Genomic DNA, 288,358 nt, shown 5'->3' with positions numbered 1-288,358 from the left:
TAGTGCAGTACTGAGCTATGTAACTTCTACAGCTGCTGAGTTTCATGTGATATGTTAGCTAAAATCTCAAGTGTGACTGAATTAAATTAGATCCTAGTTTGCTAGCCCATAAACTGTTTCCAATCTCAGTCAGAAGCAGGTATCTAGGGAAGTGTGAAAGAAAATGGATGCATGTAACACTTTGCCCCTTATTCTGCTGCCATCATTGTGTAGCTCTCTGTCATATTGCCTTCAGCCATACCTTTGCTATGCTGGCAAGATCTGATTGAAAAATTCATTCTCTGTGTAGAAGCCATTGTTTATTTCTGATTACTCCTCTTGCCCTTCTTCAGCTCATCTCTAATTGCATTCTATAACTTTTGATATACAAGGAGAAAGACTGCATTAAGCAAACAAGGCATTATATAGGGGCATAATAAAGTTTGGGGTTTTTTTCCTTCTTCCATTCTTTTCCTAATTATTTTGAGTACTGAACTGCTATTTTGGTAGGTACTGAACAAAAGTTTTCATTGAATTGTCTATGATAAAGTCAAGATTTTTCTTCTGTTTTATAACAGACACCCCAGAACCCATCATTTCAAGCACTGAGTTTTGCATCCCTTGAATATAGAATGAAATATACTCAATTTTATCTGACATTCACTTGACTTTACAATGTTCTGCTGGTCTGGATAGCTAGCACATCTCTTTGGAGATGCTGTCCAATCTTTGTAAACTCCAGTTTAGATCCAATGAGTTTTTGTTGTACTGTTCATGTTTACAGGTATCTGGAGTCCTTAATGCTATTTGCTTGTTTCCATGCTGGTAGCTGGGCTCAGGAATGGTGAAAACCCTTTTAGGTGCCCTGAGTGAATGAAAGGACTCTTGGTTTCATACATCTGGGCATCAATAGGCCCTTAACTAATAAAAATTTGTCCTGCAACAGATTTTAATAGCCAATTTCATGTCTATCACAGCCAGATAAGACAGGAACATAACCTTCCAAATGGCAAAGCAAAATGCTCACGTGTTCCAGCCTTAAATATTCATTAATATCTTCCCCTTGTTTCTTTAAAGTTTTGGCATTTACTTAAGTAATTCCTGCCACCACTAAATGGCTGCCCATATTTTGTCCTTCTCCAGAATTATTTATGCCTTTGTTTCATTTTAGCTCTTTGAGTCAGCCTTTATCGTGTCTGCCAGGTGTACTGTGCACACACGTGCTGAATTAATCTCCCTTGTCTGTCAGAGTGTAAGGAAGTTCATTTATTTAAAGGAGAAGGGGGGAGGGAAGGGAACTCAGTCTGAGATACCCTGGTCTTGGTTGTCTTTGTGAGTTACTTACACTGGGCAAAATGCTTTCCCTGTGAATAGTTCCAGTGCAAGCAAAGACAGTGTCAGACATGAGTAGCCTCAAGTCAAGTCCTTTGCCATCAACATGCCTCAAAACAAGCTGATTAATTCTTCAAACTCTTTTATTCCAGGAGCTTTGCTGTGCTGCACCACTTCCATCATGTAAAATCTCATAGCAATGTCCTTTCCCATCATGAGTGAGATGGCAGCCCTGATTCAGCAGCTGGGCACTTTGCTCTGCAACTCATCTCATACGTGCATAAGTAAATGCTTCCTGAGAGTTTAGTGTAGCTTTCCACAGCTGGGAAAGTAGATTTACAGGTACAAAATGACATGAACAGCAGTGCAGTTGCATGATTCTTCTCTGTGGAGGTGGTTGATCTGACCCTGCATTGGAAGGCTGACTGGCAAACTGGGTGAGTTTGGGGTGTCACGTGGTGGTACTTGAACTGGCCCTGGTGGACTGGGAACTCAGCCCTGGTACATTGGTGTTAATCATTCAATATTCACATATAAACAATCAAAAGTGCAGGATAACTTGACAAGGAGCTGACAGAAAACTGGGACATCTTCTCTTTCAAGTCAGACTCATCTGGACTCAGTGTGAATCTTTCTGGGTAATTTGGAAGCACCTTGCTCTTAAAAGAACATCTCTGAGTGACAATTTTCCACTTGGAAATGAGACGCAAAAAGGAATCAAGAGGAAACTAATTATGAGTGTATGCTGAATAAACCAAAGTTGCTATTTAAATTTAAAAAATGTTCAAGAAATATTTGAAGTGAAACTGCTCACACAAATTGGTGAAGACAGTCCAGAGCAGATTTTGGCAATGCACAGTGGGAGCTGTGTAAGAACTCTTAGATCCTCCTGAGAAGGGAGGTCTGTGGGACTGCTTTGAAGGCAGATAATGAATACAGCCAGGAAGAAGCAACTGGGAGATGCTTGGAAAGCCCACTGAGTGATGAGAAGAATCACACTGGATATCCATCATCACAGGCTCTGTCTTTGATATGTGCTTTGGTACAAAGCTTTGGGAGAGAAGAAAATATAACTAAAGAAGAGAATTAAAAAAAAAAAAAGAAATAAAAAGAAGTTTAGGTTAGCCACTAGAAAGTTTATCACTTCTTAACTGATATGACTGCTATGCCAATAGCTGTCCCTAAAGGTGTAGTGATGTGATCCACGATGTCTTTTCTGAGTTTAATTATAGTTTAACTTCAAGCCCAAAGAAAATTTAAACCAGAGAAACAAACAAAAATAGTTTAAATATTTTCTTAAGAAAAGATGATTTTAAAATCAAAAGAATATTGCAATTGCATTAAAAATACAGAAAGAGAAAAAGAGTTTGACTTCTTCTGTGCTACAGTTGGCTGAATGGTGTCTGTGGGTGTATGTCTTATTTGCCTACTGGGTACCTTCAAAAAGCTCTTGGTAACGACTGAAGAAAATATACTTATTACAGTATTTACTGAAAGAAATTTTGGTTCTTAACTTGTAATTTCATAGAAAATCACTCACAATATTTTCTGTTTTGTTTTCCCTTTCTGTAGATATGCTATTAATTTTTTTCTGCCATAAGAATTTAGGGAAAATGAAACTTACTTGCTCAAACATTCACTTAAAGTAAATTTAAGTTTTTTCTCCATAAGCAATTTTCTCATCAGATAGTCATCAGACTTGGCACCTCTCTTCCCTGAAACTTTATGATTTGTTAACTTATAAACTGGTCCCTGTGGCTCAGGCATGCTCTGAGCTCTGGGTTTATTTACCAAACAAAACAAACACAGATTTACTTCCCTGTGTTGTAGAGTTCATATCAGATCCTGTGCAGTAGGCTAACATTTTCTGTGCAAGAGAAAAGACATATTTTGGTTTTTTATTATTTTTCTGATTTTGTTGAGGGATGCAACTCCTGCCATCTTCAAAGGATCAAGACAATTTCTAAGTTAATAGACCAGACATTATTGCACTAAAGCAATTTCAATTTCAGTTTATGGAAGTAAGCTGTAGTGGCAGGTTTATAAACCAAGAGATCATAAGGTTGCAGTGAACTGAGGTTGCAAGTTTGATGTTTCTGTGCTGAGAAAATTGCCCAGATTCCATTGGAACTGACGGATATTAGAGCTGTGACAGCATTTTATAGTGTAGGCCCCAAGTGTCCGGAATTTGTAAACAGAAATGGCTTTACAACTCTGCAGTGTCAGTTTGAGACTGGACCATGATTGAGACCGAAAAAAAATCCTGTACCACTCCCTCTCCTCAATTTTGTATGCAAAATGTAAGAATGAAGAAGCCCTCCTGGAAAGGGCTCAGTGTCCCTGTTGACTCTTACTTTGCTCTGTGTTTAGGGAGATGCCAGAAATTTCCCAGAGCAGCCAGTTACAGCTCAGGGGTTTTGCACACTAACTAAGTGGGCCCCAGCTGGGTCTGTGCAGTTTCTTCATGAAGCTTTTTTTCAACAAAGGTCAAGAAACGTGACTTTTGTAAGCAACCACAAATAAAGGTATTATAACATTTGCTTCACTGGGAGAAAGGGAAATTGCTGTATCTGATTCCCATGGTCGGTTTGTGTCCTCACACCACTCTGGCAACATGAGCTGGCTGGTGACTGCAGCACATTGTAGCCGTGAAAACACTGCAATTTAACAACCCAAACTGACATCCCTAATGGTGTAACACCCATCTGCACTTGTCTATGTTGGGCTATGCATGTTTCTCCTTTTAGTTGATACACATTTTAAGATGTTACCAAAGTAAGTTAAATAAATATGCAATTGAAATGGATTTAAAAGTGCTAGTATTTCTTCAAGCACAAATTTAAATATTTTGCCCACCCTAAAAATCATACCAAGAGCTTCTAGCTTCTCAGCTTGAAAGCAATTCCATGATGTCTCATGGAGGCTGCAGTTTGGTTGCCTTAAATTTCCATTCCTCTCTATATACTAGATATGACTGAAGCAAGAGTCACCCTTCTGGTGAGAGAGGAGCCCTTTTCATCATGAGTGTCAATGACCTGAAAATGAAGTTGGCCGCTGAAAGCAGCCAGTAGGGAAGAACTATTGCAGGACATGACTGAAATATAACTTCTCTGACCTAGGAGGAAGATATTTCCAAGTCATTGCAATAATTTTTTTCATTAAGGAGAAAATATGCATTTTGCCAAAACCCTATTGGGTAACAAAACCACTTTAATCTGAAATTTTCAACCCACACACCTGTGCAGATTGACACACTCATGACCTATTTAAACTCCAGGCTTACAACACAGCTATTAACTCTCTTTTTTGCACCAGTCACTCCATGTTATCACCTTTAAAACGTCTCTCTAGAAAATTATGGAGTTGTATAGAGCCCACATTCACATTATGTAAGATAGAAATTTACACTCAAAGATTTAATTATAGATTCTAGTCTCTTCTCTAAACTTTTTATTTTAACTGATTTATAACTTTCAGCCTGCACAGTGCAAAAATTTCTAACATTAACTGAGTGTAATTAAATGAGTTCTCTGAGTCTTTATAAGATTCTTTTACAGTTGTGTTTTTTGAATAAATAAGAAAAAAGGTTTAAAATAAGCATTTCAGGCCTCATTTTCATAATTATGAGACTCGTAAAACAAGAAAAGTTCAGTGAAAAGTTTTCAGTCTTAAATTTGTGAAACATTTAAAATAAGAGTGCCTACCACAAGCAGATTAGAAATTATCTGCTATTTCCTAATTTTAAACTAAATCTCCCTTCTTCAGTCAGCTGAGTTGTTAACTGTAATGTTGCTGAATCAGATGGCAGCCACTCATGGAAAACTAGGAATCACCTACAGTTTAAACATCATACAGGTGCTCCAAGTCCTGGGCTCAGGCACACCAAGGACAATTCTGCATCTGTAGTTAACACACAAAAAATGTTTTGGCACATAAATGGATGCAACAACAATTCAAGAAATGGTTGGCTATGTTCCAAAATGCCAATCTGAGAAAAGCACACCAAGAGGTGGTTGAGGCAACTGACTAGCTTTTAAGAAAAATCAGAATTAAACTGCTAGCAATGTATTTATGTGTAGTCACCTCTTAGCCCAACTGAGGTATCTTGAGTCTGTGTGTTTGGCTTTTTTGAGTACTTAAGTCAAATGTCTTGGCTTCGACCAGGTTCAAAATTGGTCCTTGAAGCTTCTGGCCTTCCCCATTATATTTTGCTCAATGCTTAAATAACTGTAGGTGTCACAGGATCTTAAGGCTGGAAGAGACCTTCAGGATCATCCAGTACAGCCATCAACCCAGCAGCAACATAATCACCTCTAAATCATATCCCCAGGTGCCACATCCAGATGCTTCTTAAACACTTTCAGGGACAGTGACTCCACCACTTCCCTGGGCAGCCTATTCCAATGCCTACCCACTCTTTTAGTGACACATATTTTTTTATCTCTCATCTGAACTGCCCTTGGCCCAAGTTCAGGCCATTTCTTCTCATCCTTTCACTTGAGACATGGCAGAAGAGACCAACCCCCATCTCACTACACCTCCCTTCAGGTAACTGAGAGCAATGAGGTTCCCCCTGACCCTCCTATTGTCCATACTAAACAACCCAGTTCCTTCAGGGACTGTAACAACTCAGCATTCAAATTTAAGGCATCTACAGCACACACATTTGGTTCCTGAATCTGAGCTGGACTCCAGTCCTGCTGCTTTGAAAGGATGTAAAATTAAAGCCTGCCAACAAATATAAGGTATTAGCATATGCTGCATTTTGTCATAAAACATTAGTGATGTGAGGAATTCAGGGATGAAAAAGAAATGTGTAGATATATCATAGTTACAGTGGAGACAGATCCACTTAGAGTAATGTGATAAACTTTCACAGTTCAGGGCTTAACCAATTCTTTTTGATCACTTCCTGAAAGACAGTACAAGCTGTGGATGCTTAAAATAGCAAGGGACTGGATTCACAGATCAATCCTGGGTTCTGTTGATTAAGACCCAGAGCCTGAAAGATTATTTTCTCCATGAAGAAGTAATTCCCTTAATTGTCCATGACAGGCTGTTTTTGTAACATTGTGTGAAACACATGGCACTTAACTGCTCTTGGAAATAGGGTATTGAACTTGATTAATCACAGCCCTAGGCTTGGCCATTCCTACGCACTGTATCCAATCAGCCACTTTTGTAACATGGAATTTATTGTCCTATAACTTTTAGGTGTCTTAAGCAAGATAAAGCAAACATCTTATTTTTGAAATGCTGACACATAAGGCTGAGTGGTGCTGGGGCCAAGGGACCTTGTTCTCACTCTCATGACCTTTCTCTCTGTGATACTTTAACACAAGCAGATGTCTGCATCACTGGTGAACCATTCTGCCCTTTGAATATTTTTGTTCATCTGCTTTTTCTGCAGATGCTTTTCCCCTTTCTTTTGTGGGACAGTAAAGCATTAATACTTAGTACTGATGCCCAAGAGACATGCTAACAAAGTCCTACTTTACAGGTGAGTTCACTTAGAGTTTACAAAACCTTCAGCTCTAAGCTGTATGCCACAAACTTCATGATATTTGCAAGGACATTTTTAGAGGATCTTCCTATTTCAATTTAAGATCCTTTTCTTCTTGGAGTTGGTAAGTTGCCAGTTGAACTTTTGGTTACTGAAGGTGTGGGCAGATACTGAGTACATTTTAAACTCACTAATAATAGTTTTACTTCTGCACTGTAGACCTTAGCATTTCATGAGACAATTACAGCATCAAAATAAGTCATAGCTGGAGGCACTGACTGACAGTCAGCAGACTCCTCTGATGCTCACAGTAGCTATGGGAAGGTTGCCATTTCAGCTTAGGACAAGGGATTCAATTTCCACTTGCACAAAAGCAGAGCAGAAGGAAAAACAAGCATGAAAATGTAGTTGAGGATAGATCCTAACTCAGGGGTCCAGGCAGGAAAGGCAATACAAAAAAATGACCTTCTTGACATCCCTACATCCTGCCACTGTGTTCTAAGACAAGTGCTGTCAGAGACGTTCCAGGTGGATGAATGGAAAGATGGGCTTTTTATGTGTGCCACATTTACTTTTTTTAATTCTTCTGAAATCATAGTAGTGCTGAGGAGATAATGAAATTTGAATTTCTGCCTAGTATTTCAGCAGAGGAGGATTTAGTTTTTTGATTTTTTACTGTTATTTCTAGTTGTAGAAATCCCAAAATCAGAGTCACAGGGTGGTGGAGATAGGAAGGGACCTCTGGAGGTCACCTGGTGCAACTCCTCTGCTAAGGCAGGAATACCCACAGATGATTGTCCAAGACCATGTTCAGATGACTTCTGAAAATCTTCAAGAACAGAGACTCTCACTTTCCCTCACTCTCACTCACAGTTCCCTCTCTCCTTATTTAGTCCTGACATTCAGAGGGAAATATGTATGCAGTTGTATATGGATGTGTGTGTGTGTGTGTATGTACACCTTTATGCTTCCCCATCCTTTCTTAATACTGTGAGGGGGTCCTTACAAGAGATAAAACTCTGTGTATCCTTTAAGACCCTAGAATTTTTCGTCTTTGGGTAGGACTTGGTTCTATTGGATCTACATTAAAAATCAACAATACTTAATGGTCTAGTACAAATGTGTTTGGTGTCCCCTGAGTACAGTGGCAGATGAATGAAGCTGCAAACTCATTATGATGGTAAGAGCAGCAGACTTGTCAGTGTGTCATTATTAATTGTCTTAATTAGTCATCAGTATAGCATGAAAAGTTTATGAAGTGTTTTACATATAAGGCAGCTTTTTTTTTCCCAGAGCACAACACTCTCAGAGCTACAGCCTGACTTCATAACTGATTTGTAATCCCTCCTCCCTCTGTTTGTTTATGAAAATGTTTTCTTTAGATGTCCCACTTTTTCATAGAAATAAATGTAAAGAAAAAGTTGCCATTTCAGCAAAAGAACAGTTGCAATTTGGACTATAAGTTTTTGATCCATTTACAGGGGAAATCCCGTAGGCTGAACAGCAGGCAATGGTCCCAGTTCTGCAGCAATCTCCTCCTCCTCATTGCTAAACAAAGGCAGGGAGGGAAAACCTGAGCCTCTTGTGTATTACAAATTAGTCACTTGGTTCAGGAGAAATTGAGATTGTGGACACAACATGGAGAAATCTGCCTCAGGTTTTTAACTCCTTTTCCTATTGTCTTGTGCAGAATTGCTTGTATTCAAAAAATACCATACAACAGAGATGAGTGGGGAGAAAGAATGGCTTACAGTGCACTAAGCAGGGCATCAGACTCAGCAGTGCATTGCCCATTCCCACAGCTTCAGCTCTGCCAGTACCCAGACCTGTGCTATCTCCATTAGAAACAGGAAAATCAGCCCAACTTCTCCTCAGTCTGGTGACAGAGCTTCTAAAAGGAATCAAAGACCTTAAAAGTCCCTCCAGGCACATCACTACACTTTTATTTATCTTGACAATATTTAAACTTTTGATTTGTATGGATTTATGATTTCGAAAGATGCCAAAGGGAGTTAATGTCACATTGAAGCAAAATATTAAAACGTACAGCTGCAAGTTTGAGACATAATGCCTTGACTTAGATACAGGTTGCACTTAACAGAACTTCTGAAGACTCTTTAAATGTCATTGTGCTCTATGTGATATCCTTCAGAGCCTGTGACTACCTGCCTTAAAAGATTTTGTTTTATTGTGCTCTGAAGCATGTACTGACAAAAGAGCTTTCAGAATTACCTTTGGCAGTAGCCCGCATGAAAAATTATTGATGCTGTATTTACTGGAAACTTGTATTCTTAATTTGTGTTTGCATTGCTCTTTGGTGAGTTCTAAAAGCAGCTACAGTTGTAGTAACTCTAGTATAGTAACAAAAGGAAAGGACAAAGAGCTAAAGAGAATATTTTCTTATGGGCACTGAAAATTGCAGAGGTACAAGTGAAGAAAATATTTTCTCTTCTGCTACTGCTTATGTTTAAACTTCAGCACTTAACCTTCAGAGCTGTCAATACCATAAGCACCTGACGACCTGTAAGGACTCCTTTCTTCGTTTGAAGGGTATATCTGAAGTACAGAATACAGAGAAATGCAGATTTCTTGAACATTGAATGTTCAAAGATGTCTGGAATGCTTACAAGTAATTCTCTGAGTGTGATATTTTAAAGAACATTTGAAGTACATATTAGAAGTACCTGGTGAAAATAACTTCAGTTATTTGACATAGTCATAGAATATCCTGAGTTGCAGGGGACTCACAAGGGCTATGGAGTCCAAATCTTAGCCCTGCCCAGGACACCTCAAGAATCACACCCTGTTCCTGAGAGCATTGTTCAAGCACTTACTGAACTCTGTCAGGCTTGGTGCAGTGGCCATTTCCCTGGGGAGCCTGTTCCACTCCCCAAACACCCCCTTAATGAAGAACCACCTCTTGATATCCAACCTGAGCCTCCTGTGACTCAGGTTCATGCTGGTCCTGTAGGTCTTGTCACTTGTTGCCAGAGTGGAGATGGGTACCTGCCCCTCCTTTTCCCCTCTGAGGATGTTGAAGAACACAATGGGGTCTCCCTTCAGTCTCCTCCAGCCTGAGCAAACCAAATGATCTCAGCTGCTCCTCACAAAATTGTCTGAGTAAATCCTGGATAAGAATTTTTATCCTTAAAGTGTGACAAAACACATTCAAAAAAAAAACCCCAAATGGTTTCAGCCACTCTACATTTGCTTTGAATTTTTTAGTCACACAAATTCAGTGAAATACAATAAGAGAGACAAACTTATATCCTTTCATATACTCAAGAAAATGTGCACTACATTTAGAAAGAAAATTTGCACTATACTTAGAAAGAAATATTGGGAGGTTGTGTGATTTTTCCAAAATAAGATGAAAGAGTCTAAAAGAAGGCACAAATGAAAACATTCTGAGTAGCAAGCTTGGGACCAGCTGCTTCTTTCAGGTGGCTTCTTGTTTCTGCTATTACTCAGCAGAGCACACTTGATGGTAACATGAAAGAGATGTTTTGCTGTGTGAATTGCAGGTTCATTTTTTATGTTTGTGGCACAGTCTCCTGGGTGAGCAGCCTGTGTGCATCCAGCATGTTGTAGGTGTGTGTGGGGCTGCAGAAGTGTACAGAAAGCTGCTGCTGCTGCTGAGGAGTGTTGGACCTGCCCCCAGATATGCCAAGCAGACTGCTATGTTGCTTTCAGGCACAGGTACTCTCTGTTCACATGTTTATCTTGCAGACCTAAAATGTCTCTTGAAAGAATCTTTGCCTTCCTTATGGCCCCCTTCTTCTCAGGTGCTGCTGGTAGAAAGTGCAGTTCGCTGACCTTCTCTGTCGTTTCATGTGTAGCCAGTAAATTTGGATGGAACCATGATTACCAGACAGGAGAGAGAGTGCTCCAGTCAGGCTTACTGGGAAAATACACAAGCATATTTTTGGTGTTGTCTGTCTCAGGAACTAACAGCAGGGTGAAAGACCAGTTCTCAGGAGCTGAGCTTCTTCCTACAGTGGATATCTGCCTAAACTTCCTCATACTTCAGATTCCATGACCTAGAACATGTCCTATTTAGTTTGGACTTCCATTCTTGTTCTCTAGTTCCAACAACTGTGTGATGGCATACATATGTGTTTTACTTGTATGTGTTTTAGAACACACAGCCTTCTGAGCGTGTTATAAAAAGTGCACAGAAATGACAGGGAAAGGGGGCTTGGTCGGTTTTGGCCAAATAAAATATGTTTGGCTTTAGAAAATATTCTTGGTTTAACTCTAGTCTAATGGCTCTTTCTATAACACTTTTGAGTAATATGTTTTGTTTCCTGTTTTGAAAAAATGTCTGATAAAATGGTATGCATGAAAAGAAAATGCTTGCCTGAGTGTTAAGACCCATTAATTGGGGTTGTGGAGGAATGGCTACATGACAGGGGCCACGATCTGGACCAAGAATCAGGAGGATGCAGCTAATCTGGGTCCCTGCACCTGCAAAACACTGTGTCCTTGAGCATAGCTGTAGTACAATAACAAGTAGTGAGAGAGACATGAGAAAAGAAAGATGTAACCCCTAAGGTGTGAGGAAGAGCTGATATTGCAGTATAGCCAATAGATTGCTTAGCTTGCAGAATATGTATGAGCTTATTACTTGTTGTGCATAAAAGTCTGATGTTCTCTTCAATAAATGAAGCTTGCTAAACACTCATATTGAGCATCCAAGTTTCCCTCACCGCGACATGGGGTGAAATCTGACAGTTTTACTTGAGATACAAAAGCACACATTTCTCTTGACTATACCATGATAAGAAGGATAGAATCAAGTCTGGTCTGAAGAATGCAGACATTCCTCAGCAACATCTGCTTTTTGTCTTCAATGATGCTTGAGCAGCTGACAGTGTGGTAATGACTTCTAAACTGCAATGTCTAATTAGAGTCATGTTTGCAGCAAAATTGCTTCAGGATAATTCAGTAAGAAAATGCTGCTCTTGGAGAACATTATTTCTTCAATCCTTTAAGAAAAACCTAATCTGACTCCAAAATCAGCACATATTTTCCTTCCTGTAGTACACAACATTGTGGATCTAACGGGACATTGGAAAGGCATAAGTAATCCATCTAAAGCTTCCTAGCATGGGAAGTGCTCAATATAGAAGGAAGAAGAGCTCTTTGAAAGCTGAAATATCAATGTACAGCAGCTGGTTTATATCTGTGGGATCTTCATGTTCCTGCAAATAACTGTAAAATCAGGCTTTTTTTTTTTTTTTTTTGCTTTTTAAGTGAGTCTGTATATCTTCTGTGTAGTGACAGAAGGCTGGCTGTCTTTGTGCTCAAGTAGTACATTGTATAACCAGAAAAATAAGTACAGACATTTGTACTGCCACCCTGATGCAGACTGAGGGTCAGACTGCTGCACAAATAACTCTGAAATAGCAGTAAGTCTACTAAAGTTTTGGGCTGCCTGTCTTCAGAGGCAACAAATTAGTCTGACAGGAATGCAGTAAACATTGCAGTGTGTGGACACTTCTTCTGCTACAGATAGAAGAGTGAGAATATAATTGGGAGATCTTTGAGATCCATGGATCTTCAGCTGCACAACTTTGCTACCCTGAAGGAATATACACCAAGTAGCCATCCCCATAGGTGAGGAGATGAGTTATAACTGGCAGAAGCATTGTAATTTAAAGCCTCATCAGCAAATATTTTGGGGAATAAACAAGGACTTATAAAACAGTTGTCTGAAAGCAATGCCTAGCAAACTAGCAGCTCCTATGCTTTCATTTTAAGTGGTTTCTCTCTAACCACTCTTTGTAGTGAATGGGCCTTAAAACTCTTCTTTTGTTTCATCAGTCATTCAGCTGCAAGGTGCTGCAGTAATTAGCAAAATGCAGATAGAAATGTGTGGTGGGATAGAATAAAAGAAAATAGTGCAGAAGGTAGTCTCACACCTGAGGAGTTGCAGCTGTACAAATCACAAAAGATTAGGAACAGCCCTGCCCTTAATAGGCCACAGCTGTGTCCAATAAGAAGAAGAGTGCTACAAAAGAGTGGGTTAGCTGGGTGAGGAGGGAGGAATTTGTTGTCTGTGCTGTGAAGAAGAAGGATTCAGTGCTGTGAGGAGCTGCCTATGAGAAATCACCCAGAAGGTATGGGACTTTTGCAGTAAGATGATGACAGAAATGTAAAACACATTCCACTTTTAGTTTTCTATCAATGGGTTAGTGGATTTTTCCTCTAAAAAACAGAGGGATAAATCATGTCTTCTAGAGCCTTTGGATAGCCAATTCTTGTATGGCCAGTTTGTGTACTGGCAGAAATACAAAATCTAGGATAAAATAATACTGAGTTAAGACAGCTTCAAGAGGAGGCTGTTCCCATGGAGACAAGGTTCTGGAGCAGATGCTCTTCTGGGCAACTGGCAGGGCAGAAGCACTCTGTCATGATCTCATCTCTCTGTGTGGTCTTCTCTGAAGTGACTGTTTTTTCTGTAGAGTGTCATTCTTCATCATGTCTGTAGCTCAGGATCTTGTTGACAAATGTTCATTAAATATTCAGCATTAGCATTTCCCTTGAAACATTTTTTACCACATTCTACCATATCCTAAGGCTGCTAGAAGAATTTAGTAAGCTTTATTTTTAACAGTTCAATGAAGCTGGACCATGCCAAGACAATGTGAAATTGCTTTGGCTCTGAGGGTCTGTGCCCTGGCTTGCAGTAAAGGCATAAATACATCTCACCTTAAAGGGATCTCTGGCACTGCCCATAACAGAAACATGTGTGCAGGTCTGTGGCCTCTGAGCTCTGAATGAACTATAAAGTATATTACAAGCTAAAATCCCTTTCAGGGGTCTGTACAGGGATGTGGGCTGCAGCTAAGTTGGCATATGATAAAATAAAATATTCTGTTTCCAGCATCCACTCGGGAAAAATATCCTCACTCAGACCTTCACAAAATGCCTGAGATAACTTTCTGAAGCATGATGCCAAGAGTGCTCACACAGCAAGTGGGCCTGAAAGCTCAGCCCAAAGCTGGGAGCTGATAATGCAGAACAAGAGAGAGATAGTGACACAGCAAACTGTGGGGAAAATAAAATTAAGAGAGTGCTGTGGGTAAGGTTCAGGGATCTCTGCCTACTTATCAGAGTTATTCTTTCATAGGCTTGATGTTTAAATCTTTATCTCAGGAAACAGCTGATGGCATCCTTAAATTATCTTTGCTTAAATAAAAGGATTGTGTGTCATGCATGAAGTGTTAGGAATTTTTGTGTTTTCTTTTTTCTTTCCCCCCCTCCTTGCAGATAATTTACTCTTTTATCTACATCACAATTAACAATGGTTCCTAGAATGTGCAGTATCAGGGAGCTGTGAGGGTGTATCTAGAAAGCCCACAAAGCCTGGATAATATATTGACCATACTGTAGGTATGGTATATGCTGAAATTGTATTTTTGTCTATTAGTGTATAACATAAGTGTTGAGTATGTTATAGTGCAATGTTAGAATGCTTCAAAACATCCTCTTACTTGCAATATACTGTCTAATGAAATTAAATCTTTTAGAGAATTCTAGATAAAAGTCTGGTTTTAGTGACATGAAAATTGGGGGTTGATACAATACTGATTGTATCTTGTTAAAATTTTAATGTGAAACAGAGAATAGGTGTAGGATATATATATTTCTAAATTCATAGCGAGAAAAAGCTTACAAGTTATGACAGTAGCAGTGCAATGAATCAGTGAATTTCAAAACCATTTTAATTAAAAGTCCTTCCCTTGTTCAAAGCAGCAGCCTTTTTCTTTTTAACACACACACAGAAGCTTGGCTCTTGCATACTTCTTGCATGTGTAGGGTATGTGCCCTCTGGCTTCTGCATGAAACAGAAAACAGACAGATGCATCTTTCTCTTACTAGGACACCAATTTAAAAAAGGAAAGTAGGTGCTGGTAAGAGTGAGAGTAAGTTGCTATTTAGAGGAGGATCATTGCTACACTCAGCTGAGTGTAGTGGGGAAGGTGGACATCTGTTTGGAAACAGAATTTGTAAGAAATGTACACTGATAATAAGCTGATGATTTCTTCTTGCTTATCTTTGCTCTCCATCAGAGCACAGGGGCTTGCACAGTATGTGGTAGTCAGCTGGAAGTGAAGGGTAGGTGCAGGCAAGCACTTCATCAGCTCACCCAGATGGAGCAAGTGTGCATTCTGTAAGTCAGATGGCAATGGTACACTGGCAGCTGTTTACAGGAGAGGTGGGAAACTCCCTCTCACTGGAATGCTCACTTTCCTTGCCACAAACTAAAACCCATGACAGAAATGTATTGCTCCAAGTGTCCTACTGGTCAAGAAGCTGATCAACTCATGGCCATCCTCATCTGGGACATGATCTGAGCAGTGTCTGAAACTGTCACTGAGGAAATTCCCTCCCAAGTACCTAAATATGGTATAGAATGCTAAAGTCTTTGGTCTCTGTGTAAGTTACAGTTGAATGAACAGGGGAATAAATGGGAAACTACTTCTCAAAATTATACATTTTAATAAGTCCCATGTGAATGCATGGCTCCAGGGATGCAGTATTTCTTGAAACAATCTGGGTTTCTAGTTTGAGGAATCAAGCCAGCTTGCTGGATTATTGTGTCAATCCCCAACTATGACAAGGAAGAGGGCATTTAAACAGCAGTGTGGCATGGAACAAAAAATGATACTGAGTACTTTCCTCTCTAGGGTGTGGGATAGTTATTTTTATATATTCTTACTCTTCCATTACACAAATACATGGGAGACTCTCCTCAGAAAACACTGTGAGATAAAAATGCAGACTATATCCCCTGAGTGCTATTCTCAGTATGAGAAGGTGGAAAGTGTGTGGAGTGAATTTCAGGCAGGTAAGCAGCTGTGCTTTCTGTGAGCTCTGAATATCTGACAGCAGGGGTAATCTGACTGGGATGAGCCAAGCTCAGTAAACAATGGGAAAATGAATCACAATTGTGCAAGAAGAATGAATCTCGAAGAGTAAGTAAATTGAAATTGTTAAAGTAATGTCCTGGTTTTAACCAGGATAGGGTTAATATTTTACAACAGCCTTGAATGGGTGGAACCTGGAGCCATGAGAGCATGTCTATCTTGTTATTCTATACCAGCTCTCACCGCTGGGGAGTGGGAATAAGAGATTTTTGCTTCTGGGAAGAAGGGAGTGGCTTTAGGTTGAGAAAAAGTGTGGCAGGAGGGTGAAACCCTTCCACCATTGTTCATTGTGGGGTCCTTAGTGAACATTTTGCATGTAAATCCTTTGTGCAATTTTGTTATTAATTTTGTTGGTGTTGCTGTAAATTGTTCTTAACTCATACCCTCTGTCTCTAGTCTTTCTCACTGAAGGAGGGAGGAAAGCAGCTTAGGGTTTTCTTTTAGGAGGAAATACTAAACTGGGGAATACCATTCCTAAACCACAACAGCCTTCATGTGGCCCTTCTTCCCAGAAGGAAGAGTCCCTTCTTTCTGTCCCTGGCAGCGATGTGAGTGGGGTAGAATAATAACCCTGACATGCCCACATGGCTCCAGGCTCTGCCCCCTCACAGCTACTGTGAAAAATTTAACTCTTGTAATTCTATGTAGTAGAACTAAATACTGCTTTATCCATGAAGACATAATATCTTCATGCTCAACATAGCAAAGTCCAGATGCATCATGAGTATAGAGACTGGTAATGAAGGTGAAAAATGAGGCTGTACATTGTTTCCAAAAAAGCAGATATGTTAATATATTTACTTTTCCTGTATAATAATTTACCTCTTGGAATTTATTCCCTACTTACTGGTATTTAAAGTACTAGTGTTGGAAATAAACTTAACATGCTTGTCTTTAGCACTGTCATATCTAGCTTGATAATAAATGGGAAAGCCAAGGATTAGTGTTAATAACAGTTCAGTTAATTGCAAATAAAGTGTAGCCCATGGTAACTCAAGTGTTCATTACCACATTTTTATTCCAAGAAACCAGTTTTTAATAATGAATGCAAAGTACATGTTACTGTCACAGTTCATTGTTTAATTAGTTTTCTGATCAAACACATTAATGAAGGAAGACCTAATAAATCATGCAAAAGCAGAACGAAGTACTTAGTTAATATGTGTTGCATTGATTAATGGTGATATGAAACCACAGCAATCTTGAAACAGTGGTTATATGTGACCACGCAGAATTACAAGGGCACTTTGAAACATATTAAAAAAAAAGGAAGAAAAGGTATTTTGAAATTCAAGTGAACACTGAATCTCTGTGGGATCAGCACAGGGTGGTGGGAAGGGGATGTAATGGATGCACTTGATGCCTTTATGAAATTAGAGGTGTTTTGGTGCAGGCTCCAAAGGAGGCAAAGGCCTTTGCTGTAGCTGGGCTAAGAGTTCCTCCAGAAAACCCACAAAGGAGCCATGACACACAGAACATACATGCACAGGAGCTTGGAACTCTGATTGTGCATTAATGCATTAATAGCAGGTGGCTTTTTCAAGATTCTGTGAAGAACGATGAAGGTACAGGGACCCTCATGCACACCTTTTCCAATGTATGCAATCCAACCACAAAGAAATCTCTTATCCTGTAACTATGCTAGTTACAGGAGCTGCCTCTGAGCTCTCCCTGCCAGGCACTCTGGCTGAGGGGCAGAGAGACCTTCTACTGAAGACAGATCTTTTGAGTTCCCTCTAAATTTCAAGTGCAAGGCTGCACTCCAGTGACTCTCCCCTGGAGGTGGGATGTCTTTCAAATTTTGATATATCTTACTTGAGAACTGAAAGATTTTCTTTGCCCAAGGTGGAGAGGTGTCTTATTCACAACAGAACATTGGGAAGTGGCTGAGAGCATGCTAAATCAATACCAATGATCACTGCATAGCTAATTCCTTTAGACATAAATCATTGTCCAAGCCTGAGACTAAGATTGGATCTAACTGCACCTATGCTCCATCAGGTGTTTAGGGTGCCCAGTCTGAAGCTCATGACTAAATGGGAGGGTCTTTGGTCTCTGTGTAAATTATTTTATCTCAATTCTAACTGGATTTTTCTTTGTATATTTCGTCTATGTAGTAACAGAGTGAAGTTTGCCATCAAACTTTATCGGGTTGCACTTTTACAAATGCATATTGTAACCACTTTTACTGATGTCTTTGCAACCTGTCCCCTCAGCTGCCACAAAGTCTATGGCAATGGGGCACTTGGCTGAGCAAGCTACCTTTGTGCAGCTCCAATTTGGCCTCTACATCTAAGGAAGGTTTCTAGGACCATCTCTTTCCCACTTAGCCCTGGGCGTTTGTGGGTACATAATGCTCATATGATCAAACATACTTACAGAAAAAGACAGGCATTTCTAGTACGCAGGTATAAAGCACCTGATGCTCCAATGCTTGGGAAAATCCTAGTGGGCCCTGATTGTATCTATTATGTGCTGAAATATTCTGAGAATTCTTGCCCTGCTGAACTTCCTCCAAGTTCCCACTGCTAGTTGTATTACAGCAAGGTTTTCTTCAGCCTACTCTCACCAGCAAGGCAACTGTTTGCCTTGACTTGCCTTTGCAGATGTCCCAAAGGACATGTCTCCTTGTACAGCCCCAGGGGACATCCCCCCACCAACTGCTATGATTAATGCATACACTATCAGCTTCCTCTCTGAAAATTGTTCCTTTTGATTTCCAAACAAACAACAGAAAAAGGATGGAACAAGTTGTTCACCTGCCAGGGGAACAGAGGGAGCTGACCTGGTTTCCCTCAGACACAGCTGTAACCAGGAAGGAGAATACGAGTTTGGTTGGCTGAGCCTTCACAAGCACTCTATTCATGCACTGCAAACTCCACTACCTTCCAGCTAAGAGAATAGCTAGTTTTCTTTCTGCTGAGCACCTTACTACACATCTAAAAGGAACTCCTCTGCAGGTTTTTCTTTTAGGTTGATTTTCCATTGGCTGTTTACAATATTCTTGGACAAGGCAAGAAACACAAATTAGATTTATGATCCTGCTGTTAGAGTATCCTCAAAAGGGGAAGCTCACAGTCATTACCAAATAAAACATAATTTGAGCTGTTTAAAAATATTCATGGATGGATGGTAGAGAAAATTCAGGAAAATGGTAATAGGAAAATATGTATATACACAATATTACACAATTGTGTAATATACACAATCCCCAGCTGGATTGTTTGATATATATTAAAGAGGCAGGAGAAAGGCAGAAGCAGAGATTACCCTTTCTGTTGAGGCTGTCAATCAAATTGCCCTTTGATTGACAACCTTGACAGAATTTTTCCTTTGAAAAGTGAAAATGAATTCATACAACCTGATGTCATTATGAAACCAAGGGCCAAAACCCCAGGGCCTTGCTGGAAAGGAAATGGAAGAAATTCCATAAGCAGACAATTTTTAAGTTTGTCTTATATTAATTGGTAGAATTTCTTGGTTTTTAGTTAAATAGGAATCAGCTTGGAAACCATGGCAGCCTTGTCCTCTGACAGTGGCTTAACCAGCCCTGTGCTGTGTCTTACAGCTACTACACAACTTGCTATTGTATGTGTACTAAGAATGGGGTCCAGAAGTAATTTTCTGGTTTTTGTCATCATTGAAAGTTGTGCTACTACACAGATTTAAAGGAGGTAACATGCAACATCTTCCTCAGAAGCAGAGACATAAGAGCAATAATTATTCTATGAAATAGGATGAGGGAATTTTCACGGTGGGTTGTTGTGGCAGCAACTTTGATTTAAGTGACAAAAATTGAACCCAGTAAGACTAAAGTGTGCAATCTGTAATCTCATACTACCTAGAGCAGAAATAACAAATGTCTGTGTTATGTTCAGACACAGCATTCATCAGGTAGCATCTCTTCCCATCACATTCATTTAAAGAGACTTCAGAGATTCTGTGTCTAAGGGTGTCAGCCTCTGTTCCTGAAGTGGAAGGTTGAAAAGCAGGTTCAGAAGAGGTCTCCCCTGTATCTTTTAAAGGGATAGGGTTCAAACATTCATTGTACACTCCCCCATTTACAACAGCTTTTGCACCCCTGTAGAATTACCACTGACTTTCAGAGAGACAGGATTTCACATCAGGTATTTGAACTCCAAAATATCAGATTTTTTTCCTGTAATGGTGGACTAATTTTAAATGAATTTCTTTTAAATAAGAAGAACAGTAATTGCAACTCAAGAGGAAAGAAATATTCATATTGTTTAAGAATTTTAGAGAGACTCTAATCAGAAGTAAAAAACAGGCTTTTCATAACAGTTAACTGGAACTAAGCAAGTGAGAAAAAAAATATTTTTTTCTTTCTACTGCAAATTGTCTAATGTGAGCAGAAAGCTTTGGAGATCCCCTTTTCCTTCATGAAGACAAAATAAATTTATTGAAATGTTTCATGTGAAGTGGTGCAAAGAGACACTTGTCAATGCAAAAATTTTCTACTGCTTTCATTAGTTTTACTAATTGTTTCCCCAGCCTAATAATCAAAAGGTTGTTTCCTTCTTCTTTTTTTTTTTTTTTTCCTGGTGAAAAGGTGAGTGTTTCAAAGTTCTGTGCCAATCAACAAATCAGGTGCCACTTTGTTCCTTGATCAAACCAGTTCATATATCCTGGGGGGATAAAAATGAAGATAGAACTTCACATCAAACAAACCAAAAGAGTTGGTTCAATGTGAAGTTCTGTGGAACCCTCCAAAATCTCTGGGCTGTGGTAAATAGAAATTATCACATGTGCACAAGGTCTGAACAAAAGACAAATATGGCCAGTGTGATTAAGATACAGGTCACTTTTCTTTCTGTCTACTTGGGCCACACCTGAAGAGGTAAAGGGTCTTTTCTGCTCGTGTACCCCAGGTAAGAGGAGCAGCTTCCTGCTCCTTCATCTTCCACATCTTTTGAGATGAGTTCTGTGAGCAATGAATGAAAGGATGCTACCCAACAAACAAGGGACCCCTACTTTCTTTGCCTAATGAAAGATGACTACACCCTACTTTTCTTGCCACACCATGCAAATGAAAATCCAAAGGATTTTTTGAACAGCGTTTCCAAACATTGGGGAATCACAGAATGGGTGTGTCATACCTGCAGGGGTGTCAGATCACTTAGAAAAATGATATATCATGAGGTTGAGATCTGTCACAGCTTCAGACAGCCAAGTTGTGATTTGAATAATTGTTTTTTACTCTTCACCTATTTTAATAAATGTAGGAGTTAGAGACATCAAAGGCATTTGTGCCCTGTGCCAGTTTGTTATTAGAATATAAATGGTGAGATCTGGTGCACATTGCTTGGGTGAAAGGAGCCCCTGCAAGCTCCAGCTATCTGTTCCTTACTGTCTAATGAGAGCAATAGGGAGCTGATACACCAATGCTCTTGTAACTCTCTGTAATGGTGCAGATTATGCTAGAACATGTGTGTTGCTTTAGGGCACCTCAAGAACAATGGGTAAAGCACCATGGAATTGTAATGAGCTGCAATTGTACAAATTAATTCAATACACTCTAAAGCCAATGCATGTTCTGCCTTGGTGCCCACAGGGTGAGAGAGACTGAAGGGGGTAACACTCCTTTCTTTTCACTGACACCCTCTCCTGTTGCTGCTCAAAGCTTCAAAGGCTCCTGTGTCTAAAGCTTGTTGGAGCCCTTGCTCAGTATCCTGAAAGCTGAGTGATGCTCCAGTGTTTGCAGAAGGGAACAGGCAGGGCAGCACTGTCACTGAGAGCTGGGGGCGGGCCTGGCTGCATGCAGGGCCCCAAGGGCTGAGCTGCCTGCTGAAGCGAGCCAGGAGGGGTGCAGTGACGCTGTTGTGAGTGTCGAATGAACATTCTGAGAAGTGAATGGCCTGGAAGAATTTCACTAGCACTGACTTGAGGGTTTCTTGTTTTGAGACTTTTCCTAGTCTAATGGAATTGTTCTGAGCTCATTGTTGGTGGGAATCTGGCAGTGTCTGTTGCCTGTGCAGCTTTTCAGCTTCACCTTCCCCTGAGTGTTGGAATTGGGATATGAACCCACCCCTCGCGATTCCCAAATCTACTTCTGCGCGGTACTTATATCTGCCCCTTCTCTCTGGGCAACAAAAAAAAACAAAGTTAAGATCACCTGGTGGTAAATTTTAGAATCTCAAATTCAAAATGTTATGAGGATCTCTCTTAGATGAGATTCCTTATTCATTAAATGTAAGTCATCTTGTCCCCAGCTCTGCTGACCTGATCCATTTGAATGACCTCATTTGCCATAGACAGAAATCAATGGTTGTGTCTTTGTAAGGATGTTGTGGTTTTACCTGGATTAAAAATACCGTACACTGGAAATACTGGTTTACCACCTTTTTCCTGAAACAGGACTACACTAGTGAAACTGGGGTTGGACTAGATGATCTCCATGGCTCCCTTGCAACCCCAACTATTCTGCAAAACCAGTATATTGATAGTACAATAGTACAAACAAAGCCCACCCGAACTATACACAGCTAATGGGTTTGAAGTTGTAATGCCACAACATTGATAAATATAAAACCTATAAACATGGCCAGTTAGCAATAAATATTATACAGACACCTTTGATGTATATTTATGGATCTAAGCTTGCTGGCTGCATTTGGCTTTATTGAGAACAACAATAAAAGAACAAACTGACTGAAGAGAGATTTATATATCCTGCAACTGCTACTTGAAAAACCTTGGATGAAAGATTTTCCTGGGCTAACACATGCACCTATACACAAGCTCATAAGACACATGCACACACATAGTGCCATCAAAAGCCATTGAGAAAAATGTTAACATTTACTTCTCTTTTGATAAGGCTGAAATCTTTTTATTTGAAAACATCTGACCAGTCCAGTGTATTTCAACAATTACAGTGGGCAGGTACATATCAGGGGTGTCCATAATTTTACTGTCTGGGGACGCAGGGCTGAGAATACCGGGGGCCTCTCCATTGCTGCTTGACATGAAAGGAGGGCTGCAGCTGCTGGATCATCCTCCACAGCTTCCCCAAGAACCTCCTTATTAGTTCCACATTCAGCATACTGAACACTGTGGACCTTGGTTTATATTCTTATTTGAGGTTAACAGAAAGAATTGCTTCACTCTTGGTAGAAAGCATATGAGAGTAAATATTCTACTGGCTATACCAGCACATCAGGTCTTCCACAAAGATGTACCTTGCAGCTGAAAGGTTTTTGTTGGAGTGGACTTTAATCAGAAGTCAGGCATCCACCAGACAGACATCAACAAATGTGTTTTAAGAGATGCTTCCTGAGCAAAAAGTCTGTTTAACATGAAGTGCTTACATGGATTGTGGCTAAACTTACTGTAGTTACTCTTTTTGAGTACTTATTCTTTTTGAGCCAAATTTTGTCAACTTTGATGTAAAATTCTGAAATTAACAGCAAAATTAACATTCTGGATCTTAAACTATTTTAATGGTTGAAGCCCATCTTGTGCATAGGATAAAGTATATTGTTCAATATTCCATTAATAAAGGTAGGTTTTGTCAAGATTAGAAAGTGTATGCTGGTGCCAGTGGCAGTAAGTTAAAAAGTTACTAGTCACTAATTTTAAAAAGTCTGTGGTTTTATTTCTATTAATGTACATGCAAACACTTCACAGCAAACTGGCATTTTTGATAGGGGCCATTCAGAAGTTTCCTGAATAATGCTTCAAATTATACTGCCGGCAGCAAATTTAATTGTATGCATAGGACTGTCGCAGACATCTTTTTATGAAAATCTTTTCTTTGGGATTTTTTCTCTTGAGAAGCTGAGAGGCCTCAGAGACAAAATGTAAACAATGATTGTCTGCTGCTGTGGAGTGCATCAGGTAGATTTTTGATTGGCCCATCTTGGATGTTTATAATTAATGGCCAATCATGGCAGAGCTGGCTCTCTCTCTGTCTGAGCCATAAACCTTTGTAATTTATTCTTTTCTATTCTTAGCTTAGCCTTCTGATGAGAACTTTTTTTTCTATTCTTTTAGTGTAGTTTTAACATAATATAGATGATAAAATAATAAATCAAGCCTTCTGAAATCTAGAGTCAAATTCTCATCTCTTCCCTCAACCTGAGACCCCTGTGACCACCATCACATAGGACACATTAGCATTTATGTGCACTTTTTTCCATTCTTCAGTTGCACTGAAGATGCAATGGAAAACTGTCACATTGTAGGAATTAAAATAAATGTCATGGGCAAGAAACTTATGCCATGTCATACTAAGATATCTTCAGGGCAATATGCAGTAAAGCTTAAAATTGTTTAAAAGCTCACTCTGAATGCCTTTCAGCATGCATTGGTTTCTGACAGCATGCAGAAGCCTGAAAAAGAGTTTTCCAATGCCATTTTTTCTCCCAGTAGATCACTATAGGCAGATGTTTTTCTTTTTCACACTGAAATTCTTTAATTCATCTCTCCCATCTTTCTCTTCCTTTAGCAGCAAGAGTTTCTGTGTTACCTGGTGAAGAGTCAGTTATCCAGTTAATCTGAAGAGATGGAAAGATGAATCATTTGTTTGGTCACCTGTTCTTGCTTTGGTGTAGGGATGCCAGCTGTTCTGGTCTCTGCAGGAAATGGGCTGGCATTGACATGCACTGCTTGTGTTGCTTGAGAGACAAGTATATAGTTCAGAGAAGAGCAAAGGAGAGCAGTTATCTCTGTGGCATGGAGCCAGTGTTGTTTCATTTGCTGTTAACAAATAAAATGTATAGATAGCTATTTTCTCCTGTGTAATGTAAAAGTAAGATTCCAGATCATTGAAAAAAAGGGATAAAATTGACTTATGCTCCCAATGGTTTATCCTGGGCTTGTGTAATCTTAAAGGCTTTTCTCTGCACAAATACTTTCAGTAGTTTCCTAGCTCCTGTCTCTGCTCAAGTCTGTTGACTGTATTTCAAGCTTGATTATCTCAAGAATTTGCTTTCTACCTGTGAACAGTTTTTCCTGTCCTGAGAATAGAAAAGGAAGTCTACTGTTAAATCATATAGAGAAGGGAAGTTTCCAACAAAAAAAGGAGGAAGAGGAAAGACACTTCTAGAAGTAAATGGGATTTAATCTTATTTCTTTGTAGCAAGATTTATAACATTTCATTGTGCTTTACACAGTAACATAGTGCAGAGTGCATCTGGTTCTCAGTGATGACTGGCTGGTTTTGAGTGGGATTATGTGTGATCTTCTCTTGTCTCTTGGATTTCTGTATAAAAGTACATGTTTTATACTGTGACTGAAAAGCAGCATGGCTTTTCATTCCAGCAGCTGGAAGGAGCTTACAGAATGGTGAGACAGGAGAACATGTCAAATCATCTCCCAAAGGCCCTGCTATGTTCACCAACAAGACCAAGGGAGGTATCACAGGCTGGGGCTTCAGGAGAGTCCATATAGATACCTTGAGGGCTGAACTAGCTGATGGTGAGCAAGAAAATTCTGAAGATGCCATTGGGTGCTATGGAAGTACAACAGAGGCAGAACAATGAACTTCACCATGGTTCAGATTTAGTACATAATGAAAAATAGTAAAATTTTCTGTAAAGATTAATTTTTTCAAGCTAAGTTAATAGCTAAACAGAGAACAACATGAAGAGATAGTATCAAATATGCAAAGGTCAGGGCAGAGTACAGTTTGGGCTAAACTTTGTTCTTCTCACCTACAAATTCTAAATTTGGCCTTCCATGGTGCACTTTGCTGCTGACTGCTGCTCCTTGCACCTGTGGCCATCAAATGCAGTATGACTAACAGGGTGTGTTGAGAGTTGTAAGAGCCCTTTAAAAGTGTTTTTCCAAGTGTCATGGATAACCCCAGTAATCAACTAAGTACCACACAATCTCTCACTCATTTCCCAGCAGGATGGGGGAGAGGAACAGAGAAGTTAGAAACTCATTGTTTGAGATAAAGACAGTTTAATAGGGAAAACCAAAGCTGTGTACACAAGCAAAGCAAAACAAGGAATAGGACAAGAAGACATAGACTTAAGCTGCGCCAGGGGAGGTTTAGGTTGGACTTTAGGAAGAATTTCTTCACAGAAGGAGTGACTGGGCATTGGAATGGGCTGCCCAGGGGAAGGTGGAGTCACCTCTGCCTGAGGGTGTTTGACAAAAGATGGACATGACACTGGCACTCAGTGCCATGGTCTGGTTGACAGGGTGGTGTTGGGTTATAGGTTGGACTTGATGATCTCAAAGGTCTTTTCCAACCTAAAGATTGATTCTATGATTCTTACTTGAGTCACATACAAATCAAAGACCTGTCTGCTCTTGGGTTTTTTTCTTCTTTTTTATTTAATTGCAAAAAAACCTCATCTCTTCAAGGTGGGATCAGCTAACTTAAAAACAAAGTGCCTGGATATGAAGAGACACTGAAAGTTTGCTGCTTTTATTTCAACACTAGAGATCGTTTTCTTTTTTTGTTTATAAATCTCATGAGACATCTAGGTATAGCAAAACAAAAACCTCCTTATTTACTGTTGCAGACAAAAAGAATAACAGAGTTTGTTACAATCCTAAAAAACCCTAAACCATAAAAATGGAGTTTGAAAAATGAAATATCATTAAATGTGCAATTTCATCTGTTTCTCAGTTAGCCAGAGCAAAGGCATAACTGACAAAGAGTTTGCTGCACCATCTGGGTTTTTTATATAAGATCTCAGTACTTGTGATACTTGATTCTTTGATGCGACTGCTGTTTTTCAGTACTCTAAAGAAACGTGCAATCTCTGCTCTTCATTTCAAAAATTGGTCACCCCAGTTCACTTATCAGTAATATGGTAAGACAGAAAATGCTGTATTCCTCACATTTTTATGCCTAAAGTATGGGATAAAAGGCAGCACCTTGAGCATGCTTTGACAGATTGGTGCCACTCCTGCAGTGAGTGCAGCCCTGGGGGGCTGAGCAGAGCTCAGCCTGAGGGGAGCTGGGTGTGCAGGGTGATTGTACCGGGCTACTGGAGCTCTCCTGTGGGGCTCTGCCAGCTGCTGGGCACTGGGAGCTTCAGGGGAAGAGTAGGTGGGGTCTGGAGTTTTACAGGAGTCTGCTACCCCAGCTGGTCTCAGCATGCTCGGTCAGCAGGGATCTGCTCATTGAGCCAATGCCTGTGCTCACCTAAGGACCAAGCTCTGCTAACAATGCTGAGTCCAAAAGTCAAGTCTAAGAGCCAAGTCCAGAAGCAGAGTGGTTTCACAATCCACACAAAAGCCCACAAAAGCTTCCAAAGGAACAGCCTCTGTGAAAGAGAAGGGCATGGAGATGGATAGAAAATGAAGGGTTAATCTTCCCCGTTACATGTGTGCTGCAGTGAAAACAGACGGCAATGCACAAATTTATGAGGATTAAAAAATAGCAATTAATCTTTCTTCAGACATGGATCAATGCCTCCTTCTTTCAGCTCATCACAGGAGGGCAGGGCCTCACTGAGCTCAGTCCCTGTTTACCAGAAGATGGTGCTGGCTGGTCACCCTGCCTTGCTATTAGGTATTGGCAGGATTAAACTCATGTAACTTGACCTGGGATGCAGGAATTCAGCAATGTACTTTTTTTAAAATCAGTGTAGAGCAGTTGCTACACAGAATTACCTGGATAGCATCCTAGTGACTATAGAAGCACTGTGATACTTGAAACTTGGAAATTATATTAAGCAGAATGTCCACCTTTGTATTAAGAGTGAGAAAGAAAACCACAAGTGTTTGCAGGCAATTCTAAATAATTTTAGAGGAAAAGTTGATGGTGTTGGAATTCAGCTATTAGAAATGCAAATGATAGATCCAGCATAAGCTGTGAACTCTCCTGTCTTTGCTATGATGTTAGGGACAAATCATTTCATGCTTCCTTGCCCATGCAAAACATGTGAACAAATTGTTTCTGAAACCCAAGTATTGGACTGGTCATATGAATGCCAGAAGACATTTATTTCTAGTTAATGTATGGCAAAAATTTTCTTTTAATACCTTTAACATTAATCTGGAGATAAGGTTGTGATATTGAAAAGCAGACTTTGTCTTTGGCAGTAGTCATACTGTAAATGGGGTGACTTTTCAAAGCAGAAATCTTAAATTCAGTGCATGTATCTTATGCAGACCATGTTTACACTGAACACCTTTCCCAAAGGAATTAAATAGGTTCTTTCAAGAGTGGTGGAAGGTGGAAGAATTGGGTTCTGGCAGTAAGTGGAGAAAACCCTTGAGAGAACAGAGCACATCATTGGTCAGTAAATGGGATTTAAAAAATTTATTGGGGTAACATATCCCCGTAGAACTGAAAATAGTAGTCTGCAGCTTCAGAATTGAAATTCTACTCATTAATGGCTCAAAATCCATTTTTGTTATTTATTATTTTGTTATTTATTAAAAAAAATCATGATTTGGACAAGCAGTAGATTTTTTATGCAAGAAGACCTTGGTAGAATAAAGAAGAAAATACCTAAAAAACCCAATCTCACTGAAATTCATTATGATGATTTTATTTAATTAATGGAGAAATATGCCATCCATAATCATACCCTTTTGTGCATGTGCATTTCCATAAATTGGAAAACTAAGGAGGTCTGTGGTGTTTATCATATTTTCTAGCTTGCTGTTAAAATTTAATTATTGTGTGTTTAATTTGATAAATTAATGGACTTATAATTACACACTTATTTACAACAAACAAAATCCCTCAGATACCCCAATCATTTTGACTCTACATATTGAAAATACCATTTGAATTTTGGAACCATTTTTCTGTAACTGTTATTTTTCCATTTTTTGATTAATATGATCTTTGACAAACAAGCAAACATCAACTGCTTATGAAAAACACATAAAAAGCTAACAAGATATGAAAAAAAACATAGGTTTTTAAACTCTAAGGGGATCAAGGAAAATCTGTTCTCATAAACATCCCCTGCAAAAAATCGTAAACCATGCAGGTCCTTGCCAGTTCTCAGTGGAATTGAAATTTCCCCTCCATAGAAAGGCAGTTCCTTAAGTTTTATTTTGCCAGCCCATGCATAGCATTGCTGTTGTTATCCAGGCCCAGTGTAACAGTCTGAATGACTTTGGCTGGATTCAGAAATGTGTGGTGTCAGTTTCCAGACAACACACAGAACATCATGGCTCTGTGCATTTCTTTGTGAAACACACCTACAGTTTTTCAGTGAAACATCTCTCCTTGATTCACTTCTTTCAAAGAGCTGAACAAGCCCTGTTTCATCTCTCTGGCTCAGAAGTACTGCACAGGCACAGCATGCAGATATTATCTCAGTCCCATTAAAACTAATTGCAGAGAGTAATGCAGATAATTATTTCTGACTGACTGAGTTGTTGATCTTTTTGGTTCAAGGAAACAATATGAAGATCTTCTGCCCTCTTTCCCTGTCTTGTCCTGTTTAATTGACAGGCCAACATTACAAATTGCAGTCTCCTGTCAGATGACATTCTGAATTTAGGGCACGGGCTTACATTGCTTTGCTGCTAAGGTTAATTAACACTTCTTTTTGCTGATACCAGAAACAGAAATGTGAAGGAAACAAGAAACTGGCATAAATGGAAATCTGCCAATTATACTCTCTGAACTTGACTTTAGATATTGCTTAGTGACAGTAATGAGAAAAACAAATGTTTCATTTCTATTTTGTAGAAAACATTTTTTCCATTATTCAAGTCAGTATGTATTTGTAAAGCGTAAATGCCACCCTTTTTTTGGTTTTTAAATAATTTTTTGGGACAATAGCTTGACTTATCTTCGAATGACTCTTAATTCTTGACTATTTCCTCTTAAATATTTGCCAAAATTGTTCCAGTGCATGCCAGTTTTACTTTTCATTATTCTGCCTTAGTAGAAGTGCTCATTTTCCCTGAATGATTTCTCACCCTTTTAATAAAAATTATTTCTAAGTTACAGTTCCTACAGTTCCAAAAAGTTTCATCTTAGGAAAAAAAAAATTACCCTCAACTAAGTTCTGAAGATCCATGTATTAAGGCCCGTTAAAAAAGCTGGTTCCACTGGAAGTCAACCTCAGCCTCCCAGCAGCAGGAGGATTAGTTCCTTCCAGCAGCTACTTTTTGGAAAAAGAATCAATGCTTTTGAAGCCTTTCCCTGAATCCATCTCACTCGTGGACATAGTGGTGGATTGTAACATAACAGTTATAATAGTTGTAAGAGTGGAAGTCAAGCAGGATGGATTTAAGTTTAACCTTGAATTGAACTGAGGAGGGGAATTCACAGAAAGGACACTAAAGTCACCACTCCTTCTCCCCAGTTCTCTTGTGCCACACTGTATGGATGCTTGTCTGTTGGGATTTCCTCACTGTGAAAGAAGGATATAAATACAGATCCATTTTTCCTGAACATCTGAATTGTTCTGCTTCTCTCAGAGAAGCCCACTGTTTGCCCACTGGAGTAGACCTTCTTCTTCTCTTTACCTAGAGGAACTCTAAGATGGTGTGGGACCAGGTTCCTGAGGGAAAAGCCAAGGTGTTGTTAAGCAAGGGACATGCTCCACAAACTCTCCTTCAGGCATAACCATAAATGAATGTGGGAGCACTGACAAAAGAGCAGCTGTTGTATTGCACTAAATAGTTTATTTAGTAGTTGTTTTGCACTGGGTAATGGGAAGTTTGTACTGAATATAGTATGTCATGTAGATTATTCCCCCTTCCTCATCACATGGTTTCTCCCCATGCACTCCTTTCTACACACCTGGTCTGCCCCATGGATACCCCTCTCCACGCCCCACCCCAATGTTATCCCATTGGCCCAGTCCTCTCTCCCCACCCCCATCCCTGGGGTATAAAACCCACTGCAGGTAAAGGTTCGGCCTCTTTTGCCACCTGGGTGGTCACTGTGGCCAGCAGTGTCCCATCCCAAGCCAATGAACAGGATACTCGTCCCCATGTGGTGGAAGAGCGCTCCTTGTCTTTTATCTTCAGCCCATGCAGGTCCGTGGGAGCTTGGGTTCCAGCCAGCCGGATTGGACCCATACAAAGCCCAGAGAACCATGGATTATTGCAAGCAGCCTCATGGTAGCCCCACATTGAACAATTCACTGTTTCTGGCAGATTGTGGGAACTTGATGGTAGTGTAAGTTCATTTGAAATGCAAGTGCACTTCAGAAATCCCAAAAGGGGAATACATTGTGAGAAAATGGGAAAATACCAAGAAATTGGCCCACAGAAATCAACTTTTAGTAGGAGGAACTGACCCCAAAAATCAATATGTTTATGGTAGGTATAGAAACCCAAGATGTATTTTTCAGTATCACCCTCAGACCTAATAGAGGAAGGCTGCTGGCAAGACCCCAAGACTCCTCTGTTTAATTACTTCATCTTCATCACAGATAGACTTCTTTATTGGTGATATTCCAGAATGCCCCAGGGTATTCTTCTTTGGATGACACAGATTGCAGGAAAAAATATTAATTTTATTTAGGATATAATAATCTCTCTGTCATAGAATAGCTATTATTTAATTCTTAGAGTGAAGGTATTTTTTCTTACCTTTTTTTTTTGTATTTAACTAGACAAATCTACTGCATCAAAATGGGATTTACAGGAGCAGAGTATGATAGGTTAATTGGACCATTATTGTAGGATGGTACAATGCAATTATCACTTCTGATATAATTTGGAAGTGTAGGTTCACAGTATATTACAAACTATTGCAAAATCCCATGACTGGTATGAAATTAACCATGTTCAACATTGTAATTAGGAACAAAAAATCTTAGTAGCAGTAATGTTGGCATACCTCCAGTTTCTTAAAAATACTAAAACTGTTCTTCCTAAATTCAGTGTTCTGCAAATTAAAAGTAAGTGCATTCAAAGTGATCCTGTCTCTTTGGGAGTATATTGTAATTCTGCAAAAGGTACAATATTAATGGTAAAATACTTTGAAGAGCTACCCCAAGAATACACATCAAATTAGAAAGCTGAAAACTCTGTAATAACCTATTTTTTTTCCTATGAGACAAAAGAAGCAAATATCAGATTATGTAAATCTGTCTGTTTTGGGAATATCATCAAAGATTTGAAGGGCAGGAAGTCCAAGTCCTGTCCTAAAGAACAGGGAGAAAGTTTTCACATTTCATCACTCCTAAGTGATTGTTATCTTGTCTATACCCAAATCTAATGATGAAGATTTCAAAGTATTCTGTAACAGTGTTTACCTCCAGATCTTGAGAATGGAGGCTATTGCCTGAATACTGTCTGAGGATAAACATGTTGCAGGACTAACTTGGTTTATGCTGAGTCCCAAAAGTGCTAAGTACCTCAAAATTGCAGGGAAGGCAATGGCGGATGACTTTTGCTTTCATACTGAAAATCAGGTCCCTGTGTTCCTCAAGGTGAGAAGTAAGACAGCAAGTTTCAATTCCTAACCCAGCTAATGTTTAACACAGAAGGCTGTTATCCTACTAGAAACAATTCTCATACATTTCATGCTGTCTGTGAAAATTTGAGCATTCCCATAATTAAATATTCACTTTTTGTGGTGTTCTTAATAATTACAGTACAGAGGTTATTGAAAAGGCAAGGGAAGGCTTTGAGGAAGCCTTTTGGTTGCCGGATGGTAGCTATGCACATCATTGTGCTCTGAAGCTCCAGGCTCCAATTTAACTGACCATTCAGTTTGGTGAAACAATTAGTTACAGATTATGCATTTGTGGAGGAATGTTATGCAGCTAAAATTAAATGTGTTATCACTTATAGCTTTAGAGATATTTAACACTTTGAATAGGGGAAATTATAAGAGGTGCTCTCAGAGTGCTTTCTGTCTGGTGTTTGTAGAACTGAGCAGTGCTTGAAACTCAGCAGAATCTGTCTCTTCTCAGCTATTCCAGTTAATCAAGAAAATGATGTTTCTAGGAAGATATCTCCATTTGGAAAGACAGGAGACTGCTAAGGAAGGCAGGAGCCTCCCCTGAAATGGAGAATGTAAACCCTCCTCACCCCTCTGAATTGCTATAAATTTTAAATTAAGGGGCTCTCAGGCAAAAAAACCCAAACAAACAAAAAAAAAACCAGGAGCAGGAAATGACAGTTCTTTAATAGGGAAGAAAATAAAAGGATAAAATAAACAATGCAGTACACTAGAACAACACTGGCAGAATCAGAACCCAACCTGACACCCTGTTGGTCAGGGTGTTGGTAGCAGTCCAATTGGAATTGTGGCTGCAGTCCTCCTGGAGTGTCAGCTGTGGTTCTGCTGGAGCAGTGGTCCTGTAGAAAGGTGTAGTCTTCCTCCAAAGATCCAGTGGAAGAAGAGGCAGCTGCTGTTCCTCTGGGAAATCCAGTGGAGAAGCCATGCAGTTATTCCAGGATCTCCAGATTATATCCGGGTAGGAATGCTTGGCTCCTCCCTCTGGGTGGAGCATGTCACAGTGTGATGCTGTAGTTCTTATCAGTCATGCAAGGGACATTCAACAGCCTGAGGGAGGAGTGATTGTGATCGCTCAGAGAGAGAGATAAGGCAAACTGCCCACTTGACAAAAAACAACTGCCATACAGATGGTAATAGAATACATCTGGCCTTGCAATCTGGAACATAAGAGCAGTTCACTGATTGCTGGGACGACTCCTTGCAGCTCTGGTCTTCAAACCTGTTTCTTTCAAGATATGAACATTGCAAGAAACATTCAGAAAAATAATTTTCCAGAAGTATGCTGATTTCAAGCACTGCTTCCACACACCATGGGATTCAACCTACCCTCCTGATAGGACTTTGATAAATTTTCTATCTCCATCTGCAATAGTGTCCATTGCTGTTGCTCCAGACTCAGGAATTTAAAGATGTCGTTACTCATGTGTATGGATTATGAAAGACCTTTGCATGGGTATACCAGTACATAAGGACACACAAAGTTTTGAGTTGTTAAGATTACCAGATGAAAGATGGAGGAGATAGAATATTAATTATAGAAAAAACTGTGGAAAACCATGATGGATGCTTTCCTCTCCAAGCAATGAGAAAAAAATAGGACCCAAGGGGCCTGACCAAACAGGGCAGTTGCAATATAAATTGGCATTGTTTGAGCAAGTGAATGGGACCAGATGACCTTCAGAGATCTCTTATAAAGCCAACTACTCTTTGACTCCATAGGTGTATTTTTATAACATAAAAAGCACTGAAAAGTGCTCTGCACAAGAGAGGCCATTCAGGAGGCCATTTAGTCCCTCCTCTCCCAGTTCAATGTCACCTGTTCTCAGTTCTTTTTTCTCAGGACTGAAGTACTGGGAATTTTCTCTGTGCATAGACATTTATTTTCATAGTCTCCCAGAAATCTATTCCAGCATCCAAAAATTCTTACTATTTGGAACTTTTCCTTGACATCAAATCTAAATCTCTCCTGATGTAATTTAAGCTGATTATATTTGCCCTAACCTCAGTGCTGGCAAAGAAGAGTTCATTAATCATTTGTTTTTCAACTACCTTTTCTCCAGCAGAAGCCAGCTGTACATCACCTTGGGGTCATTCTCCCTAGACTAAGCAACCCAGATTCTTTCAGTCTGTAGACATGGGCATGTAGACATCTGAGCATTCTTGTTATTCCCCTTGAACCTTCTCTAATGAGTCCATAGATCTCAGGAAAACAAAGCACCAACCTGGACCTAGCTCTACAGGTGAGATTATTGAGTAGAACTGAGATTACTTGAAATGTTTTAGCAATGAGCCTGCACTTAGTAGATCACCATACAATTTTGCCACTTTAAAATCAGCATAATATCACTGACTCAGCTTCAGCTGTAAGCATTTTAAAACATGATCCTCAGTCTAAGTGTTCTCAAACATTTTTCAACTATCACATTGCTATTATTTTGTCTTTTGATGAGATCCAGCTCTCTACAACAAGCAACGAAAGTTATAGGAGAACACTGGCTGGAATGCTCTGGTAGTCAGAAGGGATGTATTTCACAAGAAAATGTGAATATGGATTCTTCTAAATGCCCCCTTTGCTAGAGAAATATATGACCTCTTCTGAAAGGAAGCAATGAATACTTACAGTCAAGTAACAATTTCTTAGCATGTATTTTCAGTTAATTATTGCAAAAACTTTGTGTTGCTTTGTTATCTGTTCTCAGAAAGAACAGCAGCCTGCATTAAATTTCCTACTCATTGCAAGGGAGTTAAAAAAAATAAAGCAGAGTTCCTGTACTTGTTTGGTTCCTTATTAGCTACAGTCCTTTTTTCATTGTAATTTCAATCCTGTGCTCTGTGCAATGAAACAAAATTGTTAACAGTCGTATTCTCAGGGACATCTAGAAATAATGAGGTAGCTTTGGAATGCTGCCTTCCCTACCAACAAAACACTGTCACTTAAATGAATGCTTCTAGGAATGCCTCAGGAGTACTATGCACAGCATGGATAACTTCTGATTACGTAAAATAATGATGCCTTATGGAAACCTTTTTTAGTTCTTTCTATCTCAAACTACAGTAAAAAACCAGTGAGATATCATCCTTCAAATTCATCAAATTAGTAGTAATTGGATGCTTTCCTGCATGAGGATAACAGAGACCAGGGAGGATTGTGAGGCCAGTCTGTAAAAAGTCTGTGGCAGAATGGGGCACATCCAATGAATCCTGGTCTGAAAGGTGCAGAGCTATTGCTGATTTAAAGAACTGAAGGACAAAATGTGACTGTTAAGCTAAATGGGACATGCCATGCAATATTAGTTTCAGGTACTTACTGTTTTGAAGGTATACAGATGAAAGAAGCTTGTGTTAAGGAGAGCAGGAAAGCCATCAAATGTCAGGAGTGCTGGCTCTCTGCACCTCTGACCAAACTCAAGGCAAAAGCAAAGCTTCCCATTCATCTCATAAGTTGTCATAACAGTGATCCTCAGAGTCCTTTAATAAATTACTGTCAACTTTCATGGCTTTTCATGGACTACTGGGCCTTCTGTATCTCAAACTTTTAACTGAAAACATGTTTCTTGACCATTTCACAGACACCAGTGGACTGTGGACTATAATTGTGGAGTCATTAGAACAAGGAGACATAGATGACAAAGATCTTGCAGTCTCCTGTGGGTATAAAAGGCAAAATTAAATTCAAGTCTGAACAGATGTATCACAATGCTGGCATTTTCACCTACTTATACCAGCAGTATACAAGAAGTTGTACAAGATATATATATACAAGAAGTTGTACAATATACATATACAAGCAGTATATATAGAAGTTATACAAGATAACTTCCAGGGCTTAGTATCAAATAAGAAAATGCTTAGCACTTACAGCTACAGTTCAGTTTGTATTAGGAAGATTTATTTTCTTTGCACACAGAAATAACTTTACAGATAATTTCAAGTTGTTTGATTCAAAATCTGGTGCAGACTACTCTTTTTTCACCTGCTGTTTTTGCCTGTTGATTGATGGCAGTTTCAATTCTTTCATGCAATCAGTTGTATTACTTAGTTTTTCCTGCAATATTAAGAATCCAGTCACTAACCACTACTAAATCCAGATAAAAGGAAGACTATATGATACCTGACCCTGACATATACACAAGGGCAGAGTGCCCCAGTGGTTGTTACTGGGAAAAGAACTGTGAACTGCAACTGGGGAGGCAGGATAGAAAAGACAGGGCCCAGGCAGGTGAAACTTCCACAGACACAAGGAGGACTTTAGAGGGATAATTGACTGGTCTGCAGGCAGGGAATGGTCTGAAACATCTCAGCAAGCCAGTCATTTTCTGCCTTGTGGTTTCACTGCTTGATTCCACTTACTGACCAAGAACAGCATTGGGTGTCAAAGTCAGTGTTTTGAAAAAGAACCTGTGGCAAAGTCATAAACTGAATAAATATGTGCATACATCTTGTAGAGTGCATGGCACAGCAGAAAATAAAAATAAAAACTCAAGATATCTGTTCTTCTAATTTTAAAGAAAGTTCATGATTTGAGAAATTGAAACTTTAATACATGAGTATCATACTACTATTTAAAGTACTGTGCAAATTAAATGGATACATGTTTTTAAGCATTAGAGTAGAAATTCCATTTGTCTGTGGAGTTTCCACTCAATGCTCTATTAACATCTTCCATTAAATATTATCTATAACTATTAATTTATGTGTATCTTGTAACATGGTTATGGTAACTTTTTCTTTATGCATCTGTGTTTCCTACCACATTTTAATGAAAAACAGGTGTAAAGGACATCAGGACATTAACCTCATTGCTCTACAGCTATGATGAGAAGCCAAACAAAAAAATTATTTGATGGATGGTATAAGCCTTGATAAAGTACTATTAGTGATTATAAGACCCTCCCCTATTTCAAAGTACTGCAAATGTCACTGAGAGGTCATACTGGACATGGGAGATTTGGATTTTTCAATATTCCCAGGCAGCTGTCCTGAAACAAGATTTGTGTTGGAAAAGTATTGGACTGATGAACCAGAAACACTGCTCTGCAATCTGAGTGTGTTCATCAGCTTTAGTAATGACAAAATCTGGGTAATACTTACAGATCTTTTCCCAGATCCATACAGGATCCCACACATAAATTATACTGCCTTGTTTATCCATATAGGATTGCACCAGCTTCCTTCTCAGCTATTTATATTGTAGACTAAGTTTAGATTTGTTTCCACAGGGAGCAATCTTATAGCTCTGTACTGGGAAAGGGGGTATTGCTTAATACAGATATTTGTCACCTGTTTAGATCATGAAGTGACACAGCATTTCAGCAATGTCCTAAATTTTGTAATGAAGCAGGAAGCCCTTGATGAAGTTCACAGCTACACAGGAATTAGATGATCTTTCCTGTGAAGATTATTGAGGGAACAGTGCTTTTTGTGGGACTGAAGCAGTGTCTAGCATACGAATAAGTGGGAAGTTACAAATAAATAATGTGGAAGGACTACACTTCTATGTGAATTTGTTGTGAAGGGTCAAGACATCATGAGTAGTGTTTCATCATAAGAAAGGAAATTAAATTAAGAAATACTGCTCTAAAGAAAATATAGAACAAAAAAGTTGATGTTTGCTAAATGGAAAAGACCAGTAGTCTTATTCATAGATATTTCCAAAAATTTGCTTCAAAAGCAATTATACAAAAAATTCCACAAAGACCTCAATTCTCCTTTTCCTTTCTTCACATATTTTTTCAGCTTTTCCTAATGAACATGAGTTCTAATTGAAATCAGAAAAGACACTTGTTTTAATTGTGCTAGGAAGTAACTCATGTCTTCAATATACAAAATTCCTCTTGATACCAATATGAGTTCTGTGTGAAGATGTGTAAAAATCAGTGGTGCAGATCAGGGAAGAGAATTTAGATTAAAAAAATGCAAAACTAAGTGAATATGAAATTTATTCCTATCAGTGGTTCAGGCAAAAAAGAAGGGGAAAAAAAAGGTAACACTGATTCATCAGCTAGATAAGGAATATGTTAGTGAATTTAATTGTGTAAATCTTTCATCATTAATTGGGGTAGTCTCCTTTTCCAGACAAAGTTAGGTAGCAATGTGACAGAAGGATGTGGTCAGAGTATACACCAAATAAATCTTTTCAAGTCTCTGCACTGTTTATTTACAAACAGTGATATCAGTGATACACAATAAGCATTCAAATACTCAAAACAGGTTGAATAAATGTCATCATTAGTACTCTAAAGGAATCAGTTAGGTCCACTCTATAAATTAATCTAAAATTTGAAAAGTCTGCAAGTAACTTACCAGCTTACTAACCACACTTGGCACAGCGTATCACACTTCAGTTTGGCCTGAAGCACATTTTATTATCCTCCTGGGTTAAGCACAAGAGGGAAGATCATTAATTAATAATACACTGATTACCATTTAGCTTAAGTCTGTGGCATGTTCCAGTTACTTTGAGTTATCCCAGGAACTGATACCAGAGGATATGCACAAAATGAGGTTCCAAATAATCATATTGCCAAAAGGAAGACCTCAGCATCCTAGCAAATATTTTTTAGAAGATGAAGGAGTCAAGAGTAAACTGAAACACATGAGCTTTTGGTTAATTTAAAGACACCAATTGTTTCTCAATATACACTGTGAATTTCCAGTTCCACAGCTCTGAAACACGAGGAACATGTGCCTTGGGTTGAGCTTTCTGTATCTTGGAGTGCATGAGGATTCATGAGACACAGCTGAAATTCACTGTTTGCAATAGCTTAGGAAGGACAGCTAAGGCAAACTGATGTTCATTTATCTGAAGGTCTTTTAGAAGTTTGCCTTCAGATGCTCAAAAGTTTCACATGCAAGTGAACAGCAATTCTGACCTTAAATACTGGGGAAATTGAGACATTCATTGTCTTCTGCTCCAAGATCTCTTCTAGGAGATGCCATGGAATAGCTACACATTTGCTGTGATTGTGGCATTTCCCCTGCATTTATAGTATAAATACTCTTTTTCTTGACCCCTCTCCTAAAAAATTTTTGGTTGGCATCCAAGAGGTCAGAGTTAGAAGTGCTGAGGAATTGATGAAATATCAGATCTGGCAGCCAGGCACAAGAGCTGCCTTGGCTTGCACCAGCAGAGAGAGATTAGAGGATGTTAGAGTGTTGCTACTTTTTCGTGGGTGATAACTTTTTGTTTTCTGAGTCTCAGTAAAGCCTCACAGGCTTCAAACCTGTTCTGAATCCTGTTTTTCCAGCTCTAATTTGAAGGACATTCTACACTGTATTGGATCTTTTATTAATATTATGGGGAGGGTTTTCCTTAAAGCAAACAAACAAATAAACAAACATCCAGGCTCAGTAATTTTTTTAATGGTGTTTCCTTCTCAGTGTCATTAACAAAAGCATAATTTGGTTGGTATTATTCTAAAGGTATTTTTCCATGGTTTTAAAGTACTGTGGAGTTCATGTGACTGAGTCACTCAACATTAGACAGAAGATTGTATGTTTTGACTTGGAAGACCTCATATTTAAGAGAAAGGACAAAGATTGAGGGTGCTGGAAGTCCAGGGTCTCTAACTGGATCATGGAAACAGTCTAAGTGTATCACCAAGGCTCTGTAGCTATGCTTTGGGTGATGAATACTCCTGGATCTGTACTTGCTTAAATCAATATGAAGGCTGTCTTTCTGTATTGGTGTCAACCTTTAGCTTGCTAACAGGATTAATTCCACAACAGCATAAATTTAACTGGTAGGTGGTTAATATCTTTCTTTCAAAACAGCTGTGTTGTTCTTGTCTTTTTTTAACATAGAGATCAACAGCTGCAAGATAACTTTAGTATTTTTAGATTATGTTGTTAGGAAGGCTTTGGGTTTGTTATTTTTATTTTCTTTTTGTCTTCTGTTATATAGTAATAATTATTAAAGCAGCAAAACCTGAGCATTCCAATTTTGAAAAATATATATTCCTTTATAAATAGGAGATTCTAAGAACTATTGTTAAGGTACACCATCACCCAGATGATTTTAGAAGCACCAGTCTGTACCTAACTATAACTGTGGAGATGACTGAAACCTTGGCGTAAGCAGCTTTTACTGAAGATTTTATTGCTTTACAAAGCAGGCTTCTTTTTTTTGTTTGTTTGTTTAAGATTGGGGTTTTTGGGGGGTGGGGGAGAGGTTGTTGTTTATAACATCTTTGAAATAAACCTGCTTAACAAGCTGAATTCTTACCATGTCTGAAAGCTCCAATGAAACACCAATTGACTTTAATTTGGCTCATATTTTGGCAGGAAAGGAGAAAAGCCTGGGAGAATGACCTTTACTTATTCCCTAGAGTGTAAACAATTGAGAGATAGATATGAAGAGATCCACATTCTCTGTAGGAGCCTTTCTCTCCTCTCAGTACTGTGTAATGAATCCGTAACTCACACGGGTGTCGATAGTAATTATGTACATGCACTGGGAAGGAATGGAATTTTAAATTGGTAACTCTTCATAAAATCTTATTACAACAGTTCTATAGGCCACTGTTCAATGCAGTGGGTTAATAAGCATTAGTCAAATTCCTGCCAGGGCAGAAATCCAGTAGGATTAATATTGGTAAAATATTTAATAGAAACTTGTTTTTTAATTACTTTCCAAAGAGAAGAGGGTGTAGATAATATATATGTTTTGTAAAAAAAAAATCTTCTTTGTTGTAGCTCTCTGTTACTTCGTACTGGTTTTGTCACTGAATACCACTAGATATGAGAAAATCATTTAAACCATTGCAATAACAAAACTTTCACATAAAAAGCAAGGTGAGAGAATTCAGACCTGCATTGCTAAGCCTTTCAGGAAATGTATGAGCAATCTTCATTTACCCCATAATGAACAATGCATTATGTTATAGCCTTTAACTATATGATTGTATGCCACTTCTTGAATAAAACCATTTTCTTCACCATGTTTTAAATAGTGGTTTATGCAGCTTTTTCTGGTGCTATCTATTATTCAGTATATGCTAGAAAGAATCTAAGTAAGTCTTTCATATAAAATGACATAGCATGCAAATGTTGCTTGATACATTTACAAATAAATCACTCCTTTCTGCAACATTATTCTTCTTTGGACCTCAGACAGCCTTACAGGGGACTGAGACATACCTCAGGAGAATTTTAATTCCTCTAGGTCGCAAGAAGCTGACCCCTCCACAGCATGCCTTATTGGCATAATCAAACACATGTTCTAAAGTTAGGAAACAATCACAGCTCTAATATTGCTAATGACTGAGACGATACCTCGCAGATATCTCTATTCATAGAGAAAACTCACTATGAACATGCATACCAAAAACATGCAGGCTGGGAGGCTGCACTCAATACATTGCTAGGTCTTTTCTCTGCTTTTGAAGTTCAACAGACTCCTGATCACAGGAATACCCAAATTCTGCCAGCTGCCAGGCAGCTGCAGAGCCAGCAGTGAGTCACTGGAATGCAGAACCCGAGGTCCCTCCCTCTCCACGCTGCACCACAGAAGCCAAAGAGATTGTCAGCTGAGGTAGAAATTACACCATCCCTCCTCGTAAGCAGAACCACAGAAAAGATGCAGGCAAAGAATTTATGCACCCACACATTCACACATTTGCTCTTGATACTCCTCTCTAGTAAACACTAGGGAGAAAAATAGAAATCAGACACTTCTGTGGCATGGAAAATCTCAAAATGAAGTTTTCAGAGCACACATCAGTATTTGTTTTGTGATGCTGATACCTTATAGCATACTCCATGCTATAGTAGTTCTTATGCCACAGGTAAGTGTCCCATGTATCACCTGGGATGAAGTACCTTCCCCTTTCTAGTATGTCAGGTTTTTACATGTGTTAACAGTACTGATATGAGTATGTGTCTACATTTTGGGGTTGCTACAGAGTAGCTAATCCTGATGAGGTAGAATCAGCACAAGCAGAACACACATAATTATACAAAACATCTATGTTTTGTGTCATGGTTATTTTCATCATGCTCTTCAGTGGGCATATAAAATATAAAGATCAATTTAAAGTAACTCCTGTAATCCATTTATAAATAAATTAAGCTTTACAGCTTTTCTTCAGTCTGCATGCATGATTATAGCACTCAAGATCATAGCATTCTTATAGCTGCATCAGATACCATATTGTAAAATCTATTTAAAAATGTTATTTTGAGTAAGCTTGATAAGCATTAAATGGGGTAAAAAAATTGTTTTGTTGCAAGCCAGGAAGAATGAATACTTGATTAAATATCAAAGACCAAAATTTACAAAATAGTACCATGAGAACAGAAGGAAATTTAGCTTACAGGCATTAAGGGAAGACATGATTAAACTGATTACTATGCACAGCATTAGTCATTGTTACTATACAATTCTGCTGTCTGCTGAAGTATCTAATCTACAATAGAAGTAAGATATTTTAGCCATCAGGTTAACACATAACAGCTGGCACATAATAATTACTGCAAATGAAATTGAGAAGTGTGATGGAATTTTCATGTATTTATACACATATATAGGAAGGAAGTGTTCACCAGATTAATCATCTCAACACAACAGAGCTCTTTCTTAGTCAACCTATCAGACATACATTAGATAAAACTCTTGTACAGTTTCTTCTTGCTGCTGTTTCTATCAGAACTTAAAAAGCTGAAATACTAAAGATGAATGAATGCTGGTCAGACATTTAATTTCTGCTACTAAATTGTAAGAAATGAATGGCATGCTGATTTTCTGTGAAAATAATGTCTGTCATAGCAGTAGTTTCTTCAGAGAAAGTAAACAAAGGAGGTGGGTAATAGCATATATTTACAATAAAGTTGTTGTATACAGGTTCATATACAGTAAATGTAAACGTAACTTAGTTCAAATCATTGATTTTCCTTTTGAGTGGCCCCACTCAGTGAGCTCAATTTGCATGTGATGTGTTTTGTAGAAATTGTAACTGATGTTTCCATTCAAGTGAGATCAAAACAAAAGTCTTAATCTGTTTTTCTGCAGCAATGATGATCTATGGGTGGTGATCCAAAGCCCAGACTCACTCAGAGGAACAAGAACTTATCTGACAACTCATTTAACTCATATTTTGGGTGTAAGTGTGCAGAAATGCATAAACAGTGCAAACAAAAGGTTATTTGCTGTTTTCCCTGTCCCCTACATGAAGATGGGTAATGGACATTACCTTGTCAATTCATGCCAGCTGCTTTGCCTCCTGGCTATCATGAACTCAAGTATCACTGGGCAGAGAGGGAGAAATGCTCTGCTGGCATGGGTCTGCAATCGCTCTTGCCTCCTGGAATCCCTTCCTCTAAGCCAGCTAGGATTTCCATGTAAGGAGGTTCTGGTCTCACAAGAGAAAATTTAAACAAATAAGACACCAGTTAAATGTTTAAAACAGGTTTTCTCATCATAACTAGATTGCCTTGAGTGAAAGGGTCCTCTTTGGATACTTTCTTGAAATACAATATATGGTACATGTAGTCTTGAGGAATTTAAGTCATAAATGACACAAAGTGCTAGGAATTTTTCAATTCATATCTAAATTGCCAGGATGAAATATGAAAGGGGAAACCAGACAATTTTGTGCTGTTTCTGACTACTGGGTTTTTTTTCCTGTTTGAGTATCTGACAGCTTCTTCCAATATGAATCACATACTGGGGCTGAAGTCAAGGACTGAATGAGTTGCCTCCTCCTATAGTCAGATTGAAACATAAGTAACATTTTATTCATATTTTTCCCTTATTTCCAATGTTATCAATTTCCAAATGCCAGATACTTTTACTTTATTTGTATGAAATGCTCTCCTATTCAGTAATGGCACCATTTGTACCACATGAGGAGTAAAGTGTTACAAATCATGCAAATCAAGAACCTAAAATTCAATAGCTGGATCTACTTGAGCCAGCTGGTGAAATTGATGTAGTTCCCTACATAATTTTACACTGTAAAATTACCAGACCTTTAATGGAGGAAACAAATTTTCAAATGAGATTTAGTTCATTCTTTATTTCTTACATTTGCAGTGTAAAAATTTACACCAGGAATTGATATTATATTACAGAGAAATACATGCATATATTAGAAATGATTATGTAATATATAGTCAAGATTTCAGAAGACAAAATTCAGATAGAGGATGTAAACTCAATAAGAGTAGTATATTTAAAATCCCTAATTCCATGAAAAGTAAATTTGTTATGCTCTCTTTCCAGCTCTTTTTGTTACTATTTAAAAGGAAAAACTGCATAATATAGAACAACAAGGAATTTCTACGTGGGAGGTTTTATTTTAATTTAGAGATACTAAGGATACTAAGGCAAGTAATAAAAAAAAGGGAAGGATGTGGTGAAAATATTTTGCATATATACAAAATTAATGTCAAGTATAAAAATGTTTTAAATAAAACATTTGTTTTCATATTGGACAGCTGAAAATCTAGCTATTGCCTTTTCCTGACAACTAAGGCTATCGCTATCATTCACTGAAAGAGACTTCTTATTAACAGACTTTTCAAAATTAAAAAGAAATAGGATTTAATTACATTGTTTGATCCTTTACACAGCTTGTTATGGTTCATACACAGTTATGTATGGTTCAAAATCCAGGCCAGTTGGTTTCTTACCCTTAGCTCAACATGCAGTCACATTAGATTACCTTCAGGTTTTCGTTTTGGCTTTTTTTGCCTTCACTATAATTGGACATTTTACATAGACTGTACTCTCAATTCATTTATATTTGGCACTATATTGAAATACACTTGTCATTGTTAACCAGCATCCAACAATTATGATAATTTGGCATACCATTTTCAAAGTTATATTGAATTTTCTCTTCTTATAGACACTAATTGCATATTTGAAGTGATGGATCTTGTTCTCTCAGAAGCATGCATCTGGATTCCTTATTTATCAGTACTTGAGAAAGAGGTATGACCTTATTTCTTCCATTTCTTAGGTTTTCGGAAATGCATAAACAGTGCAAACAAACATAAATCATGTTCCATCAACTAACTTATAAAACCATTTGCATGGAAACAGGGTAATTCTGTCCTATTTTCTGCCCAGTAAGTTAGTGCTTAAGAAACTCAGGTGGAATAGAGAAATTGGACTGAATTAGCTCATACTTGAAATAATATGCCATATTTGGCACGATTATTAAGCTTCTGTATATGCCTGGAGAACCACAGGGATGTGTTATTTAGCCTTTTCACCTGAAAACATTTCCATCTTGTCTTTGTGCACATCCCTGTGCCATTTTACAAGCCTCCCCTCCAATCCCAGGTGGGAGTCTTTGACTCCTATTCATTTGCAACACTTGTGCTGTCAGAAATATGTTGTGGGAGATAACAAATGAGTGACATTGAAAAGAATCCCATCTGTGCAATTGGACATACAAAGTTCATCCAGAACCTGCTGCACATCGGTGGCACTACCCCTCACAGCTCTGGCTCTGGCACAGGAGGGGAGCACCACAAAGTGCCATGTAGATGCAGGCAATGAGCTCCCAAATGGTTCCCCTGCTCTGCAGAGCTCTGAATCCTCCCTTGCCATCGGGTGCACATTTAATAAACACATTTTCATTGTGAATGAATGACAGCTCAGAGACTTACAGTACTCAGAACAACTATAAACAACTTTTTCATTTTTATGAGAGGAGGATGAGGAGAAACTGTGTTGCAAGAGTAGCTGAAAGTAAGAAGCTTTTCATACATGTGTTAATTCACAAAAAACGGTGATGGACTGAAATCTGATCCCTGTTACCCCCAGTGTACATGGGAGCTTGACCTGGAACTCTTTGATTAGAGAAAACATTTGCTTTGAACCCCCAGAATTTCAAGCAGAGAACTATTTGAATGACTGTTGCTGTTAGTTAAATAAGCATCAGTAACACACTATTTTCAACCCTTAATAATTAAGTTTTGCTTGGCACTTCCATGCAACCACCATGCTGAGTAATATCTCACTGAAGACCAGACATTTGGAGGTGTAAGGAATGGTAGAGCAGATACGTTAAATTTTCATCATGACATCTCTCACCATGTTTTTAAAAAGCCCACGTCAATTAAGGAAAGTATGCTTTGAAGAACTTCCTGCAATTTTTATTTAGCTTAGAGATATAGTTATTTAGCATTTCAAATAAGCCATGAAGTGCAGAAAATGGCCAGTAGCAGCTAAATCCTGGAAAGCAGAATTTTAAGTAGGTTCTCTACAGTTAGAAAACTTAAGGAAATGTTCAGTTACTTGCAGTTACCAAGAAGGGTAATGAACATTTATAGGTCTTTAAAAGCATGTCATGTCACAGAATCCATATTAACAGACTCATTGGAAAGACATCTGCTGTATTCAGTGACTTCTGCATTGGGAACTCTGCAAGCAGTTCTGAGATTCCCCACACTTTTAAGCAGGTGGCAGTGTAGGTTAAAGAGACATAGATTTTCCTGCAGCTGATAGAAATCATGCTTTCCAATTTTCCCATTTATCGCAACTTAAGGTAAAAATACACAGCACTGTTACTGGGTTCCTATCTAGATGGGAACAGGCATGAACTTTAAAATGCACCTCTTTGTTGACTCAACAGAATTCCATTATTTCCAGATGCAGCTTTGTGAGCTTTATTTCTCAGAACGAGAGCCTGCAGTAAGAGACATAACTTAACCTCTCCTCTTTAATATGACAGTGGAAAGACCTGTCTTTTGAAGGGGTTAGGTGATGTTGCAGCACAGTGATTCAGCATCAGTGCTCAGTGTCTAATGATAAACTTTGATAGTTTTAATAGAAGCAAATACAGTGCCCTTCCTTCTACTGGACCTTTATTTATGTCACTGACACAGACTCAGCAGCTAAGGAAATAAGGAATTTAGTTTACATTGGCAACTTTGGTCAGCCCTTGCAGTTATTTCAATAATTTGTGCATAAAATGTTGCAATATCTAGTGTTTGTGCCTAAGGATCACTAATAAGGTTGATTTTAACATCTTTGACAGCAACATGGAGTGCATCCTCTACAAGCCTAAGGATGACACTCAGCTGGACAGGCTAGAGAGAAGCAATGCCATCCAGAAGGTTCTTGAGAGGCTTGAGAGGTGGGCCACATGAATCTTGTGAAGTCCAACAAGACCAAGAACAAGGTCTTGCACTGGGGCAATCCCAAGCACAAATACTGGCTGAGCAGAGGATGCATTGAGAGCAGCCCCTGGGGAAAGGATTTGGTGGTGTTGGCAGACAGGAAGCTGGACATGAGCTGGCAATGTGTGCTTGCAGCCCAGAAATCCTCACACCTGCTGTACTGCACCAAAAGCAGCGTGACCAGCAGATCGAGGGAGGCGATTCCCCCCCTCTGCTTTGTAAGACCCTCCTGGAGTGCTGTGTCCAGGTTCAGGGGTCATCCTGAACAAGAAGGACACTGACCTGTCGGGGCAAGTCCAGAGGGAGCCATAAAGGTGATCAGAGGGATGGAGCACCTGTCCTTTGAGAGAGTTGGGTTTGTACATCCTGGTGAAGAGAAGGCTCCAGGGAGATCTTACAGCACCTTCCAGTCCCTAAAAGGAGCTTACAAGAGAGCTGTAGAGGGACATTTTACAGGAACATGTAGTGATAGATCTTAAACTGGAAGAGGGCAGTTTAGATTAGATATTAGGAAGAAATTCTTTACTATGAGGGTGGTGAGGTACTGCAAAATGTTGCCCAGAGAGGTTGTGGACACCCCACTCCTGGATGTGTTTGAGGTCAGGCGGGGTGGAGCTTTGAGCAACTTGGTCTAGTGGAAAATGTCCATGCCCATGGCAGAGGGGTTGGAACTAGATGATATCTAAGATCCCTTCCAACCACAACCATTCTATGGTTCTCAATATTTTTAAATTTTTATATTCTATTTAATTTCTTTTTTTTTTCAGATTCATCCTACCCTATTAAACTAAAATAAACAAACAAAATGCAACAGCTGAGTTTCATTTAATGAACAGTATGTGGCTTTGATCTCTTGCTAATGTGTGAACAGAACAATCCTTTTTCAGAAAAATTTTTTTTAGGATGACTAGACACATGGTAACAGTAGTTGTCATGAAGCTGTAGGTTTTTCACTTGGAGATATGAAAAATGTGTGCTTGTGCAAATACTCTTGTGGAAGTGAAGCAGTATTCAGATACATTGGTTCTGTGGCAGGAGAATACAGCTGGACTAAAAAATATAGATTAACCCAATAGTTCCTTTTATTTGGGGAGTGCAGGATGGGTAAAAATCCCAACTTCGTTGCAGGAATTGATTTCCACACTGCTGAAAGTCAAGTTCGTCATGTTCAGGTGGAACTTGTGCATCAGCTTCTGCCCGGCGCCTCTCCTCCTGGCGGTTGGCATCACCGACGAGAACCTGGCCCCTTCCTCTCGACGCCCGCACTGTCGATATTCCCGCAGGGTGCTGAGCCCGGCTCAGCCCCTCTTTGCGGGGTGGGTGCCCGGGCAGGGCGGAGGGCAGGGCGGAGGGCAGGGCGGAGGGCAGGGCGGAGGGCAGGGCGGAGGGCAGGGCGGAGGGCAGGGCGGAGGGCAGGGCGGAGGGCAGGGCCGCAGCTCCGGCAGCTCCGCGGGCAACGGGGGCGGCGGGAGCGCCCTCAGGGCCTGCCCGCGCCGCGACGGCGCCCCCCCGCGGCGGGAGCGCGCACCGCACCGCGCCGCGCCGGCAGCGCCGCTCCGCAGCCCCACGCGTGACGAACGCGCCGCGCTGACACCCCCGCCCCACACACACCCCACACACCGCAGCCCCACGCGTGACGAACGCACCGCGCTGACACCCCCTCCCCACACAGCGCAGACCCACGCGTGACGAACGCACCGCGCTGACTCCCCCGCCCCACACAACGCAGACCCACGCGTGACGAACGCACCGCGCTGACTCCCCCGCCCCACACACAACCCACACAAACCGCAGCCCCGCTGCCACAGGAGCGCCCCGCAGCCCCCACGCCGCTCGCGGCCCGACCCCCGGCCCGCGGGTCCCGCCCGCTCCCGCGGCAGCCCCGGCCCCGCGCACGCCCCGCGCGCCCCCCCGCGCCCCCCGCATGCGCAGCGCGGGCGCGGAGCTGTCCGAGCGCTGAATCCCATTCCAGCACAGCCCGCGGCTCCCGCCCTGCTGCCGCCGTGCCCGCTGCCCCCCTCCCGCACACCCTCCCGCCCTCCCCGGCAACGCCGACGCTTCCCTACCCAAAGAGGGGGAAAGCAGAGCGACCCGGTAGCCCCACCACCGTTCATAAATACTAATTTTCAGCGAAAGGGGAATAAAACATATCGACAACAGAACTGCTCTCAGTGCTGTTCCCTTTTGCCTGATGCTCCTCGCATAGTTGGGTTTTCTCCTCCACTCTTTTCCTTTTTTTCCCCTTTTTTCCCCTTTCTTTCCATTTCTTTTCTTCTTTTTTGCTTGGCTCTTTTTTTCCCCCTCCATCACCAAAAGCAAGTCGGGGGAACGACTGTGTCTGATGCCTTATCTCTTTTGTGCTGACTGCTGGAGATGAGCCTAGGCTTGACCTGACCATGATTCCAAGGACTGGCACTTCTCTTTTACCCCCACTTTGTAGAGATCCAGACCTTCTCTTCCAGATTGTCAAGAAAATTAAATTTTTGCTGAATTTGGAAATCTAGGCAGCAGCAGCTTACTTTTTCCCTGCATCTCTCTGGAATCATTTCTGGGATATTTCCAAATCATCACAGAAAGCAGGAGGAATGAACCGGCAGCTAGTGAAAATTTTGACAACCTTGTTTGCATTTTTCTTAGAGACAAACCACTTCAGGTAGGTGATACCACTCTGTAATAATATTTGTCAAAAGGTCGTGAGAATCATAACTATAAAGATACTACGTCACAATAACCTAGTTTGTTTGCTGTATTTGAGAGTGTTTTGTGTTCATTCTATATAGACTATCCCTTTCACACTCAGAGACTCGTTGCTTGGTAACAAACACAAAAAATAATAATCTCAAGTTTGGGTGATCTATTTTCCATTTTCTGATGCAAAGATGTGGGGTTTTTTTCACTGTATATCAGTACAGCTAAGAACATTTTCTTCGGCTTTTCTTCCTAAATGCATATTCTCTGCTCCTGGCAAAGGTTGTTTGGGAAGTTGCTTTGGTTCCCTCCTCTTCAATCTTTGGAAATGATTGTACTGGTTTTGTCAGGGATGTAGTTATTTGAAATTAGAGAACTAGTCCTCTCTGATTTTGGGAAAACCCTGGATCAGACTAGTATTGTGTTCACTTAAAGTCCCAACGTTTCTGATTTTTTTTAATGTTTCATGAGCTTTTGCTTCAGCTATTGACTTTTTTTGTGGTGCTAAGCAAACAGGTCAGTCTTATTAACCAGAATAGCATTTTAGATGAGATTCATTATTGGAATGTATGCTGCTGTGCATCTGCACGTACAGATGAATCTACACGTAAAAGTGTTGTTCTAAGAGTAACGAGGGATACACATAGAGACAGAGTGAAACTGTTTATATTTGTGAGCCTGGCTTCACAACACCACTCATAACTAGTGGGCTCTGAATGAAAACAGAAGTAATTTGTATATGAATAAGTGTATTGTCTTAATTTTCCAGTTTTTATTTTCTTAACTGAATAATTTCATTAAGTTGGATAGATCATCTGCTGTGTATTAAATATTAAAAATATTTGCAATGGTACCCTGTCATTGACAAAAGCAAAAGGAAGCAACCGCCTCCTATAAATGGAACTGAAAAAAATGTGTGGAATCACACCACAAGAATTTACTATCACCTTGCCTTTTAACAATTCAGGTGAATTGTTTCTCTTTGGTAGCAAGAGAGGATTTGATATTTTCTTCTCCTTTCAGATGATCAGATATATATCTGATATTTTTATACCTGCATGTAGATGCATGAAAATACCCCATGAAACACTCCTGAAACTGAGAGGTTCCCTTTGGGCAAATATTTAAACAGAGAGTGTTTAAGAAGTCAGAGTCAGAATTACTTTTAATTTAGCTCAAAGATAAAGTGGAAACAGACAGAATGAAATTGGTTATTTAAGACTTAAGATAATGTTTTATTATTAAATCTGTGCCTCTACACACCAAATATGACCGTTTTCATTCTAGTTTCTTTTTCCCTGGGGAACAACCGTGGGGAACTCCCAAACTGTCTTTCTCTGCATTGTATTATGTGTTTGCAATATGCAATGTGCTGTGTACACAGCATTTCACACACATGATATCATACCAGAAGTTTTCCCTTAAATCCTTGAAACAGACGTGTTCAATGAACTTGCATATGAGTACCACCTGGTGATACTAAATTTTATTATTCAGTGCTCATGGAGTGGGGGTGAAACCCCCCTAAGATCAGTTGTGCTTGACTCCAGAACCCTTTTTGCCATGCTGGGAAGGAATCTGGACACTCATTAGCATGATTTAAATATTTTTTGGGTATCATCTATAAAAAACAATTAAATTTTTTTTTCCCATCTGTATCTTTCCCAACATTAACAAATACAGTATTTTTTAGTGTTGCTTGTTAAGTGTTGTTGGCTCTTGTTTGGAAGTTTAAGACCACCTTAAACCAGTGTTAACATTTTAACAGCATCCATGCAATTAAAACAATGATATAAAATAGGATATCAAAATCATTCTAAGATGTATCTACACGTTAAGGTGAAGAGTAAATTGAATCTTCCTAAAGTCTTAAAACTGTAATGAATTTTTTTGTAAAGCTAAGGCTTTTTCTGAATGGAAAATTGTGTTCATGCATGATACCTGAAACTTGTCTTTATTTCTACAATAAGGTTTTCAGATGAAAGGTAGAGTATGTTGCTCTGTAAAAACATTAATTTCTACCTTCACTGAGTTGAGACAATTTTATTTAGTTATGTAATTTCTCCATGACTTGAATACAATACAAGCTAAATATTAGCTAATGGTGGCTAATAATTTATTTAGGACGACTTTCTGTAAAGAACATGATTCAAGATCTGGAAAATCCCCCTCACAGACCCTGTCTCCTTCAGATTTTTTGGACAAATTGATGGGAAGGACATCGGGGTATGATGCTAGAATCAGACCAAATTTTAAAGGTAAGTTTTCTAAGACTTCTAATTAATTCATTGATAAAGTTTGGGATAAATTATAGGTTTTGAGGGGGTTTTAACCTCTGGGTTTAGATTATGTTTTCAATAACTTCACTTTTCCAGTGTTATAGTACCATGGAAAACAGCTAATCCATGGAGTGGACTAGGAGACAGAGCAGTGTAGATAATAAAGGTCCAGAGCTTGAAAACTCTCTTTTGACATGACAATAATGTTCAGCTGTCAAAAAATGCATCTGAAGACTTTACTAATTTAACATAGTGAATAGGATTATGGGCTTCAGACTAAAACCAAATGAGATGACTTGTTCCTGAAATTTTTAAGCCACAAAGATAATATCATTAGAACTTTCATGCTGAGATATTGTCTTCCTTATAGCAGTGTCTGAAGAAAAAAATCTATGTTTTCTTTCAGCTTGAAGAAAGTAAAATCTTCTTCCCCAAAGTAGGGGGGACTCAAGGAATATACACAGACGATTTTATCCTGCAAATGCTGAATGAATGATAAAAACCAATGGCTCAGGATCCCTATAAAACATAGAAACTTTATTTTGTTTAGTACTTTTATAACAGTCCCCATTTCTTCCAAAATTTGGGCTGAATTGTGGAACATCACCACCACCATCCAGCACAAAGAAGGCTGTGTACTGGAAGCTTCTTTTGCAAACATTATTCCTCAAAGCAAGTTTTCCTTGCTGTAGTCCTGTAAATCCCTATAGAAAAGAGCACAGAATATCTTGTGGCATTCTATGAGAGGAGTTGAGAGAGAAGTTTTCATTGCCAATATTTAGCATTTTGGAGAGTCCTATAATTCCATCAAAATCATCTCCTCTATGCCAATTTAAAGCTCAGAGTATGGTTTTACTTTGAAAACTAATAGAATGCTTTCTCTCTTAACAAATCTCATGACAATGTATATTTGCAACTCATATCTATTAGCTCTGGCCACTGAAATGCATTTTTTCCTGTATTAAGCCTTTTTAGCAGTACTGTGAAAGTTGATAATGGCTGGAAAAAATAATCATTTCTTAGCCAGTGAATGAACTGTAAGGAGAGAAGAAGCTCACATGTCAATGAGAAAAGTGTTTAATTAAATTTAGATCAAAGATCAGTTTCTTCTCTCTGTTCCACATGTGCAAATTACAAGATTTAGAACAAAGTGCCTTTTTTTGACTGCTTCCTATGCCTGAGCGAGGAGCAAATCAGTATGGATTTCAGATCCAAAGGTTTGAAAGCTGACAAATTAAGAAAACCAAGTCAGTGAAGTCTAAAGTCTTAATTTCGGAGTATTTTTCAAAGTGCTTATTGAGTTCCTGAACTGGTGTCCACATCAGCTCATAGTAAGCAATATTGCATTAGTCTCTCACATTAATTTTGTGTGTTTGCATGAGTATCAGTGAAATCAGAGAATGTAAATGAAGGCAGAAATTGCCTGAATTGAGCACAATATCAATCCTCAAGAACATTTTCCTGCTCTTTAAAGAGGAAAGAGCAGGGGGGCGGGGTGGGGGTGCACTAAAAAATCATCTCTTGTATCTCAGAAAAAATCCAGTAATAGCAACAGTCCCATGTACATACCTGACTTAGAGACAGCTCTCTATTGCTCCCCAGTTTGTGTCTACAACCATTTCAGGACAGCACAGGAGGCAGGTTCATGGCTTTGCTCACCTGGCACTGAAGTGTGTGGAGCAGGTATTGTGTGGTGCACACTGAGCTGTTGGACAGACACTTCTCCCCTCTGAGTCCTGTATTTTGATTGCATTCCCAAGGTGAAGTTGCTGCCTGTTGACACATATGAGACCTTACTGGGAAAGCATCTGCCATATTTTTGTTGTTGGTTTATTTATTAAGTCACACTCCAGAACAGGATGGTACTTTGTGGTAGTTTGAACTGGTAAATAGATCTTCAATTCTTGCTCATAATTTCGTGTCTGTGAGCTCTCCCAGAGCTCTCAGTATTCCGGTGAGGGGCCTGAAAGTTCTCCTTGTTCTTTGCTATGTTCATTTGGATGGTATTTTGGACCTCAGAGTTTAGAACTAGGGAGTTAAGTCATGCAGTTTTGAACTTCATATCACCAGTCAAAACCTTGCCAGCTAATAACCCTGTTTATTAGTCAATATCCATGTTTTCATTGCCCAAGTCTCATCAATGGTTCAAAGAAATGGAAAATACTAATTGTTCTATATTACATACTTCTTCCTTTTAAAGAATAAGGACAGCTGAAAAGGAGTCAAAATAAATTTATTTTGCTTGAAGTTAGTATGATAAAGATTATTTTTTTACTGAGTCTTTACTCTCCATAATAAATTGTTCTGGTTTTTAATATTTATATATATGTTTAAGATAATTTTGGGGGTAAGGCCTATTGCACAATACTGATATTCTAAATCATCTAAATGGAAGAATGTATGAAGTGCTGAACGAGTACCTGATTCATAACATTTTTCATATTTTAAGGAAAGAACTTTTTATCGTAAAAGAGGCTACTAGAGCAATGGTTTAAACTGGGGATCTTCTGTCTGGTTTTGATTTTAGTCCGGGGATAATATTTGTTACTATGTTTCAGAAAAGACATTGTGAATCAAGATGCGCCACATTCAGCCTCTCCTCATAGGGTCTTGAGGGGCAGCTGTTTGAGGAGTGCTGAGGGCACTTGGTCTGTTCAGCCTGCAGAGGAGGAGGCTGAGGGAAACCTCATTGTGGTCTTCAGCATCCTCACAAGGGGAAGGGAGGGGCGGGCATTGGTCTTTTGTCCCTGGTGACCAGTGACAGGACCCAAGGGAACGGCCTGAAGCTGTGTCAGGGGAGGTTTAGGTTGAATATTAGAAAAAGATTTTTCAGCCAAAGGGTGGTTGTGCACTGGAACCAGCTTCCCTGAGAAGTGGTCACAGCACCAAGCCTGAGAGAGTTCAAGAAGCATTTGGACAATGCTCTCAAGCACATGGTGGGATTCTCTTGGCCCCTGTGCAGGGCCAGGAGTTGGGCTTGATGATCCTGATGGTCTCTTCCAACTCAGTTCATTCTGTGATTCTCTGATTCTACTCATGCATTTGTCTAGCTTTTTCTGCTTTAGACCAGTTACACAGCTTTTTCTGAGTCCACTACTGGGATTTTAAAGTGTCAGAAAACTCTGATTTCATGGAAATGCAACTGAGTAGAACACATTTATCTTATGTCACTGATTATACAATAATTAAATATACTTTTATGACTAGTTTGAATTACTGGAAAACAGCAGCTATTAGATTAATTTTTGAAATAAAGGCTGTGCACTCTAAAGAGAGAGGAAAATGCTACTTACTGGAACAAGGTGTTTTATCCAGATAAAGCATTCCTTCATTAGTGACTACTTTTTCCTATCTTGTTCTTGCAAATTAAAAAATTCAGGAAGATAGTGGGAGAGCAACAGGTGAATATATAAACATTTAGACATCAAAACCAGGGGTTCTTTGGTTGTGATTTTTTTTGTGGCTGTTTTTTTTTTTTTGGTTAGTGCTTGTTTTTTTCCCAGCAGTACTGTATAATGAAAGATACTTTCTCTTTTGTATTGTTCTATCTTACATAATTATTCTAACGCAGAAAAACATATTTCTTTTTCTTTTTGATTTCAAGTGGTTGGATACAAAATGTCCAGACACTAAGAGGGGATATCTCCCTGATGAAAAGCCAGAAGGAAGTTCCAGAGTGACAGCTCTCAAAACTGCCCTTCTTTAATCACTCTCTGTCAGATATTTAATGCACATTTTCATCTTCCACTTATCTTTCATTGAATTGGAACAGGCTAATAATTTGTGTAAGGAGACAGAGGGGAATACTTTTAAATGTAAATATGAAGACTGCAATCTAGTACTAACTGAAGTCCCTGAGAGTCCTTCTGTTGACAGCAAATGTATGCTCATGGTCCTGTGAGTTGATTTGCAGTTTCTTCTTCAATTATAGCATCAATTGAGCATGGTTTCTGAAATATAATAAAAGGTGAGGCTTGGACAATGCGTTTTTACTTTATTAATATTAGTCTTCTATTATTTTATAGTAAAACATGAGAGAAGCAATGTCTTTTACTTTCTCCAGTGCTCACTTTGCTTTCAAAGTTAAAAAAAAGGCAGGAAATAGCAGTGTAGAGCACCTCTGTTATGAAACTAGCCAAGAATGTGCTTTCTCATAGCTAGAAACAAGGGATGGTGAAGTGGTATCTTTGCTTAGTGTATATTCAGCCCAGGCTCAAGAGCGCTGCATGTAATGCCAGGATACAAGGGATCAATCTAAAACTGAATTACAACATGAAATGTGGGGCTAATGGAGAGCCAACTTGAATTTAACATTTCCAAGCAGGTGTTGATTTTCAAAGGTTATTAAAGTATTTCAACTTTTTAACACTTTCATCATCTACCACCACTAAAAATCTAAATGCAATCTAGAAATTATCAGATAGAAAAAACTCCATTATATACAGGCACTGCTATGTCTGTTATGCCAAATACTTCAAGTAACAGGCTGGCTGTCATGCCCTGGGTACAGGGCAGGGGAGTTGGTCGCCAAGAACTGCAGATTTGTGTCATCTTCAGGTATAGAAAACATTTACAATTAAGATAATAGTGATTTTCTTTTTATTGAATTTCATTCCATGTTTTAAATTCAGTCTTTCTGATTGAATCGCTATTAACTAAAGATTATTCTGATTTTTATGGAATTACATGAAGGTATGCAGCAGTAACGCCTGTTAATGTTACCCTCATAGCTGCATGGTGCAATACAGTGTGAATTAACTTGCTCAAAAGCTGCTGTTTTGTTAGTGATGCAGTTTGGGGGTGTAGGGCCATAGTTGTAAAAGATTAGTCTGTGATTACAAGCAGTGTAATGCCATTTTCATGCCGAGTCCGTGGGTTTATATCTGAATAATAAACACATGGACTAAGTAATTTACTGACAATTAGCCTGACAACTGTTACAGGAAATGGCTTATGCACTTTAATACTTTAACTCCTTGGCAGCAAGGATCAGGTTTTCCCATATGTTTAAACCCATTGCTTACTTATTTGGCCCCTGAATTGACCAGTAATGAAATGTTTAAAAAACATGAATGGAAAACACTGAATGACATTTAAGGGTGAAATTAGTGGCATCAAGCTTAATATATAAAAGCAGTTTTCATGCACATGATAAGAGGATCTGTCTGAAATATTTGACCCTTATCTAGACATATAAAAGTTGAAAAACATACCAAAGATAAGCTGCGGGACTGTAGCAATTTGTTCTTCAGTGGTTAACAGCCCTCCCACTCCACTTCAGTTGGTAATAATTACTGGCCCTGAAGTCAGAGGTGGTGAATATCCTGTACTGGGCTATTCTTCACAAAGGGCCAAGTTCAAAGGCTCAGAGGGACAATTCCAGTGGAGACTCAAATCTTGTTCAAGCAGAGCAGTGTGTAGTAAGAATGGGCACATTATTGGTGCATTCAAGTTTTAGGGCATGGGATGAGGATTCTTTATAGGAGAAAGGCAACTCATGGGGCACTTTTCAGATCTGGCCAGACCATTGCACTCCCTAAATATAGTTGCTTGAGATGTTCTAGCATATATTATTAGGGAGGTAAGCTTCTGTTTTATTTTCTGTCTTGAAACACATCTGAAACTTTGCAATGTTTTCTGATAAAGCCATGTACTCACACCTCATTGCACAGCAAGATGCTGCACAAGGATACTTACCCACAGGACATGGGGTTTATTTGATTTTGTTTTATTTTTCTTCAACTGCAAAAATGAAGCTAAGGAAATGGTGCTCAGTCTCTGCCCTAGGTATGCACATTTTCAGGCAGAAGGAGCCTTTTAATTGTGTTTCTTTTAAAACTGCTACGGGAAAAAAAAAGGGTTATAGACCTTGCACTTCTTCCTCTCTTACTTTAATTTCAGCTTCTCTGTCAGAACATGAATAGGCTGGATGAGTTGCATGGCTAGTTAGGTTATGTCTAGGCTACTACACAAATGGGGCCAGACAGCAAGCTCAAGGCACCCCTGATTAGCTACACTGCTTGGCTTTCTGCTCATCCCCTGGATCTCTTTCTGAGCTACCCACAGCCAGCTGCTCCCAGGGCAAGGCAGAAAGGTTGTGAACACGCAGCGGGGTAAAGCACAAGCTAACCAATGCTGCCTGGCATCCAAGCTGAGGATCAGTCCTGGTCTTCTTTTATATAGAAATGTTTAGCCACAGTCATCTGTATTGTATTGGTGTGTTGCCTTTATTCAGAACCAATTATTTAATTGAGAGATATCAATAGATTTGGCTCTTGTCATGGAATATTATTCTGCTGCTGCATAAACTGCAAAGGGGATTTCTGAAAAACAAATGTCAAAGCAGAGCCAAAAGACCTTTCATATCAAAGGAGTAGATGCTGTTGTTTTGATCATATTCTAATATAAGTGTAATGTTTTTATCACATCCAGTGTCATATTCATGCTTAAATTTTTTATGCAGATGAAGCCAAGGTTCTTGGGTCACTCATTAAGGATCTTGTGTTTTGGATGTTCCAAAAAGCATGCAGTTTATATTTAGAACATGTAAAAACATGTACATTAAATTTACTATAAGTATATACGTTTATAATCTACAAATCTATTTTACACAGTTACTAGAAAAATTAATTCATAAACCAGAAATATGCAGTTTTATTATTAGACAGATTCAATACTTTATTTTTTTCCTCTGTAGATTTCCAGAGAATCCTAGAACAGTTTGGGTTGGAAGGGACCTTAAAGATCATCTAGTTCCAAGGGACACCTTCCACTAGACAAGATTTTTCAGGTCAACCTGGCCTTGAGAACATCCAGGCATGGGTCTTCCACAACTTCTCTGGGCAAGCTGTTCCAGTGTCTCACCACCCTCACAGAAAAGAGTTTCTTTATAATGTCTGATCTAAATCTACTCTCTTTCAGTTTAAAGACATTATCTTTTGTCCTGTCGCTACATGTCCTTGTAAAATGCCCCTCTCCATCTTTCTTGTAGGCTCACTTTAGGTAGGCTGGAAGGCTGCTGTAAGGTCTCCCCAGAGTCTTGTCTTCTCCAGGATGAACAAACCCAACTCTCTCAGTCTGTTCTCATGGAAGAGGTGTTCCAGCCCTCTTCTCATGTTTGTGGTCCTTCTTTGGACCTGTTCCAACTAATCCATGTCTTTCCTTGCTGAGGGTGCCACAGCTGGATGCAGTATTTCAGATGGGGTCTCATGAGAGCAGAGCAAAAGAGGACAGTCCTCTCCCTCTCCCTCTCCCTCTCCCTCTCCCTCTCCCTGCTGCCCACACTGCTTTTCATGCAGCCCAGGACAGGGTTGACTCTCTTGGCTGTGAGCACACATTGGTCAGGTCCAACTCTTTCTCCTTTCTCCTTCTTCTTTCTCCTTTCTCCTTTCTCCTCAGGGCTGTTTCCCATACCTCTCTGCCCAGCCTGTGCTGGTGTTTGGCATTGCCCAACATACAGGACCTTGCACTTGGCCTCATTGAACTTCATGAGGTTCACCCAGTCCCAACTCTCAAGCCTCTCAAGGACCCTCAGGATAGCATCCCTTCCCCACAGTGTGCTGACCACACCACCCAGCTGGGTGTCACAAGAGCACTTGCTGAGGGTGCACTCAGTCCCACTGTCCATGTTGCTGACAAAGACATTAAGCAGCACCAGTCCCAGTACTGACACGGGCTGTTGGACTTGGACATTGAGCTGTAAATCTAGCAGGATGATGAAAGAGGTTCCTGCTCTCCAGAGTCCCTTATCACCATGCTTGAGGCTCTCTAATCTTTCCTGGTACTCCTCAGATGAAGCAGCAGCAGCAGTGGGCATAGTGGGCTGTACGAGGGTGAGCAGCTCACCTCTCTTGAGAGCACATGGGTCCTCCCTCCAGACCTCATGGAGGAGTCACCCACTGCCCCATTTTTCAGTGCACAGGTTGTTACACAGGGACCAGATGGAGCTGCCTTACTTGGTTCCAGCAGCAATCCTGATCTGACAGGTCTTTCCTCTTCACTCTCCAGAGCAGGGAAGTGGTTCTGTGATAGCACCTCAGCCTTCAGGTGAAGTCTCATCCTCCTGCAGGTCCTTGCCTGTCCAAACTTCCATAGCTTCCATTCTTCTTCATTACTGCTCCCCCCTCTCTCTTTGTTGTGGGGGTGTCCTTGACTGTGGGTACATGTAAATCTCTGATTAAGTCGTCAAAAAATGTATGTATGAAAATTTAGCTTCCAAATAAGCATTTCACAGTCTTTCACAGAAATGTGTGATTTTAAGTCTGCAGAGAAGAGCCCCCCAGATGATGCAGGCAGGGAGGTACAGGGTCTGGCAAAATTCTAAGATGAAGGGTACATCATGTATGGGATAGGGATCTGTCAATGTCATAAACACGAAGCCCATGGGTAAAATTCTAAATTTATAGATATATGAAGGCTCTGATACTGGAAACTGTGCAAGATCTAAGCCATACATACATGAGAGAGAAGTGTAATTCACCAAGCATTCAGTTACTTATGAGAGTTAAATAAGAGCAGCCTAGTGGCTTATTTGAACTGTGCCAGCTACCAGCAATCCTCAAGTATTGCCAGGGAATGAAGACGTTATGATTACCCCTGATGCATCAACTCCATGTTGGCATTTCATGAGTCAATAAAAGATGAAAGCATTTAAAATAGGACTTAGGTGGAATATGAGACCACAAACAAACCCCATGCCCCCTCTCCAGAAATTTCTGATTCACCTGCTTTGTAACTCTTGGCAGTGCATTATTGTTTTACTTAAAGTTTCTCAGATTCTCTCAGTTTTGCTCTCAGGTGTGTACAGAAGTGCCCCAGTCTGCTTCACAGAGCACCCACCTCTCTCCTAATCTAAATTTAGACTCTCTGATGAGGCACTGCTCCACCTCCATCTCCCTATATGGACCAGGCATCTCAGAGCTTGCCTTATATTCCACAGGAAAAAGATTCCTGTCAGTGTGGATCTGTAATCATTTAACATGCCATGCTGCCACCCCCAAACAAATGGTGTCTTCTGGGTGGCCTGCCATCCTCTACAATATATAGAAGAGTTTCTGGCCCAGTCTTCCCTCACCTTAAAGAATTCTCCATCTGACCCAAAGGAGTATAAATGATTCTAAGAGGTCTATTTTGAAGTAAAGAATTCAAACTTGAGTAAGCCAGGAAAAAAATTACAAAGGGAATGTGACTTTTCAACCTTTCAGTGTAACTGCTTGTCTGAGAAAGGAGAGCCTTTACTCTTGACCACTTTGATGAGATTCACAGAAGTGCCTGTTGTAGCCAGTAAACTTTAGGGGCAACTGATGTGACTGTCACAGAAAATGTTGTAAGGACAAGGTTTGAGAAAGAGCACTTCTCTTACATTTCCTGATGATTACCCCAACCATTAAGATAGAAGTATTTTTAGCAGTAACCACAGTTGCACTTTAGGATGAATCCCATCTCCTCTGAATAAAAGACAGTGAGAGATATCCTACCCCATTTTCCTAAAAATCCACAGTGTCATAGTCTAAGCGATGCAAGTCAGCATCCCTTCAATCTGAAACAGGCATAGAAGCTGTTAGAAGGGATCCTTTCAGCATGAAATCTCTCAATGGTTTGTTATTGGCCACAAAACTGATTGTATTTTAGAAGGAAAGACTGAATTTCTTGACTGATTTTTCAGTGTAAGGTTGTATATGCTGATCTGGGGCAGTGGTCAGAGCAGTGGATCCTGAAGGGAGGTACCTCAAGCCCCCTGAGAATCACACACACTCCTGAGTTTCAGGAGTGCACACAAAGAGCCTGTTGCAGATTTCTTGCTCTCTGCAAGTAGAACCCTGCTGTGCTGAAGCATCACATTCTGCCCCATGGACCACCTGGTTCCTCCTCAAAGCCTGGATATTCTGCACCAAAGCAGCAGCCACTGCAACTCCTGCCTGCCGTGGGGCTGAGATTTTTTGGCTGTAATAAACACTGGACTGTCCAGGCAAGCACAGTAGCAGAATGATGCTCTTCTCCCAAAGCTAATAACCTCTACCTGTGTATTTCTGTGTCTCTAAAGCCCAGGGCTGCAGAGAAGACACTGGGCACAGCTGTGACTGGCTGAATTGTGGGCACTCCATTAAGGAATGGTAACCAACACTAAATTGATTCATGCTGTACAAACAAAGTTGTTGCTCCTTCACTCCAGGAACACATCTACGGGTTATCTCCCTTGCTTTTGTTCTTGGGGAAATATATCTGAGAAAAGGCTAAATGCTTTTCTTAAACTGACATAATTAGTCAGGGAAAAGCTAGGATTAAAATTTACCAGATCGATACTCATTGTGTTAGGCGGCCTCTAATGCCTACACTCCCAATGTGTGCTGGTTTATGTCTGTGTCTCAGGCTATGAAACCATGCTATCAGAATTGCTATTTCTTCTTGCACTGTTTACTATGTCTGATGAAGTATTACTCCTAAATAATAAATAAAACAACAGAACAGCTTGCTCAGAAGGCTGCTGTAAACTCTCACACTGCAATTTAAATCACCTGTTGAAGAGATGCAAATTACATGCATGGTGCCAAAGCAGGAGCATATGTAAAAATTCCTTTTTTCTCCAGTTGTGAATTTGCCTGGTACCTGTGCATAAACACATGTGCATGTGTTTATGCACAGGCAACAGGCAAATTCCCCCTCTTGTTGAACTAAAATGGAGGATATATTTACTCCATATAAGTTTCAGACTGCAGCAATTTTCCTTTCCAGTGATATCCCATCAGTTGGAACAGTCTGAGGTGTTAAAGCCTTTTGTCAGTCTGGTTATATGAAACATCCAAAAAAAAGCATTTGGGAGAATTTTTCAACTCTTTGGCTCTGTACCTCTGCAAATAATTTTGCAGTCTTTAGCTTTATACCCCTGAGAGTTTTGGTTTTTGTCACACTTCAGAGGTGTGTTTTGTGTGAGGCAAAACACACACACAGTCTGTTAAAACCAGACTTTAACTCCTTGGTTTTTTAATAAAATATAAATTTGACTTATCAAAGTTAAATATAATTAGGGATAGATTCAATTTAGATGAGTAAGTTCCTCAGTGTGGACACAGTCTCATTTGGATGACTTTGTAGAAGACCTCTGCTCAGCATGACTGTTGGTGGTAGAAGCCAGAAGAAGATCATATGCCCGACCCTGCAATGTGGTTTATGGCAGCAGAGCTCTGAGCCTATGTGAAAGCTGTGTGGTGCTCCTCACAGCAACCCAGTGAACATCCTGCATCAAAGAGCAGATTTGGTATTGATAAAAATGTAAGGCAGTCAGTTTAGGAGATGCTTATTTTTTAGGCTGGCAAACAGTTCTCATTCCCCTCCCATTCTTCCAGTCATTCTTCCAGTCATTTCATATATACAAAGAACAGATGACAGAAAATAATGCTTGTGAAAGACACCCAAGAAGTATTTTAAGGATGTTTTGCAGTAAAATCACAAATTCTTTTTTGTATTTAGAATGTGGGATTCAAGAAAGGATATTCCCCAAAGGAAAGGAGATGTGTGAAGGAGAGGGATAGGAGGCTGAGTTAAACAAGCAACAGATCAGTTGATGGGAACATTGAAGATGAGAGCCAGTATGGAGAAATTAATTTCAAAATAATCTTTTGCACACATTGTGTTAAATGAGTTGAATTGCAAGGAGGTAAAAAATACAAAATACTTAAAAATAAAAGGAAAATTTCATTTTGTTAGTGCAAGATCTGGTGGGTGTTTGCATCAGTGTCTCTGACCTGTTGCTGATTGACATCTATACCAGCTCCTGACCATTTCTGTTGTCATTTATCCCTATCACTGAGCCATCCTATTTTTCTAAATCCCATTGTGATTCACCTGTGTCCCATGTATCATTTGGTGTATAATTCCATATCAGCCATAAATCAATGTCTGCTCTCTAATATTAGTCACCCAAACTGCTTTTATAATTCATGTCCTGCATATGCCTTCAGATAGTAAAACAAGGAAGATTATGGAGAAAAGCTGAGAGAATTGTTAAATAAAATGAATGTCTGAGGCTCAGAGAAACAAGAAAGGAGTTAAAATGGGTTCTGAGTCCTTTCTGTAGCCACAGGGATAGGAATTGTCTAAACCTGTATTTGAGACTATAGCTGTTGACACTTATAGCTGAGCTTCCATTAATTTCTGCAACACAAGATCAGAATCACAGAGAAGGAACAAAGTAAGATATATTTACAGAGAAATGAACAAAGTAACATTTTTAAAAAATAAATATTTTGAAATGTGTGCCAAGAAAGAGTAATCAGTTCATTCTGACTTAAAATAGAAACCTAGGTTAGCAGCAACATTTTAATATTATTATTAATATGTTTCTTTTTTTTCTTTCTTTCATTAAGTAGATCTTCCCTCCAACCTTCTCTTTTCAGTGAACATATCTATATCTTGTGAACATATATCTATCTATCTATCTATCTATCTATCTATCTATCTATCTATCTATCTCTTTTCAGTGAACATATTTATCTCATGGTCTTGAGACCATGCAGTCTCAGATGAGTTGGCTACCCTGGCTTCATAAAACATTATTAATAAGATTACCCAGAAGGAGTTTGCCTGACCCTATGCTGGAGTGCAGATTTCATGATTTCATGACTGTAGATATAATACCATCTTTTATTTAACCACATACAGGAGTGTCCCAGGCCTCTGCACACGTTATGCAGTTCACATGCCAATCAGCAGGGAAGAGCTCTGTTTTTATTAATGCAGAGCAACTGAGCAGTTTCTCAGGACCAGGTGTGAGGAGCATCTCTGCTGACAGCCACTTCAGTGAGCACTGTTTTTTGATAGGAAGAGAAATAGAGATCCAGATCTTTTCATGTCAGAAGAAAAGGAAACAATTCCTTTTGCCCAAATAGTGTCCATTGCTCTATTGCATTGGAAGAAGGAAAACTTTAGAAAGAGATGCCTTGCAAAGAGGTGCTTGTCATGACTTGAAAATCTGAAAGGTTAGTGGAAAGCTCAGACAAAGAAAAATAATTTGATGGACATACGAAAGATTAAGGATTGATTTGAATATTCTCAAAATTGTCATAAATTTGAAATAACTTTGTACTCTAATCTTGTAGTTCCATTGAGAAGTTTCTAGATGTAAGATTTCTGATTCACTGTTTTTTAGACTTATTTCCACAGTTTCATTTGCCCATGGAACATTTTAGCTCCGGGAATGGCTGCGCCCAGTCACAAGTGTTGCTGAGGGTTGTGTAGAAATATCTGAGTGAGCTTTCAAGTGATTTGCTCAGAGATGTGCTGTACAACACTGGGGTGATACAGAGCTCAGCAAGAGCTATAATGTCTGGGGTTAATGGCCTCCAGTGAATTCCAGCCTGCCACGACCACATTGGTACCATGCCTCAAACTCCCTATGTGCAAGCCAGCTCCAGCACCTTTATACAATCCATTGTGACTGCTGGGGCTGTATATTCTCTGTAGACCAGCTCAGGCTAGCTGGGTAAATCAGGAGCATGTCGACTGTTTAACAGGTTTTTCTTTTCTGAACTCCTGGTTTGTGAAGCAAAATGAAACAGCGCCCAAAATTTGTTCTTGTTCAGTGTCTATTAGATAAGCTGTGTGGATATATCCCACTGTAACCCAGAGCTGACAGTAATGTATGTTTCTGTTATCAGCCTCAGCAGAAAGAGTCAGGGAAGAATGAACACATCATATGGACTATCCTGTAATGCCAAATGCAGAGCTGAAGAGGCTTTGTAGAGTAAGACTTGCCTTCCTCTGCCAGAACTGGGTCTGTGGACAAAAGCATTCACTGAATGTGAAGCATGCCAATCCAACAATTTTCCACAAGAGCTTTAATGCACAAAAAAGTGCATCTTAGCAGGGATTCTCCTTCCTTGAAATATTGATAGGATTTTACCAGCATGACTCCAGTTACATTCAGCAGAAGTCCCACAGCTGAAAACTCACATACTACCTCAGGAATTGACTATTCACTGTTTGAGCTCAAGCTGTGTCAATGTATACATAGAGAGAGATGGCTTTAGCAGTACTCACTCCAGAGAATTTTCTTTCTGTGACTCTTCCTGTGATCACCTGTACCTGACAATCACTGGAGTATTTGTCTTGGGAGGCCTCAGTGGTATTTTGCTGAAGAGCTTTCAATTCTGCATTATCACATGCCCTTTTTACATCCAGGTCATCTCATAGGGCCACATTCTTGCTTAGATGCTTTCTCAAGCAAGTGAAGGGAAGCAGCTTAAATCTCGATGTAAGAGTAGAGTTCTCTTTTTGTTTGTTTGTTCATATATATTTGCATGTGCACTTCTGGAAATAATAGGCAGCTGGAACTAGGGAAAAAATGTACTTTGTGCTGTCATGCTTTCCTGCTGATTCAATGCAGCATTGCCTCTATAGCACACCTGCTATGGGTAGGGCATGTGGTGTTTCCCCCAGTCTGAAAGATACCATTTTTATAAATGGTATTACTCACATGTATTTCTCAGACACTTGGTAATTCTTGGACTGAGTGACATCAATGGGAATGAGAGTCCTAAAAGATTTTAGACACCTAAAGGTCTCTCCAGGTTTTTCTCTGATTCTGTAAGTGCTTTTGTGACTCAGCCTCAGTCTGTTGGTCATAAATATATATTGATTACACAAAATACGATTCTGATTCTTGAATGCAGCAGTAAGCACCCAAAATCATTGCCATATTCCTACCAGGACAAATGGCATTCTCAGCAAGCTAAGTTATTATATATGACAGATGAACTTTCAGAGGATGTTGGCTTTAGCTTGATGAAGCAGAACAATAATTTTGTCTTTATTTGACTTTACCAGCAAATTGAATCAGTGCAAAATAGCATACAATTACTGCATTTCTTGAGACCTCTGGCCTTATGGACTTTTGTGTTTGGTTTGACTGGTTACTTTTTTTGTTTGTTGTTGTTGTTGTTTCTGTTTGGGTTTTGTTTGTTTGTTTTTTCTTTGTTTGGGTTTTGGGGTTTTTTGGAGTGGTTTTTTGTTGTTGTTGTTGCTTTTCTGGGCTTTTTATTTAATTTGGGGGGGGTTGTTTGTTTATTTAGTAGGTATTATTATCATTAATTAATAATAAATGTCATAAATTTGATAATCCACATTGGATTGGGTTGAACACTTCTAAGGAAGAAGGAATTCTGTGTTTACTGGGCATGGTTATACTTAGGCAGTCAGGGTGATGAACTTGACAGAAAATCCATAGAAAGACAACCTCATAGAAGAAAGGCATCACTACCCAGCACAAAAATGTCACCTTGATTTGTCAGCCTTAGGGTAACCATGTTGTCCTGGCGCCGTTAATTTTGCCTCCTGTAACTGAGCTGTTAAGACTCTAATGAGAGGATGATATTTAAATAGAGGAAAAGTTTGGTTTTGCCCAAAGGCAAAATGATAGGGAAAGAGAAAATCTTACGTAGGTGCTTGCAAAAAAAGCTACCTGTGGTCTGCCTTCTGATTTCTTACCATAACCCTAAGCAAACTCATTAAATTGTGGGAATTTTCTCATCATGGTTGAGACTACACATTATATGGGCCCTTGGAAACAAGTGTGCAGTTGCACTTTTCCTGGTGTGGCTGCAGTCAGTATCCCTATGTCTCAGAGGAACTATTTCAGTGCATCAAAGCCACCTTTGTCTCCCTGGCCCAACACCCATGGTCACTGGCCAGGGACTGGCTGAGCTGCCTTTGATAACTCTTCTCCAGTCATTCTCCTGTGTGCTACACTCTGAGCAGGGAAGGAGCTAGGATGATGAACAGCTTGTCCCTGTCTAATGACCATAGCCAGCTGAGGTGTCCCAGCAGCAGTTTATCCTTGTCTCACTTGCAGGGATGTGCCTGCAGGGCCATGGAGAGGTGTCTTGGCAACTCTTGAAGTGGTAACTCAGACACCCATAGTACTGCAGCTGCAGAAGCAGAGGCCTCCAGAGGAGTCAGCTCAGTTTCAGGTCTCATGAGGATTCTGATGGATGTTGGAGGCTGTTCATTTTGGTTGGGGATAAATGGTTTCTAAAACCCCAGCTGTCTCCAGAACTTGCATTTAAAAACCATCTCAAACAAGTTCCTCTATCCTTCCCTGCTGTCCTAGGATGTGTGTTACTGGTGCTCAGGTCAGCATGTGGGTCTTTGTCCTGCCATCATCCACATTTTGATCACCTCCCTTGTTTGAGTTCTGCCATGCAATCCCTGTCCTACCGACAATGGGATTCTCTGTCCCTGGTGGGATCACTGCCTCCCCACTTAGCTCCTTGGTTCTGTTCCTGGATTCCTGTTCTACCTTCAAACTCAGGTGGGATTGATTTTAGTCTTTTCAAATAGTCTTGAGTCTGCTCTCCGTGGTAAGGGGAGAAGGGAGGTTTGGCTCAGCTTTCTCCTCTTTATATACAAAATAAATAATTTGAGATAGTGAGAAAAAAACCTCTGCGTTGTCCCAGAGTTGAATTGAGAAGGTAGGCCAGAAAATATTACATATAGAAAAAGATACAAGATCCTTCACAGATCTGTAAATATCTTGCCAATGTTTCCACTGTCATTCCATAAGGTGGTTCTGCCTCGTTATCTTTTATTTTTGCTTCCACATGTTTCTGCTTTGCTCACAGTTCTCTATGTGTACTGTATTTTAGTTTGCCTTACAAAATCCCTTAATAAATACACTTACCAAAGAAAATTGGCAAGTGCACAGGTATCATTTTAAATCTCTTGTGTGATTATAATATTCCCTTCTCACTGAGGACAATTTAGCTATATGGTTAGAATTATTGTGAAGAGAAAAATCTGCCAGGTGTGACCTGAAAACTCTATCCCAAAAAACACAAGAGTTGGGATGAACTTGAGGATGTAGATATGATTAGCTGCAGTTAGGATCATCTCCAGTGAAAGAGTATGAGTAAATCTTAAGAATGTACCAAATGGAGCAAGATTTGTGACTGTAGGCTATCAATACTGAAGAATATTTAGCAGAGGCTGGAGTTAGGAGCTGGATAGGGCTCGAATGTATTCCTCTCAGCACTCATCACTCCATATGGGGATTGTTCCACACATTGGGATGGATTCACCTCCTGTGGCAGCTGATAAGGAAAGGATTCATTCTCTAGCCAGATGGCAATAAGATCACAGACACCTTGGGTGCAGGAGTTTTGAGGCAACATGCCACAGCACATTCAGGGAAATATTCTGTGTTTTCTGGTTTCTTGTGGGTGAGGTGAGAAGATGAGTGCCAGGGACTTTCTGTAAGTGTTAAGTGCCCCAAAGTCACAGGAGGTGTGTGCCACACTCTCATCTCAGGGTTTTTCAAGAAGGCAGTGTATCAGAGAGCCCTGCTGACTGGCAGCAGCAGCAGCAGCAGCCCCAGCCCCTCCGGGGAAGCAGAGGAGAGGGAGCTGCAGGGAACAGAAGCAATATCTGTGCTGTTTATCAGAACACCAGACATGCACCTTCTGGTTTATTTGAGCGTTAGCTGCCTGGTTTGGGCTTGGTTTGGTGTTTTTTTGCCTGAGCCCTTTTGAGAAACATTTTCCTTATGACTCAAACAACATTGGGATTATCTTGAATGTGCCTGAAAGGCACCTGGACTGTTACCTTGTTGCATTGGAAGTGACAAAAGGAAAACTAGGGGGAGAAAAGGATTTAGTTTTAAAGTATATTTTGATTAATTTTTTGTTGGTAATGTCAACTCTTTTTAGATTTTAGGCAGTAAAGTCAAATTAATTATTTCCTTTGCCTTTGAAGATTTTCAGATTGTTTCCTGAAACCTTGGCTATGCATCACGGAAGTTTGCTGCTTTCATTTTAATTGAACTATTAGATTACAAAATTCTTACAGGATGAAGTGTGTTTTAGTTTACCACTACCTCTTGTCCTACCACAGAATGTCCCCACTAAAAAATTTGTTCTCATCTTTCTTACAGGGCTGCTTTAAGTATTGAAAAGTCACAATAGGGTGTCCCTGGGACCTTATTTTCTCCAGGCTGAACAAATTTTACACACCTTTCCAATTACCAGAGCAGGATGTTGTGGGTGACTGTGCCAAAGGCCTCGCAGAAGTCCAGATAAATGACATCAGCAGCCTTCCCTTGACCACTGATGTAGTCACTCTACCATAGAAGGCCACTGGGTTTGTCAGGCAAGACACATCCTTGTTAAATCCCTGCTGGCTGTCCCAAATCACCTCCCAGTCCTCCATGTGTCTTAGCACAGCTTCTAGGAGGATCTGTTCTGTGATCTTCACAAGCACAGAGGTCAGGCTAACAGCTCAGTAGTTCCCAGGGTTCCCTCTTCTCCCATTTTAAAAATGGGTGCAATGCTTCCCTTCTGCCAGTCACCAAGAGCTTCACCTGATTGCCACAGCTTTTCAAATATCATGGAGAGTAATTAAAAAAATTACATCAGTCAATTCCCTCAAGACTGGGATGCACCTAATCAGATCCATAGACATTTATATTCAGGTTCCTCAGGCAAGAAAAAAAACTGATCTCTCTGTTTATCTACTGAGTTTACTGAGTTCTTATAGTTCTTACAGTGTTCCATTTCTACCAGCAGAAGGCAAGTTAAAGACTAAATTATGATTAAGTACAGAAATAGGGGGAGGTATTTGCTTTATTGTAAAATACAGTGCTCTGGCATGTACCTACTCCTGCACATCTGGACTGCAGAGATGTGGACACACAGACATCAGTCTGTGATGTGGCAGCATATTTCCTAACATACATAAGCCATGTTTTCCTAGCACAGTTAAGCATGTGTACTATGTTCTGCTGGCACTCAGGACCTGGAACTGTGATGCTCATGTATGATGGCCATTGCAAGACAACAGCTGTGAGCCTCCTTCTCCAGTTTTACCATCAAGAATGGTCTTTAGGAATCCCATGCCACTGACACCTGTAAAAAAGCCCAAATCAATAAAAACTTAGTGATGAAGAACTAGGCTACAGAGCACTTAGGCAAACTGGACACAGAAAGTCTGTAAGACCACATAGGAAACACCCACAAGTGCCTAGCATAGCTGGGTGGTTGCATTCCTAATTATCTTTAAAAGGTCATGGCAATTGGCGAAGGCTCCTAATCATGTGGGGAAAAAACTATCATTCCTATCTCTAAGAAGGACAGGCAGGAGAATACAGGAGTTACAGGCTGGCCAGCATTACCTCAAAGCCTGGAGCAAATCCTCTTGAAGCCATTTCCAGACATGAAGGACGGGAAGATAACTGGTTGTAGTCAACATGGGTTTCTGAATGGGAAATCATTCCTTGGAATGCTAATAGCCTTCTGTGAGGACTTGAAAGGCTCAATGAATCAGGGCAGAGCAGTGTATACCTCAGTTTTAGCAAGGCTTTTGTTAATGTCTCTCACAACATGGAATGGATTATTGGAACAGACCAGCTAGATGGGCATGGAAAATGGACTGAATTGCAATGCTCAAAGGATTGTGATGAGCAGCACAAAGTCCAGCTGATGGCCAGTCACTACTGTTGTACTACTGGCACAGGTACTGGGTCAGTACTCTTTAACATCTTCACTAATTACCTGGATGATGGGACATGGTGCACCCTCAACTAATTTGCAGGAGAAAGAAGACTGGGAGGAATGGTTGATGCCCCAGAGGATTTCCTGATATTCAGAGAGACAAGGAAAAGCTGCAGAAATGGGCCAACAGGACCTCACTGCGTTCAGGAAAGGGAATGCAGTCCTTCAACCTGGAAGGAACAATATGGGAGATGCCCAGCTGGAATGCAGATTTGCAGAAAAGGCATTGGGGCTCCTGGCGGACACCAAGCTGAACATGAGGCAGCAACGTGCCCCTGCAGCAAAGGCAGCCAATGGACTCTTGGGCTGCATTAGGCAGAGCATGGCCAGCAGGTTGAGGGAAGGGATCCTTTACTCTGCTCAGAACTGGAGAGACACATCTGGAGTGCTGAGCCCAGCTCTGGGCTCCCCAGTATGAGAGAGACATGGAATTATTGCTATGGGTGCAGCAAAATGTTATGAAGGTTGTTAAGAGACTGGAGGATCTGTCATACAAGGAGAGGCTGAGATTGCTGAGGCCACTCAGCCTGGGGAAAAATGGTTCTGGGGAATCTCAACCATGTGCATGAATAACTGATGAGGTGTAAGTAAAGAAAAAGTAGCCAGATTCTTCTCAGTGGTGCCTAGTTACAGGAAGAGAGACAGTGAACTTCCATGAAATTCCACTCCAGACCCATGAAATTCCACTTAAGCATAAGAGAAGCATTTTGCTGTGAGGGTGACTGCACACTGGCATAGGTTGCCTAGAGAATCTGTGAAGTGTCCATCTCTGGGTATATTCAGAGTCTGATGTGGCACTGTCCTTCTCTAGCTGATGATGCTCTGGGGCAAGATGGACTAGAGGGACTGGGTGATCTCCAGAGGTTCCTTCCAGCTTCAGTGATACAGTGACTCCCTATGTCTGGATGTAGAGAAACACGTTGTTCAAGGTGCCTAGCTAGTAGAAATACCACCAATTCAAAGGAGCAAAAATGATAATATGGAGGGAAAATAGCAGACTATTTGGCTTGGTTTTGACTTGGTATTGGAAATGAAAACACATTTGCAAAATAAAAAGAAAGTGTTTTAAAAACAATTCTTGTAAAAAAACTGAGTTGAACAACACACTTCATTGGAATTTAACAGCCTCAAAACATGTTACTGTTGTGGTTTTATTTCCCAAAACCAATATGATTGTTTCCTTTAAGGTGGGTAGTCTAGCACTCAGGAAATTGACAGTGGACTCATTAGTTTATTCCATTTTATGAAAAAGAAAGTAATAATATTTCCATCTTTTGTAAATAAATTTCATTATAAATTGAATTATAAACCAAATGGGGATATTTATATTCTCTGCACTGACAATTTTTCATTTATAAGGAACATGATGTGATTAAAAATAGTAATGGCAAAAGAAAGAAGAAAGTACTTGATACTCAATGCTTATACCAACTTCTGTGTCACTGAAATTCAGGCCTTTGGCATGAATCCTTTTTGATTCTGTTGAGAGCCCCTGTTTATTTTGTCACACCTAAAAAATCGAGAAGGCTAATAGGCAACTAATTAAATATTAAATCTCCATTCATTCTGCCACACGTGAGTGACTGCTGAATAACAGCAAAGGTGGTGGGAGGGAAGAGAATGCAAATAGCTGTTTAATGAAAGCTATCTGTTCGAGCCGGAACAGATATTGCTAAAATATTTAGTTATGGCAAGGCAGACACTTCCAGATCAGGTGCAGGAAGAGCTGTTTGTGGACTGGAGTCAGTGTGAAAATTTCCCTTGCTGGGAATTTCGGTGGCAAATGTTTGCCTGTGGAGTGGAGTAAATGTGAAGAGATAAAATTTTAAGTTCTGGATGAAGGGAGAAGGAAGAGAGGAGTGGTTGCAGTGCTAAAGTATATTCTGCACTGGTACTGTGGGTAAGAAAAAAGCCCTCACACAACTCTTCTGTCAATCTCTAAATGCAAGGATGTAGTTCTATGTGTTTATATAACAACTTCCAATGAAACTAGGTTAAATAAATTAGTGTTGATAATGCTTCTCTTTTGATCAAAATTTACGTGAGCAGTTTGGGAAAACTCACTTTCTGCTTGTTTTCAGCCACATCTGTACCAGATTGTACGGAGGCTGAGGGATCTGTACTTTTGTTTCAATGTGTATTGCAACATTTTTATTGCATTCCACAGGTCCTCCAGTAAACGTTACTTGCAATATTTTTATCAACAGTTTTGGATCAGTCACAGAAACCACAATGGTAAGTGCTATGATGCCATTGGCAAGAGAACAACAATACTTAATATATGTCATGAACAAAACCTGTCAATTTTTCTATTTATTGTTCAACTTGCAGGTCCTCCTGTAAATGTTACCTGCAACATATTTATCAACAGCTTTGGTTCAATAGCAGAAACTACAATGGTGAGTGGGAATGATCATTGAAGCCATCTTGTGAAGAAGTGGGATGTGATGTAGAATAGAGATGCTCAGGACGTGGGGACATTTACTAAGTTATGAAGCTACTAAAAACCTACTAAAAACCTACTAAAAGCCCGAGTAAAAATAACGTTAATAAAATAACATAAAATAAATATAAAATAACTATATATATAAAAAATTAAACTCCCCTATCAAGTCTAAACACACCTACATAGAGACTGCACCACAGTCTGTAGTGCCTGTGATGGCAGCAAACACACAGGTGTGTGCAAAGCTGCTTCCTCAGGTTTCATTAGCTCTGAAGAGGCAGAGGAACGGCTGGAGCTCAGCTGTGGGTTTCCCTGACAAGTGCACCATATTTGATTGTGCCTTACACTGCATGCTGAATCACCTGCTGCTGCAGAAAATGGTCTTGTTTAACTGAGATAGAGCTCTCTGAATTGCAGCCACATCAGCCACAGAAGGAAGTGTAAAACTTGAGTCAAATGACTAGAACATGTGGATATAAGACTTAGGTATTTTGAGGATAAATTAGTATTAGGAAATGATGGGATTCCACCTGAATGAAATTTGTATTTTGACTAAATGCAAAGAACACAGTCAAAAAAAAAAGGGTATACTTTCATTTTAAAAATTGCAAAATATAGAATAAAAAAAATCAAGCTAAGAAAAAATTAAAATTAAAATTTTCATCTAACTTTTTAAAAAAGTCTTTTAGTCTAGAAATCTATCAATCTATTATTTTTTTAAATATTTGCTAAGAAAAAAAAAAGCCAAAACTTTTCTGATTCCATTTAAAAAGATGCTGAGTTTTTAAAATCTTTTTCAAAAGTGAATATAAAAGATTTGGTTTTTATTCAAGCCTACGTGCTCCTGACTACGTGGGTTAATCCACAGAGATATTTTTGACAAATTTATCATAATAATGTCATAAACCCATAATAATTATTAGGTGCTCATATCTATGGTACTTTTGAAGAAATTGCAGTGTAGTTTCACAGCTCTGTTTTCCAGAGATTCCTACACAGCATCCAGGTTTTTCTGGAATTGCTGAAGCCAGAGGCAATAAAGGTGCTTGGCTTCTTGCAGGACTGAGAACTTGGTAATAAATAATGAACTTGCTGCCCACTTGAAGTAAACCAAAAGAGCAGCTTTTTTGTAAGATGGAATAGATACTGCCTTGCAGGCCTTGTATTATGAAGGAGGAGAAGGTCTTTAGTCTGACTTATGTCTTCTGTTTAATATTATTTTAGATTCAATTGTAACTCATGCCATCATTTTAGTAAGTGGTGATTAAAGAATGTGGGAACACAAATCTTCTGCTCCTAAACAATTTTATTTTAAAAAGCCACCCTGTTATTTAATGTTTTCTAGAGATAAAAGGCAAGTTATTGCTAGGCTGGGTTGCTTTCTTTAACAGCGTGGGAAAGACTGCTGTAAATGACAAGCTGTATCATACAGAGCTATAAAACAGATAAGTTAATGCTTTAGACTATGTATCTGTAATATTTTAAAAAACACCTTAAAAGAAAAGTAAAATAAATTTAAAAATGGTAGGGAAATAAACATATCAGCATGTAACATAATAATCAACAGACTTAATTTTCAGTATTTTAGGAAAACATTAATTGTTTTCTTGTGTTTTAAGGATTCTGAGAAGATAGCTGTGAGTGTAGCATTTTTACCCAGTCATGTCTGTTGATCCTAGTGTGTAGAGACATCAGCATAGCATTAAGTAGCAAAAACCCTGCACGCCACTAGCTTTACAAGATGGCATTCAATGAAAATATTTGCACGACCCAATGCTGATTGCATTAATTAGACTCCTTCATTGCTTTGATTAAATCCCCTCATTGCATTTTACCTTCTATCAAATATGTAAATGTGTACCTTTCCAATGTTCATTAACACATTTTGCTGAAAACAGCCAAACATTCAAGTAGATGAAAACAAAGACTATTGGCTTTCTTATTTTGCTTTGTTCATTATATCTGCTGAAAGTGTGGAAAGATTCTCTAAGATGCTGTTCACTTATTTGATATTGATTTTCTTAATGTTGTCACTTCTTTAATGACTATTGTGACTAGTTTTAGGAGTCTGTTCTGAGAGGCAGACATCAATTGCGATTCCAACTACTTTGCCTTTCTGAAACAGATATAATTGTGTGGTAAAATTGTTGGCATCCCTTGTGATAAATAACAAGTTTGTTTGACTCCTAGGAATCATTTTTCCCTATAAAATGCTCTTGATGGTTTTGACATAAAACTAAATGATTCATTTAAAAGCCTGGATTACAAATTCAATAGAGACACTCCTGCCTCAGAGGAGAGGAATGCTTAGTGAAACCATGTGCATACACTGAAGGGACATTATCAGAATATAACTTGGACCACCTACAGCAGTTCTTTGGGAACTTGGAAGATGAAAACTTGCTTAGGGAAGCTTTCAGGAGGAGGAATTAACATGACAAATGGGATTACAGTCCCAGACCTACTAATTTCAGTAACATTACCAGGAGTAGTTTCTGTCCTCTGATTAAGACACACAATACAGGATAAAATTCCTCCCTATGTGAAAGGCCAGCACAGCTCCAATGTCCAGCACACTCTTCTAAAAATGAAAACCTTACATTAAGAAATAAACCTGGGATTTTATGCTGATTCAGATGGATGAATTCCATAGACTCTTCACAAGTTTTATTCCCAAAGATCTAGAGAAACAAAATGCAGATGTGACTGTCTTTCTGCTCTATAATGCACATATGGGACAGTATCCCAATAGATCATTTTTCCTGCAAAAGAAATGTTTTTCTTCCTTATTGAATTATATATATTATACCAAAATGAAAAAGGTAAAAAAAGGCCAGAGTCAAGATGATATAGTTGAAAATTTTCTTTGATTTATCTTTAATTTAAGCCCTAACTTGCAAAGAAAGAGGAAAAGTTTTTTCTGAGTAACTTCACTGAATAAAGCAGTTATGAGAGTAAACTCTGTATCTATTTTTGGAAGTATTTACACATGCAGTATTCAGCAGAAAATTCACTATACAGCATGACTGCAGTTGAGTATTACAGATGAGTAATCTACATCAGCCTGGGCAGCATCCCAAGGAATTCAGATGTTCAGTGTTCCTAATGACCAGGATTTTTTAGCTATCAGCTGTAGGAGAAGTTAAGAGTGGTTTGTACATTGACAAGCTAATTGTTAATTACAGAAATGACTAACTGTGAGGATATTCTTATTGTTGCTATGCCCTATAATCAATGACACTGTGCAGCAGGTTCTCTGTTAGGGTAAATGGTCCAAACTCCAGTTGTGTTTTGAGTACTTATGTCAGCAGAAAAAATTGTCATTTCTTAATTATAAAAAGCTTTGCTGTGGCTGGCTGCATGATACTATCTCCCATTTAGAGGGAAAAAACCCCATAATTACAAATAAGCTTATTAGATCCTGATAAATTCACATGTATACTTTTAACTAAAGAAAAGGCTCCCAGTGAAGCCATTAGGGACACACTGCATGCTTATACCCATGGGTAGCCAAGTGCTTTTCTGTTGCATGGCCTTGGAACAGGTCATCAAACCACTGCTTTTCAATTAGCATTTATCTGTAGGATTTAGAGAGAGATAGAGTAGTCTTTTTGGCAAACCCCTGCTATTCATGGAAGGCCAGCAAGTCTGCTGTTTGTTTCAGACTCCCAACTCAACTGCTGGGCAATTCCTGCTGTTGGAGGGGAAGCTGGGAGGAAAGCTCAGACCTAAGACAAGTGCTGGTTCAGAAAGTAGCACTGAGCAGGGCAGGGGCTCCCCTGCACTCCTCCTGCCACAGCAGCACCTGAGGCCAAAGGGATCCAGGGCTTTGCTCTGTGAATCTGGATTTATGTTTGCTGAAAAATTATATCTATCTATGTTCCTATAAACAGAATAAGTATATCTGTGGATCAAGTCCCTAAATCTTCAGATAGAGCTATTAAATCTAATCAGATTAATATTCTTCCAGTATGTTTGTATTGCTGCCAGCTTATGGCTTGAGAACAGAGGAAAACTGTTTATCTGAGTTGCCTTGAGCTATTGCTGACACTGGTAGTGCATCTGAGATTGAATCTTCAGGTCCACACTCCTTGTTCAGAGTGCTGGTGCTGTCAGAAGGAATCTGCAGAGTAGGTGTACTTGTGGTTGTGTAGGAGTGCTTTACTACAGCACACCCACTTCTACCCTCAGGACCTCACCAAATACACACTGTAGCATGCCTCAACTCCATGTTGTTCTACTATTCTCAAGAGAATTTGCCTTCAAAACATAGTTACAGTGGTAGCTCAGGAAACGTAAATTCAAAATTCTGTACATGATTAGGTCTGACTGTGTAAACACACATCCCTCTCTACTGCTAATACAGCAAGCATAGGAGGAAAAAATAATGCTGTTCTTGTGATGCAGATGTTATATTTACATTTTTTTTCTCATTAAAATATCTACACATATATATGCAAAGCCTATCAGATGTAAGCAAAGGTTTCAGTTCTGTTTTGCTTCTAACAACAAAGCTTGCAGAGGAAAAGCATTTCTAACTGTATTGGTATGATGACTGATAAATTTATGAAGGGATACATTGAAAAATATAGGGTAATCTTATTGTCACTATTTATGATTTTGGTATAATATATATTATCCTATGCAATCTCTTCTATGAATAAAGATTTTCCAGACTGTTTTTTATTATCTAAGTCACCAAGCATTAAAGTTCATCAAAGCAATTTTTTAGATATTTCTATATAATTTACTGATCTAACTTATTTATAATTTCTATGTCATGGGAAAAAAATCCCTGTTTTCCAAAGACTTCATTATATATCATATCACAGTAAAAAATTAAAGCCAGTCTCACAACTAGTTGTAGAAATTTTATTCAATCAGCAGTTGCTCCTGCTTTCTTTTCTGCAGAATTCAAATCAGTGCATTCCTGGATTTATAGCTAAAGCTGTCCCATATGAACTCTGAGACTCATATATACTTAAAGATAAATATAAGCTTAAAGACACATTATAAACATAAGAAACTCTCAGTTTCTAAGACCAAGAAATAAGGGATAGTATAATTATGGATGGTGTATCCTCACAAGATGTGACGACATTTTATAAGCTCAGAACTGCAAGTAGCTATTTGATATTTAAATGTCTGAAACAAGAACATCATAAAAAGTACAATGACTTGTGAAAAACAGATACAGGCTTTTGTAAGTATCTTTAATAAATGCTATTCTTGAGACCTCTCTCAGGTCTGCCTTGCTCTGATTAGTCAACATTCCTGTTTGGAATCACATCTACCCAAGAGCAAAATGAAAAAGAAAAAAAAAAAAAGCTATTCACCTACTAAGATTGTAATGCATCTTTCCATTGGGTTAAAAATCTGCATCAGTTTGGATTTCAGAAATATTCTTTCAGGGCAGCAGCACATCTCACTACCACCCCATGGAGCAAAGGGGGAGAAAACTGAATGGAGGGGCTCGTTCAGAGTCTGCATATTGGGCAAGCTGCTTTCTGCAGCTCTGATCACAGGGAGAATATTTATCTACATTTCCAGGGTGATAACTTCTTTTCTATGCAGTTCAGGTACCTGACTAAAATCCAGCCAGCTCATACATTTTCCAAGTCAAAAGCACAGTGTTGCCATTTTAATGTGCAGCTGAAAATTCCAAATGTTAATGCTTTGTAGTATCAGCAGAATTATTTGATAAAGCATTCCTTCAGATAATATAATCAATACAAATATTATTAAATACTTTTCTTTTAGAGGAAGAGTAAATGGTATTTCTAAGAGAGTGTTCACAAACAAATTAAAAATGATAATTTCAGAGAGATGAAGATCTTATTTGCTGACTTTGGATACCTGGGATTAGGAGAGCAAGCATTTGTTTCTTTCCATTCTCTTCAGAGAGTTTAGAACCTGAAATCTCTTTTTGCACTCCCCTTTAATAACCAGTTCTTGACACAATGTTAATGTTGTTCTAAATGAACCACTGAGTAATTGCTGCCTTTCCCAGTTGAGACTAGCAGACCACTAAGCAGACGAATACAATCAGGCCAATGTTAATGGGATGCAGACAGGGAGGAGTAAATGAAGGAACATACACAGAATCATACAGTAAATAGGAAAAGGAAACTAGTAGTAAATAAGAAGTGGTGATTTAATTTCTTCTATACAATTTTGGCTTCACAGGAATTAAAAACTATTCATGAGTGCATTAGACGTAAATGCCTTACATATTAGGATAAATTTATTTAAATTGGTAATTTTGTAGCCTCTTTGATGACATTGTAGATATTTAACTGCAATACTTTTTGAATTTACAAATATCTCTTAGGTAATCCACAACATTTGAAATAGGGTTACATTTAATTGTGCAGATTGCAGTTAATATTTTTCTCATCACTGAAGGAATTTTGATTTGGAAAATGTCTCAGTTGTGTTTGTTTGGTTCCATGCAGCACTTTGACAACTTTATTTTCAAGTGACAACTCTGAGGTTCAAAGGATAACACAAATGTTCTGTAATGCTGGTGCTGCAGTGTATCTAAGAACATAAAGCAAGCTAAAGTGGGCTTCCAGTTTTGGTGGCTTAGTAACCTGTTTACATGACATTTCTGTAGGACTACAGAGTGAACATTTTTTTGAGGCAGCAGTGGAATGACTCACGTCTGGCATACAGCGAATATCCCGATGATTCCCTGGATTTGGATCCCTCTATGTTGGATTCTATTTGGAAGCCAGATTTATTCTTTGCCAATGAGAAGGGAGCAAATTTCCATGATGTCACAACAGACAACAAGTTGCTGAGGATTTCTAAAACTGGAAAGGTGTTGTACAGCATCAGGTAAACCAGTTAATTTTATTTTTTTTCTCTTCATCCCTTTCTTTCCCTCTCTGGTTTTCTGGATGCAATGTAGATGTTGAATTTTTTGTTGTCCCATGTGTACAACTAAAATGAGATTTACTAATACCAGGGTGGAAGGAAAATTTGCCTACGTTTCTTTGCTAACATTTTACTTTTTGCAAAATAGTCTCTAAGTGGCACAGTGGTACTTCTTGGTCTTGTTGAAAACTTGAGGCTGTCTAGAACTTTAATGGTATGCCTCAGTAATTCCCATTAGCATTAGCTCAAGTCACTCCTCTTGCAAAGAGGAAATCACCTCTTCAGTAGTCTATGGGTTGCAACTTAAAAGTAAAGGGGAGTGTTAATTTAAATGACTGTTCAACACTTTAAGTAAAAACATGCTTGAAATGCAATAAATTTGGCATGCAAGTCACTGGTTAATTGGATGTATCTAGTTATATAAAAAAAAACCCAAACACCTGTAACTATGAAAAGCATTTGTTTTTAGTACTAAGAGCACTGAAGTGTATGTCATGTGACTAGCTTTAGATGAATTAATAAACACTGACAAAATATGATTTGATATGACCTGATGAAAGACGACATAAGCAGAAAAACAAAATTGCATTCCACGGACATAAATAGCTGCAAACAACCTGCAGTATTCATTTGACATTCAGCTTACTGTGAGACATTAATTGCTTAATAGAGGTAGCCAAAGATGCAAAATACTCTATTATTGCTCTTAGGATTGTTTAAAATGAAGCAATTACTGGGGGTTTTTTCTTCCTGTGGATGCTTCTTGATTTTTTCCTTTCTTGCATTATAGAAAGTAAACATGATAGTATTTGTTTAACAGATTGTTTAGTCAATTTGCTCATCTGTAAAGCAGATTAGTTTAGAAGGCAGTTATTTCTATCGTGGTTTTGACTGCGTTTTCATTAAGGAATTACTATTGATCCAGGCTCGGGATAGCTGCGCTCTTTAGGATGTTAAGTAAATAAATATTAGGATGGAACTTCATCCACTTACATAATTCTTGTGGAAATTCCTTGATAACAGCCCAGTAATATTTGGACAGATGAAGCAGAGTTACTGAGCAGGGTTTCAAATTGCTCTGCCTGAAGGGTTTGAGAAAAATAATAGGATACAAGGATGGTACCAGCACTAGCAGAGTGATAAATATGCTGTCACTTACAAATATTTCCTGTTTCACCCTGAGAAGGAAATGAATGCATCTGTTTGTTTGAATGACATCAGACACCATCTTATTGGAGGAAACAGTGCAGTTGGGTGCTGCTCTGCATGCAGATGGATGGTTTTCCTGACATTTGCTCATGCAGCAAAAGTGGTATTTTGAGCTGCCATATCACATTTGTAAAATTCCTACACCTAAATGCAAATTAATTTGAAGCAGAGTAAGCAGAATTCCAAGAGAGCCCTGAGCGAAGCTCATCACTTCTCACTTGTATCACACAACAGTAACAGAGTAACCCAGCACATCCAACGTGGTATAGAATTTTTTAACACTTTCTAGAGTATGCAAACTTGATATCAGGAGCAGTTAGAAATACTTGTCTTTACCCTCTAAATACTGGGCTAGAGACTTCTATTCCATGTCAGCTTCTTGTGGTTGTGCTATGCAGAAACAAACAAGAATATTTTAGTGATTGGTTTCAGTACATTGGGAATGTTCACTACTGCACCAATAGCATTTTGCCTATCATTGTGATATTTAACATTTAGCATTTAGTGTGCTTTGAATGTTTAAAGCACTTCACAAATGCCTCTGGGATGTAGCAGGTAGGCTGTTTTGTCATATTTTCAAATTTAACAAGATAAAGATCAAATTAATCTTGCATAAATACAAACTGTTCTTGCATAAAGTGAGCTTAGAAGTGCTCCTGGTAATTAATGGGCAAGAAGCAAGGTGTGTGTATTATGTGACAGTGATAGCCCTCTTCCCTATGTACTGCACCAAAACCATGAAATGCACCATGCAGGAGGCTGAACTGCCTTGTGCTGTTAAATGCTCTCAGAGGCCAAACCTGCCCTTTCTGAAGAGAACTTGGAAAGTCACCTGAGACAACAGTTCATGGTCCATACCTTACTAAAATGAGACATTTGGTGTAGGATATGGGTGCTCAGAAAAATAATGAAAAGGTGAGTGAGGGTCTGGGCTGTGTATCACCTCCTGTGCAGTGCTTGGCTACAGGAATTGTCTCACCCTGTGGTAAGCATGAGGCTCTTCATCCTCCTCCTGTATACCTGGTCAAAGAAACAAGCATAACATAGCACAAAGAGGCATAATGTAGATTTCCATCAGAGTTTGCCTTATAATAATCATGATGCTCATACTTGCAGCTTCCTACAACTATATTTAATTCCCTGGGAGTTGTTACAGAAAATAAAAAGTTGTTGATGTACCCGCCTCTGAATCGTAACTTTAGGAATCCAACCCCATTTTTATATGTTTGCTGCATGCTCAGATGATTACCTTGATACCTTTTTTGATCTCAGATAGCATGCTGTGTACAGCCTCAGGCTCTACAGCTGGGTAACTGCTCTGCACCTTTGGGTGCTGCAGGGAAAACGAGAGCCTTGGGGAGGGAGCCCAGAACTACTTAATACTGCAAATAGATGCTATTGCCACTGGAGATGTAGCAACAGCTCTCAGAGGCACAAGCATTTTGAGGAGTCTGCAATTACAGCAAAGTTATATTCAGCAAGGAACTTCACTTTAGTCAAGATCAGTCTCAGTTCCATTCATATACAACAATTGAAAAACTTTTAAATAGCTATAACTTTTATTTCAAAGCACTCTGTAGAGAGCAGTCAAAAAGAAATGTTTGTAATAGCAGCGTTGAATAAATTAGTTTGTGTTTATATCGTGTGCTGAAAAAGCAGTAAGAGTTCAAATCATAACCTACACAGTTTCACCCCCTAGATACTTGTGACTCATTGCTTCCAATCCTTGACTGATTTCTGCATGGATTGGATTTTGAAGGGGGTTCTGCCCTTGGAAAGTGTTGTAGCATGGTGTGATGGTACCAAGGGTCCTGTTTCAGGCACTCACATTCTGTGTGACACCTGCATTTTGCATTGCACACCCCACTGCACGGGCTTTATGTTCCAGGGAAAAGGATCATGTCTTCTCTGCTCCCTGAGGATGCCTGGGACATCAGGAAAATGCTAAATAAACTCACAGAAGGCTTTATATTCTCTCTGAGCCACCCATTTGTGCTACCTGATTCCCACAAACTCATTTCAGGCTGCCAGCCAGCTCAGAATATTAGCATCTGCCTAAAAGCTTATTTTAGCAAAATGATAGAAAGTGGTTTTATTTAAGGTTTGTGGGTTTTTTTCTGCATTAATTGCCTCCTTCTCTTTTTAATATTTTCAGTGCATCTCAGCCATATGAGATTGATCCAGAAGGTGATATAATTCAACTATAATATTGATCCACAGCACTGAATCTAGAATATAGTGGTCAGGAAGGTAAAAACATTGTAAATTTATATATATATTTTTTTTTAACTTGCTGCTCCAGGGAACACTCTCAGTTGAGCTTTGCTCTGAATTGTAGTGCCAGTGTATTTAGCCAGAAATAGTCACAAAGCAGATTACTACATATTTTTTAAAAGGAGAAGATTTTAGAATGTGTTGCATGATTTTTTTAACAAGAGAGACACTTGGAATTCTAGGCAGGAGATCTGTGCAAATTCACAAATTAGATTTCTTTCCCTATTTTTGCTATTCCTGTTCAAAGAGCAATTAATTACCTAGGAAGATTTTCCTCAAGTCTTTCAAAATACCTCTTTTTCTGTCTTTCTTCTTCTTCCCAGTGCCAGAACTGTTAGTTATGTAGACCATTAGTTCCTTGTGGTTTCAACTATCGACCTAGTTTTAGTTGCAGATGTTGCTGTGGCTGAGGGCAGAGTGCCTGTTTGGAAGCACTTCTGTGCTGGGGGGCACTGCAAACAGAGAAGGCTCGAGGTGTTGGATTGCTCTGTTTGTGTAGCTGCTCTGGGAATGGTCACCAGCCCTGCACTCCACAACAAGTAGCTGACAGGGTAGTAGGGACATCCCACCAGTGGGAGCTGGTTCCTCCCAAAGCCCTCACCTGCTTATGCAAGCCAAGAGAAGTCTCTGTGAAGCAGTACAGCTATTTGCAACCTGCCTCCCATGCCAGCTGCCTTGCTCAGGAGTTTCCAAAATCAGCTCTCCCTGGTGTGGCCAAGCACTGAGGGACAGAGCACTGAGCCAACTCCCTCCTGCACCCCCACAACCCCACACATCACTAGGTGTTAGATCAGGAGTTATGACTGCCATGTCCATCATGGAAACATCAGAGGTAATCCATGACACTTTTATAACCCAGTTTTTCTGAGAGAAACTTCTGTGTTTTGTAGTCTCCTCTGTAATCATGTTCTTTGCCTTCTGGGAAAGAAAAGCAGGTTAAGGAAATACATAGGTAGCACTGCTGATCCCTCTGCAACAGACTGCTCATGGCAAAAAGTTCACTGCCCTGCTGAAATATATTGCTTTTAAATAAGATGCAGTCTGGGATTTTTTGCATGGCTACTATAGAATATGTTGTCATGTTGCAGTAAAGTCAGGTGTAAGTTTTCTGAAACAATTTTGGGGTACAGACTTTGTCAGCTAAACAATATTGAGGTTCCATTTATACCCATTATGTGTAAATCATCCATGTCCCAGCACAGTCTAGCCTAGCACAGTGGTAGAAAATTTTATGTTCTACAGCCCTGTGTGCATTCTGTGCTTTAATTTGATGACTTCAATTTTATTTTACAATCTAGTGTTGGGATTTAAGAGGATTTGGACTTGACTAGCAGCATTGTCCATGTGACAGATTGGCAGAGGTGGGATCATGGAGACATTTATCATGATTGACATGTCTGTTTGCTTATTAAACTGCCACCTCACACAAACATATCCATTACCTCAGGTCCTATCAGAATAACACTGGCATTGACAAGGTGGTGATTTTCCCTTGGAAGTGAATGTGAATAATCACAGGGACATTTTCACTGAGAATTATTTCATTCTTACACTGGCAAGATGGTACACTGCCCCATTTTAACTTCCCTAACTTTACAAAAGCATAACATTTCTTCATATACATATGTCAAAATAAATTTTCTACATTTAAACCAAATCTGAACACTGAAGAATAGTCAATGGAAATGCTAACTGAAACAGAGAACATCTAAAACATTTTGGTGTTTCACTGCTGATATGTACTGTGGGCTGAGGCCTTATAGAGCTACAATCATTAAACTTTATTATGCTGCACAATTTCCTGGGACACGGACACTTCCCAAATTGTGGCTGTATGCTACATGAATCCAGTGAATTTGACAAATTTGTCTTCCTATAAGCATGACTACAATAATAACAATGGTTTCAGAAGCTAAAAAACTGCAGCCTTTTATGGGACAAGCAGCCATTCTCATTACAGCTGAACCCAATGTCCTTGGATTATCAGTAGCTCTCTGGTTTTCACCCTGCCTTTCTCTTTCCTTTTTGCCCTCACTCCTGCCTCTCCTTCTAGCCTCACTCCAGCCCCTTCCTTTTGGGGCCTTTTAAATAAATGAACTCAGATTCTTCTCATCCTTCAGGGTTGTTTCCAAATACTCTCTTTAATGCATCACCTATTCCCTTCTATCTCATTCCCTCCCAATCTACAAATTCAGTCTAAGGATCTAGTCCCAGGTTTCCAACACCCTTATTTTCTTGTTGTGTCTAAAGTACTTGCTTTGCATAACAAATAATAAAATCTACTAAATAAATAATAAAACCTAATGTGGGTACTTTGTCATGCAACTAACATAGCTATTGTGAAAACCTCGTTGATGATACTGCTTAAGAAAAGAATAATTTACATTTTAATGACAAAAAATTTGTTGCTTTTCACTTCATAAGGCATTTAAAACAAAGTAGGGATATGGGCATTATATCTGAGCATGTACAGCCTCACTTCTTCCTCTAAGGCCAGGCACATGCTCAGATGAGGCAGGAGAGCAGAGGAGGTAAATACAAACACAAGAGGGGAGCTGCTTAGACCAAAGGACAATGCTGCCAGGAGAGCAAATGGCTCTGAACTGGTCATAAGTAAGCTCAGAGAGGAAGTTACAAAGTTTACAGCCGTATACACCTTGAATTCCAGCAACAATATTCCAACAGAAATAGGGACACACAGCGTAGATTCAAATGAACTTTGATCATTTTTGAAAGGGTTGAGGGGATGTGACTCTGGGTGGTAGCAGATGATCAGACTTGATGGCATGAAATGTCACTTCTACAGCCCTGTATTCCCGTGTCTCAATTAAAAGGGAAGACTTTGTTCTGAGTACAAAAGTGAGAAATGCTACTGGAGACCAATTTGTACACGTGAAGTTGTTCTTGGCTGGCAGGATCAAAAATACTGGCAGGTGGCTCCTTCTGGACACCTGTGCCAATGGGATGGTTGCACAGCCAAAGGATGTGTGTGTACCACCCTCCTTATGGCTATTGGCAATGCCTGCCCTCGGCTGCTGGTGATCAATCACTTCATTTAACCAGCTAAAGGTTAGCTGTGAAATGATGCAGGTGAAGGAACCCTTCCTAAAAGGTACAAAGAAGCATGTTTTCCTAGAACATGGTCCCAGGGATAAAGGTCTTTTTGCCAATTGGATTGAAATATATGGCTTAGAACAGAGATGTCATCATGCCAGGAGGAAAGCAACACCATACCAAACACACACTGCAGGAAAACTAAGATAGAAAATGACAGAGAAAAAAAGAAAAGGTGAAATACTGTTTGTCATGTAAAGGAAACAGGTGCTTACAGAATTTACCTGTTACATACAATCACACTTGAATTTAATTTCATAGATTTGTTTGAGCAATAATTGGAAAATCATTTGCTGGCAGCTCATGTGCTGGCATTGTGTAGCTGCAGACAGTGATTGCATTACAATGAGAAGTGGGATGCTTGAAATGAGAACTCCACCACCCTGCTCTGTGCCAGCTCCTGTGTTGTTAAGCAGTACATGAAGCAAGGCAAAGCACTGGAGGGACTGAGGACATGCTCAGAAACAGCAGTACTGAAACTCCAGATTGAAACTCACATTTTGCCATAGCAGAGAGGGTTCCATGTCTCCTCTAAGCTCGACTTCAGCCCATTCCCACCTGGCAGAAATGAAGCTGCAGAACATGACAAATATTAGAGAGGAATTCCAGGACTCCTCAAAAATAAGGGAAAAACCAGTCAGTTTGACTGTTCCATTTAACAGGACAAAGCCTGTAGACTGAAAATTACCAGAATTGGCATTCAAAATGATGAGTCAGGTCCCTAAAAAAATAATGAGATGGACTACAAAATGAAAAGACATTTAAAAGAAGAATGCCACTGGGAAATTTTTTTCTGCCTTCTGATAAGTGATCAGTGTGTGCCCTTCTTTCAGGCACCCAAGAGAGGGGGCTGGGAGGAATATAAAGTGATTTTAGATTCTCCTCCCTGTTTCAGTGTCACTAGCCTGAATGGCATTTGCTCCTGTGTCATGCAATGCTGTCATGGTTGCTGTGCAACTTCATCTCCCCTGCCAGTTTAATAGGGAACTTTATCTGCTTGTGCTTAGGTAATATTTTAATGTTATTTCAGCAGCTAGAAGGATCAGGAGTTTAATCTTTCAAAGAGAAAAAGTACCACTAAAATATCTTTAACTTTATTGTCAGCTCGGAGCTTTAAGAAAAATACCAGAAACCTTGCAATTTACAATAGCATCTTTAGATTTAACAATGCTGGAAAAAAGAAATCCCACTTGTCTCACTAAATCCAGCGCTGAGGGGTTTGCACAGGTATTAGTTTTTTGATAAAAATGGAATGTAGCCAATGCTACCAGTGATCATGCATGTGCTATTTATGTTCTGGTATTTGCAGCATAAAATCCTAGATTGTGAAATCTCTTGTCCCAGCAGCTGAGGTGCAGATGGGCGTAGTGTGAAAGAATGAAGGGATAAGAATAGAAACAAAATGTTATTTTTAACATGATGCCTACTCATGGTGAGGCATTTATTGCTTTTCATGCTAGTGAGGAGATAATCTTGGGGTTTTTTGCAGACAGAAGAGATTTATACCCTTATCTACAGGACTTTTTAAATTTCCAACAGTATTTCTATACATAACAGGGCTGATCCTAGTTATTTATCATTACAAAAACTCTGTGAGGAGGCTGCTGTTCTGTAGCCCACTCACAACCAACCTTTCTTGCAGAATAACTAATGAAAAGAATACTCCTCTGTCATGATACACCACGTATTATGATCCCCAGGGCCCTTCTCTTGTGGAACCAGTGTCCTCCTCTGGGATGAGATGTCACTGAGATCAAGGGAAGTTTTGGGTGTCTTGCAAGACATCAGGCTAAGGAGCGATAGCTGCTTGTAAAGAGGTGGGCTAGAATACAGTTCAGTGGTTGCTGCAGACAAGGCAATACATCAAATCTCAGTTAAAATTATATAGTCTCCTAAATTTATTTAAAAAAAAATTCCTGGATTATGTAATGTGTAAACACAATTCCCTAAGTGTTCAACAAAATACTAGCAGTTCATTACTTCAGATTAGTGTTGCAGACCATTCACAAGCAGCCTGTCTGTAAAGTACTCTGAAGTGTTTTTGTTGCATTGTGAGATTACCAGAGAAGATCTGTGATGGTTGGGAGCCCCAGCATTCAAAACCCTCACCCTCCAGTGAAAGAATGAGATTGGAAATCATCTTGAGAATAATCTATTTACAAACGTTACATTTCCTTTTTTTTTTAATTTTTTTTTTTTTTTTTTAATTCAAGATACTTACCCTCTACTGATGGTGTGGCTTTGGGGGTTAGTTTTCAAAGGCAGACTGGCCTCACAACTCAATACCCTGAAAGCAGGTGGGACTGGCATTTGACAGGAATTGGTAAACAGGACAAGGAGGGGGGAGGGGTGTGAGGATAGACCAGGAGGCAAAGGAAAACGTCTGGGCTCTGTGTCATGTAGGTGTCCCTGAGAGAGATGTAGGGTAGATGGGCAGGCATAGGAGGATATGGGGAAAATGTCTCGGGGCTGGAGAAAGAACAGGATAAAGGCAGGAACAGGATAAAGGCAGGAAACACAGTATCTCAGCCCCAGGACTGAGCCCAGGACTTGGCTGCCCTGCACATAAACACCTCTGAGCCCTTGGCTGCAGGTGTGTCCCCCCTCCAGTGCCTTTCCCTCGGAGGGGTGGTGATGCAGCGGCTGCGTTCGGGCACCAGCGGTGCCTGTGCCGGGTTCTGCTGCTGGCACAGCTGGGGCCATGGCAGCTCACACCAGGGCAAAACACTGACACTGCAAAACATGTTCAGGTGTAAAAGATAACCAGCATGAGGGTTTCTGATTAAGCAGTCAGACTATTTATTTTTTCCCATGAGATGCCTTATTTTGACCTCTGTGACAGCAGCCACAGCCTAGAGGACCTTGCCTTCCTGCCTGCAGAAACTGGGGAATGCAGACCTCTGAGTGATCCTATAAGTGGGTTGCTGGGGTCACCAGAAATTTAAAGATTTTGAGTGGGGCTGGGAAGAGAGGCAGGCCCACAATCCAAGTCTTAGTGATAGTGAAACTAGGAGATGAAAGAGGGGAGTTTGAATGTAATGCTGAGTGAAGAAATCCCAGCAGTGCCTGCTGCACTTTGAAGGCATTTAAGGTGTCAGGAAGAGGGTCCAAAATATAACACAGAGAATGCTGCCCTGGAGTACTTGGATTATAGCCCTGTCTGTGCTACAGTGCTGCTCAGTGACATTATTTATTTATTTATTTATTTGTTATTTTTGTCACAGTGGCAGCTAATTGTTCATTCTTTGTTTTCTGGCTCCGATTCTGTATTTTGTTCTGTTCATATTCTTATTTGCATTATTCCAGGGTTTGATTCTTCCTTGGCTGTGGGTTGAGTGAGGGAGCAGGGAGGGAAAGAAGAGAGCAGCTTTTCCTCTTCTCTGAGGCAGCTTGCTGTCCCTGGCACGTTGCCTGGTGTGCTGAGGCTCTGGAGACGTGACTCCCTCCTGCTCCCTCATGAGTCCTCTCTGCTCAGCTGGAAAATAAAATGTGCTCAGCCCCAGAGCTTTCTGTGAGCCAGCTGTGCCACCCGGGTCTGGCAGCCGTGGGGTGGAGGGTGCTCAGGTAATGGAAGCAAAATCAAGTCCCTGGTCAACTTCTTCTCACTTCAGTTTTACAGATGGTTCATAAAGCACTTCCCATCAGTGTTTTATGGTTCTCCACCACCAATCTGTTGTTTATGCATCTCAAATGCCTTGGTGGCGGGATGCCTGGAAAATAAAATAATTGTTCTGTAGCAGTTTGTTCTGTTTTATTAACGATTAAAGTATTCATCAGTGTAATTCCCCATTAAATTTGCTCTTTGCTCCAAACCTCCAGGGGCCCTTCTTAAATTTGCCAAGTGTGAGACATTAATTTTGCTGAAATATTTTCTGTCAATGACACTGTTATTATCAGCAATGTGGGTAGCTGTAGCTACCTAATACTTTTCATTTATGACCCCATGTCCTTATTAATGTAGATATATATCAAGTAGTGACATGGCACCAGGGTTTGGAAACATTTGCAGGCTCATAGTTTTAATGAAAAGGACTCAACTGGTATAAATTGACCCACCAGCATGGAGTTCAGTGGATCTATTTCAAATTCCAGCTGCTGAACATTTAGTATGTAGTAATCTTGTTGAAAACCAGTGGATCTGTGGATGAGACAAGGCTCTAACCACTTGTTTCAACACTTGCATTACTGCTGCTAAAAGGGACCAGAGGCAAAGATGTTCATTCTGAATAGCTACTGTGCTGAGGTGAACAACAGGTAGAGGTAAAACTCTAACTAACTATAAACATGATGTCTTGAGCTACTCTCATCAACACAGTGAATAGAAATTATTTTTCATTTTTCAGGGTGAGAAGAGAATAATTAAGTCTTTTTGAAAGACAACAATGATTAGGAAGAGAAAGTAGGACATTAGGCTTTGTGTGGACCTACAAAATGAGCCTACATAATTTTCTCATCTCACCTCCAGGAAAAAAAAAAATATATATCTGCCTTATATCAATGGAGATAGATTATTTTTTCCTTGTGAATCTTGAAAGCTGCAACTGGGTCTATTTGCTTTCTCATAAATTTGATATTAAAATAATGAGGGACCTTCCTGACCATATGTAATTAAACCCCCAAATTACTTGAATTTATGGGGAATAGAAAGGGCTGAAGAAGAAAGGAAAGCAAGTCAGTGTGCAGTCCACACCTGACAGTCATTAAAATCCAAGGGGTGAATAGCCCATGCCTACTTCAATGAACGCAAACAAATGACATATTTACAAAGGCTGAATTTGCATAAAGGCATGTTTGAAAAGAGCTTAAAACATCTAAGCCATATTTAGAAGATGACTGAAAATAAGGGAGTTTGACATGGCAGTGTTTCAGGAAAGAGACCGAGGCACTGTTTTGTTAATGCTGGGGATTAGCAACTTAATTAGCTCAATCTTTAATGCAGGAAATTACCTAGTGAAAATGAGACTAGTTAACATTTGCAAGGACTTAAAATATTTAAATCAGGAAAGGACAGATTTTCAATGACACTTACACACCTACTAGATAAACTTTTTTCTCTAGATGAATTTTTTTTTTAAATACTTCTGCTATTTGATCCCAAAGGTCAAATGTGAGCTTATTTCCTATGGAGATGTTGTGACTGGGGACTTTTCTTCATCTCAGTGCCACATAAATGTGATCTCTAATTTCCTGATACTGTCATCTTGTTTGCTGTGTCAAGACTGTGTCAAAATGAAAATAGTGTGACTTTTCCTAGGTAACCCACATGTAGGCAACAGCAGTGATGTTGAATGTGGTTTTAGATCTGGGTGAGAAAATTTTGATTTCAGTTACCTAAATATCATCTTTTTGTCACAGTGATTTTATGGCTAGAAGCCCCAGCCAGGTGGTCTCCAAAGCTTCACATGGTGAAGAAATAAACTTGAAAGACCTTGAATCAGTTGTATGTGGTAAGAACCACAAAATCATCTTTGGAGAGAGAATTTAGTCAAGTATTTCTCTGTAGAGATCACATACGTTTGTGGGACAACATTGTTTCAGGGTTATACTTCTAAACAGGTGACCTGTGGGTTCCCTGCCATAGCTAAAAAGTTATTGTCATTATAATGTGTCAGTTTCAGTGTCCCTTCAAATCAGACTTGTTACTGCCCTTCATAATAAATGGGCACAGAGTGGTTTTTTTTTGGTGTTCTTTGTTTCAGAGTGGGGTTTTTCGTACTGAATGTAATCAGAAATAAAAATGTACTTTAAAAATATCATTTAAAACAAAATCCCAATATTTATACTGTTTATCAAAGGTAGTTGTTTGTAATTAGGCCATCTCAATATCTTTGTTAGCTAAAAATGATTTCTTCTCACAGAAAAAAAAGAAAAAAAAACAATAGAAGAGATGGTCTTGAAATAGATTTCAAATGTTAAAAGGTTAAAGCAACTAAAAAAAAGGAAGAAAAAAGAAAGAAACATTAAAAGTATTCCCATTTAAGTAAAGTTATGCTTTATCTGGAACAACAACAACTGAAAAATTAAAATAGAAATATATTTTGTATGATTATGTTCCTTTAGGCTTACTTTCTTCTATCTGCGCTCCTTTTATGCAATGTGATTTTTTTACTGAATAATGGTTTTTCCTTCTTTTAGTGGCTGAGCAGTAAGAATGAAGGCTTGGAAATGGGACTCATTCCAACAGAACAACAGCAGTCTATCAAAAAACCCCTGTGGTTGTTGTTTCCTCTTTTTTTTTTTTTGCTTTTCCAAGATAAAACCATGTGTCCCATAACCAGGCATTTCAGCTTTTGGATTATTTGGTTCAGTATTGTACACAAAACATTCACTGGTGCTTTAGTGGAGGACATATCTTACTAACCTGGTGTTGTCTTCTCTGCCTCTGCTCTGCTCAGCCAGGGCAGGCTGTGAGTGCCTGCTTTGCTCACACGTTTTGTCTCCACAGCTCAAGGGGGAGATGAGCCCAGCCTTTGAGGTGCTAAGATTTGGTCTTGATCCTTTGAACTCTAAGTATGGGGCTTTAGATGAAATCTGTAAATGTCTAACATCTTTTTTCCTCCTCTAATTTTAGGCTCACTTTAACCTTGTCCTGTCCCATGGACTTGAAGAATTTTCCTATGGATGTACAGACATGTACAATGCAGCTCGAGAGCTGTGAGTGCTCAATTGCCTTATCTGTCAAATAACAAGTGTTTACCCTAACATTCAGTAATTAGATTGTGTTTACATCATCACATTTGTGTTGTGAGACTCAATATTCCTGTTTTGTAAGGGAATTATGTTTATCACCATAATGTGAGGGTTGCCTGTTTCTGTGCTGTTCCTTCTCCCTTATCCTTCTCCCTCCTGGGTCACATCACCTTACCCATCAGAAGTGCATCACTTCCAGGGGTAAATACAGCAATTCTCCCTGTATTCTCCACCCTGTGTGGGAGAAATTACTACACCTCAGAAAAGTGAGAACAATTATTACACAGCCAGGGATTTTTGCTATGTCTGACAGAGTTAGGCTCACTTTTGGGAAATGGAAGTGAAATACCTGAGAAGCAGAGTTCCTATTAGTGATTCCTAAGCTGGTGTGCTACACCCAGGCAAGGCATGGGCTGGGGAACAGCCCACACCCTCCATGCTGTGCCAGCACACACCTCAGCACTGCCTCCACCTGCCCAGGTAACAATCACACAAACCCAGCAGCGGCTCAGGCTCTGGCAGGTCCCAGTGATCGTTCCCAGTATTCAGTGGGTACCAGCCTACCCTGATTTTTTTTTTTTTTTTTTTTTATTTTTTTTTTTTTTATTTAGTGGAGGAAGGATTTAGGTGTATGGCTATGAACTGTGGGCTGCCCTGCCACCTGCCTTTGTGCCCACAGAATCTTAGACTGGTTTGGGCTAGCAAAGTGAGTTTTTGGTGGCAAACCATGGCAGTACTTCAGAATATAACAGTGTTTACTTCTTGCTTTTAATAAAGTAATGGTGTAGTTACAGCAACCGACAACTAAGAGGAATTGTGCTGTTAATTGAACAGTTTGAAAATGTAACTGAGAAAACACATGTTGCAATAAAGGACATGCTTCTAAGACATAACATTTGCTCTTTTCTGGTCAGTTGCCATCTAATAAACTCTGATTCCTTTATTGCAGTTGGCTACACCATGAATGATCTGATATTTGAGTGGTTAAGTGATGGACCTGTGCAAGTTGCAGAGGGTTTAACTTTGCCACAGTTTATTTTAAAAGAAGATAAAGAACTTGGTTATTGCACAAAGCATTACAACACTGGTGAGCATTATTCTATTTTTTTCTATCAGTTGTTCCAATGGCATCTATTGTCAATTTGTAATGGAAAAATATGGGTAAAATGAAAAAAAAATTAAATTAAATTTGGATTCAGTCACACGTTTTTAAATCTGAATAGAAAGAAATTTTCTCTCTGTTATTATTTTGGAAGATTTAATTTCAAAGTTCAATTTAATTTCATTTAAGTATTCTAATGTCCTTAAAATCATTGAAGTATTTAAAATATTAAAAAAACTGATAAAAAAATCTAATTGTTTTGATATTCTTAAAATGAAACATTTAAAAAAACCTTACTCTTTAATCACTTTTAAAGTGCTGATTTTTCTGAACTTGCTTTATTTCTCCAGCACATCATATTTCCAATGAGGAAAAATATTAAATTTTCACCAGCCTTTATGTGTAGTCTATGTAGTCTAATTTATGATATGTAGCATGTGAAAAGACAATATTTTCATTGCTGATCTGAATAGTGTACAGACATGGAATGCTGGGAAATTAGGTGTTTGTTTAATACTCTTAAGTTTTGTACTTTCATTTGTTGTTTAGGAGTCTATAATGTTGTGGTTTTTATCTTTAGTTTTACAGAGAAGAGGAAACTCTGTTAAAATTTTGATTTAGCTGCTTGGAGTTTATTTAATGGGGACAGCATTTATAGAACAGTTTTCTGGGTGCTTTCTGGGATTAAATATAATCCCTCTCATCTAAAATAGCTTTTTCATCATTTCAGCATAAGAGCTGATCTGGTTGCATCAAATGCATTTGTTTTAGTCTATGAAATAATACAATATGAGATGTTCTGCTTCTGCCAAAAATAATATCACATTTATTTCTTATGAAAATTGTTTGGTTTAATTTTTATAAATGCAGCCTCTCATTTTGGAGCCCAAAGTACCAAGGAAGGAGAACTTTTTGATGGGCACCCCCACTACTGTTTTCTCTGTAGTTTGCTCCTTCAGGTTTAGTGTGAAATTAAAATGTGGATAAAACTTATTACTCAACCTTCTCCTAAACTCACTGTCCAGGCTGTGCCACAAAAGTCTGGAGAGCCTGTGACAGGTGGTGCTACTGATGCCATTGCTGCCACAGGTGGCCACCACAGCCCTTCACCCTCCCCAGTCCCCTGGCCAGGAGCAGCCTCTGCCCAGGTGTCAGTGCCTGCCTTTCCAGTCACAGCTCACTCATTACAGAACTTCTGGGCTGTCAGAGGATATTACTCAGCTTCCACTCCTTTCTTTGTCAAACAGCCTCTGCACTCCCCTTTGTGCTGACTCTTGCACCCCCCCATTCAGCATTGTAGACCACCAGAAAAATATAGGGACAGCACAAATAGGAGCAGTCTCATTTCCCCTGAAAGGGGGAATGAGGAAAAAAGCATCTCTGTTCATTTTCCAACCAGCACAAAAGAGTTTGAAACCATTAGCATGACACTTTAGGAATGAGAGGCCTTCCTGCAGTCTGCCTGGAGTGAGTACCTAGCCCAGAGTAATTCTGAGAGCAGCACAGGGTGATTGCATTAGTAGCTGATGAGTTGTTGCAGCTCAGGGCTCTGCATCTCCTGCTGCACTGCTGCTTCTCCTGTCAGGCACCCCAAAACCTCTGTCCCCCAGGGCTGCTGTGCAGCAGCTGTCACTTGTTTGAAGAATCTCTCACCTCCCATGAGAGATGGGGTTAGGCTTCCTGGAGTCAAACTTTTAACAAAATTCAAAGTAGACTTTGCGTTGATTCTGCTGTGAGACATAATTGACAGACAGAGGCAAGTGACATTGGCAGAATGAGGAGTGTGATCTACCCTAGGACTGAGAGTAGTAGTTTACAATTTGTCTGTTCAAACATGATTGCTTAATCTCATGCCTCTAAAAGACCAAAATGCTGTCCCCTTTTAATACTTAGAATTATATTTGACTAAAATAAAAGCTCAATGAATTTTGAGAAAAGAAGCATTGTGTTACATTTTCTGGAGGTGAAACAATTGTGCTAATATTAATTTTCTCAGTTAATATGAAGAATTGGGCACAGTATACTTCAGTACTCCCATGCTTCACCCAAGCTGGTGTGCAACAAGTGGCTGACTAGTGATTGTGTATCAGGATCTCCTTACAGTATTAGGTTAGGAAACAGGCCACACATCTAACTCATGTTCAGCAAACAAGATAACAATGTGCAAAAAGCATTTATGAAAGTAATTTCATGTTCTAGGAAAGTTTACATGCATTGAAGTCAAGTTTCATTTGGAGCGTCAGATGGGATACTATTTAATCCAGATGTACATTCCTAGCCTGCTGATTGTCATTTTATCCTGGGTTTCTTTCTGGATCAACATGGATGCTGCTCCAGCCAGAGTTGCACTGGGCATCACTACAGTTTTGACAATGACCACACAAAGCTCAGGATCAAGAGCTTCCCTCCCAAAAGTAAGGAAATAATTTTGTACCATGAATTTGCTCTTAATAAGAAATGTTTGTGCTACTCTTTTAAATTTCAGGAAGATCTGTGTGAATATACATCTGATAAGGATACATGAGAAAGTGGTAACAGTGTGATGTTAAATTTGCAGTACCCTTCCTTGCATTTGAATTAAGGAATGTTTCTGCTGTTTTGGTGGATGGCTGAATGGTGCAGCAGTATGAATTTTTAATGAGTTTCTACTAGTTTTGACACTTATTTTTGAGTGTTTAGAAACCAGGTTTTCTGAGGTATTTAGATAACTTACTGGATTTCTTTCAGACTGGGGACTTTAAAAACACTGGACTGTTAGACTGTCATATACCTTGATGTTTCTAGATATGGCACTTAGTCCAATGAATATATAAATATATCCCCCAGAAATGTACATATAAAATACATGTTTGTAACATATGTGCAACTAAAAGATTTCTTTGGTGAACCTTTTTAGTATGGAACTGCTGGTGTCTTTGTTTCACAGCAGAATTTGTCCATATTCCACTCATTCAGTGTCAGCTGAAGACCTTCATCCTATCTATGCACAAAAATATCCTCTCATTCAAATTTTGTGGTCTTTTTAATCCTGGACAGATGCTGTAGATGAATTTACAGATTACAGACTGGATTCTCTCTTTAGTCAGGCTGACAGCTCTTTTTAGCATAGGCACAGCCCAAATACTTCTGATAACAGCATTCCCAGCCAAATTTAATGTGCAAGGTTTCATACAATTTTCTGGAAGGGATTTCAGAGGCAGGAAAGTTTGCAATAGTCTAAGGAGTTATGAGATACACTCCCTGAAGAGTCCTTTTCCAGCAGTCCAGCATCAAAGGGACTGAGATCAGAGTATCAATGAAAAGCACAAATTTTGAGTGTTTGTGTAAATCATGATCCATTCCAAGGAAGAAGGCTGTATATTGTGGTGCTTCACCCTCAGTATCACATTTGGTCTCATTCCAAATATGCAAGTGTTCAATTAGAGGAAAACTTCAAAAATATAGGACAACTCCAAAAAGTGCATGGATTGTCTTACTCCTGTTAGTAATGAGAAAATTACTAAATCTGGTGAGTACATATTCACTTGGAGAGATGCATAATTTTCCATGCAAACTGATAGCCTCTCATATATTAACTCAGAATTTCAAATTGAAAATTTATTAAACATTTCTTCAGACAATTCTGTCATATTACCAGTGAAGATTCTGAAAAGAATTTCTGAAAAGACAATCTTGGCAAGAAGCATATAGGCTCTTTAAATAGCAAGTTTGGAGTCACTGAAAACTGTGTCTAGATGACACAACATGAATCCATGTGAAATATTCCAAGTTTCTTATAAATTGCCTGGCTTGAGAAGTATAGATAATAGAATTACCGTAGTGGAGATTCCCACCCACATTTCCTACTTGGCAAACACACCCTGAAAAAAGGCTCTGCAGTGTTGGTGTGCCCCAAATGCTCTAGAAGGTGTTTTCATCATAGGCCTTTGATCCAGCTGAATGTTTTCCATTTTGCATTCTGTTGTGTTTGAGTAGAAAAGTATTGGCTGAGTGGAACAATGGGAAGATGCAAAATATGTTGACCATGATATGTTGATTATTGGAGAGATTCTTCTCTAGACTCAGGATTAAATACATTTATCTCATCAGGTGTCAGAGAATGGTGGTGGTCTGCCCATACTCCATCTTCTCCTATTCTGCTGTGTTCCTTTGCCAGAAAACAGGCACTAAGAAAAGTATCTCACCAGAGAGCCCAGTACAACTCATTTCAGTCAGGCTGTTGCATTTTTTCTGTGTAATTCAGCTGAGCTCTATTTTATAGCTTCGATCTCTATATGTTAGTTAATCCTTGTGGGGGCTTTTGAAGGTGTGTCACTTGACTTAAAAATGCAATTTTAAGTAAATGCCAGCGTTCCAGCCAGCTGACTCCCACCTTGGATGATTCAGGTGCTTGGAGAAACATGGGCACCATTCAGGTCCTGAATCACCACTACCTGATTCCTTAGACACAGAAACAAGATTTTCTTGCTATTGTTGTTCCAGGCATTTAGCTATTTTAAAACCCCATCTGTAACTTGATATCAAAATTGTATTTATTAATAAAATTTGTCCAGCTGAAATGTACTTAAAAATATGAAAATAATTGAATCAAATCACTGTCAGATCTGAAGCCTCAAAATCCCTGTTTGAAAATAATGGTTTTCTAAGCCCTGTCTACATATTGCCAAGACAGAGGAAGTTAGGCTGCCAATGAAACATCCATTTAAAAGTTGTTCCTAGCATGAATGTCTAACAGAATAAGATATTTCAGGAGGGTTATTTTTGCAAGAATACTGAAAAACACAGATGGAACTTTGCTTTGTGAAAGCAGCCTAGTATTGAATACGATATAACTTCCCCATCCTTCTTTGTGTCCTGTTCTTATTAATATAGATTTATGCAATTTAACTTTAATTTACCCAGTTTCATGCCAAGGGTTTCTTTCCATTCTTCTCTATTTTAATAGAGCTTTACAACAGAAAACAACAAAGTATCACAACTTGCCAGCTTTAAAAGCAATAATTTCTTCACCTAAGAAAGACAAAGAAAAATTGTGATAAGATTCCTAGGGTTTTTGTCTGTTTCCAAGTCACTATCTAAATAACTAAAGTGTTACTGTTTAGAAGCAATTACCTATGTATTGTTCTCAACCCTGGTGTAAGATAACACAACAATATTCTGTTTGCTTAAAATTGCTCTTTTCCATATTAATAATTAACATTCATTTCCATACACTGATTTCATAATAGTAGGTCATGGCCACACAGACATTAGGCATTCAGCTGTTGAAAATTAAACATAAGATTGAGATTGCTGAAAAGAAAAGAAAGGAAAATGAAAGGAAATGAAAGAATGAAATTAATTCAATCTGAAGCTTATAATTGCTGCATATAAGAGAATTATCTAGAATGTACTCTTCTAAATGAAATATATTTCTTTGGTAAATTTTGTAGTATTTCTGTGGCATTACTGTATTTGGAGTATTTTGTAATGCTGTCTAAGAATAGGGGGTGAAATTCTGAGAAATATTCACCATGGAGCCAATCTCTTTTAAAGTGATGAAATTATTTTGTGTATGTTACAGAGAACTTGTGAGGTGTCCAGCATCTGTTATTATTATTATTTTTGTTATTATTATGTTACCTGAATTGCCCTGTGTTAGAGGGTGGTAAAGAACTCATCCAGAAAGCAGGGATGGAATTCTCTACTTCCAGTTTGACTAATCCATCACTGGGATGCCCAGGAATGGTGACCCAAAATAGCAGGATTTCTATCATCAGTTCTTCTTCCCACATGTCCATATGTATAAGTATTACCCACATCTCATACTCTTATGCCTGAATTCCCTGGTCACATCCTCCCTTTCCACTTAGGAACTCCATCTGGGTGATGTTTGTGCACCCAGCTGCACCAGTGGCTCATGCCGATCAGCCAGCTGAGCAGAAATCCTGGGTGCCAGCTGGGCAATCACTGTGACCACACAGCCACAGGGAAATCTCCAGCTAACCCTGAGCTCCCTGTGTGAGTCCTGGGCATGAGCCAGGGACATCCCTTGCACCTGGGCTGTGCTGGGCTTTGCCTCTGCAGAGGAGCTCCAGGGTGTGCCAGTTGTGAACCTGATGTGAGCGACTGTACATCCAGGCAGGGCCCAGCACGTGCTTGTCCTCTGGAAGCACCAGTCCCATGGACCCAGAGGGCACCATGTATCCATCAAAATAGGGACTGAGGATTGTCTGGGCACCACAAGGGACCCCAGGACACCTATCTTTACTTACAGTCCCAGATGTGTATAAGCTGGGGGAGTAAAGCGGGGGGGATTCAAGGGCCGGTAGTGCAGAATTGTTAAGAAGTGTTACAAAACAGTTGTTTTCTTCAGAGCTTTGAAGCACCATTTTCTTGCTATTCTTTTTACTTGTAAATGGCTCTCCTGTTGAATCAACAGAATAAAAAGTTTGAAAGGATTTTCAAAAGAGGCATTTGAAAGAATAATGGGTTCTCTGCTGTGCCAGTTGTGTATTTTTCAGACTGCTTTCTTCTTAAAACACTTACATAAACCAAACCTTAGCAACAACAGTCCAAGAAAATGAGTTACTTTTAATGCCATAAAGCAAAACATTTCAGGATATTTTAAGTCAAGTGATGGCAACTGTATTTTACACAGTTGCATAGCATTCATATTGGGTAGCTTTAATGCACAGGGCTTAATTAATGCATTTTCTGTCCCCAGGGAACAATCTGTGCAGAAAAAAAGGCTCATTCAAAGCTCACCAAAACTTCTGGGAGTCCTTTCACTCACTTCATTTTGCTTTAAATCACTCCATATATTACCAAATGCAATAAAAGCATAGGTACAGAGACTTGCAAAACCAAAGCCAAAGCAGTCTATCCCCTTTGGCAGCAAATGACTGTTTTTATGTGTCATCCACTATCCCCCAGATATTTGGAGACTTTTGCAGATTCTTTGACTTCTGGCAGGCCAGTCATCTTTCTTTTTTTGACTGTCAGAAGCTATCAAGTAAAGAAGATACACGAACATGGCACTTTTGATTGTTTGGTTGTCTTTTTTTAATTAAGATTAAAATGATACCATAATAAGAGGGAAAAAAAAAAAAAAAAAAGAGGAGCAATACCAATAAGGACAAAGGAATAGATGCTATTATCAGTGATGATTTTGTTCTGTGTACATTTGCTTTCATAGGAAGTAGGGTACCAAAGGTGATCACTTACTGTTTCATTAGCAAAGCATAGAGATGATACATTCTGGTGCAGCATTATGGTAAAAAAACAACAGTGAAGTAACTTGGAAGGGAAGCAATTTCTTGACAAATTGCTTTTAGTCTAGTCTCCGGATCTGAAGAGGAAATATGGAAGTAATTTGGCAATCATGAGATTTGTTAATTGGCACTTGGATTATGTGGGTGTCTGTGCATTTTACACACTGCTTAAGTGATTAAGACAACCCTACTGTTATAAGCTGTTTACAAATTCCTGCTGGAGACCTAATGGTCCTAAACCTTGGTACTTTAATGTGTCTGATCTACATCACATATTTATGTATCCTGATAGTGTTACTGTAAACAAGCTTCCAGTTTAAAAAAATTTGTTTAGAACCCTTGAGTATTTTATTGGTTGTCAGTTTTCTAAAAGAGTGAAAGAAGGCATCCTGTCCAAACTCTTGGGCAGTCAGGCTAAATTGTCAGGTAGCCATGAGGAGCTACTCTTCAGTCACGTGCCTACATGGAAATGTTTTAAGATGCAGTCATTTTATTAATTTCCAGCATTCTTATATAGCTCTCTTTTCTGTTCACATTGTAGTTTTGGCATACAGCATATATTCCTTTTTTTACTAATATTAAGAGATCTTGAAACCCATTCCAACTCTTTTTTTGGGGAGGAGTGGGGGCTGACAAAGGTAAGTACAACTAATTTTTGTATTGAGACAATATTTCAATATCTGTTGGTGTATTCCACACAGTATTTGAATCTGGATATAGAAATCTGTTCTACTCTGTATGATGAAGGAAGTCATGTTGACTGAACCTAATTTTCAACAAAAAAGTTCTGAAAGTAAGAAAAAGCTTTTAAGTAAGTGGACATTTGTTTCCATACTGTGACTTATTGAAACAATTAAATGGGTACAAACTGATTGGAACTAAATATAGACTTTTGTGTGTAAGTAAAAGTCCTACAAAATGCTAGAAAAAAATTATTCCTTACAAATAGTTTATAAGTACCTAATCATAGCTTATAGTTCAGGAAAGGTGTTTTCTGGTTCTGCTCTACAGATTTTCATGTCATTTCTTTATTCTTACTTCATCTCCCTTTAAGTATGCATTCTCAGTTGTGGTTTTGAAGCAGGATATTAATGTGTGTGTGCTTGAGGGCAGGAGGTTGTTAGAATGGCAGTGGGAGATGTGGTGCATGCATTGGATGATACATGGAGTACCCGGGAGAACTTTCCAGTCTCTTAAAATATTAATAGCACTGTGGCCATGTTAGTGCCAGCTTGAAAATACATCCTTGGCCCCACTTAAAAGAATCTGTGGTGCCCAGAAACTTCTCTGCTACTTCCAGGTACAGCAGCTGGTCTTGTTAAAGACACCTTGTTTTCTTGGAAATTTTGCACCTTTGAGACCTAGGTAGATACTTACAGAGCTAGCCTGTGCAGTTACAACTTCACTGGGAGCAGAAATCTCAATTAAAATTATGTTGGATGATCTTTGCCACAGTTATATATGCTGTGATCATGCATTCATAATAGGAAGAATTCTTTTTCTTCCGTTCCACAACTGTTTCTAGTTCTATAAAACTAAAGTCTTCAGTATTCTGCATAGGTAAGACAAAACCCAGCAGAATCCATGCTACTTGTGAGAAAAGCAGCAGGAAGAATGATATAAAAGTTAAAACACAGTACCTAAATCTGATGCTAGAAATTGTCACATTGTTCTGTTCAGTTTGGCTGCAGGTATGTGGTGCCCTGGACAGTCTTTGGGTCTTACAATGGTTATGTGTGGGTTCTGGAATTTCCCTCTGTCCTTCATTCTGTGCAAAGCTGACTGATGAGATACGACTGCTATGTTGTCTGATTAATACCAATACACTAGGATCTATAGCAGTTTCTACTCTATGGAAGTGAAAAATGAATGAGTAACTCAGTCACCTTTTCCACTGTACTCATCTAAACTTCAAAGTTTACTTTTCTGTATAGTGAAGACGATGGTATTTACTGTACAACAAAAGCAGTAGTTGCTGTCATGTGTGACAGCTAAAAATATGCAATAAGATGTGTCTGAATACCTCTGGGATGTAGTTTGAGTACTCCTGGCACTTCCTCAGCAGGTTTTATAATGCATTCATCTGGGAGGGCTGGCATTCAGCAGAGCCTATTTTGAGCATCAAAGAAGGGTTGAAGTTATTGTGCACACCAGTCTGCTGATTGTTTCATAACCTGGCACGATACTGGAGCCTTCAGCTTCATTGTCACACCCTTCAGGACTTTCTGGTGGCTTTTAGTGTCTCTCTGAGGAGTCCCTTCTGCCTCTCTTTCACAGACATAAGCACTGCAAACCCTCTCTGAAGCAGTGACCTACTCTGTTGTGGCTCATGCATTTCAAGTAATTGCAAGACTTGACTCTATTAGATCATTTAGAACTATTACTTATGAATATATTCTGTTAATATTTCATTTGAAATAATGTTGATGGGACCCCCTGGAGTCTGTGAAAACCATTTTCATTTGTAGTTTACCTCAAGGCTGCTGCCTTCCAGTCTGAATATCAGTGCTCACTGCACATGGCTGCTGAAGCAGCTGGGCCATTGACATCTTACTGCGAAAAGTTGTCTTTGAGTGACAATGGAACCATTTGAATTCTGTTACTTGAATGACAGGTCTGTCTTTTATTTTGGGAAACATTTTCATGGGAAAAAAGAATTGCTTGTTGATATTGATACCTGAAAGTATTAACTCCCTCTTCTCCTCTCCCTCTCTTTCCTGCAAGGAAAACAGAGGGAGACAATTTACTTTTTCATGGATGCATCAGACAAACTTCTACAGGAGCAGGAACTAAATGACTCTGTGTGTCTTGTTTTTACATAAAATATCTGTGTTATGACAAAACTACTACTTTAATTCACCAATAGTGTGGCACAATAGTCTTTGCTGAATTAAGATCAGCTTTGGAAATTAAACAATTCTAAACTTCAGGTATTGCCAAGAAAATGATATCATTTTGGGTTTTAAGGCATGGTCGTGCATTCCAGAATGTGTCATTATTCACAAAGTTTTGTCTTAAAGTTTTAAACCATGATGAAATAGTGACTTTTTCTTCTTCTTTCCTCTTCCTAGAAGCTTGGAGTTAATTGAGATATCTTGTCTCAGAGAGAAGGGAGCATGAGAATAAAAGGCTTTGATCCTCAGTAGCTTCTATCTGGTGTTAGGCTGCCCTGCCCATGAGAAACAGACATGGTGTGCTGTCTTCCCTCATTCTACCAAAGGTTAAGGCTCTGGAGAGCAGAGCCAGAGCTTTCAGTATGTCTAGAGAGGAACATAATGACTAAGTCACAGCAGAAAATGTAAGCTAAGAAAAAGGGAGAACACATAACAATGCTCAGTTCAATGATTCACAGAAAAGATAGTACAATTATATTACAAACAGTTATTGATAATGACACTGATAAGGAGAATATATCAATATTTGTCACTTATTGGAGAAACCCTTTCTGTTATAAGGATGTATACTGAGAAACTAAAAATTGTCTTTAATTACTTAATTGATGTAAATTATTGCATTTTCTGTCTCTTTCCTGCAGAAGGGCATTTTCCTTTGTGTGTGTAATAGCAATTGGAATACTTTATTGATTAATTTGTACTAAAATTTTGTTAACAGTTCTACTGTTTAAATTTATCTGTGGTCATGAGGCATTGATGTCCATCCATTCCTTAAGGGATGATCAGCTTGAAAGCATCACTTAATTTCTGAGGGAACCATGTAGAATGGTGACAGACTGCAATGAGAGTACCACCCTCCTGGACCACACCATTCTATGCTTGAGTGTGCTCTGCTCATAAAAAAATGACTTAAAACCACTTTGATTTTCCATAGAACTGACAAAGAAAATATGAAAAATTAAGAAAGTGAAGGAGCCGAAATGTCAGGATTATATTAAAGCTTTTTTAGAGTAAGACACGCTGTTCTGTTTCTTTTTCTAATTCAAACAATAAAGATACTCACTTGCTTTTTAAAGAAAGCTGTATTTGCCTGACAGGATCTATTTTATGAGTTTGTTGGCTGCATTTTGCTGTCTCCTGAACATTCTGGCACAAACAGAGTCTGCTCAGAATGAAAACAAAATCCTGTCCCTGGGAATGATGTGACTTCAGATGCTCAGGCTTTACTGCTGCCCTTATTTTTGCCAGGGCTCCCCAAAGTCAAGGATGACAGGGTTATGTCAAGAAAATAGCACAGATCAACTAATTTATGCATATATCTATGCCTTGATATAAAAAAAAAAACCCAAACCCAACATTGTTTTTATGTATCTCCGAAATGATAAAATACCACTCTAGGAAGCGATATGGTCTCTTTTTTTTTTGTATCTTTTCTTTATGTACCCCATCTAGTGAGGAGGAAGAAAAACATATAATTATTCTCTTAATTGCCTAATTATTCCCTCTGAAGCTGGTTCATTTCTCATGTTTTAGTAATGGTGTAGTGTTGATTTTAACTGGGTATGCTTGGGGATTTTTGGTAAATGAGAATTTTCTTTCCTAACAATTTTCCAGTGCCCTGTTAGGATCAGGATAAACACTGCATTGCTCATGCTAGAAGTGTTATGTGTCAGCTGCACAGCTGGAACAGTCTGGGACAGCCTTCATTGACTGGAACAGCAGACAGATGTTTCACAAAAATGTGTGTGTACTACACATCCTTCCAGGAAAGACCTGTAGCCTGGCAAATGATGTCAGGGTGAATTGTTCAAAGGTAAAATTCTCTTGGTGAGTGCAGTTATAAGAGTGGATTAGCTTCTTACATTAATGAGGTTTCAGTAAAAGCTTTTCCCAAATTGAAAGACATATCTAATTAAAGGCTGTGCATTGCCTGAATATGGGAACTTCACTTCATGGCAGCTCATCTGCCCAGTTTCATTCATGATTTCTGTGATTAGGCTGACTTCCTCCTGATGTACTTCCCTCTCAGTTAAAGCGAGGTGTTTTCTATATCAGCTGTTGTCCACAGCAGAGTTCAAAATCATCTTACCCAGCTCCTCTGTCTGCCATCTGTGAAAGAGAGTTTTAAAATACATCCTTGGCACTGCTAGCTGCTGTTCTCATTGTGATTTTTTTTTCCTTCAATTTATACTCTTCTGAGATGCTCTTCTAAAGAAAAGGCAAGTGAAAAATCACCCTGAAGAGAGAATGAAAGTGAATTTTCAGATATGCTATCTCCAGCTAAAAACGAATTCTGCAGTTTACAGCTAAAATCAAATAAATAGTTCTTTCTCTTCTTTGTGTAGTACACATTGTATTAGATCTGTGCTCCAGCAGTGACAAACATTTTATGTGGGGTCAGGCATTTTCTCTGAGGAACTGCTTTTTGTAAAACATGTCCCTTTGTTGAAGCTATGAAAAAGATACTTTAGTATAACGTTTTCATTTGTTGGAAAAATTCCCCAAATAATTTCTGTTGACTTCCAGCCACCACTGTCTGATTTCTCCAAAACATCTTTTTTATTATTACTTTTGAAATGCCTCGATACCTGGAAATCAAAATTTAAACCAGTCTAAAAATACCTGAAAGGTTTGACATGAAAATTATAGAAATTATTCAATTGACATTATTTGAAAACCCCAAATTTCTGGTTTGTGAATTTTTTTACATTTTCTTTGAATTCTAATTTAGAATATATTTCTGAAATGTCAAAAATCTTGAGGGAAGGGAAAAGTTGCATACTACTCAGATCTAGCATTTTTGAGGTACTGGTAGGTACTTTTCAAGCATGATTAATGCTAAGGGTTCAGAGAAAAACTGCTCTAATTAAAAACTTAGCACACAAGATCAAGGTCAGGCACACAAACACTGAAAAAGAAGGAATAAAATCAAACTGCTTCACATTGAGCTCCAGCCATGCTCTTTGTAGCCAACATATGAATCTTCAAGTTCCTGGGGCATAGTTTGGCCTGTTTGAATTCTGATGTCTCTTAGTGACTTGGAGAAATAATTTTTCAGCTCCAGAAGGGCCAATGTGACTTTCCAGGATAAAACTATTTTTTTACATCCGATTTCTGCCACAGTTGTGTTTTATAGATATTCTGTATTTGGCTTAAGCTTGTTTTGAAAGTGTGCAGTCTTCTTTTGAAAATAGAGTTTGGAATTTTACTTTGATAACCACCTGGGCACACTCTTAAAGGGAAGTGTTTTTTAAGACAGGATTCTCTGGCTTTGTCCTCCAGCCAGTGGTTCTTAATGTGCAATTCTTGCTTGGTCTCCAAATGCTGTCCAGACCCACTGTCTTCTCATTCAGGAAATCCTATGATGAAACCAAGTGACTTTTGAACATTTTTTGTTGTTTGTAAACTACAAATTGAGCTTCTTTTGTCTCACTCATTCAATGCCTTTTCAGCCTTCAATCTTGTATCTTTCTCACTAATATAATATTTTAAAATATAGTAACCTCAACTACACTACTGTGGAGGCTCTTGATATAGCTTCCTTATTCCTGCTCCTCCTCCTCTGTTGTGTTTATAGTCTCAGTCATATTCATCATTTCCCCACAGCTTTCCAGAGCTGATGTTCCATTGCCAGTCCCTTTCTGTACCTCTTGAAATAAAAATGGAAAAGTTTCATTAAAATGAGTGGTAACTTAGAAGGACTATCAGACAGGGCTGTAAAAATTGGTAGTTTATATTCATTTTAGCCTCTTAAATAGCAGTAGAGTCTTGGGCAGCTGGGAAAAGCGTGATTGCCTGAGAGCCTCCCAGGTTCCAGCCAGACAAACAAGTGATGATTTGGGTGTATGGGGGAGTTGAAGTCAGGATTTTTAAGAAGTCTTTGTATCATCAAATGGGAACAATGTGGATTTGTATGGAACATGTAAATGTATGAGTTTCTTTAATTATAAGACAGAAGAGTTCCAGTGACAGCATTAGTCTGAGAGAGAAAAAGCTCTTCATGAATAAAGTGGATAGGCAATAATTTCTAATACCAATTGAAGTGAATAAGACAATTTTAAAAATAGTAAAAAATTCAAAATGTAGAACTCCTTTTGGGTTAGGGGAACTGTACCGATGTAACAAGTCACTTGTTCATCCATGCAAGATAAAAAAGAAAAAAGAAAAAAACTGTTTAACAGATGGGGCAGGGTGAAGAGTGAAGAAATATATAACAAGACCTTTAGTAGTTTAAAATCAACTAGTGATGTACATCACTGGTGGTGTTGAGGCCACACATCAAATCTTGTGTTCAGTTTTGGGCCCCTTGCTACAAGAAAGACATTGAGGTGCTGCAGCAAGTCTAGAGAAAGAGCTGGGGAAGGGTCTGGAGCTCAGGTCTGATGTGGAGCAGCCAAGGGAGCTGGGGGTGTTTAATCTGAAGAAAAGGAGGCTGAGGTGGAGCCTTATTGCTCTGTACAATATTCTCTTCTGCTGCCTGAAAGGAGGCTGCAGCCAGGTGGGTCAGCCTCTTTTCCCAGGTGACAAGCAAAGGGACGAGAGGAAACGACCACAAGGTGCACCAAGGGAGGTTTAGATTAGATATTAGGAAATATTCTTCTCACAAAAAGGGTTGAAAAGCTGTGGAACAGGAAGGGGTTGAATCACCAACCCTGGAAGTGTTCAAAAAACCTGTGGAGGTGGCACTTGAGAACATGTTTTAATAGTGAATGTGGTGTGGTGCTGCACTGAAAGTTTGACTTGATGATCTTAAAGGTCTTTTGCAGCCTTAACAATTTCATGATTCTAAACATGCACTGAAAACATTAATGTGTAGCTCTATGTAATTATCAATAGAGGGCTATTTTTCAGCTGTGGTTTGTAATAGCAGACTGAAGAAAGAGTAAAATAGCCCATAATGGAAATAAATTGTGTTCTATTTGCATTTGCATTTCTCAAGTTGTTCAGAGAAAGCCAGAGAAATTTTTTCTATTTTTACTAGTGATGGCTATTTTATTATATGCATCTATTTTTTAGCAATAATTTTAAATTAGAAAGCAAACAACTGACTTGTAAACCTGAAGTGAGATTCAGCTGTCAAAACTGAGGTGTCTGAAAGTCATTTTGGACTGTCTCTCTAGCCACCTGAGAGAAGGAGGCACCTCCACTGCCAAATTCTTCTGACACTCACATAGGTATGTGAGGCAGGTTAGGTGACCTCTTGTTTCAGGTGTCAAGCAGCAATGCCAGGCTGACCAGTCTGAAAGTCAGATGTCTGAAGCAGTGGGAGGTGAATCCCATCCCAAACATGCAATATGAAATGTACTAAAAAAGCACATCATAATGCAGAAATATCAGAAACATTCAAAACTTTTTTTTTTCAAACAAGTAGCTATACAAGAATTTTTTTTTACCTACATCTACTGTTTGTGTGTGATTAAGCTCAAACCTGTTGTATTTAGGAAAATAAATTAGTTTTTTCCTTCTCACTCTTATTCACATGCCATGCCAAAAGGGATTAACAGAAATTAATTGTAGATGAAGTGGTATCCAAATTCTTGTTTCATTTCAGCCTGTTACACGTTTGTTAATCTTAAAGACAAATAGGTGAGAGGAGGTGACTGTAAGACCCTGCTCAGAGGAGTGAGGCTGCCCACAGGGCATAATTCTGTCTCCAGTCCCAGTTTTCTAGGCAGGGAGCTGCAACTGCACTATCACAAAGACTCAGTTTGACTCCTGGAGCTGTAAATTAGAAAAGAAAATTGAATACATACAAAGTAAAAATAATTCAAACATGTGACTTCACAGTGGATTAAAAAATCAATTCTCAACATAAACTGGCATTCTAGGAGGAAATCAGAGGCTGATATTAGTGGTTTCTTCAATGCATGCATCTCTGGATAAAAATGATTTAAGCATTTAAAGAAGGGATTGTCATCAACTAAACTTATAAAATCCTCCTGCTTATAAAATGGTGACATTTCATACTGACTGGAGCCAATATTGGTTTTCTTACATCATTTAGAGTTATGTACCAGTGTCATTTTTACAGTTATGCATAGATCTGCCATGCATTGAGCATTTATATGATGTTCTGGGAGAGCTCTGAGTTGCACTTATTCACATGCTGGATGTCACTGTGATTATGCATGTTTGAAGGAGGGAGAGGCAAATGAAAGTCTCTGACTTAGGAGGTGTCTTTCCCTCTGTGATCAATGCTTGTGTCCAATATATCATTTTAGAGCTTCTTGCTCACTGGGGTCATGTTTTATTTGCTATTTTCTGTGTAAATGCATGTAGAGGTCAGTACATGAGCAAGGTTACAAGTGTGTCGCAGAATTTAATATAAAGTATTTAATTGAGTCCTTTGCTCTAGTGTGCCAACAGGCTGCATGGGGAGATTCTACAATCTGTCAGAAAATTAAAAGCTGAGCTTTTCTGGTTAAATTCTGCAGTATTTTGTGTGGATACATGGATTTTTCATATGCATGGAGCAAGCACACACCATAAAACTGAGATCTGCTTTTCAGAGTGAGGCTAAATCTTCAGTTCCTTTAAAATGACACAAAACCTCTGACTAACTTACTAAGTGGAGAACTTACTTAAGTATATTTATTTTTTAGTGGAAGATTTTTTTCTTTAATTAAATCAACATTCTGCAGCCAAGTGTCTTCTTTAAATGCAGAATTTAGGGGCTTACAAGTTATTACCCAGGAGAACAAAGAGCTAAACCACATCACAGAAAACCATGTGGTAGTCCTTCTTTATTGAATGATTTTTGATTTGTTCCAAATTTTAAAGCTGGCACATGTGTATGCTGTTGTGTGTGCTCTTGCTAGTTCCAGTGCTCCATTAGACAGAATCTGTTGTTAATATTTCAACACTGTTGACATAACCATTTTTGTGATTTACATCCCCCTGTGTTGTCTGTTGGTCACTTCTAAATCTAGGATCCCAAAAGAGCAGGAAGTTTTGCTGATTAAGGAAAACAGGTCTGTGAAACCCCAGCTAGTTCCCAATATGCTGCTCTTGTGAAAATGTTTGCTTTTATTTTATTCTACTAGCTAATCTCCAGTGCAAGAGTTTAGCTCTAAAACTAACAGTGGTCACATTACACCTTACTTTTCATGTGCAAATATTTAAATTTTCAGGTGTCATTGTTTATACATGAATTTGGTGATGAAGGCAGAATATTTTGTAATTCAGACTCTCCAAAAATGGATCGAAATGCAAGAATTCTATGAAGAGATGAAACCAGAAGTTAAATTACATTTTATCTAACAAACAAGCACATACTTTTCCAACTGCAGAAAGCATTCCTCTCCTTTGAGAATTTTATCAAGGCTGTTGTGCATGTTCAACAATTCTGCATACTGCTACATCACAAAAAGCCTTTAACTATTTCACCATTGCTACCAATGCCCAGCAATAATAGCAGACAACAGCACTGCAACTGGGACTTCAGTGTTAGAATAGAACTGAAGGAAAGTAATTATCCTGCATCCTTTTTGCTTTTAACTGTCATTTCTGATTCTAGGAACTTGGGTGAAAATCTGCAAATCTCTGGTTTCATAGAAAACCAAAACTGCAATGGGAAAACAAAAAGTACAAAGCAGTCTGTTGTTGTACTGTACATGCCACTTGTAAAAATGAACCTGAAGTGAACATATTTATACAAGTGTTTTCAAACAGCCCCACATCAATCCCCCTCCTATCTCTCTTCCCCTCCACATAAGCACACTCCATCCAGAGCTGCCAGGATGCTGTGAGAAAGGCTGGTTTTGCAGGCTCCCAGTCTGTACCAGTCCCAGGTACAGAGCTGGGACTGCTGTGGAGAGGGCTTCCCTTGCTGGTGTTTCCATGCTGTGTTGGCAGGCTCAGGAGATGTGTGTAGGAAGCTCCTCCACAAGCACTCTCAGGGTGAGGTACACCAGTACAGGAGAGCACTGGAGCACATCCTTCTGGAGACTGGCTCCTTCTGTGTCCTTCATGGAATGTGAAATGTGTCCTTGGCATTTGTCTCAGATGAGCTTCACTGACCTGGAGACTGCCTAGCATCCACAGCTCTTGGAGGAGCCAAAAGAAGGTGATGATATCAACCACTCTTTACCCCCAGCAGAGCACAGAGGTCCAAGTGATGCTGTGGACTCTGTCAGAGAGCCAAGCACCAGGCCTGTCTGGTGGTAAATATGGATTTTGATCTTACTGGTTGCAGGTTTTTTTTCCAGCACAATCTTATTTTTCTTTATTTGAAAAACCTGATTTGTCCAGTTCGAAAAATTTTCCTTGGGACAGGATGCTGTTTTATGATCCAAGAGCAACTAGCAGAATGAAGCAGAAAACCGGGAAATAGAGATCTCTGAATCTGGTTTTCCTCCAAGGACTTCCAAGCTCACACTTCAGGAAATAGGTTCCAGAAATCAGTAAATCCCAGTTTTAGGAACTATAGGTGACAAACAATTACACAAGGACTACAGACAGATGCCATTTAAAAGGGACTGGCTGGATGTCAGTCAGTGGGGCATGAGAAGCTGTACTGTGCATCCCTTTTCTTTCCTGGGTTTTATTCCTCTCTCTCTTCCCCTTGTCCTCCACTGTTACTACTACTGCTACTACTACTACTACTACTATTATTATTATTATTATTATTAATTATAGCAGTAGTAGTGTTATTTTACTTTATTTCCATTATTAAACTGTTCTTATCTCAATTGATGAGTTTTACCTCCTTCTGATTCTCCTCCACACCACAGCAGGGAGTGGGGAGAGAGTGAGCAGCAAGAGTGAGCTGCATGGTATTGTATTTGCTGGGAATGCCCTGAAGAAGGCAGGAATGATGAATCTGACTCCATGTTCTCAGAAGGCTAATTTATTACTTTATAATACTATATTATATCAAAGAATACTATACTATACTAAAGAATACAGAAAGGGTACTTACTAAATGCTAAAAGATAATAATAATGAAAACTCGTGACTCTTTCCAGGGTCTCAACACAGCTTGGCCCTGATTGGCCAAAGAGTCAAAACAACTCACATCAGAATCCAATGAAGCAATCACTTGTGGGTAAACAATCTCCAAACACATTCCACATGTGAGCACAACACAGGAGAAGCAAATGAGATAAGAACTGTTTTCTTTTTCTCTGAGGCTTCTCAGCTTCCCAGGAGAAAAATCCTGGGTGAAGGAATTTTTTCAAAGATTGTGAATGCCACAGCATGGTACTTAGTTACTGCCTAGGTTAACACATCTGTTCTAGGCTCTGCACCACAGGATGTTACTTGTGAGCTCCAGTTATTCAAGTGAATAACACTATCACAAGCTGACATACAGCAGGGGAGCTGCCCTCTGCTCTGCTCTGACCGACCTGCTATAGCATGTCCACTGAAAAAAAATAAGATTTTGTTACTATTAGCACCTTAGGACACCCTAGGGTTACCAAGACACCCTGTCCTGCAGAGAACACCTGGTGGCATCCTCAGTTCTGGTTTGCAAACTCATCTGCAATACTCGGTCCCTGGTGAAGGGTGGGTTAATCCTGCCAGTGAGATGCAGGCTCCTGAGGGCTCTTTGGGGACTCCCTGGCAGGCATCTCTTGGCATGCTCTGGCTCCATGTGGAGGCAGGAGAAGAGGTCTGGAGCACTCCCTGCTCTAGTTGAGTCCCACAGAGTCCCTCCCTCTGTGCTAGGACTCAGCCTTGCTTGGAAGGACCCAACACCAGGCTGAGGTCCCTTGTCCCTGCTTCAGAGGCAGCCAAACAGGGCCTGGATAGAGAAGTTTGCTGGTAGATAAAGTGACACACTTCTCTGGAGACATTAATTCATTTCACTGTGGGTGTGTGCAAATGTGCTCTGCAGTTGGTGACCATATCTGTATATTCACAGACATGGTTTAATTAATCCTCTTATGGACAGAACCTACCATGGCATTAAGAGAGCAAATATTTTTAGCCTGTATAAGAAGTCAGTCCTGCCCACTCACATTAAATCCTTTAGAAGGCAACTTATCTACTGCAGGTTAGCTAGGATGACACAGGAAAGTAAGGTTTAGATTATAGTAATTAAAACTTCTTGGGTAAAGGAAGTCTTGTGCAAAGGGACAAGAATAATTGATGACTTCACCTTTTAAAGAAAAGGAACAACTATTTTGCAATGTGCCAGTCCCCCTCCCTGCCCTCAGGGCAGAGGTCCTACGGCTTTTGATTGTGACTTTTATAAAGGTGTGAAAATAAGCCACATTAACTGCTGAGTTCCCATGGCTGACACTGATAGAACCAAATTGAAAGGACTAAGGCAGAAAAAGCCTTGAAATAGGCAGGATTTTATATAAGAATTATGAACAGCATCTCTCACCTCCTTTTGTTTGTCAGACAGATTTGTGCCTCTTCAAAATCATTAGGACAACTGCACATGTGAATTTTTAATAACTGTGGAAGCTTTAGAAAAAAATGAAAAGGAAAAGTGAGTTGCTGTTTGCCCCTTCTCAAAGAAATTGCAAAATCCAATAGAATGTCTGCTGCTGATTTGCCTCTATATTCACAATTTAGGTATAGAAAAGCCATGTAAGAACACACGAGTGTTCTTTCCTGACTACAAATAATGCTTTTAATGATCTTTCATGACTTTTAGAACCAGAATAAATTCTTACCCTGAAGTCCATATTTTGTATCCCCTACTCAGCCAAGTTCTATTTTCTGGAAGAAGAAGCTCTAGCATTGCATGTGAGTGTAGGGAAAGTGTTTAGAAGGGTGGGCAGAGGGAGGGACAGTCTTGCAAATACCTGGAGGAACACTGAGCCATGGCAGATACTGTGCTGAAAATCTGTTGGAGGAGCAGTATTCAGAAACTCATCTAAATTGAGATTGGTTTTTACTCTTTCAATTGCAAGAAACTTTCTTTAAAGCCTTTTATGACCACTTCCTTACAGGGGGCATGTACACAGCTCTTGGTGAGAAAATTGCTTTCTGAACATATAATATTTCTTTGGGTTAGAAATTCAAGCAAGTATTGGGATAATGGACAAATTGAACTGATGCTTTTATAAGAAAAGGATATCACTTATGACACTTAACTCACTCTATCAAGGAAATTGCTGTTAATGTTTTGGCATATTTAGTTTTTTGCTGTTATTATGAAATGGAGGAAAACTATTTTTATGCATGACTGATCAGGATAAAGTCAATTTTGACTTAAACCAATGTGCTGTGCAACTTAAACACTTTGAATGAGGACAAAACCCAATATGAGGGCATACAAGAAGAGGCAGAGAGAACCATTTTCCTTTCCATTTTCCTTGCCTTTGGAACAGGTAATGTATTTCCAGTTGAAAGTAGAAGGCAGAGTATCCTAGCTCATGTCTGTAAGCATTCATATCAATCTGCCTCATACACAGTGGCCAGTCTTAGGGGGCTTTTTGAAGCCCTCTTTGTTTTGTCTTTGCCATGCCATCCACTCTCTAGCCACAGAATTTTGCTCCAACTGAGATGGGAATCAGAGGAAGTGTCAGAGGAAAGGTGCACCTAAAGTTCTCTTCTGCCTCACTGAAGGTGCCTGTCCCTTCCTGACAGGCTTCAGTTTCACCTCAGAAACTTCTCTGGATCACCCCTGTCCCTGCCTGCGTTCACTCTGTGGCCACCCCTTTCCAGCAGCCTCAACTGTGCTAAAGCAGGGGAGGATGTGGGAGTATTGGCTCATTGCCATCAAAGGGTTCAAGGAAACAAGTCTGGGGAAAGACACGGGCACCTGCACCTCAGTGCACCTTTCCATCTGCTTCTTGCATGCCCTGGGGACATCCTCCCTGCCCCCTCCATGAGCACAGATCAGCTGAGAGCTGAGTTGGTGAGGCAGCCTCTGAGGCAGGGACCAGAGCCTTTCCAGGTCAGACTCACAGCATGACAGAGGTAAGAGCAGAGAATCCCCTCAGGGAAAGGGAGAATGGCTCAACAGGCACCTTTATTGTACATGTGCTGCTTTGTTGGATGGTGATGCTTCCTGTCAGCATTGTGCTTATAAAGGGTCTCTCATTCCAAACCCAATCTCTTCTTCTTAGGAACATTGTCTGTCCTAATAAGAGAGAACTCATCTCCTTAAACCCACTTCTTTTTAAATCTGTAGCCCATCATGGCTGCAGCAATTCCTTTGCTATTTGTTTGCATTCTGCTGAATTGCAGTAGATTTAAACTCTCAGTTGCTAAAAATTAAGTCCTTCCTCAATATTGATGGGATTACTTCTGGATGGTCCTGGAAAAATATCCCGGAGTGTCTCTGACTAAAGATCTGCCACCATTATCTTCTGCAGTTTTCGTATTATAAAACTGTGCAGTCAAGGCAACCCTTGTGTAGGCTGCATGGTCACTTTAATTGCTTCTAAAAATTTAATTACTATTATTTTTCAGAAAGAGAAAATCCACATTTCAGTACCCATTTTGAACAGCCACTGTGAGATGGATCATTTAATTGTGTTCAATATCAGCTGAGTTATAAAATACATGAGAAAAAGACTTTGAAAATGTCAGGGATTCACTAATGGAAATTAAAACAATATGCATCTCTAGTTAGTGCTGAGTGAAATATCAAACATCTGCTGCAGGCTATTATAGAGGGGAAGCCAAATGAGAAAAGCAAATGTGTAGTCTCAGCTGCAGGGGCTGGAAGGAGACAGCAGGTAAATGCCATTTGGAGGCATCCCTCATCACTCCACATTGCTCCTTGGAAAGCCAAGAGCTTTTCTGATGGACTCTGCATCTCCTGAGCAGAGGGTATGCAGAGCAGGGAATTGGCAAATGGGCTGGAGATCCTGGCGAAGGGACCTGGCTGGGGGGAACAGAGAAAAACAGGCAGCAGAGAGTGATGGTTACATGTGCAGTGATCAGATGAGGAGGCAAGAGGGATCCCAGGTTGATTCAATTTGCTTTCCAATGTGCAAATTAATTAGTTGATTGGGAGAGAAGAAAGGCTCGGTAGAGGTGCTTGAAGACAGGGCAGTCAGTGGGAAACAGATGCTTCCTAAGGAAGGGCTCTGAGTCTGGCAGTCTCTAATCTGGGCACTGAGGAGTACTTAAGCACAATCCCATCAAAATTAATTTCTTTTCCTGGTGATTATTGTTCAGGGCTCAAGGGTTTATATCCTGTTGTTTAGCTCCTGCCACTAATTAAGGGCATCTCTTCAGTGTGAGGTACTCTGGAAACAGAGTAGGTACAGGTCCAGATACAGATACAGATGAGGAATTCCAGCATTCCTTTGGCCAAGTGCTTTAAGATTCAGGGTACCCACTCCATTCATTGAGATTTTAGGGCATGGCTCAGGTCCAGAAGCAGATGGATTATGAGGATGTCCATACTCAACAGAGCTTACACACACTGCAAACACAGGGCTTCCACATTTACTCTTTTTATATTTTCATACTGCAGGCTCTAATACATGCAGTCCTGTAGAGAGACAGTAACTATGGAGATAAAAGCAATGGGAGTTACCTAAAACCCCTGGAGGTGCAGCAGGCCCAGGAAGTGTGTTAAACTGCTTGGAAAATCCTCTTCTAGCCCAGGCCTACTTGGCATGGTGAGCACATGCACTTACAAAATGTCACAGTTTCACACCAGCCACTTCCAAGAACCTGCATTCTCCCCGGGGCCCTGCAATTTTAAAACACTTGAAAGGTATTTCTATTGTGTTTGTCCTCTCCATTTTCACATCAAGGGAGCCTGTCAGCAATTTGCTGTGGGGATGGGTCCTGTACAGAAACACTAGAAAATCACCTGCCATCTTTGTCAGCTCAATGCATAACAACCCCTCAGGCCAAGCCCAGCTTGATGGTTTTTGCTCTCAGAGCTGTAGCTTGGGCACCTAAAGATGTGTGTCTATAGGGTGGCTTTAGGGTGGCTGTAGGGTGTCTGCAGATGGCTGTAGGTGGCTATAGGGTGACTGCAGGCAGTTGTAGGTGTCTATAGGGTGTCTATAGGGTAGCTCTAGGTGGCTGTAGGTGGCCATAGGGTGTCTATAGGGTGTCTATAGGGTGGCTGTAGGTGTCTATATAGGGTGTCTGCAGGTGGCTGTAGGTGTCTATAGAGCGTCTATAGAGTGACTGCAGGCAGCTGTAGGTGTCTATAGGGTATCTATAGGGTGACTTTAGGTGGCTATAGGTGGCTATAGGGTGTCTGCAGGTGTCTGTAGGTGGCTATAGGGTATCTACAAGGTGGCTTTCTGTGGCTGTAGGTGGCTATAGGGTGTCTATAGGGTGGCTGTAGGTGTCTATAGGGTGTCTGCAGGTGGCTGTAGGTGCTGGTTGCACCACCTCAACATTCAGCTTTTCCCATTCAGGCAACAGCAAACTAGGCAGGAACCCATACAGCAATTTTGTCTCCTGGGAATGTGCAAACTGGCTTTATAAACCATAGCTCTGACCCAGAATTTTTCTAAGGGCCCGTTCATTGTAGCTGAAAGTGTTCCAGAAATAAAGCCAGGTTTTTTAGTGAGATAGTGATGTAAGACTAGAAAATTCCTGCCCTTTTGTTCCTCTGTGGAGGAGGACTAACTTGAACCTTAGTGATACCATCTATTTTGTTGTCTTATGGAAAAGTACAGCAGACAGCTCCAGGTTTAAACTTGCTCTATTCCCATCTTTGAATCACTCAGATTTTGAAAGGATTCTTTCCAAGTAACAAGCTTCATGTTACTATAGGGAAAATGTTAAGAGAGTGCCCATGAAGTAGTGTTCAAAAAGAGTTTTATGAATCTATAACAGTCATGTTAAAGAACCTTACAAATACCAAAGTTCGTGGGCAAAATAAAAGCATTTTTTTGGTTTCTTTAACAAAAGGGTAATCACATTAAGATTCACAGCAGGCCTTCTATTCCTTTAGGTTTTTCTGTGAAGGCATGCTGAATTAAAAGATCAATGATGGTGCCATTGGCACATAATTTGCAAACGCTTTGTAAGATGTTTCTTGCATTTTTTGTAAGTATTTTTGCATGACCCATGTACTCAATGTGGGTGAGTTGTGGGAAGGGAAGGAGTATGACAACTCTATAATCTTCACACAAAAATAAGAGTAATAGGCCAAAACTAGTTATTCATAACTTGAGAAGGGCAAGAAGAACTTATTTACACTTTACAAGACTGATTCATTGTTTCTTGTTTCCTGAAAAATGTCTTGCTGAAATTCTTGCTTCAATCATGATATTTCTACTGTGTTCTGATCCTGAATTTAAAAAAAGAAATTAAAATCTGCACATGCTAACATGGTGTAATTTTGCTGGATATCATGTTTACTTGCTGCCTTTCTCTGCCCTGACTTTTATGTGCCTTACAGATAACCAGACCCTGGAAGAGTGTCTATGCAAGTATCCCAAAACATTAGTCAAATTCCAGAAGACCAACACTGGTCACAGTTATGTTTTATCAACTTCAGATAAACATTAAAATAACTAGCAAGTTTCCAGTTCTCTCTCATTAACTCTGCCCTGACAGAAGATAGACTGTCAGCTCCATCATTTGGAGAACATCCATGTGTGCCATGCACACTTCCCAAAAACGAAACCTGGTTAATTACAATTTAATGGCGTGACTAACCTGACTCAACAGAGTAGCCAGTAATTTTCAACATTAACTGAGAAGAACTCTCTCTCTGTCACCTATTTAACCATAATTAGCTGACATGATTTTTAGTTCCTCAGAAGAGTCAGTCAAGCAAAGCTTTGCATTAGCTAGTTTGATTTTTGGCTCCGCAAAGGAAAACTGATGTCTAATCAAGAAAACACATACAAAGTGTTTATCTCATTTATCTTGTGCATGTTATAAGGCTTCAAACTGACACATTCATTTGAGACCACACTAATCAGCACACTATTGCCTATGTGAAAATGTGCAACATGTTTGAATGTCAATGAAGGCAAAGAAAGACCTTGTATATACTGCAACTTTGAGAGTGCCAGTTTCTGGAGTAAAGACACCTGTAAAAAGGTGCCTTTATTTCTGAAACATTGCCAACAACAATTAACAGGGCCCTTCAAAAAATTCTGGCTCAGACCTGTGGTATACAGAAGCCAGTTTGCACATTCCCAGGAGACAAGACTGTTGTACAGTGTTGTACCTCTTGTACAGGTTGCTTGTGTAGTTTAACACAGCCTCAAACTGAAAAATTAAAAGCTGAATGCTGAGGTGGTGCAGCCAGCACCTACAGCCACCTAAAGCCACCCTATAGACACACATCTTTAGGTGCCCAAGCTGCAAATCCGTCTTGTTTTGAGAGCAAGAACAATGGAGCTGGGCTTGGCCTGAGGGGTTGTTATGCATTGAGCTGACAAAGATGGCAGGTGATTTTCTAGTGTTTCTGTACAGGACCCATCCCGACAGCAAATTGCTGACAGGCTCCCTTGATGTGAAAATGGAGAGGACAAACACAATAGAAATACCTTTCAAGTGTTTTAAAATTGCAGGGCCCTGGGGAGAATGCAGGTTCTTGGAAGTGGCTGGTGTGAAACTGTGACATTTTGTAAGTGCATGTGCTCACCATGCCAAGTAGGCCTGGGCTAGAAGAGGATTTTCCAAGCAGTTTAACACACTTCCTGGGCCTGCTGCACCTCCAGGGAAGAAGAGTTTTACAGGATCGTGGCTTATAAACACCTGGTCATTCACTCTGAGTGATGGAAAAAAGGGTGAATTGTGTGAGAGGTGAATCTTGTTTGCCCTCCTGATTGATTTATATGCACATGGTGGAGTCAGTGTGTGTTCCTGCTACCTGAATACTCTTTACACCCTGAGAACACAGGACAGTTCCTCAGTCTGCTAAGCATTAAACTTCATTTTGGTAGAGAGCAGAAGCCCTTTGAGGATGGCTCAGGAATTTTACCGTGCTCAGGCAGCTTGGGAGTGGCCAAATTGTCTTGTCACATGTGTCACAGTTCCCGTGTCTCCAAGGTCTGGTGGTTTCCATGTCCCCATCCCTCTGTGTCTCAGTGCAAGGAGTATGAAGTGCAGCAAGATTTTCTTCTAGCTCAGAGATCATTATCCATAAATGCAGCATTTGAAAGGGAAGGAGCCAGCTGGAGGCTGGGGAAGGTTAAACAGCGTTTCTTCATCTGTGGTGCTGCTAAGACACAAAATATGCTTAGGGGTTTTAGCATGTTCTTGTATTGGCCATATATAGATTAAAAGGGATTCAAGCTCTTTGTATCTGCTTTTGGCAGGGAAATTTCATGTTTTACATGGAAAATATAATGGTTTGAAATTTCATATTCAAATGCAACTGTGAATTAAAAATTACTTATTGAAAACATGTAAAATAATAATGTAGGGAAAACTGAAGTTACTTCCACTTTTCAGAAGTAACCTTGCTGGCTTTGTTAGAATCTGTTGTGTTGGATGCTGAGCCCTGATCCTCTGTCCAAGCCCAGCCATGTTTCACTTTGGAGTGTGTGAGCTGTGAAGCTGAAGTCCTGCAGTGCAGCTGGGCACTGACTCGAGGATTCAATGAGTGTTTATGTGAGACTCTGTGTTGCTGGAGTCTTCAGCTGATTCCCATCTGCTGCAGATCAGGGGCTTCCTGGGGATGCTTCATGAGGCAGGTTACCATAGCACCAGGCTCCTCAGATGTAGCATTATCTTGTTTCACTTGTCTGAGCAGGACAAAAGAAGTGATGTGTATATTATGTTGCATTTCTCAAAGTAGTCATCTCTAGTCTTGCACAAAACAAAAATCATGGACATTGTGCCATTGCTTAAGGATAGAAATTGAGAGAGGAGGATCTGCCATTACTTGTAAGTGAAGATGAGTTTAGAAATGACATTGGCATTGATCGAAAGGCAACTTCAGTGAGCCAGAAAATGTAAGATCAGGTAAAGAAGCTACACCAGATTCTTACAAATTGCAGTTAAGACATCTTTTCACACATGTGATTTCTGTCAGGCTCACAGGAGTTAAGGGAAAAATTTCTGCTGTGCTGGAACCCAGTGAAGAAAGAAAAAAAATCTTCTGCCTGGCAGAAGAAATATCTGTGACCGTAAGGTCACTGAAAAATACAAATAAGTTTTGAAAATAGCCCTGTTTTGGAACTTCTCATATTCTACCCCAGATTTGTGACCAATGACTACTTTTAGAAAGATGGTGTTCATATTCTTAACAAATTGCTGACATTCCCATTTTGTGATACAGTTGAACTGTCCAGAAAAAAGCAATGATTTCACATTATATATATATGTATATAAAAAATAAATGTTCCTGTATAGGTTACAAGTGGTATAAATGTTCATCACTACCCCTCATATGTTTTATATTAGGGGATCAAAATCATATCATCCTGACTCCTTTTTTTTCTTCTCTTGAATTTCATTTTGATTTTAATGCAGTGCATCTTAAACCCCACCAAAACCAACCAGCCATAGAATCTGATGGTTTCAGTGTTGCTGTTTTGAGCATACTAATACACAAATCTGTGTAGCCAATAGATCGAGGACAGCTGGAGGCCAGGCTGGTGGCAGGGACCACTGTAACGCAGGTCACTGATCAAAGGTCCTTGCAGGAGACCTGGCTGACCATGACCTGTGTATGACACAGCCCAAACTGGGCTGGAGACTGGTCAGGGAAACCAGTCCCCTCATCCCCAGAGCCCCCAAGGACCAAAGATATCTTCATTTTCCCTACCACAGTTGCTACTGACCTTGTTTAAGAAGAGGCTTTATTAAACAAACACTCTCAAAAGAATGGGCCAACATTTCAGCTGCAACTGAATGTTAGGAAGCAACGCTTCATTTGAACTTTTCTGCAGTAATCATTATTTCTGCAGTCATCAAAGCCAAGTAACAATGATATATGAACAGCAGGTTAAGCCTTTGTCTCCTTAGAGAATCTAAGAAAGGCTTGTCACGGTTTGCTGTGGTCTCTCTAGCTGATTAAACAAAGCCTTCCTAGTGTGGGTTCTGAAACTTAAAAAAAAAATCTTAAAATAATTCACTGAAAGAATAATGAATACATTGTTAATTGCAGCATGACTATATTTGCTACAATTACACCAAGAAGGATTATCATTCAAATGCAAAATAGGAGGCATGTATAACTGCAGAGTCATGACATATTGTGCATATCATGGCCCAAGCAACTGAATAGTATTTGACATTTGTCTGCCCATATCTTTATCTCTTTCCCTTTGCTTGTGCTCCTGTTTTATCATATACCAGCTCTTCCTTTCAGTGTCTAGGATGAATCATCAGTGCAGAAAAATACTGATGTTGTCTTGATTTCTGTAGCAAAATACTCCTTATCTAGGAACAAACTGTATGACAATGAATGCAACATCTAAGGATGTATTATATTTCTAAATATTATATATAAGCATATGTGTGGGAGGTAGCTTTGAAATTTAGACTACTCCATCAGAACAAAAAATTCTGAGTAATGCTAAATGCATTCATGACATTTATTTTTTTTCTTTTGTCTTTCTTTTTCTCGTTTGTTTTGTTATCACTGTTTTTATCCTGCAGGGAAATTACTACTGAGGAACTGACTTCCATCTTGGTTGCAAAATTGATTATGTTCTACCCTTGGAACCATTTAAATTAGTTGTGCTGGGGGCCTGAAATAAAATGTTATTATAGCAGAAGAAATCCTCAAGACTTCATGTCCTAAGCTAATAACAAATCCTGTCAAATAAAGCCTATCCAACCCTTTTAGTCTAAACAAATACTCCAGTTACAGTTTCAGAAAACATTTGCCATTTGAGCAAAATTGGTTTGGTTTTTAGGATATTTTTAAGCAAAAATAGGGACCAGCAAGGTTCCTTTCAAAAGGCAAAATCAATGGAATAAATGACATTAACATGTGCAACTGCAGTTTGGTGCATACGACAGTATTAAACATTTTTGCAATAAAAAGCCATCGGCCTGGAACAGCTCAGCTTTCTAAGCTGATAACATTTCAGTGAGAAAATAACTTTAATAATCCCCCTGAACATCATATGCATGCACAAATTATTAGATTAGACTGTCCTAGTTATTTGGTTATTACAAGGCTTCTGCAGGAATCACACCCAAGCCACAGGAAAACACCGATTTAAAAACTCCAAAGTCTAAAGATAGCATAATTACCAGAGGAAAATCAGTTATTAAATAATAATATTTAAAATAAATGGCAGTATTGAAAGGCTTTTCCAAAATGTGTTTTAATAATAAGTTTGTCTCTGTTAAGCCTTGGAGATAAATAGACAAACCAGTATAAAAACCAGGAACTTGTCTTCCAATTAAAACACTGTTCACAGCAGGAAGGGGGACAGAGTGAATCAGGGAACCCTATGGCTTTGTAGTTTCTGAATCAAACCCCAAGTTAATTTAATTAGATTCTTCTCCCCTATATTTCTATCTTCCCCTTCCTCCCCCCTTTCAATGTCTGACCTGTTTTTTCAAATCGATTTGGCCAGCAGGTATCCTTTTCATAATTCCCTCTTCAGTGGGCAGAAATGGATACTTCCAGAGAGCCAATTCATCCCTATGGCAAATCAACACCTAAAGAGGATGGATTGAAGTCTTCCCTGGAGCTCCCTGTCTGTTCAGATGGTGAGCTGAATCCTCCCCCCATCACTCACATGGCTGAGGACCTTTCCTCAGACAGCAGCTTGAACAGAGAGCAAATAACTTCCCAATCAAATAAAGTGTTTCTCCATTCTAGCCAGTGAGTGACAATATACAAGAGGCAACTAGGGCATAGCTCTTTTTCTCCTCTTCATTGAAGCAAAAGTCAGGAATTTTGCTTTCTTTTCTGTGCAGAACAATTCCCATTTGAGCTTTAAAACCCCTTCTCTTCCCATCCTTGCTTACAGCCTACTATTCATATTGTGGAAGGTAGAAGAGATGAACCAATATCTTATTAGTCTTGGAAAGGCATTTAAGGTGTATTTCCCTCTTCCTTGATGAGTGCCAGTGCCACAGATTTTCCAAGAGAAAGATTGGCATGATTTTGTTTTTGCTATTCCTGCAGTTACTGTGGCATTTCTTTAAAGGGCCCAAGGCTGTCAGGATGTGCTAGGTGGACTCTGAATAAACTCCTGTGCACAGTCCTTAGATGTTCCTATTGTAGCTCTCAAATCATGTTTGACACAGGTTGGAGCTAGATACCTCCCTGCACATAGAAGAGGGGATTCTGGGCATGAGCAGAACTCAGCTGCCCGGGAAGTGTTGAAGTCAAACAGTGAAGGACCTGCTGAACTTGGGTTAAGCAGCAGCTGAATAAGGGCTTGGATCTTTTCTGTATCTGTGATCAAAGGGACTGGATAGAGAGGAAAGATGAAACAAACACTTCCCTCCAGTTAATTTTTATCCCTTTGTACAGCTACTGGGTGAAAAAGAAAAGAGTAAATACTTGTGAGAACTGGATTGCTAAGGCCAAGAGGGGAACATTGCTTGAGTCGAGTTGAAAGAAGGAACATACTATGATACAGCAAATTACTTTACAGGCCATTGGACCTAATGCAGTCATGAGAATTCACCTGCCCTGTAAAAGTGGATTGTTTTCCTCAGGAAAGAGATTGCGAGGTTTTATTGTAGCAATGGAAAATCAGTGCCAACACACCTGCTTCATGGCAACACCGGTGCCAAGAGGAATATTGACTTTCTGCCTGTCTAAAGATATACTGAGGAGTACTCAAAAAATAACAGCCTTCAGATAAGAATGCAGAGAGCTTCCCAAGAGCTCAGCAGATCCTCTGTGGAGACCATTCTGTGCAGCAATGGCTGCTGCCAAACGTGCAGAGCTGCTCTGACAGTATTCACTAAGGATAGGAAGCTTTTGCTTGAGGATGCTTTGTGCACCCCTTCCTCTGGTAAAAGCACATTAATATTGACCGAATGGCACTGATGGATTTTGATGGGATGTGCATGAAAAGGAATGGGGTGAGCAAATTTGTTGGAGAACCAGGCTCTGCTTGTGGCTTTTTCTAAGCTCTTCTGCAGTTAGTTGGCAGCTGGGGATGTTAAACAGATGTGGGTTTGTTAGAAATAGGATCTCTGTCAGCTCTGTTCCTTTGCTCCCCTCCCACCTTAACACCACTTAGGGTAATTTGTACCTGGCACATGACCTGTGTGAGTAGGACTGAGTGGCTGTGATGCCCTTCCTCCTGGCTGCCCTCACAGTTCAGACTGGGGCTGGGCTGCTCTGGCACACAAAGCATGTCAAAAAAGCAGCCTTTAAATTTTAATTTCCGTACTTTAAAGTGTTTTTGTGTAGGAGTTTTCTGCACTTAAGCTTCCTGATAGGCAATCGATCAAAGTCATGGCTGCTGAAATAACTTTAGGTTAAAGGTATGCTTTAGGCAGAGTAAGTGCTGCAAAATTGACAAATATGTTTGCAACATAAACATTGTATTGACAACTTAAGCAAAAATTTCTCTTGCAGCTGCATATGCTGAAACATCTCCCTTGCCCTCCCCTCACCTTACCCATGAGTATGGCCTGCTCTGAAAAAACCTAAATCTGTTTTAATTTCTCTTCACTGCTTTTTATTATGTCCAAAACCAAGCTGACAGCAGCAGCCAAGAAGGAGTGGGCACTATTATTGCACATTTTTTCCCTGCCTATCTCTCATTCTTCTCCTGTTGTGTCTGACAGTGACACAGATATGCATTTTTTGCAAAATGCCATTTGTAGAATGTTAATGTTGCAGAGTCTTAGGAAAATTCTTCAGGGTTTAGGCAGTTCTGTGGAACAGTCAGCACTGTGGATTTGGGAAGGATGATCAGAACTCTAAAACATGGATTAAGATTTCATTCAGAGCTCTGCCACTGGCTCCTCCTGAAAACCTGGGCAATGTACTTACCATACACACACCTTAATTTCCCTATTTGTAAAATGGAGCTCAGACTATTTTCCTACATTGCACATACTCATTGAGAAGCAGGCAGATTATGTTCTTTAAGACTCGTCATTAAGATCTTTCAGAGGAAAGAGGCAGAGAAATACTCCTTTTTTGAAATACTTGTAATTTGAAATACTCCTTAGTCTTTGAGTCTCATTAGAGGCAATCTACTCTCTGCTAACTTGTGATGTTCTATGCAAAACAGTTCTCTAATTTTCTTTTGTTTGTTTAATTTTCTATCTCCACCATAATTGTAACTGATTAAATGTCATTTCATGTAAGAAACACGTAACAGGGTTCACCAGCCAGGCAAGTACTTCCCCATAGCTCTAACATGATGGAGTAAGTGTAAATGAAATTTCTGACATCTATTAATAACTTATCGAACTGAAAGAGAGCTCTTAAATATAATATGAAGTGTGTCTCTTTGTATTTCTAGCCATGTGTGACTCTCCTCAGAAACTTGACAGTGGAGTTAGAGTTATTAAGAGGTAGGATTTTTCAAAAGATGGTTTATTTATACTGAATGTGAATACTGGGTAACATGGCAATACAATCCAGGCTTCTGTCCAGGACCAGCAGACTCTTCTTTTGATCTAAAAGGAGTCAAATCTGTGCAATATGTGCTGAGTCATAATGGAAATGGAGGTTGTAATGACCGCGTGGATATAAATGATGTAGGTGTGAATTCCTACATCTAAGTTAGTAGCAGGAACATTGCATTCTTACAATGCTGTAAGAATATTTAGTGCTGGGAAGAAACCTGGTGGTGAGCTACTATTACCCTAGACTTACCAGTAAGGCAAATGCCCACAGAATGATTCAGGAAAGACACATGTTCATTTCCAGTTAAGCAGATAGAATTCCTGGCTTAGGCAGTTCATTAAAATCTCCTGAAAGAGTAATAGTTTGACCCTGATCTTCATGACTTAAAATTCTGACCAATGTGTTTTCTGAGATTCCTTAGAACTTTAGGAGAGAGAGAGACTGGGGGTGGGGTGGGGGGTAACATGACTCACTTCAAAGCTTTGTTCTTCCCCAGCTACTTGTGGAACTGACAGGGGGAAAGCTATATAGGTTGTTATTTATATGTAGGCTGTTTTCTTCTCTTGCGTAGGCTGACTCGGGTTTGCAGCTTCTTTTAAGTTACACGAGTCAGCTGAGCATGCCAGAATTGCCTGAGAGTCAGAACAACTGTTCCATTTTTCCTTCCTCTCCCACCTCTGACACGTGCTGTGCCCAGCCTGGGGAGCTTGGGCTCATGCAGTGACTGTGCCAGGTGTCCCCAAAATGGAGGGACAGCAGAAAACTGCTCTGGGGCACCAGGTCTGTGACTTTGCAAGAGGGACAATCCCAAGCCAGAGCTTTGAAATGGATGTCCCTTTACCTTCTTCTCACAATGAGGTGCCACAAGGGATTAAAAGTTTTAGCTGAACTTAAAAATTACCCATGTTTCATCAGAACATGAATAAAACAAGAATTTTTTTTTTAATGAACAAAAGTCAGAGCAACTAGATAAGATTAAGCAGGAGTGCAAGAGTTCATGCACAGCTCTTCTCTCACTTACTGTGTCCTCAATTACAGCCATCCCAGTGATTTTAAGTGGCAGAAAACTCAGTTTGGTCCCCTCTGGGCTTTCAGGAAATTATTTTGATCATCATCTCTGAGAGTTTCTCAGTGCAGTTTCTCCAGATCCCATATCATTAAGGCTTTTGAGCCTTCTCTGTATGAGTAGGATTAGCACTTCCCCAAGGATGCAGAAGTCTCTCCTCCTTGTAGGTTGTTCAGTCTCATCTATTTACTGTTTTACAGACACAGTATATGACACAAACTAGGAATACACACACACACACACAAAAAGAAGTAAAGGGACTATACTATCAGTTTTAATGCCATTCTTGTAGCAAGAATGTAATCCAACACATCATATGCAAGATCCTTTACATTTGCAAATAGGAATAAGAAAACCAGAAGTTATCTGGTCCTTACTTCCTGCACAGATGAGCAATCTCCACTGTGAAACTTCACTGAGCAGTAGTGATATTCTCAGTAGCTCCCTCCAGGATTGCAAGCTCCCTCCTGGTTGTCTCCAGCCTTTTCATAAGGTGAGCATTCATCTGCCAGTATCATGAAGTCATTCTGGCAGTGAGATTTTGCTTGCCACAGAGCAACAGAGTTCAAGAAGCCTTGAGCAGTGGTATCAGACTGGCATGAAAACCATTCCCTTTCCTTGTGCTACAGTGCTCGGAACCTCGAGGGCCATCCAGCAGCCCGTGTGACACGTGCCTGTGCTGTCCTTCAAAGAGCTCTCCATGCGTGCTCCAGACTGCTTCTGTCCCTGGCACTGAGTGCTGTGGGTGCTGCTGGTGCTCAGTGCTGTGGGGCTCCTTGGAGGAGTCTCTGGCTACTTTAACTACAGCTGCAGACTGCAGAACCAGTGTAGCCACCGTGGCTTTAGAAAAGGGATGAGGAAAAAAGAGCAGCTTGGAGGAGTAAACATTGGCCATCGGGCTAAGCAATCAGATAAATTTCAGAAAAGAATTTTCCTGTTATGAAAGTACAGTACTTTGGCTCAAAGTTAAGTTGAAAAGGGAATGTAGATGTGCTCCATACATGAGAGTGCATGGCTAAAAGGCTTCTGCACAAACATCTATCAGTGAGAAGCGATGGTGTTCTTAGTTATTGGTTTGATTATATATTTGTACTGAGTTCCTAACTATTGTGACTCAAAATGATTCCACTCAGCCTGAGTGAAACGTGTGATGACACTGTTTTGAACAAAGCTCTTGGTATCAGAGTGCTGGAGACAGTTTAACATTACAGCATGAGTCAGAAAGTTCTCGGATTTATAGCTCGGGTGAAAATGAAATTGTGTGAAAAACATGATAACTGCAAACAAAACCTTAGTACAAGACTCTGCTGGAAGGAAAGGTTCAGGATTTGGGACAACCGATTTTTACTCTAAATCAGTAGAGTTTTGTTTTTGTCTTTTGAATCACTGAGGAGACAATTGTGCAGCAGCCCATCAAGTTATTAGCATAATCAAAATCTGCATCAGAAAATGAGCATGAAAGGTGACTCTGTCTCTTCTGTGCTTAAGTAGCCTTGTGAGTCCCTGCAGGTGTTCCTGCTGGTTCCACACAAACACAAAAGGGAGACTGCAATAATGAGTTCCTCTGCAGGTTTTTCCCAAGGGCTGGTCTTCCACAAAGGGATTGAAAGCATAATTTACTTAACAATATCAATTGATCAGACATCTCTGGCTGGAAAAGACAGAGAAATCTTGATTAAGAAGTACTACAGAGAAGAGGATAAAAAGATCACTACATTTCAGAGAATATGAATAGGAAAAACAAGGAAGAAGGTACAGGCCAGTAGTTTCAAAGTGTGCAGGTCTGTGCACCACAAAGCCTGGTGCTGCAGGAGCCCTCAGCCCAGAGTTTTCTCCAAAAGAGGTGGTGCAGGGGCTGCTCTGTAGCTGGTTAGTGGGAACCAAGAGTGGGTCAGGCAGGTGCTTGGTTGGAGGAGTCCATGGGAAAGTATGGTTCACTCAGCTTCCTCCAACATCCCAAGTGAGGTGAAAGACAGAGGTCTGGGCATGCAACCTGTGTTTCACCACAGGCAGTGTTGACCCCAGGTCCTGAGCCCACAGGCTCCAGCTAATTTGGGTGTGTGATAGGTGAATTTACATTAATGCAGCAGTGCCAATCCCTCTAGGATATGGAAACTGATTCAGTTAAATTAAAAAAAGAAATCTTTGCATGAATCTTGCTAAATGCTGCTGTTCATTCCACTTTATCTGAATTCCATTTCCTTTCATCTAACCTGCCCTCTTTACGCCATTTTCTTTCTTTGTGTTTATTAATATTCAGACCATCAATTTCTTTCAACGTACATTCTCACCTTTGCCATATTCTATTATTCCCATTATACATCCTCTTTCAATTCTGCATTTCCTTAAGTGCTTTACTGTACATGAATGTGACTCACTCACACTTACAATTGGAATTGGACCATGTTATCCTGCCAGAGCCTGTTTTCTTTGACATCAGTTCAGCTTCAAGATCTGTTTTTACAGATGTTTATATTTTTAATTTTAAAACTTTTTTTTCAAAGATAGAAAGAGAAGAAATATAAAAAGACAAAAGAATTTTCATAGACTGTATATACAGATCTATTTATGATACCATTATTGTCAGTAACAAATTGCTTAAATTATCCAAATATAAAGCATTTTTTCCCCTTCCAGTTGAGTCAGATAAAAGAAGCAATTCAGAATCCAGAGCCAGAAGATATACTAGATAAGAATGATAAGTGGCTCAGTAATAGTAAGTAACCGATCAAGTAATAGTTGAGAAAGAAGCATGTGGAGTAACTGAGTAATGTAATGACCCACCCATTCTCAGGGGGTTTCTTTTAGTTTAATTTTGTATTTATTATTGATAAGGCAATTTTCTCTGACCAAAGGCTTACTCTGATTTACCCATCTCTAATCTAGAGAGACTGGCAGTCATAAAATGAACAAATGATTTTTCCCACCAGATTACATTGCTGAAAGTCCTAGGAAATCCAGAATTTAGGAGTATGATCTTATGGAAGAATTAGAAAATTACCTCTCTTTTCACAAACAGCAGAGACCAAAAGTGGAGGAAAAGAAGCCATAGGCATCTTTTTATAATTTTAGGGTTTTGTTGTTTGGTTCAGTGCATTGGATCACTTTCAGTGGTTCACTTAGTTGTGATCACAACAGGAAATGCAGCCCAGAGAAGATGTTGTAGAATGTTCCGAAGTCAGGTGAGATTTAACACAATTTTTATGCTATCCAATGAAGAAATAACACCTGAGCCTGTATGTATAGCTGCACATGTTCTTAGCATTGATCACAGTAGCTTCCCTGCCACACTCCACTTCTGTGGTCCTTACCTGCTTTACTTGGATGGAAGAGATTTGTTCCTATTGCTACAAAAATGAAATCCTGACTTCTTATTTGATAACAGTCATGCACTGAGTCAGTTAACTCTTCAAAGGTCAGTGAATAATGCAATTTGGTGCAATTCTTCCTAACTGAATGGCAGGGGTAATAACTGAACCTGCATGGCTGTGGCTGAGCTAAATGAAGATTACTTTTCACCTGAGGCAACTAAAGAACTTTTGGATCTACAAACAAAAAGAGTTTTCTAAAGCTGAGTTAACAAAAAAAAAATCAGAAAAGCATAATCATAGCAGGAAAGCTGGCCTTACAGAAGTAGGCATTCTGAGGTGCTCAGATACATACCACATTGAATCCTGATTTCAAGTGAATCTTAAATAGAAACGCTTCTTTGGTCAATATCAGCATTTGACTCTCTTTATGAATTTAATGACAGTGTTCAAAGATCAGGCCAGTGGTTCTTGCTAGCAAACATGTAATCTTTCTCAGTTTTTTTTCTCCTTAGTGATTGTTTTTATCCAAGCTCTCAATCATGGAAAAATTTACCACTTAGAGTCCAAATATTCAAGTGAGCATTTAAGGACATTAAAGAAATATTATCTGTTGATTTCACTGGAAAGGAAGAGCAAAATCTTCTCGCTGTAAACAAGACCCAAGACTGACATTGTCATCTATCTGCAAGGGCTGACAGGATATGTTTTTACCAGTACCTTAATGCAGCCACATATAATTCTCAATTTGCTCTGAGCTCAGCTCATGTGTGGGGGTGTTTCTGTGTGATAAATGTCTTTCAATTACTTAGCAATAAGAAGCTGCTTCCTTGTAGCAGAGACATCAATCCTTATTTGTCAGCTTTGTAAACTGATCTCCATGGCTGCACCAATCTGTTGATTACTTATTTTGGTTCATACACAAGAACCATTAAAAATATTGGTGTTATTTATTTTATTTTGGCCAATATGAACATGCTGTATTTACAAGCCAAATGAAGGGCACTGAGAAGTGCTAAGATGGTAGGGCTGGTGGTAGGTGGTAACCTGTGGTGGCTGTGTGAGCACAGAATCCTAAGGTTTTTGTGGGGTTTTTGTGGGACAGAATATTTCTTCTCCCTTTGACTGTAGAAAGCTTTATTGGAAATCTGGTTGGTTTTCAAGGGAAAAAACAATACTTAATCAAAATGTTTTAAGTGCATATTCAAGACCAATTTCTTGAAGACAGAAGAAGACCAAACATACAAAATGAAACCAAGGAAAAGAGCAAAGCTGTGCAGATACAAGTGATGAGAAGCTGATGTTTGGTGTGCAGGTTTATTCCTGAGACAGCTCAGGCACATTCTGTGGGTGTTGCTGGCTTCTCTGAAGCCTGACCAAATGGTGCTGCCTCTGCCCATGGCATTGGGTGGTGTCAGGGCCTCTTGGTCTCCAACACTCCTGCAGAGCATGCACTTGTTGGCCAGCTCAGCCATGATCTTTTCACCAAGAGGGCAGAGAGACACAGCCAGGCTGAAGAGTTGCAAGAGGCACAAATTGCTATTTACACATAGCGTTAAAGATGTGTCTGAGCTGGTGGGAGAGGTGTCCCCAGACTGTTCCTCCCCAGTGTTTTTCAGGATCAGGGCAGTGAGAAAAGTCAGCAGTGTCCTGGTACATGCCAAAGTCATAATAAATAATGAGTAGAGAAAATTTCAGTTTTCCCCTCTCGTTTTTCTTTAGTTTCAATCTGTTTCCACTGGGGGCTAGGGCTCTGCTCAATCTTAGTTCCACTCTACCATGGTTTACAAGGCATGAACTAAACACAATTCTTAGATGGGGCCACCAGAACCTCCAGTTTCCAAATAATTTAGCATTTCAGTTCTATACTTTGTTAACTATTTCTGCAGTGGTCTGAGTGGGGCTTGAACTCCTGAGATATGAGACATTTCCAGACATTATTGTCATCTTAGAGGCGTTACAACAAGCAGTTGACTATCAAATTGTAAAAGCGGGGTTTTGACCCTGGTTATAATTTCATTTAGTGTTACTTGGTGCTCACTGACAGAGGTCAGCCTGTCCCTGCATCATCAATGCACAAGAAAATCTCACAGTTTGCTCCCAAGCTGAGCACGAGCACCATTTTCTGTCCAAATCACAAGCCTTCATTTTCTCAGCTGTAACCTGTTCTGTTAGAAAAAGTGCCTTAAGCTATCACTCAGACTTCTTTTTCTTTGTCTGCAAAATAGCCCTACTATTTTTAGAGAAACTGAGGGCCTTTGAATCACAGAATCACAAAATGGGTAAGATTGGAAAGGACCACAGTGGGTCATCTGGTCCAAGCTCCCTGCTCAAACAGGATGAAGTGGAAATGCTGCATCCTGTCTTAAATTTACTCTACAGAAAGAATGAATTCTCACAAATAGGAAAGACAAAGCAACTACACCATATGATTGCACAAAATGAAACATGATGAGTATGCCAATACTTCATATGGCCTTGGGAAAAAAGCCTAAGCAGTACTGGCTTCACCGATCTGCAAACTGATTTGTATTCATGGTATTATGTTTTTCAAAGGTGGAAATACACCACTTGGGAAGGAAGATCAAAATGTGTCAATAGACTCTGCCCATGCTAAAAAAAGGAATATTTTATTGCTTTTCTAAAGTGGCTTTACCTGGAAGACAGGTTTACTCCTTTTTTTTTTTTTTTTTTTTTTTTTGTAATTCCTGCAGTTTCTTGGACTCCAGCCCCACTCTGAAGTTGGGGAGCATCTTGCTTTCTCTCTTCAGTGGGAATTGGATAGAGCTGGCACAGAGGTAGCTGCGACCACTCACAAACCTGGCCTGTATTTTTGGCATCTTGGCCTGGTTAGCACAACAAAAATAGCCTAGGCCTACTAGTGAATTTTGTTACTTGCCTGTTTGATCACCTCTTCTGGCCCCTGCCCAGGGGGCTCTCTGAACATCTTTGGAAATTCCTTAACTTGCTGATCATCTTCAGAGACTTGAAGAAAATTTCCCTTTATCTTTGAAGGAAAAACAAACCATAAATATTTCCCATACATTTCCTGGCTTGAATGCAGTCAGCATTTATTTCTGCATCAGCAGTGAGTGGGAGGTGTAGCATCTCATGACTTGGCAGAACCAGCAATAGAAATAGAGCAAAAATGTTTGGATGAATAGTTTATTCACTAAAAAAAAAAGGCAATTTTGGGTGGCTGGAACAAGTTGTGAATCCCTGCTGAGCAAGGTGGACACTTTCAAATGGAATCTGAATAATAGAGGGAGGGTAGTACTATTTTTTTCACCCTGTTTAAATTAAACATTTCTTGTTTCTTGTTTTGTTTTGAAAATTGCCCACTTTTCATTTAAAGTAACTTTTTTTTCAGTTTTGATTTAAAATGATACTTTATTCTATTTCCACCTTTCCAGTCTGGAAAATTCTTTGGAACCTTTTTCTCCAAGAGTTTATTTTAATGCATGGGAGAAGTTAATTTCAAATTGTAAGATTTCATGGTAGCTGAAAATTTTATTCTTTAAAAAACCTTGACTAGAATATGGCATTGTGTAAAAACAGAGGTTTGTGGCTTCATATCACAAGTAAAAGCTATTTTTTCATAAGATTCTACCTACCAAAATAAGTGGATATATGTTTTTTAACACAAACTGAGTACCTTCCACTGCATGTGGAAAGTATTTTCACTGTGTAGAACGCTGGGAGTGGATGGCTGTGTCTTTATTTCCATTTTGCATTAGTTTGACAGAATCAGAGAGTTAAAGCAGTTCCCTGGCTTCTCATGAGACTGGCATTGTAGCAAAAACAGAGCTCACATTTGGGTTGATTCAAAAATGTCAACAAATGACAGCTGCTGAGCTGCAGAACCCGTGGCCATGTTTTCCCCTGGATTCTCTCCACAAAGGCGTTCTTCATTCTGGTGGTGACACACGAGAGCTCTGGGAGAGTCACGGTGACAAAATAAAAACAGTTTGAGAAGTGGAAGGTTTAATCCCCTCAAGTCCTTCACCAACAGTGTAATTCTCCTTGTACTTTCATTTCCAGGAACTTCACTGGGGCCAGTGATGCTACAGCAGGGTGTGGAGAACAAGCTGGTCTTTTTTTATCCAGAGGGTATGGCCAAATAACAAATGAGGAAAATTATGAAGGGAAAGAAGCAGCTTTGTCACATTAACTATACTTAGCCTTACCATACTTGGCTCTTGATGCAGACAGCTCTAATTTGGAAAAAGTTCCCTCATTAGCTGGCCCTAAAACATTTACAAAGCATCTGAATAATTGATACAATTTATGGTTTTATTGGTGGGAGCCATTAAATCCCCTCCTCCCAAACAGCATTAGGGAGGAAGCTTGGCAACATGCAGTAAAAAATGGAGCAGCTATTTAAAGAAAGTAAAGGACAAGAAAATCTTATTGAGCTTTCTGAACATGATAACACTGAACAAGGCAGAGTTTCCAAATATCCACTTCTAAAAGTATTTTATAGTAAATGGAGCCAGTGTACTGTCAATGTTACAGGCTTTTCAGTGGAAGTTTTACAAGGTCTGCCTTTGAAACAACCCCACTTATTTTTTATTTTATGCATGCTAACTTAATAATGTCAGCTTGGAATTTGTATTGCTGCTGGATTCTGTGCTGCATGTGAAATTATGGGAAAGGTGGCAAATGCTTAGGTAACAGTCTCTATTACGTAAGGCTCATGTGGGGTCATTTCTGTTATTCTGCTCTGCTCTGATTAGTTTTACATCAAGGTACTGGCTAACAGAAATAAATCATAGGCTTTATCTAGCCAAAGTAAGTGTGTATCAAATATACATGTATACCTGAAATAGCCTTCCAAAACTCCAGTCTTGGTCAAAAATGAGAGACTGGCATTTTTAAGGTACAGTTTATTTGACTATAGTGTAGATATCTATGTTCCACTTAGAAGAATTTTGTCCTAAAATTGCTTGTTTCTTAACATCAATTGAAAAAAATCCTCCACAGTGCTTTTTAAGTTAGGTGAGAAGAAACCTCCAACAAAAAATCAGTCTGCACTGTGCTACCTGTACTCAGCAGTGAGTATGGAGCATGAAGCATGGACATGGCAGTTAAGGAAGCTGGAGAGAGAGTACTGTCTGATGAGTCATTATCAAAGCCGATGCTATAAGCCTTCAAGTTGAACAAACATAGGAGTTTTAATGCTTTACTATGATCTGGGGGAAAACCCCCTAGCTGATAATGTTGGTTGTGAGTTTGATGGAAGAACCTGCCTGAGCAATGGATGTGTCTAGGTTTTCATGATTTACTCAGTTTGCAGACTCCAGCTTCTATGAGCATGTCAGAAAATTCCATAGGTTTTTAGGCTTTAAGCAGCACAATTCTGTGCTGTTCCTCAGTATAAACTGAGGATTCATAGGTAAACTAAATAAATTAATTTGAAAACAAAGGTGCCAGCTTTTACTCATTGCAGGATTTCACCTTTTATTTATTTTTAACATGGTGCTGGAAGCAATTGCTTTCTGTTTTCTCATTTAAGGCTGTGCCATGGTGTGGCCCTGGCCAAACAATAGAACAAGCTATGTATCTGCCAAGGATATCATGATTCTCTGATTCCAGCCCAGCGGGCTGGAGTTAAAATAATCCAGCTGGCTCAGCAGCTATGGGGATGCCATTTATGGTAGCACAGTATAAGTGGCAGGACGACTAACTCAGGGCTTCCTTTGTCATCTTGCCTTCCCTGCTTTAGGCCCACCAGGACAGGATTTGTACAGTCAGAAATGCTGATTCTTCTGACTTCAGCTCCTTGTATTGTGCTGTCTCTGACAGCACAGTCCAGCTGTTTATTCATGTTTAATACATCTCCTAAGGCCATTTGTAAAGGAAACAAACTGCCCCTTCAAGGAAAGCAGCAAACAACCTAATCTCAGCTGCATTTTACACAAATTACAGTGACTTGATTCCTACTGTGCCTCAGCCTGTGGCACAGAGTGTCTGGGACACTGTTGAGTTTTCTCTGGTTTTCACAGCTGCTCAGTAAAGATGTAACTTGTACAATTTTTTATGTGTGGGGGAGTGAGCTGCATACCTGCTGTGTATCTAATTGGAAAGCACAGATTCATGGTGTCACCTCAGCCTGCTACATGGCAGCCTGTGTGAGCTGCATGGTGGGCATTGCCACATGGAGCTGCACTATTGCTGCTGAAAGGCATGTTCCTCTGATGCAGGCTGAATAACAGTGCTTGGCTCCTCTAAAATGTCGTTCTCAGTGTTCAGGATTTGCAGGATGAAGCTCTGTATCCTTTCTGTTGTGCTTTAAATGGCAGTTCCTCTGCTCATATTGCTTACTGAAGCACATAGTGCAGTATATTCCATTTGACATTAACAAAAGCTCTTTTATGGACTTTGAAAAATGATGCAATTCAAGCACATGGCAAATAGGAGCAAAACCTATTTGCACCTAGAGGTGCAATTTACACCTAGAGGTGTGATTCCTTCCATCACAGAATGGTTGTCCAGCCAAAGAGTGAGGTCATTTTGTATGCAAAGGATAGAAGTGGAGCTTTCCAATGTGGAGGTTTGGTCTCCTTAACATGTGTCAGGAACAAAATATCCTTTTCTGCTGCCTTTTCAGACCACTATATGTTTTAGCTGCAATGAAATGTTTTGCCTGCAGGTTATTATCTAAATGTTTATAATATTTTGGGGTTTAGGTACAATCCATTTTGCCTATCTTGATTCATCTCTATGGGGGTGCCATGGGTCTCCGTCAAACTGAGGTGACCTTGAGTATCTGAGGCATCTCCAAGGCACTGGTTAATGTGAGATACTGAAGATTTGTTCTCTGCTGAATTAGCAAATGGATGCTCGGTACCTAATGTGTCAATTTGCGATGCTGTTATTTAGACAACTATGTAAAGCCTCGTGTGCCTCTCCTACAGAGGTGTTCTAAGCTCCTCCTTACAGACATGAAGAAGAAGAAACTCTATTTGGGTGTTATTAATCTCATTGTAGAGAAGACATGTAAAACAGTTCAAATGCCTTGCATCCTAGATATGCCCATTGTTCTTCATTCCTTGATTTATTTATGTCAAAGTAATTTATGCAACTAGCTCACATGTACATTGTAGACATTAAGTCAGATCATTGTAATTCCACTCAGGAGGTAATACCTGATAAACAAAAGAGACAACCTGCTGTTACCTAATCATAAGATCTCTGCTTAAAAACTGTAAGACTACAAAGAAAGGCAGAGACCAAACACCTATGGAGAATGTGCCTTTGATATGCATAGTGTGTAGCTCATTAATTGGCTACTGTTTGGTCCAGTGTGGGTAATATGATAAACATCTTGTGACATTGCAGTGCTGTAATATATCTGATTTTATTGTGGACCAGTCAATTCAAATCAGAATAGATTTTTACTAGAACAGAGGCAGCTGGTATTTGGGTATTTTTAGTAGATAATATCTATGAAGATTTATTTTTCTTATAGAGATGTTGGGTAAAGGTCTCAAGCAACTAGGATGGAATATTTAATTGTAAAGTTGTATCAGCCCATACAATAGAATACCCTGAGTTTACTTTGAGGTTGTGGATACCAAATATAGCTAATTAAGCATTATGGTAACTGGTTCATAAAAATTTAAAAAGGTGAAACCTATAAACTTCCTACAATTGTTTTTTAGGTTTTTTATCATATTTTATATTTGTATTCTTTTTTCCAAACTTTGTGACTCTAAGAACACTGATCTTTCTCTAAAGGCAATAGCTCATTTGTGTATTCTTTGTGGGCACTCATTTCCATTAATAGTGGAATTATGTATTTTTAATCAGCCAATGAATTTACAAATCAAAACACAGAACAAGAAAAACCCACCTCATGGAACTCATGCTGTGAAAAAATGTGTTTATTTTTTTCACATTGACATCTTCGGCTTAGGGAGTAGTTTGAGATTTAACAGGCTGTGTCCTATTTCTTTCTAGGTCTCCTATGTAAAAGCTATTGACATTTGGATGGCTGTGTGTCTTCTCTTTGTCTTTGCTGCTTTGCTGGAATATGCAGCAGTCAACTTCGTTTCACGGCAGCACAAAGAATTCCTGAGGCTTCGGAGAAGGCAAAGAAGACAAAACAAGGTACAGCTGCTCTTTACCTGGGGAGACTGAATGTGCCCTGACTGCCCTGCTCATGTGCAGCTGGTTTCTTACCTCACTCTTGCCCTTGCAGGACAGTCTTTTTCTAAAGTTTCCTTTTGAGTGATTTACTCCTTGATAAAGAGCTCATAATTGGCTGCTGGGTTTATTTGCAGTATATTAAGTTATTGACAAATGTCAGTAATTGGTCACCAATTCCATTTTCTTCTCTTCATGCAACTGCTGAGGCAGCTGGACCTCTACAAATACTGTGCTACTATGTGGCACCACCAGTAGATAAGGAACTATTGGATGCAATGACACAGATAAAAGAATGATATTATCCAGGTGTGATGTCATCAGAACATGCCTGAGATCTGTCTCTTCTAGTGCTGCCCTAGCTATCCTAAAATGGGAGATTTCCTAGGATAGCCATTGCAATGACTGGCAGTTCTGCCCTCACTTTTACACCACCAGCAGCTGGTGTCTTTCCCAGCTGAAACCAGAAAACATGGCCATTTTAAAAAAGGAGAAGGATTAGGAGAATTTCCTCTCTGGATTCTGTAATTTCACACTTTGAGACCAATGCAAACTTCAAATTTTTAGCAAAATACCTCTTTGTAAGTGTCATTATCACAGAATTTTATGCCAGTGACTGACATATAGAAGAGGGGATTGTTTGTAACCTAGATATCAGTCTAGAAATAATTTTAGGAAGACTGTCCAGCTGTGTTGGGTTGTTTTGTTTTGGTTTTTTTTTTTTTCCAGTAAATGGGAAGACAAGAGTAGACATTAAATTGAATTTCATTTGAGTCATGATCATTCCCATGTCTAGAGAATCTGGAACTGTAAACTCTACATATATATTTGCTAGGTGAAGTAAATATTTGCTTGAGCTGCACGAGCACTTCAAGCCACAAATAATGGTTCCCTTTACAAGAGGGATGACAACAATGGCACAGGGCATTTGTATTTTGACAGGTCTGTCTAACAAATGTTCTGTAGCTAATGTAATATTTGATGGATACTCTGGGAAGAAAGCTGTTCTCTAGTTTAATATTATTGTCAGATGAATTGAGATTCCAGTGAAGATTAGATTACAGGAGAGAGCAGAGCTGCTTGCCTGTCTACAGGCCACACGCACTGCCACTGGAAGCCTTTGTTTTCAAACCCAGCATGGCAGCAGCAGAAGCTTCTGTATGGCATCTGTAATTTCATTTTTGGATGCAAGATCTGTTTTTGTGAACAAGTAGCCATCCTTGGTAAGTAACAGTATCCAGTGACATTACTCAAGTTTATGAGATTTTGGTCCATGGAAGTGGTCATTCATCTGCTTCAAAGCTATTATTTTGGTGACTGTGAAAAGAAAGTTATTTAAAACCAAATCATCAGAAGACTTGTGTTTATCCTAAGCCTCGTGGTGCATGGATTCTTTGCAAAATAGGTAACAACATAATTAAATACAAGGAAATATGCAGCTGAGTAAGTGAGACCTATCCATTTGCATAGGCTTGCTTTTTTTCTATGAATCTGCTTGCACAAATTTCAAAATAGGGAACAATGTTACTAAGGCAGTTTCTTTAGGAGGTATTATCTGCACCTCTGTACTTGATTTTGTTTCTCACGATTTTCTCTGTTTATTTTGCCTTGAAAGTGATTCTCATTGTTTTGCATGATGGTCTTCTCTAACCAAGCCATTCTTCTCTTTGCCTGTTGTGTGTGTGTGTGTCGTCATGCTGCTGCTGTGGTATTCCCATTCTTGCTGCTGCTATCTATGCTGACACTCTGGGGACAGGCACAGACTGTGGCTGTTGGGAATGAGAGCGTTGAGTCCGTGCGGCGCATGAATGGCTTGCGGAGCAAAGAGTCATCAGCTTACGGGACAGTGAATCAGATCGGCAATTCAAGTTTGAGGGTAAAGCTGTAGTGAGAAAGAGAAAGCAAGAGAGTTTTAGTACGTGCAACGATGCCATAAATCAGCAAAATGGACCATTTTGATTGGCATCACTGGTAGTCTCTTGCATTCTCTTTGCTAAATGCCCCCAAAATACACAGTGCTGTCCCCAGCATGAACAGCAGTTTCATGTTGTACATTCTTAGGGCCCAGCCTTACGCTTGCTTTTTACTGTGGCTGGGCTATGCCACCCCAATTCCAAACCTCTTAAGGAAAGTGCATGCATATTCAGCAGCTTGGTCCTGTGTAAAGATAGAGTGAATGGGGTGGGGGGAGAGGGCCATAGGAAATGCCTTGAGACAGTAAATCCCACATTGTGTCATGTTTCAGATAAGCGTGTTCCAACAGAATGTGGTATGTATAACAAAATGCATTTTTGTTGCTGTGGTATTTACTCCTGAACTGTCAACCTGCAGCCTTCCTCTTCGTGATGTCCCAAGCTCTGCTTAGTGGAGTATGAATAGCTATGAATGAAAAAAGTATTTCCTTGGTTTCTTTTTATTTGCTTGGAGAAGAGCCATGAAGTTGAAATCTTTTACACCATGCAACGTAGCAGATCAAAACCAATATGATAGCAGCTGATGCATCCAGATTAGGAGTGAGTTGTGGAGGTAATAAAATCAATGATGGAGAAAGAAACAAGCTTAGTGTGCAGCTCACTGCTTGCTACTAGTGGCTGAGGAATGAAATGTGTTCATTTAAATAAAATGGGACTGGGGTTTTAATCTTTCAGGACTTGATTTCCCAGAACAAAAACATTGTCTGAGCCACTCTTGAGCTGTAAAGGGCTTCCAACTTTGATCAAGCTCTGTGAAGTCATGTTATTATAAAATGCAGATGAATTCAGTGAATTTTGTACACTGTAAAGGGACTTAGTAGCTTCCAAAATCAAAGCAAAACCCGCAGTTCATATTACACAGCAAAATTAAGATAGAGGGTTTACAATACAATAAATCATTCACTTTCAGAGCTACATCATCAAGCAGTAGAAGAGAGCCTTACTTTCTGGATACTTTCTATTGTAGAACCAATAATATTTACATATATACAAAAACTGAATATAAAAAGAAAAGAAATCAGGAGCTCTCTAGGAGATATGACCAGTATTAGTATGCTTCCACTGAAAAGCTGATGCATACAGCTACAAAAGAAGTCCAAGTACTCAGTGCTGCATATCTCACCAATTACAAAGTGCTGGTAGTTCAGCTAAAGTTTGTGTAAGTTGTGGTTATCCCCTCCTTTAGGGAAGCTTGCAGAAACCTCTCTTCTCCCTTAGAACATTGTGCATTACACAGACAGCCAGGGCAGTACTCAGAGGGGCTGTGTTGCTGCAGTGCTTTTGCTGCAGAGCCCTAAGAGCTGGAGCTGCTCTGGTATTGTTTTTCCCTGGAGAACTCCCATCACATAACTGATGCGCACTTGAGAGGTCAACAGAGGAGATGTAGCAAGGCAGAGGTTTCTGGAGCAATGCTACCATGATTGCAGCTTTCTGCTCAAGAGAAGGATATTTATGCACAGAAGAGAACATAGGAGCAGAGCCTGTGGTGCCACAAGGAGCCTCACAAGCAGGGAACTTGATTTGTTGAGGTATTGCTCACTGAACCAAAGCTTGAGTTGAATGCAAATGTGAAAGTCGTAGTCAAGAGCAGACAGTGTAAGAGTGTGGTTGAGTATCTATACTGCATCACTCAGTTCTAATCTAGGGAGAGGAAAAAGGTGCTGAAGCTTGACCACAATTCCTGGCTTTGCAACTTGATCTACAAGACAAGAAAATACCTGCTCTCAGTTTTGTAAGCCTGTATCTCTGGCACTGCCTTTGTTATTGTCTGTGCTGGGTCTTGTTCTTCTTAGTGCTGCAACCCTCAGACCAGTTAGTCTAAGCAGACATCTTAAGAGACCATCAAATCTCCTAAATCAAGCATCAGATTGTAAATGTTTTTCTATGGAAAGTCTGGGTTGTATTGTTGATCGTCCAGAAATTGTGTTACAGATGAACCATTTGAAAAGACAGCTTTATCAGGACCTGTTGGCATCTTCCACACACACAAAGTCCCTATATCCTCAGGTTATCAGGGCTTCACTCTGTCTGTCTTCCCCACACAATTTCTCTAGGAGGAAGCATTCAAAGATTGTCCTAAAGGTTCATGTAGTCTTTCTGCTCAAGTTAAATACATCCATCAGTGTAAATAAACTTGTATTCAATACTTGATTGCTGCAAGAAATGGTTGCCTATTTCTTGTATATCATGGTACAATAGAGAGAGTACAGGCTGCAGAAGCCAGGAGTCTAATGGTACTGAGAATGTAGTGAAGTTACATTATATTAAAATATAAATTTTTTATGGTGCCAGATCACTTGAAAGAAAATAACTTATATTAAAAATATGATTTTTAATAATTAGACATTATTTCTTAGTTTTCAAAATGATGGGTTTCCAGGGAAGCAGAACTCTTTACTCAGGTTCAATCATCCCTTTTTGAAAACAATAATTATTATGTTATATGATCAGTAGTCAAAATGAGTCACAGTACACTGGTATTCATATCATCATCTCAAAGATGACTTCCTAAATTATATGTGTGATGGTTACCAGTGTGACCAAGACTAGGGGTTAAGTTTGGGACAATTAGGGTTAAAAGCAATACATTGTAGCTTGAATGAAGAACTGTGCAGCTGGAAGATGTGACAGGTTTAATCCATGTACAGGGAGCACAGAGCAATACAAATAACAATGCTGCAACCAAGGGGGCTCATATGCATGCAGATTAGCAAAGGGGTCACAAATGGTGTTTTCAAATGAAAGAGCTGGGACTGGGACTAAGTGTGATTACAGAAGCAAAGGATAACTCTCTAAGCAAAGCTGGAAGCACCTGGTCAAATTCTTCAGAGAATTGTTGGCCCTTGGATGGAGCTGCCAGTGGTGAAGCAAGTACCACAAAAGCCCAAACAAAGTTACTGAGATAATACAGTATTTCTACCTTTCAACAGGACAAGAGATATGCATTGAGCAACACCAGCTTCTATAGACCATCTCTATCATTTTAATCATACTGAAACCCCTCTTTCAGATCCCCCAAATAATTTTCTAAGGTTTTCTAGACTTGCCCCTAGCAAAAAAATCAGTGCTTTCAGCCTGACTTTGCCTTTAAAGCACTTGGCACTGCTGTCCCTGGTGGGAATGTTTTCCTGCTGTCACCGTGCGCAGCGCATTCGGCGGGAGGATGTGTGCGCTCCGCGTTATGTAAGGTGCCGCATCATGTGAATAATGGAAGTGCTCAAGGAAAGCCCTTTTGCTGAGCTATTTTTGGTACTCACTGAACAAGCTCAAACACACGAGTTTCATTGTGAAAAATAGGAATCTGAGTCTGAATGGCTCTTTCTCTCTCTCTCTCTCACATCTTGCTCACTTAATGGATTAAAGCGCAGTAGCTTCTGCTGTAGATAAACACCCTCAAGATACTGTGGTTACTTTTATTTCTCCAGGGCAATTGCATTAGTGCTTTAATGTAACTGTGTAGATAAAAATCCAGTAGAGGATAAACACAAAAATTTATCATTTCGCTTGAAGTTATAGTCCCACATACAACTGCAGTGAATATTTAGCTGTAGTTAAACAATAGACACAATTCGCTGCATCATGTTGCCATGTCACTTTGTGGCTTTGTCTGAATGTCCTTTTCTGTCTTTTTCTATTGAGCATGAATAAGCTAAGAATGGCCCTAGTTAATATCAGTGGAAGTATCTGTATTGTTTCTAAATGGACATACCTCACATACTTTAAACATTTAAAAAACCCCGTCATCTCAAATTTGAAAATTATCTTGATATAAATCCTTAGTCTAGCTCTAGGCACAAATCTAGAGAAATAAGTTCCCAAAGAAAGAGCAACCTGTAGGAAAAAAAGCAATTCAGCCATGGGGGTGGTATCCAAGCAATGGATCAAAAAATTCTAATAAGAGCAATCTGACCAAATGGAGACACTAAGTTTACTGGAAATGTAGATTTTTCAGTGAAAAGCAGACACAGACAAAGAAACAGTGGAAGAGAAAAATTGGGTTTCATAGTGTCCTGTTAACAAGGGTAATTGAAAGAGAAATTGAAGATTTTTCCCTCCCCTACTGGAGAAGGGAAGGTTAAAAATTCTAAACAATTTACTGTGTTTTGTGTGTTTTATTGCATCAGACACAAAAAGATGATGGACTATGGTGGGGTGGATTTTTTGCCCCAAACCAAGAAATAAAGGAGAAAATGGATAGTTGCATTTCAAGGGAGAGAATTCTGAAAACCAAATAAAAAACCATGAAACATTCTGTAACAACAGGCAGACTAATTTATGGAACATGTCATATCAGTTCCTGAGAAAGTCCCAAATATCTAAACAATAACTGAAGTGGGTAAAGTGCTAGTGCACAAGCTGGAGTAATGGAATCCAGGTACCAGAGTAGAAGAAAAGACAGGAGAACAAAATCAGGAGAAAAAATTAGAATTTCTGGGGGGAAAAAACCCCAAACAAACAGCGCCAAACCAAACCAAAAAGAAGCGACAGCAAACCAAACCAAACCAAACCAAACCAAACAAAAAAAGAAACACAAAGAAAATGAGAACAAGGATCCATGGCTAATGTTGAAAGGGTGGAAACCAGAGAAGTGGATAACTGGTGGGGAGAAGGTAAGGCTGCAGAATGATGAATTTTTATACCCCCTGAATTTGTCAGCAGTACAAGTGGTACTCTGTGGGGCAGGGGACAGATACTGAAACTGTAGGGACCATGCATGGCACCAAAGCAGCAAGCAAGCGGGACATGATGCAGTATAATTACTCACATTGCCCAGCTTCCAAATACTTAAACAAATTATTCCTTATGGTCTAATAGGATAGGAACAGCACATAAGCTACAGAACAGAAATATTACAGTATTTCCAGTCTAGGGTGATGAAGTGACTGTGTGCCGTACCACATGGGACAGGTAGGACTGGAAAAGTCAGGAGTACTGGATAGTTTTTTCTTGTTTGCTCAGTAGTGGAACTTTGCTTTAGAGACTCTGAGTCCTCTCTTGTACCTACCCAGCATGCAGTGGCTGAGACAATCAGCTCTGAACTGACAAGCCTTAGAGACTGAAGTTTGCACTTCACTCAAGTGCGTTTGTCCTGGAAGTTACTCATGAACAGCAGGAGACACACCAAAACTCTGCAGTTTTCCAGCTCATGAAAGGTACGCTCCAGCTGGGTGCAAATGTCTTATTTCTTATTATACCTAGGGGAGAGTGCAAACTGAAAATAGGGCAAAGGAAGTTAGAAAGAGACAGGAAATGTTCTTATTTTGAAGCTTTAAAGCAACAAGTAGCTTTTCAAGAAGCATCTGCCTCAGGCACCAGATACAATAAATCCGTGGTTCTCTGGGCTAATATAAATCCAGATCCGGCTTGCTCAGGACTAAAGCCCACATGGAATTGCATAGACTGAAGGTAAAAGCCGAGAAGCGCTCTTTGCCACATGGAGATGTGTATCCAGTTTATTAGCTTGAGACAGGACCCTGCCGGTGGCAGCAACCACCCAGGAAGCAAAGAGCCCAAAGCACGCCTGCCCGTAGGGTTTTATGCCCCACGTGATGGGGCGGGGAAAGCAGACTGTGGCCAATGGGATAACATTAGGGCAGGGCAAGGGGAGGGGCCACCTGTGGGACAGACCACTAAGGGAGGGGGGTATGGGTACAAACCATGTGCTGAGAAAGGGGGAATAAACGGTCCACATGACCTCACATACCCAGTAAAATTTTCCCATCACCAGGGTAAAAATACCAACTAAATAAGCTATTTAGTGCACTACAACAACCAGATTTTTGTTTTCCAGATTATTTTAGAAAATGGTGATTCTTTCATTGAAGGTGTTCTGGCCCACTTAATTTCATGGGAAAAAAAAAAAAGCAGTGATAAAATTGTCAAATATATGTTAATGATAAAAAATATAAGGAAAGTAAACTTCAGAAGGAGTATGTTTAACCTAAGCTGCCCTACCCAAGACTCCAGACAGAGAGTGAAAAACTATCACAATCCCAAGATATAGGCTTAGGCAGCATGGGAGACAACCTCACCCCAAACTGGCTCCTTTTTTCTTTCCTTGTAGGTAGCTTATCTTGACTCTTTCCAGGCCAGAGTCAGCACCCAGTAAGGCCTTGGTGTCAGGGTTTCTCACTGCAGTGATGGCCAGGTCCTCTTTCCAATGGAGGAAGTGAAGACACCAGGAGTGGAGCAGTTTCTGATCCATCATTGTCAGGCATCTGTCATGATGCTTCATATCAGTTCTGAGTTCTGTCCCAAGCCTCATTTTCAACAGAAAAAAAAAAAATATTTCAGTGTTGGTAAATATAAATTAGTATTTCTACAAGAGAGTGAAGAGGTTGAGCAGCTAGAGCCAAGCATAATGCAGGCTGAGAATGCCAGCACTCTGTATCCATGTATTACTACCCTCACTAGCAGCCCTGCTCGCCCTATGGATCTCCAGAGCATACTACACCAGTTGTATCAAATTACATGGAAACTGGTGAGATGGGCAAGTGTTCAGTAGGATCCATGAAATGCATATTTACATCTGACCCAATTAATCCCCTTCTCCACAGGGGATAGAAGCTGCTGTTTGAATGTAATTAATTGTGAAGCATTCTGTAATGATGTTGTCCAAATGGCATTGTTCAAAACCAAATTGTATTAACCAGACTGCTGAAAGCTCATTCTCTCTCAAGTCTGAAAAACTTCACGGGTTCCCGTAAAATCCAGTTTTTACAGTACTTTTAAAAAAGTAGTGTTGAAATAATTTATTTCTTCACCTTTTTTTTTTTTTTCCTGGGGGAAAACAGCCTTGTTTATAGTCATTCCTGTTCAAGTTGACAGATTTTCTTATGGCAAACTGATTACTCAGAGCCTGATTCTGACACATGTGGCTTGATTTAATGATCAGATGTGTTTATTCCTCTTTATCTACTGCTGGAGAAAGATGCTATTTACTACAGTATGATAAATTGTACTTGGGTATTTCTCTTGTAGCCCAATATTTTAATTTGTTTGGTTGGTTGGTTGGTTGGTTGGTTTTTTGTTGGTGGTTTTTGTGGGTTTCATTTTTGTTTGGGTATTTTTTTTTGGTGGGGGATAACACTAATCTTGCACTGCGTGTTACTGGGAGTAGATGGATAGGATAGGTGAGGAAGGAGATTTTCTTTTCTACAACATGAGGAGGGGGCTATGGGTAGTTGCACTGGAAGGAATTAACACATTGGAACCCTACATATTCTGAGCACTTGTTGCTGAGTCTTGCCAGAGTCCTCAAAAAGACTTATTTCGAGTTGGGAACACCTGAAAACTCCATGCCAAGCCAAACCATAAGTCACTCACTAAAAGTTTACTCACTTCCACTCTCTGTGAGCTCCCAGCGGTCTCTCAGAGCTGTCCTCTGGCTCTTCCCACACTCCACATCTTCACTACAGCTGGATCAATGTCAAGAAGGACTTACTATTGAAAAGCTCTGTTTTCCAGTGGCTGCTTGAATATATCTGGCATACTGAGCATGTCAGAGTGTTTTTAGCTCCTGGAGAAACAGATTGGAAAGGTCAGGAAATGCTGCTGTGTTTGCCAATACACATGAGGTGCCAGAAGTCCAGAATCCTACCTGTGAATTTCTGCACTGATCCTGTAACTTCTCTCTGAGCAAGGACTCTTAAAGTCATTTAATTTCTAACTTATATATGTAATTTTTTAAACAGATACTGTGTGTGCATTTGTACATACAAATAATCCACTTGCATAAGTGCAAGTTTTTCACCAAGGGTCCAAGGTTTTATTTTCTCTGCAGTAACATGACAAGATTCTTAGGAGACATGACACCTTTGCTTTCATGCTTCACCTCATTCTCTTCAAGTGGTTCTCCATGTGTGTTGTGATATAACCCTTTCTGCTAGTCATGTGGAAGTGCTTTGCCTGTGACTCATTCCTTTTTCTGCTAAGCCTTCCCAAGCCTGCTGGTGGTAGAGACTTGCTTTCAGGTTCTCTGTAATCTTCATCTGTCAAAAGAATAGCTACTTTAGAATAAAGATCACAAACTCTGTTCATTAGAGATTATCTAAGTTGCACAAATGTGAGACCTTGCACACCATTCTAGTGAAGAAAGTTGTGTATTTCTTCTTCAGGAAGTAAAGTCTTACAGGCATCTGCAAGTAGCAGCCTTGGCACTCTCTAGCACAAAGTTTCCATGAAATTTATCTATCTTTTGTCTGTTAACTTATGCCAGCTTTCTTTTTGACTTCCTCAGTGGGATCAGGCACCAAGTCTACTCATTTGCCCCATCAGCAGAATTTTCATCTTCTAGGCTTTTTTTGTGTGCCGATCCTCACAGGAAGACAAATTCTAGCAAGTCTAATAAAGCATGATGCCACTACAGGCTGGTGAGATAGAGAGAACTTGTGCATCACAGGATGCTCTTTTACAGCCCTTGGTAACTTCTGTTTGTAAATCCTTCAAGATGCTAATGTTCTTTTTTCACCATTACACACCTAGTTAGATGAATTAAGGGGTATTTGTCTGGTGCAAGTGCTTCATTGCATGTCCAAAATGGGTGGTGTATACACCAATGAGTGGATAGTCAGGTCTTCTGAAAAATCACTATGTGCTCCTGTTCAGTAGTTCTCCTGCCCTACTAATAAGTTATATGGGTTTTACTTATAACCTTCCAGTGGCTCTTGCAGAAGACAATGGCCTTTCTTTCAATATTTACAAGCTCTTGCCTCATCCCTTCCAGAGGAATAGAGGCAAATTATGCACTGATTTGACTGCAGTTTCCTTGTTTGACCATAATGACAGTTGATCTTCCTTCAGACAGGTCCCTCCTGGGGTACAAACAAATACCTCCAAGGCATTTATTTGGAACAAACATACACACACACACGTGTGTGTGTGTGTGTGTGTGTGTGTGTGTGTGTGTGTGTGTATGTGTGTGTGTCCAAGACCAAAATGCAGAAGTGGAATAACTTATTTTAGATACTATTCTCCCTCTATTAGCTTTACACTGTATTTCCCACAGAGGTCTCTGGATTTCTTTTGTGCCTGTCTGCTTAGTAATTGCCAGTTTTCCCATATATTGGCATATCCTGCCATGCCCAGGCTTCAGTTTCCCTGAATTTTTTAATTCTGGTTCTCCTTTTGAGCATCTTACAGTTGGGTATCATGCTTCTCACTCCAGGTAGCCTCACCAATATTTCCAGCTATGAATTCTCAAGCAAAATTAAAGAGGATTAGGGATTTTAAAATTTATCTGCTACTTTCAAAATTATTGCTCCATATAGCTTCTTTGTTAATTACTTCTCATCTGTTTCCTACCAAGCATGAGCTTAGATGCTCATCCTCATTTGCAAAGCTGTTTTTTGGTTTTCCAACCTACCCACTGTGTTTTTCATGTAGCATTTGTTTTCAGCTTTACCTTTCTAGCTAGCAACAGTCTAATTTCTTATCATGGACCCCATAAAACTGGATTCTTATCAGAAATAAGATATATCTCCATTACAGATTATTTTTAAATGCTTATAAACACTCATTTTAGTAATGCCTATGGAAAGGAATAACATTGAATTTAGATTCTTATTTTCAGGTTTACATCTTAGGAAAAACAGACTTGTCACCCTTTCAATCTTAACATGCAGCATTATAGTGATAAAATGAAAGGATTTGGTTGGAACATTTATTTGGGTCATTATCTGGACTTTTGAGTTAAATAGCCAGTGTAGCTTTGAAATTCATGAGGCAGTTGTTCAGCAGCTGGCCATATCTCTGTGCTGTGGGAAGCTCCATCTGGAGATCACAAACTCCAAGAAGGCTGTCCTGTGTTGGGCCAGGGCTCTGCCTTGATGGGAAGCTCTGTGTGACAGCAATCTGTCCTTGGTGCATCCTCCTGGGCTCCAGGACTTTGCAGCTCAAGGACTTTCTAAACCAGAGGTGGTATTTTTGTGATGAGCAGCCTTTGCTATTTATGGATAGAGCAGTCAGTTCAATGTGATGATTCATGAATTATTAAAATACTTTTTTAAAACTTGCTATGAGTTGTTCATATTAGGTCTGCATCACTTGTGAGATTAGGAGTATGTATGGCCACTGGAGCCAATGGGAGTGCAGGCTGGGAGGGAAAAGGGTATTGGAAGCGGAGGAAGATCTGGTGTGAGGTGAATCCAAAGATAGAAATGACCAAAGCTCTGCATTAGATGAAAGCAAACAGGATGACTAATGTCTTTGCAAACTGTAGTGCACATCCACATGTTTGGTGGGTATTTGTCATGAGCAAAGTAACCCTGAGTTCAGTGACTGTGCCTGCAAGGAGGGCAGGCTTGAAAGACAAAGGAGGGGAGACAGTTGCGCTAGTTTTCTTTCCTTATCTGATGTATTTCTGTTTGCACAATTACACAAACAATAGCAGGAACAAAATCAGCACATTTAGGGATTTAGAACAAGACAATTTCATTCTGCCATTTCAGGTTTCTCTGATGGTGGATGGGGGGTGACTGGTGCTCCTTAGCTCAGGCAAAGAAGAAAAAGCAATGGGGAAAACAAGATTATTTGCTCTCATAATTAAAAACATTTAAAAAGGAAATCATTAAACACTAAGTCATTGCTGCTGTTCCAAACCTTCACCTTGGCTTTAGACTTTATGTAAAAGCAATTGACTATCTAGCTGTTGCAGTTCTCTTTTAAAATGTCTTTGAGAACTGACATTTTGTTCCTTATCTTGAAGATGTCCTAGATTTGTCTGTCATGAACTCTAGTGGAGTCAGTTTTATATTTTTTGCTAATGGGGTAACTGTTACCTGTGCTAGATGTTCATGCAATGGAGACACAAAATGTACTTTTTTCCTTGGGAACCGGACAGGAATGTGAAGAAAAAATAATAAAATAGTCAAGAGTGGGTAGCTTTTTTCAGGCACAGAAAATGTTGTCTTGCTTCCTAAATGTAAATACTCCTTTTTTTCAAGTTTGCACAAAAATGTTTTTCCCCAAAGACATGACAGCTCTTTTAAGATGCTCTGGTGCTGTATGCTGCTGTTCCTTGACTTCTAGATACTGGGGATGCCTGTTTATGTTGCCTGTCTCTTATTTGCTCTTTGATCTTTGTTCACTTTCCCTTGCGGCTTATATTGTGTTATTTTGTTGTAAAAATAATCTATTTGAATTTTACTTCTTGATGCATGGAGACTGCTGCTTTTGTCACACTTCTCTGTACTGTTACTGCTTTCCTCTTTGGTGAGTTCTCTTGTGAGTATTTGCGTAGCTGGGGTTGAATATCAGACTTATATCATGACAACAGATCTTTTTCATCAGATGCTGTATTTGAATCTAACAGCTGCTATTCCATGAATATTTTTTGAAGCCCATGTGAAGCTTAGTGATGTTTTTATTGCATGTGGCATACCTGCCAGTGTTCTCAGCACCTCACTTTTTTCCTGTCACCGCTGTGTGTTCCTTGCTGCCGCACCTGACTCTTGTGAGTCTGTCAAATATTTGCCTCCTTTAGCTATGAAACATGAACCCCATTCTCCCATGGTGAGGTCTCATTCATCTGAGGGGAGATAGAAAGGCATTTAGCCAAAAGCAGCATACCCCAGGGGTACAGGGGTGCCCAAAGGGTAATCAGTATGACATGGTGGGATGTAAGTTTTGACCTTTCTTTTACCATGTCTTCCCTCCTTGCCTTCAATTTCAGAGTGAAGATGTCTTAGGAATTGGTACCATATAAATCTGGGGATCTTTTCTGCTGGCAGCTTTCAAGCCCTTGAAGCAAAGAGGCTTAGACTTTAGCCTCTTTGCATTTTTAAAGCTTTACAATTTAGAGGAAGCTGTTTGGCCTGGACAGTGATTGATTTCTATTCTGTTCTTCAGACTACAAATACAGAATTGTAGGATGGCAGGGAACGGGACCAGAAGAGCCCTTGAGAGCCAGCTGGCAGAGCCAGCACCAGGCAATGCACTGGACAATTTACAGTCGCTGAAAATATTAATCAGTGCTGTTAAACATTCCTCTGTAACGTGCCCAGTATATCAGGAGTGAGTTTAAAAGAGATTTGTCAGGGATTGCTCCTAAAGGAGAGTGTGAGTGTGAATTATATCTTTTTTGTAGATGTGCTGACCCACAGTTGAGTATTTACAATTTACATCCTGTAATTCTCTTTGACTTGCAAGTACTTTTGGAGCAAAGGTGAGTAAAAAAGTCTCTGAACAATTTACCATTCTGGACAGAAATAGTAATAGGCTCTTTCTGTCCTAACAGTGTTTGCTTCCCCTTCCTTCTGCAGCAACACAGATTACAGCTGCAGATATGCTGCTGAAATACAGCTACACAGGTTTGTATTTTGTAACTCATGCCAATCTTCTACTGAGATGCCTGATTTTCTGTTTGTGGGATTTCATTCTTTCTCAGCTGCCCTTTGCCCTTCAGCCCCTTTTAGAGGCTGTCCCAGACTTTAACTTCTGTCTGGACTGAGGAAGCAATTTCTCAACATGTAGATGAGGAGCCAAGATTAATCCAATACTTATTTTGACAGAGATATATAAGCTATAAATGCATTATACAGTCTAAAAACAACCTGCCTGAGCAATTAGCTCAGTAATTCAGACATTTTAAAACAGTGGCAGAAGAACAGAGATATGGATTATGACGCACAATGATTTAGGTTATTTAATAGAAAGCATGCAGAATTTTAATTACATTCAGGACATTTTACATTTGCTGCAAGTACTCATGTGGGTTGCTAATGTGACAACCATGGTATGACGAGGAGGGTCCACACAAGGCAAGACTTGAAACCTGGCAGATAGGAATACAGAGACAAGTGCATTTCAGGCCTGCAAGAGAGCACATTTCTGAAATGAATATGTGACAAGAGGGAAGTATTGGATTTCTGTGTGAGGAGCTGACAAGTCAGACAAACAGCAGCCATGTATTATCTGTGACGGTGAAAAGATCACATCACTTGTAACCTTTGAAGCACCAGGGAAACCGAACGCGGCGTCATTTTATAATGATCTAAGAGAGAACCCGCTCTTTCCTTTCCCTCCCTGGTTATATATAGCTGTTAGAGAGAGCCCTGCTGAGCAGAAAATGGAGCATATGATCAAGGGCAGTCCAGTGAGTCAATTTACTGACTAATACTGTAGATTATCATGTCAAATATATAGCGCCAGCAGTATGAACAATAATGAAGCCTAGTTTATTTCTTTCCTGTAAATTGAAATGAAGATGTGATTGGAATTGTCACACCTTGGATATATGAGCCATATTCTCTTAATCATCCAAAACAAATTGCTTTATTCTTTATAGTGACTTCTATTTTAGGATCCATTCCAAAACTGGCAAGCTGAAACCATCTATTTAAATGTGTGAAACATGTTTAAAATATCCTCTAGACCACTGTCCCCTCAGGTGATGGTTCAATGGTCTCACACTTTGAAATACCTGCTCCCTTCAGACCCAAAGAAGGGACAACTCAGCCTTTCATCCTGTGGGAAGAAATCATTCAGCACAGCACCATGCAGAGACACCCTAAATGAACTCCAGTGTCATCAGTAAAACATCCAGCTGTGAAGCCAACAGGGCAAAACACTCATGGAAACCCCAGATGGCCATTGAAGGGAGCCTTTCCTTGCCTGGTTTTCTATTTTCCTATATCTCAGAGTGTCAATGAGCAATTATGAGGGGGATGTTGCCAATATTGTGCAGTCAGTACTGGGTAAAACTGATCACTGCCTGAAGAGAATTTACAGTTAAGCAACCTGCTAAAAATTCCATTCCAAACAGAAGGAATTAATTTTAATTTAGCTGTACAATACCAGACTTGCGTTTTAGTGGTTTCCAGGTCCCAGGTGAAAGTCTAATTGCCTTTGGGTCCGTCAAAATTTGAATGGGAGCAAAAACTTAGGAAATTAACATTTGAATTGCAAATTACTGCCATTCCTTCAGGGTTAAGAATCATAATCAATGTTATTGATTTCCAAAGTCCTTTGTCTAAGAGATGAGTAACTGAAGAGGCTTTTACTGTTTGCTAACAGTAAGTCACAAAACCCAAATATTGCATTCTGTTAAGTATAATTTCCTGAAACTGGTAAGTAAACTTTTACAGAAATTAGCAGAGTGTTATAAATTTAGCACATATAAGGAAAAGCAGATGGTACTGCTGTGATTGGACATGTCATTGGAGTATTCCAGAGCATGCCAAGTCTTTAATCTCTTACTATTTGCATATACTACCACATTACTCACTTTTCAGTAGACTAGAACATGTATTATGCAAAAACAACAACTCTTTTTACTGAGCTTTAAACTTAGAATAAAAACAAAATTCCATTTGCTGGTTTTGCAGCACTCATGATCATTTTCCAAAGCCTCCAAAACGTTCCTGTTGCATATTCTGGGTGGTCAGAACACAGTCACAGATTGCTGCATGGGCCCACGCACTTGGTGATCCTCAGCTTTCTGTGCCAGCAATGGGACAGGCTGTGTGTCATGAGCAGTAGATCAAATGAGAAGCATCACATTTCAAAATGCTTTATGGTACTGGAAACTCTTTGAGCGATTATCAACTCTGTGGATTTCCAAAAGCAGATGGTTTTAATTAAAAAAAAAAAACAAACAACCAAAACCAAACAAAAACCCCAACACCAACAAAAGAAAACAAAATCTAATTCCTGGCTACTCTTAAAAAATGGAGTAACACCTATCAGTTTAGAGGTGGTCTTGCCAAGGTGGAGTTCTACTTTATGGCTTGCCTTTTCTTTGGAGGAAGATAATTTAGCTGCTAAGAGCAGAAGGGGCCACAGCAGATAGGACCTAAGGAAGGAACTGAATTTTGCAAGCAAAAGGTATGGGCCACATATAAGGAAAACAGTGAGGATGAAAGCATCAAAGAGGAGGTAGGCAAAAACAGGTCTGGGAGGCAAAATGTGTCAGAGAAAAAAAAGTTAAAAAGGAGTTAAAAAGAGAAGAGACAGTCACAGAAATAAGCAGACAGGGAAGCAAAAGACCAAGAGTAGATATCAACTTTCCTGTGTTTCACATTAGGGGTTCTAAGACCCCGTTCGTGTTTCCAGCTCAGAGGACAACAAATCAGTTTAATGCCCACCCATTCTGATTGTACAGTGTGTGTGATATCCTACTGTGCAGAATGTAGGTTGTCACCAAACACCTCTTGTCTGCTCCTGCCTGCTACTTATGGAGCTCTTGGATGCTCAGGGAAGTAGAAACCTGAGTTGCCAGATCTCCCTGTCTCTCAGGGTGCTCCTGCTTTGCTTTGTTCTTTGGCTTATTGGCATGTGTCCTGAATTCCATCCTGCCCCTGGTGCCATCCCTTCTCAAAAGTGGAACCTCAAGGTCAGGAAGCTCAGGCAGCCACAGTGAGTCCTGACCTCTTCCATGTACCTCATGACAGGCTTCTCCAGAGCTCTGGCACTGCAAACACTGTTTTAGAATCACTCCAGGGCATAACAGATGAAACATACAACATGCATGTCTCAGAAGGCTGCTGGCATAGCAACCCTTTATTTTGTGCTATCTTTGTGAGCTGTCCTTTAGGTAAATTAACCAGAGAGTTATTCTCCTGTTTTCCTTGATATTCTTGAACAAAACTTGAGTTCAGATAAGCATCTGAGATCTTCTCTGAAGAACACCTTTTCCAGTGCTTCCATATTTCATCTGTTTGTACCTCTCAGTACTGACTTCTCTCATACACAGTTAAATCTCTTGTTTCAGGTTATCCTTGTATCACTTCTGCCAAGTAATAAAAGGCCATCACCAGGAGATCTGTTGCTTAGTTACTGGTCTGGGCAGATGGTCCTCCTGGAAAAATGTCAGCATCCCACCAAAGAGCCTATTATGGGTAGAGAGGACTGGGAAGGTTTAATGACCACTGCCTGTGTGATCTGTATTCTTGCTCCTCAGAACTACTGCAGGGGAAAGCTAGTGTAAAGTTAGCATTTTGAGAAGTTATTAAAATTTAATAATTAATAAATTCTCGGGAGAGTGCCCTTAATCTTAAAATAGAATAAAAATGTTCTCAGTAGGTGAACTTGCCACTAGCTAATGCCTTCAGGGAATACATTAGAGGACTAGATTAAGTAGTTGCCCACACCTATATGCAGGTTCATATATCTCCATGGTGGGTGCATGCAGACTGCATGTGTGTGTATATGTGTGTGTGTGTGTGTGTGTGTAATACACAGTAAAAGAAAAACCATCAAACCCATTTTAAATTAAATATTATTTAATTTCCATTGTATGCGTACTTCCAATGACCTTCTAGAATTTGTGGGCTTATTACTTACCAGATGAGAAAAAACACCCAATAATTCCATGTAGAGATTGCACTGTCAAGTTGCTGTAGCATTGAGTGTCATTGATTTTTACCTCATGATGAATGTTTATTTTCCTGAGAATAAATAACACCAGAATTTTATAGAGCAACCCTCACAGAAGCAAATAAAAAATGAAAATACAGAAGTCTATATGTGTAGTAAATTTCTAATACATTCAAACAGTCAAGATGTTTCTAAGATGCAACAATTTCTTTTGGAAGCAAGTTTGAAGGGCAGATAACTGGCAATTTTTTTATTTTTTTATTTAAGCCAATGATGCTTTGGGCCTGTGCAAGAATAGCTAGAGAAATCCAGATTGAGATCTTGAATAACAACAAGAAATAAATGATATGGAAAGCCAGAAAGAGTAACTTGTGTAATAGAAGATAAGGAAATGAAACCAACCCCAAAACATTATTTATTGGAAGCCTGGTATTAAGAACTGATAACTGGAAAAGAAAGGCTTATCCCTTCAGGAACAAAAAACACCCAAAACCAAAAATAATGACAGAAACAAAGTGCCCCCCACAGCCTCCCCTGACTAAATTTATAAAATTTGCATGTGAACACTTTAAGATTATTCAAATATTCTTGACTATTTTTAGCTACAAAATTTAAATTATTAATGCAATTTGCAATATTTAATTCATTTTGTTCAGTATTTGCATGAATTAAATGCATGAATGTCTGAGACAGCCCTGGTAAACTCTGCCTGCATTTGCTGGGGTTCATTCTGGGTGTTTGCTGTAGAAAATGGCTTGAAAGTGAGAGTCCACCACCAGAGAGGCAAAAATCCTTTTCCTCTTCCTTCCCTTTGCTGTCCCTTCCTCTGCTCCTTCCTGGCACCAAGCAGGAGACCTCAGCAAGGGGTGGGGATGCCTCAGGCCCCAGCACTTCATCCCCACCCTGGCCCAGGCAGGGAGGACAGTGGCTGCAGGATGGGCTGCACATCACCCCAAGGAATGGGGGAGCTGAGGCAACCAACACCTGAGCCATGAAACATGCCAGCAATATATTGTTCTTGAGAGTAATCTGCATGAATCCAATCATGAGTGTTGTTTATGGGCCCTGTGTGTACATCTATTTCTTTTTTAATTTTGACTGACTGACTAATCAGGAACTCTGAGATGGCACAGCCAGGGCACAGGAGTGGTCTAGCAAAGTCTCCTAGAATAATTGCAGTTAAAGAAGAAAGCACTGAGAAATTTCACAAAGGTGTGATAAAAATCATCCTCCCCAATGTATTTAAATCTGCTTTGAGAAAAGGACCAGAGAACTTGATGGGAAAAGTCCTGTTGATAGGGTAGCTCAGGTATTTGTGACTGGGGTATTTGGGCAGGGGTGTCCCACATGTTGCTGTGGCAGCTCCCCCATGCCTGTCACCCACCTGGGGACACCCTGTGCCCTTGTCCTGTGATATTGACCCTGCAGCAGGTTTCAAGGAGGGAGAGAGCTGAAGTCTGAGGCTCAGGCTTGAACACTGCTGAAAGGAGGAAGGTGAGAGTCTGCTCACCTCTCCTGATGTAGACATCTTGCAGAAAGCAAGAGAAAACGGAAGAAGTGAATTTTAGGTACATTTCCATTGGTGTTTCAGGTTTTTGATCATCTAAAATTTTAGCTAATGTAGTCTTGCTTGATATTGTTTAGTTTGATGTGCACATTAAGAGCTGTTTCATGTTCTAGCTGAAATAGTCACGTATTTAAACACCAGCTTTGCATTTTACTCAGCCTTGCATGCAGACAGAATGAGCAGAAGTCAGTTGCCCTTTATCCAACAGACTTCTGGTCAGAGCAGATTATCCTTCAAATCTAGGTCACCACCATGTATTTGTCTGATGTAAAACAGAATAATGTGCCATTCCCACTGATAAAGTGGCCAACCTCTTCTTTCTTTGGAGAGAGACTAGCAGAAGTTATCCAAGAGCAGTCAAGTCTCCTGACTTTACAGTCCTGATAGAATTTAATATCCAGTCAAATTATACTTATAAGACTCACTCTATCTGAATATTTTAAGGCATAACCTTCCTTTAAAATAAAGGGAAACAAGCAACTAAGACTGTGTCAGGAATCAATCTACTGGTTTTTTAGGAGGAATGACTCCCTATCATAACATTTATGGCACTTTGCAAAGCAGTAGTTCATCTGGTTCTCCCTCCCCTAAAATGAAAACATTCGTCATATTAAATATAAAAATTGAAATATATTAAGAAATTTTCATTAATTGTGTTTGCAAAATTTAGAGACAGAAGCCTTTCTTTACTAAAGAAAAAGTGGTTTGTTTTTTTTTTCTGGCAAACCACTCACCCTTACCAACTGTATAATCTTTAATATTAAAGCAATTTTTGAAAAAATTTGATTCTACTTATAGATATTTCAGGGCAGGAAAATATTTTTGCTCACAACATGTTTAAATTATGTTACTCTTTCAGTTGGATAATGTTCAATTCCTACTTGAAAAGGGCGAAGCTGCATTAACTACCATTTCATTATTGCATTAACAACAGTTCACTTGCTGTTCTTACAGACTGTGTAAGTAAATCACTCATGCTTCAGAGACTTTTTTGCTGTTTATTGGAGACAGACCATACTACTAAACACAGGTTTCCAAAACAAGCCTAAATTTGTGCATTGGAAACCCTCACCAAAGATAACAATGACCAATTTCACTTCCATTAATTAAAATGCCTATTTATAGTACAAGGTCTGTTTTACTTAGACTCCATAAGGCACGAGGGTTCAAATGAGAGCAAAAGCAAACCCCAGTGAGCAGGAAAATTGCTGTTAAGAGAGGCAGGAACAGGGTGAATACCACTGTCACATGCAGAATGATGGGTCCTGATGGAGTGTCATCTTGCAGTAGGATTAGCCAGAGACTGTGTTTGATTAAACATCTTGGTGAATATTTAGAAAAAACTATATTTAAACCAAATTCTGGAAAGTATTTAGTCTATAGTTTGGGCAGGATTGAAGTGAGAAGGTGACAATTTTACATCACCTTCTGCTCCTCTGAAGTCTGGATTAAGAAGGAGTGGGAATGACATCTGGCATAGGTGAGCTGACATCCAGAGCTTTTCAGGCTGTAAGAAATCAGAGAAGTTTGTCAGCATCCTGTGATATCACTTTCCAAACACAGCTTTTCTAAGATGAGATCTCATCTCTTTTCTTCTTCCTTATACAAAATAAAAGGCCTTTACCATCCTTGCTGCTCCTCTTTGTATTTTATCTACTTCTGCTATGTCTTCACTAGGATTGAGTGGCCAGAAAAACCTCTATCTGTCCAAAAACTGATCACTCTGTGAGTAGATAAAATGGCAGAATGGTATTTTCTGTTTGTTTGCCCATTTCCTGACTGCTGTTTAGCAGAGGACTAATCTCAGAATCATATATGTAGTAATTTCCCAAACTCACAAACAAGGAAAAGAAAAAACAACATTTTGAGCCCGCTATCATCTGTATGTAATTAGGGTTATCTTCTGCAATGCTTTACCTTGCACTTATCAACCCTGCATTTTATTTACTGCTATTTTGTTACTTAGTCACTCATCTTTTTTTCTAAAAGGAAATATTTTTGCTCACAAACATGGTGTGAGCAAAAATATTTCCTTCTGTAAAGCCTGGCTTAGTTCTGTCTGCTTTGAATATCCTGTTTCACCTGTGTACCTTCCCTTGGGACCCTTTGTCCCAGCTTATTTACAGCTCAGTTACTTCTGAGTGCTTCTCACACAGATTCTTAGAGATCCCCTCCAGCCAATCCCCCAGTTATGAAATCGATCACTGACTCCTAAACTCCTTTTAAACAGTTAATCTGTGAAAGGACCTTCCTTCTCATCTCCTCACAATTGAATTGAATCAAATTGAATTTTGTAAGAGGCTTCTGCGAGGAACCAAAGGGGATTTGAAAGTCCAAATGTGCTTCTCAGCTGAACTATCTTTGTCCACATTCTCAGTGACTCCTGAGAACTGAAACCATGTAAGCATGACTGTCTGCAAACCCACACTATGAATTATGTAACGTATGAGAGATGGGAGGTGTCTCAAAGTCGTAAAGATGATTTAAGAATGAAATCTCCAAAGATATTTTGGTGTCTACTCCCTAATGATTCCATTTTGCATTCAAGTCTGAATTGATTCTGGGCTTCTAACTTTGTGCTTATGAATACCAAAAGGAAAATTTCTCTGATGTTCTCTATCCTATACCTAAAATTAATCATCTGTGTCCTTGAAATTTAATTAAACCAGATAGTCTTTTAAATAGTTTTTCCACCATATGTTGGAAAAAGAGTAGCAAAATTAAAAGAATAAATCACATCAGAGAGTAAATTAAATATACTGTTTGAAGCCAGCCTCTCTCTCATTTTCCTCATTGTTAAAACTTAGTCAATGCTAACAATAAGCATTTTAAAGTGGTGGGGACAAAGCACTTCAAAATGCATTGTACAAAATGCATTGTACTGAGCATGGAAGGCATTGAATGGGCTAGATTTTCTAAAGTGTTTTTCCTATTTCTGATTGCTTTGGTGTGAAAGTGGTAGTATGAAATACATTATAGCCCTGATGGAGTAGAAATAAAAGCTTTACAAAAATGAAAACCAAAAACCATTTCAGAAGTATTTACCCCCATTTATATGTTGCTTACTCTAAAAGTAAGTCAAGAAGATTTAATGTCATCAATTTTTAAAGCACAAAAAAATCACTAAATTCATAAAGGGTAATTAAAAAATGAGAAAAATATGTAATTCTTGTTTAATGAAAATTGTTTAAAGCCAATACCTAAGCCTGTTCATTATGACATTCTAAGACAATAGTCATAAATTTATGTTGTTGAATAAGTATCTATAGAAAGTATTTGCCCAAATCTCAGAAAATATAATTAGCTTTCAAGGGATAATTCTTCTAAAATATTCAGGGTGTGAACATCTGAAAGAAAACTATCAAAAGAACACTTTCGTCTTGCTATTAATTTATTCTCTGTTTCTCATGCTAGTTTGTGACCCTTTCCCCTGTGCCTTAATCAAGGACAGATGGAGTTGTGACTGTTTTATGTAACATCTAACTTCACATCCTTTTAGAAAGATAAAGTTAATAACTTCAATGGCAGTGGATTCTGCCACTCCAGTTGACGTCCAGTGGCTTCCAGCTGCTCTTTGATTTTGGTTTTAAAATCTGTAAACACATAAATAGTCTGGGATTTATGCAAGTGAGATTCTGTCCCATTTAAAATTAATATGTTTTAAGTGTAGTCTGATTAAAATAATGATAGAGATGTTTGAAAAAGTCACTTGGACTACTTTAGCAGTGACTAAGGTAGAGAGCAGGTTGAAGACTGTCAGTGGATGGGTGTCCATGGTAGATATGTCAGAGGGTATGAACTCAGTGTGACCTTGAGAATGAAGAGTGATTTTGGAGCCCCAGCAGCAGGTACCCAAGGTAAGTTGTGCAGTAGTTCACCTCTAGGTCAAAGGAAGACATGTCCACTACTTAAGGGAAAGCACTTAAGGTCAGTTCTTCATCTCACATTTTGAATTATAATTTAGAAAATGTTCTTTATCCTTTTGTGTATAGTGTACAAATTTGTTTTTCTTTCTCTGTGAATATTCCCCCAAGTCCTTTATATGTAACAGGATGTTGGAAGATTATCTGAAATGTCAAATTGTAGTTTTGTCATAGGATTATGGTGGTTTAGAGACAGATTTTTTTAACTACATCCATAATGCTGAAGTAAATCACACTGGGGGTTTTATTGTTTCTAGGCCAGGTATCCCCACATGGCTCATGATGGCAGAGTGTGGCAGCAGCTCCCAGGGGGGCAGATTTCTCTGGGAGAAAGCTTTTGGTATGATCCACCCCAGAGTGAGCTAACCCACAAGCAGCATGGACAATGAACTCCAGCACCTGGGCTGATTCCCCAGCTCCCCTCAGCAGCATGGAGGAAGCCTTTCTGTCCCCTCTGCTTCCTTTTGGGTGCAACCAGTTTAGGGCCTCAGAGGGCCAAAAGGACACAAGCCCACTTCTGCAGTCTCATGGCCAAAGTATCCTCTTATCACAGACACATGGGTCTCCATATCTCCAGGGTTTCATTGTTAACTTTCAACACTATTGGCCACTTTTATTGGAAAGGGCAGAGTTCTCACCCCCTGAGGCCTTTCAGGTGATGTCTGGTCAGGTGGGAGAGCTCTGATGGGGTCAGGTCTTGCCTGTGAGACCTGGCAGTGCTCAGAGTGCAGGCACATGCCAGGCTGCAGAGCTCCTTCTGCTCCTGGGGGATTTTCCAGTTAAAAATCCCATGGTGGTTGTGGAGCCGTGGCATCTCCAGGGCAGGAGGTGGGGCTGTGAGGGCTCTGGCTTTCCTTGCTTCTGGTGGCACTTAAAAGATCCCAACAGGGACAGCTTGGGTGTCTCTAGTGCTGTGTTTGTGTAAATGCATAATATCAGGCACTGTAACAAATGGGTATAGCAAGACAATGCTGTTCTCCTAATGGATTATTAAGTCTTTGAAAAAGGGTTTTTTTCTGATAAAGGTTAAAAAACCCTACATAAACACTTTTTTTTTTGCAACCAGCAAATAGCTCTATGTTGGGAAAACAGTAACAAACTCATCCAGAGATCTGTTAGGGAGAAGGAGATTAAAATCATTAAAATCTGTTCAAGCAGAGAGGGAAACTGACCTCTGAGGGTATCACTCATACCCTCATACCCCAGGTGAATGCTGTACCTCTTGTACTCAGGGTAAATCCCATCTGCTGCAGTCCTAAATAAAAAACTATCGTGGGTACTGGACATGCTTCCCTCTGGCTTGTGTGAGAAAGCAGTGGCACAGACAACTGTCTGGGTTGGAAAAGCAGGGCTCTAAATCCCATTGGGACATAAATGGCTCCTTATAGTTAGGGTTGGGTGCTCAATAACTAAAATAATTTGATTTAAACATCCCTGTCCCTAATGTCAGATGGCCTCCCACTCAAGTTGCTACAGCATAAACTCAAAAGGAAGGCTGTGACATTGAAGATGAATTGCTCAGCCCCATGTGACAAAGCTGTGATCCACCAGGGCACAGTGGAAGTCAGGACTCTCCAAGCTGGCGTTGAGCTCAGTACTTTTTTTTCTTCCCACAGATCTCTCAGGAGCAACAGAAATTAAATTTTTTAAAAATGAATGAACTACATATGGCAACACAGCTGCTGAAAATCTGTTACCCTTTTTAGTCACCTCTCATGTCCTGGGCATGCATTTTATCCTTCAAACTCAGTAAAATGAAAAACACTGAGAGGAAGGCATCTCCCTGTATTACTGGGGAACTTGTAGTGTTATTAAGTCATTAAGTCATGCCAGAGAAGCCTTGCCTAATAAAGCTATCCAGAACTTAGGTCTCAGTGGGTTCATCTTTAAAAATATTTTACATACTTATAATCACTAGGACAAGCAGCGTTTTCACAGAGCTACTGCAAACTGCAAATAAATAAAATTGAAAAAGGAGAGGACCATCCTTTTTCTTAATGATGGTGAACTTTTGAAATGGAAAGGTTGTAAGCCCTGGATAAGTGCTCAAACAGCCTTGCAATGGTGCAATTTTCCACCTGCTTATGGATTCACTGTAGAATGGACCTTCATGCTGGAGTGACAGGGTCTCCAAAGCACTGTTTACTGCCTACCCTCCTTCCATAAGCATCCAATGCCATGAGCAGTCAGAGGGACTATTTCTCATTTGGTAGCCTTGAATCACACTACTGATTATTCCCCTTTGTGTGTCAGCTCCAAGGTAAGGACAGCAAGTTGGGTGATATATTCAATTCCAGTCCTGGAGCTGGGGAGAGAGAAAAATGCTACTATTGAAAGAGGTTCTTCTGCGAAGGAGCAGTGATTTACATCCTGAATAGGTGCAAATTATCCTCCCTTTCCACCCCCAAGTTCAGCCAATATACTCATTATTCAATATCTTGCTGCTGTGATGCCTTTTTTTCTTGCAGTTTTTGATTTTCTGTTAAGTTCAGAAGGCTGTGGTTTGGTAAGAGATATGAGGATATTAAATATCTTCATGAGGGATTGGGCTCCTTATCAACCCAAGAAGTGGTTATTTTCAGTCAACAGTGAAGCATCTGTCAGTCAAATAAAAGGTCTTTACTAGAACAAGCTCCTGAACTTACAATTCATCCCTGCTGGAATGAAAAAGAATAGAGCTGCTTTGTCTGTTGGTTTTGAATCCTTCATGGAGAGCAGCCAGCAACTGTTAACTTGTGTATTATTGTTCTATCAGACAGGAGAAACATCAGGGAGAATTTACCAGCACAGTCACAAGCCTTTCATCACACAGTTATTATAGTGATAAAGTTCAATGGTAGTTACTCACCTCTCCAAAAACAAATATCACCCACTCAGACAAGAGAGAATGGATTTCTGCAGGGTGATGCTACATTAGCTTGTGCTACTGCACCTGGCTCCCAGCTACCACTGAATCCAAGTGCCCAGTGCACTTTGAAGTACTGATTGTCAGAGCACTCCTGTGAGCAGGGAGGGACCATGATCTACCTCATTTCATAGGTCTGAGATGGAGCTGTGAGGCTGCTGTGAGGCTGAGCAATGGAAACCCACTGGCATGAACTTGGGCCCCTGGATCTCTGGGTCACTCAGTTCAGCCTGGCTGGAGCAGACACCCTGCTACCAACATGACTGTGTGTCCTCCCCACAGAAAGCTCAAGGAGAGCAACATAAACCTGTAGAGTCAAATCTCTTCCCTATATGGCTGGGATACAGCTTGCTGCTCAGGGAACTTGATTTAGACATGGTTAGAAAAATTAAAGCTCGGATTCAGAAACACTGGAAGTCACCTCATTTCCACATATTTTTAATGTGGTTTTTAACTTGTTTGTCTTTAAAACCTAAACTTTGTATCATTGTGCAACCAGGTAATTTGCTGAGGTGCTTTGGAGGGGTGCACCTCAACTACTCAACTACATGGCATGCTCAGTAGACAGGTGATTGTGTGTCTCATTTGTCTTCTTTATCCTGCAGGAAGATGAAGTTGCTCGTGACAGCCGATTCAATTTCAGTGGCTATGGCATGGGCCACTGCCTCCAGGTCAAAGATGGCACAGCAGTCAAGGCTACACCACCCAACCCAACTCCAGCACCACCAAAGGATTCAGATTCCATCAAAAAGAAGTTTGTTGACCGTGCAAAAAGGATTGATACAATATCCCGTGCTGCGTTCCCACTCGCCTTCCTCATTTTCAACATCTTTTACTGGATTACATACAAAATCATACGGCATGAGGACATCCACAAGAAATAGGCAGCTCTGGTTTGCCAGGACTTCTTAGCCAAAGTGATCCACATGTAAATAAACAGCGAAATGTCATTCTGTCATATGGACTAAGGGTTTCTTCCCCACTCCCCCAGAACACTGGAGAAAAAATTAGCAAAGAGGAAAAGAAGTGTAGAAGGAAAAGTAATTCCATGACAAAATATGCCGTGAGACCAGTCAAGAGGCTCCCCCTATGTACTCCTAGTGTGTTCTTCCAGATTCAGCATCGATCAGACATCTATAATCGGGGCCAAATTATACCCAGCTTTATCACCAAGATATTACCTTTCAGAACAAAAGAGAATCAGAAAACAAACAATTCTCCTAAAACATCTATCAAGAGACTGTGGTGGCTACAGTACAGTGAGTTATAAGAGGACCAAAATTTTTCAGGATAATGTTGCCTTTCTATTTGAAACAAGTCTACTGAGCTACATTCCATGATCATGTCTGTAGGTAGTGGTTTCACCAAGGAGTCCTTTTGTGGGTTGTAAATTATTTCTACTGATAGGGGAGAGGGAAAAAAAAGGAAAAAAGAATTTATACTTTACTATCCTTGTGGGTGTGTATTTTAATATTATCTTGCTTTACTAGAATTGTAATTTTGGGGTTGAACTTGTGTGTCATGTGATTTATTTGATAGTTGACACTCCAAAACCAGTGAAACTGCCCGGTTTATTTCTGTTGGGAGACAGTGCACTTACTCCATTTTATTTCTGCTGATTTTACATGCAACTTGAGGTGCCAAACTGTATTTTACCTATTGTGCTACCCTGTACCACACTACTTAGTAAGAACTTGTTTCCTCCAAGGTGTAGCTCAGTTTAGCATTGAGTTTCTATTATCGCTCTCATTGTAGCTGCAGTCAATAGCTCTATAGGTAAACACAACTTGTTTACAGACCTCTAATTTATATCTTTACTCAAAGTGGCTATCATTTTAAATATCATTAATTAACCTAAGAATTTTAAAACTGTACTGTGATTTTCAGAACCTGTTACCTTTTGGTGCCGGATCTGCGTTATTCAAATCCTTGCTACATGTTTTAAAGTAGAAAATTTAAAAAAAAATTTAAAAAAGAGGAAAAAAAGATGGTATTTTTGCTTACATGGAAGAAGACAACCTGTAACATAAGATGAGTAAAACATTAAAATTTTACACTTGCTGTAAAAGGGTTTATTAAAAAAAAGGTATTTGTTCAATTTCAATAAAGCTAAATGTGGTACTAACATTTCTTCACTGTCTTCTTCATTTGCAGCAGCAGCAGCAGCAGCAGCAGCAGCAGCAGGGCTGTTCGTGCCACAGCCCAGCTCTTCCACTGCTCTGTCAGCAGAAAGAGGGTGAAAAGCAGCCTTCTGCTGACATGACTTAGCACAACAAATTTTTCTGTCTATCCTGCAGCAAAGGGACTACTGCAGCCCCTGGGAGTATGTCAAGGACTGTCAGAAGTGTGTCTGGGATATGATGGGAGCATTTGTAGAACATTTGTATGTGCTGAGCCAGGCCTGGGGGAGGAGGGATGCTGCTCCCCTCTCACAGTAACCCTGCAGAGCAAGAAATACAGCACACATGCTGTGCCTGGCTTGGGGGTGTCCTGAACTTTCATCTGGCTTTGTTAGAGCTTCACCACTTTGGTGAGCTGAAGGACATGCTGAGACGACCTGTGCCCCTCATAGACATGGGAATGACCAATAGTTTAAAAGCAAATTAAAAACTGAATTCAGTTTTCTGCCTTTCCCTTGTGAGGCCCAAATACACACACTGTAGCTGCCCAGTTCAGGCATTTATTCTCTCTCCCCTAAAGAGATATGGAGCTGAGACATACTCAGCAGCACTTCTCACAGCTGCTCCTGGACCAGCTTCTGCTGAGAGAATACAGGTTCCACAGCCTGTCTGAGCCTGTATTTGTGTGTTTATGTGTCTGTGTTCCCCTCTCTCTCCACATGTAGCTACCAGCCTTTGTTCCTCCCCAGAACAAGAGGGAATCTGAAGGTCATGACAACTCTGATTCCTGAACAATAAACGGGTGACAAAAAGCCAGTCATGCATTTTATCTTCCCATACCCTCCTCAGCTTTGTAGACTCTTCTGTTGCTTACACCCCTATGGAACTGGCAACATCACCTCCACCTTGTTGAGACAATGGATCCAGATGTGACTGACAACCCCAGAAAGGGTAACAAGTGAGAACTCAAAACAACTGTCCAGAATATTCTGCTCTGAAAAACAAGCTTTTGATGCAAATTCAAATATCATAATATATGCAATTTTTATGGTATCAGATTTGCTTTTATTCATTTTTAAAGTGGAACAGTATTTGATTACAGATAACGTAGTGTAGGAAAACCCCAGCACAATCCTAGCACCATGAAGTGCAGCAGGGTGAAGATAGCCAGCTGTAAGCCATGTCTGTATGGGAAGTTAGGAGCCTTCACTGGTGTGTAAACATTCAGGCCTCACTTTTACTAACCCCTTGCTCCAAAACCAGTTTTTCAAATGAAGGTGTAATGCCAGCATTAATCAGGATTAATCCTCAGTGCCCAGATGTGTTGCAGAGATTCTCATGAATGTCAGAGCCTGCTGCTCACAGCTGCCCCAAATGGCTGCAGGCCAAGCAATAGGAATGCAAACCTACTCTCAGCTGATGGATGAGTCTTTATGTCCCTTCCTGTGGTGAAGCTCATGTGCCTCCAGCATCCACATCACAAATTCAACTGCTCTCTTTGCAAGTCTTGGCTATTAGCATTTATCAAATAGTTCACTAAAATATCTTGCTGATCAGAGCTGAGGTTTGCTGACAGTATCCATGGGAAGATTGCTCTGCTGTTGCCTTCTGTATAAACTTTGGTCCAGTCATGAGAATAATCTGTGCACAAAATCTGAATAGGTCTGTCTCTCTCTTTTGAAGACAGAATTTAGGGATACATGACAATTATTCAGTTAGTCATGGATATTGAAATTATCTAAATAAATTTTGGAAACAATGTGTGCAAATGGACAAGGCCCAGCAAGCCCTGACAAATAGGAATGGCCACATGATACAGAAAAGTTGCCCTGTGCTAGCTGTGCACCCTCTGACACAGAGATGGTTTGATACTGGCCATCTATCAAAGAACCTTCTCTCAAAGAACATGGCTGGCACCCGAAACTGGCTCAGAAACTGCCTGCAGATAAAACATCAATTGACAAGGATAGCAGGACACAACTTTCCTAAACAAATTCTCAGTAGGGTTAACAGTGAAAAAAAGACTCAAAAAATTATCATCTTGCACTCAGGGAAACAGAAGAATTAAATAGTGAAGCAGTTTTATTCTAAGACACTATTGCAAGAGGAAAAAAAAAGGCTTAGAAAATAACTCTGAGACAAATAGCCTTTGTGAAGCAGGAGACACATCAGGATGGAAGGAAAGAGACCCAGGATTAATTCTGAAGAGATTCCACACACATTAGAAAGCTTGAATGCTACAATTCTAGCTGGTAAAACAAAATTAAGCCCTAGGGCATTTAAATTCTTTGCAGTTAGTTACAAGACAATTATGATGACTTCTACTTTACCAAGAAAGCTTAAAAAACTTTAAGCATGTCTTTAAAGGATGCAACATCAGGTCTGGCCATTGGCATCCTGCTGTTACAGGCTGGACCCAAGTGATTCAGTAGTCAAGGGGAAATGTTTATCCATCTCTCACCAGATGGATGCTGTCAGGTGCTGTGATAAAGCCTAACTGATAAAAGAGATCTTTAAAAAATCTTATTACATTAGGAGAAAAGTGAAAATTTTTTTAAAAATAGTGCAATATGAAATGAGAGATCTCTCTTTGTTAATCTTTCCTGGTTTTTTTCTCTTCATATTTTTTTAGGTAGCAGAGACATCACTTGTGATGTACTGAATCAAATTTGGTGTAGCAATAGAGGCTTCTGGAGTACCCAATATGAGATATCAGCAATTCCTAACTGCTAGAGGACAGCTCTGGGATATGCAATGACTCTGGGGTCAGATGTTTTCATGTGCTACAGAGGTGAGGAGTAAGAGGGAACCTCATCCACAGACGTTGAGACTTTCTTGCTTTGATTCCATTTTTTCCCACCATGAGATGTTGAAAGCAATAGGAAAGAGCTGATGGAAAAACAATGTTTGTCTCCTGCAGGCTGAACTGCTGCAGCTCTTCATCTTTATACAAACCTGCCTGACATGGCCAGCACTGGAGCTGCTGCCCAGACATGAGGCTCCAGCCCAAACTTAAAGCCTTTTGCAGCTGATGTTACTGAAAATATTGTGGAAGAATCTGAGCTAGCCTCTGACATTACAGACATGGGCATTTGCTGGGAAGGGTTTTCATTGGGGTGAAGTGGTGTCTTTGCCACAGCAACAGGATTCTGCATCTGCACCTGGAATTCGCATTTTATTGATTTATTTAAAAGATCTTACTCAGTCCAATAGTGGCATTTCTGTATTTAGAAATATATTACTAAATACAAGAATAAATATATTTAATGTGTAGTTATAAAAAGTATACACACATCTTTCTTATCCATTTAAAATTAGAACACAGCAATGAACAAAGAAACAGAATTTTTGTAAAAATATCAGCTTTGTATTACAGAAAGTAGTGTGAAAATAATTTTATTTAATATATTCATTTTCATTATTTGCAATGTAGTATTTGTGGAAAATTATCTTCTGCCAGACTTTGAAAGTAATTTATTCTAATGATTTTTGGCATTGAATTTTGTGTCTTAAAATGTTTTGGAAAACTAAAAACCAAACCCAAGGCTGCCTAGAGAAACTTGTGCCTGTGAAAATACTCTAAGCAGGAACATGTTTTCTCCCCAAATGCCCCTCACAGATTTTACATTAAAAAAATCAAGCTTCTCTAGTGTAACAGGAAGATAAAAAGAAGATATTTTTGTCATTTGAAGATATTTTGTCATTTGTCACCTTTCCTAATTTTGGAAGGCAATTGTGAATTATCATCAAGTTTAGGGCTTAGCTTCAGAACAAGAGAAGCTTCACCAGTTCCAGACAAGCTCATCTATGCAATTACTGCCAAATCAAATGCAATGCTAACTGAAAGCAGAAGGAAAAAAAATTCTTCAATAGCTTCTAGATCAGTTTCTTTTAAAGGATTGGTTTCCAACACTAAGCACTAGAAATCATTTGAGAGGGAAAATATTCAGAGTGGATTAGCTCTCTTCCTCTCAGGAGGAATTGAAAATTGAGTCAAAATAAGCATCTCAGATAATAATTAGGAAAACTGATGCTGTGAAATACATACACTAGTTCTTTAAGTTGCCACTGAAATGAGCATGCTAAATAATTACCTTTGTTATGGAGAAATGCTGTGAGGCAATATTAGGAAAAAAGTAGTGAATACCAGGGATCCTGATCACATTTTGATTGTGCTAAAAATGTGATTTTACTCAGACAAATTATATAATATCCTCACTAGTCCTCTGAACAGCTGTACAACTGATTCAAAACCAGCTCCTTTAGATTATCACAAGGCTTGAATCTGATGCCCAGCAGAGTGAGTTCCTGTTGTGGACATGGTGGACAGTGTGTGCCATGCCAGGAAGATGGCAGCTGGATGCATCCCTCCTTTTTCCACAGGAAAAACAGCAAGATCCCTGAGAGTGCACACAGGAAGTATATTCCACAGCAGTGCTCAATGAAAATGCTTTAGACAGAGCAGTTGAGGGACTCACAGATTTCCACCTTACCTTTGCTTTGGCATGAATCCATTTCCCCTGAGGGGATGAAGAGTGCTACCCTTGACATCTCAGGGTCGGGGCTGTGGCTGGACATGTTTGGAAATCACATTTTTATCACCTGGCTTCCAGAGAACACTTTCCCTTTTCTCCCTTTGATACAAAAGGAGAAAAGAGCTATGCCACTGTAGGAAACACTGTGGAACCAGAGTCTTTAGCAGGGTTTTCCACTGAGAAAATGAGAGCATCAATGACTTAATTCACACTGGAGACACTACCTGACACTACCTCCTCCTCCCTCTGCATGGCCAGGCAGAGATGTCATGAAAAGACAGGAGAGCCTGGCAATGAAGAAGCTGCCAATGCATGGTTAAACTTTTCCTCTTAGCCATTGCTGGGAGTTCAAAGGGGACACATGTATGGCTGCATTAGGGGGAGACCAAGGAGATCAGCATGGACAAATGCCTGTGATGAGCTAATTAACCTTTAGAAGAGGAGAGTGAGCACATTTTTCCTGTAATAAGCTAATGAACTCTATCCTCGGGGGAGATGAGGGACATAATCAATGAGGCTCCTAACAGGGGTCTGCCAAAGATGCTCTTCAGAGGAGGGGTGAAGAACAGGACTGGTACTGAGTCATTAGCTTAAAAAATAAGAGCTGAAAGAGCAGCCTGCTGCAGGAAAATTGGGTACTCCTTCCATGTGTATTGCATTACATGTAATAAGGCTTTGAAAGCATGTTTTCTGCTTGGAAGAATATCACAATTTTCCACTAATCCATGCAAGAAGCAAAACTAAAAAAAGAGAAAGTATCTTTTTCTTGGCATTTTTTCCTCGTAGTAGCTCAAGTCAAAACCAAGAGAAACTTCGATGCTGACCTCAGATGTAAATCAAGTTGTTACAGGTTGATGGTGAAAGTTTCAATGTGGGCAGGGTCTCAGCCTACATCTTGGCTGTCTGCTGTTATGGCACATTTGCTCCTCACTTTGGAGCCCAGTGACTTTGTTTTCTTGATTTGCCACAATGAGAGATTCTATCACTGACCCTTCTGGTGTTGCAAGTGCAGTAAGTGAGGTCAAAACTGAAGAATTTGCTAAAGAACATTTAGAATTTCAGTGAAATTTCCCTCTCATCAGAATCTGGGTATATAACAGTCTTTCAAAGGCCTTTTCAAAAGGACACTGGCAGAAGCTAAAGAGCATTTTAATGTTTCCTTTGATTTATTAACACTAGCTCAGTTTTTAATTTGCAGGAAAGAAGTGCTCCATTAATACCCACAGTAACATTTCACATTAAACATCCTAAATGTGACCTAATCTATTTTTAAAGGAACTAATTCCTATGCATTGGTTGACTTTTTCCAGGCACACCAAGGCTGAAAACATGAGCTCTGTTCCTGACATGCAGCAAGATTTCCTTGAACACCTGCACTGTTATTCTATCTGTATTCTTTCTGCAATAATATCAGTGGGCAGGACTTGCTTTATGGCACCAAGGAAACAAAGGAGGATATTTTATCATAAAGGAAATTTGCTTATTTTCTGCTATAATAACAGAGAGAGTTTCCCTGGAAATTGATAGCTTCTGCAAATTGTAAAGCTTCTCTTGCATTTGTGCAACACACACACACACATTCCTTTCACTTTGCTTCCCTCAGTCTTATTGCAGTATTTCTTTGACTGATGTCCCAGAAAATTTCATCTGCTACCCAGTGCTAGCTAGTGTGGTAGCACAGATAAATATCTACCTTCTTTTTCTCTGACCTAGATGTGGAAAAGGTCCAAAAGTTATCTTTAGCCTGATTAATCTAAGTCTGATCTGCTAATATGCTGCCATGGATTAAATATATAATATATATGCCATCTGAAAGAGCTGAGGCACAGCTCAGACATCCTGTAAATGGCAGCACTGGGATGTACCTGCAGTGGGTTTTGCTAAGCAGGCACTCTGCCCAGGGCTCTCTGATAAGGTTTTTGGGTCACATCTGAAGACTTCTGCAGCAAATGTGATTGTGGTTACTACTGATGGACATTTTTCCTGCAGCTTAAAATTCTAGCTGATCTTAATAAATCACAAGGGAAACATATACTAAAAAGGGAGGACCCTTTAACCTCTCTCTCTTTGTGGTGCTGGCACAAGTGCCACAACAATGCAGAAGGACACCAGAAGCCCCTTTTGCAGCTGGGGAGGATCTCCATGGCACTGGTGCCTGGGGAAGCAATGCCAACCTCCCAGACATCCCTCAGGGCACAGAGGGGCTGCCTTGCAGCAGCAGGCAGGTCAGGGCACATCCAGAATGCACCATCAGCAATGCTCACCCTTGGAGCAGGCCAGGAAGAGGCTACTTAACAAGTGCTTTATTCTCCTCACCATGGCTTGATCAAATTGTCTTTTCAAGGTTGCCCAAGCTCGAATGTTCACACTGTTCACACTTCAGTTTTCAAGCTGTGGTTCGGTGATGGCATGGTTGCACTCTGGTGCCTTTTGCAACTGCCTCATGCACATCTCGCCTCTGGCCACTCCCTGGGGTGTTCCAGCTGCCCTCCCTGTTCACTAGCTCTTCTCCCTTCAGGCTGGACAGAAGAAGTGAGCCAGGTCCTCTGTAAAATTAGAAAGATGGAGAAAGAAACCCACCTGCCAACTCCACCCAGAGAGCTGCTCCCCAGGAGCCACACAGGAGTGGGAGGCTCCCTATGAGCTGATGAAAGGGCAAGAGGGTGCAGCTCTGTGTGTGCAAAAAAACCCCAAGTGTAACTGGAAAGCAAAGGGGAGCAGGTTTTGGAGACACCTCAGGAAACTTCAGAGATTTCAAGACAGTCCTAACAGCAAAAGGAGAACTGAAAACAGAGGGAGAGGATCCTCTTGCACATTTCAGTGGTGATATGAGTAAGACAAACAGATCTCCACCTCTCCAAGGATATTGTCACCAATTGCTGTTTTTAATGAAAATTGCCTGGCGGATCCCCAGTATCAGCTACTCACTCAGAGTGGCTTTTCTATTATTAGGACAGTCAGCTGTGAGAATGGCAAAGGTCTGTATTATCTCCATTAGCAGCTGGCTTTAATAGTACTGGAGAGCATCTTTGATTTTTGGAAGAATAACTGCATCCTTTGGACACGACTCCAATAAGGTCAGCCCCTCAAAAGAAAAATTAAAGTTCTAGGCTGAGGTAATGAAAAATCAAGGTGTGAATGACCTTAAGAGACTGCAAGATCTACTTTGGCCCCAAATTGACTGGCTGAAGATGGAGTAATGGCTATGTGTCCCCTGGAACCTCCTCTTAGTTCTACTCTGTCTCAAAGCAAACTTCTTGTCATGCATAGCATTTTCTCATTTACATATCCCCATAAGAAAAAAATCAGTTTCTCCCTACAAAAACTTGCATCATCTTTACTAAATTTTCCTATCTCATAGGGGTTTACAAAAGCAATTGTTAAATTTAAAACAACAAAGTCATTCAGCAAATAAACAGTTTGCTACAGAAAGCACCATTCAGCTTTTTGGTCTTGAATATACAGGTGTTTATCCAAGCTATAGGGCATACTTGATTAAAGAGTTCCTGAAACCCCATTGTTTCTGCTAATTCCTGTAGAATTGTTATTTTCTAAACTACTGCATCTCTGTTCCAGAGGAGTGGCTTACTGGGAGGATTTTTTGTTTTCTTTTTTAATTATATGTTTCCAATTATGATCCCCAGGCTTCAAGGACAAAGGATTTTTTTTTATTATTATGCTTTTCATGCATCATTGGAGTACCTAAAGAGCTTCCAACAGATTCAGAAAATCAGGCTGCCTATAGTGAATGAATTCTTCAAAAACAGTGATATTATTAGCTCTTCTGTGTCATTGAACAGACAACCTAAATGCTAAAACCAGAAATTTCATTAAAGATTAAAGAAAAATCATTTCATGTTTCACCTGCTCCATTAATATCAAATATGAATTCTATCTTTCATGACACAACTGAAGTGCAGTGTAAGATTTCAGATATACCATTATTTAATCTTTCAGAGAAAGGAAAAAAAATGTTCAAAATCCTTGAAGAGCCATGTCTGAGCATGACAATATGCTTTGTTTGACCATTTTAAGGCACTAAAGAATATCTTGGCCTTGTGATTTTTCAATGCTTCCTGTTCTTCATGCACCACTTGAAATATGTTAATGGAGACATAACTTTCAGGAAATGCCAAGCACTTATTCTCAGAGTCTGAGGCCTCCAAAGACTTCTCTGCTGGAACACCCCAGAAGTGAGGCACTCAAAATCACTAAGTGCTTTTGGAAATCTCAGTCTTGAATATTATGATCAAACTACTTTTACCTGGAGCTTTTCCTGGTCACTTACTTGCAGCTCCATCTTTTTCCTTCTTCTCACAAAGAGTATTTTTCTGAGTTTCTGACTTTCAGATTCCTGGCCTTTTCACCAGAGGCCAAAACCCCTGGGGACATGATGAGTTGTATTTTATATCTCTGCAGTAAGATGAGGACTGTAAAAGTTGCCTTAACAGGAAAAACTGGAAAAGATGCCTGTCAGACATTTTTCTAAGAGCAGCATCCTAGCAAAAAGGCAAGTTCAGAAGGTCATTCCACCAGGTTAACATTTTCTATGTACCTTATAGCAGAAGATTAAAAAAGGACACCAAAATCTTCCCAGAAAACACATCCCCATTGTTTCTGAATAACTTTCAGTACAGGCTTTCAGAAAACTATCAATAGTCTAAAGATAAACTCTCCCACAAGTGGAGTGTAGTTCCCAGTTTTGTCCCTTTCCTGGGACTGTGAATACATATATTTGTCACACCACTCCCATTGTCCTCTAGCAGGAGCAGGAGCCAAAAAGTTTTTGCATTTTCCCTGTGCTTGTTGCATTTTCCCTGTGCTTGTTGCATTTTTTCACTGCTTTTTCCAGTGGCACATACTGGTGTCAGCATAGGGCAGGCCATGGAGCTTTGCACAGCAGGGAGGATGAGCCTCTCCTGGGAAAGAGGAAAGCTCCTGACAGGCCCATCATGCTTTTGAAGTGATTGAGGTCTCCACAACACCCCTCTGGAAAACCACACAGCCAGGATTCCTCAGCCAGCTTTTCCCTGCCAGATATCCTCGTCCTGGCTATGGCAGACTGTACAGTGTTCCAGTCCTCGTGGCCTGTGGAAGACATTGAGCCTCTATTTTAAGAAAAGAACAGCACTAATAAATAAAATGGAAAAAGGGATAAAAGCATGCACAGCCCCAGGGCAGCTTTACAGACACTGAGTCTCTGGAGTGCCAGGAGTGGCTTTTAATCTCCACTGTGCTTTGGGAAGTGGTTGCCAGCCTGTGGCTAGGTAGGACCTGACAGGTCTCCTCCTGCTCCCCCTCACTACCCTGGCCCATGAGCACATGTCAGACACCACCAACATTCCCCCTTTTGCTCCAGCCTTCTCTGGGCCAGGGTAGAGCTGAGCCCATGGGGGCTACCCCTTGTTCAGTTTTGGCTTTCCTTCACAAGGTGGGTGCACAGACAGCTTGGCCACAGGCACTCTGCCCTGTCCCCCCTCCCTGAGCCTGTGCAGCCCCAGGGCAGGGCCAGCTGTCCCTAAGTGCTCCCAGCTGCCTTGCACACATGGCTCGCGTTGCCGGGGCAGTTCAGGCAGCGCTGCCAAACCCGCAGTGACAGGTTACTGGGCTCCTACAAACCTTAATGTGATGTTTACTGCTCACACTGAAGTGCCACATGGGCTGCAAGCTGTTTTCTCTTGGCTGAGAGCTCGGAGGGAGACAACCCCAGCTGTCTGGTGAGCGGGGACTTCTTCCCCGGCTGCCGACCAAGCAGGGAGAGAGCGTGTTTGTTTTTTGTTTGTGGAAAACTCCTGGCAAGGATGCGTCAACTTCATTTCAGCTTCTCACAGAAATCTCCTTCCTCTAGGTAGTACATGAGACAAAGGTTCACAGATGAAAACACTCTCGAATGTACAGCCTTGAAAAAAACCCAACCACATCTCAGCTCCCTGATGTTGCAAGGAGCACAGGTATTTTCTCATGATCGATTTTCCCAGATGATCCTGAAAGGTTACAAGCATTCCTGCAGCTGCAAATGACCTCCACAACATTTGCTCCCAGTCGAATTCTCCTGGCTGACCTTCAAATCCTTTTACAAGATTCCTGATATTCTCACTGCCCTGCCAAAAAGATTGCTGGAATTGGCAAAGGTCTGGTGAGCTGAGCAGACAGAGGAGAGCAAGTGCAGCTGAGTTCCTCGATGGTCCCAACTTACTTCTCAGCCCACTAATTGCTCAGCAGTGCAAACAAGTGGAAAACAAACAGCTCCTATTGGAAAAGGGCTGTGAGCAAACCTAAATTATCTGGGAAAGAGAGTCCCTTCAGAGCCCCCTGTTTTCCTGACAGAAAGCAAGCTGAAGAATTGTAATGGAAGGAAAGCTTCCTACTGTGGTTTCTACACTGAGGCTGCCATCATTCAAAACCACAAATTTGGGGTTATCCAGAATTGTTTCACAATCTCTCAAATAATCTTTTAAATCCTCCTACAAACTTAATATTATCCTTCAAGAATGTATCAGCAAAGGATTTTTATTTTATAAGCAGCAAAATCTTAGGACTAATAAATTTAACCTTCAGTAGTACTAGAGCAGTCATTAAAGAAATCTGAATTCATATTTCGGTAGTCTGAAAAGGTTATATTTAAAATTTTAGTTTTCAACTTTTTAACCTGCTGGTCTGGCAAGATGATGTCATAGGAAACATTATGGATAGGAGCAACCTGGTAAAAACATCTCTCCAAGGAGGGTTGACCTCGCTAATTCAATAATAGTGGCAAGATCAAGCAATTCAACACTGGAACAAGCTTAATCACAATAACAACAGCTATGCAGATATAGCAACAAAAACCTCTCCATGCTGTTGTCCAGGCAGCCAGACTCTCAGATGACCCTGACAGCTTGGAGTTACCAGATCATGGGTTTCAGTGCATTGTTAGCACCATTCCCTGATTGATTCCCAGGTGTATAAAGCCTCAGGGGGTTGTCTCCTTCTTGGGCAACATGCAGGATCTGTTTGAATAATCTCAATTTAAACTGCAATCCTTATTTAGGGCCTTCTCTCATTTCAGGGCCTGGCACTCTTTCCTTCTGTATTTCAAAGGTTTGAGGATGGCAGAGATGCTTCCAGTAGTGTCTCCTTCCTTCCTGAGAAGGCTCCCCTATTCTGCTGTAGAAGTTCATATTCGGGCATAGAGGAAAAGTAAAACAGCCTCTGAGGGTAATAAATAGGCAATCAGGAAAGCATAATTTATGTATAGGGAATTCATGCATTCATTTCAGGTCAATACCTAACTGACCTCCTTTTAATTCAAAAAGCATCACCCTCGTTGGTATTTCAGTGAGGTACCATGTTGGAGAGAACCCAGAAAATCCTTGATGCTTTCTGTCCTTTGGAGAATGGCTAAAAGGACAAACAGGCACTCTGAAATGTTGTTGGACGACTTCTTTGGAGCCACTGTCAAAGGACACATTTTCGTAATTGATCTAGGAGACTGAATTCTTTCCATTACCACTTGAATCCATATAGCCCTCTGAAGATCTGGCCAAATTCAACTTTTGTAATTACATTTTCCAAAGCACAGTAAGCTTAAATCAATAATTAAACAAAAATTAGTTAGCACTTTTGATTTACTTTGCATTTTTAATGTAGACTTACTGAAAGCTGACATAATTTATGGACATCTCCTTCAAGCATGTACAGTCTAAACTATAATTTAAATGAACTGGAAAAAAAGCTTACTTCTATAAGTCAAATCAATATGTCATGAATTGGCATACAGCATTAAGCAGGGCAAGTAAAATTGGATAGAGCAGTTATACATCCTAGAGTACAAGGTGGTGGCTGTGTTCTCTGAACCTCAACATTTGCACCTTCATGAATGATGGAGAGCCTTCTTGGTCTGGTGGTGCCTGCCCTTCCAGACTCATCACTGTGGGCCAGTCCAGGTCCCAGGCTCTGCACACCAAGGGATTTCCATTCTTCATTTCTGGCCTTTTACCAGGCAGCAACCAAATTTCACAAAAGCCCAGTGTTAAATGATGACTGTGATGTCCACCTGCCACAGAGGGTGCCTGTATGTGTAGAGACAGGAGGGAGAAATCCTGATGGGTGCCCACTGAACAGGAATCTGCAGGTAAGAGCAATTTCTGTGAAGAGGCTGTTGGGCTCAGTACACTCCTGTCCTGCTGAACAAGGGCAATGGTATTTGAGAGAACAGAACCAGAGGGTGAGAAAAGAGGTGGCTGGAGATTCCTGAAAACTGTTAGGGGTGTGAACTGGGGAGCGTGGAGAAATCCTTACAACATGTACGCCCTATGAGCTAGGATAGCAGCCACAGGGAAGACTTTAGCCCACATCCTGGAGCAGCCTCAAAGTCCTACTCTTGTATTTAGATTTCAGTTTTACAAGGTGATTTTTAAAATATATTTAAAAGAAAGCAATTGGAGACTGTTGTGTAACATGCATTCAGAGTTGCAGAGATAACCTAAATGCTGATATTTTCTGACTTCAGAGTGATTGAATTACCACTCTTAAAACACTCTCTTAATATAGTTAGTGAATGTAATTAGATCACAGTGGCTGGCTTAAAACATCACAACTGCATCACAAGTGGAGATGTTCAGCATAATAACCCCTCATTTCATATCTCTCTGTGCATCAGCCCAGCATGCTTTAATTCAGATTCCCCCATAATACCCACAGTTGATCCAATCACTTTTCTGAGAGGTAGCTCTGACACCCTGACAGCAAAAGTAGCAATGTTAATATCTTAGCATTGTCAGCAACAGGGAAGTGTCACAAGAAAGGGATGAAGGGTGCAAGACAAAATGCAGTTGGGGGAAGAGGAAAGGTAAGAAAAAAGATTCTTTTTGTTCCCACTCATTGTGTGCTTGGCTAAGCAGGTGGGACAGGGAAAAAATCCAAGAAAGCCTGGAGTCAAAATATCTATAAGACAGGAGTGCAATGAGAACTACCTTCTCCCACCAAGACACATTTGATGTTGACATGCATGAAGCAATGGAGGCTAAGGTGGGCCAGTTCCCATGGCTGATTGCCTCTATTGCTGCCTCTGCTAAAGATGAGGTGAATATTTTGGCAAGCACCATCTGTGATGAAGACACTTGCTCCCAGCAGTGTAATGGATGCATTACATACAGGACATGGAATAACCAGGGCCTGAGCAGGTACCAGGCCAAGTACCACAGACTCCCATTCACCTCCATGCCAGTAGAGTACTAGTTCCTTTAATAAGTTAATAAATTATATATAGTTCCTATATATAAGATACTTACATCTTCTCACACACCTCTGCAACCTGTATATAAGCAAGTAGATAAGAGATTTTAGAGGATTTGAGTCACACTAGAAGGAACTTCCCTAATTCATCTACTGGATCTTTTTTATGCAGTAGCTTGGTGTCCTAAGAAAACAATGCCTAAGAATCACAGCTTTTGAGCTCCCTGGCTAACTGCAATCAAATGTGGTGGTAAAGTCCATGTTTAAAATAATGTAAAAGATATGTGAAAACTAAGATCTCATGGGAAAAATTAATCCCTGATGAAGAGTTAGGCAGATTTCAGGTAGAACACATACTTGTAACAATTGCTTGCTGTGCAACTGGCAGGTATCTTATCCCCAGATTGAGATATCACAAGGGACAGACAAGGAAACTGAAATTACTGTAAAGCAGGGAAGGTGTACAAGTATAAGGCTTTATTTCTCCTCACCAGTAGAATAACTGATTTTTCCTTTCACAGATTACTGAAGGATCCTACCAATGGCATCACTTGAAGATGAAATAATGAAAAAAGAGTCCATCTCAATGCCTGTTCAGCAAAGAGGCAATCACTCTAAGTAAGCCTGTGTTGTTCCCCCTAAGCCTTTGACCATCTTCAATGCCAGGTAAAGAGGTAGTGCTGAAAGCCTCTTGGATTTAGGACTTTGACAGAAAATTAAAGGGTTCCTGGAGAGGGCTGTCAATAGCTCACTGGTGCAGGCAGCAGCCCTACTGCATGAACAAGAAGGACATGGGATATCCCAAATCAGCTTTTCTCTGGAACCAGCAGGAGAGCTGCTTTTAAACAGGCTTAAATCCAATGCCTTAGACATTCTCAAGTCTTCCTCTTCCCAGATGAGCTAGACCAAGATGGAGAAAACACAAAGAAGTAATTTGAAGAAGAGTAACATGAGGGACATGCACATTACACAGAGATGTTTCATTACCTTCAAACCATGCATTACTTACCCAATGTGTTTATAGTTAATGTTTTATTTCAAAGAAAGGGATACAATTTCAGGAATGAGAATACTCAGCTGGTGCCTGTAAATAGCCTTAAGTCTACCCTGCAGTGACACCTTGAGGGGAAAACATTAAAAATAAATAACCAGAATGTGCATTTCAAGTCAATGCTAAAGAAAGGAAGAACAAGACTACCTGGATGGGCAGCTGCCTGGTCTCCTGGAGCAGCTCATGACAATGTGGGGATTTATAGCATCACTCCTGACAAACAGCTTTCTGTTGAGCTGTACTACCTCTCAACTTCTCTTGTACACATCCCATATTTCTAGTCTCACTTGCCTTTATCTTTTTCCTCTTCTCCAGAGATACATTTTCTCATGTTTTTCAGAAATGGCTCTCAACAATTGGTTTTGACATTACTTCTGCAACTAAAAATGATCTTACACGAAAAAAAAAGGGTTTTGGTTTTTTTTTTTCAGAAGAGGCCATTTCTTATTCCTTGTGTCATAGAATAAATTGTTTAGCCTCCTGGGGAGCAATGGAAGGCCCCAGGGTGACCTGGAGGTGGCTTTCCTGTGGGAGCCTGGTCTGGCCTGGCAGATTTGGTCATGGGGTCAGCCTGGTGGTTGCACCCATAGTGGGGCTAATTTGTTCTGGCCCCTCTCCTACTCACCAGCTTTTTCTTTTTGTTGCACACTCAAGACTGCTCATAAATACAAGCCCTTACAGAAGCTTTCTGTAGACATGACCCAAGAATGGCATCAGAGGTGCTCCTGGAAATGGCCCCCACTTAGGGCTGTGTGTCTCACCTCTGCTGAGTGCAGAGGCAAATGTTGGGGAAATGTCCCCTCTTTTAGCAAACTACAGTGACCATTGATCTCAGGTCTCCAAGCAATTGCTGCTTATGCAGAAGAACAGCTGCAAATGATCACTGTTCTTTCCAAAGGGCATGCATATGGAAATGAATATAAGTCTCCCATATGTGTGAGCTGCACCTCTGTGCTGTGTGGTCAGCACTCTCAATGATTTCTAACACCTCCAGCAGGGCTTTGGTCCAGTGAAGTTCTACAAGGGCAAGTGCAGGGTTCTGCATCCAAGGAGGAGCAACCCGGCACCAGCACAGGCTGGGGGCCAACCTGCTGGAAAAGCAGCTCTGCAGGGAAGGACCTGAGGGTCTTGGTGGACAATAAGCTGTCCATGAGCCAGCAGTGTGTCCCTGTGGACAAGGAAGGCAATGGAATCCTGGGGTGCATCAGGAAGAGCAGTCATAGGAGCTGACCCTGCCCCTCTGCTCCAGCCCTGGTGAGAATCACCTGGAGTGCTGTGTCCAGTTCTGGGCTCCTCAGGAGAGACACTGAGCTCCTGGAGGGGGTTCAGTGGAGGGAAACAGAGGTAATTAAAGGACTGGAGCATCTCTCCTTCAAGGATAGGTTGAGATATCTGAGCCTGTTCAGACTCTGCAAGAGATGTCTGAGAGGGGGCTTTGGTGGTGTTGAGCAATAGGACGAGAGGCAAAGGGCAGAAACCAACACACAGGAGGTTCTACCAGAACATGAGCAAGAACTTTTTAATGTGCAGGTGACTGAGCACTGGAACAGGTTGCCTGGGGCTGGTGTGGAGTCTCCCTCAGGGAGATATTCAAGAACTTTGAGGATGCAGTCCTCTGCCCTGTGCTCTGGGATGACCCTGCTGGAGCAGGCAGGAGCCACTGTGGTCCCTTCCAGCCTGATCTGGTCTGTGATTCTGTTTCAGAGACCAGGTGACATGGCAGGGTTTGTGTGCTTGCAGTTGGTTTGAGTTCAGCTAGGGGAATGGGGAGAGGGAATGCCTTCATAATGCTGCTGCCATGTACAAACCAAGAGATAACAGTGTGCTTTTGCTAGGGAGATAAAGGGCACAGGCACAAAAAATGTGTACATTGTTTTTTACGTGCTCTGGCATACTAATATGAATTAATTTTAATTTCTAATCACTATGTTTGATTTGTAAAACCTTAGAAAATACAATTGATGTCATTTGGGAAGGCCACATACAAAGAAAATAAGGGGTTTTGAGTACAAAATTCATTTTAACCCTGCCTGTAGTGCTGGTCCTAACCTTCATAATTAAACTATCTCAAATATCAAAAAAAAAAAAAAAATCTTAAAATACATTTAAACTGAAGGTTTGTGAGTTCAGTCAAATAACATAGTCAGTACACTGTTTACTGCTGCACATATGAAATTCTACAAATTAAATTATATTCAAGACAGATGGTGTCACCACAGCAGTCATGTGTCCTGTGTGTGCTGGCATTGGGGAAATGGGAAATATTTTTTTCCAGCCATTGCAAGATTAGTCTCAATTACTTTGAAATGAAGCTACCAACAACATCAACAACAACAAAACTGTCAATCTCTTCTTTGTTTGCCCTTACAAACTGCAGGAAGTGGGTCTGGAAGGAGTTAATCAATAATCATAGACCATTATGGGATTCAGTGGGTCAACATGTTGCTGACAGCCCTCTCTAGGAAATTCCACAGGTGTGGACCAGGAGCATCAGGCACTGTTCCTGCCTTTTGCATGCCAGGATCCTTCACTGGTCAGGAAATCGTGTCCCAGAGAAAATGAAAGCAGAGTATTTGATCTCATCCCAAATACTCATCCCTTGGCACTGGTGATGCACAAGCTCCATCAGAGGCATCTCATGAAGAGCCATGTTGATTAGGTGTGAACATGACTATACTGTTTCTAAGAGTGCCTTGGGAAGCAGATGTGCCATTCCAGCTTGGTGAGACACCTGGACCAAGCTTAGCAAACCCAAGCTCAGCACACACAGAGCCAGACATGGGCTGCTGGCACATGGTCCCTACAACTGGACAAAGCATCAAAAGCACAACTCACCTATATCCAGCCTGCCTGGGAGGCAGCAGGTTTATTAAATATGTATACTTGGATGGAAACCAGTGGTGCAAAACTTGATGTAAGATATGATGGAGGGGGAGATGACATTTATTTACAAACATCTGTGAGAAAGTCAATGTTACCTGTTACACCTTATTCACCCATTATTCACCCATTATTCACCCATTCTCTCATTCCACGTAGGTACAAGCAACAAGATGTCTGACTTGGACACTTGTGTATGACACTAACAACAAAGAACACAGGCTGCCAAGTCCTCTATTTGTCCCTGGAGTCCTTCTTGAAGGCCACACAAAATCTCACGTTGGACAGATCTCATATCTTTTAGGAACTATCATCTCTTATGGGTCAATCTCTAGTATGAGCATTGTTAATTTCAGGTCTTTAATCCTTTTATGCCAGGTTGCTGCTCATTGTTTCTTTTTTCTTGTTGGGAATATTTTCCTTGTGGGCTAATGGACAAAGCACACATGCAATGTTGTATGGGATCTGTTGTCCTGTCGATGCCACTCCTGCTGTTAGAATGCAGGGTCTGCAGGGAGTCAGCTGGCCTGGGGTCTTTCAGTGCAGGTCTTCTGGGCTTGGTACAACCACCCTTGTTTCCATTTTACTGCTGGAAACTGTGCTTTTAATCTATGCATTTAACCTTTGTTCTGCCAGTTCTTCTGGTGCTCGATCATTCTCTGTTCCTGCCAATCTTCATGTTTCTATTACAAATCTCCCCACACTTTGGGCTCTCCTGGGCTCCAGGCAGACTCCCTGCCTGAGATGAGGCTCAATCAAGCACAGAGGTGACAGGCTCAGCTGTATACCTGGCTCACAGTTTGCCTAAATCACCCAGCAAAAGCTATCTGCTAGCAATGGCAGCAGGTGATCTGCCCTGGCCTGTGCCAGACCTTTGACAGCTGATGTGGAAGCACTTTGTATTGAAAGAAATCTGAAGGTGCCCACAGTCACTTGGAGCTATGCTGAGCCTTATTAAATGAGGGTCTCTGCAGAGCAGCCCCTTGTTGAGGGGGCTGAGCAGAGACAGCTGGGCTGTTTGCCAAGCAGCTTCCTCATCTCTGGAAGCAGCTGGCCCTGGGAACCTCACACCTACACCTGATCCTGCAAACCCACCTGGCCAAATGCACATGGCCATGGGGGGCCCTTCCTGGTCATTTGTGTGGCTGCTTGCCTGGGCTCAGCTCTCTGTGACTCACTTGGGCCAGTGCTAGTAAAACTCTTCACCTTGACAGAGAGGGTTGAAGGATAGCCAGAACATGCTTTGGTTTAGGTTGGTTTGAAGAAAGGAAAGATATGAGTCTTTATCACCCTGTATTTCTGTCCAATTGGGTTTATGCACTGCATGGTACCCTATAAGCACCATAAAGCTTTAACATCCATGATGCCTTCAGCACTGCAACACAGCCTTACAAACTGAAAATTGTCACTGTACAACTCAGATCTGTATTAGTGCATGAATGGAGCTCCAGCCTTCAGAAACTATCATTTACAGTAAAGACTACTGGGTAGGCTTTTTAAAAAAGGGTGAAAATAGCTTTGAATTGAACAAATTGCAACAAATAGTGGGTAGTTGTATGTATGCCAGTCTGTGCCACAGGGAAGGTAGATATTACAAATGCTCTGGGATTCCACTTCATCCTTTTATAGTAGCTTTTTCTCCACCACTGCATCCTCTCCAGTAATGGTGTTAAATAATGCATATGCAATTTTGGTGTTTTATGTTGTGTTTTGCTTCTAACACTGGACTGAGACTGTGTTTCCCTCCCTATCCTGAAATTCAGTTGTGGGTATAGAAATTCTATCATTTGTTGTTGCAACATGTGAAGAATTAGAAAATATTGTTTGGAGCGCACATCACTTCTTCTTTGGCCTCTCTTGACTGGATCAGATGGTCAGACACTGTCATGCCATCTGTAGTAAGCCCTGCAGGTGGATGTGCCATGCCAAGAGATTCTGTTTGACAGCCTTTCTTCATCAGATGCTTTTGCAGGCAGCTCATTACAGAATGATGAACCTGACTGTTTCTGGTTAATTATCAGCTTCACAGTCCGTTGGGTGAGATCAGCTCTCTTGTAAGTGACTACTGATTCCTGTAAAAATGATTTTTTTTCTCTTTTTACTGCACCATTTAAAAGTAAACCAGCATTTCAGAAGCTTTAATCACAATTGCCTTTTAGTCTTCTACAGAGACATCTCCACTTAAAAATAAAAAGTGCTGATAATCACATGTTCAGTGTACTGGTCATTGATAAATCCTTTGTTTCTGCTCTTAGCACATGCACACTATCATGATGAAAGGCCAAATGCTCTCTTCTTATAAATTCATAAACATCAGACAAGTTGCACAGAGAAGAGATAGGCCAGAATGAACAATTAATATTTTTTCTCTCTTTTCTATGTGATTAATTTCTCTCTTTTCTATGTGATTAATTTCTTTCTTTTCTATGTGATTAATGAAACAAATATAAAAATAAGTTTGAAGGAATCATGTATGTTTCTTTTAAAGTTTGTGCTGTTTATTTGACGAGTTTGCACCTTTTCTTCTATTGCTGGAGACCATCTACTGCATTCTTGGTACTAGTTTATTTTGAGAAGTTATGGGGTTTGTTTACAATCTTTACCATTCAGAGCTCCAATATATGCAAAGGTGGATGAATAATTCCTTTCTTAACATCTTCCTGTGGGTCAGTGCAAGAGAAATGAGTCCAGAGCAACAGGAAATTGCATCAGGAACAGTGGTGCCTTGAGAGAGACTAAGCAAAGAGTCAAATGCCATCAGATACAGCTCTCAAAAGCACTTCTCACCCCAAGAGAGGATCAGGGATAGTGTTTTACATCCGGAAAAGTACTGGATTTTTTTGGCATCATAGCGGTCATTCTGCACATTCATTCAATTTGTATTCCAGGGCAAGCTATCAGGTTGTGACTAGTAAAGCATCACAGAAAGCTGTGCAAGGGAGGGAACATTGCACCACTGGTTCCACCCTTTGCACAAGGCTTGGTGAAGTGGGGTGCCTCGTGCTGCCCTGTCTCAGAGGAGTGCAGTGACCCCGTGCTGGCAGTGCTGCACCGTGCCCATGCACAGCTCTGCCGCTGTCCCTGCTCCCCACTGCGCCTTTCCCTGGGGCTCAGCCCAGCCCCTGATGCCTTCCTGCCCTCCAGGGGCCACAGCCTGTCTCCCCACCCTGTGGGGTGCACCGTGCCAGGCAGGTGGCCCCAAGCCCTGGGCTGCACATCCCGAGTCACACGAGGCACCCGTAGGGCCCTGTCCCCATGGCAGGTTTGGCTCCCTGCAGGAGCTCCCAGCCAGCACTGCACAAACACCACTCCCCAGGAATGCAGGGGAGCCCACAGGGCTGATTCCTGGAGGAAGTGGTCCTAGTTGGTATCCAATAGGGGAAAATCTGGTTAAAAAGTGCAGGTTTGAGAGTGCAGTAGCCTGCAAGGGAACCCCTGGTAGGAAATCATATTAGGTAAAACAAAGCTTTTTCTCTCAACAAAATGGATTCTGTCTTCACATTACATCTCCAAACAGAATGACACAACACTGGAGAAAGCACACCTTTGCAAAACACAAATATAGTTAAGGAGTACACAAACGAAAATACCGTGCTCTTCCATAACAGAATTCTGGGTGGATTTTCAGAAATGGCAAAATGTCACCTATGTAGGAGGTAAAACAAATGTCCCATTTTATCCAGCTGGTTCTCCATTCTGTCTATTGCAGCACATCAAGAGGGTTCTTGGGAAATGCTACATATAAAAACTATAGCTAAAATGGACTGAGAAGCATTTTCTTTGGGAAAATGAATCCCAAGAGCATTAAAGGATGTTTCATAACTGTATGGTGTTCTAATGAGGAGCAAAGAAATTGATTTAGTCCCAGTAAGTGTTGATTTTACAACAGAGTTCTGTAAGCATAAAGATATATTATCTATCTTTAAAAATTATTCCAGCAGCCAGTTTGTTGCATGCAATACAGCAGTGTAAGCCATCAAGTGCAATTCCTGTTGTAATCACTGGGTGGCATTTGGATGTGTTGGAAGAGTTCAATTTTGGGTGGTAAATGAAATGGGATATTGCATTTTATACAGGGTAATGAAATGTAAGCAGTAGATCAGTGACAGAAATAAGAATCCAGGTGAGTGCTAGATATAGGTTTATAAAAATTCTAGAATAAATATACATATGTCATTAAAATACTTGAAGATTACTTGGTGATCCTTGGTGATTACTTGGTAAGGTGCTTGGTGATAAGTAGTGTTATTAAGGCTAATCTTAGGATAAGCTGTTTATTGTGAGAATAGTCACTATTAGTCTTGTGGCTGTGTACCAGACATGATCCCACTGGGCAGGTGGCATCCAGGTACATTGCTCATCTCACCCTTAGGCTCACACAAACTTTTGAAAAGCAAAAAACCCCTGGGCTCCCATGCTGACCCACCCCCTGGGTACACCTGGATGGCCCCATACAGACACAGCTGCAGAGGCCACATCAGTCTGTGATGCTGCTCCTGCACAGGTTGAATTCCCTTCCTTCCTTCCTTCCTTCCTTCCTTCCTTCCTTCCTTCCTTCCTTCCTTCCTTCCTTCCTTCCTTCCTTCCTTCCGCCACTTCCGCCACTTCCGCCACTTCCGCCACTTCCGCCACTTCCGCCACTTCCTTCCGCCACTTCCTTCCGCCACTTCCTTCCGCCACTTCCTTCCGCCACTTCCTTCCTTCCTTCCTTCCTTCCTTCCTTCCTTCCTTCCTTCCTTCCTTCCTTCCTTCCTTCCTTCCTTCCTTCCTTCCTTCCTTCCTTCCTTCCTTCCTTCCTTCCCCACTCCTCCACTCCCTCCCTGCCGCATGCACATCTGTCTTGGTCACTCCTCACCAGACTCAAAGAGCTGTAAAATTGTGGCTGCCTCACCAGATGCAGCCAGATCACAGTGAAACAGGCCCTACCAGTCAGGAAAAAACCAGGCAGCAAGTTCCCCTCTTCCCTTCTGTTGGACAAACCACTGCTACATACAGACAGAAATGTGATTGCTGCTGAGCCCTCATGGTCTGTGAAGGTATGGATTCAGTGTATAATGAGGTGCCCCCTGGTTCCAGCAAAGGATTAAAAAGAAAGAGATCAAGTTTTGTTTGTCATTTGAAGGACAAAATCAAGGAAGAAAAAATCTTTTAGAAAGAAAAAGTATGCTTTGTCTGCTCTTTGAAAAGAAGAGAAACTAATCACGAACTGCCTCCTTCACTTTGCTTCTAGAATTTCTTCTAGACAGAAGGGAAGGGGAATGAGAAGTTTTTTTCTGTTTTAACTTCAGGTCTGGAAGTTCTTACTAGGAAAAAACAATCAAACTTTGAATTATTGTGAAACTGTTGAGGAAAAATATTGGGCAAATAAAATGCTGTGAGGGAATTAAACATTTTTTCTACACAGAAATCCACCCTGCCTCATCTCTAATATAGAAACTTGGGGATTTTGTACTGCAACAAAGTACTAGCAAGGACTTAAAAGTACATAGCTCCCATCAGTATTTCCCTATACAGTCATCTGTAGATATTATGATTGTTGGGATGCCCCTTTTCCTAATATTTGCAAAAAATTTTACTGCTGGATGTAAGTCACTGTGTATTTATTGACATGAATAAGTATGCTTTAAGAGAACAGCCCCTCAGTTTCCATCAGAAATGCTGCTGCTAATGCTACTGCTAATGCACATGTTATAAAAAAACCTGTTTTATATCAAAGGAGGAGGTTGTTTCTCAAAAAAAGTGGCGACAAGTCTTTTATGGAGCCATTTATTTCCCTTGCCTCCATCATCATCACCCCTTTTCCAACATATGCAGTCAGGACCATGAACACCAATTGTTGAGTTAGTGAAGTTGCAGAATTATGATTATTTGCTACCCACTGCTTTACCTCCCTTGTGCAGGACTCTTTCTCTGGCAAAAAGGAAGAATTGAAACAGGAGGTCCATCTAAAGGTGAGATATCTGCGTGAGACTAATGCATTAACCTACTCACCACAAACAATTCCTGCTGCCTCCTAATCATCACAGGAACATGGCCAATCTCCAATAATGATGTCAAAAATTTTGCCTTTCTGACATGTGTGCCCTTCAGTCTGAACCTGCATGCACCCCCTGGCAGCTGAGTGCTTCAGAAACAGATCCATCAATTGCTGCTGGGAGCAGAAAGTCAGTCAGTGGCACTCCCTGTTCAAACTGGAAATGGAGATGTTTATTTTTCAGCATTGCAAAGGAACATCTAACCACCCACCTCATAAATAAGTTTTTTGCTTCAGGTCTGAATCACAAAGTCTCTGGGTCATTCCCAGCCTGGCAGCAGCTGGAAAGATGGAGGTGTCCAGGCCTGTGTGTCCTGGTCCTCTGTGTACAAACAGATGAATCAATGCACAGTTTTTACTCTGTAAAAGTAAAGGCCCTCCCAAGCTGGGATCTGCTCCTAAATTTGGTAAACTTTTTTGGTAGCTATCACTGTAGGCAAGAAACTGAGACAGATGCAGAAAAACAAGGATTTTTATAATTCAGATTGTGTTCAGGGGTAAAACAATCAAAATAACTCGCAGCACAAGCCTGATACTGTGTTACAAAGCTCGAGGCACTTCCCCAGCTATAAATAAACCAGCAGTGCAGTAGCCTGCCTCGGTCACTCGAGCAGGGTGTGGAACTATTTTTACATGCAGGAGCGCTATTTCTGCCACCACAGCCCCCGGGGCATTGCAGCTGCAGCCAGGGCCACCTCCCCTCCCGGGCTGGGGACACCTGTGGGCACAGAGCATCCCCGGGGACAGCAGGGCACACTCACTGGGACACTCCCAGAGAGCAGAGGATTCTCTGAAAAGGTGGCTTAAAACTTCTCTGTGCAGTTTTAAGAAAGACATCCACTGTGCATAGGCACAAGCAACCTCACGGCGTCACCTCCTGGTTTACCTACTCCCAAAGGCCAGCTGCAGACAGATGTGCTTCCACTGATTGGCATCTTATTCCCCCAATGATTATTAAACAGCAGACATGCTGTAGGCTAAAAGTAAGTAAATGACAAAGGGAGATTTAAATACGATTTTTTTCCCCTCCAAGAGTATTTGAAAGGTATTTGAATTTTGCCAATTTCAAGTAATATATTGAAATCACTTCTGCTTTTGGAAATAATATTTCATTTTTCAGGTGTTGGGGTCTCTTTTCCCAGCCCGGCGCTTGTAGAAGGAGTCAGGGCTCTTCATTTCTCGGTCTCAAGGTAGTTTATTGTTCCTTATCTATAAAATTCTTTCTCCTGTCCAGCTGAGGTCCATTCAGCAAGACAGTCCAGGCACTCTGCCTGCCCCCAGGGCAGTGTTATGTCTTTATACTAAAAACTACATATACAATGTTTACAATTACTTTCCAATACCTATCACCTGTGTTAGACAGTGAGCTTCTACTCTAAACCAATCTAAAAGTGCCAACATCACAGCAGAAGATGGAGGCCATGAAGAAGAAGGAGAAAGGCTGGACATGCCCAGATCCCTCCATCTTGCCACCTGAACCTCCATTCTAAAAAACCCCAACATCTACTTTTTCACCCCATGATAAATTCACTATTATTCTACCTAAACTGTTGTGGCTTGCTGATCTTCATCTAAGGTTGGTAATTTGCTCCATGGGTCATAATCAAAACCACAGGCATCCTGGGCTCTGTGCCAGGGTCTCTGATCCCCCTGGCAGGGGTCTTGGCTGCTCAGGACAGACAGAGGGATGTCCTGGGTCCTGACATTCAGGTATCAAATGAAGTTCATTATTCTCTCTTTAGTGATACAATCCTGTCTTTAAGACAATACAAATTCAACTCTTTTCTTTCTTCCATAAAACATGATTTTGCAAACATTTTTGTAATGGCAGGATGTTAGAAATGAGAGGCTCAGCACAGTTTACTGAGGTAAGATTTGCTCTGACTCAGAATAGAGTGGGAAGAGATTCCAGCACAAAGGTGAAGTAAATCAATACACATCACCTGCAATAAAAATACGAATTCTACAGAGATAAATGAAGAGTAAACCCTGTTCAAACGAATAAGAAATTATTGATAATTTTTTTTGTAAGTAATCTGAAGTAACAACATTATTTAGAACCAACAGATGCCTTTGAAGCATTTGATCAGGATCAGCTGTCTTGTAAAACTTCTTAAGCTAAATAAGAGATTCTGTACAAACATCACTATCTGCCCAAGACCACAGATAAAGTATATAAATAATGCTACAAAGCAAGGAAGCTGATTCCCAAATTGCAGTCTCACAAATCATCAAAATCACCTCAAGGTACCCTACACCAGCTAGTTTGCTGGTGGTCTAATGTTTCTGTTCTTCCCCTTTCAGGCTCATAAAATAGCTTATGTAGCTTAACTACATTCATTATCCCAGTCTCACTTTTTCACTTGATAGCACCTCCCACAAGGATGACGGTGATTTTTGAGTGGAAGGGTAATGGACAAAGAACTCCTCATGTTTTGTTTGGCATACTTGAAATAATTTGGTAATTCCTTCTGGAGATGTTTATTTGAATATCTGCAAGCACTATTTAGCTTTCAAGCTACTCTTTGTGTCTCTAAAACTTTGTGATAGAAGTTGGAAACATGAACTCCTAAGTGTGTCTTTATTTCTTTGTTATGATATTAGAAGAACTTGAATCTAGAATGGAGAAAGACCCCATGCAGTATTTCTACTACAACCTGAAGAAGAAATGGTGTTTCATTGCTCTGAAATTAAATCTAACTTTAATGGATTCTCATAGTTCACAACTGAAATCTGGTTTTAAATTCTAGCACAACTTTGGCATTCAAAGCACAGGTATTTTAGTATTTGTTCAGTCAATCCTCAAAATGTGCAGTTTGCCATGAAGATATAGAGCCTGAAATATCATTATCAATGACTACAACAAGCTGTACAGTGCTACCTTGTTGAATATGAGCACATTATTGGCCAGCTTTACTGCAAACAATTTCAAATAAAATTGAAGCATCGCATCTATTGCCAATGAAAATATAAAATAAGTAGGAAAGGAGACTCAAATAAACAGTGACTAACTGCAGAATAAATGTGAGCCTGAATTTATTGCTCTGTTTAGAATGTATTAGTTCTCTGCCTTTACAATTTCAGGAAGGCATCCAAGTTGTCCCTACCAGAAAATTACACTAATGGCTGATAAAAGGCTGGGCAGAGAAGTAGAGTATTTGTGAATCTAGATCTGTGAAACCCACTAACTCCCCTGCTAAGACAAAAAAAGCAGGTTCTGGATCATGACAGGGATGTGCAGACCTTGGAAGTTCTCAGGAAGCCTCCCCACTGTCTTCAATGAGCTCCAAGCTAAAAAGTTTAAGAGGTATAAAAATGAGTTCAGGGTGAGGGGAGGGGAGGCAGTGGAGAACAGGAGGCATTGCAGTGGATTCCAGGTTTAAAAATTGACATGCAGAGGGGAAGGGCAGTTAGAGCTGTACACAGATGAACCAACAACTCCCAGCCAAATAAAAACAAAATGCTGAAAAGTCAAAGATTCTGTGCTATTCAGAAGAGAATATTCCAATATTTTTAGGTGTACAGTTGAAATGTTGGCATGGGGGTACATGGAGTGGGATGAAAAACCCATGTTAGGAGGGCATGAGAGCTAGTACTGGGCAAGGTGATGGCTCAAGGATGGCACAGAGCAGTGTCAGAAGGGAGCTCATGGATGAGCTGCTTCACTGGGTAGACTTAACATGTGTATGAGTGGTTGATATGCAACGAATTCTTAATAACTTCAAGAAAAGCAAAAAGCATTTCAGATGGTGTTAAGGGAATCATTGCTATAACCTCAGGCTATCCACAGTCAGATAAATCATTCAAATCCTGGATCATTCACACTGTTAATGTGTTACTGGTTTAGACATGCTACTAATTTATAGAAGGTTAATGTGGATTGTTGGAGAATTAAATTCACTCCAAGTGTTTTCAACAGCCAGTAAGAAAGAATACTAATTGTAGAAAAAATCAATTTCAACATGACAGGGCTCCTCTTTATCCTCTTTTAGATTATAATGTGACAATTTATGGAGAAAATACACAAGTTTGCACAAATTCCTACCTCTTTGGTGGGAAAGTAGAGGAGGGATTTATTCTTTCACCAAGACTTTTCATAATTATTTTAAAAAATTATACACTTAACATTATTTTACTTGATTACTTAGTTATAACTTCACGGGACAATATATTCATCTTTGGGGAACATGCAATAAGCATGGATGATTTATTCCACCTATTTGATTATTTCTGCTATGTCTAATTCATTATCCCTGTCCTACAAAATATAGGGAAAAATTTTAAAATTAGCTATTTCTTTCTGATGGAAAATGTCCCAGTACTAAAGTATGATGGATTCTATACACTGGATTCATACACTAAAGTATGATGGATTCTATAGATGGATTCTATACCCAGTGTATAGAATCTGAATATATATGGTCTGTATATATTCAGAGCACATGCTTGAAAATTGAATTATTTTGAAATGAACAAAACTTATATATTATTTCCAGAAAATTACTAAAAGCTGATCAGTAGCTAAAAAAATATGACATTTATTGGCAGGGTGGTGTGTACTATGGAGGTACTTTGCATTGGAATAGTGCACACTGCAAAAGTGAGTGAGATAAAGACATATAAAGATATTACCTTAGGAACATTTTTTTTTTTCATTTCTGCATTTACAGAAGCACTCCTCTGTTCAAGTGGCTGGTAAATTATGGAGTAAACTGAAATTATAAAATTCTTGAGTGTTTTAGTAAAACTATCACAACACAAACGCCCTTTCTGAGTAACTAAATAGAAATCATGTACTTTGAAAACAGGGCTATCATTAGGGACACCAATCCCAGTGAAGCCATCAGCATTGGGTGATCAGCCATTATTCCCCACAGGAATGTGTAATTTCAGCTCTGCTCCTGTTGAGGTCACAGCTGCTGTTCTCCATAGGGTGGTGGCTGTATTTACCTTCCTGTCATTAATCCACAGACAGCCTTTGGATGGGACAGTTGCTGGAAAGGCCACTCCTATGTACAACATGACAGCTACACTGAGTCTCCAGCTTGGGGAAGAATTCATAACCTAATGAATGTGATCACAAATGAGAATTATTTCTCATGGACACTGCATATTCTAAGGAAGGTCATGGGATCTTCAAATCCAGCAGCTGCTCTCCTGGACTATTCTACCTTATACTGACCCACAAGCAGAAGATGTTAAACAGGGAAGATTGCTGAGCTAGCCTGGCTGTCTTGTATTATTTCTCCTTACATTTGAGTTGAAAAATATATGTAACTCCAATGTAACAATTTTCTTCACTTTCTCTGATGTAACTATCTTATGCAGCTGATTTGGGATGATTAAAACAGCTGGTGTACTATCTGCATTCAGACACATCTGGATGATTTAATAATTACAAGGTTTTATACTACTTTAAAAAAAAAGGGGATTCTGATAAACCCCCCAGAAATTCACTCCTTCCTGGAAGCTTGTGTGTTAAAAACTCATATCTAAATAGTGTTTAAAAATTCTAGTAGTATACTAACCTGTCCAACAAGTGCTGAATTTTCCTAAGTGAGGCTGAGAAAAGGCAAAATTAAAGCAAAACCTTAAAATGTTGTAGGCAGCATTAAAATTTATTACCAACAAGCAAAGTAGAAGTGTGAAAGAGCCTTAACTTCAGAGATCTTATAAAACGAACAAAAAACCCTGTGCAGCTTATCAGCATAAACAGCCATGAAGAGCTGGTAGAAAGCTCAGGTCAGGGCTGTGGAGAGGAAATGCTTTTTTCTGTGTTGCATAATTACTTGCAGCACTTGAAAATTTCATCTAGTTTGTTTATGACTTTTATGTGTAGATTCTGTGGTTCAGCAGTTTGGAAAAGAACGTATACCTGTTTCCTACAGGACAAAGCATGGCAAAGTGATGTTTTGCTTTGTTTTTTTAAAATGTATTTTAGAAGTGATTGTGGTTTTGGTTTCACTATTTGATCACTGAGGGAAGGGGAAGAGAGAAGCATGAAAATACAGTCAGCAGAGCCTGTGCAGAGGGAATAGAACAGACTTCACAGAAACAGCAGACTCCCACCAACCATAAATTTTGGAAGCTTTTGGCAGCTTCTGCATTTCCCCTCATGCTTGAGAAGATTTCAAAGGCACGATTACAAAAGAAGACATGTTCAGTTGGAAACTGTAACTGGGGCTCCGGGGAGAGGGAAGGGGCAGGCACAGAGGCAGCGCAGGCTGTTTTGAAGGACTCACTTCAAAGCCTTCCCTTTCTCCCTCTCTGCCAGGTAAGGATCACAGCGGCTCCTGAGTCACCGCCTCCCCAGTTAGACAATAAGGAGAGGATTAGTTAACCTGAGACTGCTTTACCAACCTGGGCCTCTGACCTAAATACCAGAGTTAAGCACCAGGGTTCTGTGAATGCAGGACTCGAGGCAGGAACTGGACTGATACAAACCCGGTGCTGGGCAGCCTTGGCTCTAACCAAGTGCTTTACAAACATACAGCTGCTGTCTTGCACCTATGAATTATGAATTTCTCAATATATTCGTGAGATAAGTTTTTTACATACCACAAGTATGATGTCACAGAGAAGACCTAAGTAGTATCACCTCCTTAAAGCAATAATTACCATGACTAAACAGCAGCATCAAACCTCCTCCTCTTTTGCTTTTTCCCTGGGAGGATTTTCTTGGCTAGAAACTCCTGCTACATGTTGATGTTCACCTTGTTCTTACCCAATGGCATGCCTAGAGTGCAGAAAAGCAAATACTGAAAAAAACCCACAACCAAACCTCAAAATAAATGAGACTTGCCAATAAATAAATGCTCAAATTTACAACTATTTGGGATTTTAAATCCTGGCATTGATTTTTTCTTTCCACTATTTAAAACTTCATTTTTTCCCAGGGAAGTAGAGAAGGGAGGAGAAGAAACTACCACTGTTTGAATACTCCTTTTGCTGAGCCTATCATCTTTGTTAATAGCCTGTAATGAATAACTCACTCAGGGATAAACATGCTACCATTATTATTTTGTCAGCAGAGTCAGTATGATTCAGAGGAGAGCAGGCATATGACTGTCACAGTTCCCAAATTGTGAAAAGATGTGGGAAAACAAAAATTAGCAGCTGAGAGAGAAGGCTTAACTTCTACTACTATGAAGAAGTGGGCAGCCTGTGGCTGATTTGGAATACATACACCCACAAAAAGGAAATATTACTGTCCAACAGAAACCACTCTAGAGCAGACTGGTTTCTTTTCCCTGAGAAGCCTTAGAATGACAAAGAAAAATTACTGTAAGTTAATCTATTTATTACACCAACTTGGCCAGAAAAAACAGAGATCTTTGTTACACAATCCCTCTTAGGGTCTTAAATCATATTGACTATAAAAGTGCTAACATTGTAAGAGTGCATCCAGGCATGACAGCTCATACTTCCTACGTCAGACTTCCTTTTTGCATATCTGTCTTTTGAAACATGTGATAAAAGAGTCATTGCTAATTAAATATCTGCACACAGAACACTGCCATGGCCAGAAGACTGGGACCATTCCTATCAATACCTGTCAGGCACCACTGACATCTGCTGGTTTCCAGAAATCAGGACTACTGGGGTCAAGACAAGTGACACAATTTTACTGCTTCTCAAAGGTCCCTTTGTGTGACCTTATGTGACAGGGTTCTCCAGCTCAGCAGGGAGGAATGTTTACCAGCAAGCAGCAGGCTGAGAAGATTATTACATGCTGAGAAGCAGCATGTGAAAGTCTCCCAGGACTGGTAAGCTCTGGAGACCAGTTGTTCTGTTAAACCCACCAGAACTGATAAATTCAGAACACCAGGAGCCTGCTGGCTGTGTACAAAGCCACTGCACACATGAGTATCAACCATGGTTTGCATTAACTTGGATCATGCACAAACAGGTAGTGGTTGCTACATGCAAACAAAAAGCCCTACAGGATTACACATACACACCTGATGAAGCAAAGAGCTCTTCAAAGGACTTTGTAACTTACCTAGGAGCCAGAGGTCCCAGGGTGGGGACTGACCTCCCAGTGTAACACTCGTGACTACTCCTACAGAGGAGTCATCAGTGTTAGACAGTGAATGTGTGGTGTGAAGAGTTACCTGCTATTAGTAGCAGCTTCAGCAGCAAAAAGCCTTCTGTTCCTTGGAATGTGTATGTTTCCCAATTTGATCTACTATCATGGAAAGGGGAATTTATTTACAGACTCAAACATCCAACTATTTTATCAGTTATTTCTTGGCAATACTAATTCCTCCATAACTAGGACTGCTGCTGCCACTGATTTAATTTCTCAAATGACTTGTTCAGAAAAGTACTTGCAAAACCCACTTTATGCAAGATCTCACTTCCAAGACTTTCTTGGACATCCAGAAAATGGGACTCCAAACATGACACAAACATGGTTAGCCAACTTAACCATTTTTCTAGTCCATGCAATTTAGACTTCTCATTTGAACATCAGCATGCACAGACATTAATCATCATGAGAGACCAAATAAGTAGGTTAACGCCTTTAGTTGCTTTTACCTCTGAAAGACAAGTTTAGGAAAGCAAATACCTCTAAACAAAATGTCTGCTGCTGCCACTTGAAGATAAGGTTCTAGAGAGCCTGAATCTTTGTTAACATCTGCTCCATTTTTACCTTATCCCTGGCCAAAGCCCACAGATATCAGCAGAAACCTTTCAAGTGTTTCCAGGAGACCTTTAGATTTTGGCACATAAAAGTAAGGCACATATGCAGTACACTGAAAGTTGTACCATGCTATTATGCATTACTAGACAGTTGAAGAGCTGCTCCCAGGAATCCTAGAGCTGTTAGGAAAGTGTTTAATGACCTCATCTGATGATTTACAAAATAAGCATTCATGCCTCAGGAAAGTCTCTTTAGTAGGAACATGTTGTCACTATTCTACTCTAATAATTTCACTTCTACACTGCTGTGATTTCACTGTTTGGATCTTTAAAGTAACAACTCCATGGAATTAGAAACAGCCAACACTTGTGTTTAGCAGCTTTTCCTCATTTGTCCCACTCTGTTTTTTCAACAAAGAGATGGGAACACAAATGGAAGTTTCTCTTTAAAGACAGACAGAGCAACAATAGTTAGTTATGAGAGCAGGCTGCTATGTGCTGACAAAAATCAACTGCTGGACTGTTTACTCTACTTTGCAAAATCTCCTTCAAGTGCCCTGGGCTGAACAGTAGCTTTGTTGGTCTGAAGGTTTCCGCTCACATGGCTTAGCAAGGTCCTGCCCTTAGCTGCAAGCTACAGGATTGCACCTTGAGATTTTTTTGCTTCATTTAAGTGTTTATAATCAGGAACTTCTGGAAATTCCAGTGACAACTGACTGCCAAGCCCTAACAATGGGCTCTTAAGTTTTGAATATTGCCTGACTGTGGCTTAACAAAGAAAGAATTGCAAAAAACCCTCAACTTTCTCATCCAGTAAATACTGAGATTCAAAATACCCATGACAATTTCTTAATACATTGTTGACATCTTAATGGAAGAGTTCCCTTTTCTGTAAAGGAGTAATTTAATACTTTGAGTATCTCAAAAGGGAAGCTATATCACTAAAGTGGGTTAAGGTTACATAGTACAGTTCTCTCATTTACTGTTTTCCTAGGCAATGTTTTGCATTTAATGTGCATCAGTTTACTCCTGTTGCCAGAATGAGAAGATGCTTTGGACTGAAAAACATCACCACTTAATGCTTCTAGAGGACATACATACAGAAGTTGAACTTTCTGATGAGACAAAAAGCATTATTCTGAAACATCAGTATACATTTGAGTTAATAAATATCTTCCACTTTTCCTACCAGCCTTTTATTGTTAGAGAGAGAGATCATGTTGGAGATGTCAACTATTAACTCTGTTTGCAGAGAAAATGAAAAGCAAAACTCTGACAACTTCAGAAAAATTGTGACAAGCAATAAGAATGTTTTACTTACATTAAGCAGAGATAAAAGGAAGCAAATTACTGTGATTTGGGATTTTCTAACCTCTCTGCCCCTCAAGAAGCTAGTGGGAAAAATTTGATTAGAAATTACTATCTCAGTAAGTAGTACAGGCCATTCTCTTCCTAGAAGCAGAAGCAGGATATTTCTCAAGCCAGCAAAAGGAGGAATAATAACAGAGTTGCCCAATATTATTTGAACTACTTGAGATAAGCCAAAACCACTGAGCAGCAGACAATCATCTGACTCTGGGGTTGAGCAAGCCAATCTCCTGACTCTGAAGCTAGGTTAACATCCAAGGAAGGCCAGGATTTACCAGTGAGACTAGCCCTACCACTCAAGTGTGTGGGAATGGACCTCTCAAACCTGAAGCAGCATTATCATGTCATGGATCTTCATGAGTTCTTGAAATTTGGTTAAGATCTGGTTCTCCACCTCCAAGAAATACTCCATAAATCTGAGGCTGGACTCCAGAACATAAGGCTCAAAGGTACAGAGTTTTGTTCCTCAAGTGGTATCACAAGAAGTTATTTGAAAGGTTTGACATATGAAGATAAACTCTCCTTTGAATTTGTCAAAATCCATACTCAAATTATGAATTACATTTGGTTGTATAACTTAAATCCTTTCTATACCTGCTTTAAGATTTCTAAAAAAGGCTTACATTTTACATGTATAAACAGTCATCATCCAAGTTCAATAGAACTATTTTAAAGAGTACACACACTCATTTTTTTTTCTAAAATAGTTATTTTATAGTCCAAGAATTATGATTTTGGAGTAGGAATTATTAGAAAATACCTTAAAAATATATTTTCAAAATCTGTAACAAAAAAATGACTCAATCCTAATATTACATTCTTCCAATAGTCATCAATTAAAATACCAGTACTTATCTGTAGAAACAACACAGAAATACTATAGAATACAAAGCAGTATAAGTACCCATGAAAATATAAATATTATTTAATGATATAACTTTAATAATTTTTTTTTCCAAAGAAATTTAGTCAGTAGTTTCTAGGACTTGGCCAGTCTCCACACAATCATATCTGAACTGAGCTGAGCTTCTGCTATTTTCAAAGCAGTTTTCTGGTACAGGGCACCATTTAGTGTTTGGTTCATACTTTGCACACTCTCTTCCCTCTCTTTCTGAAGTTTCTTTCTGAATTTCTGGACTCCTTCCTCAGTGTCCAGTAAAGAAGCCAGAGGAGCATTATTGATTTTCTTGCCAGACTCATTTCCCCATGTCAAACTGTTTCCAGCTTTAGTTTCTTTTAAGAAGGGAGAATTCTTCAAGGTGAACATTTCCTTTTCCAGAGCCAGTGATAACTGTTCAGTAAGCACTGCTTTGCTTCCAGATCTCAGGAGTTTTACACTGCAGCTCGGAGGGAGAACTCTAGTGAGGCTGTGAAGGCACTGGAACAAGACAGTCAGATTTCTGTAAAACAAAATTATGATGGTGTCAAAAAAAGTATACTCTGTAGTTTCCACCTATCACAGAAATATCCTAGCCAGGTAAAAGATCAATCCAAACACAGGAATAAAAGATACAGAAAATGCAATCAGAGGCCATAAACAGGGGGCTCAGTAACTATTAACAAAATGGGATCAAAAGTGAATAGTGAATAGTCAAAATGAATAGCAAGTAAAATCACCTTTCAAAAGGAAGCAAATTCTTAAGAGTAAAAATTTTACTGATTGATTGCTTAAACATTTCAGTCTTTCCTCTTACATAGAGGAAATCAACTCCTAATTTGAGGAAAAGACTGAACCTCACTACAAAATACTCTTATCAGTTACACCTTTTATTTTTTATTTTGTAGCTTGAACTCTTCAAAATGGCAACATTTGTCAATATCCCAGAAGTACTTTTTATGTTATAAGCCTTAACCAGCTAAGTCATGAATTGTGGCAGCATTACTAACTTGCCTAACCTGACTAAGGAAATATTTGTCCAAGAATCTGCATAAGAAAGGACATCAGTCAGACTCTTCAGATTATTTCCTTTTCATAATCATGGTAGATAGGAAATAACCATAGCAGAAACATGTACAAAATGAGACTACATTTATATTGCAATACTAAACTAAAAAATGACCTAGCAATACATTTAATTTAACTTGGGGTTTGTGGTTTGATTGTTTTTGTTTTAATATTAATATATAAATATTTAATATTTAAGGTTATTTTTAAATAAACACATTTTGAGGAAAAAAATTTAAAATTACACATTATACTAAGAATAATGTAAGAAAAAAAAAGAATATAAAATTATGATGCAGCCAAATGAAGAGAAGGAATAGTACCAAGCAGGCATTAATGGAGACTACACCTATTTGTAATTCAATGTTCCAGCCTAGAGAAAATGAAACAACTCAGTTCAGGTTCTTCCATAGTTCTGATCTGAAAACAGACCTGAAAACAGGTCTGTTATTGGTGACTGTTACCATATCATCATATTGGCAGCCTACTGGTTGTGATTCTGGCTGCTGTTTATAGTACCAGTAAGAAATAGCACAAAGATAAAAAAGGGTGTCTGGAAGATGAATATAAGCTATGCTTTTCAAGTGATTTTACCTGCAAAATATCGTTAGAACTCCTTCAAATGGATTTTTCAGGGCCCAATTAAAAATTGTACCATGGACATCTCCCTCTTTATGACAGAATATGTTGTCCTGGCATTCCTTAAATGGTGTGCACTCCATTTCTCCCAGTAACCATGAACTGACTGGAGTCAATGTGCAGTCACAAGACACAATCTGAAAGGAGAATCTGACAGACACTGCAAGGACAGCAAGTATATCTTCCATGGAACCTGAAAGAAAATAGAGTAGAAAAAGGTATTTGAACTAAATATTTTGATCATGCTGCATGCATTAAATGAACTTTGATTTTTGGCTCATATTCCCAGTTTTTTTGTGAAGGATTTGCACTTGACTTCAGGCATTCTTTGGCAGTTTTCTTCTCACCTAAATTCTTATCCCTACTTCTGTCAAGCAAAAGAGCTGATTAATGGAGCACCACCAGTATAATGAAAGCTCTTCAGATAAACATCACCTTGCCAAAAGAAGACTATTAATAGCCTGTGATAGTAAGATGACATGTTGGCTTTAGCAGTGACACAGCATTAAAGGAAGAAAAATGAAAATTCATTGCGAACAATAAAAAAGCTATTTCATTACCTGAGCAAAAGCCCAGTTCAAAATCAATTCAATCAGGAATATTGAAAGAAATGAAAATAAATTACCTTAATATATGTGTAGATGAGGAAGAGCTTCAATTACTTTGGTATTATTTAAGAGGTAGTAGTATGTCAGACAAAAACTTCTGTATCTAGTTACAGTATCTTATTTATAGAAAAAACATAGGCTTCAGCATTCTGTACTCAAACTTATCTTCAAAATTATCCTTTCCAGATACCCTCCATCACCAATGCTAGCAAAACCTTACAGCAACTCACTAAACATTTTTTCCAATTTGAAAAATGTTCCATCTCCTATTTCACCCAACTTTAATTCCCAAAAAGTCTGTGCAGCTTGTGTTCAGAGAGAAACTTAACTGGGCACCAGCTAGAGTAAACAGAATAATTAAAAATATATATTTATAAATCCAAAGTATATAAATCCATTTACCTGTACAATAACTATTATCCCTTAGCATCTTTATTGAATATCTGCCATTTGAAATATCTTCCAGACTTAATAAAATTTTCCCACAGAGTACAGCAATCTTTTTGCTCTGCTGTAAACCATCATTCTGATGGTTTTGCTTCCTGGCATGCAGAAGAACTACACAGCACACCCGATGAAATGCCAGTAGTGGTGAAAGGCTGGTGACAGCAGTGACTGTCTTTGCTCCATCCAGCTGAATCCTTGAAGATCTCTTAGGAAATTCTTTCTTCAGATCATTCTTGCTATGCAAGTCCAATTTCATCTTTTTTGGAGGAGGTTCAATTTGACCTGGGGAGACTGCCAATGCTGAGAAGGCTTTGTTCAGCTTAATGATTTTACTTTGACACTTGATAATTGGAGGAATCGAAGAGAAGTCTTGATCCATCACTAGAGATAAACTGACATCACTCAGTGACCTGTGAAAATCCATACAATATGACTGCACTTCCAGTTCACATTTTTGCCTTCTGACCAATAACCACAACTCTGCAGACTTAATACAGACATTTAAGACATAAATTCCAATACCATTCCAGATTAAGTCATTGACTTTGCAAAGAGGCTAAGTCCTTCACATGACTGTTTCATATAAACCAAGTATAAAGATTTTTCAAAATATGGACTGAGTTTTTGAAGAGCTTCTAGAAGTCAGACACCTCATTTCAACCAAAAGAATTTGAATGTTTAATTCAGCCAGAAAAAGCTGAAAAGTCTACATAATCTATAAAGATACTCTGTGACATCTATGGATTTTTTTTTTTAAAGATTTGACTTTCTTTTTAAGAAAAAACTGCAAAAAATATCAGTTCTGCCCTTTTGAGGACTAGAAGCTCTTCTGACACTCTACATTTTTATAGATATTCAAACAAAATTGAATGTAGAGTAAAATAAAAGGTTTAAGATACTATTACTTTGAACATGCAGCAATTTCCTGAAATGTATGAAGTACTTTATTTATTCAACACCGGGCTCTTTCAATGAAATCCTAATATTACTGTTCCAGATCCTCTCTCAATGAATATATTATTCTGTCAATCAATTCAATCTCAAGATGTCAGTGACATTTGAAAGTCTTATGAATGTCTAATTTTCTTTACAGAGAAGTATCACCACCTCATAAATCAATCTATGATATCACTGCAATCTTGCATTAGTAGGAAGCACAAAAATAATCCATAAAGAATTACAGTGTTGGGGCTGGAGATACTGCAAGTCCTTTTCCCCACAAACACAGGTTGTTGTACACAGTACTGAACTGGAGCTCAGAAGACCCAGGTTCTGCTGCTGGCCTGTCAGGTTAATCTTGGACAAATGGCTTCTCCACAGATCTTTTCTCAACTGTAAAAATGGGGGAGAGGGCTAGACTGCTGCTGGTTTTTAAAATCTGCTGAAGATTTCTGAAGTTATAAGGGAATGAATCATTTCACTTTAAAAAAAAAAAAAAAAAAAAAAAAAAAAAAAGCAAAGGCATCCCCATCAAAGCTAAAAGAACAAACACTAAAAAGGCAAAAACCAATCTTTTGCCTCAGTGGCTCTTAAGAGAGCCTGTCAAGAGGATGAGGTTAACTTTCTTGTAAAGTTACAGCAATCTGGCAGCTGAGGAAGAATACAGCCACAGCTCCAGCAGAATGGCCAGAGGGCCTAACAGGTCAGCTCCCTCACAGCCACCTGAATGATTTCCAGTGGCATCAGTAATCCTTGAGCTCAGCCTAACACAGCCTCAGCTACACTGCCTGTGGGAACATGGGTCAAAAGATAAGTTCTGACTCCACCAAAGTTTACATTACACAATTCATGTTGTAATTTTATAATTTACATAATCCTCTTTTTTCCACACTGTTTCAACTTAGTTCCCTCTCTGTAAGGGAAAATGACCTAAGTAGTATTTACAATTAGAAGCACCACCATTCTATTTATTTTAATTACTGAGTAATTAAAATAAATAGAATAAACAAATAATTTTAAAGATTATTAAAAAACTCAACCAAATTATTTTGAAGGTTTAAGTATTGTATGGTTGATTGTTCCACATAAATTACACAAAATACAAGCTATGCAAGCATTTTGATTAGGTACTTGACTAGAGGAGTTCAATTCAAAAGCTAAGTATTAATTAGTTGGTAAGAGAATTTAATATATTTTCTCTTGTGCTTCTTGAAGCAAATCAATTAGGAATGGCAAGTAGCTAACAGTAAAGCATCAGGAACCAAGCTAAGAGAGACCTTTATTCACAGCACATACTGAAATCAGCATTGCTATGTCAACACAGACTACAAAGAACCACAATTTTTGTCAAAGAAGACTCTTTTTAAAAAAAGTCTCCAGTAATGTTGTAATTATACTCACACAACTGATTTCTGGCTGTATAATGTATTTTTCTGCATAGTGCTAGAGAGCAAGCAACCAGTAGCAAAAATACTGGCAATACACATTTGAAACACTTTATGTTCAACATGAGAAAGTTCAAATTTACTGCAGAGCTTAACCTACATATTCATTTTCTATAAAACTACCAATGAAATTATGGGATAAGTGCATATACTCACAAATAAAATGATTCAGTTAGCTTTACTCCAACTACCAGGCTGTCACCCACAACACGCTGCCACAATTCCTCTGTGAAGTGCTCTGGGACTTCAGGTGCTGGTGATGTCTCTTTACCAAGAGAGTCAGGAGGATTTTCTACATCATCCCAGAGGGAGACAAGGCCTTCCTTACAGAAAAATGAGGGTTTTTAGGTAAATTAGGCAGAGATTTTGGGTATTTTTATACTGCATTACTTTGTGTTTTACCACAAGTGACTGCTGGAAGAGTTTTTAAGATACATAAAATGAAAGATATATATAAACTATAGTTTATTCTCTACAATAAATAGAATTGAATTTTCTTAAAACACATTATATCATCATGTAAAACACAACTTATTCTCTCCTTGTAAACATCATATGTCAAAATCTTTACCTGTCATACAATTAAATGTCCAAAGATATAAGGTGTTAGAATTTATATTATTGCATTTAATTGCTCAATATTCTGTGCAAATCCAGAAAACTTACAAGATGCCACAACAGTAACTGAAAGAGATCAACTCCATTTCAATTAAATGAGGTTTCTTTTGAGCAATGTACTAAAACAAGATTTTCCCAACCTCCATCACCTTCTTAGCCCATAGTTCACTCTGCCCCCATTATAAAATCAATTTTGCTCACATAGTTCTATGACAACTCCCTTTTTGTAACATGTGAGATTACAGACAGATATTCAATATCTAGGCAACTGTGGCAATTAGAACTGTACACTCCCCTCGTGTTTGTCACTAACTCTGTAAGAGGATACTCCTCCATACCACTCAGTTGTCAGGAGGTACTGTGCACATCAATTTCAAGCAGAAACAACTAAATTTACTCCTAACTACATAAACTGGCAAGTTAACAAAATGAACCAGACTTAAATAGCAGATTAATGAGTTTTGATAGTGGCAACCCCTACAGGCAAAAGGGGTAAGTGGATGATGGCAGCACCCTCTACAAATGGCTTGGCAGAATTCAGAAGTGATTTGGCACATCTCCTGCATTTTACCTCTTTTGAGTTTGGTAGAATATGGGTTCTTTCTTCAACAAGATCTGTTAATGCTCTGCAAGACTCAAGAATGACCCTCTTTTGGAGTCCTAAATGCTGCTGCAGCTCTCGAACAGAAGTCCAACCAGCCTGTAAAAGATAATCATTAGACTACTGCACATAAGAAAAGATACTAAAGCTATCAAAATATCTTTTTAGCTTTCCATTTTTATGCAAGAATCACAAATAGAATTTCTAAAAAATGTTCATGTTATGCTACCTTGCTGTTAAAATATCAATCTCAGAATCTTTCAATATTAAACCTAAAGATAAATATTAAGGTAAACTTAATCAAATTACATAGATATTCAGATATGTTTCCATAGATATATTTCTGAGTGATATCTTTCATTATTAATCCTACTTCACTTTTTCATGGAGAGCAGTTTCATCTTCTTCTCAAGATTTATATTGATTATTGGTCAAGTAAATATTTTGAAGAGTTGACAGATATACAAGCAGACACACATGTTGGCTGCATCGCTGTTAAATAAAACACAATGAAAAAATCCCCCCAAAAACCAACCAAGGCAAACCAACCAAAAAAACCCACAAACCAAGCAATAAAGAAAGAACATCATGCCAGCTTCTCAGGTTTTAAGAAAGCTCCTCAAAAGCTATTATCTGCAAAGGAACATCCTGAGAAGTGCAATGCTGTCAAGGAGAGAACTGAACTCTGGAATGCAAAACCAAACTTCTCTCTTCACCCATCCCCTCAGAAACGCCCACCCCCAAACACATAACACACACAAATCCATTATAAGCCCAAATAAAAAAGCAGATCTTATAAGTAAAGTGATGTCCTCTGCTCAAGCTGCACTGGCAAAGGACATTTAGACCAACAGCACTCATGTAAAGTTCTGCAAAAAAATTGTCACCTATCCAACTGTGAATCTAAGCAACAGATTCCAAGGAATAATCCAGGGCCAGACTTGACTGAAGAGATGAAAATGAAGATGAGTCTACAATATCTTCCTAATTTAGGTCATCAGAACACTAAGCCATCATTCACTCTCATTGGAGCCAACTCCTGAATAAACAATTGAGAACCAGAAAGCAAATGGGGAAGCACAGATGTGGAAGCAGTCAAAACGGCCAAACCTTCACTGTCGTATCCTTGCTAACCAATCTGGCTTTTGCAAGCCCTTTTTCCTCCTAAAGCACAAGAACAAGACCTGAATTCCACCACACAGCAAACCCAAGACTGAGTTGTGTCCCCCTCTGTCACAAGTGACAGGCGCATCCTCTCTGCTGCATGCCAAGATGTACTGCACTACAAGCATCAGCAGGAGTTACAAGTTTTGTGCTGTTAAACCAAGAAAATAAAAGTAGATCACCTTAGAAGAGAAAATAAACATGAACATAAAAACAAGGCAGTCCAGAGCCAAAGACAATAGAGCTGTGAGTAAATCCAGAATTAACAGCCCTTACAAAACTGTCAAGTAATGGGAGGAAGAACAGACCAGTGGACATAAAGATACTTCTTTATTTCTGCCAAAACAATCAACTAAAACCAGGAGAAACACTGTAACCTCAGCTGTTACAATGGAACTGCAGTACTCTGCCAAAGAATGCCTTCTTCAGAAGATACCAAAACACAAGTAAAAAAAAAAATTCAAAGGAGAAAACGCTGGATTCAGGCCCAAAATAGTGTATACAAAATAAATATAGAACAATTCAAAATTGATCAAGCTGATCTGTTTTTCAATTTCACTGCCTGCAAAATGCAGTTTATATTACTAGGTATAACTTAAATACAACTTCCTTATCCAGTGGACTATAATTCATTCCTGCCAAAGTTCTCACGTGGTCAAGAAAACAGCTGTGCAGATGTAAAACAACAGTTAAGCAACAAGGATGCAAAAGGGCTGCATCTGCTATTTTATCTTGCTCTAAAACACAACATTCCATGGAGACTGTGAAAACTTGATTTGATTGCAAATTTCTAGAACATCTGAATTTTGATGATAAATATCAAGAGGCACCACTTCAAGACTAAATAACCTTTGAAAATTCCCAAGCTAAGCAGAACACATGCAGTATTGCTTCAAAACAAGCATCCTTGAAATTCAATTATATATCAGATTATAAAAACCAGCAAGAGTACTTCACCTGTTCAGCAAATATAATACAGAACAATGGGGATTTCAACAAGTTAGCAACAGTGAGGTTAAAAAGAAATATCTGCACTTATTTCCAAATTCATAAGTTTGACAACTTCAAAAATTTACAGCATTAAAATACAGTAAGTTTCCAACTGCTTACAATGCTTGTGCTAGCACATGGCTTTGAAAATTAGAGATTAAAAAGATCTAAAAGCACAGAAATGTTAGGTCTTGGGAAGGATTCTATGTCTGTAAGAACTATATCAGCACACAATAGATAAAATATACAACCAGTGGCTTGTTTCCAGCAGAACCAATAGCAAGTGCAAACCAGATAATTCATTTCCTTGTGACACAGATTCACAGGGCTGTACAGCTGGAAGCCAGTTGGTGTACTGAAAGAACAAAGCTATGGAACATAGAACGTACAGCTGTCAACGGCAGGGTGGACAAGGTCATTAGATTTGTGGAAGGAGCAGCCAGTAAGAAACAGAAACTAATTTCTGCTTTGTAGAAGAGAAAAGTAATGTAATGAGTAGGGCAAGAATGCAGCAGGGAAGTCAGTTTTAAAATATGACTGCCAAAAAAGAAAAAATGCAGAAACAGAAAAAGATGCATTTGGAAGGAAGACTGCACTTCTATTAAAGCCAATAGGCCTCTAACATGCAAGCTCTAAAAAAGTAGGATTGGAAGGCACCTCAAGAGGTCTTCAATATTAATCCAGCTTCTGTTTTCTTGGTCTTCTAGGAGGGAAAAAACCATTTTGTCTACTGTTCTCCAAACAGCTTTCATTTTTTGGATGATGCACTTTAGATATCTTGTTTTTTGTCATTAGAACTAGAAAAGTCTTTTCTTTTTCAGTCTTTTCCTAATATGTCCTCCTTTTATTTATTTATTGAATGGTAAACTATTGCCAATTCATTTGTTTCATTTTTAAAGGCTGGAAATAAAATTGCCACAATACCCTACTTAGTTTTCCCTAATTCTCAAGTGACAGGAATAATAACCTTGTATCTAGTCTTTAAAGTACACTTAGCAAATTAACAATAGCCCCACATCCTTGACTCAGTATGCTATTCATGCTCTCCCCTAAAGCTTTTTTTTCTTAAATGATCTTCCTATTTGTCAATTATTACCCATTTGGTAGAGACTAATATACACACTACTGAAGCACTCACACTGGTGAGTATGTTGGGTGGGAAACTCCCAACTTTCCCCCCAGTTTGTTTTATAATGATTCTAGTTAAAAGAAGGATACATTGTAGCTTTATCTATAGTACATCTCAAAACTATCCTTATAAAACCACTAGTAACAGGACCACGAACATCAGAGGTGGTGAAATAACCACTGTCACCAATTGTGCAAATGCACTCACTGGGAACCTGCTACTACATGACCTGAAAGTTCTGTATGTAATGGGGAGCAAAAGAAGTAAACCTTCCAATTTTTTAAAGCTGGTATTTAAACACGAGTAAAATGACTGCTAAGGAGCTCTGATAAGATAGCTTCAGCATGATCTCAAACTTTTAATTAAAATTAAGTTAGACCATGACAATTACCTAAATGCACTTACAACAACTGAGAGACCTGAAACACAGATTACTACTGATTCAAGAATAAATACTTAACCATGTTGACCTTTTCCCTAAACCACTATCTTCAATAATAACAGTATCATTAGCTTCACCCTCTAGATAATGCAATGATACAGAACAGTAATTTACAGAAAACATGGAGGCAGAACTATTGAGTACAAACCTGTAATCTTGTTTCAAGGGCTCGGACAGTAAGCAAACCATTCTCTTGCAATCCTTCTGCAGCAGGAACATCATGTTTATAATTGATACCACTCTGAAAGAAAAAAAACAAAATCAAAACCCTGAATGAATTAAAAAGCTGAAAGTAAGGTATAGGCTATTACATAGCATTATAAAAATCTGGGAGAAAATACAGCAAGCCAGGAGAATCACACTATGTCTTTTAAAAGCAAAATCCTATTTTCTGAAAGCAATTCAAATTTGATAGTACATAATGGAAAGACCCAATTATGAGAAGATAATTAACAAGCACTATGGCCTTAACTAAATTAAGGGTTCTTAGCCAAAAGGTAAGCATTGTGACAAAACTATTATGTATGTAAAGCATTTTCAGCTGCATTCATTTCCCAACAGAACGTTGATACAATCATAGAAGCAAAAAAACATCTTCAGATAATTTAAGATTACAGCAGGGAATATTGTATTCAAACTTCAGGGCATTCACAGCACACATCAAATTTCACTTTGCATCAATACTTTAATGATTTGTTGAGATTTTCTTAATTTAGTAAGCACAGACTGAGTAGCTGAGAAAAGGCAAGCTCAACTTACTGCATAGTTGACCTCCCCAAGATCTGTTATTTTGAATGTACTTAACACGTCTGTATTGGAGTCATCCTTAAAAAGCAGTAACAGCTGCTCACTTCCAGAGCCAATAAAATCATCCACCAGAACACACTTCACTTTTTGCCATTTGGAAGCCACCTAGAGTAGAAGAGGTTTTAAAATACATTTATTAGAATAAATCTTGTATTTGAGATCTCATTTTGGTGAAGCTTGCTTTCCATTGAGAGAGAGCCTATTCAGTTTTGTGGAATACAATAATATTTAGAAGTTCCAACCTCTCACTCTCACCCCATCATTTAGAGCCTATGTAACTCTGGGAAAAATTAGCCATTTCTCCTTAAAGATCACTTTCCAGATTACAGGCTGCAGAGAAGATGACAACTTTTCAGTGTATTCAAACATCTGAACAGCTGAATGTTATAACATTTATTTAGAAGCAGTAATACTCAAAGATCAGTTAAAGGCATTGTACCTTTGATATTGAGAAATATCTCTGTTTCACAACAGACTTAACTATGTTTGAAATTTAAAGACAAATTTTTATAATAATGCCAGCAACTAAACGGTATAAACTTTTATTTCTTGACTTATAAAAGTCTTCCTGTCAGACTACTACAAAACCTTAGCAGAAACTTTGTCTCTCCTAATTTTAAGAAACAATAGCAAGGCCTTTTCCTGTCATTTTCATAAAACAACATTTTCTAGGAACAACTTTTTGTTATTAGGAATTAAGGCTCAAAAAGCTTTGGCGTTCCAATGAGCAGTTTATACTTGCAGTGGTATGAGGTTACTTCTAACACAAATCATCCAGGCAGACTCATAACTGCCTAACAACTTCAAGTTTTCCCACTACTGCAGTTTTCCATTAGCAACAGAAGCTTTGGTCAGATTTATAAATATATTGCTAAATGAGAAAATACAAGCTTCATTTTCAGATATATAAGCAAGCAATGGAAGCAAAACAATGTCATACTTTAGACAGGTTATTTTACCAGCAGCAACAATAATAAACTAACAAGAAATCTAAAGAACTTGAACATGCAGGTTTTTAGTTGCAGGACTTTCAATAAGACAATATATACAAAAAAGACTACAGTAAAATGGAGCTGTTTGAAGCCAACAGTACCTGTAAGCTGTCTCTCCTCTGTACAACACAGCTATTTCCAGAGGCAAAAGACACAGCAAATAGCAAATCTCTGCTGCTGGTTAGAGCTGGTGTTACTGAACATGGCTTTTCGTAAGGAAGCTCACAAACACCTTTAGGGGCACCATTTTGGAACCAAACAAGCTGGTTCTTGTGGGTTATGGCAACAAGTGATATTTGGAGCTGTTTCCTCAATCTCTCACTCCTGCAGACGTAGACAGAAGACACCACTCTGCTGTAGGCATGAGGCATGAAGCACGTGCCACTCAGAAACTTCTGTGATTGAATTGCATATCCAAAGAACTCACTGCCCCAGATGGCTCTGTCTGAAACAGAAAACCCATCTGGGTCTTCAGTCTCTAGCAGGCAAGCAGTTCTTATCCCTAAGACAACAGTGCCTTCACCCACAATTTCACCTGTCCACACCACACAAGAAAGATGAACAGGGGCACTTTGAACCACACAGGTGTTGGAAGAGATGTAGAACAGCTTGTTGGCATGTGTCCATAACAGTGATGGGCCAGCAAACAACCTGATGTCTTCTTTCAGCTCATAATCTAATTTAAAATAAAAGGATGGCTCAAATTGGTTAGAACTGTGAAGCAACAATAAAAAGTATTTGATACTGTTCCGTTTTTTCTTCTTCATCAAAATGCAGGGAAGAATAATCCCTGTTCTGGAATCTGTTGTGCAGCTACAACAAATCATTTCAATTTTTGAGTGACTGGCTCCCATGCTGAATGATCCAGAAGACTTCTGAACAAACAGCTTAGTGTCTCTGTTGAATGCCATCCTTCTGACACATAAATTCATTGTTTTATCACCTGCTTCCTCTGCACGCTTTGATTTTGACAACTGAAATACAAGGACTTCACCGTTGTAGGACAAGAATTGATCTTGCTCACCCAGAAGCATCTTGATTTATCTTTATGTATATTCCTCTACAAAAAAATCATGTGTCCCTATTTCCGTCAGGCTTATTTCTGTGTGGAAATTTTAACCTTTCTGGACATTTTCCACCTACAAAAAGCAAATAAGAAAAGAAAAGAAAATTAAATTGTTTTGGGACAAGCTGAACTGAGCCTTAAGAATAGCTATGCACTGCAAAGCAATAATACAGAATAATCTGACAATGAGGCCAGTATATGCTTTAATCTCACAGATTAATAATGAAGTTAAACAACTTTATTGAGAGATTTAACTATTAGAAATAGAAATGTTTCTTTACCAAATTCATGAATTCTGTGATTATCAACAGCTGTACAGTGTAATATAAATGGACAGAAACCAAGCCACACACTCACAATTCGTGTGATTGTATTGAAGAAGCCACAAACATACTGAGCAGACTGGAAAGTAATTGTGCTTTGAGTTCTGAAATTAAAGAACCTTCTCTCAGGCGTAGTGCTTGTTAATAGCTATAATTTATTTTTTGGTAAAATTATAAGGCCTCGAAGGAGAAAGTTCTCTGAAGATCCATCCAGTCATTTTGCGTCTAAGCAGACTCCCTCTCTCCCTCCCTCCCTCCCTCCCTCCCTCCCTCCTCGCCCCGAGAAGGCCCCGGGGACCCCGAGGGAACCGCAGCCGTCTCACCGAGCTTCACTCAACCTGCAGGACCCGCAGCGACCGCTCAGGCCGCGATACCTCCCGCTCCCGCAGATACCAGGTACAGACAAGGGCAGTGACCGCGGGCTCCCCGCCAGCGGGGCCGCTCGGGGCCGTGCCGTTCCCGGCAGGGCGGGGCCGTGGTTCCCGGCAGGGCCTCCCAGAGCCGTACTGCGGGTCCCGGCCAGCGGGGCCGCTCCGAAGCTCCCGCCGCGGGGAGCATGACGGGAGCGCGGGCGGGGGCGGGGCCACCGCTAGGGGCGGGGCCTGCCGGGCACGGCTCTCCCTGAGGCCCCGCCCCCCGGGCGCCACTCCATCCCCTTTTCCCGCCGCTCCTCGCGCTGCCGGAGCTGCCTCAGTGCGGGCGGCGCGGGCGGACCCGCTGGATCATGGCTGAGGTGAGTGCCTGCGCCCCTGCCCCCTTGCTGCTGCCCTCCTGCCCGCCTGACGGCTGTTCTCTCCCCAGCTGCCGCTCGGGGTTGGTGGTTTGGCGGGGCGGGCGGCTGGGCCCTGCCGTACAGGTGAGGGTCTGGGGCTGTCTGGGGCCCCGGCCTTCCCCTTCCTTTCACGGCCCTCCTGTTCCGTGTTTCCTTTCAGCAGCGGCAGGATAAGGGGGCTCTGATAAGCGAGACCCGGAGGCGTTTCGAGGCGGAGTACCTGCCAGGTGAGCGGGGAGCGGTGGGCGCAGGCTCTGGGGCTTGTCCGCTGTCACTTTCCCTCTTGGGGCTCCGGGTATCCTGCTTTCCCCGGTCTGGGAACGTCTGTGCCTTTTCACAGAATCTACTGGGTCGGAAAAGGCCTCCGAGGTGTTGGAGGCCAACCTGTGACTGAGCACCTGTCAGCCAGCCCACGGCCCTGAGTGCCACATCCAGTCTTTCCTTAAACACCTCCAGGGACCGTGACTCTGCTACCTCCTTAGGCAGCCCGTGCAAATATCTAATTGCTCTTTGTGTTAGGAATTTCTTCCTCATGTCCAACCTGAACTTGCCCTGGTGCCGTTGGGGTGTCTGGGTCCATGGAAGGGTGCGATGCTCAGCAGGTTTCTGTGCTGGCTCTCGGTGCTGGGTCGCTCTCTTGGGGTGCAGGATATGATGGGGCAAAGCTCTTGGTCCCTTTCTCTTGCAGCGTGTTGGCTTGGCTGGAGAGTGTGGCCTGGGACATTGCTGTGCCTGGTGTTCTTTGGGCATAAAACACGTCAGGGAAGGGGAAATGGAGGCGTTCTGACCTCACTGAGTCTGTCAAAGGAAGAGTTGTTTTTCTGGAGTAACTTGCACTTGAATTTCATGCAGGCCATAATTAAGGTCATGCTGCATGTCCAACTCGGTTCTTAAGTGCAGGTGCATTTGAATTTGTAAATGAAGGCCAGGAGATGCTGGGGATTCCTAGGGGAGAGGGAAGACTGGGGTAAGCCCAGAGTGGTTTCCTTTTATTTCAAGGTTGATTTGTATTGCTTCTGTTGGAGGAATGTAGAGTATGCTAACAATTGTAGTCGATAGGCTGTTTCATTGTGACTATATAGAGACTTTCTACTAAAAACATGCCTCTATGCAATTTTTAGTGCAAATACAGTAGAAGTCCAGTAGTTGTGTTGCCTGCATCTCCTTTAATATGAGCCTCAGTTCTGCAAACAAATACCTTGCTTTGATGTTTCTGATCAGAACTATTGAGGTTACCTTGCTATCTATCACTTTTATGTAAGGGTTATGTGCTCCTTCATTGTAGTGGAAAACTTTGAAGGTCTTGAGGGTAGTACAACTTAGTCTCATATGGTTGCTCTGCTAACTTTCATAAAGGAGACTACTTTGGCCTTGGTTAGAAATGACCTTTATTTCTGATGACAAAATTTGTTAGAAAGTCTTGAAGTAGAGAGAGCTTATATTACCATTTGATATTTCTAAGTGAATAAAGATATGGTAAAACTCAGGCTTGAGTGAGTAGAGGCTCATCTTAAAGTCTAAGTTTTTCTGTCTCTTAATGTTTTCAATTAGTGTATGTTTTCATATGGTAGGTGATTGAACTTGCTTTGTATTCTATTATCCTAGAGTCACACTCATAAATAATTATTTCAGAAAGCCTAGGACTGCTCTGGGACAGTGCAACAGTGGTTGTGGAAAAGGGATATTACTCTTTCAGTTGATCTGCTGCTTAAAATCTTGGAATTCCACAAGTTTCTCTAGTCGTAATGTTGTCTCTGTTGGGCTGGTTGATACAGCCATTAAATAACTGAATACTGTTGCAAGGTAAGCTGTAATCCTATTTGCAGAATTTTGAACACTGTTTCTCAGTAAGCCCATTTTTGGGTCATGGTTTGAGGCTCTTAGCCCTTTCAAGAAAATAGGATTAGGACTTTTTTGAGTTTGTGTTGTTAAGATTCTGAAACAAATTTAGGAATGCCACAAGCAAATTAATGTTCACATGACCACAATCAAGAGTGAAAACCACAGGATTTTAATTTTGTACTGGTCTATCAGCCTTTACTGTGTGTGTTCTATAACATATTCTTTTATGCTTCTTAATCAAAGGAATGTGGGGCTGCATGTATGCAGACACCCTCAAACCTGTGACTTTGGGTGTAAAGGTGCAAATGATTGCTTCATACCCAGGAATTTTAGTCTGCTTTCAGAACTAAGGGCACTGTCAGGCTACACTGAGAAGCTGATCCTTCCTGTGAAGTTTAGTGTGGTTATAGAATTGTGGGCCTCTACAGAGCAAACTTTATTCTTTTTACATGTGAACTGCAGGTATTAAAGTTGGGGAAAAGTTTTGTGTTTTGGTTTGGGTTGGTTTCTTTTTTTTTTTTTTTCTCTGGAGGTTGCAGCTGCCACTGTTTTGTTTTCCCTCTGGGGAAAACCATGTAACTGGTTATTCTAGAAACACAGTAATTCTGATCATCAAAGATGAAGTGATTCTTCCATATTCTGTAACTCATAGTTACTAGCTTCCCTCCTGGCCTTCCTCATGCAGGAAGATTTGGTAATGGTCAAAAGTGCTGTGATGGCCTTTACAGTAATGTTTACTTTTGCTATGAAATGAAAATTTAGAGGATCTTTGAAATCTTGCTGTTTCATTGAAATTATTTATTGGCAGAATACAATCTTTAGATTAAAGTAGAATCTACAAAAATATATAGCTGATTCAGAAAAGTCTAATTTTCCAACATGTATTATAATTATTACAATAATATGGATAGTTTTCAAGGTTAGGTGGGAAAAGTTCTGTTCAGCAACTGGAAGCACCATAAATCTGTTTTTTTGAATGATACAGTTGTTACACTCATGTGGCAAAATAAGAAGATGCTTTTGATAGCCAGACACAGTGTGAAAGTATCAGAGAACCTTACTGGTTCATCTTCCCAAAATTTGTAGGAGAACTTTCTTGCTGAAGTTATTCAGCTAATTTGGCCATTGAAGTGTTCTAGAAGGAAAGCTTGGCCACTGTTGGATCTTATCTGCAAAACAGTATTTATTATTAACTGAAATCTTGTGGTGGTTTTTTCCTCCTCAGTTAACTTTCTAGCTGGATTCCAAAGACAGCTTCAGTTCTTGTGAGGAATGTATGTCCCAATAATGAAACCCTTGTATTTAAAAGGTTTATCTCCAATAGTGCCCCTGTTAGCCCAATAGACTGGCAAACACTGATGTGGTGGGCAGACAGCACTTTGTCTCCACTGGTTTTGGGCCTAATTTTCGTTTTGCCTGTTTAGAGTCTTTGTGAGAGTTGGTGATGTAAATGATTTTACTGGTGAAAGGAACAATGAAAACAGAAGAATTTTTTTTCTAGCACTGACTGGCACTAACAATGTTTTCTAGCAAACAAGCGTGTCTTTTTCTATAGTGACTTTCCATTCCTTAGAGGATTTCTAAAATTAGCTTTTATTTCTGGGCTCTTACTTTCTATTTTAATGTTGCAGTGGAAATTATTTACAATCAAGTCTTGTTTGATTTTTTTTTTTCAGTAAACTAGTTTTCTTCATATTTTTTTTTGTATATTAACTGTTTCTAATTGCCTGTTATTTCCTGGCCCTCCCCACTTACATCCTTTTCGTTTCTCCTTTAGGCAAATCTTAATTTTCGAAAACATTTTGCAAGAGAGGTTTCACATCCTTCCAATTTAAAGGAATAAATTTCACCATGACCTTCTTTAAGCCAGTAGCAAAGGTGTTTTGTTAATCTTATGAGCTGATTGCAAATAAATTTTTAGACATATGGGACACCTTTAAAAAAGGGTAAAAAATCAGTGATAAGACTATTGTAGAAGACTCTTAAAGTAATGTTTTGCATACCTGCATGTCTTTTTATGCTCTGAAAAGTTTGTTTCCCCTGGTTCTTAGCTTTCAGGCTGAGACTGGTGGAAGAATAAGATGGGAAACATACTTTCATGAAAGGCTCTGTAACATTAATGATTGAGCTTTTTATTGAAAGCAGTCTTTATTGTCACTGACAGTGCTCAGCTTTGCTAAAAGTTTGTTTCACTTTGTGAATGCAGAAATTTTGTTTGTCTATTGCTGCTTGAGGTTATTGAAATAATTCCTTATTGAATGGAAATAGTGTTTGGTTTGATCTTTGTCCCTGTCCTTTTATGGCTACTGACCTTCTTAAATTGTTTCTAGTCTTGCTGATTTTCTCATGCAGCAACTGAAGGCACATACCTGAGTTGTTACTTAGTTTAATGTTTGGCATCAACAGTCAATTAAAATGGGTTTCCTCTTTGTAGCCAAAGTCAGAGAAATGATTGTGACCATTTTAGACCAAGAATTCTTGTCTGGAATAGCTTTAAGACAGTAGTTAAATTGAGTCTCTTTGTGTAAAGTAACACTTGACATACTTTTCTAAGTTGCTTTTTTTCTCTGCTTTGTACAATAAAGTTTTTGGGTTTTTTCTCTATTAGAAGATATGCAGGTGCTGTCCCTACTTAGCTTTATGTATGGCTTGTTCTGTTAACACTACTTTTCTAGATAAGAGTTTTTTTCTGAAGGGAGAGGTCATTCAGGTTTTTAATTCTGAACTCCTCTGGATTAATTCAGTGCGTGACTCAGCTGTGCTGCCTAATTTTGAGTCCTGTAGTTACTCTTCTATATTCTTGCTGAATATTCTCAAATTTGTATTATTTTTCCTAAAGCATAAACACTAGAAGAAAACCCAGCAGCACAGCACTGTTCTCCTGGTAATCACAGAACAGGTCAAGTTGGAAGAGACCATAGTGGCTTGTCTGGTCCAGCCTGTTCAAGCAGGGTCATCCTGGAGCACAGGGCACAGGTTTGCATGCAGACAGTCCTTGGATGACTCCACACCCTCTCTGGGCAATCTGTTGCAGGGCTCAGTCACACACTGTGAAGAAGTTCTCCCTCATACTCAGGAGGAACTTCCTGGACATCTGTCTCAGCCATTGTCTCTTGCCCTCTTGCTGGGCACCACTGAGAAGAGCCTGGGCCCATCCTCTTCCACCTCCCTGCAGATTCTGACAGATATTGATGAGGTCTCCTCTCACTCATCTCTTCTCAAGGCTGAAGAGGCCCAGCTCTCTCAGCCTGTTCTCATTAGAGAGGTGCTCCAGTCCCTTAATCTTGTTTGCAGCCTTCCACTGGACCTGCTCCAGGGGCTCCTGACATGGAAATTAGATGGCATTGAAAAAAAGAGTAACAAAGAAAAGGGATTTTGCAATTTGTGCCTCAGAAAACTTAATGAAATCTTCTAGTGAAAGTATTGCAGTGAAGTTTGTGTGCATTTAGTTTTATGTAATTCTGCACTGTTTTCAGAGCTGTTCTCTGGTATTAGAGAAGATTCTTTATGTTGAAACACATTAATTAAGTGGTAGAGTTTCACTGGAAACTTCTCAGCTTGAAGAAGACAACTTTTAGAAGGGCAGAATGTGCTCATGGAAAGGACAGAAGTCCTCACTAAAGCAAAAATAAAAAAAAGGAAGGCAAGTAATATAAGAAGTTACTGTTCAAATAGCTTTTGTCTTCTTTTCTCTTGACTTCAAATGCCCAATGAGAAAATGAAAGTGACTTTAACAAACTATTTTCAAAATAAGGTTACATACCTGGTCAGTTTTATTCACTCAGATTTTCCTGAAGAGCTTTCAGCTAAAGGAATAAAGAGGGTTAATAATGGCCACATCTCCTTACTACTGCCACTCCCTTATGTGGAATGTATAATTTGTCAGATTGTGTTTTTTCTTGCTTTTTTTGGATCTGAGTCTTGCTTAGTTTCTACAGCTTCTGGGGTCAATGGAAAAATATTGCAGCATCCCAGTTTTGCCTCTTCCATGGGCTATGGAACTATCCTATGATACAGAAAGGTTTGAGTGTCTTGGACTGAGGGAGCAACCAGGTTTCCAAGCCTCTGGACTATAAAATGTTACACAAAAGTCTGGCACTGCTGCTACACATGTGGTTTTCAGAAGCCCTTTCTGAACAGAAATATCTGGTAGTGCTGTTCCTTGTGTTACCTTTGGGGTGAGTGCTGTGTGTTCCAAATACCTTCTAAAATTCTGTTCATTATGGACTCAGTTACAGAGCTGTCTCTCTTCCTGAGCTGAGGGTGACTAAACTTAGTGTCTCAGTGTCCTAGTGGCAGTCCTGCAAGTGTGAAGAAGCAAGCACCTAATTCTCCTTTGAGAAAAGCATTGGTATATGGTTACAGGTATCTAAATGGGTAGGCTTGGAGATTAAACTGAAGTAACCTACCTCAGACATAGTTCCACCTGAATTTCCATATGGGTGCCCCTCAAATACTGTTTCTTTTTTGGCCTCTTAGTTGTTGTGCAGGATGTATTTAAAATTTTTTGAGAATCCCAAAGTTCTTATTTTATTTCAACTAATTCTCATTTAACTCCAGAAGTTTCTAATAATACAGTAACTGCACCCAAGTGTTCCATGAATGATTTAAAATTAGAAACATTCTGATTATTTCACAGTATATTTTGAAAACAAGTTTCCAGATGTCTGTAGAATTATGTGGCATGTACAGATTTGAAGAGGAATTCCTCCTCTGAACTGACACATTTTCAATCACTGGGCTCTTGGAAGGGCTCCATCAATTTTATATCGCTCTGCTTTTTGTGTGTGACATAAAACACCTTTATTTTGGATTCACATTCTCATTCTAAATTTTACTTATTTTGTGGAAAGAATTGGATCAAACAGGTAAAAGTCATACAGTATTTAGTACTCAGTACTGTTGTTCTGTCAATCGTAACCTGATTCAAATACTGGCTTTCTACAAGTGCTTGTGGATGTAGAACTTGAATAGTTGTTTCCCCTGGTTTTAGGGTATATTGTAGTATATATGTAAATTCAGATTATATGTGTCTTGTTGAGCACTTAGTTACAGAAGAGGGGGAAAGATGCTTTTTCAACTATCCTAATCACTGAATGCAGCTTGCTTTCCATTGATGTTGGAAGTTTGGATTAAACATGTTCTCTGTTTCTCTTTCACTTTCATTTTCTTAAAATACTCACAAATTTAAATGTCTGTTCTTAAAAATATTCTCTAAGTTCAGAGTTTGGGGAAACTTGTCAGTGGCTGAGAAATGTGTTCTGAGGTTTGTTCCATGTAATGGTATGTCAATGGTTTTAAATTACAGTTTAATACAAGGTGCACAATTCTCTCATTTTGACAGTTGTGCTCTCAGACAGATACTGAAAGCAAAGAGAGCCTCAAAAAGTGGTGTGAACTGTTATCATGTTAGTTTTTACCTGGTGGTGGGTTTTCTCTTTAATTACAGAGTACCCTAATCCCTTATTTATATAAGATACACATGGGACTGATTTCAGCCAAGTACTTGGCTGATTAACTGCAGTCAGTCATAGCTGGAAGGCAGTGTGTGTTAGAGTTTATCAAACCAAGGTGAAATGAAGTAGTTAACTTGAAACTAAGTACTGCTAGCTTTTCATAGACAAAACTTCCTAAATCATTGGGGGAATTACAAATTTCAAATGAGCAGTTGAGACTACAAAATTTCACTCCCAGGATTTTTGCAGTTCATCTGTGGTTCCTCTAGAGCCATAGAGAAGTTAAATACTTCATTTTGGTGCTGAGTGATCACTTCACTGGGCTCAGAATATAGGAAATCAGCTGTCCAGTGCAAGTATGGAGATGATGAGAAAAGGAACTTCAATAGTTAAAAAGATTTTAGTGGATTAGAGGCTTTTGGGCAGAGGAGAAAGTAGGGGACTAAGATTAAGGAAAGTGGGATGAAATTCTAGGGTTATCTAAGGAACAAAGTAAAGTAGTGGAGTGTGGGATTAAGGGAGGGAGAAATTTGAAGCCTAATGAAGAAGGGAACACAGTAGATGATGTATGTGAGAAGCAGATGTGAAGAGATGCATTGGGGAGTGCAACTGCAATTTAGTGAATGGACACATTTAAATTGATATACTCTTGCAATTATATTGACTGATGTAAATTGAAAGACAAGTCAAATAGATCATGTTTTTGCATGTAGGCCAGTAAAACAACAAATATTAGCAGAATTTAGTGGTGTTTTTTTCGTAACCCCTTCCTCAGAGTTGTCTGAAATACACATTGCCAAGCCATTCCATCACTGTTCTAGATAGTTGTAAATGGCTCTGAAGGCAGTTTGTTATTGACAGAGGAACAGTTCTTTCCAGTTTGTGAAAATTAAATCTCTTTTATTAACAGTCTTAATTTTTTTCCATGGTAATCATGAATTTAAGTGAATAGTTTAAGAGTTTGGTTTTTTATTAGTTAGCAGAGATGTGTATCAGTGTCTGTTGCTTTCAGAAGCCTGTTTCTATTATGGGCTCTTGATTTACATTCTATTTTTACCAATTTCTCAGACAGGGGATCATTGATTTAAAAACTAGGCTTTTGTTTAAGTGTATCTACAGTAGAAATAGGTCCATTTAGCATTTGTGTTTTACTTTCTTCTTTAAAAATAAAAAAACCCAGGGCAGCAGTAAGTCTTGTTTCATCTGAAGTACTTCCAAAAGCATGTAAGCCTCTTGCCATGTTGCTAATGTGACACTAGAAGATACAAGAAGCCTTGGGGGTTCTGGTGCTACTCTGGAATTGCATGTAGTTTTTCTTGGGTAGGGTAACAATTTATAACAAGTGTAGACTGTAATTTTTTAAAATGAAAACAATTTTGTTTAATGCAATAATGTATAGTGCATGCTCAAAACCAAGAATTTTATTTGTTGTCTAACATGCTGATACCTTTAAGTTTGAGAACATTCATCAGTACACAGATTCTGATATATATACTATTTCATATTAATTGCACAAAACTGGTTTTAGAACAATTACACCTGTCCCAAATGCACCTTATGTTTTTTTTTTTTGTTGCATAAGGATCACAGAAAATATTTTTCTAGTGAGAGTAATGTTGTAGTGTCCCTAAATATCATTGCAGCAGATTAATGGTTTTTATTGATTTATCGTGCTGTGCTTTGTTTCCTTAAATTTGAAACTGCAAGAGAAATCCTATGTACCAAGTGGATGCTTATAGACATAAGCTTAATAAATTTCTGCATGTTTCTGTAGCAAATTCTATAGACACTAACTTATTTATTTCCTAGATAAATCAGATAAATATGATTCTAGAGATGTGGAGAGACTTCAGCAAGATGATAAATGGGTTGAAAACTACTTGATTTGGCGTCATGATGTTGTGGATGATACATTAAAGATGATTGATGAAAGCTTTCAGTGGAGGAAAGAATATACAGTTAATGGTAAGCTATGTTATACAGTGATTTCAAAGGTGTGTGTTGCTTTCCTATTGAACTACTGCTGACCTCTATATGTAGTTTCATTAGTAACCTTTTAAAGGTTTGCAAGTACCAGGAGAGCTGAGCAAGAACTTTCAAAAAAGGAAAAAAAGGAGGAAAAGTATTGCTTTTTATGTTGACCAGTAGTGTTTTTTTTCTCGGTTTTGTTGTGGTTCCAAATGTCCATTGAAGGGGTGTTTAAGGAGAAGGAAGGAAGGCAGCTATCTCTTGCTTTGTCTCTTTGCATCATAGAGCTCTAAAAAAAAAGGCAAATAACAAAAAGCCTCACAACAAACAGGGCTGTCTTGTTCATTGTAATAGCACTGGTCTGGTACATTAAAGATCTCATTTTTGCGTGTCCAGCCATCTGTCTGTCTCTGCCCAGACACACGTAGGGTGGTTCTGGGGCAGCCCTTGCTTCAAAGGACGAGTCTGGACTCTTCAGTTTTTTGGTCTTCAGATTGTTTATTATTTCTTATCTACAGAATTTTCTTTCTGCCCAGCAGAGGTCTGACCAGCAAGGCAGCCAAAGGCACTCTGACCACCCACGGGGCGGTCATGTCCTTTTATACTAAAATCTACGTATATCACATTTACCTTTATTTCCCAATACCTTTCACCCATATTAGCAAGTGCACCTTCACCATGGACCAATCCCCAGGTGCCAACATCACCACAGAAAATGGATGACAAGAAGAAGAAAGAAGAAGGACATGACATGCCCTGATCCCTCCATCTTGTCTCCATAACCCCCCTGTACCAAAACCCTAAAATCTATATTTCACCCTGTAAATACATCATTCCTGCACCATTCACTCCCAAGTGACTTTCATGTCCTCAAACAGGTGGCACATCCCTAGAGGGATCGAAGTCCAGCCACCAGATGCTCCTGGCAACATTCCAGGATTTCCGAGCTGCCCAAGGGTTCTCTCGGTAACTCTGGACATCCGGAGTGATGTGCTGAGTTCCCACATTGTGCTGTGAAAATATTTTGAAGGTGAACTCTATCTACAGGACTGCACACTGAAGGATAGAGCATGGTGGGGAGGCTTCAGATATGAAAAAAATAAACATTTGCAGTATTTTTTCTGTAGATTTTTTCAGTTATTCTTACTTCATAAATAGATTCTGCTCTGTAGCATGAGAACAAGATATTGAGAAAATTTGAAATCTTTACTATTAGCATTAGTTTAATAAAGGCCTTGGAAAGTGGCTTATAAAGATGTTTTTGGTTTTTTTTTTGCTAGACTTTTCCAATTTTAGTGACTTCTGTTAAGTTACAATGTGATTATTAATATGATTACTTGATTACTAAAATAATATTTCATTTGGTTTTGCAGACTTATCAGAATCTGTCCTTCCAAAATGGTTATTTGAAATTGGTGCTCTCTTTCTGCATGGATACGATAAAGAAGGCTATAAGTTATGTAAGTTATACAAAATAGACTATTTTCTGCCTTTGATTATTGTTTCGTTTCCAGCATTTTATCTTCTTGAAAAATAATCATTTTAAGAACAGACATAGATATATATTGGCTAGTGTTTTTACTTAAAAAGGTAATTGAGTTATAAAGTTTATATTTATCATAGAATCCACTGATTTGGAAGGGACTCAGCAGGGTGATGGAGTCCAGCTCCTGACCCTGCACAGGGCAGCCTCAGATTCACACCTGTCTCAAACAAGAATATAACAGTTTCATGTGTGTTCTGTATTTGAAAAGGGGTTTCTTTTCACCTTGAAATACAGTCTAGCTAACATGCTATATTTAAAAACATTTGTTTCTTTACATGAAACATGGAGAAGAAATCTGGTTTTTACTACAGCTTTCCAGGTTTCAGGGAGAAGAATATTGAGCATATCTAAAGTTATTGTCAGGCTTGTATAACTTAGATACTGTAAAGGTAGTAAAAATGGAAGCTACTCTTCACATTACTGCCCTGAATATTTATTTTCTCACTTATTGTATAATCACTAACTAGGATTCAGACATTTTTATCAAGTCTTTATTTTGAATTATGCCTGTGGGTTGTTGTTTTTTTTTTTATTATGGAAAAACAAGTCTCTGAATGACTCATTTTTTTTATTCCAGAAGCATATATACTAGGCTTTCAGTTCTACAGTGTTGGTCACCTCCTGGAATTTTAAATTTTATTTTAGAAAGATCTGTTTAGAAACAGACTGGAGTCAGTGCAGTGCTGTAGGAAACCTAAGAAGAAAAGGAAACATTAATTTTACAGCAATACTTAGAATATGTGCTGAACATAGTATTGTCTGAAGACGAAGTGATTTAATTTTAAATTATGAAATTCTAATCTAGGTAAATAGTCTTTAAATACACAAAAAGTGCTTTTCCACTTTATTGTTTCTTCTGAGGTATAATTCTTTGTATTTTCAATTTCTAAAAAGTTATAGTAAAAAAGTGAGAAATGTGGGGTATGTGAAGAGGTGTGCAGTTGTTTTTCTGTCTGTTCAGTGGTCACAAAATCAGGAAAAATATTAAACACAAACTCGAGGTGTTAATACATTTCAGTGCATCCTCTAGTTATTTGGATGTTTTCTGTTTGCTTGGATCTTTCCTTCAACTTTTGTGTGTGTTTTTGTCCAAGTTTGGTTCAAAGTGAAGCATCATACAAGAGATCCTAAACAGCAACTTGACAAAAAGAAACTGGTGGCTTTTTGGTTAGAACATTATGCCAAGAGAGATCATGGAAAGCCCTTGACAGTGGTATTTGACATGGCTGAAACTGGAATCAGTCACATAGTAAGTCTTGTTACTGTCTTTTCTTGATTGCTTTTGGAATTATTTAACCTGTGTTACAAGAAAAAAGGAAGTCACCGTGCAGTCATTGACACATAAATGACTTAACAGTCATTGAGATAAGTGATATGGTAGAGCTTTTTCCCATGACATGAGCAGTTTCCAAAATCTTTTGTTACATATTAAATTTTGTCTTCTGCAACATGCTGAAAACTTGCTTTTAGTTTAGTGGCTGAGCTAGTTTACATTGCAAGGTTGAGATCTTGCCTATCAGTACATATTTATTAAATTAAATTTAATAACTAAAATTAGTAAATTTAATTATTAAATTTAATAACTAAAATTCTCACAGGCTGTCTATAGGTTAAAAAATAAAATGTATTTCTATAGAATAATTACATTTTTCTTACAGAGTGCCATGCTGTCCTGTTATTACAGGAATGGCTGAAATTTGTGTCTTTGTGCTTTTTTTGTCTGGTGGTAGGTGGTATAGTAAGAATTAATGTAAGCAAAAAAAACCCCATCACCAAACACAGCTGCAGAAGGTTGTCTATATCTGGCATAGGCAAGATTAATAATGTTGCATTGGGACCTTGCAGCTGTGCAGTACAGGGCCACCAGCTTATGGGGAGGTAATTTGACAAATAAATGTGGTGTGATTCTGTTTTGCAAGCTTGGTGCTCTTGCCTGTACAGTGAGAGCTGTCTGTTCATGCTCCTAAAGATAATACTGGAACCAAAGTTTGACATAGCAGAGTAAAGGACTGTAATAATTTCCTTGATGTGAAAGACTGATTTGATTTGGGTTTTATGGACTATATCCTGAAGCAGCTTACTTCTTTGAGACTCCCAGAGACAAAATCTCAGCAAGTGCTGTCTGTAACTGTCCCATTGTACAGTCTTGCTTTGTAGTTAGTATGTTTATCACAGAACAGGACTATTTTTAATGGCTGTTTGTAGCCATGTGGAGTAATTGATGAATCTATCCTAACAGAAAAAGAACTTGAATCTCTGAGTTCTCTTCCAGAGCTTTCCTCATTTGTTTGTTCTGTTGCTATGGACATCTACTATATCACTTTTATCACTAGTATGCAGGAGATAATTCTGATAGCTCGTGGCTTGTTGCACCAGTTCAGGTAACTAAAATAGATGCAGTTATTGAATAGTCTGTAAATCTGCACTTCTAATTGCAGACTTTCATCAAAATAATGGATCTATCCCTCTGCTTTCTGATAGTGCTGCTTTTGGATAGGCAGCAGAATAGAGAGCAGCATCTTGATTAATGGAGATTCTAATCATTCTAATCTATCATTGTGTTTGTTCTGTTAAATGAAAGATATTGCATTTGGTACAAGCAATAGACAGTTGAAATAAATGCTTCTATTAGAGGCCACCTTCTGCCTGTAAAGATCTCAAGTTAGTTTCTAGTTGCTGAAGCCACTTAAAAAGCTTTCAGGTTGTGAGTGGTCCCTTTACACAGTGTTATTTTTTGGGGGCTTTTTTTTACTCTGTCCAAAAATGTTTTGGTAGTGTGTTTACATCACCCTAGGAGCTCCTTCCCCATTGTTACTGTTATGACAGGCTGTGGATCCTCAGCCAGAAACACTGTACTGTTTCTGAAAGTAGTAGTAGCAGTCATTTCTGTTTAAAGGACTGGGAAAAATACTCATGGCAAGCTTCCCACATGAGTACCTTATTGTGGCAAGGTATCTCTTACTTTATTTCTATACCTGTTTCATAAAAACCCATCCTTGCTGTGTAATGCAATTCCATTATACCTGGATTTTGCAAAGGAGACTGATTGTATTATTTCTGTACAGTTGCTCATTGGATAGAAGCATCCTGAAAATGGGTGGTATAGAAGCAGCTCTTTTGAGCACTGTCTCTGCCCACAGTTTCTCTGCATGCCACCAACTAATACCAAACCTAAAAATTCTCCTCAAAGGAAACCTGTTTTTTTTTCCTTTGAAAGTATAATACTGAATGCAGTAGTATATTGAACAGTATGTAGGATAATTACTGAAGGGAAATTTCATTATATTGAGTATTCTTCCATCTGTCAAGCTTCTCTAGTGCTAAAGGTTTCTTTTTCTTGTATCTTTCCTGCACATCTTAAGCCTGTTAATGCTCAGCATAGTTTAGATATCTTAGTTATTGCAGTGATCAGAGGTCTATTGACTTCTTTCTGTAATTATAAGGGGAAATATGACCACAATCCTGCAGCAGTTTAATGGAGGAAAAAGCCTTGCATTGTGTTTTGAGGATATTTGTAGTGTATGTAAAATTTGATCAGAGTTGACTACAAAATATCTATCTTGTGCTTTTTATTAAATGCCTTAACTAAACCTGTACTTTTTAATGTTTTGGCTTGCTTTGCGTTTATGCTGTGATTTTTTAAATTTAATTTTATTTCTTATTTAGGACTTGGATTTTGTCCGGTTTATTGTCAACTGTTTTACAGATTATTACCCAAACTTCCTCAGTAAGTATTGTTTATTAAGTATTAAGCATTGTAGAGTGGTGTAACAAGAGCATTTCATACTATGATAGAAGATGGGGAAGATAAGGGGTTTTTTCGGGTGCTTTCTGTGGTAACTTCATGAAACATTAATGTCACAGTGTTAGGATATTCATGTCCTGAAATCAGTACAACTTTGTTTTGTGAATAAACTTTACTTTCATCAAAAATCAACTGTCTTTTTGTGAAGTAGTAATGTTTATTACTAAGTAATAGTTCTTCATATGTTTATACTTAGTAAGAACTATTGTGAGCTCATAATAGAAAAGAATTGACCTGTTTTACTTTGCTTGTTACTTGTGTAGAAGCTTTACAAACTTTGATAGTTTGTATCCTTTAGGAGTCTTGAGTGGTCAAAGAATGAAAAGAATGGCTCTAGAAATTCATGGGGAGCAATGGTTTATTCTGAAAATTATTTATTATTATTTTTGTGTGCACACTTAGAAAACTCTGCGTACTTGCCTGCTAGATTTTTGATGCATAGGCAAACACTGCATCGTTTATGCTAGTTCATCTTAAATATGTTGTAAATTTCAGGTGAAAATGTCTGTGAATGTTGAACTTCCATACAGCAACTGTTCAAACTCTGAATATTAAATTTTAGCTTTCTGATCAAAGTTCAAAGCTTTGATCAAATATCAAACTTAAAGGCAAGTGCAACATTGTTTTTGACATTCAAGAGGAAAAAAATCAGGACACTTAAGTGTTTTCTAACCTCTATGGTTAAATAAAAATATTTGGAAAAAATAGATATAAAGACTTATTTATTTCTTTGTGAAGTAAGGGGTGCTGAATATACTTCTTAAACTTTCTTTTTTTCAGTAGCTGGTTTTCTAGGTCAGGTTGAGATCTTGCCTTTGTTTTATTTGTGAGATATTAGTAACAAAATGTCAGAAAAGTAACATCCCAGGAAGTACATAAACAATGTATAACTTGGAATTTTATTACCTGTTTTCCAAGCAAACAGCTAATGTTTCTAAATAGCAATTAGTTTGTACAAAATTGCTTTTACAGGGAGGTGATCATGAAGGTTTGTGAAGCGAGTATTTACTTTTTACATGAATGTTATTGCTGTACTTGTTCTTAAATAGAGAAATACCTAGCACTTGGTATTCAGATTTTTGTTTTTCTTTTCAGCAAAGATAGTAATATTTGAAATGCCATGGATAATGAATGGTAAGTTGGGTTTTTTGTTGTTTTTTTCTTTTCAGATTGTGATAACTTTTAAAAGTTAGCATAAATAAGAAGCATTTTTCTACTCTGTCTAGATACAGATGAATAATGGAGTTTGTTAGACATGCATCTTTAAATCTGTCAGTTTAAAAGTTGCATACTTTCTATTTTTCCTTCTATCATTGTATTTTGGATCATACTTTACATGAAGTCTCTATTCATCCTATTGTTTCCAAAGGTTAGGAGACCTTGATAAATAATCTGTCCTTCAAGGCTACTATCTAGAATCCTTTCAGGAAGCCTATCATTAGCAGTGATGGTGACTTATAACCAGCTCAAGACTAGAATACACAGTTCAGGATAGATGCCTCACACGGGGTGCTGATGTGCTTACATTTGTTCTGATATGGATACTTTAATAATTAGCTGTAACTATAATATATAGGATAAATATGCCATTCCTCTGTTGTTGCCATATGAATACATATTTTTATGTTGGCTTTATATTTTGCTGCATATTCACGTTTTACTGTCACTGAAATAAGTGATCTTTGTAAATGCTTCATAAATCTAAACAAAAATCCTTTAAATCAGCCAACCATTTCAGCAAGGAAGAGTGTATACATCTTTCCCAACCTCCCTCACTCAGATTTGGAAACCAACACAGTTGGTTTTACCTGCTCAGTACTTCAAGGGCTAAATTCTAAGACAAGAGTTGTCAGTTATTCAAACAAAGATATTCCTTCCATTTTCTCTGTAAATAATACCTTTTTTCCCTTGCATTGCTCATTCCAATTATAATAGATACTTTCAGAGCAGGTTCTGCAATATCTTGAGGGATGTAACTCACTTGTGCTATGTAAGATCTACCAATATACTGAAAAAAACCTACAAAAACAAAATAACAAAACTGCTATCCTGTTAACTCATGTATACCTTTTGTTTTGTTTGGTGTTTTGTTTTTTAAAGCTGCTTTTAAAATCGTGAAGGGTTGGCTTGGCCCAGAGGCAATAAGCATGTTAAAGTTCACAAACAAAAATGACGTGCAGGAATACATCAGTGGAGAGTACCTGCCACCTCACATGGGTGGAACTGTAAGTATGAAATGTCATGTTTCTGTTGTGATAGACTGAGACACCTATATTCCATATGTGGGATTGAGGGTTGGCTCTTCACAGATGGGAGATTTCTTGAAATTGTTTTGCCAATGATAATTTTAAAATCACAATAATATAAAATAGATGAACTTAATGAGCATTCGGTATCTACATTCTTAAGTACATTCTTAACTACTGCTACTATTTTTTCTAAATTATTCATCTCCTTATAAGTCACTGAAAACCACTTAGTTTTTCAAGCTTTCAAGAAAAATTATCTAAGTGTCATTGTCACTTGTACTTTTTTTGTTCCCTGGTGAATTAGAGATGATGTTTGTTCATGAAACAAGTTCTATGAACAGAAAGTAGGTTTCATTGTCCTCTGAGAGTTCTAGTCCTGCTCCAGGGCTATGATTCATTAAAGACAGTTAGATTGTAGCTATTTTTCCTTTGCTGTCTCTAGGGCTGCATTTTAAGATATGGCTGTAGATTCTTTTCAAAGAGTATAGTAGAGCTCCAAAGTGGTACAAGCAGCATCAGTTTAACAGAACCAGAATCCAGTTCTAGTGCCATCTAAAGAGTGGAACAGCGCAAGCATCTTGCACAACAGGCTTCACTTTTCACAAGGCTAGTAGTATTGCATAACCTTTAAAATAAATTAGCAGAAAAATTATGCTTTAAAATATTAATAAGCCATTTATGGTAGTAGACTAAGACCACTGCAGGGGACTTATTTTTGATGGTTCTTTTTCCACCTTTTCTTTTCTGAAGTACTTTTGGCGTTATGGCAGTAACAACATGGAGAAAAGGAGGGTTGTGTTTCAGCAATAGTAGGGGAGGCCATGTTCCTTTGTATATGAATTCGGGGCAATGTTAATGTGACCAGGATATAAACTTGTTTGGGGAACATAAATAATGTTACTTTGATTTTCATTTGACTGAGATTAGAGGCCTTTAAAAAGTGCATTTGACTCTTGAAGAAAAGATACCCTCTTTCTCTGTGGAAAATTGCTGCCCCAGCTCCCAGTCTCACATAGGAACTTCCTCATCTGGAAGAAAGTGGAAATTACTGCATAGCAGGAAGTGGGCATTGAGGGAAGGGCTGATGATGTCTGAAGTGGCTTCAGTAAGGGATTCCATGTTTTTTAGCAGTGGTTCTGGGCCTGCCTCCTGTGGTATTGTCCTATTGTTGCAATAGTGACAAGTTTTTTTCCTCATTAAAGCTGAGTATCTCCCATCTGCATTTTAGAGTATCTTACCTAATAGTTCATTATGTCTTTAAAGAAAAAACTTTTGGTTTTGCTAAATACCCTACTGAAGCATCTGATGGAACACAGTTATTTGTAATCCTACCTTGGGCCTGAAAGGTCTGATTGCTGATTAGTGATTGTTGATCAAGCTGGCTCCATGTTGCCCATCTGGGAGCATTAACAAGTTTCAGAATCTTGGAGGTAGCTTATCCACATGATCTGCCTGGGGTAAAAAGTTGCAGTGGCAGAAATAAAGTAGTAGAATAGTAGTAAACTTGTCTGACAAGAACTCCAGTGGTTTTAACAATTTCAGCAAAACAGTTTTATCTCTGCATATTAAGAGCCCTGTATTTTGAACCAGCACATGCTTTGTCTAACTACTGAGTTTCACTTGGTGGGTGTTTTGAACTGTTAACCTCAGAACTGGCAGAATTTGGAAGAATTGTTAGCAAATACTGAGACTCCAAAATTGGGCTCTGAATCGGTCTTCCCAAGATTTTTTGGGTGTATACAGTAAAGCATGTTCTTTGTATCTCTGATAGCAGGGAGTTTTTCACTGACCAGACAACAGACAAGTTAATGCCCTTTCTCAGAATTTAACTTTTCTTGATGTGATAAACCTTGGCTTCTCTTGAGGCAGCTAGCTAGAGTACAATTCACCATTATTAGTATTGTCAAGCCTGGCTTTTTAAAATGCAGCATCTGACTTGCACAAATTGATTCCTTCCATTTTTCTCTCAAGTGTTTGGTTTTGTTTGTGAGGCAGTTTTTTTTTTTTTGCCTCATTCTGATTTTCTCTGTCATCTTTGATTTCCACATGTTTAGTTACAGATCTTCATATTCGCCACGAGCCTAATGCCAGTGAAGAGCACAGCATATCTGTGCATCCTTTGCTGTGTCCCCTACCAGGATCCAATTTGGAAGAGCCAAGTCCTGCCAGTAGAGCAGATCATTTGGCAGATTAATTTGGGGAGATAACTAGATTCCACTGCACTTATGTTCTTTGTATTTCAAAGACTGTTAGACTAGTTCTGGAAGTAACAAAAAAAAATCTATAGAATTAATAGTATTGAACTTGGAGTCAGTTATTACTTTGCTTAACTAAGGAAAGCCTCTGTTGGAAGCCTCCAACTTCAATGTCTCAATGAAGTTATCTTTAAGCATATTTTAAGTCTGTCTCAAGGTCACTCAAAGGATGAATCAGAAGCTTTCCATAGCTTTAAAATCCTTAGATTGACTGTCAGCCAGCTGTGAAAGAGGAATATTACATGCTTTATTTTAGACAACTAGGCAGCAAAGGTGGCTCCAGAGTACCAAAAGCATTAAAACTAATTATGGGAAATAGAAACTTGGGTTTTGCAAGACTTTGGAATATTAATTTGGTCTACATCCCATTCAAGTCCTCATCAGTCTGTTGGCTGTGGCTCTTACCATATTGCTAATCCATATATGCTACACATCACTTATGTGGCTTTGAGTTGTTCTTGTCCATAGTGCACAGAGGTCATTTGCTTTATAGCAGGTTTGTTTTGGTAGAGCTTGTCAAAATGCCCAAGGCAGATCTAGGAGCAAGCTGATGCTAGCCAGAGTGGAAAATGAGGGTTAGGTGCTCAAGAGCCACTTGGTAATATTTTTCATTTAGTAATAAATGTATCCTAACTCAGTGTTTTCTGGCTTTCCTATCTATTGTATCACACATTCTGCCAGTTCCAGCTGTTGGAACAGTCCAGTTCTTAAGGCATACACATTTCTGACTGAGCAGAGAGATTTGTCTCTTCAGTAATATTTTCTGCAAGACTGAAGTACATATTGTGTACACTTTGATACAAGACATGAACACACAGTAGGGTTTTGATTTGTTGTTTTGCCCAGTCTTTCTCTGTCAGAAAATGGATTTAACAAGGATGAATTGATTGAGATTCTCTCTACTGGTGCCAATATTGAACAATGTGTGCAACTGCTGTGCTCTTCATCTGGGTATCTAAATTGATAGCCCACAGGTTTTCTTGGAATTACCTTATATAGGTCCGTGGCCTGAAGTTAAGACATGCCTGAGCTTGCTCCATGACTTCATGGCCACTGTGTGCATGTAATCTTAGAATATATCACTACTATGATTGAGACACCTCTACAAAAACTGCCAAAAATAGTAGCATGCATTCTCTAGATCTGCTATAAAAAAGAGGCATAAGTTTATAGAATGGATGTATCAGGCATTGAATAAATATCTTGTTTACCTGGCTGAGGTTTTTTCACCCTGTTAGTAGATATACCCATGCCACTGAAACTTAGGCATTGTGACTAGGAAGTGTGGGACTTGGAACAGAATCTCATCAGTGGGACTGCTCAGCTCTTGAAGGTATCAAGCTGCATGGATTAACAAGGCCAAGTAAAGTGTGCAGCAAAATTAATTTCCCTCTATTAAGCTCACTTTGTTACATACCCTTCATCCTGTGCTGGGAGGGAATGACAAGGCTTTGTTGGTTTGGGTAAGGGGAAGCTGGATATTTCTGTCAAATGTGGGATGTCAGTATTCTGTAAGACTATTGTAATATTTCTTGTGGACTGGAGTCTTTTAATAATGATTTAGTCTGTAATTGATACCTAAAGCTTGTCCTTCTGGCCCTTAATAGGATATTGTTTGAGCCAGGGAATACTTGTTTCATTCACCTAGAGGTCTTTGACTGTTGCTACAAAGGAGTAGATGAGATTTAGATCTTGATTAAAGATGAGCAGGAAGTATACTTTTTTGTTTGTGGTTTCTTTGAATAGGTCTATCTAAGACTTCTCCTTTTTAATCTTTCTTAATATCACATTATTCCTTCTTTTGAGAAAATGTTCTTGCTTATGGAGAGCTCTCTTGAAACATCTTTTTGTAACTCCCTGCTGAGGGAGGCATCATTTGTGAAGCAGGGCCATTGCTCCATTCTGCCTCACAGGAGTCAAAGCTGTGTTATTTTTCTCCACTGGAAAAGCTGACAGACTATATCAGTTTACTGAATGCTTAAAACTGCTTGAACATGCAGTAGGAACAGAGATCCCTGTTCAAACACTGCCTCTAACATGAAATGTAATAAAATAATTTGGAGAATGTTAAGAAAATTTCCAGTTGGCAAAATTTGGTTTTTTCTGATCTTCCAATGGAAAAGGTACCTTTATTGTAGAGTCACTGAGAACTTAAGTATTCTGCTGCTGCTTTACTCAAATGTCTTAAATATGGTCTTTAAATAGATTTGGCATTCCAAAGATTAGAGTCTGAATTGCAGAATATGCTAGAGATCCACACACATTATATTAAATTTAAGGGATTATTTGGGGTTGTTTTCAGCTTTATTTCCTTTTTTTAAAGTGGCCATTGTGAAGCTAACATGCAAGGAACTAGTGATGTTTTTCATCACTTTTGAAATATTTTCAGAAATATCTGTCATAAGTTTTAAACCACATTTTTGAGAACTAAGGTGAGAACTTCAGCAATTAGACTCTGAATGCTGATCCTTGATAGACCAGCTTCTGTAGTCCTGCTGTGAATATAAATACAAGTTTACTGGCTTCGTTGGATGACTGTATTTGTCTATTGATGATAAGATAGAAATTCTTGGTGTCAGCTTTCTGCAGGGGTGCAACTTGAAATGAGTAAATGAAACATAAAAGTAATGTGAAACAAGAAACAAAGACAATATTTCCATTTAAAAAACCCTAGAGAAGGCACTTCTAATCCTTTTGAATAACTCATCTTTTATAAATCCTTCTCTTTCAGGATTCTTTCAAGTACAGTTATCCTCCATTGGTTGATGATGATTTTCAAACTCCTTTATGTGAAAATGGGCCCATTACAAGTGAAGATGAGCATGAAAGTAAAGAAGAGATAGATGCAGACACCAAGGAGACTGGGGAGCTGAATGAAGCACAAAACCTTAATCAGAAAAAGGTATCTAAGTGAAGATATAGGCAAGGCTAGCTAGATGGTTACAAAGTGGGACAAGAGGCATATAATTTTGGTTACTTGTCTTTGTGTTGTATGTTTTTAACAGTTTTTCTGTCCTCTAATTTAGCAAAAGATCACAGGAAAACTGAAAAATTATAATTGCAGTTTCAACCTTGACTCTTGGTCTGTTAAGACAAGTTTCATGCTTCAGAATGCATAAAATGTGCACCAAGTATTTAGTCTGTCTCTTGGAATATAGTGAAATGCACAGCAGAAAGAAAAAGGTTTCTGTGTTTTGGTTTTGTTTTCAAAGGTTGTCTTTCTGCTAGGTTTCTTTTTAATCTTGGTATATTTAGTGGTGATCATTTTGAAATAGATCTAGTTTTCTCTGATGCTTAAATCACTATGTACATGAAAAAATCTTGTTAAATATTTATGCACTATTGGATGTTACTTTGTTTTCTTAAATTATTGATAAAATCTCAACACATAAATTTTTTTCATTTATTCTCAGGAGAAATTGTATTCCTACTCCATCAATCATGTTTTGCCACATAATCTTCCTGCAGTGTTGTTTATCCAGAAATAAAGACATTGTTTTGCACAAGTTCATATGAAGTGATATTTAGGAATATGCAGTAATATTAACTGGGGATATTGCTCTTGAAAATAGTAGAAAAAAAATTGAAATTCACTACTTTATTACCATAATTAATTTTGGAATATTACTTGCAAAACTTCTGTTTAGTGGAGTAGAATACAGTTTCATGTACTGGTACAGGTTTGTCAGAATAATTTGAAATGTGCAGCTCACTAAGTAGTCCAGCTGTTATTTGCAACTTGGCCAGCAACCAAGGTGCTACTCAGTCTTTTTCAATACAGAGAAACATGAGGGATAAACTTGGTTAGTAAGTGCCTGTCCTATAGGTGCTTTCATTTTTGTGTTCTACAGTAATATTTTTTCTGGTAGCTTTATGTCAAACAAAGCCTAACATATAACTAGTGCAGTGTATTTACACATTAACATTTTTCTACCACTTTTATATAATTATTAAAAAAGTTTCCGTGTGGGATCTTTTTATACAGCCTATTTCTTATAAAATTTTGTATTCCTTTAGTTCCCATACTTCAAACTTGCATGAACTGAGTTCTCTTCTCTTCTGTATTAAGAGTGGAATAAAAAAGGAGACTAGGCAAACTCTTCAGTCAGCTGATTTGGAATCATGATGTCACTAATGATGATGTCACTAATTCTTTCAGTCTTCTGTACCCCCCCAGCAGCTGCCTTGTTTTGCATGTATTTTCCTAATGTTATAGAAGAAAACCCTAAGAACCTAAGATGTACCTGCAGTTTTGAAAGCACCAATTCAATCAGCATTATTTCTTTTATGTTCTGCAATACTTCAGAGTTTCATCTAAGAGCAATGAAGATCTGTTTAGCTACCCTGCAACTCAAAGAAGTGTAGAATTGGTGCTGTGTTTTCTGTTACACTGGTACAGTGATTGTATTGTTTTAATCTGTTTTAATTTTAATTTGCAATGGGTAAATACCAGTGCTTTATAACCTTTGATGTGCTATAACTTAGTGTGTCTGAAGTTTTCAAAAACAGACTTGACCATCAGGAAAATACCTGGAAAAAAAACCAAAGCAGAGTTTTTGTTTCATACACATTTAATGTGTTATGTAATTTCTATAGTAAAGAATTTTATTCAGTGGACTTCAAGAACCTTCAGGGAATGAATATATAAAAGGCTTGGTCTATAATATGTAAACTGTTGAAATAAGCCTCATCATATTCTTTGAAATGCCTGCATGATTCTGTAACATGTAATCCAGGTTTCTAGTTAATCATTATAACTATCATTTTTACTCAGATGAATTCTATAGAACAAATTTCCAAATCAGAGGAAACTGACAAAACAGAGGTCAAACCAAAAAATGCAAAGAAAGCATTAACCACTTTTAAAGGACCTTTATTACATATCAGGTAAAAATAATTTTCTTAAATTTTCTTTTTACAATGTGCCTTGGACACTTGAGTACTGAACTAGTTGGTTTTCAAAATAAAGTTTTTTCAGACTGTTAGAGGAAAACAAATTATAATCAACTTTTTAAGATGGATTTTTACAAAGCTCAAAGAGTTTTTCTGGTTTTACAAGTTTTCAGTGAATCTTCTGGTGTCACTAAAGATTGGTATATTTTTTGTACAAATAGGTGTATATTCCATAGACTTGTACAAGTGTTTTGTTTATATTGAGAAACCATCTGACTAAGTTAAGACCCTATCTGTAATGAGAGCACTGGTTTGACATTGATTTCATTGCCTCAAGAAAAACCAATGTTTTTTCAAGACAGTTTTTACACTCAAATCTTGCTTGAATTCTTCTGGCTTATGATGGTATAAATGTCTACAGTAATAGTTTCCACCAGTTAAACTTGATTAATGGGTCCAATTTATTTTGTGTGGAAAGGGCTCTATAATGACATATCTACCCAGAAGATTTTGTCATCCAAGATGCAACATCTTGCAATTATTTTTATCATGAAACTAAAATAAAGAAATCAATTAGCCAATATAATTTTTTCTTTTCACTGCCTTTTAGGTTAAGATGCTTGTTTAGAATTTGATTTAGATGTTAACTTTTATTTTCACTTTCAGTTTGCTATTAGATGAATGAAGAAAATATCTAATTTTTAGGTAATTTCTTAGCTAACTTTTTAAGTGCTGTAATGAATTAGTTTTGGAATGAATTTTAATGACATGCTCATTAGCATAAATATATTTTATATGTGTAAATTTTTCCTAATTTTGAAATGAAAAGCCTCCTCTGTATAGCCTTAGATCCTTGTATGGCAAGACAAAGGCGTAGACTGCAAAATTGTGATTATAAAGGAATGTTGAACATTTTCTGTGACAATCACAAATACTAGATGTGTATTCCAACCACTTTTTAATTAAAAAAGAAAGGAGCACGAATCATAAGCAGGCAAGAAAAAAAAATCCAAAGAACCAGAAACACCCCCAGAAACTTCCTTTTTTTCTCTTAAAATGCTTCAAGCTGTCATTGAATAGAAGTAACTTACATGGACTGCAACACATGGAAGAGTAAAGTTAGTCAAGTATAGAGGTGTTAACACTTGTAGTCTTACTGTCATGGAAAATAAAATACTGGTGTCTCCATTGTTCTTGCTGTTTGTTTTGTTTCTAAAGTAAAATCCTGAGTGCAGCTGTTGCTCTGGACATTTTACTGAAGGTGATTGAACCAATAATATATAGTGCCATTCATTACCAGTCATTGGCACCTGTCAGACACCATAAGCTCTGCCTCCCTGATTAACTTGCACCCCTGCTCATCTCCCAGCATTGCCCTGTGAAGGGAGCAGCCTGGAGCCGGAGCACGCAGCTGAGGCACTGCAGATCTGGCACCAGAAAATCATGGACCAAAGCTGGGTCCTCGTGCTCTTTTGTTTCTTGTATTTTTAGTCATGCTTATGAGTCAGCTGTCTCCCTCATTTAGACCACAATTGTATTTGCCTTGTATACCTTACAATGAAAGGCTGCCTCTGACTTTCCTCCTCAATAAATGAATTTGTTTGGTCAGACAAAAAGCAGCAGCTTCCTTGTACTGTCTGGCAGAGAAGCAGCTCGTGGTGTGTTGTGATACAAGAATTTCTAGTACAAGCTGCTTATGTCACACACATCAGATTAAGGAAATTCCTGCATCTGTGAAAGTTAAAAAGCTTGGGTGTTTGTTTAAACAATCCACCCTCCTAATAGCTACATGCCACCTACCCCCAGTGCTGTGGAACTTGATTTCACTGACAAGAGCCACAGAGCAGTGGTCCACGGGCTTTTTTCTTTTCTTATTTTCCTTTGCTCAATGACCATAATTGGTAGAGCAAGAAAGGCTCTGGCAGAATGTTCCTTCCCTTGATCATGTTTGTAGCTTCTTTTGAGGCTGATTATTGTTATCTTGTTTCATTTATGGTTCATCTTGCAATTGCTGTTACACACAGCTGCAGCAGTACAGTCTTAAGTTAGCTAAACTGTGTTGTAGCTACTTCCCTTCCCTTCCCTAGCGCTCCTTACTTAAATTGACAATTTGAAAATGAAAGAATACTGAGAGGAGGAGGGAACTACCCTATGACATGGTTTTAAACCCATCCATTTTTTGGTTTCTGCCTTATTTGGCACGCTTCCTTATCCCCACCACAAAAGAAGTAGCCTTGTCATGTGAACTGACTAATGCGACATCAGCACCCAACATCACAGTCACCCCTGGAACCTGCTTCCGGCATGGGCGTTCACACTCACCCTACAGCACCAAGGGCTTTTCTGCTCAGCTCATACCCTGGTTTATGTAGGAGAAGGATTGGTACCATAAAAGGAAGTCTTTTGAGGAGGAGGTCAAACTAATGTGAAATTGGCATTCCAAAAAGAGGATGTGGGGAAAAAAAATCATATGTTTTGAAAAAGTATATGCAGCTCAGTAGTATGGAGTAGAATGGCAGTTCTTTGTGTGCTCCTCGTGACATAATGAAAGCTCTTCACTTGCTACTCAAGTTTCCTTTCAACAATTATATGAGCATGCCCTACCTTTTACCTACTAGTGTTCATTTGAATGCTTATCCAAATTGAGTTGTGTTAGTTTGATGTGGTTTAAAATATCTCATGCATGACTCTCTTAATTGCACAAGAATATTAAAAACAAGCAATAACTTTATTTATGCATGTGGTACCACAAGTATGTGAAGACTGACTCATAAGTACAAGTGGAGTCAGCTGTCGTGGTTGAAATGATTGCCAGTTGTGGATATCTGCCTTCTCTTATGTGTGCACTATATCCATGACAAGGATGGATGTTTGAGGTTGAAATTCCTCCCTGTCTGTGACACCTTATACTCCTTAACATGAGCATAAATTAAAGTCAGCGATGCTTTCCCTTACCACACTGCCCAAAGATGCAGTAGCTGATTGTGAGTATCTGTTGGCTGTTCCTGCTGTTACAGATGGCAGAAATCAAGGGCAGTTATCAGCTGAGGCAGCCAGTTCCACTTGTCATGAGTCAACCCTGAGCTTCACTACAAAATTTCTGCTTTTTGTTTTCATAGCTTTTTTTGATGAAAATCTGTTTATGCTGACTGTAGCTGCAGGGTAGAAAGTATTTTATTTTCCTGGAGGTGTGGTCAAGTTTTTTTCTATGATCTATTGTAAATATAATCTGAAGAAACTAATTATTTTTAAATTTCCTATTAGCCCAGCAGAAGAGCTATATTTTGGATCCAAAGAAACTGGAGAGAAAAAATGTTTGATAGTTCTCACAAATGTCACTAAGAATGTAGTGGCTTTTAAAGTAAGTGTTTTATGTGTGGTCTGGTTTGATAACTGTGTAACTTTCTTGTTTTCTGTCAGCTGGAAGAATACTGTTAAATCAGTTTTACAGACAAAATTTTTTATTGTGTAGTGATGTTTGAGGCAGATCAAAGATCTTCTGGCTGAATTTATGCCTAAAATGTACCACCTCAAAGGGGGTTATTAGTATTATAAATCTTTGGAGCACTGACTGAAAAAGAGCTAAAGTAATGGTTAGTTTTTTAGTGAGAGTAATACTTTTTGAAAAAGAAAGTCTTGAGCATTGAGAAGTCATCTTTTTAGAATTTTTTTTTAAATACTGGCTGGAAACAAGTTAGTAATACTTCAAAATGATGCAGATCCACCTGCAAATGTCACCATCAAAGGAATTAGTAGTTATATTTGCTTCAGAATGATGGAGTTTACTTGCATCTTTGTGGATTTTTCCCATGCTTTGCATTCTCTGCACATTAAAATATCTTAAAGTTTTCATATTTTCATACTTATTATAACATGTTCTTGTCTGGTTTTAAATATGTATGCAAAAGAAAAATAGGAAATGAAAGAAAACAAAGGATAAATGCAATTGGCAGGGAGGAAAAAGGAATATGCAAGAGTCCTATTATACCTACAAAAAATGTATTTTAGAGATTTGTCCTAATAGTCAAGCTTTTGGGGATTTAGTTATTACAAAATGAGAGAAGTTATGAAGCAATCATAGTTTCTGCATGCATTTACTGTATCCTTCATATTTCTTGTTTATAGGTGAGAACAACTGCACCAGAAAAATACAGGGTTAAACCCAGTAACAGCAGCTGTGAACCTGGCACATCATTAGATATAATAGTTTCTCTTCATGGTGGTAAGTAAAACTGTAAAATAGATCTTGTAAGAAATCTGGGCAAGTAGCATTAGACATGCTCTAGACACTGATGGCTGTGTGTGCTTGCTGGTGTGTGGGACTGACTGATGCCCATGTCTGCTTGACTCTTGTATGAGAATGGTACCATTTGTTAGAAAAACATGGATGTCAGAAAGGATTTGAGTAACTGCCTGTACTGATTTACTGCTCCACTCAGGCATAAGCAGCTGTTGTCTGCAACCCATTTTGTTTCTTGTCTTAAAAAACAAAAAGTCTGACTGGCGCTTGTCTCACTAGTTCATTATTACAGTGGGAATTTATCTACAGTAAATCAGTTTCCTAAATTATTGCAAGGACAGGTGAATTTGCTGGAGAATATGTTCTTTACAAAATTTTGGATTGTCTTTGAGCTATTAAGATGAAACTAGTTCTGTTAAAATGAACATATACAATTTTGGGAAAACTGTAATTAGAGTTATTGAGCTTTAGAGAATGATTTCCTAGTTTTTATTTCTAATAAGTCCTGCAATAAGCAAGTTATCATTTTATGGCACTTTTGTGCAAAATACTTCTATCCTCTTTGCAATATTGTTGTTTTATCTAAGCACACTGTTGTTTCTGGTTTTGTTTTTGTTTTTCTTGAGGGCAGGTTTTGCAGCTTCTTTGCAGGATCGTTTCCTTATAATGGCAGCAGAAATGGACCAGTCTTCTGGAGCAGGTGTGCCAGAACTGACTCAGTTTTGGAAAGAAGTCCCTAGGACCAAAGTGATGGAACATAGGTAAGTGTATGGTTTTCTGGTAACAGGGGTTTGAGGGCTTTTAAGCTTTTATTATTTAGCTGATTTATAGCACTTGTGTAATTATAATCAATGAAGGTTTCTCTAAATTCACGTGTGTGGTTACTGACCAAAATACATTACTGAGACTTTTGCTCTGTTTTAACTGATTAGATGTGGGTTTAATGTATAAAATGGTATTCTGAATGTGCTCTTCTTTTTTCCTTGTTATTTTCATGCTGATTAAAAGTTAAGTGGAAAAAATATGAATGCATGTGACAATACACATGAACAATAGGTTTTTTAATAAGAATGTGTTGTTTTAGTTTTCTAAAAAGAAACAGTCAAGGAAAGCAGACATAGTAAACGCAAAACTATTTTCTCGACAGTATTAAAAATATTCCCTTTCTACTAGGGAAAATCAGAATTTTGTAGAAAATTTCTGTAAAACCTATCACATGTTCATATGTGTATTTTTGATATTTAGTGGTGAAAAAAGTCATCTAGAAAAATTGCTAGAAAAATACATTTCCCTGTAGACTTTTTAAAATGCACCTGTTGCTCTTCTCTCTCATCCAGTCACATTGGGTGGTATCACTGAACATATCTAGGAAAAGTTCCCTGCAGTTTTGACTGATTTTTTGCCTTAGATTGTTCCTGGAGTTTTTCTGTGGGTTTGTGGGGCTGGTTTTTATGGAGCTGGCTTTACCCCCTCATGGCCAAAACTACCATGGAAAAGTATTTTGTGAGTCTTGGTGCCTAAATCTTGTTCTGTGTTTGCTTCACGTGCTTATCCCTTACTTCCCTTTTGATTAAAATCTACATCATGTGAGTAGCCTTGAGCTTCCTTGCATAAGTGGTGCAATTTATTTGTTTTTTTTTTTTTAAGACAGACCCTGAAACAATGGAGAGAGGTCATTTGATTACAAGCATGCTGTGTACATTACTTGCTCACAAATACAAACCTGACCTTTATTTTTTGGTAAAGCTAGACTTACTGTAGTGTAATTATAATTATTGTCTCTTAAATTTAAAAGTGCAGGGACTTTATCCTCTTAAGATGGATTGTTTACTCCTAATTATACAATGTTGCATTAAATTTGTGATTTTTTGGTCTGTGTTCTTGTTTCCTTTTTACAGGCTCAGGTGTCATGTCATAGAAAGTAGTAAGCCCTCTTCTCTGACATTAAAAGACAATGCATTTAATATTCCAGCAAAAACTAATGAAGATTTACATATACAGGTAAGAGCATATTCCTTTGTGCTGAATATTCAGAAAAATTATAGAATATGACAGAGATAAAAAGAATTTTTAATGAACCTTTGTGGTATTTTGTGAATTATACTATTTGAATGTCTCAGCAATTGAAGGTAACTACATCAGTTATAGTGATTTAATTTTCTTTAATGATAATGGTTTAATAATCATTACATTTTCAATGCAGTTTGCTTATTCTTCTTGTGTATATAAAGATCTGGCATATTAATGAGCATCAGTAGTATCTTTTGCCTCTGAGTATAAAGATGTCACCTGCTTCATGCAGGCCTTATTGGCTATCCATAACTTAAGATTTGAAGCTCCTTTAGTGGGAGAGATTCCTGAAGTGTGTAGTGATAGAAAAGGTATTGCTGAGAGACCACTGAGAGAAGGCCTTTTCTTTTTTTTTCTTTTCTTTTCTTTTCTTTTCTTTTCTTTTCTTTTCTTTTCTTTTCTTTTCTTTTCTTTTCTTTTCTTTTCTTTTCTTTTCTTTTTTCTTTCTCTTCTCTTCTCTTCTCTTTTCTTCTCTTTTCTTCTCTTTTCTTTTTTCCTTTCCTTTCCTTTCCTTTCCTTTCCTTTCCTTTCCTTTCCTTTCCTTTCCTTTCCTTTCCTTTCCTTTCCTTTCCTTTCCTTTTTCTTTTTCTTTTTCTTTTTCTTTTTCTTTTTCTTTTTCTTTATTGCCAGAATAGCTCAAAATTGCCAAGTGCTTTCAAGTGCAGTAATTCTGACTTAATGAAACTGTTCTATTTTCAGCTAACTCATTTACTGCAGATTAATAAAAGACTTGAGGAGCAGATGAATCGCTGCCTCTGGTTCCAGCAGCTGTCAGTTGTTTTATCACTGCTATCAGTTACTGTTGCTGCCTTCTGCTTCTACCTGGCCTATGCCCAGAGAAGCTAAAAAGAATTGCTGTGCCCTGGATGTGCTGCTGCCTGTCATGGCTCTTTGGAGTCAAAAAGATTGCAGTGCTGCACTTGGATTCTGGAACTGCCAAAATTGAGGTTTGTGAGCCTACAGCAATGAACAAGGAACAGTTTACTGGGGAAAAAAAAGATAGAAGAAATGAATGACCAGCAAACAAAATTACTGAAATTATTGTCTAAGTTGACACTTACAATAGGGCATGAGGAAGATGTTAAAGCTAGGACCCATTTTTGCTGTACAACTCAATAAAAACTACTGAATGGAAGGAGGAAACCAATTACAATGTTATTTAAGACTGTTCTCCTTTTTTTTTCTTCTATTCAACTACTTTAAATACAATATTTTATTTCTTTTTATCATATTCATTCTTACATTCTGAATCACTCCCGTAGAAGATGCAAGCAGTCAACTTAGTGTATTCCAAGGTTAATCTGTTCATCCAGGAAAATTTACAGAAATTATGTAGTACAGATGGACTTTTTTATATAGTCAGTGTATGTACATACACATAAAGGAAGATATTTGTTGTTAGTAATTATTTTGACAATTCAGACTCGTTGCTCTTATTGGTTAAATTCCTTATTTTTGTGCTTCTTCGAAATGAAAAGTTATTGTAAACATTTCTTGCCAAGTAACATACGCACAAGACAAGACACTATTCTCTTTTTTTTTTTTGGAAAGAACTTCTATTCAAATTACAGAAGGAGTGTGGGAGCTGACTTCTTTACTGTGATGGCCTGTTATTGGTTCATAAAAAGGCTATTAAATAGTCAGTGTAAGGACTTACTCTGAGCTGTGCAATATGGTTAAATTGCATATGAAATTATGAAAAAAGCAAGTCAAATCAGGAAGATTAAATACACTTGAAGGCAAGATAAAAGTATTATATCTGCCATTTCACAGAAATTGTTGTGGAAATGGTGCATGAAGCTAGAAAGCACTTTGCTAACAAGGATTCTTTGTACTCATTGCTGTAAATATGTACATTAAAACGATGAAAACTTAAAAGGAGACTGATGGTATCTTTCATACTTTTAAAATTTTCACTCTTAGGAGATTTAATAGAATTATGTTACTTGAATTAATTTTTGCTACAGATTGGCTTTGTAACAGATTTATTGGTTTTGTCTGCTGACTTCAATAGATGAGAAGTGATTGTTAAGGAAAAATAAAGGTCATACTCTGCTTCTTTTTGCTTACAGTGTGTTGGTGATGTAGGATTATTTCTAGAAAATAGAAAAGGGCAGTTTAAAATAATAAACAGATTAACTAATAAAGCAAGCAATATGATTACTAAAAAAATGCCATGTACAAAGCAAGGCTGCATAAATGTTTGGTGCACAGTCTTCTGTCCTCTCTTAATTTATACAATGGTTTACCACATCTCCTTTTTCTTAATTTTTCACTAATCTAATTTCTGCCTATATTGTTTCTCAGTATTTTGTATTCCTAATGATTTGAAAATTAATATTGTTAACTGCTTATAATGAAGCTGTTATTGGGTTCTTTTTTTATGTGCATGCAACTCAAATGCTTTGCTTACAGAGAAATGGGTTGTTGTCTTAGTGAGAAAAGTAACAAAGTAATTTGTAACCTTAAGATAACAATAACCATGCTATTAAAATGCCAATTCCTTAATTTGGGTGGATTGAATAGCACTTTACTGTAAAATTGCCAGAAATATATTCTTAGAGTCTTTGCCAATATGAATATTTTAATGTTTTGGTGCTTTCATATATTTTCAGTATTTTATTACTTATTTTATTATTGGTATTTTCTTTGTATGAATCAGATGAACATCTTTTCTATTTTAATATATTTTAGAAAAATACAGTTAAAAAATAAATATGAGGAAATACATAGTCTTGAATGTTTAGTCTTTTAAAAATAGCTGCATCTCCTGATGTTTTTGCTTTCTTGTTAGTCTTCAGATACTTCATGTGGGAGGGGTGAATATGGTGATGAGCCATAGTCTGTTGGGAACAGAAGTTGTGGTGGTGCCTGTCAGACAAATGTGAAATAGGTGACAATGGCTTCTCAAACAGAATGCCTGACATAATCTCGTGGACATGATACTGGCATGTCAGGGGTACCATGGCACAAGGGATGCAAGTCCACACAAAGTGACTGTAGGGGTTTTTAACTGGACATGGACAATAGTCAATTTGCGTTTTTCTTCTTTGAGGACATCATTCTTTCATTCATCACAGAGTATTTTCCCAGTATTTTCAAAGCTTTCAAAGTTGTTAGTAGTTTCAGATTTTGTGTGGCAGTCCTTGGAAAGGGGTCTCACTGTGGAAGGTTTTGTGCTTAGCACATACTGAAGTTACAGAGTAACATGATTTGATACCTAAAATCAAGAGAAGAAACAAAACCAATTTTTTTTCATACTATGGGAAACTCAGTTAATAAAACTGGGGCATTTTAGAACTTAGAGAATTCACAAAATAGGATTTGATTACATGAACTATCAAGATCTAAGATTTAGTTTTCCTTTCTCTCATCGTAGATTTGTAGTTAATTTAGGCTTTTATAGACAATTAAGAGACAACAAAGTTTGTAATCCTAAAAATTAGCAATTTTTGCTCCAAAAGAACCCATACTCTTTTTCCTAGCAAGGAATTTTGGTACCCTCTTCTGAGCTTCATTGTTCTACTTTCCTATGTAAAAGATCAGACATTTTGTAAAAGAAAAAAACAACAATGTGGGAATGAGGGGCAGCAGGAGTAGGGATTTTAAATTACCTTTATATTTCATCAGTGATTCCCTGCTAATTTGAGAGAGAGAGAGAATAATTTGTCTCTGTTTTTTGCCTTCAAAATCTCAGTTCATCCCTATTTCCAGAGGCTGTTAATTTATATGGGGGTTTTTGACCGTACGGGGTTTTATGGGAGAGGATTTTAAGTCTATGCAGTGTCTTGGTGGTCCTGTGTGTTGCACTGGCAGCATGAGGATGTAAATGCTGTTCTGTTGGTAAGCTCAGTGTCAGTTTGCTCATGTTCTATGGCTTTGTTGTGGAAGTGGGCATTCAATCAGGATAACAGCATTCTGCAAAGCCCATCACAGGTGGCTGTGAGAATTCACCAGTCTGGGTCTGCTATAGCCCCCTGGGGTGTTGTGGCCCAGACATGAAGGGCCACAGACTGTACATAGACAGTATGTGTATTGATTTAGGAAGAGCTAATCACTTCTAATCAGCCAGGAAGAGCAGGTTGTGTCCTCATTTCTGAGGCTAAATAAGACATTTCAGTCAGTTTCTGCAGTGCATGTCTTATTTTCCCTGGAAGATGGCTCACTGAGGAATTACTAGCCTGGTGTTGTGCAGTTGCTACATTTCCATTATGTTTGTGCTAGCACAGGTATGTGATGGTAAGTATGATTCCAATTAGGCTTTTCAGTATCCCTGTTTCCTTGGCACATTTCAGCATCAGCAGCTTCTGGCTCTGTGCCTCCTGCAGCTGATGAGAAACAACCTCCCTCTTTCAGTTTTCTCAATAGTTTCAGTGCCACTTTTCAATTGGAACCTTTTAGTTCAATTGGCACTATTCTTGTTTTTGACACTTCTATAGTGTTTGCACACAGTAATACAATATACATGGAATGCAGAGACATAGCTCAAAACATAAAGCACAGAAAATCCATCTCTCTGGAGCATGGCAGGGGTGAGTTTTCCTTCTTTGTGGAAGAACAGACTGAAGTTCCATGAGCTGGCCTCTTCTGGGCCTGATGCAGGCAGCTTCCAGGGAGATCTGAGCAATTACTGCTTTGCTACTTCTGAGCAGAAGCACTGAAATTCCCAAGTTATATGAGCAAAAAGTAAGCAGCAGGACAGACTTTTTGCTGGTAGGTATCTCATCTCCTGGCTTTCTTTATTCCCAAGAGTGGTGCACCAGCCTATCTGTTTGTCATGTTCTAAGTCACTTCTGTTTTCCTAAACACTGAAGGAAGCACAGTGTGCTCAATTATTGCTGTATGATTGCAGCTGATAGCACTTGTTGGGTTTAGATTGCATTAGGCAATTCCTTCTGATATTAATAATGAGTCCTTATACAAAGCCCTCTAAAGGGGAAAAAAAACCCAGCTGTTTATCAGTTGTTGTCCCTTTGTTGTCTTCACCATAGCCTGAGTAGCAGCAGCCCACCCAAAGGACTGTTACACTCTTTCTCATACCAGTTCAGGGTCTCTTGATCTGTTAGTAATTTTTATTGAGTTCTAATTCTCTTAATATTAGTTGTGCTATGCTGTATTGGAGTTGTTTGAAATGCTGGAAAACCTGAATATGAAACAAGAGTCTGTAACTTTTGGCTATTTATCTTTCATTTTCTTTAGGAAGCAATAGCATGTACTCATTATTTTACTGTCACTTGGTGGTTTTACACAAAGTATTTTTGAAGGTTTTCCTTTCTCTTAAAAATACTTTTTTAGAATGGTGGTTCATTATGTATTTCACTCTTCTTGATTATTCCATAAGGTAGGCCAGCACCTGATGGTGATTCAGCTTGCAAGAAGCAGTGATTTCTTTGAAAGTATTCAAGGATTTAATTTTTTTTCATTTTTGCAAAAACTCAGAACTTCCTTCTGAATTTACACAAATTTACTCAACCAAGGAGCGAAAATCTTGGCATGTGGGAACTTCCCAGAAGGAACAGATTGTTGGATATGTACTTTCTGTTACAGACCCAGCTACAAATAACAGCATTCATCTACTCATTGTTCCAGTACATGTCTGTAGATACTGAGAAGGAGCCACACAATAAACTTGCATTGCTGCTCAGTGAGAAAATTGACCCCACAGGTCAATATTACCCAGGAGTCTGGAGCACAAACTGGAAAAATGCTATGTAAGGATATGGTCTTCCCCCAACAGGCTGTTTAAGGGGTCTCTCTAGAGTAAGTGCCCCCTAATTAGGCCTCAGGAGAGGGATCAAAAACAATCTTGACAGGTTCTAACTCACTGTTTTCCTTAAGTTTTCAAAGAAATGCAAGACAAGAGACCAAAGTACAAGTCTCCACTATCAGTTCCACCATAACCACAATCCCATTTTGTGTTTATGATGAAATCTAAATTAAAATATCCTCTGGGCAACCATGATATAATCTAACAAATGCTCTGTGGCATTTAATTTTTCAAAGTTGCAACTTTCTTATATTTCCTCAGCCCTGTGTCTGTTAAAGTCATTGCCAGTTTTATTTTTGACAGCTTGGAGCTATATCTGAAGACTTCTTCTTTAAGTTGCAGGAAAAATGACAAAAATAAGGAACACCATTTGAATAAACATAGATTACAATAGTAGTGTGAAAAAGAAGTATTAATAGAATATCTTTAACTATTTTTTTGTCTAGAATGCTACAAGTGATAAATTGCTAAATGGAAAAGTGAGTCTGGGCAAACACCACAGATGCTTCATTAATCTGGTGCAACTAAAACTTACAGATTGATGCTTGACCTCCTGGCATCTGAATTACTATAATTTCCATGCCCTGCAGTATATTTTCCTGTACCCAAGTAGCATTTATCATATTTTCTTGTTTTCTTACAATTTTGTTTGGAATTTAAACTTGCAGCTGATGATGATGATTCACAAAAATATTTTTTAGAGCATTCTAAACTGCATTAGTGAATTCTAAAGTAAGTAGAATTTTCTTCTTGAGTTCATGGTTTAACAGGCTTTCTTCTGCAAAGAGGATGTATAAACATGGCTCCTGAGTGCAGTCTGGGATTAGGTGGGACACCTCAGAACAGCAGTGCTCATTCATGCTAATCTGTTGCAAATTTTAACTACAATTTTAACTTGTAGTTAATTTAACTACAATCCTGAATTTTAACTACAATCCTGAACAAACACATGTTGGTGTATATATAATCCCAGATACTGCTGGGCAGTTCCAGCAGGCATTGTGATTGACATGATGTGTCCTACACTCACACTGGATGTGTGTTGAAGTTAAGAATAGGTGTTAAATCACATGTTCCTAGCCCATAATGAAAGCAGGCTCCAGTATTCCTATGCTGGGTGTCCCATACTGGTATATAGAGGAGGAATATGAGGAACTGGTACAGCCACTCTGTTCTCAAAGAGAGCCTTCACTTACTCCAACAAGTTCCCAAACTGAGGAGAAACTGAAAAAGCACCAGAGAAAGAAACTACTTCATTTCACTTCTTTGCCTAAGTGCATCTGGTGAAAAACTTGAAGAATTACATGATAAATAAAAGCTGAAATAGCCAAGGCATTGCCTTCTCTAAACTGCACATTGAAAATACACAGTAGACAAGTTGATTTTATGGTTTGCCCATTTTCAGTGAGATTTACCTTCCATTAACATTTCACTTCAGAAAAATATCTGAAGTTCCTTAGTCACATAGATGCCATCTCAGAGCAAAAGTGTAAGTAGAGCATATCACATTATGATCAAATCACAAGGTAACTCATGTGAAAAGTTGTATAAATGTACTTTAATGTTTTGCTTGACCACTTCTCACTGGGGCAGGGGGGAGCCTGCAGAGAGGTGGTACCAATCTAAGAGTTCTGTGTGGGCCACAGGGGCTCCTGGGCTGCAGAAAGGGACAGGCATGGAGGGACAGAGCAGGAACTGGAGTCTCTGGGGAGAGGAAGTTGAATTTCCTTTGCTTGACATGATGCAAAGAAAACCATGAAGAAGTTGCTCCCATTAGAGGCAGACTGGAGGAAACGCCCTGACCTGCAATCCAGTGACACAGGGCAGGGAGTTCTTGCTGAAACTTTTGTTTCCACCTGTCTCACCTAAAACCTCTTCCTCTCTTATAATACACCAATAGAGGCTGAAAATAGTGAAAACAGTGTTCTTGGAAGAGTGGCCATACAAAGGAGACATACACAGATTTACATCAAACTCTGAGTAATTTGGAATTCAGTCATGACATGCAATATCACAGTGCAGGGGAGACTCCTGCTTTCCTTACAGCCTCCAGGACCTTTTCCAAGCACTGTTTTGCCTGTATGTGTGAAGTTTCCATTGGGAATGCACCCAGCAGCAGATGTCCTAGCCTGGCCCTGCATATGAAAGTCCCTGCACAGGCAGAGTGTGCCCTGTGTTTGTTGGCCTCATGCAGGAATGAAGCAGAGGATTTCTAACTTGCCCAGGGGTGTGCAAGAAAGAGAGACACGTCATGTTTGCTGCATGCAAGCATAAAGCAGCTTTGCTGTCCTTGTGGAACAAATCAAACACTCTCCAGGAAGAAGCAGTCACAAAAAAAAAAGTGGAAATTGCTTTGGTAGCCAAACTGAAAATTGTTTTGATCTATGCAGTAAAAACATTGTCTTGACCAGAAAAGTCATCTCTGTGTAATGACAGGCAGGTGTCCATGTGAATGCCCTTGCAGGTAAATTTGTTGTCTCTCAAAGGAAAATACATATTAGGGTTTGCATCAATGCAAGGATCTTTCTTGCCAACCTGTCTGGACCAGTGGGCAAAACACCTGGGTTACAATGCTCCCAAAACACAGCCTGGCTTTACCAGGGGAAGGGCTGCTCTTGTGTTTTCTCCCAGACAAATTTCAACCTGGAAGTGGGTGATGCTTCAAATACAGCTCTGTCACACCAGCAAAAATGGCCTTCATACGGGTGTAATACTGGACAATTTTTAGGCTGAATAGTGAGTTTGTCCTCAAGAGAAGTAAAAGGAGAAATAGGGGATTATTTGGTGACCAAATCACCATTTTTTTCAGTATTTCCCTGCTATCAGTGCAGGCAATAACTAGATACAAGGCCTGTCTGTAGAGGACTACAATTTAGTTGCAAGAAAAAATAAAGAATATAAATACTGTAAGTACTGCAAATTGTCTGACACTTTTCTATCTAGCTCAGCTAAAAAGAAAATAGTAGTATTTAGTAGTAACTAGCAAAGCTGGTAGTGCCTGTACTGATGTTATTCACATCAAGCTATGATATGAATGGTCAGTTTTCAATTTTACAGTAAGGGAAAATAAACTACAGAAACACCTCAATTGCTGGAAAGAGAGATATGCCTGAAACTGATGCTCTTCTTAAGTAAAGAACTTAATACCAGAAAGTAATCTTAACCTCATATGAACTGATAACCAAAAATTTAAGCAAATTATATTTCTAGGGTATTTATTCTATATTAAAATATTTTAAATACTTTTACTTAATTTTTTTAGTAACATTTCTAAATTGGTGTATGGCTTCTCTAGGAAATGTATAGTTTTGCATCAGGAAAATGAGTTGCCAACTGTCTATCTGGAGACATACTTTTCTGGAGTAGGAATCTGTGTCTTCTTTGAAGTTAGGGATATGTTGTGCTGTTATTTACAATTGGATTTCCTTCCAGAACACATCTGATAACTCATAGCAACTCTGCCAGAAGCTGTGGGAGAAACTGATAGACAATTCCCAATATAGTTTGCAACTTAGTGCTGGAGGATAAGGGAATCAAAGTATTCTGGGGTTAGAGAAAATATTTGATTGCTAAAGGCAGTATGTTACTAGGATTTAGACTCGAGGGCCCTGTGTAAAGGTGGTAGACACTCCAAGAATTCTGGGGGTTGGAAAGCAATTTTAGGTTACTGAGTGTAAAGGACAAATTGTTAGCAGCTGAAATGAAATTAATAAGCATCTCTGTTCCATGTGTCTCAGCCAAGGGGCACTTGGTGGTGCTGAAGGGAAGGATGGGGGCTACTGGCCCTGGGTGCATCTTTGCTGGCCATGCCTGACTCAGGAGGCAGGAGGATGTGTGGAACAGGAGCCCAGCAGGCAGGGAGTTGCCCGCAGTCTTTTTTTCCTAATAGCTCTGCATCATACTTATGTAAATTGTATTATAATTGCTAGGTGATCAAATGCATCAGCTTAAAAATACAAGGCTGACATTACAAGAAGTGTTTTACCCTGCCTTGGAAAGCCAGCTGGAGAAAGGGAGTACCTGAGAGCTGCATCACAGTAGGGCTGTAGGTGAAAAGCAGCAATTTACCAAAATCCAGGCTGAAATAGATCTGAACTGTCCTATCAGGTCTGTTTTCCAATCTGATTTTATAGGAAGAAGAAACATTAAAATGTCTAAGTCTTAATAAAAACCTAGAGGAGACAGGACTGAGCTCTATTAGTACCATATCTGAAACATTCTGTGTAGATATTGAATATAATAGTCATTCTACTGCCACAAAAGAGAAAACATTTTTTCAGATGACTAAATTTCCAAGGAGTGAAGTGGAACCCCCCAGTTTTAGTGCTCCCTTTCCCATAAGCCTGGTAAACAACTAGGATTACACTTGCACATACTTAGTGATATACTGATGTTGAGTGGTCTGTCAGCACAAATCAGAGATTTCTTGGCTGTGGATAAGCACTATTCATAATTTATAACAATCATGATGCTGCTGGATGCAGATCTGTTTATTCTTCAGTGTGAGACTGAAAACTCTGGTATGATGAAGAGCTGTTGGGTCTCCCATTGCTCAGCACTCTGACCACAGGCTGTGACCTGTGTGAAAAGCAGAGGAAATCTCTCAAAGGCATGACAGCCAGTAATGTTCTTTAAGTGGATTGATCTAAATTAGACAGATGGGATTTGCACAGATGGAATACCCAGTGTCATTGGCAAAAATTACTCAGCTGCTTTACTGGAAATGTTTAAACCCAAAGCTGGGTAGTACTCTTGCCACATCCACCAGAGACTATTTGTGCCAAGCGAGTTTCACGAACGTTTTAAATACTGCTCTCTGTTGTATCAACAAAGTCTGTGTGAAGGCATTTCATTTCAGAGAGATTTGCAAAAATGACAAGCTGAGGAAATGAGTGCTCCTTTGCAATCCTTGTTGGCTGTCAAAGAGAAAAGCTCTTGAAAAGTCTAGCAGCTAAGAGAACCAGTGCTAAATTTTCTGATGGAGAGTGAATGTGCTGAAGACTGCAGGTTACTTGAAGATGAAGAGTGGATAAGCAAGTTGGCTTTGCTCACAGATATTTGTTTTTTCTCTTTGTGAGCTCAATATGAATCTCCAGGGGAAAGATTGCCTTTTGCAGTGCTGTGTAAGGTAGTTTCTTCTCTCATGAAAATATGTAGACTTCCACATAGCAATATAAACCACTTTTTTTCCCCCCTTTTAGAAATGGAACTTCTTCCTCTTAAATTCATTCAGATCCAAGCCTGCGAATTCTGAGGCAGAAAAGAACTGTTTCTGTTTACTGCCTCAGACATGGGTGCTCACAAATGCAGAATGCTGGGATGGATGGACCTCCTATCTGACCTGGCATGGCTGGGAGAAGCTGGGCTACAACAGGAGTGAGTATCTGCAGGTTCTCCTGCATGGAAAGCTGGCCTACCCAGCAAAGGCACTGCTCTTCAGTCTGTGGAAACCAGATTAGGGTCTGTGCTCCATTCCAGAGGGACTCCAGTTCCTCCAGACACTGTGCATCTTCTTGGAGGGGAGACTCCCAGTGCATACACAGAAAGGGAGGGAGTTTCTTCACACTGCTGCAGGTTTGCTGCCACGCCACAGAGAGCTTAGTGCTCACTGCATGTCCTGCTGCTTCCAGAGCTGGCAGGAGCTGAAGTTCTGCAGGGCAGGAGTGGGGCTGTAAAACAGGAATGGAGAGAACAGGAGAAAAGGGTGGGAATTCTCAGCCCAAACTCACAGGGGATTCACACCTCTTCCATGCCATGTCAGATGTCTCCTGTGCTCCCTGTGGAGACAGGAGGCAAGAGGGGGTTCCCATTTTCCCTTTAAACAGCCTGACCTGTGAGCAGCCCTGCTGGTGCTTGTGCCAGGACAGAGCAGGTCACCAAGGTCCTTGGGCCCAGGATGGAGGCTGAGCTATCTCAGCACGTTTATTGCTGCTGGGTCTGGGGATGCTCAGCACCTCTGAGGAATTCCTGCTTATCCTTTCTTGCATTTGACACCTAAGGAGTCTCCCCTTCCCCAGATCCTGAACAAACCTTGCTCTTCTCATATCAGCTCATAGTTTTGCAGAAATCAAGAGTAACACCAGGGCTGTTGCACCCATTCTCTTCACTATTATACAGGCACACATGCATACATCTGTATGTCTGTCTCTATTTATCTGTGCACTTCTATTTGCATAAATACTTCATTTTTACCCATTTCAACAGACTCTGCAGCATAAATGTCAGTGATTTCTGACATTTTATACCAGCAGAAAAAGAAAAATTGGGAAATAGCTGTCTCTCTGAAAATGCTTTTGTCATGACACCACTCTAGTTCTGCTGTTATTATATGAGAAAAGCATTCAAATCCCTTTTCAAGAGACTCATAACTGAGCCTCACAGTGTTTTGCTGCTGTTCAGGAGGTGCAGAAATATGCAAAGTGTACCAGACACAAAACATGACCTTTTCTTCCCCTTGTCAAATGCAAACCAGCTTCCCCCAAGCAGCTGGAGAGCTTTGTAGACCAGCTCAGAAATGTGTCACCAGCCTGAGCAGGTTTGTGCTGTGTCTGGGCTGTTCCCCCTGGCAGCCCACAGCAAGGCTGGTGGGAACAGGTCCCTTCAGCATTTTAGGTCTAACAGGGTTGCAGTGATGACAGGGAATCAAACAATGCCAGGGCCTCTGGGACACTCACAATTCTCACTCCACACATGATTCTGGCTGCAGCTGAAGGCCTTCATTTCATGTTCTGCTGTTTCAAGAGGCAGCAAGGACAATCTGATTGCTGGGGAGAGAAAACCCTTAGCAGGACAGCTTTAGCAATGAGACAGGTTCAAAGGCATGGGGTGAGGTGGTGATGGTGTTAAATGGAGGTGAAAATGCTTTCTCTTCAAAGGGTGAAATAGAGGGCAGAGTGAGGAGAGGGAATCACAGCAGCAGCCAGGGAGAGCCTTTGGATACAGGGATGCAGGCTGGAACTGACAACTCCTGAGATGGTAAGAAGCTGGAGGAGATACACGGAGATCAGAAAGTGAGTTTAGGGCAATGAATCAGTCTGGTGTGTAGGGGTGAGCACAAGCACAGGGTTTTATTTCCACAGGATGACCCAAGACCATTTACCTGGGATCCAAGGATGGAGATTCCAACTGTATGAGGAAAGGCCTGAGCCACACAGAGTTGCTCCACATTAGTGTGTGCTACAAACGCTACTGAACATATCTTGATAATTTTGTCTCAGTTGAGAGTGGGTTCAAATTTCCTTATTTCAATACCTCAAACATGACACTTATATGGGACAATTTTCTTCCAGCTGCACAGAATCATTTATAATTTAAGTTTCCACCAAATTGAAATATCATTCAAGTTCATATGAATTTAATGTACAGTGTGGAGGGAAAATGAAAATCAAAACATTGAGAAAAGGCAATATTACAGTTCCAGGGGTTATGATCTCTCCTCTGACAACTTGACATCATTATTTGCAAAGTCATGCACATCCTAATAGCTGAATATATTTGGATGCTCTGGTTACTTGACAATCCTAATCAGACACAAGGGGGTCTAAGCAGTAACTGCAAACATATATAAAAAAATAATCAACTGAGCCAGCCTGGGTTTCCCATAATTTATAGCTCAGATTTATCTTGCTTCTCTCGCCTTAACAGGGTCATGACTGTTCTGTCTCTGATTGGTACTTTGAGAAGAGTGTATCCAGCTAAAAACAAACTGAATACAGGTTTCCTCTGCCTCCTTGTAAAGGTTGTATTCAAACCTGTTTCTTAAACAAGAGTGTTTATAACAGCATAATGATTCTATCTAAGCCTGGCAAGTGATAGGAAAATTACAGCAGAGACCTTTGCACTGGTCCTTGGAAGTTATTTCACATTACTGTTCTAGTGGATTCTTTATCACTTGGAAGTTCAGGAACGTGAAGTTTGTTGTCTTTGGGAATGGCCTCTGCCATCCTTGTCAGATATTTTCTGCTTCCTGGCAATCTTTAATATTTCCTGGACAGATTTGCTTCTGAGGTTGGCTTCAGAAGCAAATTACTGGTGTTTTAAAAATCTTCAATAAGGGTTTTCCTCTTGCTTTCTGTAATAATAAAAGCTATGTCTTACAGCATTTTTTGTGAAACCAGTGGCCACTCAATATATTTTTTGCATTGCTTTTGTTTTCCATTTACAATCCCGTTAGTGTTCTCTGGCTAAGGAAGCTGCAGGATAATCACTACAGTTGTTAATTTCACCCCCTGAAGCGAGGATTTACTGGGAAACACTGAGCATCAAATATTTGAGCTGAACACAGAAAATCTGTCAGTTGAGGAGCTGTTCTCCACAGGGTGCTGGAGTGCAGCCATCCCTCCACGGGCTGGACTCCAGGGGTGAGCCAGGTGTGGAACCCGAGTGCTCCAAGGATGCTGCGCTTCAGACTGGGATGCTGTGGGAAGAGGGGTGAGGCAGGGAAGGAGCCACAGCAATCTTCTAGGCCTCCTGGGATGGAGCAAATCTAACTGAAAACATGTTGAATGTGAATAAAACAGCAGAGCAGCCAGGGCAGCCACGGGAAGGCAGTGGGTAAGGCCAGAGCTGCCTCCTGTATCCCCCCACCAGATGGGGAGGGAGATGGAGCACTAAAGTCACAGACATCTCACAGAGCCACCCCCAATAAAATCAGTCCCTTGTGGGTCTGAGTATGACTTTCTCTGGTGTTTCCCTGCATTTAATACTCTATTTTTTATAGTGAAAATGAAACTGGGGCCGTTAAACATCTTCCGATTTGCTTCTTATAATAGAAGTGTCAGACTTCAAAGGAGTCATGAAAGGCAGAGCTAAAAGCAGCCACTGGGCTCAGAGTTGATGGGAAAAGAAGAAAAGAAATATAAAAGGTGTGAGTGAATGTGTGTGTGTGTATGTGGATGGGAAGCAGAGAGGCAAAATGACAACAATGTCAAATGTAGTGGGAACAAGGACAGCCCTTCCCTTGGTGATATTCATAATGTGGCAGAATTTGATGTTATTGAGTGAAAGCAAAGTGTACTGGATTTCATGTTCAGAAATATTTGTCACTGGCAGATGAATCAAATTCATAAAAAAGACATGGTAAGTCTCTCTTGGATAAGAAGAGTATTCAAAATGTGAATTTTAATGTAAAGGCATGATTGTAGTGCACTCTTGAGTTTGAAATTATACTCTTAATTATAGTTTCAATGATCTTTCAGTATTTGGATTGCCTGGCTAACTGTATCTCGTAATTACACAACTAAATCTGATGGTGTACTGCCCTTCTTCAGTGTGCACACTTTCTTCAGAGAGAAATCAGAATTAACAGAATCTATCACAGAGCTAAAACGAGAGAGTAAGTGTGGCTAAAGTACAGCTAAAATAGGAATAAAGTGATATTAATCATGTAACACACAATTCCTTTTTTCTTTTTTTTTTAATAAAACTTTTTTAATAAAACTATATAAAGATTCTATATCCTGATGCATATAACTCCTACTTCAGATATCTCACAGCCTTTTAAAAGTGCTGGTTTTGATGCATATTACCAGATTACAGATAGAAAATCAGAGTTATAGTATGAGAAATAGGGATGTCAGCAAGGGAAAGGGAACTGTAGAAAAAAAATTTTGATATTACATGGATGTGTATAAACCCATCTGGCCACAACATGTGGAAGAAAAGAGTAGTCTGGGTACCCTACAAATAACATGTGTGGAAATATTGAAAATAACTGGGTATTTTATGCATGCATCATTATGTGTATAATTAGAGAAAGATGAAGAAAGAAATTCAGGGTTTTCCTTTGCCATTGATATAATGTCTCGGCTGCCAAAAAAGGCCATGCAATCAACATTGCTAACACAGGCAGGATTGCAGGTTGGGGCAGCACTATTGAGACAAATAGATAGGATAGTTTTACACACCATTTTTAAAATAACAGGAAAACTGAGGGAAAACTCATTGGGCATAAGATAACAGCATCCTTGTGAAAAGAGAAAAGAGAGCAGGTGTCAGTAAGGGTTTGTCCTGTGTTCCTGTCTTAATTTTATTGATTTGAGTAGGATACGATAGTTTTCAATTTTGGAAGAGAAGGAGCTCACAGGGCACTTTGAAAATTACATTGGGTCAAGAAAAATGAAGGCAATGTCATCAAGAGATCAGACCAGAGGGCAGCACATCAGAAACCTCTGCATCTATTGCTGTGACTTCTTGTGAGGCTTCACTGAGCCTATTTCATCTCCGTATTCTGACTCCCACTTTTCCCGGATATCACCTTTGCCAGTAGATTGTCTAGAAACGTTTTGAAAAGTGCAGAACTTTAACTGATTGAAACTTGATAAGAACTCCTCTCCTTTAGGACACATATTGCAAGAGATGGTAAAGTCTAGTCAGTCAATATGGTCAGAAGATTTTTTTCAAGTTACCAAGATCTACAAAGGAGGTTCCCCAAATTCCTGGGGTGCCAAAGACAGTTCCCTGGTCATACCAAGAGTAACTATATCCAGCTGTGTGTTACAAAAAAAGAGGAGGACTCTTTCCAAAGGTTTTGCCAGCAGCTTGATGGTAAAAGCATTGTTGCAACTCCACTAATTTTCCTGGGAAACAGACTGGGCTTTTGGCTCTGCTCTACGAACTGCTTAGGCATATTAAAGTCATTGGTAATTTCGAGATTTGCAAACCTGAAGTAATTTAAAACTTAATTCCATTTTCAGTGACTAACTGAGGTGAATCTCCCAACCTTGTATGAGGATGCCAGTCTTGTCCACCCAGTGTCCTGCTGGCATGGAGGAGGTGTGGGTGACTCTGGCAGGGGAAAAAGCAGCATTAAGTCCTTCTAATCTCAAAACAAGTAAGGATGTTAGTTGTGCAAAGTGTTTTTATGATTTAATAAAGTGTTTAGGATGCAAATAAATCCAAAATTTTAAAATGTAGGAATTCTGCAAAATTATGTTTTGTGTATTATGTACAAAATTTTGTACTTATGTGCTCTGTAAAATAATACAGTTTCAAACACTGACTAAATCTAGGCTTACTGACTTGATGGCACCACAAAAACAAGCACACTAAACACTTCTAATATCAGCCCTGCTCTCCTTCATTAAGGAGGAAAACTGTTCTGAAAGGTGCTGCCAACTGCTTGGTCAAATGCCTAACTCAGATAATTTGGGGAATAGAATAGAATAGAATAGAATAGAATAGAATAGAATAGAATAACTAATTTGGAAGGGACCTACAAGGATGGTCTAGTCCAACTGCAAAACCTCTTCAGGATGGACCAAAAGTAGCAAGCATGTTTTTAAGGGCATTGTCTAAATGCCTCTTAAGCACTGCCAGGTTTGGAGCATTGACCATCTCTCTAGGAAGCCTGTCCCCTCTAGGAAGCCTGTCCCAGTGTTTGACCACCCTGTCAGTAAAGAAATTATTTCTAATATTCAGTCTGAACCTCTCCTGGTGCAGTTTTCAACCCTTCCCATGCATCTTGTCACAGGAGCCCTGGAATAGAGATCAACACTTCCCTCTCTGTTTCCCCTTTTTGGGAAGCTGTAGAGAGCAACCAGTTTGTTCCTTAGCATTCTTCTCTCCAAACCAGACAAGCCCAAAGTCTTCAGCCACTACACACAGCACATTCCTTCCAGACTCTTAAACCTCTTTGCTGCCCTGCTTTGAACCCATTTGAATTCCTTCTCATCCTTCTTAAATTGTGGGGCCCAGAGCTGTGCACAGCACACAGGTGAGGCTGCACCAGCTCTGACCACAGTGGGATGATCACCTCTTTTAACTGTTTATGATGTGTCTAATGTGCCCCAGGACCTGCTTTGCCCTCTCAGCAATAAAGAAGTGACATCCCCTGTCCCAGATCAGAGGGAGAGGCAGGAACAGTCTTGAGGAGATGCAGATTGTCCCTAGACCAGAGTTCTGCTCCCCATATTGCTCTGAACACCAGGCTGCCCTTGCCTTTCATGGTTTACACAGAAAAATCTGTTCAGTGTCTGCTGCAGTGACAGCCCCAAAGGCAGACCCACAACCTGAAAAAGCAGGCACATACAAGCATCAGCCACTACATTTCCAATAATGTCATAGAAATGCAAGTTTCAAAGCTCAAAAAGTTATCCTTTGTTTACAGCTATATTGTGAAAAATTGTCATAATTTCTTCTTTGTATTTTTTTACCTTTTGTGACGTGCTGCTTGGGGATATCTGCTGTCCTACACCTGGATGAATCTCTACTGAGAGTCACAATAAATCATTGATGGTATTGCAAGTCCAGGAACAATTTATTATTATCCAAGGATATTAATTTTTATAGTATTGAGAGATAACAAAGGAACAGGCTACTCTGTGCTGCTATGGAGTTACCTGGCTCATGAACCATGAACAGCATCACGACTGGCAGTCAAAACCTTTGGGACCAGAACCAGTGCACAAGGTGCAGAGCAAGGTGGAACCTGTGCTCATCACAGCCACACTGCCTCTCTGGGAAACACAGAGAATGTGTATCTTAATGGGAATTGTTTCATAATGGAATTTTTTAGAGAGAGATATTTCCTTGTACGGGTGGTGAGGTGCTTTCACAAATCTTGAGCAATTGTCTTTTTTAATCAAAAAGGCTGGGAGGCATGTTGGATCACTCAGAGAGTATTGTTCCTTCTCCTTGACAACTGAACATAAACAAAGCAATATTGCTTCATTATTTTATTATATAACTAGCAATAAGAACACCAAATAACCCAGGGTAATATAAACAAAGACTTCACTACTTCCCACATTTTAGCTGTCACGCAGTTTTAACTCTATGTGTGAAAATCTGTTTATTCCCTAAAGAAAAAAAACAGGATTTGACACTAACAATAAAGCTGAATTTCCTAATATTTTATACCCAAATGCCTGACCTTAAACTTTTAAGTAGCTGTCCTTAGGTATAATGTCAACATTAGCTGAATTGTCCATCTCAAATTTTTTTTCTAAGAAGCCTTTTTTTCCATCATTTGCCAGTTTGTGGCCGACAGTCATTCTTGACATTGATTGTCAGGTTGATTTATATTAACAGGATCAAAGGGAGAGTTTTCCTAGGCTGTTCCCTGTGGGATATGTCACTGATTTCTGTAGCAACACTGCTATAATTTTTAGGAGCTGCCTTCACCAGGTCTATGGCAGAGATGATAAACAACAATGACTCTAATGTTGGTGTTTCTTGACAATAGGTCCTTGTCATCACAAAATTATGCTTGTGGAAATCCTTAATGACTTCAGTGAAATCACCTTCAAGTAACTTTGCTGAGTGCTAAGGATAAAGGAAAGGAGACAGAAAAAGAGCAAGGAACAAACTTTGGGCAAGATTAATTAACTTGCCAATTACTCATATGTAATAACAAAACACTTAATGTCTTCTCTAATGTCAAATATTGGAAACCTCATGCACCATTTATCACAGGTCTGTGCATCTAAATGCTAAGCATAAATAACTTGTTATGTACTGATCTCTTTAAAAAAATCCAGACAGTAATTACATGAGCTTAATTTGAGAATGGAGACACAAATGTCTCACCCATTCCCAGCTCCTTAAAATTCCTGAGAGGTCCATTAGAGGTTGCAGAACTTAAAAAAGTATTGTGAGTCCTTTGATCCTGTTGGATCAGACAGATCATTGGTAGCATGCAATGGTAGACACATATTCCATGACTAGAAGAAATAGTATCTGATAAGCACAACCAGGGGCATAAAAATTTTAAGTTTGGATATTTTCCTCTATGTGCAGGGGTCAAGTAATGGAAAGGACAATAGAAAATGCATGCCAAGTGAACTACTGGGCTTGAGAAGAATGACAGGTAAATTACAAAGGGAATTTCACAGGTAAAGACATATTTAAGACTCTGAAAAATAAATAGAATTTTTTTAGTATCTATGTATCTGTATTGTCATTTTTTTAAATGGAATTGGTCTAAAAATATTTACCTTTACTCTCAGACCATCACAACTCTTAATTACATTATTGGTAATTGGTTTTGTTTGGTGTTTTTTGTTAACTTACATTATTGTGATGAAGTTTTGGTTTTGATTGTGCTATGAGGTACAACACAGATGTGTGCAAGAAATCTGTTTGAAGTGCTCTTGTGTGATTGGGGCAGGGATGACAAAGTGCCCAGACCATGGAGCAGCATTGCAGGATGTCCTGCTGACAAAGTGCCCAGACCATGGAGCACCATTGCAGGATGTCCTGCTGACAAAGTGCCCAGACCATGGAGCACCATTGCAGGATGTCCTGCTGACAAAGTGCCCAGACCATGGAGCAGCATTGCAAGCTGTCCTGCTGTAGCCAGCCCGGTCCCCGTGCCCTGGTGGGGAAGCACAGCTGGCCTGGGGAGCTGGGGCTGTGGCACAGCTGCCTGGCATGGGAGCAGCATCATGAAAGCAGCATGAGGCTGTGAAGCCAGGCCAGCACAGGCCACCCAAGGAGTGGCAAAGCTGCCCAACAGGGCTGGGCTGTGATCCCGGCAGCATCTGCTGCTCATGGCTGAAGTATCACCAGCCCTGGGACACTGAACCTTGGTAAGAGTTTATTGCCTACATGGAGATGGCTGTTGCCTTTGGAGATGAGCCAAGATATCCAGGATTTTGTGGCATGAAATGGGGTCATATGACCTACTGCATGTGGGACCCTGTGTCCTCATGAGGTGAGTGTAGCCACATTTCTCTTCACAGAGAAAAGCAAGGTACAACTTCCCAAGGATATTTTCTGGGTTTCACATTCTCTGAACCTCAGAGAAAGAAGAAACAAATCTTATCTCAAATGCTGCACCTCTTGTTGCTCACAAGTGGAATGCAGTGTGGAAGATTGTTTACCTGAAGGGAATTGGTAATTGGATTCTGGTGTGAGTGCTGTGATTCACTGACCAATTGAATCCAGGTGTGTGTGTCAGGACTGTCGGCTGACAGTCACGAGATTCTGTGCAGTGGAGTTGAGCTGGGTGCTTGTGCAGATTCAGTTTAGATGTAGTGTAATATAGTATAGAATAATATAGTATAATAAAGTAATTACTTAGCCTTCTGATATCCATGGAGTCCTCCTTGTCATTTCTCCCCTACGTCAGGATTGCTCTGATTTACTATAGGTGATCATTAAGGGTCAGGCAGGAAGCCCCTGAGACCCATGTTTTGGCAACTAAGTTGTGTCTTGTGTATCTGGATATCAATTTCCAGCACTGAAATCAGAGTAGTTCTTCTGCACAAGGAGCTGAAGACAGACATGAGAAATTACATCTTGTTACAGGCCAGCTGACCTTCTGGGTCGCTACCTGCAGATGATTTTGGGAGGAGAGACGAGAAATGTTTTTTTAAAAATACAGAGAAAGCATATACAACAAAGGCCTTTTAAAAGTGTGGTAGCATGCCCAGGCTTGCAGCAGCTGTGTTCACCCTGGCAGGTTCTATTGACACACTGTAATAACTGGGCACAACAGGACACCATGGTGATCAAGTGGAAATGAAGATGTTTAAATATTGTTAGAGCCTTCACTGAGAGAAAGAGCACAACAGGAGAACAACAAATAAATCTTATCAACCAATAGAAGCTTTTCCAGTGGCTGAAGCAGTCTGGGATGTCCCAGGGGAGAGCAGGGGAGCACACAGGAATGCTCTCACTGTCAGCTGTGCACAGTGCCTTGTGAGTCTTTGTTTTCCTTCCTCTTTATTTTTCCCCTTATCTATTTTGCAGAGCTGGTGAGTTGACCTCACATGTACTCATCTCTTACTGCAGAGATGGACCATTTTTCATCAGTTACCATCACCTTCAGCCATGCCAGCATTAGTGCACATACCAATAAACTTCATTTCAAAGCTAGCTGTTGTAATACATGGGAGTGAAAGGTTCTGTGGATGTGATGAAATATCCATGTCTTCACCTAACTATCCATGGAACAGCAAATCCAGAAAAGGTGGGGTGTGAGTAATGCCTGCTTGTGTACAGTAATTGCCCCAATACCTGAATGCATCCCTTTTATAAAATTGAACTCAGATCATTTCTCCTAGTCAGAGAACGTCATTAAAATAATTTCTCATCTTGAGAAAACTACGTTTGACAGAGTCTCAATGATAATGTCATCTGAGGACTTTTGAAGAATTTAGTATAAAAAATTTTAAAACACTATTTGGCATCTGGACAGTGGATTGGTGCATTACAACAGAAAATGTCTACATCATGTTGCAGACAGTTTGTGACTTCATAACTAAAGGACAGTAGTTAGTATGGTAATAAGCTGCCCTCTGATAATTCTTTACACTAAGTGACAAAACGTTCCTAATTTCTCCTCTGTAGCATAACAGTTACATTACTCCCAATTAATTACAATGTTTCTCCCATGAGAGTCAGACTTACATTAATTGTATCATGAATTATTTGGCTTCCCACCACGCAGGAGCTGAGGTGATGGTGCAACAGCTTAAAACCACCAGGAGGAAAAGGCACTATGCTTTGTCCATAAAGTGCTTTAGTGTGAGGTAGCAGAGAGGTGCTGGTGGGTGTTGTGCTGGTGCCTCCCAGTACCCCTGAGGAAGGCACACAGGTCCATGAACAGGTGAATTGTGTGCAGTACAGCTCAGCACTGCAGCCAGAACAGCAGCACCCTCAGCACCCCTCAGCACAGCGTGCTGCAAAGGCCACAGTGGGACAGGAGGATGTCTTGTCCTCCAGAGAGATTTCCTCTGACTCCTCACAAGCATTATTGTTTGCTCTCTGAGATGTGCAGAACAAAACAAAGCTTTTGATTCAAAGTCATAAAGTTAGCAAGTGAAGAGAAAATGAAAAGCATCTCAAGGGAAAGAAAATATCCACCTTCATCTCAAGGGAAAGAAAATACCCACCAACCCTGCATAGGAACTGGATTAAGAAGAGGTCTCTGTGGAATATTATATTTGCAGTGTGCAGTGAGAGTTTCATTTGAAGGACATAGAAAAGGACTCCCTCTTGGTATCATACATATTCTTTAAATATCCCAAGGCTGCCATGCACTCCAGCCATTCATGCACCTGGTCTCCAATTCACAGGGACTCCCTCTGGGCATTCAAAAATTGCATATCAGGGAGAATACTTAAATAGCTTTTTCTTGAATATTCTCCACATTAGCTGTGCAGCAGCAATTTGTCCCAAAAATTGGGTGAAAAGATGAAAATTGAAATATTTGCTAAATATACAGACCCTAGGCCTGTTTCCCAGCTACCTTCAGGTAATATGAACAATGATTGAGCCTCTTATTCACCTGGGAAACAATCACCCAGGCTAGGAAAGAGCAGCAGCAGTTCCTTCATTTGCATCCTCGAACTGGTTCCCCTTCTGTTGAAAGGCAAAGGTCTTTCTTCAGCATTATCTAACAGGATGCTTACAACAGGATCCACAAATCCACTCCTGCCCTGGTCTTAAGGGATTAGTTATAGGTACATCTTTACAATGCAAATTATATATTGGGGGAAATGGAAGTTTTGGTGTTGGTTGTACATGCATAAGGGAGTAAGGATTTTCAGGATGGTGCAACACAAAGAAGCCAACAGACATTCAAGACTCAACTACTACCAAAACAGGATGGACAGAAAGTTTTCATGTGTTCTTTTTGGAAAGGCTGTCTTTTTTTGGAAACCTAACTTAGGTTTTGCACCAATTCTCACCCAAAATCCTCTAATCTTTGACATGAGTTAATGTGTTTTCTTCTCTTTTCATGAGCCAATGTGGTTTTTTCTCTTTACATCCTCTGCACTTCCAAAAATATATATTACTTCATGTTCAGCAAAGGCTGTGTTATCAATTGCAGCCATCTAACACTGCCTGGAATAACACATCTGAGCAAGACGTGCAGCAAGGTTTATGTACCTTCTCTTTAAAAGCTTCTCCCCTTTCCATCTTGGGAGAAAAAAATAATATTTTCAAATAAATTCAAAAATAAATAATAAATAAATAAATAAATTCAAATAAATTCAAATATTTTCAAAAAATAATATTTTCAAAATTATGTGACCAGCCTTGTTTAAGCATTGCACCATGGAAATGCCCAGCAGCTTCACCTCACATTTTTGGATACAAGCAAAACACTGAACTGAGCTCAAACATCCCAGTGTAATTGAACCAATGGGACTCACAAGGTTTCTGCTTCTCCTTCACCTTTTTTCTTCCCATCCTGACCTTCACTGGGATGCTGGGACTCCTACACTGTCACATTTGCATCCAGGTGGACACTGAGTTGTTCTTCACAGAGTGGACTCTGTTTCTGCCCAATATCCAATCTTCTTTTATAAGGCAGAAAGAAAAGATTGTTTCCAAGGCACGAAAAAATCACTGGAGATTAAGCAGGGACCGGGACTTTTCCCGAATTTAATTGATAAGAAAGGTGGAAAGCTCCATGGCTATCTATGTTTTTTTTTGTTTGTTTGTTTTGTTTTGTTACAGGTCTGTTCTACTGGACCCCTGTTCATCTATATCCAAGGTTTGGCCACAATCTGCTTTAGACAGCCTATCCCATACTACCACAGATGGGGAAGGAGAATAAGGGGGAATAATGAGTGCATGTCAAAATCTAGACTTGATAGGAAATCCTAACGTGCCCAGGGCAGCAGACGTGAATCTATTGTATATGTGACATTGGTCAGGTTTGAATTTATGTTCAGGTTTGGGTGTAGTATTGATATCAACTGTACCATACAGCTATTTGGTTTAGGAAGTTCTGTAAAGCCACAGTGAAGTTTGGTGCTGGAGGGGAAGAATGACTGATGGGCAGCCCTGCAGCAGAAGTGGATCTTGTGACTGAGTCATCTTTGAGATTAGGACTAAAATTAGGAAAATTGAGGTATAAGCTTAACCTTATTTTTAGACTTTGCAGGACGGGAGGGAATATGCTAAAAGGGCAAGAGAAAACTGAAGAGTAAATTGAATTCCTGTATCAGCCAAGGCCTGCAGTTCCACTGGACTCAGGGTTAGTGCTCAGGAGCTTGTCCTCCAAGATCACCAGGGCAGTATGTGACACGATGCCATCAAGGCTTAGTAGCATATCTCAAGTTCTAACAAAACCTAACTGCAAAGCCAAGATTATGGTCAATGCCAGGTTACCAAAACATTGTTCATTCCTTGTCACAAAAAAACCCAAACCAAACCAAAACAAACAAAAAAATTTGATGCATTCTGTTTAAGCAAAACCAATTCTAAACATGAATCTGAAATCTGTCGCACCCTAAAATAAAGTTTCTGTTATGAGCTACAGGAAACAAACCCCCTGGCCTGCCCTAATGGACTGAACAGTGTTGAACAATCAGAAATGCTTTCTCAAAGGATGCCCTTAATCACAGCCTTCAGCTACAGACCCTAATCTGGCTCATCCCCTTTGTACTGCACTCTGTTTCTACATTCTGAAATCTTGCAATTTTACTGTTTGGTTGGCAACCTCAGGCCCAACGCTATGCAATTTGTTATGCTGCCAGAGTTTGAGGAGTCATGAAAGAAATTGTTCTTCAAGTCCTTTTATCCTGAATACTGACCTGAATCCCACAAAAGTCAAGACATTTTTCCCATGCCTGGTAATAGCAGTATTAGTTTCAAATGTTCTCATAAAAAAGCAGTGCTATAACCTCCATGGACTGAAATGAGAAACAGAGCCATAAATCATTGAAGGCCCCAGGCTCAGTATCTACGAAACACTATTAAAAAAAAATGAGAAAAGCTGAACTCATTGGTCAACCAACCTTTCAGAATTCCACCAGAAAAAAGAAAACAGACCAGTCTTGCAGACTTGTTACTCTGAGATCTTTTCAAAATCCTCGACACTGTAAGGCTTACAATAGGTCTCTGGACACCCTGGATAAAGATCTAATGAGTCTGTGGACTCCAGTCAGGACAGAGGTGGAAGAGGTTGAGCAGGTTAGTTAACAGGTGGCTGGTTAGTCTCAAGGGTAGGTTTTATTTGGGGTTATAGTCTTTGTGTAGTGTGAGGCACCCAGCAGACACAAAACCACCTTGCTTTTTAACCTCATTTATAATAAGCCTATATATAATATATCCCAGTGAGTGCTCCAGGAACACCTAACAATAATAAAACTGAATCCTATCGATTTTTCAAATATTAAAACTTTAAAAATTTATCTATCATGAATCCAACAGTTTCAAAAGTATTTCTACACCAGTTGATCCCACTGCACCTGGTTCTCATTCTAACCCAGAGGCCTATAGCAGATTCTGGATGTTTGTTCATCTCACCATCATCCATAGTTAGTGCCTAATTTTTCATTTCACAATTCCCCTGCTGACAGCAACCCTTCTGGCAAGTCTTCACTCTAAACCAACCCTATCCTTCACATTCCAGTGACTATCTTCAGTGCTTAGATTATGCCATTTTTGCCTGTCAATATCTGCCTTGCCAGGTACCAGCAGCAAATCTGGCTCCTTTACCTTTGCTCTCTCAAAACCTAACAACATCTTGCAATGGCTGTGAATCGTTCACCCAGAAAGAATCTAACTGCATTGATCACCTCCCTTGGGAGCAAGCTATAAACTGTATTCTTCAATTCTGCTGGTCTAAACCTTTGCTTTTAAAGCTAAATCTAACCTTTCCTCTAACATCAGAGTCTGGCAATCTTTGCCAAAAAAAAAAAGGAAAAAGAAAATAATACAATAAAATTTTATTAAGCCCAGACACATTAGTGGACAATGTAGAGCCCAAATATAACACTGCATCTTCTGTCTTTGCCATTAAAAAATCTCCCTTTAGTCCTAGCTTTAGGTGTAAAGATAGAAGGCTGACCTTTCATTAAACCAACCTAACACAAAGCTCTTTTCATCTGTCACTCGAAAACCCAGTGACAAATCTGGTGGCTCAGCCCTTTCATCACTACATGTGCTCTTAAATGCCTTCTCTGACCTTTAACACTCCAGTGACTCTTGTTAACACCATTTAATTCACCCACACCACACCTCATCCTAGCTTTACCAGCCTTCCATTTTCCATGACAATCCAGCTCCAAACCTAACTTTATATTTTCTCTAGCCCAGAGCCTAATCTAGTCCCAAATAAAATCTACCTTTAATATTAGAGACAAGTGACAAGTGACAAGCATCCTCAAAAACCTAAGCTGATCAATCACATTGGCATGGCCTGCCACCAAGCCTCCTTCAGTCTTGGACTGCCTGAAAGCAGGATGGGGATAGTGATGCAGCCCCAGCTCCAGTCTTAGCCATAGCCCATCTTGGAGCCAACCAAAAGTTACCTGTATTTGTCATTATCCAGCATCACCTTGTCTCTGCAGGCCATCCAAAATCTACCAAAAAGTTCTCTGGGCCTGTTGCCACTAGGGCTAAACTAATCTAAACTCTAATGCTGTCTGACTTGAACACTAGGTAGGACTTCAGCAGATATCTAAATGCAAATAATCCCTGGAAATAATCCCTTCCAAACGCAGTAAACTGTTGATGGTTAGTAACAAATTTATGTCATCATTTCATGGTAGCTTACACTCTAATTTTGACACATGTCACTGTGTCACTGCCTTATCCCAGCCCCTTCTAGAGGCTGAACACATCATTTGCACTGCTGGCAGCAGATTTTGTCGTAGGCCTGCAGACCATTCAGGGTCCAACACCAATGTTACTTTTCTCCTTTTTCTGGCCATCATCCTCATTCCATTCCCAACCTCCACTTTGGGCATAACAATGGTGCAGAGTCCCTGGACTGCTCACAGGCCAGAAGCTTTCAACCCCAACAATGAGCTGGACTCCTCTCCCTGTCTGAGCCCCAGCCAGTGCCAGTACTCATAGCACAGGACTTTGGCTCTTACCAGTTCTGTAGGACAGTAAAAAAACCCCGCTGGCTGTTCTAAATGCAGATTCAGGTGTCATTGACTCCTGATTTGGCAGCAGCAGCTGGTGGTACAATACCTAGGATTCAGGATGTAGTCTTACTGTAGGTGATGCAGACACCTACCATCAGTTAGGGGATCTGACATGTCCCTGGTGACACCAAAGCCCTTCATACCTAATGTAGGTGTGTACATATGCACAGGTCACCATCTGTGGCCACCAGACTCTGAGGATCCAGAGCAGATAAAAGGGGAAAAAGTGACTACCTAAGAACAAATCTGTACTAGCAATGATCTCTCACATAATACTGCAGGATTTGTGAGCCATGCCATACTATGACCAAGGTGATCCAAAGCAGGCTCAGATCCCTCGCCCAGAAGTTCCGTGTCCTGGATTGCCAAGCAAATTCTATTCTATTTGCCATCTGTGTGGCAGTTGTCTCCTGTTAAGTGGGCAGCTTTCCTTATCTCTTCCACAATCACTCCTCCCTCCAGGGAGACATCTGCTGATAACAGCTATTGAATGTCACTGCATGACTGATAAGAACTACAGCATCCCATTGGGAGATGCTCTGCCCAGAGGGAGGAGCCAAGCATTCCTACCCAGATATAATCTTGAGGTTCTGGAACACCAGCACAGCTTCTCCACTGGATTTCCCAGAGGAACAGCAGCTGCCTCTTCCACTGGACCTTCAGAGGAAGACTACACCTTTCTACAGGATCCCTGCTCCAACAGAACCACACCTGACACTCCAGGAGGGCTGCAGCCACAATTCCAACTGGACTGCTACCCACACCCTGACCAACAGGGTGTCAGGTTGTATTCTGACTCTGTCAGTGTTGTTTTAGTTTACTGCTTGTTTATTTTATCTTTTTACTTTATTTTCTTTATTAGAGAATAATATTCCTATTATTATTCCTATTATTGTTATTCCTATTATTATTCCTATTATTGTTATTCCTGTTCCCATATTTTTGCCTGAGAGCTCCCCTTAATTTCAAATTTATAACAATTCGGAGGGAGGGGTTTACATTTTTCCATTTCAGGGGAGGCTCCTGCCTTCCTTAGGAGACACCTGTCTTTCCAAACCAAGGCATTCAGTCTACAGGCTTTGGGCTGTTGGGACAGAGGACACTCTTCATGTGAACTTGGCATATCAAGCACCCAGGGCTGTGAGGCAGATGGATGGATGACTCTGTGTGTGAGTGAGTGTGTGCACCATGGCACACAGTGGTTAAAGGGGGCTATTTAGGGTGGTTTGGAAAGCTGCCTGTGTGCCTAGATGACTAAATTTCTTCCTAAACCATATTGCAGGGGGAAATTTTGTTAAGCAACATCTAACCTCTGTGCATAAACCTGTCTGTCATCCACAATCAAAAAACAAGTTAATCCACTTTGTCACAACAGTTTTGATTGCCTCCACCATGGCTGACAGAAATGTTTTCACCTTTCCTTCCTTGGAGAGGCAGAAGCTTTGCTGCCATATGCCAGGTGTCGATGTGCATCACCCACATCCCCAGCAGGATGTGTATTTGAAGTGGCAGAGTAAAGAATTGACATTGGCCACAGGTAATCTCTGTGTCATGGCTTTGGCATGTCACCTGTCAGAGGATGTTCCTTAATGGAGCCCATTCATTCTTGCCAGATGGGGCACTGATGCAGACATGAGACCCTTGCACAGAGGCAGCTTGATGTTCAAGAGGAACAATTATGTGGGAGAAGGGGGATTTTCATTTCCTCAGAATGAAGGAAACAGCTAAGCCCCATTCTTGCTGAAGTCTGTGGCTGTCAGCAATGATGCTGAACTCTGGACTGAAACCAATGTTATTGCTTTTTCTAAAAAAGAAATAAAAAAATAGATAAAATGTGTCTTTCAAGCAGTTTTAGTAAACTCGGAGACTCAAGAAATCAAAATAGTGCCATGTAAATAAGGAATTTTGGTCTTCATGACAGCAGGTAGCTTCTGTTGAATGATGGAGATATTTGCCAGAGTGAAATGGGTTATTTTTATCATAGCTCTCTTTCCATTACTACATTCCCTTTTGGTTTGGAGGATTATATCTATTTTGGATTGGAGGATTACACCAATTTGTTTTGCTACAAATTCAATAAAAATAAAATGTGAAATGACAATTAAATCCAAGAAAGCTCAGCTGGAGAGCATGCAAAATTCCTCTTCTCTAATTAAAGTCTGCGCAAACCACAGCTTTACAGGAGCATTGGGGAGGAAGGGAATAAAAGGAGCATGTTCCCATTAACACATTTACTGTAGCTACTTTCAGGCCAAACAAATTACCACAGAATGTTAACTCAGAGCTTTAACAAGCAGCAAGGTCTGCAAAGTCTCCCAGTTCTGGGAAGAGGAGGAGAAAAGTGAGGCTGAGTATGTGGGGATGACATGTGCATCTCTTGCTGTTGGGTGTGAAGCCCTTGCCATGTTCCCTGAAGACCAGTGAAGTTTGTAGGAAGTGAATTCAGTGGGCTTTGGATGATGACTATGATGTGATGAGGAAAGTACAATAAAGGACAGATAGTCTCCCTCTTCAGTCTGGGCAGCAGCAACTGGCAGATAGAACTGATGTTTTGGAGCCAACACATACGAAACTGGGGGACTGAATAGTAAATAAAGCCAGTGGCTTTCTGTGATCACTCCATGGCAGGCTGCTGCCTTCATCTGCTCATGGTGCATCCAACTGAGGAAAGCCACTGGCACTCCTTAGAAGCCAAATAAATAAACAAAAGCTCCAACAAACCCAGCAAAACCAAAGAACTCTCACAACATAAGAGAGCAAAATCCAGATAGGTAAAACTGTGAAATGAAAAGAGGGAAGAAAATGAGATGCATGGAAAAAGCCCAATGAACTGCATGGATAAAACTTTGCACTGCTGCAAATTGAGTGTGACAGGAAAAAAATCAGAGAAGGATACAGGCTCTATATTCCTGCAGAACAGGTTGCAATACTGAATCTAGAGACACTACAGGCCACAGGCTGCCCTTCCATACCAGTACTTTATGGTAGGTATGGATACACCAGTGAACAATGCTGGATTGTTTTATCTTAAACCCGAATTTACCTCTTTTGGCATCACAGCAGAGTGGCTTCACGGCTGGCTGCCATCAGTCTGATGTGGTAAGGAGACACTGTTATCAATGAGAGGCTCTATTGTTAACTCCTCAGTTTGCTACAAGTGGACAGGCAGAACAAGATGCAGTTTCATCTGGCTAATGCATTTTACACAACCAGTGCCAAACTGGAGCTGCAAGTCATGGAATGATTGCAGAACACCCATCTGTGATGCTGCTGCCCTTTGAGCAGTCACCATTTCCTACCAGTGAAATCAATGGATCCACCCCAGGTTAGCCCTACAGACTGCAGAACTTTTCACATCAGTCAGAGAGGTATTTTGCACCAGTAATTTTACAATAAAAATGTTCCAGACAGTGTGCAAGCAACACTTACCCACTGGAAATGCTTGGTAGTGCCAGGATTTGTGCCTCTAAAAGAAAAACTAAGCACACACACTCATTCTTACAGGGGCTATTAAACTGCACACCTGGCCACCCACAGCTGTCTGTGAGGGAGCCAAAGCAAAGCCTGATGGAGGCACACAGCTATGAAGGGCACAGGCTCATCTCTCAGGCATCTTCTCTCCATGGACATGCAGCTCTGCTGGGTAATGCAGCCCTGGCAGCGGCAGGAGAATTCCCCTAAACTGGTCAAGGTAAAGCTGTCTCTCAAAACAAAGATATTTAAGCTGACAGAAGTACTTGTCTGCCTGCATAATTCGATATACACTGTGGGTTTTGCTGGCATGCCTGTCATGATGGGGAGAAGGAAGTTTTTCCCCCTGCTGTTTTCATTGATACTGAGCTGTTGGCTAATTTCAAAGTGAAGACCACATTTAGGATTGCAAAATTATACTCTGCTTGAGAGAGTCTCAAAAAGGATGCCTCAGGCATAATATTGGGATTGATGCTGATTAGCTGGTCGAGACAAAAATGGTAATGAAGCCTGTGAGCTCCAATGGAGTGCCTTTGCTGCTCGTCCTTCTCTAATGAAGTGCTGGCACAAACCACCTCTCCCCAGTCCAGTCTGCTGGTCTATGCATAACTCCAGTAGTTAACCTTGACTGGCTGAAGAACACGGCTTTAAATTTGATATTGTGTTCATTTCTAACCTTTGCTGTCGAAAAATATTAAATCTTCCCTCAGCCACTTGCTCTGCATGGTGAAAGACAGATGGTTGTGTTGGATCATTCCACAGCAAAGCAGATGTTGTAATTGAGGACACAGAAATTCTGCCAAATTAATTAGACTCTTCCACTGATCTGGATAAAAAGAACAGCTCGCTGGCATTTCAAAGAGGTCTGGGTTATAATTTATGCCACCCTGCCAGGTTATCTTGTGAGATGCATAGGTATGATGGGGTGTTCTTCAGTGGCATCACATCAGATTATTTTGAAATAGAGTAGAAACTTGGTAGGCGGATGTCAACTTTTTAATACATTATCCTAAAATGTACATAGGAAAATAATACTGAATTAGCAGGGTAGAAATATGTATGATATATATGCTGCCATATCAAATATATTTTTATACTTTGGGCAACTAAATTTTCTTGTGTCTAGTGTTTGAGCTTACTACTTTGTCAGCCAAATTTGCCACACATAAATCCATGAACTATAAGATACATGCATTTTTTGCAGAATGTCACAATCTTTTCCATTCGGTCCATTAGTAATAGTCAGGGTTTGTACACCTTTTTTTGCCTTACTAGAAAACTGTTTCAGAACACCTTGATTATTGGAATAGGGAAAACGTGTGAGGAACATTGCAAGTTTTTGAAAAAAGGTCTTTTATAGAGTAGGTAAGGGATGTACAAGTATGGTATTGCTGAGCTGCACAATATGAAATAGTGTTCCTCCTTGTGGACCATATTTCCCCTTGGTGCAACACCAAAGCAAATTCTCTTGGCAAGGCAACAATATCCACAGGAAGATACCAACAGTGTTTGAAAAAAACTTGGCTCTAGAAATAAAACTTTGAGTAAGAAACTCACTGAGAAAGAGAAAGGGTCCCTGTGGTTTCCCTGGTTAGCTCCTTGCACTGTTAAAAGGGACCTGTGCACACAGATAAGTTTAACACTTCTATATTTCTATTATGGCAAACGGAGGGACTGCATTGCATAATTGGACTTGCATGTCATCATTTATGGAGTTTTTCCTCCATTAAGGCTTAAGACACCTATTTTGATTACTATAGGAAAAAAAGTAATATCCCCAGTACTGTCAAATCTTTAATGCTAGAGTACATAAATAACCTTGGTTATTCTAGAGATCATTTTTTCCTTACCATATATTTCTACAATACTAGAAAGAAATAGGTAAAAAGCCCATGTATGGCATTTTTTCATACCAGAGCACTGTTCTTTCTGTTTAAAAACTGAAACTAAAGAGCAACACTTTCATGTTTTGCAAAGCTGAGCAGTCCCATTGATTTTCATAGAACATTGTCAATTAATACAAACTTAAAATCTGACACCTATATTCATTGTCAAGCTACATAACAGTGTAAGCATGTCTGTTATCATGGCAGACAGTGCTGTGGCATCAAAGACATGTCTAGAAAACACAAAAGCTAATATAAATGTTGCTAAAATAGCACCAAGTGCTATGATGCTGTGGCTTATTGACTTTTGTTCTGTGTCCCATCTGATTCTCTTGGGAAGTTAGGAGGTGTCAGGGATTTCTTGAGGAAGTATCTTATTTTACAAAATCCTATCCTTTCTCCTGAGCATGACTGAACCAAGTCAGGACAGTTTCCTGCTCCTCAAGTCTGAGTCAGCCACTGCAGCCTGTGCCTGGAACAGCTCTGTTGGGCCATGCCCTTGGGGTCCTCTCCAAGTTCTTTGCCCATCCTCTCTTGGTGACCACTCTGCTTCTGTGCACGTGGCTCCATCCATGCAGCTCCCAAACTTCCACAGCTGGGGCTTGAAGAGATTCCTGTCCTTCTCCCCAAGATACTTTGTGCTCAACCCCTTGTGGCTGCAACACTGTTCTCCAGTCCAACTCCTGAAGGGAAAAATGTACCTGATTTCTTCTTGATTCAGGCAGAAGGAAAGCTCTTCCATCAGGTTACATCTAATGCCAGCTGTACCCAGGAATCATGGCACATTGCCGTCTACTCCTAAAGCTTTCAGCACCACAGTGCTCTCATCCGTGGTGGAGCCCATTTCTCTGCCTACACTTCTGCCATCTGTCTAGATGCACTGTGTCTCATCTTTTATCCAATAACACAGAAACCTCATCTGGCTGCAAATTCAGAATTTGCCTGAAACCATAAGCATTGGTTAAACTGGACTTTGAATCCACAGCTCTTTCACATTATCCCTACAGTGGCTAAACAGGACTAGTAATGAAATTATTCCCTTCTCCTTCCTCTGGTAAAAGAATCCATGTGCCAATTACTGCCCAGGCTGCTGCTGCACACACACAGAGTGCCAGCATCTTTTGTTAGCTCTTCCTAAAAGACATCTCTAGTTCCCTCAGGGAAGGTGTGCCTTCAGAATCATCTCCAGCTTGAAGGAAAAGGGCCAGACTTGAATTTTGCACTGTTGCACTTGTATCTTTTTGAGGAAACAGATTGGAGTTTGGTTCCCCTACTATTCCTTCCTCAGGTTATTCCTCAGCAGTATGAGATCAGCATGTAGCCCAGTACAGGTTATTACAGGATAACACTTTCCCAGTTATTCATCTTGTCTTAGCCATTAAAACAACCCTTTGGGCAGCTGATCAGTCTCCCCAATAGTTTTACTGTGCTAACTCTCAAGGGAAAGCCTGCTATGAAAACACAAAGCTCAACAAAGTTAGTTGCACTGTCCCACATCCCTTTTGACTATATAATGGCATTCTAGGTTGTAGCTTTTAATGCAAATTAACCCAGAAAAAAAATGAGCTGCTGAAGTCTGTCTGAAGCTAAAAGACTGAAATGAGAATCTCCGCTACAGAAAGGGAGCAACAGAGAGGGGAGGTGTGCTGGCCTGGGCAAGAGGCTGGAGGCAGGATGAGGTGATGCTGCTGGAGCCACCTCACCCCAGCATTTCAGACAAGTTAAAGGCAGCCATCTCATCCATGAAAGGCAGCCATTCAGTGCAGGCAAGCACAAAGACAGTGTTTTCTGTTAAACACACAGTACAGATTGTGAAAAGATGATATGTAAATCAAAGGAATTTTTTTTCATATACAGTCATGAAATGATAATTTTCTTTTCAAAACTCCTTACTCTGCTGTTAAATATATGAACCATGCCAGCTAAGAGCAATAGGATATTTTCTTCCCTGACTTGGCTCTATTGTATGCTTATTATATCTTCAGGGAAACTGGAAGTTTACAGAGGCTTCCTAGAACAGGAAGTTAAAGATATATCAGAAAATATTAGTGCAGTGTGAAGGGCTTTCTTCCTCTCATACATTCAATTGTAACTAGTATATCCTTCCTGGTACCATAGTTTAGAGCAAGATATCACACCTTCATTTTTGTAAGAAAGATCTGCACCTGAGTGCCAGTGTCTTACTGGATTAATCCATTATCAGAATGCCATGGAGATGATAATGCTCTGGGGCAGTGCCAAAATCCATCATGGAGCATGTGCACAAATTTTTCTACAAGGTTCCTTAATAAGCAGAGAGGGCTTCTGCCTTCCAAAAGCAAACAAATTTGACATTTTTTCAAGAGAACATGTTTGGGTTCTTTTTGCTGGAATTACAAAGAATTTTCAGGGAGATGCAGAATTTATATTACATCACTATTTATTTTATGAGGTAATTTGAGGCTTATTTTAAAATGAGCTGTTCCAAAATCCAGATCTGGTGTTAAACATAAATATTTGAAACCCAGCTAATTAAAAATGTAATGCAAAATGTCGGAGTTTCATATAGTGAAAGATGTGAGAAGCTGTGTTCTCTCCCTATTTCTCTTACTTCATATATTATTATTCTCAGCTGAATGCCTGAGAACAGAGATACTTTCAACTAAATGATGGCCTTGTGCAGTGGGGATTGTTAGCTCTATTTTGTTCTTTTTCACTTTCTAGGTCAGAAGAAACTCTGGCAGATACTTAAAAAAAGATGCCCTAAAGACTGGAATGTGCTTTGTCTTATCATTCATTCTGGACACATAGATAAGACTGAAAAAAAGAAATAGCCAAGTCCTGAATCCCAGCATGGAGAGAAGCTTACTTCACTTCCTCTCACACGTTCCTGCTGTATCATATCCATGGCAGGGGCTGATGCAGGGACCCCCAGCCTGCTCCCAGCAAGGTCACTGAGCACCAGGAGCGCCCCAGCTGCTGTAGGGCAGGGCTCCTTTCTGGTGCATTTTCTGCTGTAGGACAGGGCTCCTTTCTGGTGCATTTTCTGCTGTAGGACAGGGCTCCTTTCTGGTGCTGCTGTAGGGCAGGGCTCCTTTCTGGTGCATTTTCTGCTGTAGGACAGGGCTCCTTTCTGGTGCATTTTCTGCTGTAGGAAAGGGCTCCTTTCTGGTGCATTTTCTCTGCTCCAGAGCAGCTGCTCTCACCACCCAAACTGGTCTGGGAATCAACTCGTGGCTCTTGATTCCTTACTGGTTTTACACCCGGCACATCTGCCAGGTCCCCCAGCTAGTGAGTCATGCTGCTTTGCATTCTGCTCTTGGCTGTGCTTATGCTGGCTTTACACAGTTGCAATTCAATTGACTCCAGTGGCATTACTCCTGAGGCTAGCGAGGGATGGAGATAAAGGCATCTTTACTCCAAGATGAATGCAGATATGGATTCACAGCCTCCTCATAAGGCAGCTGTGGAAATGTCATAAATTAGGCTGACTATTCTCAAAGGATGTTTATAAAAAATGCTGATGTATCCACAAACAATATTTGGTTCCTTGACTTCTTAAGGAGAAAAATGCACCCATAAAGGAGTACTGATTCCCTGGATAATTTCAATTACATAGAGCATCCAGCTGCTCTGGATTCCTGTCACTGACAGATGATTTTGAAGACTGCTTAACTCAGTCTAGTACTGAGCTCCTGGCATGCCTGGGATGAAGGATGCCTAAAGGTTTCTGTGTGCATGCGGTTTTTTTGAGATGGTGGAAGGCATGTCTGCATTTCTGCTGTGTCCAAATCAGAGAGCACTAAGCTCTATGGGAACAGAAGCACCTAAATCCTCCAGCACTGATAAGCAGATAAAAATCTGCTATGATAATGTCTTCCTGGGTACAGAGGCTTACTGGTTCCTGGACAGGCAGAGAGAAGGAAACAGATCCACCAGCCCAAGTGTGTGCCTGTCAATGAGCTGGGCTTTCCTCTGCAGGTCCCTGGCCCTGAGGCCTGCCAGGCTGGATCCTACAGCCATGGAGATGTACCTCAGCACTGGGACATGGTGCTGTGCTTCTGCAACATGAAAAACATCCCTGGGTCCCTGGGACTGAAAGGTCTATTTTGCTGAACATTGAACCGATGTGTTATAGTTGGTTCCTACCCAGAGGAAGTTCCCACTGGAGTTGAATGGAAGAGAGACTGTAAAAGTAAAAGGTCAGGACAAGGTAAGGAGTGATCCTGGGGCAGAGCCTGGGCCAGGACTCAGGTGACATGAACTCCTGTCCCCATTCACTCAGGCAAATACTCAGTTTACTTCACATGGCTCTCCAGACAGGAGATACCAGACACCAGTGGTTTGCCACTGTACAGCTTTATAAATAGTTTTGCTTCCATTGTAACCAGGTGCCAAACAAATTATCTGCCAAACTGCCAAAATATTTATCTGCTATTTTAAAATAAAAATGACTCTTTAATTTTGTGACAGTCAATGCTGGGTACTCATACAGTGCTACTATGAAAGAAAAACAGGAAGTTAGGGCAACATTTGCAAATCTAAAGTCTCTAAAAGACTTTCTTTTTTTTTTTCTCCCTATAGGTCTACGAAGTGCTACCAATAATCAAAAGTGCATTTAAGAACTTATGATATCTTCTCTCAAAAAAGGATAGAAATCTTATATGGTCCATGGGCACATTTTTATGGTAATATTTACTATTGTATATGCACATACTTGAGGGCATAGACACTGGCTGGCATATTCATTACACTAGAGTAAGATGTCTTCTATTGCTGAGTTCCCAGAAAACTACTGGTCAGCACTGGGAAGTTATTTCTCTTCTCTGAAATTTTTGTTTTTCTCCTCAAGGCCCCACCTAAATGATGATATTAAGGAAAATCTAATGATGAGTGTTTTTAAACCCCATGGTTCATCATTTGTTCTCCAGGAAAAGATCCTGCCTTTGATGGGGAACAACTCCAGTGAGGACTTATGAACTCACTGAGCTCCAAAGGATGGAGTTACCCAACCTGTTAACATTGTGGAGTTAGCATCACGATGCATTAACATCAAAAGGGGAGCATTTTGTGTGAATAACACACGTCAGGAAATATCAGCAATCTTTGGGCAATGGCTTAAGACAAGTGTGATACTCTGGGGTGATTTTTGAGGCCAGGTGAGGGACCTGGGATCACCTCCCCAAAGGCTGTGTGTTGCATGTTGGGGAATTCCACAGCAGTGTCAAACACTTCCCCTTTCAACCCAAACAACTCATTTCTATAGATAGCATACATGGTCTTCCATAGACTCAGAAAAATGGGCTTTGTACCACTTATCTCCTTTTGACATGCTCTAATATGTTTTTAAATATTTTCTTCTATAAATACTTTTTTTCAACTGGGGTCTGCATAAATTCAATTTAGTTTTATCTAAGTGAAACTTTTTCCTTTGAATGCATCCATCTTGCATACTGCAGTGCAGTGTCCAGAGAGGTCATTTTGTGGCAGCTATGCCCAGTACAGCAATTTAGCCATGGAAAAAGCAATGCTGCACAAATTTACTGCACTGAAAGTCTAAGGGAGTGTGGCTACATCACACTGAAGTTTATTTCAGACAGACTTCCTCCTGTCATCTGTGCATTTTGGTTTTGCTTTGTCGGATCTTATTAGTTATTATTGCAGAAATCACATTAATTTATGCTGAAATTCATTCTATTGTAGAGGCAGAACCTTCCAGAACTAAGCATATAATAACACCAGCATTATTAAGAAAATGGCCTGCAAGCATAAAAGCAAAACAAAAATATTATTCTATTTGTCAACTGGGCCCAGATTAATTAATAGATTCAGAATTTGTAGAAGTCTGTGAGCACTGGTTGAAACTTCTTGTGTGGCAACTCAATAAGTAAACCAGTCAATTTATTTTCACTGGAAAAGTTTTCCTGAACCTATATGACTTAGAAAGTGTTAGTAATGAATGTTCTTAATTTGAATCTGAAATACCTTTGATCTCACAACAAATTGAGATCCTTGAAGATGAAAGAGGTCCCTGCTGCTAGATAACTGGCAGAGCCTGTGAAAATAATGAGCACTTGCACTGAGCTATTGAAAAGGGACTCCAAGCTTGGAGTGGGTGAATAAGGATAT

General features: G+C 39.6%; 3 protein-coding genes across 11 annotated transcripts; 2 read left to right on the top strand and 1 right to left on the bottom strand.

The window, feature by feature from the left end:
- The first annotated feature begins 48,803 nt into the window (after window positions 1–48,803).
- Window positions 48,804–170,316, top strand: GLRA2 (glycine receptor alpha 2). 8 transcript variants are annotated; one of them, XM_071430497.1, is made up of 10 exons: window positions 48,804–49,913; window positions 52,141–52,206; window positions 74,094–74,161; window positions 80,825–81,048; window positions 94,256–94,338; window positions 95,324–95,461; window positions 97,676–97,890; window positions 141,322–141,471; window positions 143,264–143,383; window positions 168,795–170,316. In XM_071430497.1, the coding sequence occupies exons 2-10, from the start codon at window positions 52,158–52,160 to the stop codon at window positions 169,071–169,073; spliced, it is 1,326 nt and encodes a 441-aa protein (XP_071286598.1). In that variant the 5' UTR covers window positions 48,804–49,913; window positions 52,141–52,157; the 3' UTR covers window positions 169,074–170,316. The 8 variants fall into 8 exon arrangements, with proteins under 8 accessions (XP_071286598.1, XP_071286592.1, XP_071286596.1 ...); XM_071430491.1 differs by having other exon boundaries at window positions 48,807–49,913; window positions 52,073–52,206; XM_071430495.1 differs by lacking the exon at window positions 74,094–74,161 and adding an exon at window positions 73,930–73,997 and having other exon boundaries at window positions 48,809–49,913; window positions 52,073–52,206; window positions 97,814–97,890.
- A 34,528-nt stretch (window positions 170,317–204,844) lies between these two features.
- On the bottom strand, window positions 204,845–218,737 carry FANCB (FA complementation group B). Its single transcript, XM_071430489.1, has 9 exons — window positions 218,518–218,737; window positions 216,907–217,944; window positions 215,766–215,918; window positions 215,155–215,247; window positions 211,252–211,380; window positions 210,219–210,385; window positions 207,634–208,088; window positions 206,579–206,816; window positions 204,845–205,439 (listed from the first exon to the last, which is right to left on the bottom strand). Exons 2-9 carry the CDS (start codon window positions 217,837–217,839, stop codon window positions 205,019–205,021), a joined length of 2,589 nt encoding a protein of 862 aa, XP_071286590.1. The 5' UTR covers window positions 217,840–217,944; window positions 218,518–218,737; the 3' UTR covers window positions 204,845–205,018.
- Window positions 218,738–218,792: 55 nt separating this feature from the next.
- Window positions 218,793–252,020, top strand: MOSPD2 (motile sperm domain containing 2). Of its 2 annotated transcripts, none has more exons than XM_071430486.1 (15): window positions 218,793–218,927; window positions 219,127–219,193; window positions 228,074–228,229; window positions 229,606–229,692; window positions 230,873–231,027; window positions 233,445–233,505; window positions 234,679–234,717; window positions 235,684–235,808; window positions 240,819–240,989; window positions 242,862–242,974; window positions 246,245–246,341; window positions 247,106–247,202; window positions 247,852–247,981; window positions 249,119–249,221; window positions 249,990–252,020. In XM_071430486.1, exons 1-15 carry the CDS (start codon window positions 218,919–218,921, stop codon window positions 250,134–250,136), a joined length of 1,557 nt encoding a protein of 518 aa, XP_071286587.1. In that variant the 5' UTR covers window positions 218,793–218,918; the 3' UTR covers window positions 250,137–252,020. The 2 variants fall into 2 exon arrangements, with proteins under 2 accessions (XP_071286587.1, XP_071286588.1); XM_071430487.1 differs by having other exon boundaries at window positions 218,799–218,927; window positions 219,130–219,193.
- The last annotated feature ends 36,338 nt before the right edge of the window (window positions 252,021–288,358 follow it).

This window comes from Agelaius tricolor, unplaced genomic scaffold (genome assembly GCF_023055355.1).
Source record: "Agelaius tricolor isolate 1412-34295 unplaced genomic scaffold, bAgeTri1.0.p SCAF_7, whole genome shotgun sequence".
NCBI lineage: Eukaryota > Metazoa > Chordata > Aves > Passeriformes > Icteridae > Agelaius > Agelaius tricolor.
This window is presented reverse-complemented; position numbering and strand designations above follow the sequence as displayed.

Bases quoted from the DNA above. Each gene is read 5' to 3' on its own strand.
- MOSPD2 (XM_071430486.1), top strand. The intron at 229,693-230,872 runs GTAAGTTATACA...TTTTTGTCCAAG, and splicing joins TAAAGAAGGCTATAAGTTAT to TTTGGTTCAAAGTGAAGCAT. The intron at 247,203-247,851 runs GTAAGTAAAACT...TCTTGAGGGCAG, and splicing joins AATAGTTTCTCTTCATGGTG to GTTTTGCAGCTTCTTTGCAG.
- FANCB (XM_071430489.1), bottom strand. From the start codon at position 217,839: ATGCTTCTGGGTGAGCAAGATCAATTCTTGTCCTACAACGGTGAAGTC. The intron at 211,381-215,154 runs GTTTGTACTCAA...TATCTTTTACAG, and splicing joins CCCTTGAAACAAGATTACAG to GCTGGTTGGACTTCTGTTCG. The intron at 206,817-207,633 runs GTAAATGGATTT...ATTTTCTTTCAG, and splicing joins GGATAATAGTTATTGTACAG to GTTCCATGGAAGATATACTT.
- GLRA2 (XM_071430491.1), top strand. From the start codon at position 49,846: ATGAACCGGCAGCTAGTGAAAATTTTGACAACCTTGTTTGCATTTTTC. The intron at 49,914-52,072 runs GTAGGTGATACC...TAATTTATTTAG, and splicing joins TTAGAGACAAACCACTTCAG to GACGACTTTCTGTAAAGAAC. The intron at 52,207-74,093 runs GTAAGTTTTCTA...TTCAACTTGCAG, and splicing joins AATCAGACCAAATTTTAAAG to GTCCTCCTGTAAATGTTACC.